We start from the raw sequence: 236,513 nt of genomic DNA on the forward strand, positions 1-236,513 counted from the left end.
GACTCCCCCGTTTTTCAGCCTCAAGGACCCCTAAGCTGCCCAAGGTGCCTGTGTGAAATTGCTCACTCTTTTAATTTACCTCCCAGAAAACTACTGCTATTACTTTGAGTATACACATTGTCTACTAGATCTAAATAAATATAATCAAATTTAACATACCCAGAAGATGAACAATTTAACAAAAACACATTTTTAGAACAAAGAGGGGGAAGTGAATGCTAAATGTTCACGGTCCACAGTCCACCACTCATCTCAATATGCCCAACATGCCTGTGGGTCCCCCACAGAATGAATGAGGAAGTGAAGCAGCGTGTCTGCTTGTTACGACCCAGGGTCAGGGGTATGAGGAAGGGCGTAACAAAAGAAACGTTGGCCAGGTATTAAAAGGAAAGGACGTTTATTGTTGAAAACGGAACAGGAAGCACAAGGTCTGCTGGTGGCAATTAACAAATGCTGGGGTTGCGAAGCTGCCCAAACAAACGAACAAAACAAAACCACTCTTAAACCAAAACCAGCCAGTTGAAACCAAAAGCAAAGTTATCCATTACAGGTGAAAATAAACTGGCTTACCAAGCTAATAACTGTGAGGCGGCAGCTCCAATAAACTAAAAAGAAATTACGTGTAACGGGAGTATCTAGCCCAGCATATACTAGTTTTAACACTGACTAATTGAAACTCTTATCGTAAGCAAAACGAAACGTAACAACAACAGAAATCGAAGCCAAAAGGGCTTGAGGTTTATGCACAATTAACTACAGGTATCACAACAACAACTCTTACTCTATCAACTTAAATAATCCAAGACAAGTACAAGCCTACAGCCTAACTAGACAATACTAGCCACCAATCCAAAGACACAGATTCATTAGAACACCAACACCGTAAATCCGAAGGCCGGGAGCAGATTGCCTGTGTCAACAGTTGCTCCCCGAATGAACTGGGACCTCAGGCTTTATTTCCTGGAGGGCGCCTTCAGGAGCTGTGATTGGTCCAACAGGTTCCAATAGGAATGGAGAAGGCGGCGGTGGGTCCATTCCAACCAATCCCGGGCAGGTACCAAGAGCGGAGGTTTGCACCAAGGATTGGAGTCAGGTGGCGCCAATAATCAGCTGACGTAACACTGCTCTGGAAAGGGGATGAGTCACAGACAAACTCGGGGTTTCTGAATAAAACCTGCTCCCGACCAGGTTATGTTCACAGACTAAGTTACCGTGGTAACAGACTCCAAGTATGAGTTACCTCACTTTATGAAATAGGCTCAGCTTACTCCTTAACTTACCCCTATCTCGGGGTTAACTTACCGCCCTTATTGAAAAGGATAACTCAGGGTTTAACTCATTTCAGGCTTACTCAGAGTTTCCACATAACCTGCTTCATGAAACGGGCCCCAGGACATTAAGGCCATAACCATGATTCCCAGACCATGACAGCTGTGCATGAGAGATACAACAGATGAAGTAGATGTGATAAGTAAATGTAAACAGGTTAAGAGCATCATATCATGTGCATAGTCCAGATGGGACTCTCTTTCATCTGTTCTCTCCTGTTTGTGGGCTGGGAAAGGAGCTTTTAGTCCAGCTTACATTTGTGGTAGCAGGTGATATGCAATACCACAGCACATATCATACTGGGGACTACTGAGGTCTTGTGATATCATGAGGATTTGATATTGTTACATCCCTACATAAGTCATCACAAAAGCTCATCACTTCTCATTCCAAGTTCATTTGAGCTAAGGTCTATATGATAAGCTCTGTTTTGACCTTAAGCTTGTAGGTTTGATTCCCATGCTGACAGAGATGGCACCCCCAGCAGTGGCCCCTATGGTACTCTCAAAGCCATCCCTTCCTTTAGTCACATACATTACAAAAGATATCACATAACAGTATTGTCCCTTACTTCCAGATGTGCACTTGAGAGAGGCAGACTCCAGCCTGTCTGTTATGAGCCAATTTAAAGATCCATATTCAAAATCATACAATTAAACATTGACATAATTATTAGTACTGGGCAACGATTAAAATTTTTAATCGCGATTAATCGCATCGTTACGCGCAAAATGTCTCTTTCCTTTAAAAGAAGGCCTACAGTTATATAAAGAAAATGCAGTAAGTTTTGGTTTACAAACACGACTTCAGGGGATTCTAACCTGCAACTCTGGAGCTGCAAGTGTCTCTCTGGACCTTCCACAATGCCTCTAAATACGTGGCTAAAATATTTTTTTAAATCTATCTTTCTTGTCATTAGGTTGGAAACCATGGACTTTTTTTCCTTTCTTCTACAGCATTTTCCACAAATATCTACATTCCTTAGCAGAAAGTCTGTCTATCCTCTTTGTTTTTATAAAGGTTTTATGTTTTTCTTTATTTTAAAACCTTAAAAATGGAAATAAAAATGTGGTTCTTCAAAAATAACAAATATCCTATGGTGGCTCTTCATTAAAAATATATATTAAGTTTCCTTTTTTAAAAGTCTCGTAACATTTGCGTCTCTAAAGGAGTTTTATTTAGCTTCCTGAGGGAAAAATGGCTCTTTGGATTGGAAAGGCTGCAGACCCCTGAACTAAACACATAAACAGGTTTAGCAGCAGTTTTCTCTTTAAACAGCAACAGTTAAAATATTTCTTCATATATAAAAACACATATTTATGAGAAAGAAGGATGAAATGTTCAGGATTTACTAACTAAAAGGTAAAAAGTCAGCAGGATGAATTTAAAGCTGTGAAGCTGCTTCCTTCTAAACACAGAAGGAACAATATGTGATGAATATCAGCATCAGGTGAACAGACAGAAAGCAGGATTAAAATCTCACAGCTTCTAGATGGTGAGGAGAGAGAAATATTCACAATATGCACAATAACTTCCATCCATGCACCTTCACTGCTTCATTATCCAGATTTCTGGATATAATTTCTCTAAACTTTCATTTTCAGCCTCCGCTACCGGGAGTTAAGGGTTAACATCTTGTTTCCGGGGTCAGGTCTGTAGATGTAACTATAAACATGTGTGGTATCCACAAAAAGTCCAGAATCTCAGCTACCAGCTCAGCAAAACCATTTCTATCACCAACAAACACAGTTAAGACAACAAACAATTTAAAGACACAACACAAAGATAGAAAAATATGTAAACACAAATTATGTCTCCCCACCCTATGGCATGAACACAAACAAACGGCTCCTCTACTGAAAGCTCACATCTCACAGATTCCACAGCTGGAAGTTTCGCTATGACCAAGATTCACCGAACCAGAGGCAGAAGAAGACCTGATTTATGCTTCACGTTTGTATTAGTCAGAAAGCATGTCTTACCTTTGCTGTCTTGCATAAATTAAAACCGCATTTATTAAAAAAATTAATAATAAAAAAAAGTTTCCCATCCAAAAATTACGATGTTCTGTCCATCTGCATGTATTTTGACAAAGAGAAACGTCGGTTCTCTCCCGATCACGTCAGACGCACCGGTGCAGCAGGGAAGGGAGACATGGACGCCATGTTTCTGTCATCAAAGCCAGCGGCCAGCAAAAAAAAAAAAAAAAAAAAATTAACGCACGATTAAAAAATTAACGGCGTTAATTAAGCGTTGCCTTAACGCGCAATTAACGCGTTAACATGCCCAGCACTAATAATTATATTTTCTACTATACTACTATACTTATATATAGTATAGTGTTTTATCTGCATTTTCCTCGGCGATCATCTCTTGGTTACTACTTGGTTTGATCCAAAAGGTATGCAAGCCTAGCCTCTCATGGTTTAACTACTGCAGCAGTCTGCAACTCGCTTTATCTTATTCTTCTACTACTACATACTCTATCTCTCTCTCTCTCTGTCTATCTATCTATCTATCGATCTATCTATCGATCTATCTATCGATCTATCTATCGATAGCTATAACATATCTCGGAATCACCCCTCCCTGTCGTCCATACTTGGTTTGATCCAAATGGTACGCAGCAGAGCCTCTCGTGGCTTCCTTCGTGCAGTCGGAGTCAACACGACAATGACAGGTAATTAACTAAGTTATGTTTGACTGAAGTGATTGTAGACCTGTAGCGCCATTGTATAACGTAGTCAAATTAAAATTAGCGAGTTATTCATAATATTTACCGGCCAAAAACAATAATTATTCCTCATGTTGCTCTTCTGGATAGCTTAACTAGCCTTCTGTTTTGCTAGCTAGAGTTAGCTGAACTTTAAATGTGTAGCACCCTCATGATTGCCAGGTCCGCGGTTTTCCCGCGGAACTGGTCTACTCTGTAAGTGTTGCTGCGGGTAAGAAAATGTCGGCGAGTTGGGAGGGTTGTCTTTGCCTGGGAAGCATGTGTTCCTGCATGTGGGCTGTGCAGATGTAGCCTCTTTTGCACGTATGAACCCATTACTTTAAATGTTGGCATGTAGACACTGTAAGTGACTTTGATTACTAGAAATGAGCATTATGGGGGTATTTTATGGATTTGTTAAGCATGTTTAAACATTTGAACGTTTAGATCCTACTCCTGAACAAATTGTGACAACTATATATTGTATGTTACCCAGGTGAATGTGAATAGTTAGTTTGTCCGTGGTTCTGATTTTGATGAGGCCCATTAATAAAAGTAGATGGAGTTTTGTTATTTACTGTTGAATTAACACTTTTATTGGGTGGTCAGTGGCCCACATAAAACTGTTTCTGAACATTTTCTTAACAGATAATGATGGCTGATGGACTTGGTAAAGAGAATTCTTCCAGGAGGGTGCGGATGAAACCGCAGAATGATGCAGAAAAACACATAAGACTGAAAGCTGACAAGGCGGGTCTTAGACAGGTGTATGTGAACTCTTACAAAGGTCAGTCTTTATTTCCCTTGTATTATTTTCCCTACATGTATTAATTGTGCTTAAATATGAGCTTCAGTGTAAGAGATCTACTACTGGCCTGGTTGATACAAGGATAGCATTAGCCTACTTGTTTTTCATTTTCTCATAAAGGGCGAGGTGTCTTTACTTCAGAACCTTTCAGCAAAGGAGATTTTGTGCTAGAGTACAGAGGGAAACTACATTCTCCAGACAATCCTCCTGTCATCGAAACATACAGTGAAACTGAAGCAACATATCTCTTTGATTTTCAATGGAAAGGGAAATCTTGGTGGTAAGTAAGGCTGAATATTCAATTTTCCAGTCCAAGTCCCAATTAGGGTTGTCTCTAAGTGATATAATATTGAGTATCTGCTACTATCAACTCTTGGTCCAGTAGTACATATTCCCTATTTTTTACAGTTTGATAGTTAATACATGAAGTATTTTAAAATATCACAACCAATTAATTAATCATTTTATTTTTGGTTATATCAGTCACTGTATCTATGACTCTGTTTTCTGTATGCTTATGATGCATTGTCTTGTTCGTGTTTAGTGTTTTTATTGTACAGGTTTAATAAGATTAAAAACTTGCTCTAGTAATTACTGTGGTGAGCTCAGACAAACTATATCCATTAAGACTTTGTGTTTGTATTTTGATTTGTTAGAATTTTTGATACTTTACGTAGAATGACACTATTCAATTAAATAGGAAATGTTTTTGTTGTGCATTAATCCATTTATTTCTAAATAGTATTGATGCATCTCTGGAGGACCAGTCACTTGGAAGACTGGTGAATGATGAGCACAAAACCCCAAATTGTAAAATGCGACAAATTCAAGTGGATGGCATGCCGCACCTTTGTCTCTTTGCAATCAGAGACATTCTGCCAGGGGAAGAGATTACCTACAATTATGGAGAATCAGATTGGCCTTGGCGCAAACAGGTATGACAAGTGGTTACCCATCTTCTAATTTACAATGTCCAAAGAAATGCAACAGATGTCTGTAAATGATCTTTTTTATTCTTCTGATGTTGGGTCCTTAAAATATGCATGCATCTTGCCCAAAAATTATTCACTGGACATCCAACAACCTATTGTGCAAAACTGAATAATGGGGCTTAAATAATTTTTTTTTCGGATTTTGCTTTATTAGAGCAGTGTCCCCAATTTGGTTCAGTTAGAAAGTGTATGTGTGTCAAGTGTCCCCAATTGTAGGTAAGACGTAGATAACAGAGTCTCAGCAGGTTTCATCTCAGAACAACATCTCACCATCATTAATTTCCTGCACAACAACACTCATGGTGTTTCTCCCTTTGTCCAGCTGCAGATTTCCACCTCTTCTGTGGCCACCCCATCACCAGGTGACCACTCAGACACCAGTCACCAGTCGCTGGTTCCTGCCGAACATGTGGAACACTCGTCTTCCAATGTCAATATGGTATGTTACTTTGCAGCAACACAGACAAACGCAGTTCAACTAATTCTGCACTAGTGTATGAGGATGAACAGTATCATTGTCCACAAATATGGTCCTAATCCGCATAGTCACCTAAATAACCACTTGATCAGTAGCTATTGAGAGCTGTATACTTCAGTGTGCTTCTCTTGCCCAAATAGTGATCGTCTGTGTTGAGTTGTTGCATCAGATGTTGTTGTATTTTTGGTGAAGACATAAAAATACATGAGAGTCCCCAATTTGGTTTAATTAGAAAGTGTATGTGTGTCAAGTGTCCCCAATTGTAGGTAAGACGTAGATAACAGAGTCTCAGCAGGTTTCAGCAAGTGAGGTCGACTCAGCCTCATTAGATTCTCAGCCTTCTCCATTGAACAACACACCTTTTTCCTTCTCACCTTTCTCCATCTTAGAAGTGCAGGATGAGCTCACTAAGCTGGATCCAAACAAATCTGCTGGCCTTGATGGTCTTCATCCCATGTTCCTGAAAGCAGCTGCTCACATTATTGCAGCACCTGTCTCAAGTCTGTTTAATAGGTCCTTACAGTACTCCATCCTCCCCTCCGACTGGAAATCAGCCATGGTTTCTCCACTCTTCAAAGGTGGCTGCGGCACGGATCCAAACTGCTACCGACCCATCTCCATACTTCCGTGTTTAGCCAAGGTCTTGGAGAAGCTAGTGCTCAAACAACTAAACTGCTTCCTTGACTCAAACCACATTCTATCTGACCTGCAGTCTGGCTTTCGGCCTGGCCATGGATGTATAACAGCCACCGCGAAGGTCCTGGATGATGTCATCACAGCACTAGACTCCAAGCAGGTCTGCTTAGCCACCTTTATTGACCTTGCCAAGGCATTTGATTCAGTTGACCATAAGATCCTTCTACAAAGGCTCTCCAGTATTGGTCTGTCCATCTCCTGCTGTGACTGGTTCTCCAGCTTCCTTTCTGACCGTGCCCAGTTAGTGAAAGCAGAAAATATCATGTCAGAACCACTCACTATTTCCAAAGGTGTGCCTCAAGGGTCTATTTTGGGCCCCACCCTTTTCTCCATTTACATCAATGACATAGATAAAGCTGCTGGCAGCTCTCGGATCCACCTGTACGCCGATGACACCATTCTGTATTCAGTCGGCCCTCCCCACAAGCTGCTGCAGCTGTTCATCAACTCAGCCTCACTTCAGTAGAGCAGTCCTTCCACAACCTTCACCTTCGCCTCAACTCCAGTAAACAAAGTGCATCCTTTTTAGTCGGAAAACTGGCGCTGACACCCTACCAATACTCACCTGCCTAGACGACACGGCTTTGGATTATGTCAACTCCTATAAGTACCTGGGCATCTGGCTGGATTCATCTCTGTCATTCGTCACCCACATAAATAATCTCCAAGCCAAAATAAAAGCCAGACTAGCGTTTCTTTTCCGTAATAAAGCCTCTTTCACTTACGCAACCAAATGCACTTTAGTCAAACTGACTTTACTCCCAATTTTTGACTATGGCGACATCATTTATAAAATGGCACCAAGCTCAGCCCTTAAAAAACTAGACACTCTCTACCACTCAGCCATACGCTTTGCCACAAACGCCCCTTTCCACACCCACCACTGTGATCTCTATAAATTGGTGGGCTGGCCCTCCCTTCACACTCGGCGACTCCATCATTGGTTTCTTTTTATTTACAAGTCAATCTTACACAAGACACCTTTCTATCTCTCATCTCTTCTCCACCTCGCTCGCAGCACTTATCACACCAGGTCAACCGAATTTATTAAGCTCATCATTCCCAAAACCGCCACTGTTTTTGGCCGTAACGCCTTCCACTTTGCCGCTGCATATGACTGGAATACACTGCAGAACACTCTCAAACTTCCAGCTCTGATATCTGTTTCGCTGTTTAGACAGAGACTTCAACAGATTATTGTAGATACTTGTTCCTGCTGACGATGCTGACTCGCCCTTATATACAAACATTTACCCACTACTTTTTCTCTCACATAAATCCGTCTTATACACTGTGTTCTACTCCCTTTCCCCCTTTCATTTTTATATATTTGTACTCACTCTGCGTTTTTTTTATTTGTATTGTATTGTTGTATTGTGGTCCTGTGTATGCACAGTTGTCTGTTTATATGTATGTACGTTATTTATTCCTGCTGGGCCTCTTGGCCAGGTCATGTTTGTAAATGAGAACTAGTTCTCAAACATTTTTTTACCTGGTTAAATAAAGGTTAAATAAATAAAATAAATAAAAAATCTCAGAACAACATGTCACCATCATTAATTTCCTGCACAACAACACTCATGGTGTTTCTCCCTTTGTCCAGCTGCAGATTTCCACCTCTTCTGTGGCCACCCCATCACCAGGTGACCCCAGACACCAGTCATCAGTCGCTGGTTCCAGCTAAACATGTGGAACACTCGTCTTCCAACGTCAATATGGTATGTTACTTTGCAGCAACACAGACAAACGCAGTTCAACTAATTCTGCACTAGTGTATGAGGATGAACAGTATCATTGTCCACAAATATGGTCCTAATCCGCATAGTCACCTAAATAACCACTTGATCAGTGGCTATATGAGAGCTGTATACTTCAGTGTGCTTCTCTGCCCAAATAGTGATCGTCTGTGTTGAGTTGTTGCATCAGATGTTGTTGTATTTTTGGTGAAGACATAAAAATACATGAGTGTCCCCAATTTGGTTTAATTAGAAAGTGTATGTGTGTCAAGTGTCCCCAATTGTAGGTAAGACGTAGATAACAGAGTCTCAGCAGGTTTCATCTCAGAACAACATGTCACCATCATTAATTTCCTGCACAACAACACTCATGGTGTTTCTCCCTTTGTCCAGCTGCAGATTTCCACCTCTTCTGTGGCCACCCCATCACCAGGTGACCACTCAGACACCAGTCATCAGTCGCTGGTTCCTGCTGAACATGTGGAACACTCGTCTTCCAACGTCAATATGGTATGTTACTTTGCAGCAACACAGACAAACGCAGTTCAACTAATTCTGCACTAGTGTATGAGGATGAACAGTATCATTGTCCACAAATATGGTCCTAATCCGCATAGTCACCTAAATAACCACTTGATCAGTGGCTATATGAGAGCTGTATACTTCAGTGTGCTTCTCCTGCCCAAATAGTGATCGTCTGTGTTGAGTTGTTGAATCAGATGTTGTATTTTTGGTGAAGACATAAAAATACATGAGTGTCCCCAATTTGGTTTAATTAGAAAGTGTATGTGTGTCAAGTGTCCCCAATTGTAGGTAAGAGTAGATAACAGAGTCTCAGCAGGTTTCATCTCAGAACAACATGTCACCATCATTAATTTCCTGCACAACAACACTCATGGTGTTTCTCCCTTTGTCCAGCTGCAGATTTCCACCTCTTCTGTGGCCACCCCATCACCAGGTGACCCCTCAGACACCAGTCATCAGTCGCTGGTTCCTGCTAAACATGTGGAACACTCGTCTTCCAACGTCAATATGGTATGTTACTTTGCAGCAACACAGACAAACGCAGTTCAACTAATTCTGCACTAGTGTATGAGGATGAACAGTATCATTGTCCACAAATATGGTCCTAATCCGCATAGTCACCTAAATAACCACTTGATCAGTGGCTATATGAGAGCTGTATACTTCAGTGTGCTTCTCTTGCCCAAATAGTGATCGTCTGTGTTGAGTTGTTGCATCAGTTGTTGTATTTTTGGTGAAGACATAAAAATACATGAGTGTCCCCAATTTGGTTTAATTAGAAAGTGTATGTGTGTCAAGTGTCCCCAATTGTAGGTAAGATGTAGATAACAGAGTCTCAGCAGGTTTCATCTCAGAACAACATGTCACCATCATTAATTTCCTGCACAACAACACTCATGGTGTTTCTCCCTTTGTCCAGCTGCAGATTTCCACCTCTTCTGTGGCCACCCCATCACCAGGTGACCCCTCAGACACCAGTCATCAGTCGCTGGTTCCTGCTGAACATGTGGAACACTCGTCTTCCAACGTCAATATGGTATGTTACTTTGCAGCAACACAGACAAACGCAGTTCAACTAATTCTGCACTAGTGTATGAGGATGAACAGCATCATTGTCCACAAATATGGTCCTAATCCGCATAGTCACCTAAATAACCACTTAATCAGTGGCTATATGAGAGCTGTATTCTTCAGTGTGCTTCTCTTGCCCAAATAGTGATCGTCTGTGTTGAGTTGTTGCATCAGATGTTGTTGTATTTTTGGTGAAGACATAAAAATACATGAGTGTCCCCAATTTGGTTTAATTAGAAAGTGTATGTGTGTCAAGTGTCCCCAATTGTAGGTAAGATGTAGATAACAGAGTCTCAGCAGGTTTCATCTCAGAACAACATGTCACCATCATTAATTTCCTGCACAACAACACTCATGGTGTTTCTCCCTTTGTCCAGCTGCAGATTTCCACCTCTTCTGTGGCCACCCGATCACCAGGTGACCACTCAGACACCAGTCATCAGTCGCTGGTTCCTGCTGAACATGTGGAACACTCGTCTTCCAACGTCAATATGGTATGTTACTTTGCAGCAACACAGACAAACGCAGTTCAACTAATTCTGCACTAGTGTATGAGGATGAACAGCATCATTGTCCACAAATATGGTCCTAATCCGCATAGTCACCTAAATAACCACTTGATCAGTGGCTATATGAGAGCTGTATACTTCAGTGTGCTTCTCTTGCCCAAATAGTGATCGTCTGTGTTGAGTTGTTGCATCAGATGTTGTTGTATTTTTGGTGAAGACATAAAAATACATGAGTGTCCCCAATTTGGTTTAATTAGAAAGTGTATGTGTGTCAAGTGTCCCCAATTGTAGGTAAGATGTAGATAACAGAGTCTCAGCAGGTTTCATCTCAGAACAACATGTCACCATCATTAATTTCCTGCACAACAACACTCATGGTGTTTCTCCCTTTGTCCAGCTGCAGATTTCCACCTCTTCTGTGGCCACCCCATCACCAGGTGACCCTCAGACACCAGTCATCAGTCGCTGGTTCCTGCTAACATGTGGAACACTCGTCTTCCAACGTCAATATGGTATGTTACTTTGCAGCAACACAGACAAACGCAGTTCAACTAATTCTGCACTAGTGTATGAGGATGAACAGCATCATTGTCCACAAATATGGTCCTAATCCGCATAGTCACCTAAATAACCACTTGATCAGTGGCTATATGAGAGCTGTATACTTCAGTGTGCTTCTCTTGCCCAAATAGTGATCGTCTGTGTTGAGTTGTTGCATCAGATGTTGTTGTATTTTTGGTGAAGACATAAAAATACATGAGTGTCCCCAATTTGGTTTAATTAGAAAGTGTATGTGTGTCAAGTGTCCCCAATTGTAGGTAAGACGTAGATAACAGAGTCTCAGCAGGTTTCATCTCAGAACAACATGTCACCATCATTAATTTCCTGCACAACAACACTCATGGTGTTTCTCCCTTTGTCCAGCTGCAGATTTCCACCTCTTCTGTGGCCACCCATCACCAGGTGACCACTCAGACACCAGTCATCAGTCGCTGGTTCCTGCTGAACATGTGGAACACTCGTCTTCCAACGTCAATATGGTATGTTACTTTGCAGCAACACAGACAAACGCAGTTCAACTAATTCTGCACTAGTGTATGAGGATGAACAGTATCATTGTCCACAAATATGGTCCTAATCCGCATAGTCACCTAAATAACCACTTGATCAGTGGCTATATGAGAGCTGTATACTTCAGTGTGCTTCTCTGCCCAAATAGTGATCGTCTGTGTTGAGTTGTTGCATCAGTTGTTGTATTTTTGGTGAAGACATAAAAATACATGAGTGTCCCCAATTTGGTTTAATTAGAAAGTGTATGTGTGTCAAGTGTCCCCAATTGTAGGTAAGATGTAGATAACAGAGTCTCAGCAGGTTTCATCTCAGAACAACATGTCACCATCATTAATTTCCTGCACAACAACACTCATGGTGTTTCTCCCTTTGTCCAGCTGCAGATTTCCACCTCTTCTGTGGCCACCCCATCACCAGGTGACCCTCAGACACCAGTCATCAGTCGCTGGTTCGCTAAACATGTGGAACACTCGTCTTCCAACGTCAATATGGTATGTTACTTTGCAGCAACACAGACAAACGCAGTTCAACTAATTCTGCACTAGTGTATGAGGATGAACAGTATCATTGTCCACAAATATGGTCCTAATCCGCATAGTCACCTAAATAACCACTTGATCAGTGGCTATATGAGAGCTGTATACTTCAGTGTGCTTCTCTTGCCCAAATAGTGATCGTCTGTGTTGAGTTGTTGCATCAGTGTTGTTGTATTTTTGGTGAAGACATAAAAATACATGAGTGTCCCCAATTTGGTTTAATTAGAAAGTGTATGTGTGTCAAGTGTCCCCAATTGTAGGTAAGTGTAGATAACAGAGTCTCAGCAGGTTTCATCTCAGAACAACATGTCACCATCATTAATTTCCTGCACAACAACACTCATGGTGTTTCTCCTTTGTCCAGCTGCAGATTTCCACCTCTTCTGTGGCCACCCCATCACCAGGTGACCACTCAGACACCAGTCATCAGTCGCTGGTTCCTGCTAAACATGTGGAACACTCGTCTTCCAACGTCAATATGGTATGTTACTTTGCAGCAACACAGACAAACGCAGTTCAACTAATTCTGCACTAGTGTATGAGGATGAACAGCATCATTGTCCACAAATATGGTCCTAATCCGCATAGTCACCTAAATAACCACTTGATCAGTGGCTATATGAGAGCCACTAAGTCACTAAATTCAACTAAAAACCGACTGTTTGGACCAGGTGGACGGTAGACAATCGCGCAGTAAAAGGGTTTGTATCGCCCACTTTAATCAGTTGCAGTTCAACGAAGCAAAGTGTCCGACGTTCACGGATAGACATGCAAAACAGGTCCTAAAAAACTGCAGCAACTCCGCCTCCACGGCCAGATGTCCGAGGCTGACCGATGAAGGAGTAACCAGCTGGGCAGAGTTCAATGAGAGATGAAAAGTCCGAGGAACGCTGCCAGGTTTCAGTCAGAAGCAGGAAATCAAGATTTTTAGAGAGAATTAAATCGTTCAACACAAAAGTTTTATTGATGTAGATCGGGCATTCAGGAGAGCCAAGTTCAGAGGGGCCTGTTTTTTTTTACAGAGACAGCCCGAGTCAAGGGCCGCAGGAACTGTGGATTAACTCCATGATTCTCTGGTAATCCATTCACAACGGGAAAATGAGACCAAGCAAACGAAGAGTTTTGGATGAACACTCCGAAGATAGCAAGGCCTCAGAAGTCCAGGCCCTGCATGTCCAGGCAGGGACGCGGAGGAAAAACTCTCACCCATGGAAAACGACCGAGCACAGTTGACCATGAAACGCTCGACGTCGCTTACCGGACACTCCAACGCTTCCAGAGCAACCTGAAATCATCACCTGGGACACCAGCTCTTTTTCCTCTCCTCCGCGGTCTGCGTGATCCCGATACGCCGATGAGAAACCAGCCTCTGGGAGCTGAGAATGGAGAACACCAGCGCATGGAGATGAGGTATCCTTCCGATCATGAAAGATCCGATGGATAAAAGTGTCAGCGGTCGTAAACTATAGCAGCAAAAACGTTAGTGAACTAAGCAAAAACAGCAGAGCAAGAAGCAGCAGTAACGCCGCTTTGCTAGACAGACAGCTGCCGGCAGCGGCAAAGCCAAACACAGGCGCCATCATACCCGGTAAGAGGGAGGACCCTTAAGCCCTTAAACCCTCCAGAACCACAGCCAGATCCCACGGTGGTACCAGCGGTCCTGGACACAGGAAGGAGCCTGCATGCGCCCTTCATAAAGCGGCAGACCAAGGGGTGCTGACTCGCCATGTGCTTCTCAAACCCCACATGACAGGCAGCAATAGCTTGCCAAATACACTTTTACCGTGGAGAAGGCTTTCTTCCTGTCAATCAGGTCCTGCAAGAATAACAAAATCACCCCTACTGGGCACTGAAGAGGAACGTGGCTGTGTCTATTGCACCACTCCACGAAGACCCCCCCACTTAGAACCATACAGAGATCTAGTGGAGGGGGCTCGAGTACTCTGTATAGTGGAAATCACCCGCTGTGGGAGTCCCACAGCTGACAGACTGAGCCACTCAGGGCCAAGCCCACAGTGCCAGGCGTTCTGGGTGTGAGTGGAAGACAGTCCCCCTCCCCTGAAGTAACAGGTCCCTGCGTAGTGGGAGTTGCCAAGGCTGAGCATGCAACAACTGATATATCTCTGCCAGCCAATGCATGGCAGGCCAAAGCGGAGCTATCAATATCAGTGTGTGGCCATACTCCCTCACTCTGGCCAGAGTGGGGGGTATCAACGCCAGGGGAGGGAATGCATGAAGATGCCCGGGCGGCCAGACGTGCGCTAGTGCGTCTACGCCCAGGGGAGCATCCATGCTGCGCAGAGAATAAAACAGAGCGCAGTGCGCATTTTCTCTTGATGCAAACAGGATCCACTGTGGCCCAACCGTAACGAGTCCAATCTGTCCCACAACCTCTGGATGCAGAGTCCATTCCCCGTATACAGGCGCGCCTCTGGACAGTAGGTCCGCGCCCACTGGGGCCAGCACGCTTTTTTCTGTGTTTATCACAAAACCCAGATCGGACAGGTGCTCCACGAGAACATGCGTGTGCGCCCTGGCCATCCTGCTCCGACTGTGCCAGCAGCAGCCAGTCGTCCAGGTATGTGGCCAAGCAGATGCCCTGGCTCCTCAGCGGAGCTATTGCCGCTTCCTTGCACCGCACGAACAACCCGTGGTCTAAGAGAGAGAGCACGCGTTACTCGTAGCAAATCCCCTGGAAAGCGAACCTCAGGAATTTTCTGTGAGGAGGGTAGATAGGGATGGTGGAAATACGCGTCCTTCAGGTCGACAGAAAGTGAACCAATAGTTCTGTCGCACAAGACGCAACAGTGATGCGTGTGTGAGCATCCTGAATTTGTATTTCCGGTAGGGCTGGGTGATATGGCCTAAAAATAAAATCTCCGACTTTTTATAACCAAATCTGATTTCCGATTTTAATTGATTTTTTTTTCTTTTCTTTTACAAAAACATAAAGTAGACTTATTAAAAACATTTATTTTTTTATATAGATGAATGCCAGCAAAAATTAAGCATATAATGTCATAGCTTTCCACCATATAAACAACTACAATAGAAATATGAGACACAATGCATCCGGGATCTCTTCCATCTGGATCCAGTATATCGTACAGAATCCACTGCAGAAATAATTCCCCTGATGAGGTTGTCTTAACTAGGGTTTGTGAGTTAAGTTCACATTTGCATCTCATAGAGAACAGCGATTCTCACTGCAGTTATACGCACAGCTAAATCCCAGGCATGAGTGAAGGGTCACTTCACTGAAAATCTGTCAGACAAACACCGTTCTGGTGTGGAGTGAGGGCTAAGTCCTGCTGCTAACTACTGTAAAAAAAATCCCGATTTCATAAAAATAAATCTCCTGAAAACAGAAAATTCGATTTATCGATTTTATCCGATTAATCGCCCAGCCCTAATTTCCGGAGATATCTGTTCAGAGCACGTAAGATCCAGGATAGGGCGAATCCCGTTTGGGGACCAGAAAATACCTGGAGTAATACCCGCTCCTGACACTGTGCTAGGAGGTACAACACAAACGCTCCTTGTTTAACAAGGAGCTGATTTCCCCTGTAAAACGTGGGCTGACTCCCCTCGAGCCTGGGAATGCAAATGCCGGCAAAACGAGGGGGAACGGTTGGCGAACTGCAACCTGTATCCCCTCAAAATCGTCCTTAAACACCCCAGGGTGGGGCTGCGTGTGCGGCCCACTTCCTCCCACCTGAGGGAGGGAGGAGGCGCACCCTGCAGCCCGTCCCACCATAGTATGCTCCATCTGTGATCGCGGTAGCGCCCTCCCTCAGCTGAAACAGCGAAATGGTTCCGGGACTGGGCGCCGTGCATCCACGTCCGAGATGACAGCGCAGTGACGGGTGCACCGCTACCAGCATCGTCCCGGGAGGGGCAAACCGCCCCTCCACGCCGGGAACAAGGCGGCAGACGCCCGCCCACCGGCGCTGTTACATGGATTTGGCTTTTTTGGTAGCTGCCGCCGTCGGCCTTTGGCCTGGATGCTGCAGCGGGGGGACACATTTTAATATTTTCAAACTTAATGTGTGTGTGCGTGCTTGTGGATGTTTGAGAGGGCAACCGCCAAAACTCTGCTGACAAATGTCCGTTCCTCTCCCCATGCTCCGGCACGGTCCGTGTCAGCTGGGAGACGGGGGCGAGAGATATCCCGCGGAGCACGCTTGGAAGCCAAACAGGTGGAGCTAGAGAACGAGGAAACATCTAGCTGAATTGGCGAGATGCAGGGCTGTCAGGCCGCCCGTTTCTTCTTCCTGGCCTGGAAGTTAGCAGCTTGTGCGGGGCGGTAGCCGGCGGGGCTGCACAGAGGCCGAGGGCTTCTAGACCAGCCGGCCCGACCGGGTGGAGTGAGGCTGGGCAGGCTGGGGCCTTGGCTGTTTGGGTAATTTTGAAATGTGAAACCTGAGAAACAGCTGGCATGAAGGTTTTGCGCTGCACAGGCGGAGAGGGAGTAGGAGGTTTCCGAGGGAGGCAGAGCTGGAGAAGCTTCATCCTCCTTCTTGGCTTCACAACGCCGTTGCATCGAAGCCAATGCAGAAGCCAAAAATCCCCTCCAGGACAGTGGGCATGTCCAGCATGTCATCCTTCTCCCTATTCGACAGGTTGGCCAAAGGTTCAGCCACCAAGCCCGTTCCTGCAGCACCATAGTTCCCAAACGCTCTGCCTGTGGCCTGAACCGCACAGCGTTGGACGCAGAGACATAGGTCGGTGATGACCGGAATCTCCTCCCACGTTCCTGGGTCCTGTGTTTGTCCAAAATCCTCGCACAATTCGGCTTGGTAAGCACGTGAGCAGGGAGAGGACATTAAGTGCCCGGCCGAAAGCGCCGCTGCCTTATAAGCCTTCTCAGTCAGGGTCGACTGAAAACGGTCAGATTTAGACGGCAGGCTGGGACTCCTGGAGGACACTGCAGACAGCCGGGGGTAAAGGTGGTCTGCAACAGGTGGCTCCATCGGAGGCATGCGGAGCAAGCCCAGGCTCTCCAACGCCTCACAATCGAGGGACGAGGCCCCGGGAATCGGGCTCCTGCTGCTGTAAGGACGGTCCTTCCATGAACGTGTCACTTCATCCAGCAGCTCTGGGAAGACGTGGGAGAAGTTGCTTCATTGCACTTTTGGCCAAGGGCAATCTCTTCCCTTTGTAGTGGGATCTTGTGTCTCAGCTACAACCGCGGGACAGAGGATGGGCCAGTCGGGCGGCCGCACGTTTACACACGTCAAGCATGTCCCGAGCTGGGGAGGGGAGGAAGCTGGTGTGCCACTCTCATCTTCATCCCGAGAAGCAACGGATGGCCGCATGCTGTGCAGCATGGGTAGGAGTGATGAAGACGTCGTCCTTTCTCTTCATCCTCGGAAATGAGGAGGTTTGAGGCGACATCTTCTTCTTCCCAGTAGTCCAAGTCCAGGACGTCTTCCTACGGTGGGGAATCCGTGGGCTACGTCGAGCTGGGAGCCCCAGATGGCGCCAGCCTGCGATACCACCACCGCGGCAGCTCCCTTCTCCTCCTCCTCTTCGACCATCAGCACCGCGGAGGGGAGGATAGGGGTCCTGCCCAGACAGGCTAACCTGGCGGGCTAGATCCGTCTGCGGAGACTCTTCGTAGTGAACACCGAGTAGTGTTGACACGAGCTGGGAACATTGATGGCCGAGTCGGGCATGTTGTAGCCGCAGGCCAACTCGAGCAGACTGGTGTGGGTCTCTGCTCGATATCTTGTTTCCTGCAGTGACAGGACGAGCCCCAGAGTCTCCGAGCCCACTGGTGTGTGGGGTTTTAGCCTCCATTCCTCGCAAGCTGGTGTGCAGGCAGGGAGTAGAGGCAGCTAGCTGGTTGTGCTAACCGTGGGGAGGCCGAGAAATTAGCTGGTGTGCTAACCATCGGTGCTCGAGACTGTAATGTGTGATTTTAGAGGTTCGTGGTGGTCGGCAGATGAAACACACAAAGTCAGAGTGCTAGAATAAATGTGTCAGGTTTATTCCCCGCAGCTCATGACACTCATCATTACATCTCAATGGGTTCAGCCTTATAAGCAATAGCATAGCTTGCCCTACCTTTGACACGGACTGGAGAGCCAACAATCCCGGTAGAGTGGCTTAGAAAACCCCGGCTGGGCGTTCGTACGTAACCCGCAGCAGACTCTACCGAGATGTGGGATTTCCCCGTCTTTATACTTATTTAGAAAAAAACAACATCGCATGAGAGAGAGGATGGCCGGTCCTTTCCCACAGGCGAGGATGAGTCCTGAGATCCTGTCTTATAAACATATTTACAAAGACACCCTTTTCTCACCCTTCCAAAGATAGGCAGTTACACAGTTCCCAAAACAAGCAGAATAATATAACAAAACAGTATACAGGTGGTCACTTGGGACAAAACAAGCAGTTATATAACACCAATAGTATACAGATGGTCATTTTAGGACACAAATTAGATATTCCCATATCAGAGACGCCGTGGGTGGGGCGACAAGGATAGTGCGACCGAACCGTGGAGGGGCAAGGAAGCACTATGGTATGGTGTGACCAAAGAGCCAAGAGTCCAAGCTAGGTAGCGCTCGGTGACCAAAGCCAAAGGATCAGCCTGTGAGCAGTTGAGCTAACTAGCCGTGGACGCAAGATATGCCTCCGAGTGAGAAGAGGTTTTTGAAATGAGTTGGTCCATCAGCATGAGCTATTTAAGGCAGATGGCACTACGTGATGCGGACGGATACGTTAACACGTTCATCAGCCAATCAGGATTGGCGTAATGAGATTAATGCTTCTGAGGGCTGCAGAGAGGCTTGCATCCCATAGTGAGACATCGAGCGGAATATTATGAAGAGAACTGAATTTATTCTTTTCTTCACAGAACCAGCAGAAAAACGCGGCAGACGTAAATGGGAAGCAGGAGAAGTTTGTTCTGTGGAGAAACATCTGATGAAATTCATCAGAACATTCACAGTTCCTGCCAAGCGCCGACTGCATGCTATGCCTGCAAAATGAACCAGAGACACTGAAGGGACGAACATGGACAGATGTAAAAAACTATGTGAGAAATAGAATCACTGCACTGAAGAGGCAGACAAGCACTTAAATAATACTACATGTCTTCTATCTACAATGTTAAGTGTAAGATAAGCTAGACAATGTTCAGTTTGGAAGTTGTGGTAGGTTCGGTAGGTTTTATTATTCATTTTTTATTATTCATTGCCTCATTTTTATAGATTGACTAACCAAGTCATTTGTTATGTACTAAACATAAGAAGAAAGAAATATGTTGGTAGAAACAGTTCTGGAAGTTCTGGAAGCTCAATGTTGTCCTCAGCTTCAATATGAAATGAAAATGAATTAAAGATCAGTGAGGCTGCAACAAATGTCCTTCTGTGCGTGTGCTCATGTCAAAGAAAACGTAATGCCCATTTTGTGTTAAGTTCCAACAAAAAATGTTAACAAACAAAGAAATTAATCTGTGCCTCTCCTGTGGTTTAAAAAACAGCCTATCCAGGTGTATTCTGGTCCATTACCAATGCTCTAATGTAATGTAATCGTATAGAATAGAATAGAATAATACTTTATTGATCCCCATGGGAACTTGCATCCCAGGAGGAAATTGCATATATAAAATTCAAATAAATCAATTCAGAATAATCTAATCCAAATACTAACTAAACAATACCAAATTCTAATAATATATAAATAGCTCAAACACCCTGGCTTGCAAAAGACCCCAAAGATTACTTCTGTCAGAATCTGTGTTTAGCCCAAGTCCCCAAAGTTTTCCTAAATGAGATTTGTCCCCAAAGGTCAGGTTAAAAGTCAGATGGGGAAAAAAACTTGCTTTAATCCAAAATATCAAGTGATTTTGGTAATGGGGGCATCCTTGCACATCTGAAAATGGTGGCAGCTTCTCTCTAAACCATTCAGAAAGTGGTGTCCCCAAAAGTAGGGAGTTCTGTCATATGACCCCAAAAGTGGCCTAAGTAGGTATGTGTGTGTGTGTGTGTGTGTGTGTGTGTGTGTGTGTGTGTGTGTGTGTGTGTGTGTGTGTGTGTGTGTGTGTGTGTGTGTGTGTGGAAGCTATGGAAGAAATAAATAATTATGAGTGCATGTTTATAGTTTTTGCCTTTCAATTTATTTTCTGTTAAATACTATTTAGTGGTTACCCACCTTGCAGGAGGACATCCTGGAATTCATCAAAGCCTGTCCAATGTGCAGTCAACACAAGACCTCCCACCAACCTCCTGCTGGGTTGCTTTGACCTCTTCCTGTTCCTCACAGCATCATAGCAAAGATGACTATAGGTGGCGTACATAGGGAAAACAGGAAATGCGGCATACATAAACTTCCAGATTAATTTTTTTTTTTTTTTTTTTTTTTAACCTGTCTTGTCCAGCATCGTTGCAAACAGAATGATTGTCTGGCTGCTGTCTGGTGCTGGGCAATTTTACTCTATCAAGCAGGGATTTATACTACATGTATAAAGTCCCTCTTGATGACATGAAAAACTTTATTAAATCAGACTCTTAATGCTGGACTCGACCGGAGGGGACAGAGAGAGAGAGAGATAGAAAAGAAAGTAGAGAGAAGAGGGAGGGGAGAGAGAGGGACAGAAAGGGTGTGGGGAGTGCGGGTGGGGACTTAAAACATTATACAGAAAACCATGTAATCCATACTACTTGCAACATATATAGCTAAGATCATCCTGGCCAGTAGGTCATTACACAACTAGTTGATAATAGTAACAATAATAATAATCACAATAATAGTAATAATAATAATAGTAGTAGTAATAATAATAAGAGTAAGAGTAATAATAATAATAATAATAACAGAAATAATAAAAAAAAAAAAAAAAAGGAAAAAAAAAATATGATAATAGATATAAGTGAAACTGCTGTATTCAAGAACACGCGCAGAGAAACCTGTGTGGATATGCTGGAGAACTCGGCCACACGGCGACGCAAAGACTGTGTGGAGACGTTCAGGGAGGAGTGACCATGCAGAGTGATCATGCAGATGCCACCTCACTTGAACAGAGGCCAGAGTCAGGCCAGCGGTCCCGAGACCCAGGCCACCAGACCCCCCGTAGGCTACAGATCCCGACCGGTCCACAGAGACGACCACTCGCCCGCCCAGGAAGGCAGCAGCAGGAGACCCCAGCAGGAGCCGCCCCGCGGACACAGGGCACCGGCCCCGGCAGGCCGAGGCCAGCAGTCCCCGACCCCCCCGGGCACCGGCCGCCCGGGACAGACAGGGCAGAGGGCCCGGGCCCAGGAGCGCAGGGACACCCCCCACCCCCACAGGCCAAGGGCCAGCACGCCACCCGGGGGGACCCGGCCCGCCCAGACGGCCACCGCCAGAGGCCAGCCCCACATCCCAGCGCCCAGCCGCACACCCCGAGAACCAGTCCTGCCCCCCCCCCCCAGACCAACACACACAAACACACACACTCTCCTTCCACTCCTCCATTCATCCTCCCACACATACACCATCCAACCCTCACATACTCTGTCCTCCCACACACACACACCATCCTTCCACCATCCATCCTTCCACACACACACCATCCTTCCACCATCCATCCTCCCACACACTCACCATCCTTCCACCATACACTCTCCCACACCTACCCCATCCTCCCACACACACACATCATCCCTCCACCACTCATCCTCCCACACATACACCAAACATCCACCTTCACGTACCCCATCCTCCCACACACACACACACACCACCCCTCCATCACCCACTCTCCCAAACATACACCACTCCCCCACACACACACCATCCTCCCTCCCATACACTATCCATCCTCCTGCACACACACCATTCTTCCACCATCCATCCTCCCACACACTCCCCATCCCTGCACCATACATTCTCCCACACATACCCCATCCTCCCCCACATACATCATCCCTCCACCATTCATCCTCCCACATCCACACCACCCCCCCTCCCACACACCACACATCCACCTCCACACACCCCACCCTCCCACACACACACACCATCCCTCCACCACCCATCCCCCCACACACACACCACTCTCCCACCCACACACCACCCCCCCCCACACACACATACACACACACACACACAAACACCATCCCCCCACCACCATCCTCCCGCCACCCCACGCCGCGGGGGGACAGCCCCAGCCAGGAGGCGAGGAGACACGAGCCAGGCCCCCACCCCCCCCCACCCCGCCCCAGTCCCCCACTCCCCACCCCCAAAACAGCACCTTCCCCCCAGGGCCAGCAGCCAAACCCCCCGGGACAGCCCGCCCACGCCCCGGGCCAACGCGACAGGCCACCCGGCCCGCCCCGCCCCCGGGCCATCCATGGAGACAGGGGCGCTTGAAGACCCCATCCCCCCTCCCTCCCCCACTAGTGAGGGAATATATTATGTGCTGTTTGCAATTAAAAAAAAAAGAGGGTTAAAATTGGGGGGCAGTAACTGCATTGAGGAGGGGGTGGGGCCACCTGAGCAGTCCCACCCACCTGACCTCGCATGTTCCACCCCCCAAAACGTGTTTGTATGTTGCAAATGTTATTTGTGCTCAGTGACTAAGTGGAATTAAAAGCTGGGAGGCATGCTGCCGCTCGGCGAAGCAACGGGGCCACTATGATGACCCCCCTGCCCCGCCCAGCGCAACAAGCACACCCCCCACGGCCCTACCTGTGTATGTAGTGAAGAGTGGGGAGGGGAGGGGTCAGGAGATGTAGGTCCAGAGGGGGGTAAGCCTCCCCCCTGGAAGACGACCCGCCAGTGGCTTAGGGCGCCCCCGTCCCCTGCCGGCCCCGAAGGGCGTCACAGGCCCAGAGCAGGCACCCCAACCCAGGCACGCCACGAACCCCCCCAGGGGCCAGCCACCAGCCCAAGGGGCCACTTTCCTCTTTCTGAGTGGGAGGGGGGCGAGGCGAAGGAAGGGAACCCCAGGCCCCCGCCCCCAACACCCAGCCAGGGCGCCCCCCAGAGGACACGTCCTAACCCCCTGCAAACGCACACACTCTTTTTTTTTTTTTTTTTTTTTTTTTTCCCTCCCCAGCCACTCACACACACTCTCACACACCTCTATATACCAACACCTCAATACGTGCACATACCTCCACACACACACGTCACGCACATACCTATAAGCACACACCCCGGTGCCCACATACACACACACTCTCATACCCCTCCATACACATACACCACTACACACACACTCACATACATACCTGCATATACACACAAGCACTTCCACACATACTCACGCCTCCACCCACTCCTTCACTCCTCCACACACACCTCGACCACCACGTGCACACACTCATATATACATACCTTCACACACACCCACATCCCACATAGACCTCCACACACACACCCGCACACTACTCACACACACACATACACGCACACACCCAGACCTTCATACACACCCACACACACATACAGCACACACGTCCCTCTACACCCACCCACACACCAGCATACCCACAGACACACACACACCCACACACAAACACACCCCCACCCAGGTTCCGGGGCTGCGACCAAGCACCAGGGCACGGACCAACCCCCGGCACGGCACATCCGGACGGGCCCAGCCCCCCCCAGCAGCGGCAGACCCCCCACCCCCAGGAGCGGGGGGAGACCCGACGCCCCAGAGCCCGGGGCCCCCACCCGGCCCACCCCGGGCCCGACCGGCCACCCGGCCAGGGGCCGACGGACACCGACCCAGGCACCCCGGCAACCACCCCCCACCGCCACGAGGCAGCCCCACCCCGGGGCCCACCCAATGCCGCCCGCCCAGACCGGAACCCCCAGCCGACCCAGCAGCGGAGCAGCCTAGATCCCCACCCAGGAGACAACCGGAGACCTGAAGTCACCAGGGACCCCCCACCCACATCCGCCCCCATCCCAGCGAAGCCGCAATCCTCCACCTACATTAAGTGATGTAGCCAGTCACAGGGGACCAGAGGGAATGAAAGTCATCTGACTGGTTCCTGGAGGAGGCAGACATTGTCTCAATGCTGATGTGATCTAACAGGAGATTTCTAAACTGCTGGATAGACAAATTATTCTTATCTTTCCAGTTCACAAGAATAGTTTTCTTTGCGATGCATAAGACTGCGAGGACCAAGTTTATGGAGTGTATTCCTATGTTGCTGTCACCCAGGTCGCCCAGTAGGCAAAGTGTGGGGTTTGCAGGAAAACTAGTTTTAAACCATTTTGAGAGATCTTCACACACCTTAATCCAGAACCTTTGGACAGGTGTGCAGGACCACAGCGCATGGATGTAGCTATCAGAGGTGTTCTCAGAGCAGTGTGGGCAGATATCTGATGGTGAAAGGCCCATCCTGAACATCCTGTGTCCTGTATAATGAGTTCTATGGAGAATTTTGAATTGTATTAGTTGTATATTTGAATTCTGAGTCATTTTAAACGTGTTTAAACATATTTGTGACCATCTTTTCTGATCAAAGTTATTAGATAAATCATCTTCCCATTTTGAAGTTGGGAGAGATATCCTGTCTTCTAGCTTTGCAAGTAATCTATATATTTTTGATAATAATTTTGGAGTATTATGATTCAGGAATTCTGCTATTCTGACAGGAAGCTGCAAGTCTAACTGTACAGGGGTATACTTCTTACATATAATTGATTTTAGTTGGTGGTACTCTAAGAATTTATTGCTGTTGATTCCATACTGTGAGACAATTGTGTTGAAAGATACAAAGTTTCCATTTTCTATTATCTGTCCTAACTGTTGTATTCCTTTAGTCTTCCATTGAGTGAAGTTTATCATCTTTTTGTTCTGCAGGATGTCAGGGTTGTTCCAGATGGGTGTAAGTCTACATGGAAAGAGGGAAGATCTGGTTATCTTACAGAATTCCCACCAAGCCATTAAGGAAAAACGGATGTTAAGGCTTTTAAAGCACTTATATGGTTTAATGGTTGAGCTGATGAACGGCAGGTCAGAGATGACTAAGTCCTCACACAAAGCCTGCTCCACATCTAGCCACGGCTCATCCAGATAACTGGGTTTGAGCCACTTGGAGATGTACTGCAGCCTGTTAGCTATAAAGTAGTGATTAAAGTTTGGTAGATCCAGTCCTCCTCTATCTTTAGTCTGCTGTAAGGTTTTAAGACTGATACGTGACGGCTTGTTTTTCCAAAGAAACTTGGATATGAAAGAGTCCAGAGATTTAAACCAACTGGTGGAGGGTTTAGTGGGTATCATTGAAAATAAATAATTAACTTTAGGTAGAATCATCATCTTAATGGTGGCAACTCTCCCCATTAGTGAGATGGGTAAGCGCCTCCACCGTAAGAGATCATCTTCTATTGTTTTTAGTAGCTGAACATAGTTTAATTTTGTTAAATCTGATAATCTGGGGGAAATATTTATACCTAAATATCTAATGTTTCCTGTCTGTATTTTGATATTAGGGATGTTTTGTAGGTCACAGTTGATGGACATGGCTGTAGTCTTAGACCAGTTAATAGAATAATCAGATATTGATGAGAACTTATTAATAACTGTGATTGTCTCAAAGAGTGATGTTTGTGAGTTCTGAAGGAAGAGTAATACATCATCTGCATAAAGACTTATTTTATGTTCTATATTTTTGCCCTGGATTCCTTTAATTTCTGTATTTTGTCTAATAGCAGCTGCTAACGGCTCTATGAAAATGGCAAAAAGTGAGGGGGAGAGTGGGCAGCCCTGTCTGGTGCCTCTCTGTAAGCGGAAGCTTGGAGAAGTTTGATCGTTGGTTTTCACACATGCATTTGGGTTATTATATAATATTTTAATCCACTCTATGAAAGAAGGTCCAAACCCAAATTTGTCTAGTGTTGCAAATAGAAACTTCCAGTTTACCCTGTCGAAGGCTTTTTCTGCATCTAGAGAAATGATTGTGGATTCTAGATTATGTAAAGTAGAGTAATCTATGAGGTTAATTAGTCTACGCGTGTTAGTAGATGAATGTCGACCTTTTATAAAAACCTGTCTGGTCCGGATGTATTATAAGAGGGGTTATTTTTTCTATCCTTCTGGCAAGAGCTTTACTAATTATTTTCAGGTCTACATTTATTAAAGATATGGGACGGTAACTGGATGGAAGTGTGGGGTCTTTGCCTGGTTTTAGCAATAGTGTTATATTAGCTAAGTTCATATTTTGCGGTATTTTTTGTTTTTCCTGTATTTCTAACAACATATTATAAAATGTAGGAGCTAGCGTTGTCCAGAATTCCTTGTAAAATTCTGCTGAGTAACCATCTGGACCCGGGGCTTTATTGTTGGGCATATGTTGGAGAGCTTTGTGGAGTTCATCTACAGTAATAGGTGCATCTAAATTTATTTTATTTTCATTTTTTAGTTTTGGTAAATTAATGTTTTTTAAAAATTGTTCAATATGTTCATCTGTTGGATTAATCTGTGATTCATATAATGTTTTATAGAAGCTTCTAAACGTGTCATTTATCTTGTCTGGGTCATGGCTGATGTTTCCGTCTTGATCTTTAACAGAGGAGATTGTTGTTTTCTCCTTGTTTGTTTTTAGTTGATTTGCTAAAAACTTTCCAGATTTGTTACTGTGTTCAAAGTTCTCCAAGCGAAGTCTTTGCACTAAAAACTGTGTTTTTTTATCTATAATTTCTTTAAGCTGCAATTTAGTTTTCCTTATATTATTCATTGTGTGCTCTTCGGGGGAAATGCGGTAAGCCTCCTCCAATGATTTAATCCTGAGTTCTAATTCTAAAACTCTTGCTGTTTCCTTCTTCTTCTTATGTGAGGAGAAGGAAATTATTTTCCCTCGCATTACTGCTTTTCCTGCTTCCCAAAGGAGACACGCTGAAGTTTCAGGCATGTCATTTTTTTCTATATAAATTGACCATTCTTTTTTAAAATAATCAATAAACTCAGGATCTTTCAATAAAGAGGTGTTAAATCTCCAGCTTTTACCAATCGGTTTATTATTTTTGATTCTCAGACTGAATGAAACTGGTGCGTGATCGCTGATGCTGATTGGATGTATCTGAGTCTCTGAAATGTCGCCCATTAGTGAGTTACTATTTAAAATATAATCTATTCTAGAGAAGGAGTGGTGAACTGAAGAGAAGAAGGTGTATTCTCTTAGTTTAGGATGGTGAGAGCGCCAAGCATCGCAAAGACCAAAATCCTTCATGTACTGTTTGATAGTTTCTGACGACTGCCAGACTCGATGACTGCCTGATGTGCTGCAGCGATCTTGTTCAGTCAAGACTACATTAAAATCACCAGCTAACACTATTCTGTTATCTGAATAATTCTGGAGTGTAGCAAACAGGGAGTGGAAAAAGGAGGGATCATCTACATTGGGGCCGTACACATTGGTAATACATAATTTGATATTGCAAATAGATAATAAAGTTATCAGAAATCTGCCTTCCGGATCCACTACTGTGCTATCTATGTCAAAATTTAGTCTCTTATTAATAAGAGTAGCTACTCCTCTCTGCCTAGAATTGTAACAAGCTGAATAAACATGAGGAAACTGAGCTGTTTTAAGAAGATCTATGGTTGAGTTTGTTAGATGAGTCTCTTGTAGTAAGACAATGTCAGCCTGCAGCTCCTGTAATTTATTAAAGATCTTCAACCTCTTCTCCCTGGAACCGGCTCCATGTACATTCCAACAGACGATTTTTAACATGGTTATTGTGAACGGTTTAATGCTTCATGCATGTTACTGACGCGTGTGTCTTTGTGCGCCCCTCTGCGTGTTCGCGCGTGTTTGCGTGTTCTCTCATACATAAAACGCGAGTATTTATATTTATCATGTATGGTGCGGCTGTGCGTCCTGACGGTGTTCGACCGGCTGCGTGCGCTGCTGATATTACGAGCTGGATTACAATTAACAGTGAATGCGTGAAATAGAAAGAGAGTGAAAAGTGAGAGTGGTTGTGTGTAAGAGAAAAACAAAACAGAAAAAAAATACATCGATCTAGGTGTAGAGGCTGTGGTGAGGACGAGCGGTGTGTTCTACTGTCAGTGATCTATAATGGCGAGTTAAGAGTGATCATTGTGAGAGATTGACTTACAGCACCTGGGATCAGAAGAGCCACGGCGTGATGTTGGGGTCCCGGTAAAGCTGGCCGTCAATAAATAATTTGTCCACTGCGATGACTGCTCGGGATCCTTCCGTGATGAATTTTCGTCTAATCGGGAAAAGGATTCTTCTCCGGTCAAGAATTTCCTTTGGAAACTGGTCGTTTACTCCAAAGTTGGTTCCCCTTAGTTCTCGGCCCTGGCGTTTCACTCTTTCCTTTTGCTTAAAATCCCCGAACTTTGCAACAATAGGCCGCGGTCTTCAGGCTCCGGGCTTCTTTCCTCCCAGACGATGGACTCGGTGAAACTGTATATCATTTGTAACTTCTGCAGGAAGTTTAAGTTTGGTGGATATAAAGCTTCTTACAGTGGCTTCAGGGTCCTCATCCGTCTGTTCTGGGATTCCCATAAACACCAGATTGTCCCGCATACTCCTGGCCTGTAGGTCTATTACCGTTTCTTTTATTTTTCTATTTTCTACTGTGAGTCGGGTCACTCCCTCCGTGAGGGATTTCACCGACTCCCTAAGGTTGACGTTCTCTGTCGCTAGCGCCTCCACCTGCTTCTGGCTAAACTCCAGCGATTCTCGGACGGCCTGGAATTCTCGGTGGAGAATCTCCAACAAGCTCAGACGGGCGTCCAAGCTGGAGAGCTTGTTATCTATTGATATTAATACATCCGTTGAGTCTTTGCTTGGAGGAGAGATGGATCCAGGTGATTCCTCATCGCGCTGTCGCTTAGCCGCTGAAGAGGTGGACGGAGTCGAAGTTTTGTTTGACTTCCCCATAACTATTAATTCGTAGCACTGATCTATGTAACTGGTCAGGCTAGCCAAATCCTCCCCGCTGTGCTCCAGAGTATCTCTTAATAAGTTCCCTTCTCCTTCTTTAGAAAAAACAATGTTTTTACAGGGTTAGTGAATTGGCGATGGTACAGAATTGAATAAATGAATTTGTTATTTAGCGCCTTGTCTCAGTCTGCCGTCTCTCACTCACCAGTGTCACTTACCTCATGACGTCACTTACCTGCGACACCTCCGTCTCCTTTTCCTCTTCCAGATTAATAAAAGAGCTCTCATGCACATCCCACGCCTGTTTCTGTTTATAAATAAGAATCAACTCTAAAGTTGCCGCACCTTGTCCCGCACTTATTGTGGCTAAACAAAGTAAGGTGAACACCTATAATAAATATTCATCATATCATTTCCATGATGGCTGAGGAGGGTAAAAGAGGGAAGAAGCGGATTTTTTCAGAATGTGAGACTGAGATCCTGATGGACCACATTTAAAAACGTAAAAAGGCTGTATTTGGTGGGGACTGCATGGGCATTAACCTGGTCAAAAAGGCAGAGGAGAGCAATAGGTGGTTGATGCTGTCAACGCCGTGTCAGAGGGCAAGACACACCAGCGAGGATGATGCAGGTGATTTATTCCTTTGTTTTAATTTATAAAATGAACATGTACAGATACAACTGAGACCTAGTTCCTGGGTGTTCCAGCTGGGTTTGTCGGGCCGCTGCGGTGCTGCAGCTGTGGTTGGAGAGCGTGAGGCCAAAGACTCCACACTGTACCGCAGCAGCCGTGTCCTCACAGAGGAAGTCCTGCAGGTGCAGAGGGACACAATCAATACTATTTAACCAGGTGGCAACAGAGTTGCAGGAAATAAAGACAATCTGGACAGAAAGTTTGACAAAACTAAAAATGCTTTGTTAATAAATAAAAACAACTCCACCTCTTGTGTGTTTGCATTGCATCCAGGGCTGCTTCTAGCCTTCTGGGGGCCCCAAGCACAACTGCTTTCTGGCCCCCACCAAAACAAAGCAGAAACCCAGAGTCAGTTTGATTATTTGATGTGTTTAGGGCTGTGTTATTGTTGTTGTCTTCGCTTTTTAGGACAAAAATGTCCCATTTATTCACATTAAACACACATTTTTAAAAATAAATCTGACAGCTATTACAAAACATAATAATGCATTCTGTAATGTTCAGGTTTTATTTTCCAGATTAATAGTAAAATGACTGATTTTTACTGTTCATCACTAAAGTCAGTCCATGACAGGTCCGTGTATAGAATACAGTTATTTTATGCAGTGGTGTTGAAATATCTACTTTTATACAATTAAAACTGGAATTGTAAATTCTGTGAAGAGTGACTTTCATATTAAAAGTTGTTTGCAAGATCTGCCAAAAACACACATACACAAAATAAAGAATTCCCAGGGCAGTTATTTTTATTTTAGGCATGAGGGAGAAATTACAATCTTTGTATCTTAACAACATGAAGCTACTCTTGAATTGCTCTTGAACTAAAAAGCTTTGTTCTGTGGGGAGTGCACTAGCCAGCTTCTGTTAATCTTTTCTCCACTTGAAAGTGTTTTCAAATGAAGACTTGTATGAAATGCTCTTCCATCAATCAGGTCCTTTTGGAAAATTGAAATCAGCCTTGACTTTATATGAACCTCTCCATACAATTTCCATACGATCAGCATCTAAAATATGTGCTGGCCAAAGAGCAGGATCAGTTGGAGGGGGCATATTGGTCTCTATAGTGTCACTGGTTGATGGGCTCTCAGTGACATGAATCTGTGCCATCAGAAGTCCCAGAATCCACATACCTGGTGTGTGATGTGAATAGGAACTGCAGGTAGATGGTTGCTCATGGACATCTGCCTCCTGACCTTGTGTTCCTCCTTGAATATACTTCCGCATCGACCCTGCATTGACTTAGGAATACAAGAAACTATTTGTCCTGAAGAAAGATGGAGTTTGTCAGGTACAATATCAAATTTCTTTACATCATTTGAAAACTAACAGTTCAACACACCTACATGTGATTCAGAAAAAAAGAAAAAGAATTAAGTCTTCCACATCACTGGATGAGTGCATTTATAAATTAAACATTCATCAGCAGATTCTACCTTAGGCCAAGAAACCTCACATGAATGTAATAAACAATTATAAAACTTTAAAAGGCTACCAATTTTAATGAGTTAATGTTACCAAGAGTTATATTACTTTCTACTGCATCATCAATTTATTTCTTTGTGAGAGTACTACAACACAATGATTTAGAAACAATTTTGAAGGAAAGGTTAACTATACTATTCTTTACCATCTATCTCTACTGTATTTTACAACTGCAACCTCAGCTGCTTTTAGTTGCATGATAGTTCTGGTGGCATTTCAACAAAACAAAACAAAAGTTTTTTTTAAGTCTTATGCACCTACTACCAATACCCCTTTAAACAACTCCTGGGATTACATGCACACCCCACGTAGGTCTTCGCCTTATGACCGACAAATAAAAAATTTAATACAGTGGCCCTGCCTGGACAATGTAAAAGTAACAAAGTACAGTAACTAGCTGGCAAGCGTCAATTACTTGAAATAACACGTAAGCTAAGTCTGAACATAGTTAGCCATTACGATGCTAACAGTAGCTAACGTAACCTTATTATGTGAGCGCAGGAATGCATAAAATAGCTAATATTACAAATTTTCATGTATTTTACAACTGGAATTTAAAACCTGAGCTTACTGGCAAGTGACACGCTAGCTTCAACTTCCTGTTTTTTCTTTTTTTTCTCTTTTTTTTCTCTTTTCTCTTTTCTGCCCCCAATTCATGATGATAGGATTGGGAAAATGTAGCAGACAAACTAATGATATGACAACTTGGGCTCTTTTTGACAACCACCCAAAAAATATATAGGAAGGAAGGCATGGTGGAAAAATGGAAAAAGAGAACCACGGGTTAGTGCCTGGTATAACAACTACTTTTGAACTACATCCACTAGCATTGTAGTCTGTACTGCCACCCTATACCGTGACACTACCTAGGTTGACTGTAGCTCAGGTGGCAGAACAGTTCTCTATTGAATGGAGGATCTGTGGGTCGATTCCAGTCTTCCCCAGACTATAAAATGAAGTATCCTTGGGCAAAAACCCCATGTTGCTTCCCAGTATGTCTATCAGGGTATGAATCTGTGTGATAGAGCAAAGCACTTAGTATAATATCAACAGAAGTACTGTAGGGTGGTGTTGGGTAATTTGACATGTAGTGTAAAAGCACTTTGAGTGGTCAACACTAGAAAAGCAGTATATAACTACAATCCATTTACCGGTTTATTAGCTTCAAACCATTTTGTGGCTTTTCAAAAGATTGTTTTAGATTCATGGTGTCAACATATGGAAACCCATATGATGTTTCTTTATTTTTTGCAAGTAAAGGTTCCAAATTAGGGGTGTGCAACACAGATCTCCCTGGTAAAAGTTCACTACTTTTGGCATGCTACCATTTTTTAACGTCCATATATCCATTCTCTTTTGCTTCTCCAGGGTCGCATGGATAGCAGCCTAAGCAGAGAAGCCCAGATTTCCCTTTACCTGGCCACTTCTTACAGCTCATTTGGGGAGATCCCGAGCTATTCCGAGGGCAGCCGAGACATGTCTAGCATGTCCTCGAACTTCCACAGGGTCTCATCCCTATGGGATGTGCCCGGAAAACCTCACAAGGGAGGCATCCAGATAATCAGATGCCCATGCCCCCTCTTATGGCTTTTCTTGATGTGAAGGAGCAACAGCTCTACTCTGAGCCCCTCCCGGATGACTGAGCTTGTCACCCTATGTCTAAGAGAGAGTCAAGCCACCCTGCGGAGGAAACTCATTTCGGCTGCTTGTATTTGAGATCTCGATCATTCAATCACTACCCACAGCTCGTGACTAGAGGTGAGGGTAGGAATGTAGACTGACTGGTAAATCGAGAACTTTGCCTTTTGGTTCAGCTCCTTCTTCACCATGGCAGACCGATGCAGAGTCTGCACCAGAAAGAAACGTTATCTCTTTGATGCGACACTTGCGTAACTTCTATGGGTCATCATGCAACAACACCATCTGCCTCAAAAATCAATCAGATAGGCTCAGCGATTAAAAACAGCAGCTACAATACAAATTTTCATTCCAGAGTATAAAACTGTGCAACATCTTAGTGCAAACCATTGTATAAGTATCTGCTTTTGGGGTCACATTTCATTGTTTCACCACTGCTTTAAAACACACACCTACTGACTCATTGCTTATTTTTTTAGGGCAGGTTCATGTTTGATTTCAACATTTAACATCTTAACAGCTTGAAAAGAAATTCAGTCAATGAATACGCAAAGATATTCTATCACATTGAAGATGATGATTTACATCTCTACAGTATAAAGGATGTCTCTTGGTCTTATCTGTCTAAATAACTGCCATTTTTGTGAATGGGAAACTTTTTTTCTGGGAGCAGCAGAAAACTAGCCAGTGAGTCAGTTTTGGCAAATATAGACTATATTTATTCACTCATTCTCTGTACCGCTTAGTCCATTACGAGTCACAAGTAAGCTGGAGCCTATCCCAGCATTTTAGCCGGTGAGAGGCAGGGTACACCCTGGACATGTCACAGAATGAATCAAACAACCATTCACACACGCACTCACTCCTAGGGAGAATTTAGAGTCACCATATAACCTAACATGCACGTCTTTGGAAGTTGGGAGGGAACTCAAGTAGAGGAGAAAATGGGCCAGGGAGACATCAGAATAGAACTTGAGATGGCTTCTTTGACAGGTGAACTAAACTCCGCGCCCATAGCAACAACAAAAGTTATTTTCCTTGTCTTTTTGCTCCTAGAGCAACATTTCTTTCAAGGTTTATTAACTGTGTTGCTGTGGTCTGGTCCACTATTGGTGAAAACTCCAACAGAAACAGCTGCTATACTTTTCTGCTTCCATCTCCTAACCAAGCTCAGGAGGTGAAGGACAGGTGATTACTCCTGGGTGATGCAGCAGCTAGTGTCGGGCCGAGTCATATCAACCTTCTGTAACCTTGTACCCAACACTTCACTTCACATCAGACCATGAAAATACAGGCTTTAATAATTTAGCAAATTTAAATTATTAACAATCATCCTGATACTCCATGTACTTCATGCTTCATGTCATGTCTGCTTGCCCACACATTACCAGCAAAAAGGCTTCTAGCTTCCTTGACACATCTGACACGAGGATTATTGATCAGCAGTGCAATCTCAGCCTCATATCACACTCCCATCTGTCTATGTTAGCTGTATAACGAAATGCAACAACTGATGATTAATAAAGGCTTTAAAGGAAGATCCTGGAATTACCATAGCTATCATTAGTAATCAGTCCTTATTCCCACTCATCCAGTGCAGCGTCATAGGGTGTTGGAGCCTATGACATCAAACAATGAGTAGGAGTCATAATACATGCTCCCACTCTGACACAGATCTGACAAAAGCAGCTTCACACAACATGCAATTGACTAGGCACTAGAGTATTAGTAGTTTTGTCTTATTAATTGAGAATTCTGGGCGGGGGTGGGGGGTTATAGATTTCTTCCACTCTGATTTGCATGCATGCATGAGTAATTATAATTTGCACTTGATTGTAAGAAAAGACTACACAAATTTGTATTTTCCACAAAACACCACGTGTTAATAAATATTTAAGCAAAATCAAATACTATTTTTTCACTCTGGGCTCTTCTATAATAAGCCTACACACCAGATGGTTTATTAGACAGAACCATCTGGGAAGATGTTTTTGGAAATCTTTTTGGAAACTCTCACAAAGTTCAAGTGATTTAGATCCTCTATCAAACTCTGTCATGGACCAGTTTCAGGCATTTAACAAGGTGGAATCGCTTGGTGAGTTAAAGTTTTGCACCTCTTTAAGTTTATAAACACTCCCTAGTTCAGATATTCCTGATGCAATAGTAGCTTCTATTACCTTTTTTAATTGCTGGCACATTCAAGACCCTACCCCCATAGCTGCATGTGATGGACCGAGCAGTGAAGGACAATCAGGCACAGATTTAAAGTTCAAAAAAAGAGGGTTTTATTTTCACCCCAAAAGAAGTCATCCAAACAATTATTAAATCAATGAATAATCTAACCCATAAAAGAGGTCAACATAACATAACTCTACTTAAAGAACTTGTCGCAAAAATAACTCAAACAAACCAAGCAAACAAATGAAACAAACTGACCTGACAACTGAGACACAAGGGTAAACTTAAAGTGGCTGATCAGCCCAAACAAAAGACACAAAGGGGTAACACACAAAAACCTAACTAAGCTAACAAAGGAAAACCCAATTTCCCCCCCTCTTGATGCTGATGTGTGATCTGGTCCAATTAGTTGGCTCCACCCTGTGGCCACCTGCTGGTTCCCATGCCAAAGGACTGGAGCCACTGAAACAACTAAAGAACATAAATTGTAACACCACAATATAATCAAGAATGCGCGCCAGTTCTAGAATATACATGCTGTCACTTATGAAATTAAACTAATGTCCAACCAAATCCTATAATGCTCTGTAAATTAAATCTAATATGAAATATTTAAATGTGTGTGTGTAGTACTGTCTACTGCAAATTACCACTCCTGTGTGGCTGTAGATGCAGCCATCACACACTCCCCCTCTTCAAATCGCTCGCTGGGACAGCGAGAGAGACAGTCCGCCGTGCAGTTGTCCTTGCCGGGAATGTGGTTCACCGTGAACCGGAATGGCTGGATTGCCAAGTACCACCGGGTAATCCTCCCATTAGTGTCCTTCATCCTCTCAATCCATTGGAGAGCTTTGTGGTCCGTTTCCAACCTGAACTCCCGTCCTAGCAAATAATACCTGAAGGAATCCAAGGCCCACTTGATGGCCAGTGCCTCCTTCTCAACTGTAGAATATCGGACCTCCCTTGGAAACAGCTTACGACTAATGAAAGCCACTGGATGGCGCTCATCAGGTGGTCCCTGCAACAGAACCGCTCCCAGTCCTCTCTCTGAGGCATCTGTCTGGAGAACAAACAGTTCATCAAAATCAGGGCTATGCAAAACTGGGCTCCTACTCAGTGATTGTCGCAGGTCTTGGAATGCAGCTCTGGTGTCCTCAGTCCAGCAGATCTTATCTGGGCTGCGGGTACCTGTCAGATCTGTCAGAGGCGCCGCCCTGGCAGAGAAATGAGGAATAAAGCGGTGATAGAATCCTGCCATCCCCAAAAATGACCTTAACTGCTTTCTGGTCTCTGGCAGGGGACAGGACTCTATGGCAGCAACTTTATTCACTTGTGGTTTGATAACTCCATTTCCAATGACAAACCCAAGATACTCAGTTTCCGCTTTGGCGAAGGCACATTTTGCTGGATTAACTGTCAGACCAGCAGACTGAAGACGTGCCAGCACCGCCTCCAGATGTCTGAGGTGTTCTTCCCAGGTGGAACTGAAAATGACAATGTCATCAAGGTATGCTGCAGCAAAATCAGACATGTCCAACAGTACCTGATCCATCAGCCTCTGGAATGTTGCTGGGGCACCGTGTAGTCCAAAAGGCATAACTGTAAATTGGAACAGGCCCCATGGAGTCCGGAAGGCGGTCAGCATTTTGGAGCGCTCTGTAAGTGGAACCTGCCAATAACCCTTAGAAAGATCTATGGTGGTAAGATATCTGGCCTTCCCCAGGCGCTCAACCATATCATCAATACGAGGGGTGGGATATGAGTCAAATTGTGATATGGCATTCAGATACCTCAAGTCGATGCAAAACCGGATACTGCCATCCTTCTTTGGAACCAGGACCACCGGATTACACCACTCACTCCTTGATGGTTCAATTATTCCCAATGATAGCATCAAACTGACCTCCTCTTTCAGTGCAACCAGCAGTCGCTCAGGTATCCTGTAACTCATTCGTCTCACAGAAGCTCTATCTTTCAGCACAATATCATGCTCCACAATGTCAGTTTTGCCCGGATTCTCCTGGATCACTGGTGAATTACACAGATTTATCACCTGAGCCTGCTGCTCTCCAGAAAGATGGTTGAGGTCCAGGTCCTGAGGAGTGGGTGTCGGCAAATATTGTTCATCCACTTCCTCATCTTCTGGAACATCCTGGATCAATAAAACATCTGCAGTCTTTGGTCTCTCCATCCATTCTTTAAATAGGTTGATGTGCAACACTCTGCGGGAGCGGGGCTGATCTGGAATGGCTACTTGGTAGGTAGTCTGCCCACGTTTCTGCTCAATCTCATATGGCCCTTGCCACTTAGCTAGTAGCTTGCTGTCATCTGTTGGCAGGAGCACCAGCACTTTCTGGCCAGGACTAAAAGACCTCCGCCGAGCAGACTGGTCGTACCAGACCTTCTGCTGCTGCTGTGCCTTGGCCATATGCCCTTGGGCAAGCTCTGTCATCTTTTCCAGCCGCTCCCGCATGTAACATCTGTTTCAGCGTCTGGTTGAAACGCTCTGTAAGGCCATCAGTCTGAGGATGGTACGGAGTAGTCCTTAAACTCTTGATCCCCAGGAGCTGGTACACCTGTTTCAACAGACTGGACATAAAATTAGTTCCACGATCAGTAAGAATTCCCTTTGGAAAACCCACCCTTGAGAAAAGCTGAACCAGACATAAAGCAACTGCTTTTGCTTTTATGCCTTTTAAAGGATAAACTTCTGGATATTTAGTAGCATAGTCTGTTATCACCAGCATGTAACGATTGCCTGTTTTACTCCTCTCCAGAGGACCAACAATGTCCATTCCTATCCGTTCAAATGGAGTGCTGATGAGTGGTAAAGGCTGGAGTGGAGCTCTGGAGGGGATTTTCAGGGAGGACTTTTGGCACTGAGGACAGCTCTTACAGAACAAGGCCACATCCGTCCGTAATCCAGGCCAGTGAAAATATTTCCTGATACGGGCCATGGTCTTGTGCTTTCCCAGATGGCCAGCCCAGGGAATGGAGTGCCCCAGTGCTAACACAACCTCCTGGACTGTTTTAGGAACAATCAGCTGCAATGCTGACCCCTGTTGACGATAAAGCACACCATTTTTCAGCAAGAACTCCTCTCTGGTGCTGATATCCCGATCAGATTTTGGCCCTTTTTCAACTTTCTCAAAGAGAGGTGCCAGTGTTGGATCGTCATGTTGCATTTCACCAATATTATCAGGGATTTTAAAACCCAAAGGCAACTCAGGTTCAGCGTTAGAAGATACCTTAGCAGTGTGTTGGAATTTCTCTGTCCTTCTTTGTCTGCGTGACTTACGAGACTTCCCGGGCATCGTCTCCAAGTCTGCGTCATAAAAGGGCAGGGCACCGAGTGTGTAAGAAGATTCCTGTTTTCTCTTAGCCCGAGTTCTGGTTACTGCAACATTACATGCATGACTGGAATTAAGCAAGTCAAATAACACAGGTAGATCTTGGCCCAGCACCGCTGGAAATGGCAAGTTCTCAGCAACCCCAATATTTAAAAGGTAAAGTTTGTCCTTGTACCTTGATGTACATATCGGCTGTCGGATATGGCTTTTCATCACCATGAACACAGCGAACAGGGATTGGGTCAGTAATGTCAACTTTATTAGCTGGGACAAAATCTCTGTGCACAAGAGTCTGAGTACTTCCTGAATCAAGAGCCTTTATTGTTCTGCCATTTAGCCAATAGATGTCATCTTTAACCCATTATCAAACTCAATTTTTGGTTGAATTCTCTGTCGGTGCACAAAACAAACTTGTGTTATCTTTGCAGAATTTCTGGGACACATTGGCCTTGTGTGACCCTCCATTCCACACAAGTAACAAATCACTGGTTTGGCTGAAGATCTCATGGGCCCATTAAATGGCTGACTCCTTGGAGGTCTACTCACACCCGCTTTATGGTAATGAGAGGTGGCCTTCTGACCATCCTTTGCCTTCCACGCTGTGTTACTCCAAGGCTGTCCTTTTTTCCGTGCTGCCACAAACACGTCCGCCAGCTGTGCAGCCTCCGCTGCAGAGTTTGGGTTATGTTCCTTGATCCAGACCTGTAACTCAGGAGACAGCATTCTCAAGTATTGTTCCAGAATAATTATTTCACTGATTTCTTGTACAGATTTTCCTTTTGGTTTTATCCATTTCCCATACAGCTCTTTTAAGCGTGCATACAGTTCTTTTGGATTTTCATCCAATTTAACTTCCAGGGAACGGAACCTCTGTCTGTACGTCTCAGGATTAACATCATACTTCTGTAGAATGGCTGCCTTGACTTTGTCATACTCTAAGGAATCATCCATATCCATGTGAACATACGCACCTCTTGCTTTCCCCGTCAGTAGCGGAACCAGGTGAAAAGCCCAATCCTCGTCCGGCCACCGGCAAGCCAGAGCCATGCTTTCAAAAGTCATTAAAAAATGTTCAATGTCATCATGGTCCGTTAATTTCTCCAATCTGGGCTCACAAAACCGAGACTGACCTGGTGGAGCATGCATTTCCTTACCACAGGAGTCCGCGCAGGAAGGATTATCAGATTCAGATGGTTCTTCCTCGTGGGCTTCTAAGACTGGGGAGGTACGAGCCTGCACTTCCATCTGCAGGAGCTGAAACTGATGCTGCAGTGCTCTAAAACGCTGTTCCTGGCAGGCAAAGTCCTCCTTCCGTCTTGCCTCCTGCTGACAGCCATGAGAATGGAGAATAGACACCAATTCTGACATGGTTGGCTCCCTACCTTGGCCTTCAGTGCTGTCCACCCCCCCAGAGGCTCCATGATTCTCTCCTCCATGAGTGAGCTCCTCTCCAACAGGCAGGTTTTGACCATCTCCTTTTGCTCCTTTGCCACTCCTTCCTGTTTTCTGCATAGTCCAGTATGTTGGGAGGGAATGTAGAGAAAAAAAAAATCTGTGCCTTACACTGCAAGATCCCACTTCTGACACCAAATGTGAAGGACCGAGCAGTGAAGGACAATCAGGCACAGATTTAAAGTTCAAAAAAAGAGGGTTTTATTTTCACCCCAAAAGAAGTCATCCAAACAATTATTAAATCAATGAATAATCTAACCCATAAAAGAGGTCAACATAACATAACTCTACTTAAAGAACTTGTCGCAAAAATAACTCAAACAAACCAAGCAAACAAATGAAACAAACTGACCTGACAACTGAGACACAAGGGTAAACTTAAAGTGGCTGATCAGCCCAAACAAAAGACACAAAGGGGTAACACACAAAAACCTAACTAAGCTAACAAAGGAAAACCCAATTTCCCCCCCCTCTTGATGCTGATGTGTGATCTGGTCCAATTAGTTGGCTCCACCCTGTGGCCACCTGCTGGTTCCCATGCCAAAGGACTGGAGCCACTGAAACAACTAAAGAACATAAATTGTAACACCACAATATAATCAAGAATGCGCGCCAGTTCTAGAATATACGTGCTGTCACTTATGAAATTAAACTAATGTCCAACCAAATCCTATAATGCTTTGTAAATTAAATCTAATATGAAATATTTAAATGTGTGTGTGTAGTACTGTCTACTGCAAATTACCACTCCTGTGTGGCTGTAGATGCAGCCATCACACTGCAAGTTTCAGATGTTGATTTGTTTGAAACAGCTTGTCCACCCTCAGATATATAGTTCTTGTATAATTTTATTTGAGCATGTTGTCGTATGATTTTATTTGATTTGATTTGATTTGATTTGCTGTAAATCAAACGTCTTACTGTCTTTTCCTATGGCCACACTTGAATACAGAGTGGAAAAACCTGCTGTTACAGGCTGAGTAGCTAGTGCACCACAGTGTGAAGTGAGTGCTTTTATTCTTTAATAATATTTACACACGAAAGTACCATAAAGTAACATAAATTATATAAAAAATTACTATATGCACCATAGAGCTAAACAACGTTTCAGGACATTACTGTGTCTTCTTTTACTTTAATACTGTCAACATAAAATTAAAATGAACACCACTCTCAGTAACTGTCATTGTAAATCAAAAAAAGTTGAGATGCCATAAAAGTTGAGATGTTCCACCAAACCTCTCCCAGCGATGCCATTTAAGCTTGGAATTCCCTCTGGGCCATCTTCAGTGTTTCCCCAGTTGGTTGTTTCACCATCTGTTTAATAAAATCTGTAAACTTGAGTGTCTGCATGGTCTGGTTCGCTTCTTGAGTCCATATTTTGTTACCTAGCCATTTGGCCGCTTGACAAAACCATGCACACCCTGTCATGTTGATATAAGAGGAGAGGAACCATCCAGTTTAATAGTAGACAATTCAAAAATTAGCATCTCTGATGGTATGGGGTTTCATATAGCGTGCGCAGCTTACACTTCTGTGAAGAGACCATCAATGCCGAAAAGTACATGCAGGTTTTACAGCAACACACCTTTTCTTTACTGCCTCCAGTATTCTAATTAGTGTTTCTGTTTTATTCACAAGTTCTTTAGATGGCGACAGCAGGGTTGAAATTCAGGGAGTTAGGGGAAGAGATGTGGTGATCAGTCACAACATAAAAATGTTTTATAGGTTAAGTGAGTGAATTGACTCATTTAGGTGCAAACAGGGCTGGATTAAAAATGCAATGGCCTCTGGGCACAAAGTGCTGAAAGCACTAATGATCGATTAGTGCGCTAGCATGCAGAGCCGGCACATAGTGACGGGAGGGAGGGTGTTGGACGCCAAGGGGGAGGGTACTGAGCAGCGCTGACTCCACCCACAACTGAGAGGCAAATTGCTAATGAGCTACTGGTCCTCTGCAGAAGCAGAGTCCTGGAAAAGGACACAGGTTTTGTGATTTTTGCCAAAAGCTTCATAATCACAATTTAAAGACCACTGAGAATATTTTAAATGGTTCCAAATAAGCATTGGATTGGGTCTTTAAAACTGAATGTCTCAGCTGGCAGCAACAATGTCAACACACTAGAAATTTTGGTGAAACTCATTGGCTTATGGAAGCACCAACTGGTTCTTTACTGTCCCTGTCCTCCTCTCTTGTCTCTGTCTCTTGAGGCTCTTGTCTCTGTCCTCCTGTCCTGTTTCCAGGTGTATTTTCGCTCCTCCGTTTTCCAGTGCTGCCTCTCTGTATCTGTCTCTATATCTTTCTCCTCTACTTCTTTATTCTTCTTGTGATAAAAGCATGGAAACAGCAAAGCTGAGTTGAACTAATCATGAATGAAGAACACATAAGTTGCAGGGAACCCAGAGATTCCAGATTTAAAGATGGCTGCACCCAGTAACACCTGTATTGTTTTGTTTCCATTAAATTTCTTTCTAATGTGTTTTATTTTCATTAAGTTTTTAGGGCAGATAGCACTGAGTTCTTGTTATCAGTAATTACGTTGTTAAGGTGGGGTTGTTCATGAAAGGTTGCGTCAATATGTGGCTTATTAATCATTGTCATTCAAACTGACTGGCGTTCTCATGGTGCACGTTTTTACAATGGGTTAATGATTTTCTAGTTTTATACGGCATAATTGTAGATGCTCACAAATTGGCTTTTTTGGAGGCATTCGTTTTTCCAAGTCGGTGCAGCATGAACACAGAGTATCTGGTAATGACGTCACTACTCTGGGGTGCTCTGAATTACGAGACAGTTGGAACACACCATAAAACTTTGATGTATGGACATTAAACGGAAAATAATGCAGAGCTGCCGGAGTTTTTTGTTTGTTTTTTTAAAAACTATGTTTCATGTTGGTTGTCTTCACACATAAAACAGTAGCAGTCCCACGTGCTCTCTCACATTCTGTAATGGCTTCTTTCTCCATCTCTGTCTTCCTCTCTGCAGGTTATTTTTTGGTATTTTTTTCCTTCCTTTCTTCATTGACTTCCTGTGTATCTGTCTGTCTGTTTGAAGATCTCATGATTCTCTTCTCATTTACCTGTGCCTTTTCTTTAGCACACATCTGACTTTTTCCTACCTGTCCCTTGACTTGTTGTCTAATGATCTCTTCTCTCTGTAACTATTGCAGCTTTCACTAGTTGCTCATTTACTGAATCAAGTCCTCACATATGGTGGATGAAAGATCCATATCTCCTGTTTTTCTGTCCATATGTTTTCATTTCATTGAGTGGTGAACCAAGTAATCCAAGTCTCTTATGTATGTATGTGGGATTACTTTAAGCTTGTATTTCATATAGAAAATGTCAAATACCTATTAGCTTACAACATTCACTTAACAGAAATTAAATAATTTTCTTAATGTATTGAAAAAGCTTAGCAGTGTTCAGGTTGGCTGCTAGAAGAAAAGTCAAGACAAAATATTATTCCTCAAGTTTAACAATTTATTTGTATCATGCAGAATATTACTTGGCCAAGGCTTAGATGAGCATATGTGGTCGCCACATCAGTTCCAGTTAACCAAAAGCAGAAGTTACAAAACCTTTGTACTTACACTGACAAGCAAGAGTGAATTTTCTCTTTGTGTGCACCTTTCATGTTATCTGGCTCAAAAACTGGCTTCCACATGCAATTGACCTTGGCATGATAAGTTTCAGTGGAGACTTACTGGAGGAACTGATTACAAAGTAATACTTTACAGAGTAGAAACACAATGATACACAGGTACAGAGTATACTGATCACCAAAGTGAAGACTGTATTAACAAATGATAAATACATTGAAAGAATATGTATGAAAATATATGAGGTTCAACTCTTCAGTATTTATATTTTTATCAATTATTTGAGGAGGATCAATTGGAAAGAACAGCATCATAAAATGGTAAAGTAACAAACCAGAGTGTTGGATGTAAGCTGATATTGAGTTATTGTCACACATCGACAGCTAAAAAATGAACCCACAACAAGTCATTCTGGCACTGATGCAGCTCTGGTTGATGACCCATTCAGTGCAGTGATGTCCAAAACATTATAAAACACCACAACAGCCATCTTCTAATTTCAGCTCGAGATTAATATTGCCTCAGCATCTTGTTATAGATGTTTACTCCTAACTTGGTCCTATTTTAATAAAAGACTCATTTCTCCTCCATCTGAGTCTTCCTTATTCATTTGTTGGAGCATAGCCAAAAATTATTCTGCATTCATTCTTCTGCTTCTGTTAAGTTTTAATATGTTTTTGGTCCTGTTAGTTTGTCTTTCTGTCTGTCTATCTGTTGGCAACATAACTCAGAAAGTTATGGATTTTGATTAAATTTTCAGGAAATGTCAGAAATGGAATAAAGGAACAAGTAATTACATTTTGAGGGTGATCTGGATCTGAATCCAGGGATTCATATTTTAAAAATTATTCTTTACTATTGGGAGATATAGGGACATTTTTGCCAGTTTCCAATTGCTCTGTGGACCAATTTTATGTCCTTACCAATGTCAAAATCAAAACTACTCCCTTGGACACAGGGCATGTCGATTTTCTGGATCTAGTGATCTAGAAGGTTCAAAATGTAGAAGGTACTGGGTGGTCTGTTGGGCCTTTTAGGTGTTTTCTCAGATGGGCTGCATTATGACTCTTTAGGATTGTGTCACATCGATAGCATATAAATAAATATAGTTTTCAGAAGCATAAAGCCTATTGGACACATAAGGAAAATAAAAAATAAACACTACTTACAAACTGCACTTCTGGTAACTCCTATTCAAACTTATGTCCACAACTGTGAAATTTTGACAATTATCTGCCAACCTGCCAATCTGATCAACCCATGAAACTGATCCAGTAGTTTAAATGTTCAGAATGGGCAAAAATGCAATGTTTCTTATGTTGTTGTTTTTTTCTCTCTCTCTCTCTCTGATAATCAAAACATGTTAAAAAAAATTTGTTATTTGTGTTCTTAATAGATGCAAAAGCAGCCAGGAAAAAACACTGCTATGTTCAAGCTGGAAATACAGAGTTTTTTCACTCTATTACCTAAAGTTGACCTAATTGTGTTTTATGGAAATTCAGAACATTAGTCCACATATGTGGACATCATTTTTCTCTAAAAGTACATGATATCAATATATGAAGCTTGGTTTTTATTCTAATTGGGTTAAAACAAGCCCAAATAACAAAGAGAAATAAAAAATGCATGTAAAAAACCTGCTTGGGCCTTAAGAGGTTAAAATGTTTATAACTCAGCGTTCCTTGCCTCAGCCTCATTGCACCCAGATACTCAACAGGAAGACAGATAGAGCTGCTCTGAATTAAATCAGCGTCTGTATTATCTGCACTACTTACCACTGTTTTGGCCTCTTTGTTCCTATTTATCTTCTTTCTTTTCTCACTGACAGACAGAAAACTTTTCTTCATTTTGATAAACCCACTATCACATGTTTGTTTACCTAAAAGGCATTGCTATTTGCAGCAAGACAGAAAGGTGTAGGTGGGCCCCTTCGGGGAGTTCTTCACCAGCTGACTGTTGTTGTAAAGTCTCCACATTGTCACTGCTCTTTAGGGATTCATGGTTGGTTGGCCCTCAGGGCCCCCTTCTGGCTCAGGGGTCAAAGAATTTGCCTGTATGCCTGTTGGCAAGCGGTGCATCTGATCAGAAGTTGCTTTTCTTTTACTATGGGCCCCATGTGGGCATGTTGGCCCCTGGGCCTGTGCCCATAGTGCCCATTGGATAATCCAGCCTTGGGTGCAAATCACTATTCTTCTGGTAAAATCTGCATCTTGGCATTCACATGGATGTTACATGGACACTTGTTACACATTTACACGTTTTGCTGATGAGTCTCCACCACCTAATCCACACCCTGTTACAGTGGCAGCTTTCCCAGCAGAACAGCAGTGGACTTGCAAAAACTGAATTTGTAGGCTTTAAAAAGTGTTTACTCAGCCTACAAATTCAATAGATCTGACTAGTCTGATAGGATATTATAGAATTTGCAGGAAGCAAGATCATCCCACAATACACAATCCAAACGCTCTATCACTAATGTCCCAGTTTTAAGCACTTCAGGCCAGCCTCAGTCTCTTTTTCGTCTATGCCCTTGCTGGTCAGAGCCCTTTTAAAGGCATAGGCAGGTGGTCCTAATGTTATGACTGATCGGTGTGTTTCCTTCATGCTCTGCATGAAAAATTGTGTTTAATGAACTTATTAAAAACCTCCTAGATGACAGCGGCATCTCAGTAGCTTACATTGTGTGTGTGCTTGCAGGTTTGGTGGTCCGCCAACATGAAATCAGTAGTTTTTATAACCTCTTCTGATATGCAGTAATTGGACTGCTATTTTATTACAGGAAAGTCACGGGTCTTCAGAAAGGGCAAAGTTTAAACCTGCAGGGAAATGCATCAATAGAGATTTTATGTGATCTAAACACATTTCTAACTATGTTTATCCCATGACATTACCTGAAATATTTCCCAGCTGCAGTTCTACACACTCAGTGTCCAACTGCCATATAATCCTTAGAAAAAAAAACTCAGTTTTTATTTTTAGTGATATTTTTATTTGAATCTGACTAGGCACAGGGGCTCAGTAAATCAGACAAACTTTATCTTTTCACAAGCATCAGGAACAGCACTTTGTGTAGGATTCTCTAAATTGTGTATTTTACATCACAAACTAATGAGAGCTCTGCAGGCATTCAGCACTGAGAATAATGATATTTGCATGTAATTTAAATTGCTTGTTTTTGCCGTTTTATGTGCAACTATGTGCAACTTTTTCAGAAGAAAAGGAAAAAAATTAATTTAATAACTTGAATTTTTCTGTGATTAGCGAAAGCTGCTTCAGCTATTATAATTACCTCCGCCAAGGTGGAGGTCATGTATTCGGCGGCCTTATTTTGTCTGTCTGTTAGCGACATAACTGAAAAATTTATGGACGGATTATGATTAAAGTTTTCACGAAAAGTCAGAAATGAAATAAGGAACATGTGATTACATTTTGGGATGATCTGGTTCAACGCCTGGATCCAGGAATTCTTTACAATGTGGAGATAGGAATAATTTTGCCCTTAGAGTTTCTAGCACAAAAATACCCACAATCATTGCAAAAAAAAATACAATGGCTTGGCAGAGGTCTGTGTTTTCTGAGTGCTTCTAGTTTAATTTATTTCTGGAAGACATTTCATAATTTTGACTAAAGCTTTGTTATTGGTTTGAACAGGCATAGTGTGTAACAATGGGCTGGTGTGGCTTTGTTGTCATGCCTAGAGTGTGTGGTTACTATTTAACCCACCTGAGGTAAACTCAGCTCCACACACAGCAGACCAGTGAGCCACATACCCATAAAAATAATCAGACAGGTGATGATGATGTCAAGGTGGGATTTATGAATTTCTCTTTACAACCTTGTAAAAGCCCTTCACTACTTATTAACCGTGAGAAAAACTTTGCTCTCATTAATGGCAGCTTTGGTCACATGACCACTGGGATTCTGGATGGAGGCGTTTAAAAGGAGGCTTCTTAAGGACGGGAAAGCAGACACATTGAGCTAAGCATCTGCTGAGCGCAACCATAACAAGAAGGAAAGAAGCTGCAAGACAAACTGCTGTCAACTGCCACCATGAAGACCACACTTGCCACTATCGCTGTCCTGGTCCTGGTTCTCGGCTTGACCTCTGAAGCTGTGCAAGTTGAAGTAAGTGCTTCTCTTTAAAATTTAAGCATGACTGATGTGTTCATGATGAGATTGGTGGCCTGGTTAATTACATTTACTGCTTATTACTACAAGGCGTGTCATTTATCTGCAAACTATGTGGCTTACACCCAGTAAATCAAACAAAGCAATGCCATGTATTCTGCCTGTTTTAAACCACATTTAAACTAGGCAAACTTGAGCTTTTGACACCAAAATCTGCTTGTTTCCTCAGGAAAATGGACTGTCTTTTTCCCTTGAAGCCGTCAAGAGGCTTCAGGAGCTGACGGAGGCCAGAACCATGACAGGACAGCAAAGCCCTCGACTCAAGGCGAGCACCATGTCCCTCTGTGCCGAGCCCATGCTCCCGCAGGAATTCCTGCCCCTCTGTAAGCAGAGAGGAGCATCTGCATCTCTTGTCAGATTAGGTGAGATGATTATAAACTCAATAGCCTATTTGAATTTTAACAGAACGTGTCAGATCATGAATATCAAATTATGGGCAATGTAGCCACGTAGCTGAGCTCATGTGTCTATTTTCTTGTTTTTATTTCAGCTGCTGTACCCGCAGACGTCTGTGAGATCTGTGCATTTGCTGCCTGCACTGGTTGCTAAATGTACCCAACAAGTAAAACACATCTTTCCTCGCTTAATACATATTATTCCCTTTTTTTTTAATCCCCTTCAAAACATTTTCAGGGAATTTCCAAGAGTTTTCTTTTACGAGTAATTATAAGACAAAGACTTTATCCCTGAAGTTCTGGCATTTTTAACCAACTGATAATCTAAAAATGGCCCACTAAAGACAAAAGTCAGACTGAGGAATGTTTTGCAAACTGTTACCTTTTTATTGTTTGGCAGACAGCTCATTTCTGCATGTTTTTATTTTTGGATTTTATATGGTTTGTTACATTTATCTGACCTTGCTTTATATATTTAATGAGATGTGTTCTTGTTAAAATTTTCCTTTGTTTTTATCATTATTATTTTGAATAAAAAGCCTTCATTGATACATCATGCGTACACTCTGTTCTTTCAAACAAATGTGAACATCCTTGCATCTTGTTAATTGAAGCTAAACCCTTAACCCCTTAAACCAATAAATAAAGATGATACAAAGCACAAATGAAACAAAGTTCAGATTTGCCAAAAAAAGAAAAGAAAAAAAATGTAAAAACGAAAAGAAAAGGAAAGCAGAACAAACACAGGTTTTAAAAGATTAAAATTCACCATTTATCTTTGAAAAGTGATGGTTGGGAAACTATAAAATGCTGAAAGTAACATGATTTTCCCACAGATGCCTGTTGGCACATTTAGCAGACATTTAGCTCTGGAACTACTAGATGCAGAACTTTCTTCATGAATATTTACAAATTTTGTCATTGTTTGTCAGTGCATAAGGAATATAAAGCAGGTAGATGTGTGAAACTATGAATAATGTGCACAGCCAATTATAGGAAAGTCCAAAAAGTATAATTCTTCACACATGCAAAGTGCATATATGCTACAGCATCAAACAGTTTTAAAACATTTGTACATTCATTAAGGAGTTCAGAAGCATTCAGTGAAATCTGTGCAAAAATTACTTTCAATAAATCTGACGAATATTAGCTGAGCATGTTTTTGGTTTTGTATTAGCCTTTTACACTGTCTCTGACTGACATGGCATTTCTAACAAAACTTACAAAGTCATCTCAACAGATATCAAGCCTCCTTCAGACTGAATTACGCATTATGTCAATGTTCAGTACTTAACTGGGGATTTTAACATTCACATAGATAACATGATGGATGGTAATGTCAAGGAATTTTCTTCCATATTGGACATGTTTGGTTTGTGGCAACATGTAAAAGAACCGACCCACATTCTGGACCTGATTATTTCAAAGGGTGTTGATATTTCTTCTGTTGCAGTCACTGACTTGGCCTTGTCTGACCATTTTTGTATTTTGTTTGATTTACTGATCACTCAGAATGTCTAACCAACCTGCTTCCTGGTTAGGAAGAGGTACATTAATGAAAGAACAAGTGCTAAGTTTGTGGAAGCCATAGCTATGTTACCAACATCCAGTGCAGAGTCAGTTGATGGACTCCTGGATCATTTCAATCTGAAAGTCTTGAATGTAATGGATGCTGTTGCACCGATAAGAATCAAGAGCAACTTGAGCAAACAGAAAACACCATGGAGAAACACTACTGTGGTTACCAGCCTAAAAAGAGAATGCAGAATAACTGAGCGGAAATGGCAGAAAAATAAATTTCAAATTCACTATGAGCTGTACAAACAAAGCCTGCGTAACTATAACAATGAGCTGTGCAAGGCCAAAGAGCTGCATTTATCTGAAATGATTAACAGGAATGTCAACAATTCTCGCACTCTGTTTGCTATGATTGAAAAACTTACAAATCCTCCTATACAGATAAGCCCAGAGCTCCTTTCCACTGAGAAATGCAACCAATTTGCCAACGTTTTTAGCCAAAAAATTTAAACAATTAGGCAAAATATTAATTCCACACACAAGAAATCTAGTCTGTGTCTAAAACCCAGAAATAATTCTGATGTTATGTCGCAATTTAAAATGGTTGATTTAAAAATCCTACAAGAAACAATTTGGCATTTAAAATCAACAACATGCACTCTGGACATGACACCATCTGACTTTTTAAAAACAGTTTTTACCTCAGTAGAAAGTGATCTCCTACTGATAGTTAACAGCTCACTGGCATCAGGCATTTTTCCCAAGTCACTAAAGATAGCTGCTATTAAGCCACTCCTAAAAAAAGGACTCTAGACGCCTTTATAATGAACAACTATAGACCTGTCTCCAACCTCTCTTTAATTTCCAAGATTATTGAGAAAGTTGTATTTCACCAGCTTAATGACTTTTTAAATGAAAGTGGAAATCTTGATAAATTTCAGTCCGGCTTCCGACCTCATCACAGCACTGAAACAGCTCTGGTCAAAGTGTTAAATGACATTAGGTTGAATACCGATTCTGGTCAAGTATCAGTCCTGGTTCTGTTGGATCTCAGTGCTGCGTTTGATACTGTAGATCACAGAATCCTGTTGCACAGGCTGGAAAACTGGGTTGGACTTTCTGGAGTGGTCCTTAACTGGTTCAGGTCCTATTTAGAAGGCCGGAGTTATTTTGTTACGATCAGCAGCTATGAATCCGAGCGAGTGGCCATGACTTGTGGAGTCCCCCAGGAGTCAGTCCTTGGACCTCTTCTGTTCAACTTGTATATGCTCCCTCTGGGTCAAATATTACAGAACTATAGCATTAATTATCAAAGTCTTGCAGATGATACACAACTTTATGTGTCTCTGTCACCAGATGACTGCAGTCCAATAGACTTATTGTGTTAGTGTCTGGAGCAAATAAACACCTGGATGAAGGAGAATTTTCTACAATTAAATGAAGACAAAACTGAGATTATTCTGTTTGGTAGCAAAGAGAAGAGGGTCAGCATTGGCAAACACCTGGAGACTCGGGCTCTTAAAATCACCGACCAAGTTCGTAACCTGGGAGTGTTGACAGACTCAGATCTGACTTTCAGCAGCCACATCAAAGCTGTCACTAAGACAGCTTTTTACCAGCTCAGAAACATCAACAGAATTCAAAGTTTAGTCTCACAGAAAGACCAAGAGAAACTCATCCATACATTCATCTCCAGTAGGCTGGATTACTGTAGTGGTCTTTTAACAGGACTTCCTAAAAAGAGCATTAAACATCTGCAGCTCATCCAGAACGCTGCTGCTAGAGTTTTAACCAGGACTAAGAGATCTGAACACATCACACCAGTTTTGAAATCTTTACACTGGCTTCCAGCCAGTCACAGAATATATTTCAAAACCCTTCTGATTGTTTACAAATCCCAGAATGGTTTAGGCCCAGAATACATCTGTGATATGTTCAGAGAATATAAACCTAGCAGAGCTCTTAGATCCAAAGACTCTGGTCAATTAGTCCAGGCCAGAGTCCAGACTAAACATGGAGAAGCAGCATTTAGCTGTTTTGCTGCAAACAAGTGGAACAAACTGCCAGTGGAGATTAAACCAAATGTAGACATTTTTAAATCTAGGTTCAAAACATTTCTTTTCTCATGCACCTATGTATGAAATCTGCATGTTAACTTTTTTTTTTTTTAACTTATCTTGCTTTTAATCATTTTAATGTAATTTATTATTTTATTGTGATTATGTGTTGATGCCTTTTACTATTTCTAAATATCTGTAATGCCTTTGTTTTATGTAAAACACTTTGAATTGTCCTGTATATGAAATGTGCTATACAAATAAACTGCCTTGCCTTGCCTTGAATAATTCATTCTATGTAGTTCATCAGATTAAAATAAACTGTCAGTGCAGGGACCAGTTATTCTCAGCTAATCAACATACCCTGACACCTGCAGTACACCCACAGCTTTGCTGCCTGAGGGCGCACAATTTAAGTGAGAATTAGGTGCAAAGGGGTCAATTACCTGTCCTGGTTGCTCTATAAAGAGAATTATTACCTGTTTTTTTTTTTTGTTGTTATTTTTTTTACATTTACTTGAAAATACGAAATGGTGAGAGAAAGGCACTTCAGATGTTGTAATTATTGCCAGTCATGACCAAGTGGGCAGCAATGTCTAAGAGTCTACTCACAAGTAAAATTATGACCTGAAAGCACCTGCCACCAATCTAAATGCATTAATAAAATGTTATTGCATTTGCATATTGTCTTTATTGATTTTCCAAACAGTAGCTATTTGCACTTTGATAATTTTAGATGTCTGTGGGTGTGTCTGTAATCATGTCTCCATTGTAAGTGACTCAAATCTTAGATACTAGCAGTTAAAATTTTTCTTAAATGTGAGCATTTCTGAATTAATTTGTCTTTGAATGTTTATTCATTTTTAGCCCAGTGCCTGCGCCAACACATTGCCAGTTTTTTTCTACACTCCAAAAACATACATACTGGATTAGTTCTTGTTTACTGGCTGTAGGTTTGCACATGAGCATGCATGATTATCTGCCTCTACTTTAGCTCTGTGATAGACCTGTTCAGCTTTTGCACCATCAATCGTTCTGTGACAGGAAGTCTGGGTTTCCCTGCTTAGGCAGATGACCCCGCGACTTGATTCCGGATAAGTGGCAGAAAATGGTTGGATGGATGAGTGGATGGATGGATGGATGGATGGATGAATGGATGAGTGGATGGATGGATGGATGGATGGATGGATGGATGGATGATGGATGGATGGATGGATGGATGGATGGATGGATGTGTGCATGTTGTTGCCATCCTGAATGAAACTTCTAAAGTTACCTTGATGTCCCTTTAAAGGATCATGCACTGACAAGGCTGAATAGAACTTAGTAAGCTTTATATCGTACAGTAAGTCCCATTGAGTTTTCTCAAGAGGATACAAAAACTATGAATTTGCCCTAAGACGATGTACAGAACATTAACAGATTTATACTTCATACAACTTTTCCCAGAAGAAGAAGTTGTATAGTGCGATTGCTTTTGAATGCTGCTGGGCTGCAGTGACTCTTTTACTTGTTGTTCTTATTTGGTCTTTTGATTTTTGGTTTATTTAATTTTCTACTTTTAACATTTTTAACTCCAGTGTATTCCTCATGGGGACCCTCCATCCTGGGACCATTGCCTGCTTGGTCTGCAGGATTGTTGCCATGGGGATGACTGTGGTTTGGGTGGCTAAGGGCCCTGCACTGCAGCCCAAATTGCTGTGTTGTGGGCCCCGGCCTGCCCGGACCTAGGCTGTCCCTGTGGTGGCAGCCTCTGTGGTCATGGTGGCTCCTGGTGTGGATGAATCCCCAAGATATTGTTTACTGCCAGTAGTGTAAAGCCAGATTATATTACTATGTTAAGACATGGGGAGGGTAGGGGGGGGGGGTCTTTGGGTATGAGTGTGTGTGTATGTGTGTGTGTGTGTGTGTGTATGTGTGTGCGTGTGTGCGTGCATGCGTGCGTGTGAGAGAAAGATAGGTGTGGATTTTTAATTTTCTATTTTATATTACGGTATTTTCTATTTGCTAACATTGCTTTTGTGTGCATTTTATTATGTAAAGCACTATGTAGGAATAGTGCTTTATAAATTAAATTGGATTTGATTTGAAATGCAACAAATAAATGTCAGTGTATCATCTAATATGTCTGAAATGCAGACTTTTAAGGTCAGAAGTTACTTCATACATCATTAAAACTTCCAAATATGGGCAGATACCGATTGCTGGCAGCAGTAAGGCATGCTCATTGTTGTCCAAACAGCTACAAACTGTGACTCACAACTCACTAACAATTTAGACATGGAATTGAAAAGACTGCTCTTACTCAGTGACAGCTTGTTTGCTCTAAATTAGTTGGATTTTTTTTCTACTTGTTTTTTTTTTTTTTTTTTTTTTTTTCTGTTTTCTAACTTTTTTATTATTATTTACCGAAGGGTTATTTCTCTGGCCCAACACCCACTAGTGTCATAAGGCTCTATTCTACGCACTCAGCATTTTAAATGCACACTTGAGGTGAAGACACTGCACTGACATTAATTATGTACATTCTTTGAGGCCATCATTGCCCTGCAACTGCAAGTCTGAGAAACCTCACTTTTTTTTTTTTTTTTTTTTTCCACCATCCCAGAGGATCACGTTACAGCTACTTTTTGCTTTATGGCACCGTCACGTGCCAGCAACTGAATATTAACACACTGGCCATTTTGTATGTGCACCATGTCTGATTCAGCATAGAAATGCAAATGAAATTATTAGAAAAAGTGACAGAACAAGAGATAGGACAAAAATCAGCATCAAACTGGCTTCTACTAGCTTGTGAGAACTCATAAAAGAGACAGGATGTAAGACAGGTGCCAAATTCAAAGAAGGAATTAGCATTTGTCAGGGGTGCTACAGTGTGAAAATTGCCAAGTTCAGTAGTGGGGCTTTTAAAATCATATTAAATATGGGCTAATGTGGTGGTCTAATCCTCCCTGAGCCACCACCTTACCTTGGTGGAGGAGTTTGCGCGTCCTGACGATCCTAGTGGCTATGTTGTCGGGGCCTTCATACCCCTGGTAGGGTCACACATGGCAAACTGTGTCTAAGGAGGGACCAGACGAAGCGTGGCTCAAATCACCCCTATGATGATGACAAACCATGGACCCAGGTTTCCTTTGCCCGGACGTGGGTCACCGTGGCCCCCCTCTGGAGCCAGACCTGGAGGGGGGAGTGGAGGCCAGCACTTGGTGGTCGGGCCTTTGCCCATAGGGCTCAGTCGGGTGCAGTGTGAGCTGGGCGGCTCCCAGAGGCGGGGACCCTGGCAGTCTGATCCTCGGCTGCAGAAGCTAGCTCTAGGGACGTGGAATGTCACCTCTCTGGTGGGGAAGGAGCCTGAGCTGGTGCATGAGGTTGAGCAGTTCCAGCCAGAGATAGTTGGATTCACCTCCACCACAGCTTGAGCTCTGGAACCACTGTCCTTGAGAGGGGCTGGACCCTCTTCCATTCCGGAGTTGCTCCAGGTGAGAAGCGCTGAGCAGGTGTGGGCATGCTCATTGCCCCCCCGACTTGGCGCCTGTATGTTGGGGTTTAGTGTCTTGGGCACTCGGGTGAAGAGAGGGGCGGAGCTGTCAACTGATCACCACCTGGTGGTGAGTTGGCTAAGATGGTGGGGAAGGATGCCGGTCAGGCCTGGCAGACCCAAGAGTGTTGTGAATCTGCTGGGAATGTCTGGCAGAGTACTTTGTCACACCCTCTTCAGGGTTTTTGAGGGGGCATGGGACTCCTGTGGGGAGTAGTATGGAGTGCCGGACCCTCTTGTATGAGCTGTCCGGTCCCTGTACGACCAGTGTCAGAGCTTGGTCTGCATTGCCAGCGTTAAAACAGAATTGTTTCCAGTGAGGGTTGGACTCCACCAAGGCTGCCCTTTGTCACCGATTCTGTTCATAACTTTTATGGACAGAATTTCTAGGTGCAGTCAAGGTGTTGAGGGGATCTGGTTTGGTGGCCTCAGGATTGGGTCTCTGCTCTTTGCAGATGATGTGGATCTGTTGGCTTCATCAGGCTGTAATCTTCAGCTCTCACTAGAGCAATTCACAGATGAGTGTGAAGCGGCTGGGATGAGAATCAGCACCTCCAAATCTGAGACCATGATCCTCAGCCGGAAAAGGGTGGAGTGCTTTCTCCGGGTCGGCAATGAGGTCTTGCCCTAAGTGGAGGAGTTCACGTATCTCGGGGTCTTGCTCACAGGTGAGGGAAGGATGGAGCAGGAGATCGACCGGCCGATTGGTGCGGCATCTGCAGTGATGCAGATGCTACATCAGTCTGTCGTGGTAAAGAAGGAGCTGAGCCAAAAGGCTCTTGATTTACCGGTTGATCTACTTTCCTACCCTCACCTATGGTCATGAGCTGTAGGTAGTGACCAAAAAAAACAAGATTGAGAATACAAGCAGCCGAAATTAGTTTTCTCCGCAGGATAGCCAGGCTCTCCCTTAGGGATAGGGTGAGAAGATTGGTGATCCGGGAGGGGCTCAGAGTAGAGTCCCTGCTCCTCCGCATGTAGAGGAGCCAGATGAGGTGGTTCAGGCATCTGGTTAGGATGCCTCCTGGACGCCTCCCTGGTGAGGTGATCCAGAGACATCCCACCGGAAAGAGGGCCCAGGGAAGACCCAGGACACGCCAGATTGACTACATCTCTCAGCGGGCCTGGGAATGCCTCGGGATCCCTCCGGATGAGCTGGTGAATGTGGCCGGGGAGAAGGAAGTCTGGGTTTCCCTGCTTAGGCAGCTGACCCCGCGACTCGATTCCGGATAAGCGGCAGAAAATGGTTGGATGGATGGATGGATGGATGGATGGATGGATGGATGGATGGATGGATGGATGGATGGATGGATGGATGGATGTGTGCATGTTGTTGCCATCCTGAATGAAACTTCTAAAGTTACCTTGATGTCCCTTTAAAGGATCATGCACTGACAAGGCTGAATAGAACTTAGTAAGCTTTATATCGTACAGTAAGTCCCATTGAGTTTTCTCAAGAGGATACAAAAACTATGAATTTGCCCTAAGACGATGTACAGAACATTAACAGATTTATACTTCATACAACTTTTCCCAGAAGAAGAAGTTGTATAGTGCGATTGCTTTTGAATGCTGCTGGGCTGCAGTGACTCTTTTACTTGTTGTTTCTTATTTGGTCTTTTGATTTTGGTTATTTAATTTTCTACTTTTAACATTTTTAACTCCAGTGTATTCCTCATGGGGACCCTCCATCCTGGGACCATTGCCTGCTTGGTCTGCAGGATTGTTGCCATGGGGATGACTGTGGTTTGGGTGGCTAAGGGCCCTGCACTGCAGCCCAAATTGCTGTGTTGTGGGCCCCGGCCTGCCCGGACCTAGGCTGTCCCTGTGGTGGCAGCCTCTGTGGTCATGGTGGCTCCTGGTGTGGATGAATCCCCAAGATATTGTTTACTGCCAGTAGTGTAAAGCCAGATTATATTACTATGTTAAGACATGGGGGAGGGTAGGGGGGGGGGGTTCTTTGGGTATGAGTGTGTGTGTATGTGTGTGTGTGTGTGTGTGTATGTGTGTGCGTGTGTGCGTGCATGCGTGCGTGTGAGAGAAAGATAGGTGTGGATTTTTAATTTTCTATTTTATATTACGGTATTTTCTATTTGCTAACATTGCTTTTGTGTGCATTTTATTATGTAAAGCACTATGTAGGAATAGTGCTTTATAAATTAAATTGGATTTGATTTGAAATGCACAAAATAAATGTCAGTGTATCATCTAATATGTCTGAAATGCAGACTTTTAAGGTCAGAAAGTTACTTCATACATCATTAAAACTTCCAAATATGGGCAGATACCGATGCTGGCAGCAGTAAGGCATGCTCATTGTTGTCCAAACAGCTACAAACTGTGACTCACAACTCACTAACAATTTAGACATGGAATTGAAAAGACTGCTCTTACTCAGTGACAGCTTGTTTGCTCTAAATTAGTTGGATTTTTTTTCTACTTGTTTTTTTTTTTTTTTTTTTTTTTTCTGTTTTCTAACTTTTTTATTATTATTTACCGAAGGGTTATTTCTCTGGCCCAACACCCACTAGTGTCATAAGGCTCTATTCTACGCACTCAGCATTTTAAATGCACACTTGAGGTGAAGACACTGCACTGACATTAATTATGTACATTCTTTGAGGCCATCATTGCCCTGCAACTGCAAGTCTGAGAAACCTCACTTTTTTTTTTTTTTTTTTTTTTCCACCATCCCAGAGGATCACGTTACAGCTACTTTTTGCTTTATGGCACCGTCACGTGCCAGCAACTGAATATTAACACACTGGCCATTTTGTATGTGCACCATGTCTGATTCAGCATAGAAATGCAAATGAAATTATTAGAAAAAGTGACAGAACAAGAGATAGGACAAAAATCAGCATCAAACTGGCTTCTACTAGCTTGTGAGAACTCATAAAAGAGACAGGATGTAAGACAGGTGCCAAATTCAAAGAAGGAATTAGCATTTGTCAGGGGTGCTACAGTGTGAAAATTTGCCAAGTTCAGTAGTGGGGCTTTAAAATCATATTAAATATGGGCTAATGTGGTGGTCTAATCCTCCCTGAGCCACCACCTTACCTTGGTGGAGGAGTTTGCGCGTCCTGACGATCCTAGTGGCTATGTTGTCGGGGCCTTCATACCCCTGGTAGGGTCACACATGGCAAACTGTGTCTAAGGGAGGGACCAGACGAAGCGTGGCTCAAATCACCCCTATGATGATGACAAACCATGGACCCAGGTTTCCTTTGCCCGGACGTGGGTCACCGTGGCCCCCCTCTGGAGCCAGACCTGGAGGGGGGAGTGGAGGCCAGCACTTGGTGGTCGGGCCTTTGCCCATAGGGCTCAGTCGGGTGCAGTGTGAGCTGGGCGGCTCCCAGAGGCGGGGACCCTGGCAGTCTGATCCTCGGCTGCAGAAGCTAGCTCTAGGGACGTGGAATGTCACCTCTCTGGTGGGGAAGGAGCCTGAGCTGGTGCATGAGGTTGAGCAGTTCCAGCCAGAGATAGTTGGATTCACCTCCACCACAGCTTGAGCTCTGGAACCACTGTCCTTGAGAGGGGCTGGACCCTCTTCCATTCCGGAGTTGCTCCAGGTGAGAAGCGCTGAGCAGGTGTGGGCATGCTCATTGCCCCCCCGACTTGGCGCCTGTATGTTGGGGTTTAGTGTCTTGGGCACTCGGGTGAAGAGAGGGGCGGAGCTGTCAACTGATCACCACCTGGTGGTGAGTTGGCTAAGATGGTGGGGAAGGATGCCGGTCAGGCCTGGCAGACCCAAGAGTGTTGTGAATCTGCTGGGAATGTCTGGCAGAGTACTTTGTCACACCCTCTTCAGGGTTTTTGAGGGGGCATGGGACTCCTGTGGGGAGTAGTATGGAGTGCCGGACCCTCTTGTATGAGCTGTCCGGTCCCTGTACGACCAGTGTCAGAGCTTGGTCTGCATTGCCAGCGTTAAAACAGAATTGTTTCCAGTGAGGGTTGGACTCCACCAAGGCTGCCCTTTGTCACCGATCTGTTCATAACTTTTATGGACAGAATTTCTAGGTGCAGTCAAGGTGTTGAGGGGATCTGGTTTGGTGGCCTCAGGATTGGGTCTCTGCTCTTTGCAGATGATGTGGATCTGTTGGCTTCATCAGGCTGTAATCTTCAGCTCTCACTAGAGCAATTCACAGATGAGTGTGAAGCGGCTGGGATGAGAATCAGCACCTCCAAATCTGAGACCATGGTCCTCAGCCGGAAAAGGGTGGAGTGCTTTCTCCGGGTCGGCAATGAGGTCTTGCCCTAAGTGGAGGAGTTCACGTATCTCGGGGTCTTGCTCACAGGTGAGGGAAGGATGGAGCAGGAGATCGACCGGCCGATTGGTGCGGCATCTGCAGTGATGCAGATGCTACATCAGTCTGTCGTGGTAAAGAAGGAGCTGAGCCAAAAGGCTCTTGATTTACCGGTTGATCTACTTTCCTACCCTCACCTATGGTCATGAGCTGTAGGTAGTGACCAAAAAAACAAGATTGAGAATACAAGCAGCCGAAATTAGTTTTCTCCGCAGGATAGCCAGGCTCTCCCTTAGGGATAGGGTGAGAAGATTGGTGATCCGGGAGGGGCTCAGAGTAGAGTCCCTGCTCCTCCGCATGTAGAGGAGCCAGATGAGGTGGTTCAGGCATCTGGTTAGGATGCCTCCTGGACGCCTCCCTGGTGAGGTGATCCAGAGACATCCCACCGGAAAGAGGGCCCAGGGAAGACCCAGGACACGCCAGATTGACTACATCTCTCAGCGGGCCTGGGAATGCCTCGGGATCCCTCCGGATGAGCTGGTGAATGTGGCCGGGGAGAAGGAAGTCTGGGTTTCCCTGCTTAGGCAGCTGACCCCGCGACTCGATTCCGGATAAGCGGCAGAAAATGGTTGGATGGATGGATGGATGGATGGATGGATGGGTGGGTGTTGGTCTATAAAAATAAGCTAAATGAATACTCTTCCTCCTAAAAACTTTTGAGAATGGAATTTACATCAAACTGAAGCTAGTAACAAAAAACACTTAAAGTACCACATTTATCATTTCAGTTCTTTGTATTGCAGAAACTGTATCTCATTATCTCAGTATCTCCATACTCCTCAGAAGCAAATCCTTTCAAACCTGATGCAACATATCTTATTTCTTATTTGTTCATGTTGTAGTCTATATTTCAAATAAAGAACAGTTTTCCTGAAGTGATCCATATTAGTGAGAATTTGTAATTTAAGAGGAACTTTAGTATTTAATTGTAAATACACACTAAAATTATGCAGAGAAATATTAATGGTGAACATTACAGCTATTTAAACAAGTGACCCACATGGTGCAGTGCATAAACTGTATATAAATACTGACACGGTCGGAGACCGTAGTACCAGGAACTGGACCCAAATGCAGAGACACTCGGAGAGACGAGGTAAGAGATGCAAATGTTATTTATTACAATGAATGTGTGAGGAAAGGTCCAGGTCCGGTAGATCCTTCTGTGAAGGGACAGAGGGTTAGTTTGGGTCTGACAAAGAGCCTGATGGTGTCCGTTGTGGCCGCGGCTTACTGAAGTCCAGCGAGGGGCGAGAGATGGAGGGAGCTGTCAGGAGTTGGTTTCCGGAGGTGGTGAGAGTGTTCGGTTGCAGGCAGGGCGAGCAGGCTGGCAGTTGGCTTGGCAAGCAACTTGCTAGGATCCTGGGTGCTGTGGTTATCCGAGGGATCGAGATCATGGGCTGAGGAACACAGATATCAAAGTGAGTCGTACTGAGAACAAGACACAACACAAGAATTGGAGAATGGCCTGGTTACCACGCAGTAGAGTGTGACAATCTGGCGAAGACTGGAGCTCCTGCTTGCCCCTAAATAGCAGGGAGTAGAGTCAGGTAACGAGCCTGCTGATGAGCTGCAGGTGGTAGTAATTGTGGCTCCAGACTCCGCCCTCAGTCCCCATGGTAACCTGCTCACCCTGACCTGCAAACTCAGACACACACCAAAACATGACAAATACTGTTTATCTGTTACCTCATCTGGCAGCTGTGATGAACATCTGTGAGAGAAAGTCTTAGGACATTTATTGGGTGGCATTGAGGCAATGTAGTGCATTAGTTGGAAACTAAGTCAATAATTAAATATGATGGTGACGGAGGAAAGAGCTCATATAGGTGTTGTAAACTAATTAAAGGTTATAAATCAAAAAAGAGGATCCAAAAAATCTTCTCTGTATGTACATGATGGCTGCTTTGGTTACCTTTGAGCAACTGTGCCTTAACTCTTTGTTACCTGTGGCTAGTTGTCTTTGTTAATAAATCACTGACCAGTCTGTCCTAACACTTTATAAAGAGGCCGGCCAGTAATCCTGCACAGGAGAAACAGTCCTCTGACTTGAAAGACATCTTGCATCATTTGAAAATGAAATTGATTAGTATCTCTATTGTTTTAGTGCTGTGTGTGTGCAGGGAAGCTCTGAGTGTGCAAGTCAAGGTCAGTATTATGTTCTGCCTATTTAAATACAACTTGTCTCACTATTTGTCATTATAGGGAGGGTTTCATCATTATTCTTTCGCACTATCATCAAATCCACTTTGGTTCACTTTAACAAGTAAAGCCTTGAGTGAAGAGGCCATAAATCAAGACTAATAAGTCACAAATTGTCAGCATGCTGTTCTCCACCATTCAAAGCTTGGACATGTAAAAGACTTGGATTATGCCAGATTTGTACTGTTCCTAAAGCTGCTTGTTCCCTACCTTTCAGGTTGGAGACAGAAGCTTCCCCTTAGAAGCCGTGAAGCAGCTGAAGGTGCTGATGGATCTCAACGACAACGTAAACCCTCATCTTGCAGAGACAAGTGTTGCAGCAGTTTGTGGCCACCCTCTCTTGCCTCAGGTCTTTCGACCGGCGTGTAAAGAGAAAGGAGCAGGAATCATTTTCTCAAGACTGGGTAAGATTGTGCCAGAAGGAAAAATAAATATGGGATATGAAATATTAAACTATTTTTGTGGAAAATATATTATGACATTAGATTAAAAAGTGCTCTTTTCCCAAAGCTGCATCTAATGTATTTTCTGGCCTCTATCTAAATGCAAAAAGATGTCATTCTGCATAAGGTATTGCATGATAGGTGTTATTGTTGCAGCTGAGGCAATATTAGACATTTAGAGCATGTACCTTAATACAGCTCTGTCTTTTTTTAAACATATCAGTGTTAGGTGAAAAGAACACAAAACACAATTATTATGATTTGACAGTTTCTCTTAAAGATGGAAATCTTTGAAAAAAGAAATTTGATCTTTTAACAGGAGCTTCAGTTTTCCCTTTTCATTTTTTAAGTAATTCCCTCAAATAACAGCTTATATCCAGTTTCAGATATTCATTGCTCAGATCTTGTTATATTCAGGAGGGACTGAGCTCAAATAAACCGCATGGGCAAAATGGTAAGAACTGTACCATTAATCAAGACCAGGAAGCGACAGAAATGCAAGGATCAAAGCGGGCTGTGTGGGGAAAATCCAACAGATTGGATTTATTGCACAAGACTGAGATCAATAGTTGTTAGCCAGTCAGCATGACTGACTTTACAAAAATGCATACTGATATTGACCTGGTAAGTTATATTGTGTGACAGCAGTCTTTCACAGCACAGAGAAACTTGTTGATCTTTGTCATGAATTGTTCATTCATTGAGATGATTAGCCCAACAAATAGACACAGGAGTACAATACACCGAGCCATCACACAGTGATCACAAATGCGAAACGTCTATATAGAAGCAAATATGCAACAGGTGGTTAGCTGAATACAAAGACTGTAAATAATGGGAGACTCTAGACTCTAGAGTCTCCCATTGTTTACAGTCTAGAGCACAGGAACTATGGTCCTCGAGGGCCACTACCCTACAGGTTTGTTTTATTCCCTGCTCCAACACACCTGACTGAAATTAATGGGTCATGGTGAAGAAGTTGACAAGTAGCTGTTGAATACATTTTATTTGAATCAGGTGTGTTGGAGCAGTGAAAGGGGAAAAACCTGCAGAATAACGGGCCTTGAGGCCTGGAGTATGACAGCCTTGCTGGAGTTTAGTCTATTGTTTATGTAAAATTAAATTAAAAATACTTTATTAATCCCAGAGAGAAATTGCAATGTAAGGTCATTAAAAGGTGTTTGTTTTTTTTAAGGGTGCCTATGTAGTATCCTTTCTATTGCAGTTACTTATATGGTAACTCCTGTTTTAATTGTATCCTGTAATGAGAATACCAGGCCATAAGCATATATAAAGCTAAGTAAACTGCCTTTGAGGGGGGCATTAGACCTGATTACATTTAGACAGCACATTCATTGTTGTACTGGGATATAAATGGATCCCACAGTCACTATCAGCAATACTTCAGAAAACTGAAAATCTAACCTTTAAGTGGTATGAAAACACATTTTAGGTGTGATGAATATATTATATTGTTCTTTGTTTTCCTTACACGTTACAGTGTACATCATCACTTCTTCAGATCCTTGTGAAATATGTGCCAACCCGTCCTGCTTTGGGTGTCTGAACTGAAGCTGTCATCTGTTAATCACTGTTAAACACATCACGTGAGAGCCTCTAGGAGCATCTATGTACCTCCAGTTTTTCTATCTATAAGGCATCCAACCAAGCACCTCCTGTCATCTGGCACCCAAGCCCAGAGGATCTCAAGGCTCTGTGTTTGATGGTTTGGTAAAAAAATATGTTTGTGACCTGCTTTTAACCCTTTTTATTCATGGTCATTGGTCACACAAAGCCATCAGTCATTTAGAAAACACACACATTGTCCATCATTTAAAGCTGATCTGCTGCCTAAAGAGTGATTAAATTGCACTCACAAATTTATAGATCCTAAAAGAAAAAGAATCTAATGGATCAGATAATGGACTGATCTAATAATAGTATTCAGCTGTAATGATTGCATTAAACTGTAGTAGCTTTTATGCATGTTTGTGCTGATGTTTTCCACAAAAGTTTGTCATTGCAGTTACAGCAGCTTGTTTTTGATAGTTTCTTTACAATAGCCCCTGCAAGCATGAGGGGGGGGGGGGGGGGATTAGTTCTGTGCATTGTTTCATTGTTTCAGGTGTTATTGTAGCAGAAGCTGAGTGGTGAAAAAAGTGGACTTTTAATATCATTATATTCTGTCTATACACACACACAAACACACAAATAAAAAGAATTGAAAATCAAAATAATACTGGCACATGACATAGTAAAGAAAATAATTTAAAAAAATTAAATTCAAGGTTATAGCTAAAATATAAAGCACCAAACACATTATTATTTTGTTATTTTAAAATATTAAGTTTATTTAAACCGGAATGCAAAGGTGGTAAGACTATTCTCTTCTTGGGCTGCATTGAAAGCCTCCATTACTGAGCGAAGACGGAAGTAAAGTGCAGTGAGTCATCTTGTCCCATATTAGCGCTTTGGTTTCTTCTTCTTCTTGGTAACGGTTGACCTCTAGCGGTTTTTTATGACATTACAGCCGACATGTTTGTCAAAAGTCAAATACGAGGTGTGTCCCAATTCAGGGTCTGCACACTTCGAAGTGCGGATTCGTCGGCCACATACGTCATCGCGGTGCGCGAAGTACTGTCCCAATTCACAGAATTTGAAGGACCCTCCGAATCCACCCTTCGAATCCGCACTTCGTTTGGCCTCAAACGAAGGATGCTTGTGATGCATCCTTCGCGGCCTCTTTTCTCCCACAATTCGTTGCGCACAGGATGGTGGCGAATCAGCAACCTCACAAGAGTCTTATTAAGTTTAAATAAAGTTTTATTTTAAAAAAAGTTCGTTTTTTTAACTACACTTTAGTATAAACGTTACAAAACCAAGTACATTTAAAGCATGTTTGTTAAATGGTGACATTAAAATTCGGTAATATTTGATATTCAGATACTTTTAAGGGGTTAATGAAGTGTGTACCGGCTGGAAAACAACAGAGCCTCAAACCGTTTTTTTTTTTTTTTTTTTTTTAACTGTCGGTGTTGCCGCTCCGTGTTCAGCGTCTACTGACGTTTCCTACGAGTAATTTCTGAGGTTTAAGTGATTAAACGTCCTGTGTTGTTGCTATGGGAAATTCTTGTGGACTAGGTAGGCTGTCCCATTTCACGAACGTTAAGCAGACTTCGAAGTGTGTAGACTACGGAGGACACTCTGTAGCCTACGTAGTCTGCGCACTTCGAAGTGTGCAGACCCTGAATTGGGACACAGCTACGGACTTTTCAAACTTTCACTGTGATTTAACGCACAACTAGTCAAATAAATAAATATTTTCAGTTATGAACCTAAATTTTGTTATCTTCTATTCGAAAACACTGGGTAATGTAAAAGTTTAAGAGCACTCCGACGTTAAAATGTTTGGCCATGTTTTGTGTTTTAGAAGAGAACACAGAACAAAAATATTAACAACGGTGGAGTAAGTAAAGTTGCTCGAGAGAGGGAACAATAAACTACAGATTTTATCAAGCAACCATGCGGAAAAAACTTCTGCAAATGTTATGTATGTATTTTGGGGTTGATTGGTTGTGTTTGTAACGATTCAACTACTGGCATAATGTCTAGTTTGGGTCGCTGAATCATATTCTAATGTGATTCATTGTCACGTGGCTCGTTGGTCTAGGGGTATGATTCTCGCTTAGGGTGCGAGAGGTCCCGGGTTCAAATCCCGGACGAGCCCTTGTTTTGTTTTGTGTGTGTTTTTTTCTGAAAATTTATGTAATTACAAATACTAGCTTTACTACTGTTGATGTCTGCATAGTAATGTATGATTGTGTTTAACAAAACAGTCTGATAACCCGAACTAACTAACTGCAGGATCTACAGTTCAGAGGACAGTGTAAAGTTTGATCACAATCAGTACTCACAATTATATCAGAATCCAAATATTGTGGATGTGAATGTTATGATTCATTTTCTGAAACTTGTTACATCAGTTTTGATATCTTGGAAAATAGTATGATTTCCACTTGACTTTTAAAGTTGTGGAGTGATTAAAGTTATTTCACCATCATCTGATTCAGTGGCTAATCTTTGACACTATAAAATAACAATAGTCATCTTAAGAATTTAACTAAATTCAATTTGAAGCCATTTTTGGGCAAATATACGAGGAATTTCAGGTACTATTAAGCATTTCATTCCCTCTGTGATCAAGAAGTATAATAAAATTAGCAAATGGGTTAATAATGCAGGTAATCAAGACTGCTGCTTCTTCTCTGTGTTGTTCCTTTCTCAATTTGAGAGAAAATATTCTAAAAGAAGAGAAACCAAACAAGATTTAAAGACGTGGTGGTGCAGGAGTCCATAGCTGGTGGCAACGGCCCAGGTGGTAGAGAAGGTTGCACCATGTGCACTGCTGCACTACCAGTGCAGAAACACGATTCTACAGCTAAAATTGGGTGTGATCTCAAACAGGGTTTCAGTGAGATGATTTAACTTGATGTGGATGTAAAGTAACCAATTTAAAGATTTAGTGATGAAGTACGAAATAAAAGACATATACTCTCAAAACATAATTATTAATCTCACACATTTAACTCTTGCCCATTTTATCCCTCTCCAAACAAGATCAAAAACACTTGGCAGAATATAAGATTGTAAGACTTTTTTGATGTAGTAAATCCTTTACTATTATGCAAAAGATATTTTTTATGGTCTTGTTCCAGTGGGTGATGGCTGCTGGTGGGAATGACCTGTACTATTCTGTGTTGTGGTAGACCTGAAGAAGCCTCTGTCTGAACATACTGTTATTTCCTCACTGTGTCGTACAGAGGGTGTGAAGAAATATTTTCAGCAGCTTGTCAGCATTCCTCTTTGTGTAATCACTTTCAAAGGATCCAGAGTCATCCCCGGCACAGAGCCAGCCTTTTTGATCAGTTAGTTCACTTTCTGTCTCTGTCTACCACAGCAAATGACCCTTTCCACAACATACTTATGGAAAATATGTGACATCTTAGTACATACAATAAGAGATCATAGTTTCCTTAAGAAGTCAGATCTAGAGAGTCTACTCTGTTCATTCTTGTAGATGGCCTGAAGAGAAATGGTGAGAGTAGTCTCTTATGGTGCTCCAGGGCTGCTGACCACATTTCAGTCTCACAAACTGTGGTCTGTTTGAGATCACAAATCCATACGGTTGTAGAGGCATCCATCTGTATTCTCTGGAGCTTCTCACGTAACAATATAGGATGAATTGTGTTTAAACACTTGTGTAATCAAAAACGTTTTCTTTCCTGTGCTGCCCAATTTGTCCAGCTGAAGCAGCCCCAAACCCATTAGGATAAGCAAACTATAAAGGGTCCTGAAAGGTGTTCAGTTGCTTATTAAGGAGAACTAATAACAGTATCTCAAGGATTTTCATGACGTGGGATGTTAAGGCAACGGTTATGTAGTCATTTAGGGTGGAAGGATGAGATGTTTTAAGTGTCAGAGCAGGGCAGGCCTCCAGGCTCAGACTAATGTTGAAAAGGTGCTGTAAAATCTAACATAGTTGTTCTGAGAAGGTTTTCAGAGCCCTGGAGCTGACGCCATCTGGACCTGCAGCCTTTCAGTCTCTCCTGCTGCTTTTTCACCTGACTGCAGGCAGCCAGAGGAGGCCTCATTGTGTCCTGAATGTTTGCATTGTCTTGTACATGAAATGTGCTAAACAAATAAATTTCCCTTTGCCTTTGTGTTAAGATCTATGACTGAGCTGCAGGTGACAGAATGAAGTTCAAGATTTCTCAACTTTATGTTGATGGAACACATAGTAAATAGACTGGCAAACTGTATTTACCTAGCTCTTTTCCAGTTTTGCTTTTACACAACAAGCCACATTCACGCATGACCACATAGATTCAAACAAAACGTCTCCATGTTTTTCTAGGCACACAATGTATGTTTTATTAAAAATCCACTAGAGGGCACATTTCATCAAGCTGTTTTTTAACCAAATGCACCTATGCTGCACCACATGAGTGGCAAAAATATACTTCTTGCTTAAGTGCAATGTTAGCTGTTGTTTGCAAGATTTTGGGCATGCATAGATTTAATTTTGATGTGTCTTTTGTTTACTTTTTATATTTAAAGACAGACAATTGTTGCCATAAAAGAAACATTTATGCTTAAATAATTACATTGCCTGAAAGTGTCCCCAAAGTAGTGTAAGTACTGTACCGTATCAGGTCATAAATGCAGTGCTTTAATTCATTTTACTGTAATTATTGTGAGTTTTCTATATTCTCAGTGGGCTATACCAGTGGTTAGAGTCACAATAACTATTTGATTGTAAAAGTAAAAGTCATGATCAGGCATGAGTGGGATTGTAACAGTACAATTATGCTGACAAAAAACACATAAAAGACCATTTTGGTTGGGATTAGATAAATGTTATATTATTCTGCAGCGTTGTGAATAGAGAAAATATTGTTAACAGTTCAAAATTACCAAACCACCTGTCGTACTTGTTTCCAAATAGTTGTTCTGAAATGAAAGTGAAAATGTAGATACTGCATAAATCTGACAAACAGATGGAAAAAGATGGAGTAGTAGTTGCTGTCTGAGTGGGCACATTTGTGTGGGTTTTTGTTGCATGAATGTAAATGTCCAGAGGAATGCAACAGATGTAAAGCACTTACTGATTTATATCTTCAAACCCCTGATCATCATCTTCTGATGATGATTTTTGTGTCACATGTAATATGATAAGACAGATCTTGGTAACTATGCTTATCATTTTTCCTGATCTTTCTTACATAAGATGCTTTTGCAGTTTCCTGCCCCAAGGAGCAATAAGAGAGTTATTTTCCCTGGCATCCATTTTCAAAGACATTGAAACTTCTTTATTTCTGAAGAAGCGTTCTATTTCCACTACTTGTTTTATATGGACAAGAAAAACAGGCCTTTTTTGATTTATACTTCTTATCTTGTTCAGGGTCAAGCTGCTGGAGCTTATCCCTGTTTACACCAGCAGAGAGAATCATGTTTATTGTCTTTTTCAGGGCCAACAATCACATAGATGGAAAACAGTCACATTTTGTAGTTAGATTTATAGTCTCTGCTTGTGTATGTCCTTGGAATAGTACATCAACAAAGAGTCCTAAAGATTCTTGTTTTTGAATCATAATGGAAACCAAGAGAGAATGTGAGTTTTGACTTTGAGGTCTTTTGACATTTCAAAGCTTTGAACCCCTTCAACATCTTTTACCCATTTAAACTATGAGTTATGTTTTTGTCATGTGTGTTTTCCTCAGACTCGGGTCACAAACTGAAGCACCATCCTGAGTGTCAGAAATATGAAAATGCATCTTAATAGTTGACCTGTTGCTCCTGGTCATGTCAGATGAGTCCACTCTGAGTCAACTTTAAAGTTGCGAAAGCTTGTACACTGTCTCCTGTTTCCTGAAGTGCAATAATTGCATTTTTCCTAATGTAATATTGTTTTCAATGTATATTCATGGTCAAGATCATTTCTATAAATAAATAAATCATAAATTAAACATGTTACTGATGGTTCTGCCTTCTTCAGCTGCTTTCAGACAGAAGCAGATTAACGTAAGCAACTCTGTTTTTTCATTGTGGCATGCTTAGTATTAAGTCTTGAAGTATGTGATAAGATAACGCTGTACTGGCTTCCAGTCTGTTTCAGGGTCAATTTTAAGATTCTTTTACTGGTTTTTGAAACTCTTAACGGTTGTGGGACTTCTTATCTTTTATTCTGTATACCTCCAAGCCCTACAGAGCCCTGAGGTCCTCTAATAGGTGACTTTTATAAATACCAAACATTTACAAAAAGACTCATGGGGAGTCCTCTGTCGGATTTTATTCTTCACATTCTGCCAGTGGACCTGAGGGTGGCTGAACTGTTGAATAGTCTCAAGAACTATTATTTTTACCCTGGCTTTTAATCGAATGTATTCTTGATTAAATTAGTTTCGTTAGAGTCATTTATTCTTCCTGTTTAATTTGTTTTATGCGCACTTATTTTATTATTTGTATTATTATTTTTATCTGTGTTTAATTATGAACTTATTACTTATTTTACACAGCCTATTTATTTATTTAGCTTTCTCTATTCAGGTCTTATTGTTTTGTTTTATAAACTCTTTTACATATACCACTGCACTTGTTGCACTTATTTATTTATTTACTTGTTTGCTTGTTCATTTATTTATTCATTTATTTACCACTTCAGCAGCTTCAAGCCTGATTTTAGGGATTAGAGTTTGTGTGTGTGGATGGGTGGTGGGGATGGGGGGGGCCTTTAGTGCGCTTTATCCGTATGAGTGTGAGAGAGATTATGAATGATTAGGTGTGTGTTTTTAATACACTTGGGTATATGAAGGCTTATTTATTTCTAATTGATTTTAAAATAATTTTAATTAGGTACTTAATCATTGCTGTTTTTATGTAAAGAACTTTGTGCGGCTCTCAGGTATGAAAAAGGCTGTATAAATAAAATATGATTTCATATGATGAGAAGTTAACAGCTATTTTGTGAACTGATTTTTAAAAATGGTCAGTATCTCTTTATTACTTGCATCTCTCACCTGCAAACAAAACAAGAAATTGGCCCAGACTGGCCCCTCAGGAGAAATGGGACAAAAAATGGCCTGCCTGGCCTTCTTGTAAAAAAATAAAAAATAAAAAGTTATAGTGCTTTACGTCGATGTGGCTGATTGGTCTGCCTGGCACTGACACCTGTGCACAGACAAAACCATTTGTGCTCGTCAGTTGTCACTAAACATGACGACTGGTCAAAATGATGGTAATATATTTTTTTAAATGATCAACACGAGCAAAGCGTGAGGAGGCGGAATAGCTGAGATGCAGAGAAACGTGGTGGCGAAATAGACTCGGAATAAAAAGATGAAAGGGGGGAGACAGATGAGGGGGAGGCTGGACGGTGTTGGAAATCAGCAACAGCAGCAACATCCCATGAGCTCACGATTTAATAAATGTGTGATGGCGGAGAGATGTCTGGTATGTTACAAGCTGCAAACTTTCATCTGAACATAATTTGATGAGCACCAGTTGAGATTCTCCATGGCCTTTTTTATGTAGCTGTAATAATGCCTCTGGTACTAGTTGCTGTCAAAACTTCATTCAAGTTCATTCAAGTTAACGTTGCAGTGGTTTGATGTACTGTTATATCAGCCCAAACATAAAAGCTACTGGTTATTCCAAGCCTGGACATAACGGGGGCCCTCTGTGGGATTTCCTAGTATCATATAAAACATTAGTTAATATCAATGTGCTGTGTTAAAGTGACAGGTTGATATTTCAATATAAAGGCTGCTCCGGTAAACTACGCTACTGTCCACATCTGTAAACTGTGCCAATGAAGAACATTTGATTAGTCCAGGTTAAAAGCTGATAAGGAAACTTTTTGACTTCATCAGTTTGTCAGTGTGTTTATCTGGTTGTAAATGATGGTTACATCCACATGAGATTGTAATGATTGCAGTGTTTTTTGCTTGTTGACTTATTTTACTGCATAAAATATTTGGTGGGTCCTGCTGGACCAAACATATCCCCATAGAGGGGCTGCTGCATAGAAAAGTTATGGGAGGGTCTCTTATCTAAGCTGAGTCGACTTTTTCATTTGTAATGTTAGGTGAATCACATGAGGTGGAGTTGACACAACAAAAGTTCAAACTAAGGCTAGGAATAACTAAAAAAAAAACATAACAGAGAAACCTGGTGAAACCATGAAGAAACCATGAGGACATGACAAGGAATGACACAAACCCAGGAGTACACACCAGGTGTACCTAACCAGGAACAGAAAATGGAGCACATGAAGAAAGACTATGACCCAGGAACCTGAATACACATAACAAAACCCCAAACCCTTGATCTTTACAAAACAACCCTGACAAGAAACCTGAACCATGATCTACACATAAACTAAACATGACAAAACCCAAGACTATAACCCAAGATCCTAATTACACATGACAGAACCCAGAAACTTAAACTGTGATCTTTATAAATAACCCATGATCATAAAACAAGATCTTAACATGAACCAATCATGACAAAAACCAAGAACTAAACTAATCATAATTAAACTAAGACCAGGATCAAAACCAAGTTATAACAGAAACTAAATAGGGCAAAACCCAAACACAAGAAATAAAACCCTGAAGCATTACATCAAAACCGTGAATCATGACAGTTGACCACTTCTTGTTTTTACTGTTGCAGCGAATATTGATGTTAACATATCATTTATGGTAAACTGATCCTAGAACAAGTTATTTTCATGGCAAATTGACAGAGTCATGTCATTTTAGATTAACATAACATCAAGATATGAATAATGGAGTCCTGTTGTGACTGTTGTTTTGAGTCTTTTAATGAGAGAAGGAGAGAGAAAAGCATTGGACTCTTGGCTTATAGCTGTGAATGTCGGTCTACATAGAATAATGAGCTTTAGTGATTACTTAAATCCTCAAATTGCTTATAAAAATTTGTTACATGCTGTCATACAAGCTTCCAATACAGAGCAAGTCTTCTTCTGATGATTGATTTTTTTGAGGGTTGATGATACAGGAGGCTATAATTCAGTTTCAACTGAGTGCAGTGCCTTTAAGTTATTTAAGTATCTAAGTCTGTGTGGCCCTATGGCAGAAAATGTTGCCCATCCACTTTTAGCGAGGTGTCAAGCAAAGCTTTATAATGCAGTCAGACTTCAAATCATGTCATGTTGCATTCTGGAAGCATACCTCCATCATAAAATATTTATCTAAAAGAATATTTTGCAGCAGTATTACCACTCTCTGAGAAGGAGGATGTTTGTCTCCTGAATAATAATGTGGCCTCTCTGACAATAATAACCATTCAAGGTATTTGTTTCTCTGCCAACTGCTTTGAAAATATTAGCTCACTTAGAGGTTGTTTGATGCTATAAAATATATCCGTATTTGTTTTTCAAAGTAGTCCTGCTCCTTTCCAAAACATAAATCTGGGATTTAGGGAGCCAGACTGCTGGGGAAATTGTAAAGCTTGGATGGTGACAGTTTAATGTCATACAGATAGATAGGTTTATGTGAAGGTAAATAATGTCCAGTGATCCGATTAATGAAAATTAAATATATTTTACACCAGTTTACTGTTAGAAGTGCAGAAATGTTGTGTTTTGTTCATAAACTTGAAAAAACCTCAGAAAGAATTTGTACACAAAGCAGTTTCAAAAAATAAAAATGGACTCAAATTGTGATGTGACCCAGATTATCCAAATATTGCATCTAGGCAAATTGATTTAGAAATAAAAACAATACATCTAAAGACAAGACTAAACAAGTCTTTAAACTTTAGTATGTTTGACTAACTGAGATGTCCTGCCCCCATTTTTCCAGTACAAACAGTTTTTAGATTTTTTTTTCCAGGAACACAAGAGCAGAGGCCAGAAGGAAATGCAAGATTACATGGACATACATACAGATACTGAAAAATGGGACACAGTTTTTGTTTTTCTTTCTTTCTTTTAACCATCCGTTGGTAAAATAAGTACCACACTGACATTTTTAACAACATGTGTTCTGGTCAGTTAAAAAATGTTTGTAAGGTCCTTATTTTATCATTTTACGTGCCTGTTTGGAAAGCAGTGAGACAAAAAAAAAAAAAAAGCTGAGGAGTAAAGAAAAGCTGAATAAAATGAACTACTGTTAGGCAATCTTGTAGTAGCTGCTACCTCTTTATCTAATTCACTAATAATAAATTAACTGACTGCGATGAACTGGCGACCTGTCCAGGGTGCACCCTGCCTCTCGCCTGCTAATTCTTAGGATAGGATCCAGCTTTCCCACGACCCTTAATTGGACTAATATAGAAAATGAATGAATAAATAAAATAACTGATAGCCCTAAAAGTATGAAAGATAAGCTATTTACACATCATAAAAGTCCTGATGGATGTTCTGGGATAAAGACAATAATTTGTATGAACTTTTAGCTGCACAAAGTGAAAGTGCTTCATATAAAGATCAGGTTTGTACTTGTTTTTTGTTTTTTTTGTTTGTTTGTTTTTCGTCTTCCTTTCTTATGAGTCAGCACTCAGATGGAGCATGTTTTATGTGGAAAATTCAGAAGATGATCCAAGTCTCAGTCACATTATTCCCTCCGTTCCCTTCCTTCATCTCTCACAGGAAGGTTTCTTTTTTATTGGGTGTCATGCTGTCACATGTTTGCCTTTATTATAGAGCACAACCTGTAATTCTGCAGTGATTAAAAACTGCCTGCAACAACGTGTCAGATTCTAGAAATGCAACAAGAGTGCCAATGGGGTTTTTTCAGATTATCCCTTATTAATAATCCAGACTTGGTTACAGACCTTAAAAAAAGAAAAGAAAAATACAAACAACTGTATGAACATAGGAAATCTGTATATTCAGTTTAATCTTAGCCCTATCTTTTCATTCTGCCATAATCAGTAGTTAATCACATTATTGTTGTGAGCAGATAGAGGGTTTTGGTTTTAACATTTCATTCTGATGAACAGCTCATTTTTAAACTTCATACTTATTTACTGATGCTCACAAAGATTAAGAAAACAATTAATTTTAGATATGAGACAAAGTAGATGAAAAAGTTCCTGGTTCCAAAGGACTTAAATATAAACAGAGTTTTGTTTAAGTTTAACTAGTTTGCTCTACAGAAACATGTTTACCTTTATCAATAGCGCTAGAACACTAAAAATATGCAATGTACAGAATATGATAATTAACCATTAAGTTTATTTGTTAATGAGCAGATCCTAACGGTTGCTCATTGGCAGATATCAAACAGTTCTTTGTTTCAGTAATTGAAGTAGCCATTCATATGCTGCCATACTGAATAAGCAACTAGGAGCAATCTGTTCAAATGAAGAGCAACTGGACCTTTTGTGTACTGTCATGTAACAAGGCAAAGGCTTGAAATATTGTGTTTTAATTGGGGCAACAGTAGATTGTGTGATTGGGGTTTACCAGTTAGCATAATTGGATACTAACTACACCCTGTAAAACGTCTTCGCTGACCACCAGTTAAATATAGCAGTTTGGAAATATCAGCTAAGTGTGATCAGCGGATAAAGACAGCTCTGCGACAGCAAATAAAAATGCTAAGACTCCAAATTTGGATCTAGCTTGATGGAAAAACAGTTGATTAAGGAGAAATGGTTGATTGAATTTTCCCTGAAAATCTGTTAGGATTTTCTTCGGGTCATAGAACAGATCAGTGTGCAGCTGATGAACAAGATTTGAGTCTGTGAATATGTCACAGCTAAAGCAACCCTCCTGGCATCTGCACATCAGCTAAAACCAGATCCAGTGGTTCCGTTTGGCAGACGTCCAAATAATGTCATTGTCAAGACTAAAAAGATGTTGACCTTTTTTGAGTTCATGCTTCATAGAAACCCCCTGAGTACTGGTACCGTACAGCTGAGAGTTACTAAAAGGTCACTTCAGCTATACTAAATAAAACTACTAAGCCACATAGATGTTCTGTTTATTCTGAAACTCAGCAGGAAGGAGGTGACATGACAGTATAGGATGACAGACAGGTACTGACTTGTCCACTTGTTGTTGTATCACAGGAAAGCATGTAATGTTCGTTCAGATAGTTTTCACAGTAGCATTACAAAGCATAAATACATAAAGAAAAAGACAGATGAGATAAACCCCCATTTGTGTTGCAGTTGTATGCAGCCTTTGAGTTTTGTCTTATATACCTAATCTTGCAATGCATGTATTTTACAATGCTGGCATGATAATAATATATAGCCTGTTCCAGAGAAATCTAAAACCTCTACACCTGTCATGGTAAATCTTCCCTAGCCTAAGTCACAGATTTCTCAGATTCCTGACTATTGTGGTTAATCTTTTGCAGTCACTGCTCTTTGGCTCAAAAGGCACATTAAAGGGTAACTTGGCATCCTCTCTCCCCCTGGATTATAAAAGCCTGTGGAGGGGAACAATGTTATGTTCACTGTGTAGATAAACTTATGCAAGCAGCTGTAGAGAAGAGTCAAGTCGTGAGCCGGGTGGGGGAGGAGAGGGACAACTGAAAGAAGAAGGCAGAGGGGATATATGGGAGCCAAGAGACTACAAAAGAGATCAGCTCTTTGTTTTAAAGCTCCACTCTAAGTTGATAAAAGGCAGGAATGGAGTACACTAACCAAACAATTCAATCTTTTGAAAAGCTGCTTCTTTTACTCTTAAATTAGACACTTTATAGATTATACAGTCAGTCTGTTCTTGCATTGGGTCACTATTTGATGTTCTTTTGTACCCCTCCTTTATGCAATAAAGTAATTTCCTTTTTTTTCCCATCGGAACCACGCAGGAGGGAGTAGAGACCATGACTACAGACAACATATTGCAAAATGGCTCATTGAAAAAAAAACTGCCATAAGTAAGAAATTTATTAATTCAGTCAAAAATATTTCATACAATAGCAGCGTACAGTAACAGCAGATCCGTTGTCTTCATTTCCAGCCGCAGCTGGAAAACCTTTTGCAGTATATTGTTGCAGACCTGCAGCCTTTGAGGAAAGAGGAACCTTCAGCTTTCATAAACTCGACAAATGCAAAACATATGGTCTTGCATGTCTTTTTTTGGTTGTTTGTTTTGTTTTGTTTTTTTAATTATTCATTTGACATGTTTTGCACTTTAAATGTTGCACTTTGAAGTACATCCTTTGTTTCCTACCTCAGCTATTATTCCTTATTAAAAAAAGACCATTTAAGCATTCAAGAAATTTGTTCCTCACGTTTTTATACTGTAGGAGTGAAAGCTGCAGCTGGCTATGAGCGTGGACTGAATGGGTGGCCACAATAGGACAATGCCAGTATTCTGAAGGTAATAGCAACCTATTGCAGCAACATACTGGGAAAAAAAGAACTTGTTCATTTTTAGAACTGTGAACTTAGTTAAAAAATGTGAATTATGACCAATGAACTGTACTAATCCCTTTTAAAATGTGTGACCTAACTTTGAACTAGTTCATGTAGAAATCTAACTTCCTCAACACTGCTGACAACTCAAGTACTTCCTACATTAATAATAAATAATTAATTTTTCCTTAGAAAAAGTCTTCTAATTACTAGTAATTACTAGCTCAATTCAATTTCTCATTCACTGAACACTCAAGGCACTACTATGTAGACACTTGTTGACTCGTGTGTTGATTTTCTTTACCCAGATGGATTTTCTCCCCAATATTGATATTCATAACTGTAATAAACTTCCTGTTTATCAGTTAATCCTTTTTTGTGTGTGGAAGGTTGGAGTCCATTCCTATTGTCTTGAGGAAAACACAAGCAAACACTAGACTGCATGTAACTTTTCACCACATAAAATTCAAACCAACAAACTAAGCATATGGTACAGCTTTACTTTGCAGCTGCCTTTTGTTTATACTGGAAGTGGTATTTGTAAGTACATCCTATAACACTGAGAAGATGACAGATTTATATGGGTGCTGTGTCTCTGTAATCATAGTTTGACCATTTCAAAGTTTTTTCTTGCTAAAAATAACATTTTAAAAGAAAGTGAAAAAAAAAACATTGTAAACCGTCCTTTGGGGTCATTATAATAATTTCTCCCCTCTATACAAATATCAAATCTTCAAGCAAGATAACGTTTTAACAGTGACCTCTCCACAACACAAACACACAAGTTTTTAGCGTTCAATAACATTTACATTAACTGGGGTATATCTCAAATAAAAGCACTTTCTTCTTGTACTAATTTTGATGTTTACCATTACCTACCATAACATTTCTTTTTCTAAAGCACTTTAAAAACAACATAACTAACCAAAGTTCTGTACAATAAATGTTAAAAAGAGAATAAAGGGATTTAAACAGCAAAAATCAAGAATAAGGATTAAAATGCAAATAAAAGATAAAATCTTTTGTTTAGATTATTAAAGTTTGCTTTAGTCATTGTTCTAAATACTACTTTGGGTGTAATCTGGTAAAAAAAAATGCAATTGCAAAGCTCTAGTTTACGTTGTGCAGAGGGTGGTTATCACAAAGCTTTTCATCCATACTGATACATACAGTAGCTGCAGTGGCCATATGCTAAACCCACAGCTTCTCGTATTTAAATTAAAATTAAGTCCTTTGTCAGTATGTACAGTTATGGTTGTTTAGTTCTGAACGTCTGGTACAAACCTTTTTATTTTTTACCAAGAGGAATTCAGTTAACAGTGCTTGAGAACTGGTGTTTCAGTGGCCATTTGACAAAGAAAGAAGTATCATTATCTGTGTTTCAAAATTGCTGAACACAGTGAGGGAAATTATTTTAGCTTACAGACAACATAAATAAACAAGGAATCTCAGGCAGAGTTCAGAGTCTTTGAATAAACTCATCTACTGGAGGAAGGTACGCTTGCAGTGCTGTTTGTTCATTTATCTGCACTGAGCCAAAAATTCACAAGACTTTGAAGCTGTTTCCAAGGAGGAAGCCACAAAGTTTGCCTGGTCTCATTCTCAAATTTAGCTGCTTCCCTCAACCTTTGCCTACATCTTTTGTGTGCGTGTGTGTGTGCGTGTGTGTGTGTGTGTGTGTGTGTGTTTGTGTGATACCCAGTCTTTATTTGTCTGATGTTTTTAGCTTCAGCATGATTAGTTGTTTTCTTTGTAGATTTACGAAAATACTATGGGATTATAAACACTATAAAAGATGTAAGATGCAAATTAATAACCAAAGATAACTGTCACTGTTCCTGGGTTTTGGTGTGTTCTTTGGTTTGTGCTAGATTTTCATCGTGGTTTTGGTTTGTCATGTTCTGTTTTGATCTTGGTTTCTAGTTCTGGTTTTTGTGTCTAGTTTTCTGTTTGGATCATCGTTCGTGTCATGTTTTAGTTTTTATCTTGAGTTTTGGTTTATAGTTTTGGGTTTTGTCACGTTTAGCTCAGTTTTCTTGTTTTCCTCTTGTGTTCCTGTGGTTTCAGTTTCTGGCTCGTTAGTTTACCTGATCTAATTACTCATTCACTTCACCTGCTCCTTGTTACTTCCTCTGTGCAGATAAACCCCATGGTTTTCAGTTTGCTTTTGTCAGATCCTTGTAGTTCATCCCCTGTATTTTGTTTCCCTGCTGCTGAGTTTATGTCCAATAAACCCTTTTACCTGCACTGACCTGCCTCCTGCCTGCATTTGGGTCCTTACCTCCACCAACACACACAACAGTAATAGTGGTAACCTCGTCAGAGATCCTTATAAATATATTGTATATAAAGTCAAGTTCATTTATATTAGATATTAAATCCCAACACTTTCAGGTAAACAATTTGCAAAATAGATTAGTGAATAGCTGTTGATTTTTATCTAATTAACACAACTGGGCAGGATTACAGAGGCTCAACCTACCCTACCTCATTCTGCTGGGGGACTTCAACACTCATGTGGGCAATGACAGTGAAACCTGGAGGGGCTTGATTGATAGGAACAGCCCCTCTGATCTAAATCCAAGTGGTGCTTTTGTTATTGGACTTCTGTGCTTGTAAGGTATCATTTGTCCCAAGTAAGATCTTGGCTTGGAGAACGGAACAATTTGCATCCTCTTGTTGCCTCACTGCTCCTTTAATTCAGCAGCCCTGTTGATGCCAGCCTTGTCTTGCTTTCTTTGTGTGATCTGACAGAAAATCTGAATTTCAAAACTTTCTTTATTCAAATTTAAACATGCCCACAGTGAATCAAGGTCTGGAAATTATAACAGACTGTAGTGAGGGTCCCTAACACAGATACAGAGAATGATTGATATAAAGCATAACTCAAAGTGGCCAAATCAAACGAGGGTAGACATGTGGATAACAGAAGGGGCGAAATAGAAAGCACTGGGCTGTCGATGCATTTTGTTCAGAGTGATTGAGGTGAAATCTTGATGAGCAATTTTATTTCAGTCGCTTCGGGAAATATGACACTGATAGCACAGTCAGAACGTTTTGAGATGAATCAAGATCTATACATCAAGACTTAGAAATCTCTGACTGTTGGCGAGCAATTTCTGCATTTTGATTAAAAGGAAAGTTAACAAAGACAGACATTATAGAACAATTATCTTCACGGCATAAAACTTAGCTCAAGAAGAATTAGCTTCTCGTATTTGAAAAATAATTTAAACTATATTATTTTAATTTAAAATAAAAACTCCATGCTGGGAATCAGTCAGTTTCATATCTTTGTTGAAGCTACATTTATTTACGTTTTATGTACATTTTCATAAAAAATACTTTTTGTTAACTTTAGAAACTTTGCATCTCTTACAAAATCAAGAGTAAAAATATATGGTTTAAACATTTAAAGTTCCACAGAATAAGCTTGAAATTATTTTCCCAATGCCAATTCACTAATACATAAGACTGTAAACGCCGTGTTTATATTGTGCTTTTCTGCTCTAGTCAGACTGCTTCACATTACAAAATCGCATTCAAACACATAAACTTGTCTTTACTGTTCACATAGCATCTTTTCTAATTGGGGGGTATTAGTTTTCAGTATGCTCAAAGACACTGCTATGTACCAAATGAAGGAGATGGAGATTGAAAACCAACCATCCAGTTAACTGATAACCTGCATAACATCTGAGTCTTTGGGGCAAATGAGGTGTCTTTAATAATTTTACAAAGCAATTTCAAATGCTTTCTCCACAAGGTGTACAGATTTACAACTGCTGTTTCAGAAACCCATTAATGAGATTGCGGAAATCAAGAAGTCTTTTTCAAGGTGACATGTTTAAATTACAGTTCATACCCACCATCTTTCCCCCTGCGTTCATCATCTATTTAATCATTTTGGAAAGACAAATGTTTCGTTTCTCTGGAAGTTCAGGAAGTGGAGACATACATACATTGTGACGGTGAAAGGATGCTTGCACACTCAGATGCACACTCTGATACCCATCATTGATGCCCGAATATGGAATGGATAAGATCCATGCAGGATTACAGAGCAGCAATGTGTAGTTACCCAGAAGAACAGAAGAAATTTCTTAATCAACAGGACAAGTTTGAAATGTCCCCAGAGGCTCTCAAAGAGCTTCAGTGTAGAGAACAAAATGGCTTATATGCTGGAATGACTCTTTATGCCTTAGCAGCTCCTGTGACCCAAAGCAAAATAACTCAGGTAATGAATGGATGGAAAAGTACTGATTGAATGGTGAAATCATTTGTATAAAATATGTATTAAATAGGAAATATCACTCAATATGGAAAGGCTGTAGATCATGAAGAAAACCTGTTTTTTAATCGGAGGTTTGCTAATTTAAACCTTTAACATCTACATTTTAAAATATCCTTGGTTTATATAAAAGAAAACTGAAAAGCACACTGCTCTTCATTATATTTCTCACATGTACATGAGCTCATCTAATCTTTTGAGTAGAAGTTATTTGCTTTATTGTCCTCAAGGACCTTTTTATGCATACAAGATACATCTGTTAGATTTAGATTACCCTTGTAGAATATAATTCATTAATAACTTAAATTTGCCACATTACCTCATGAAATTAAAATAGAGGAAATATTTAATATTGAATGAAATACTTGCTTTTATTATTGTGTGAACCAAGCTGGGGCATCAACCGGGAAAAGGATAGCAAATGTAAATGAGTGGTCATTTAGTGTAAAAAAATTAATTTCCTTTTTAAATCAGCAATTGATCGTGCATTGTATTGCAGTAAGCATTGCTGCATAATAACTTACACTTCACTGATAAAGAGAAAAACTTAAAAGCTAGGCCCTAAATCACAAGTTGTATCAGCAGTCAGATTTTAGGGGCGGAATATTCATAATGTCGACATAAACTAAAATAAAAAGCTGCAAAACAGCGGCAAAGGGAAGAAAATAAAGTTGTTTCTTTCTTTTGTCAAACAGCCAGTATGCCGCTGATACCAACAACTACTGACAGCATGAGGGTTCATTTCATACTCACTTCATTCAAACCTCCCTTTTCATGCTTCAGCCGATACGAATCCTCTGTTTTTCCAGCAACCACATGATACAAAGGAATGAGTGGCTTCAATCCATTGACATTCCTGGCGAGCCACACGAGCAGATGAACAAGTACAACATACTTGCGTGACAGGCTGAAAACAAGGTACGCGGTTTTGCTGCATGGATGAATCACAAATTGCTCATTTGTGATGATTAACTTAACAAAAAACTACATAAAAATTTTCCACTTTGAGGTGAGCTTATGCAGGTAATGAGAATAGTGTTTTTAGTTTTAACTTATCTTGCTTTTAATCATTTTAATGTAATTTATTATTTTATTGTCTTTCCCCACACTGAAATTTTATTTCTTGCATTTTATCTGCTTTGAATTGTCTTGTACATGAAATGTGATATACAAATAAATTTGCCTTGCCTTGCCTTTGTTCTGTGTATATAAAGACTGACAAAACAACCACAACTGGTTAAATCATTATTGTTGCAATGGAATGGACAGCAAGATGATCAGACGATACAAATGGTATTTAGAAATGGTAATTGGACAAAATAGAACATGGCCTTTCTCATTGCTTTAAGTGAAAATGGAAAGTGTAGGCTACAGTTTGATAAGAAACCCATGTATATTTTGATGTTTTGTCAATTATACATTCAGTTGCCTCTGGCTCTGGCACAAAATTTGCTCAACAAAGTCCATCCGTGAGAACACGCTATTGTCATGAGTGATGTTTTGGAAGCTACTGAGGTAGATTCTGTTAACTGCACATTTGAATACATTTGAAATATGAAACAACTTCAAATATTTGCAAATTCTGTCTATTTAAACCAAATGAGTTCAATTAAACAAGATTAAACAGATCTTAAAATCAATTTTTTAAAAATTAAGGTTACAATCAATATATCTGATTATATGATTAAAAATGATTTTGATACATCATGATTTTTTCTTTTTTTTTTACATAAATATTTGGCTGAACAGGCTGAAACTGAAATTTTACCAACAATTTAAAAGTGCACCACCCTTATTTTTCAAATTTATGAAAAATAAGCTCACATAAAAAAAGGAAAAAAAGTTGGGGAGGGTTGAGTAATGTTCTCACTGACTTGCAGGAGAAAATAATTTTGCCCCAAGTTGGTCAGTTCTCCATCCTTAAATAAATTGACAAATGCCCACCTCTAAAGATTGTGTACCATTGCAACAAAACAACCACAAAATAAAATCCTTGTAATGTCTGCACAATTACATGGCTAAGCAGAAGAAACAGCCAGACTAAAGAATGGAAATCTGTCCATGATTGTGCCAGAACATGATTCTGCAGCAACAGTAAATTAGACTGACTCAGGCAAGGTCAGCAACACGTGACCAAGACTTACCGAGGTCACCTGCAAAGAGATCTCAGCCAGCATCACACACTGTTGCTACACTTTATGGTTGTTCTGATACTAAAATGTATTAAAAGGAGAATGTGGATGTTGCCCTCAGTCATCATGTTCTGTTAAAACAACAATATTTTTATTTATTTTTAAAATCATTTTTAATTAAATGGGTGGTGCCTTTTTAAGTCCCTTGAGTATAGTTGTGATTATAATTTCTGTTGGTTAATTTCTATCATAAAAAAAGATTTCTTTATAGTGGTCCCACAATCAAAATACAGTAGAATAATAAAAAAAATCAAATCTTAAAATGAGAGACTTGATAAATCTAATGATAAAAGAAAATTGTCTGGGGAAGGTCAGCACAGAAGTCGAGCGACTGTGACAATGGTTGCAATGCTAGAAAAGACTGGCTGCAAACCAACTGTTCCACCTTTTAACATACAGTGGCCCCTGTTCTGACCGATGCAGGCTGCATACGCCATTACATGGGGGATGTAGTTCTGCTCATTGACTCCATGCAGCAGGTGAGCCAGAGGACCCTTTGCAAACACAGCCACATCATCTCCTCCATGAGTCTCTGAACTCAGAGGTACAGCTGCCTGGGCCTGGTAGTTGTTTTCCTCTGAAAGAAAGAGACAGAAAAGAAGAAGATATCATTGTCTTTGATACCTAAGGTACCTAAGTTAGCATTAGCATTGCAGATGAGTGGGTTGATTCTTCCATCTACATCCTGATCTCTTGAAGCTAAAAAGAATTTACTTACTGTAGTTAATACTTGAAACATTCTCCCTTGCACCGTTGACAAGTTTGTAACCTGGTCCATTTCCATATAAAATAGAAGTGAAAGGCTTCTGATCAACATCACTCAATATTGGGGCCAGACCTGTGGATGAAGACAGAGCATGTTGCGATTACAACAGAATCCCACTGAAGTCTAAACAACCAGCAATCCAAGTCATTCACCACTATAGGTATAAGTCATGTGGCATCTACTACATCTTTGACATTACATTACCAAATATTGAATTTCCTCTGAATGTGTAGCCTCCAAAGCTGAACACGTGAGAATGATCAGCAGTAACTACGGTCAGTGTATCGTGGATGCTGGTCAAGAGATCTGCACGGCCAATAGCCCGGTCCATTTCCACAGTTTCATACAGAGCCTGCTTGGCCTTGCCCTCATGGTGTCCATGGTCAATACGTCCTCCTGGCAGAGGGAAATTTATATCCAGTTACAGCTTACACCTGAAGCAGTTTATGTGACAATTAATTCCTTTTGTTTGTACACTGAACGAGTGCCAAAATAGTTTAAACCCTGCTTTATTTCTCACCTCAACTAACCTGCATAATCACTGTGTGAAGTGAGCATAACAAATATCCCTGCAATGCTGTCATCACAAAGACGTCCATTTTATATGGAAATGGACCAGGTTTGATTTTTAAAAGAGATGATGGAGTTATACGAGCTGGCTGAACAATCATAAAGCACTCATGGTAATCAGCACCAAATTACCTGTTCCTATTACATGTAATTACCTCTAGATTAAGCCTAGATTGTCACTTAGAAATTTCTTGGTGCTTGTTTCAGAAAAATACAGATTTTTTTTTTTTTGGAAAAGCAGAGCATGCTTTAAATTAATTTATTGCATGTGTAAGATTCCACAGCTAATACATGCCTTTTTCTTGGTGCCTACAGCTTTGTATCGTACATCTCTTCTGCCTCTGAGTCCTGAATCATTTTGTCTTTATAAGTTGGCTCATCTTTTGTGTAACTGTTCAAAGTGAATCTTACAGAATAGAAGAAATTTCTTCAAAACTGTTTTTTTCTTGAGCACATAGAAGTTATTTTAAAACTAACAAAGAAAGTGTTTTATTTATATACTGTGGCACAAAGCTGTTAAAGTGTAACTCAAATTTGAAAAATGCCTGAAACTGCAAGGGTTGGGGTGGGAGGTGTGGGGTGATCTGGGAGCGGAGAGTGGGTGGGTCGGAATACACAGAAATGATTGACAGACAGCAGCTCAGCTCACTGGCAAGATGCAAAGCGAGATTCACAAAGCACTTACACTACAGAGCGGTCTTTGAGGTGAAAGGATTTTCCCCTCTGAATCTCCTCAGCTACACATGAACAAGGAAGTCCTGATCCTGAATTGTATCAGTCTGAGCCATTAGCTCCATTACGCTGGCCTGTCAGCAGGTCCAGGAGCTCTGGAAAGCTATGGAGACTCGCGGCAGGTTGTGGCAGCTGCAGGAAGTGCCGCTGCAACTTGCCACTGCTATCATTTGAGCTACTGTTTGTCACCAGATGAGGATCAGCAGGTAAAGAATAATGTCTGGTGTTACTTTTACACCCCTCAAAAGAACAAATCCGTCCCATTCCAGGAATATTTTATCAAAAACTCTGTCTGAAACTAGCAAATCTTCACCATATAACTCACATCCCTTCATATGCATTGGTGGGCATGGTTTTCTATGCCAGCTAGGCAAGGACCCACCTGTTTGCATCTGGAGGGATGGGCTGTGGGTTTTTAAAATTTTCTCGTGATGTAGATAACTGCTCTGTGTCACAAAAAACATAACCTGGTTTTACCCTATAGAGGACGTTATGAGCCATTTTTTACCCACAAAATCCCATTTTTAAAATAAATTTTAAAAATACAAGTTTTATCAACAGTATATTTGGATTTCATCACAATTAAGTAATACTGTTATGTTTACAGCTCAAAAAACCCATGAAGTATGCTTTCTAACACAACACAGTCATATTTTAAACAACTTCAGTAGTTTCTCATTTTTAATGGAGCCTTAACAGAACTTGCACCCTTGAGAACACAGAATATTAGTCCGGTTGTCAGTGTAAGAACTGATTAAAAGCCAGTCTCAGTAATTTCAGACCACCCTGCTCTTTCTGCCTACATTCGGTCACATTACTACTGAGCTGTGCTGAAGTGTGGGCAGTTTTATGTGGAATAAGCGTTAAGATCTTTGGGTTTTTCTTTGCATTTTGCTGGGTTTCTCTTTAGCTGCTCTAGAAATTTTCATGTTCTGGTTTAGTTAGCATTGTAGTTAGCTCTTTGATATTGTACTTTGGGTTTTGCTGTTTTTCATTCTGTTTTCATGTTACTTCAGTATTCTCACTGTCATAACTTCTTTTAAAGGTTTTGTTAAATGTTTTCTCCTCCTCTGGATTCATTTATTGACCACAACCTGCTTTTTGTTAGTTACTGGCCCCCCTTGGATAAATAAACCCACCTTTTGGGGGGGTGGGTGGGGGGTGTCTATGTTGTGTTTACAAAGAGAAACCCTAAAATAAACTGAGTCATAGCAGACTGGGTGGCAGAAAGAAGCAGCTGGGAATACTTGACCAATTAGAAATGCATGGCTCCACCCTTTAAATAATGGGCTTCATATGTATAGTCTACCTAAGTCCCATCTTTGGGGGTTTGGTACCTGATATGTCGATAAGAATACAATCATAGGAAAAGGGTCAATGAACTTATGAGTTAATATTTTTAAAAATATTATAGCATAATATTAACATAAGGTTTCTCCACAAAATGCTTTCCAGATCATCTTTGAAGGCAATGCCAGGAAAAAGACAAACGTGTACTTTTTGCCCTGGTAGAAGAAATAACCTCACCTTCTACAAGCAGGTAAAATCCATTGGGATTCTTCCTCAGAATCTTGATAGCTACATCCACCATCTCTGTCAGTGAAGGATCGGAGTCAGAGTTCCTCTCCAAGTCATAAGACAGATCCATAGGTTCAAAGATACCTGGAGTAACAGCAGCAGCAGTGCAAGGAGAAACAGCCTATTACACACAGAAAATAAGCCTACAGCAAATGTAGAGACTAATGTCTCCTCATTTACACTTCAATGAGAGTGTCTTAATGACACTGAGACATACCCAGTAAGTAATCCACATTGTTTGGGTTCAGGGATAGAAGCTGCTTCTTGTTCCATACATAATGACCATTCTGCAGGGAAAAAAATGTAACACTGCAGTCACTTTGAACTTCAAACAAGAAAACTTAATGGGTCGATAAAACAGAGGAGAAAAAGAAAAATGTACCTTATCCTTCATTCTGTCTGTCCATTCTGTCACTAGGTTTCTTCCATCTTTCCGTGTGCCGCTGTACTTGGCTATATCAGGGTATTCTACATCCGACATGTTTTTGGGGAACATATATTTCCTTCCTCCACCCATAACCACCTGAAAAGTCACATGGTGGGAAAACTAAATTACAGTCTTAATCACAAAAACTAAACATCACACAGCAAATACCAATCAGTGAGGAGTTATTCTGTTTGCTATCTTCAGTGACTGTAAAAATGTCATCAATAAACTGACAATTCCCATAAAGGGAGGACAAGCAACAAAAATGACTATCTAAATGTGAGGAAATCTTTGAGTTCTCTGTGTGAGAAAACACAATGATTAATCAACTATCAAAACCCTTACACATATTTTGACTCACATCAATGTTGGGAATGTTTTCAAAAAGCTGTCGAGCAATGTCCTTGCACCCAGCCTGCAGGGCTTCAGCTGGCATCTCGTTGTCAGAGTACCAGTCTCTGTCCACACAATGGGCATAAGCAGCGCTCGGAGTTGCATGGTTGACACGTGTCGTAGTCACTATTCCCACAGACTTTCCTGCAACAAACACACAAAGCAGCTTAATCACAGCTGGGATTCCTTCATTACAGCCCTTTTAGAGTGATCTTATTTTTGTAGACTCTTTTCCTCTGCTGTTCCCCGGCGCTGAAGCACTGAATAAGCTGCATGCACTTAAAATATAATTGTGTGATGAAAATGTGATCTTGTAATTAAACAAAGGACTACTTTATGGAGGGAAAGGGAAGGAGAAAAAAAAGCACTGCCTCTAGCACTACATGACAGCACCTGTGTTCAACTGGAATCACAGCAGTCTGACTACTAGTTTTTATGATGCCCTCCTCCTGTTTGATTTATTGCTTGTGTTGTTCTTACTCTTAGATATAAGTCACTTTGGAGAAAGCGTGTGCTAAATGACCCTTGCTGAGCTGAAGTAAAGGCGTATTCATATTTGTTTTGCTAACTTGTACTGCAGCCTTGTAACAGTTTTAGCTAAATCTATGAATGCATAGAATACCATGCATCACTGAAACATATAAAATGACCTTCTGCTTTGTGCAGAATGTCAAACGCTGTCTTCATAGTTTACTCAGGAATCACTGGATCTTTTGTTATTTTTGACCCCTGAACCAATACATCTATTCACTCCACCCCAAAGACACAAACAAACATAACCTGACTTTCACCCCACCCTGACTTTACCGAACCACTATTGTTAGAAAATTCATGACACTAATTCTTAGTGATATATGTCTCCTCAGCTTTAGTACATTTCATCATTTAGTCTTTTAAATGTTGCATAATTTCCATAGTCATTCCTCCTATTGGAGGCTACAGCCCTGAGGAAGAAGCTGCACCTTAACCTGTTTGACCAGTTAATGATCCAGTAGCTCTTCTTTAAAGGTAAAAGTTTAAGTCTCTGCTTATGCTGCAGGCCTTCAGTCTGAAGCATCAGCAGCATGCATGTCTGGGTGTGTGGCTCCTACAATCCTCTGTCATGTGCTGACCACATGGGTCATATGTATTGTGGCTTCTGCTGAGGTGCTGGCAAACCACACTGTGACATCCTGAGAGAGGGTGCTCTCCATTGGGTTCCTGTAGAAGGTCATCGGGAGCTGACTGCACAGTACAGCCCACTTCAACATCCTCAGAAAGAGCAACCTTTGTTGTGCTTTTCTTTACCAGATATGAAATGACATGGGACCATGTGAGTCCATTGCTAATATAAAGGCTCATATATTTTTTACTGTTTATGTGAAATGCTTGTTTTTCTGGACATATGCAGGATTGGCCACAACAGATCACAAGGTCTGCTGTAAGATTCAGATTTTATCAAAAAACATTTTGTATTAATTCAACAATTCTTTAAAGAAAAACAATAGAAACAAAAGAACATAAGAAAGAGAATATACACTTAATGTGCACAACACACATTTAATCACACTTTTATGTCAACTTGTGCTTCTATACAGATAAAAATTGTGCAGTTTGTTAACACTCATTATTCCTCCTCTGCATTTTAAATGACTGAGGTTAGGAGCAATTAAACACTGCACATATCTAATCCTAATTTACATGTTTAGGGTTCATTTAAACTCAGTGGGAAGCTTCTGCTGAACTTTTGTAAACAAACTGACATCAGCTTGAGTAATTTTATCTTTAAACCCAAGTGAAAATGCTTTCATTACATTGTAAATATGTAGAAAGTAACCTGGAGGAAAAACATATTTTAAATCAAAGATCTCATACGCATCATGGTGTGGAGTCGTGATGCCAGGGAATAATTAAATAATAAGTCTAAAGTAGCAGTCCTGGCCTAGCTGAGAAAAAAAAGTCTGTCTTTTGATTAAGCTCATTTTACTTACAAATTTATCTGAGGGTAAATTTTGGTTCAGAGGTTGAACAACTGAAACAGGGAATGAGCAGACAGGAAAAACATTTCTACAGAGCTTCACTTTCCAGACCACTTCAAAGTTACTGCTATGAGCCCTCCAGTCACTGCAGCGAGCAGTCTCCCTTCACATTAACATAACATTATCTGCAGGCATAATTTACTGTCTTCAGACTTGCAAGAAATTCTATAATTTGAAGAGTAGAAAAAAAACCCCAACAGTGTAATTTCAAGCTCATTTAAAGTCTCCTCACCTGAATCTTTAGCCCATCTGAGGATGGAGGTGACCTCATTGCCCTCTGTGGTGTTACACTGGGAGCGAACAGAAGCTGCACTCACGCCCACTGTGCCCTCGTTGGCCTTAACCCCACAGAGGTAAGCCGTGGCTGTGCCAGCACTGTCAGGCACCTGTGCGTCTGTGTTGTATGTCTACAAGAATACAGACCACTTAGCATTAGTACAACACTAGATTTTGAATTTCCTTTCTATTTGTCTGCTGCCAAATTTGGAAATGTGTGTTTAGTGGATCATTTCTTTGTTAAAGCAATGCTTCTGGGCAATAAATCTGATACCGTTGGAAATCTTGTTTATTTCCATTTCACATGGGGTGATATTTGTAAAGAAAGAACATTCATGGGATGAGCAGCAGAGTTGGGTATGTGGGTTAAACACATATAAACTTGCCAATGCTTCTCTGCCAATGCTCAACAGCTGATTCTGCTATTGACTCATGTTTGGCGTTATTTATTGGGTTGGGTGATTGAAGTCTGAAGAAACAAGGCTTATTGGTAATTTCTTCATTTGATTAACAAGGGCCTCAGCTGCATGTAGAAGAACTATATGAAGCCACAACAGCCTGGCACTTTCTCGTCATGCTGGTCACTAGCATCCCATTCTTCAACCAGCTGTTCGCGCCAGTGTGGTTGTGTTGGTCACTTTGGTACAAACAGCACACCCACGCTGATCTTACAAGTGTTCGATGGGGTTAATGTCAGGACTGCAGGCAGAACTTTCCATCCTCTCCACTCCCAAATTCTGGAGGTAGTATCTGATAAACCCTGCTCTGTGGGGAGCAAGCTGTTACCCTATTGGTGCAGCAATCAACACAACCATTTCTGCATTTTCTCCACACTTCCTCTATCACGAACCAGCTGACAGGGTGCATGTTTAATTGGTACTACTAATCAAGCAGCAATCAGGCAGCTGAGGGTTGGGGGGGGTAGATGCTCAAAACAATTGTCAATTAACAGAATAGTCTGTGGCAGAGATTTAGAAACCCACATAATCAACTCTGCACTGTTGCTCATCCTAAAACTGCATTTTCCTTACAAATGTGATGCAGTTTAAAAGGAAAATAAACAGGCTTTCCAACAATATAAGCCAAGAAGCATTGTTACAAAGAAATAATTTATCAAACACAATTTTCCTCACTTTTTGTGCCTAGTTTACTTTTTAACACTCTATAATTTCCCTATTACACTATGTCATTGTAATTTTTAGCAAATAATTAGAGAAGATGCTAAAAATAGAACGTGTACATGTAGCCTTTTCTACGCAAATAACATTTGTTAGCATGATCTATTTATCATTAGATTTACTAATAAGAAAAACATATTTTAGTTTAGACAGTTATTTGACTAGAAGTTCAGCTGGGTCTTGTACAGCCAGTACTGTCCAACATTTTTGTTTTTTTTAATTAAAGCTGTGACCAAATACATGCTGGTTTAATGTGACACAATCATCCACCTTGTTAACTGTCACATGTCCAGTCAGGAAAGCATTATATGTCTAAACAAAATCAGTTCATCATGAGATACTGTATGATAACTAGACCTTGGCCAAAGACACAAAAGGGAACTTGTCCATCTCCAGCTGCGTCTCTTCTCCACTCTGTCCATTCAACTGACCCTTCAGTATTCGAGCAGCCGTCACCGTGGGTACGCCCATGCCTAAACACCAAGAACAGGTTGAGTTTTAAGACTGATTTTCCCTCAGCGGGAACAGACATAACCAACACATACAGTATCAAACATGAAATCTTTTCATTATCTTTGTCACATAAGATGTTTTCACTGACATTTTAGAACAGGATGACTGCTGTCAGGCAAAATGTTTTCTTAGCTGTATGTTACCTCAAAAACAGATAATAGGAAGAATTTAACTTTCCATTACTTTTTTTTATTTGCTCGTCTAGAATCAATACATAAAAACAGGATAGTCACACCAACATATTTATTGTCTTGTAATATTTTAAACATATTTATTTTAGGCATTTCGTTTAGAAAACTGAAGACCCAAAAGTCATGAAAGATTAAACTTATTCAGGTTTAGTAGATCAAAGATTAACAAAATAAAATAAGCAGCATGTCTTTTGCAAAACATCTTGGTTCGCAGGATGGAAAACAAATTATTCTCCCACATAACTCTAACTCCTGCAGCTAGAGGTATGTGGGAGCTCTCCTTTGACTGATTACAGCAGCGTTGAGGACTTTTGATGCATTTACTAATTTCACAAAATATGAGGCTCGGAGAAGACACGGTTTATTTTGCATGTTAGTTTCATTTATTAGTCTCCTGTAGATTTTTTAAGTAGACAATGCATGGGAAAGGTTTTCTACATTTGTACTGACCAACTTTCTTTTGAATTATTAACAGTTTCCCAGGTACTCTTTAACTGTGCTAACATGACCCTGAATGCAGCGTTGTGCCTGCAGTGCAGAGACACAACAAAGGCCCAAAAGAGGATAAAAGTTTTAGTGTAACTAGTGAGCTCCCCAGCACAAACAGAAGCCCAGTGATCTGACGGCAGCACGGTAGCTTTGTTTGCTGCTATTTAATTAACTTCACATCTGAAAACATTTGAAAAATCTCATTCAGCTTCTCCTGCATCACTGCATCCTTTATATCATTCCAGCTTAAATAAAACCAGCTCATAAGTAATTTCACCCATCAAAGTGGCCAACAATTAAAAATTAAACTGGATGAACTTTAAAACACCAGTTTTAAAAATACGTTTCAGGATTGATTTTAAGATTCTTTTAGTGGTTTATAAATGTCTTAATGTTCTTGGGCCTTATTATTTATCCGACCTGATTTTAACTTATGAGCCCTCGCGGACCCTGAGGTCCTTTTAACTGTTCCAAGAGTTAGAACTAAAACTTACGGCGTGGCTTCGTTCCATCATCATGGCCCTCAACTGTGGAACAGCCTACCAGAAAACCTCAGGGCTGCAGAGGCTGTTGATGTTTTTAAAATGAGGCTGAAGACCTACCTTTGTAGCTTAACTCTCAACTGATTTTTATTTGTTTATTTATGTTTAGTCTCATATTAACTCCTTTATCTGTATCTTTATTCTTGTCGGTCTTATCTGTACTTAATGCTTATTTAATCTTGTTTTTTTTCTTTTAATTCCAGTGTTTTCCCAATGGGGCTCCTCCACACCGGCAGCTTTTCCTGCTCAGTCTGCGAGGTTGTTGCCACGGTAATCACCCTTGTCTGGGTGGCTGGGGGCTCTGGGTGGTCCCTGTGGTGGAACCCTCTGTGATCATGGGTGGGCTGGCTTCCATGGGTGGATCCTCACGATATTGTTTCCTCACAGAAGCATCAAGAGTCAAGCCAGATGTTTATTTCTTTTAACAGTAACGAGGGACTGCAGTTTATGGGGTGGAGGTGGGTGAAGGTTTGTCTGTGTATTTGTGTGGGTGTGTGCGAAAGAAATTGTAATGAGGTGGATGTTTTTAAATTGCTTTGTTATGTACTTTTGTGTGTGATAGCTTGTTTTATACTAATGTGCAATAATTGTTTCTATAATGTTTTTTTTTTGTGTTGCTTTCTGCACTAAAAGCGCTTTATAAATAAAACTGATTTGATTTGATAAGACCGTGTTATGAATCTGAACACAAAAAGTAATGATGCCAGCTCTTACCATCTCCAAGGAAGAGGATGAGATTCTTTGCTTTGTTTTTATTGAGATTTTGCATGTTCAAAGCATTTTTCAGAGTCTGCTGAGCCCATGTGTTCCAAAACTTGGGGTCTTTCTCTTGTTCTGATGAAAACAATTATGAAGTCTGGTTAGACATGGATAGTTACAGAAATCAAGCAATGAAGCTTTGTCTGTAAAAATGTTCAAAAATAGTGAATACTAAAACAGTACTGAAACTGATTATTGCACAGCTGAAATCACCCAATTTAACCCCCTTATGCCCCAAGCTGCACTTGATTAGCATCTTCAGATTCAGTCAGTAACAATTTTGCAACTGCGTAAGGCCAAACTGAGCAGTAAATAATACTTTGGGTAATTCTTTTGTACAATAACTCTTCTTGGATGTTAATAATGACAAAAAAACACCTTCTAAATCCTTGCTTTTTGGGGGGGAGGCTTCACTTACCAGGGACCTGTGGCCTTCCTAAGCACCCCAAAATCAGACAGAAGGAAACAATGAGCAAGGCTGACACCTTCATGTTGTCGTCTGTGTGTGGCTGATGCGTGAGTCTAGACAGCCATAAGATGCCACTTTGAGAAGCTGTGGAAGTCTGACTCCAGTCGTGTCACCGACTACAAGGGAACAAGAACACATACTAGTAATTAGGCATGTGTCATCCAGTCATACACTGGCTCTGACACACCAGTTTAAAATTATTTACTGTGGGATGATTTAACCAAACGCACTTGTGTCGGGTAAATAACGGCTCAAAGTGTCAAGCAGGACGCTATGTTGTCATATTTTATGAGTATTGGAGAAACATGTTACTTTGATTTTTAATGCCTAGCTTGACAATGAACCTCAATGTTGGAGAGTGGCTTTACCCAGTCTTTAATCTACAGTCTTACATAATCAAACTTTCATCAAAATGGGCCACAAACTGATCTTATAACAAGAATCGATGCATTATTTTACATGCAAATTGTAATGTTTACCCTAACTGGATCATATATTTAGTTATTTTGTTTGCTGTCAAAAAAGGGATTTTACTTGTTTATGTCTTTCATATATGCATCCCAAATAAAGAAAGTGGTAAAAATAAGGATGCAGAGAAAGGAAAAAGCAGCAAGCAATGTCATCAATGCTGCATACTTACAGTTAATTTTTTGTTGGTTTCATAAGATATGACCGGATCTCTGAACCTACAAACATTTTGCAACATAGCATGACACAAGAGTTTGTAAAGATAAGCTTGAAGCCTTCCTGAAAATGTTAATGGTTGCAGCAGTGACCCGTATGGGCCTTGACCAGTCAGGCTGTCGTCTATAATTATCCACACCCTCCTCCTTCTTTCCTCTTGCTTATAGTCAAGGTCATTTTAATGGGATTGAGTTCCAGAGCACTGGCAGGTTTAAGAGCCATAACAAAGCCGATTAACACCAAATGATGGACTGTACATGCCTACCCCTGCACAAAAGATTCAAAATACAATGCTTTCGTGACAAAATCTACTACCTGCACAGATCTGACAAAAGGCTTCTGGTTGTTTTTGTGATACGGGAACACATGGCATGCAACCATCTATGAAATCAAACCTTTTAATGACAACTATGAGTATATCATAGTTTAATCCCATCCATTTGTTTCCCATTAAGACCTAGCGTCTTAATAATCTATGATACGCTTGAATTGTTCCTTTTTCTGATTGGACCCAATAAAACTCCACATACTTAACATTCACTTCCAAATAAACCTTGCCTTGACTTGAAACTGGGCTCAGCTCCATCTTGTTTAATAAGTCACAGGCAAGTCTCAACCAAGCAGGATTCCAACACCAGCCAGTCATATGTTGGTAAATATATATATGAGGCAAAATACTGATGCTAGGCTGCTACTTTTACCATATCTCGGATGTGGAATAGTTGCAGTACTGGTCTCAAAAGCGCCCAGGTCCACCCAAAGGTATCGACCCGGCCAGTCTGCAGGTGAAATAACAGAGAAGAGCCAGAACAGCCACCAGCAGAATGCCAGACAATACGGTGGTCAGTATCGTGTAAAATCCATCGTCAGACATGGTGCCACCAAGTATTCATTTGCTCCAGCGAGTCCAAACTGGTGCCAAATTGAGTAAAGGTTTCCAGTGCCGAACAACTTCACCTCACTCAGTTCTTCTCTGAGCTGCTTTGAACCCAGAGGCAGGTTACACAGGAGCTTAAATCCAGTAGATAGCTGCTCTAACATGGATTAAGCTTCCATGTTCCATGTCATTTATTCATTCATTCATTTATTCATTTATTTATTTATTTATTTATAAAGTTCAGGCATGGACAGTTGCAAAAGAAGGATTCTTTCCAATAAATTCAATCAAAATGAGAGGATGATAGTTTCTGATATCTAGTGTCAAGACTTCTGATCACTGTGGTCAGACTGAACCATGTCACCGGTATTTAAAAAAGGGAACTTGTTTTGCTTTTCACCCCAGGCTGCCTCATCCAGCCTTTGCATGCACAAAGAATTATCATTAGAACATCTAACATCGCTACTCAATTTTGGACACAAAAGAAGGCAGTGTTGCTTTTTTATGCTTATGAATGTTTTCTATAAAAATCCATTAATCAAAACTACTTTTAATGAATGTGCTGTTCAAAATGCTGTATAAAAATAAATTGTTGAAACTGGTTATGATATGGGTAAGAGCTATTCTTTGTGAAACAACTGACTAAAAACCTCCTAAGAAAAACGCTGGAATAGTGCATTTAGCATTCATTCATAAAAAAAAAAACTCAGTAATTAGAGTGTATCAAAAGGGGAAGTGCACAAAAACACGAGAAAAAAACGACACGATGCACACATTTCTCTATAGACTCCGAAAGCGTTGTCTTCACTAAACCAACCTGTTATCTGAGGGCAAACATGAAGAAAGTTGATCGCACTTTTACTTACTGTGGATGGTTTTTTGGTGACTGAAATCTACATCCAGATATGCTTGCAGTCTATTCAGTTCTTCGCCTTGAAATGTGTCCTAGTCGCTGCTTTCACTGTCCCCCTTTTTTCTTTATAAGGCCACACTTGTTCGCGTCCGGCTACTGGGGCTGAGAATAGCGGTCTGTATCCCACGAGGGAGGAACACCCCCCCTCTTATAAATAGCCTAATGATGCGCTGCGGCTGCGGGAGATGGACCGAGAGCTCCGCCTGGCTGAGGATACACGCGTTGCTTCATGGACAGTCCACTGTGATTATGGTGAAACTAAAAGTATTCAGCCTTCATAACAAGGAGTTTCTACGTCTAGTCTACTACAAGAGTTCAACCAAAATCAACAAAATAGTGGGTTTACCTGCCTGTATTATAATGATGTATCAAAACAAACAGAATCTGAATTTAGCGTAAGAAATGGGTTGTTTAGTAGCTCTAATTTCTCTCTGACATTCACCAGGGAAGCAGCAGGAGTTCCCAGGCCTCCAAACACGATATCTTACAATGAGTGGTATAATACCGTGATAACTTCATAGCTCTGTAAACAGCAATCAGCTGGTGTACGTGCAGCATGTTGTAAGCATTGGGTCTGCTTGCGATTTTATCTGGTAAATTCTGGGGGGAAAAAACAGGATAGCCTATTATTTACTCAGTTGCACTGGTAATTGTTAGGTGGCTTCTAATATAATTAATTTAGGAATGATAGGATCTTTGCAGGTCCTGCGATGAACTAGCGACCCGTTCAGGTGTATAATGCCTTTCGCCTGGTTGCTGTTGGGATAGGCTCCAGCTCTGCTCCCCGCTACCCTGCGTTGGAATAAGCGGGTATAGAAAGTGGATGAATGGATGGAAGATATATGCAGTATGTGGTAGTGTCCTTTGGGTGTCGCTGTCGGACTTGTTTTTCTTTAATCACAAGGTAAATCTTATTACGATGCAACATCCATACGTGTTTTCTTTTTCTTTCTTTCTTTCTTTTTGTACCATTCCAACGTTATTAACTGATTAGCACTGATTTTTTTTAAAGTCATGATCAAGTTAGGTAACTCTGACCATGTCCATTATTAAAACATTTTCAGTGTCTAATTTCTTGTGTGTTTTAAGTCCAGCAGAATTGGTTTTTATATGTGTAAAGCCTGCCGATGCATTTTGATTGCTTTTAAACTGAGCTTATCCCATGTTCTCTCGGAGCATTTATTGGGCTGCCTGACAAGAAAAATCAATGATTACAGAACAGAAGCCGAGTCTGAATAGAGCCAATCAAAAGCTTTCATTGAACCCACTGCAGCTTCTGATTTTTATTTTGTCCTTCGTTTATGAATTTCTTATGTGAGCATTGGTTTAAAATGTACTCCGAACTTCAACGCCCACAAGTATGGACAGCTGGCAACTGTTAGACAAAAGTTAATGTATCTTTAGAACAACATAAGTTTGGAATATATTAAAACTACTCTAATATAGGCTAATAAATCAAGATTTAATTAGATGTTGAAATGCTTTCACATGGGCTAACGGGTATCAGTTAAATCACCACATCTATTTAATATCAAACTTCGTGTTTAATCACATTTAAATACTGTGTAATTTAAAACTGAGATTAAATAAAAGATTTCTGTCATTAAACAAACCCAAACAGACCGAAGTGACGCTGTCCTGCGTCACATTTGCGTGATCTTTTCCGGCATAGCGGTGCACGCGGAGCAACTTTCAGTGGGGGAGTGAATTATCTTGTGAGTGAAAGCAGGCTCTTGGGTTGTTTAGGTTGAAGATCTTACTGTCCCACCGGCCAGAAAGCGCACTGAAGGCACGCCACTGGCTGCGGACCGTGTGACAACAGGGTAAGATTATATGTTCTAGCTGTTAACAGAACATTTGTGTTTTTAAATGTTTAATTGGCTATTTATTTAGAATGGCAGCACATTACAGGCGCTCAGTTATTTGCAATGGTTTGTCCACAGATGTGCGAGGCTGTGAAAACAACATTATTTCTAAACAAATGTCCAGGAAAACTAATAAAAGTGTGTCTGTTAAATACAAAATTGGCTGCATAAGGAATATTGCATGAAGTTGGGTCGTTTCTATGTTTTGATTTTATCTTTAATGAAATCACTGTAATACTCCAGTATGGACTTAAGTTTTTGCTACTTTCTTTCTTCTTCTTCTTCTTCTTCTTCTTATTGCTTCCAACTGTCAAGCCACCAGGGCTTGTGTTTACATAGACTCAGGTTTATGGACAGCAACTAAACACCCAACATCTACCAATGAAAAGGTTCAATCATTTTTCAGTGACACTTTATCCTCTAGTGCATGAGGTGAAGCAAAAATCTGATGTCAGTTAAAACAACTCTGTAGCCAAAACACAATGTTTTGTTCTACTTGCTGATTGTGACAGAACTGCATAAACAATATTTGTTTTGACAGTAAATACGTTACTTATGGGATCTTTGAGTGGAGATTGCAAGTGTCTTCATAAAAGAGATAAACACTTGAAGATGCCTTGAAAAAACATAAATAAAGGAGCAGATGCACATTTTATTCAATGGTTTACTTGAATGCCTCTGAACTAACTCCTGCTTAAAACAAGAGTCTTGTTGGAGACCAGGCCAAAGAGGAACTAAAATGAAGACATTTACTCCAGATATTATGATAAATGGCACTGTGAGTCAGCTTTTAGTTAAAATATGGATTGTGTCAAGTTTTGCAATGAGTGCCTTTCCCTTCGTTTTCTAATTTATGAAACCACAATGTCAAAGTTTAAGGTAAAACCATAAACAAGCAGTAAGATGCGTAACAAATGCAGGGTGAGGAGACTTCAGGTCTCTATTTGCAGCGTCTCATGCTGGAGTGATTTACTGGTTTAATAACATTACACAGCTCTGGATGTGCTGCACTCAGGGAGCTTGGTTTACTCTGCAGTTATTCATTACCTAGGTGAGATCAGGAGTGTGCTACAGGGCACCACAACAACAGCTAGAACAGGTAATCTCTTGTTATCTGCCTGTGCCAATGCAAGCTTCCATGTGCCACTCCTTTAATCCTGACAAACAAGAATCTCTCCAGGAGTTTTTCTTAGTCATATTTTAAGTGCTGTTTACTTTGCGCATATGTTTAATAAATAGGGATTTACGATATTGGATTTTTGAACTCATTTGACCGATAACTGATACCGATATTTCCTTCCCTGTACCTAGTTGTCTAGTTTCCTCTGTTGTCGAATTTAAATATTATTCTGCATACTCTTTTGTCATGTTAGCCTGTTGGCAAATGCAAACATAAAAAAAAGCTGAATGGTGATGTAATATTCCCTTCTTGTGCAAAATAAGAAAAAAATATTTAAACTTGCATTGTGTACATGTCAAATTGAATCATTAAACAAAACGAGTAAGATTTGTGCATCCTATCCTACTTAGACTTGGATTATTTTCTCTCAGTGCCTGTTATTTAATCGGTTAATTCTATCAGTGAATGGTCGATATCTGATCTTTCATTTTAAAATATTATCGTGCCGATAATATTGTGCATCTGTAATAATAAACTATGTTTGAATCCCCTGCCCACTCCACCCCCCAAAAGCTTGTGGAGTTGGGTTGGTCGAACATAACACTTCAGCTGCTGTTGATACGGTGCACAGTTGTGACACAAGAACTGTTTGGGTGATATTCGATCTGTGCACATACGTCAGAGCACCTGAAACATGCATAGAATAATGACTGGGAGTCCTCCGATAACTAGGAATCTAAAGAATTTCAGAGCTGGAGCCTACATATTATAAACCATGTGAGAGAAAAGGCAAGCTCTTTATTTCTTCAATGCAGCAGTGCTCATGAAGCACTAAAAATAAGACCGAAGTGTTATGATTCTGGTAAAGTCCCCACAGCTTAGTTTAACAATCCTTCTTCAGAACAGTATTAAGCTGATTGCCAGGGAAAGTAGCTTTAATTTTTCTTTTACACTTCTCTATCAGGGTGTTTTCTCTGAAGGAAACATCTCTACGCTGTGACTAAAGAACCTTCCAGTGCTCTTTTGACTGAGACAACCTTGTCTTATCTGTGGCCTTCAGACAGGAATACAGGAAATATAATAGATAAAGTGTGAGGGCTGAGGTGACTTGTGGATGCATTGATGAATGTTGAAATTTTAAGTCATCGTCCAGATTTCTTTGTATCATTAGATATGTGAACACACGGACACGTTACACTCTCATGCTTTAAATGGCTCAGGGTCAGGACCTTACATACAAGTCAGGAAGAGCAACAGATTGCTTATGATGCATTTGTTTTGCAGCCAGTGTATCTTCAAGTGACGCACAGAACAGTGCTTACTATAGGAAGAAATGCTGGAATCTTTTCCAATCTTATTATTCCATGTAAGGATTTATTAGAATAGGTTAGCTGAAGGCTTTAGATGTAAAAGGAAGTTTTGTTTTTTTTAGATGTAGGTTTGGTCTGAAGCTCTTCCGTGTGTGAGCAGGTTACAAGAATGAAAATAAAGAAATGAAATTTCCACAGAAATTGCTTTTTTCATTGAAGTTAAGTTAGTTGTCACAGAATATGAGGCTCAGATGTTCACTTGTTCTTGATATGCTGCCATAAATTACTGATATTATGTGGTTTAAAAACACATCTAAACCTAACAACCCAGCGGCGCATCATGGTGGTTGACTAGGTTGTAGAATGCGTACACCTTGATGAATCACCTCAGTCTTCCACGTTTATTACACAGTTATTTTGGTGTTATTTTCTAAAACGTTTCGTCCTCTTTTAGTTTTTCAGAAATAAACAGTCAAACATTATCCATCTTATTACACACCCAATCCCAGACACTAACACACTCCAGTTATTCTTGGAGGAATTCCTTCACGCCACAAATAATCGTCCAGTTTGTAGGATCAGTGACGAATTACTGACGCATGTTTGAGGTTTACAGCCTCACCTAACGGCTGCGGCCTTATGTTAACCTCACGTACTGTCAGCTTTTCTATGGGAAGACACCATGGGACACCATAGGGGATTTTCTTCTAATTGCCCAAAACTGACCTTGACCACAGAGTTTAAGTGTGAGCCCTGCATCTTTATGTATTTTCAAGTGGTTTCCACTTTTTACTTGACGTGACTTCCCCAAGTAAGTTAGACATCAACAGGAACTCAGCTACAGATTAGTTTTTACAGATGTTGTTTGACACAACTCTATCCAGCGTACGAGGTACTGACTACATAGATTTAAGATTTTGATCTCTTATTTATGAAATCTTAATGATTAGCATATTTCCCTTAAAACAACTGATATTAGTCACCAAATGTCATGAACAGGAAAAAGGAAGCTGTGTTCTTTCTAAGCAGTGAATCAGCCTTAGGGGGGCCGTTTGTGTTGCACCATATTCAAGCACTTCTATACAAAACCTAACGCCAGGAAAGTGTTCAAAAACAGTGAATGTGTTCTCAGGAATGTGTGTGTGACGATAGCAATAAGGCTTGTGTCAGTGCTGTTTGTTGAGCTGCATTGTGACACAGCTAAGACCACATGATTAAGAGTTTTTTTTTAATCAGTGTTTTTTTTTAAGGATATCTTCAGGAGTAAATCAGTAAGTGCTCTTTGTTTTGTTTATTGGAGCTGCTACTGCCCTTTAATTAATTGTAGGTTAAACATTGATGGAACAAATGGGGAATGTGTGTCAAAAGAGGAAAAAAAAGACAAACAATGACCTCATTAGACATTTCCCTGATCACCATAGGTCATATGAAACCATTTATATAACTGAAAGTGTCCCAAAATTCTCGGTGTCCTCTTTCTCTGCCCTCTCTTCTCACCCTCCTTATCTCTGTATCTGTCAACACCCTCCTCCACCAGCTCGTTCATAAGCTGGCTGTGTGGCTTGGCTGGCCAGCTTCTGGGCATTTAAAACAGTTTATAAACATGCCAGCACAGGAAGGGTTTGGTCATATGTAGGTCTTCAACTGTTGTTTTAAGGTAAGATGATACAGTTCCCTCCTCTCTGTAAAACCAGTGTTGATCTGCAGCATCTATCTTGTCTGATAGAAAACAAGATTTAACAAGAATTTCTGCTCCTGGTTTGCCTGGAATTCCTCTGGATGTTTGTGGTGGGAACACCATGGTTTTATTCTGTGGCATGTTTATGTGAAACAAGTGGGAAATAAAATAAAGCAAGGATCTGGGAATGGATTACCTCCTAGCTGTGTTTATGAGAAAATCGGGTTTGTATAAATTATATAAACATTCATGTACAGTCATGGGCTTCTCTTGTGTTTGAAGGTTAATGTGGGCAGAAAAAAAGCCAGAACATGAGGGTCTTTGAATCACACAGCGCATGTGACGTTAAACATGTTGAATTTCAGCCAGAAATATAGTCTCTTTAGTCAGAGACACCTCTGTGTTTTGTCTTGTTCAGGAAATTACCAACTAGTCTGGAATGAGTCTTGTGTCTGTGATGCAGACTGGGGGCCAGTCATCACCCTCTTGACAGTGCTGGTATTGTCACATAAGGAAATTAGATGTAAATGTGCCCCTTTAATATCTCACATAGGTTGTCTGTTTATTAAAATAGTCAGCAAACCAGAGATGTGTCCATAATGTTGAGCCCTTGTTTATTACTGTTCTAATTATATAATTTATTATCATAAGAAAGTATGGGTATGTTAATTAACAAGAAATATGGTTAATAATAGTGAATATTTATCTAGATATAACTGATGAGAATAAATCTTCTAAAGCTTTAACAGTCAACAACTTCCTGAAAGCTGTTGAGTAACAGTCTCTGTATTCAGTGGTCTGTTTATGAACTATTAAGTGGCAGGAAGCTCCTTCTTAGCTTTGGAAATAGTCATTTGTTTCTAAACTGGATTGTATTGTCTACTGTCTATTGTCCATGAAAAAATGCAGCCACCAAATATGGAAGATTATCAAGGTTTAGATTATGATAATAAAGATAACCCTGTAAATATGTTAGGTTTTGGATAAAAGTGGCAAAAGCTCAAACCCCCCCCCAAAAAAACAAAACATTTTTTAAAATGACTGATTTGCAGCAAACTTTGGTTTGATGTAACATTTTATTTTTCACTGAAGTCCAACTCTGTATCTGACTTCTCGGACCACTTCTCTTTCTTTTAGAGCAGTTACAGTCATACCTTTGAGACATTGACTGATTAACTTGTTAATAAATCGTACACTGAAGTTCACTAAAATAACAACAGATCATTAAGTGTAGCTTTGCTTTGCAATCGATGTGTCTTAAGTTATATTCTTCAGCTGAAACATTTCGCCGGTCGACTATTGTTGGTGTTTAACTTAAGTAAATGGAAGCAATGATGTCTGCACAAGTGTTTGGTTTCAGGATATTCTGATAAACTTAAACTTTTTCTTTATCTTTGACCTGTGTGCTTGCTGTCATATTAACTCAGTAGAACCTAAAAACTCTGTTTTTATTTTTCTCTTGCGTGCATGTTTCAAATACTTTTCAAACCACCAATATTCTAGGAAAGTATTACCATTTTGGGTGAAGGGTGAAACAGAAGAGGAACTTGTCATGTCTATCAGGTAACAGTTACCACAAAAAGCTTCCAAAACTTGTAGTAGGAGGAGGGGGATCCTTTTTTTCTGCTCGCTCCTTGCTTTGTGCTCCTCCCCTAAGTGCATTGTGTCCTATAGAAAGGGCACTGGGTGTGAACTACAACTGTGAGATCCCCTCCCCAAATCTAAGTGAAACCACATTGGAGAATGTGCTTCAACAATGACACACACACACATACACGCATAGTATCACACAATCACTTCTGCACACTCAGTCTCAGTCGTGTAAATCGCTCAAGTCAGAGCTCCTTCCTGTTTTTCACTAGTTCCGTCTTCTCGTGCCGTGTTTGCATAAACTGGGCTGAATAGGAAGTCCAGGAAGAAAAAGGGAGAGAGAGAACCAACAAGGAGATTTTTCACCAGAACTTACGGGAGGAGGTTTTTGTAGGACTTGTTAGGTTTGCCCCTGTGTGTTAACAGCCTGAAGCCATGGGGGCTGTGAGAGGTGTTGATAGGGTTGAAAGGAGCAACAAAGTGCTTTCAAAGCAGAAGACTGAGTATTCTTTCTAAAGTGAGGCTTGCGTATGAATAAAATAACTATCTAGAAAATACAGATTCCACCTGATGGATTTTAAAGGGCAATCCTGCTCTGAAGCTTCAGAGACTGCTAGAGAATAGTCAGCACACATAAAAACTACCCTCTTGCACAAGTTACAAGGAGAAGGTAGGGGCTAGAAGGAACATGGAAGCACTGAGAGAGTCATTCCTTCACTTGACTTTTCAGATGTCAACATATAAGAGAGCCACGCTGGATGAAGAAGATCTGGTGGACTCCACCAGTGATGATGTCTACCAGTCTTCACCCATGCAGGTAGATACACACCCTGTGTTGAAAATACATTAATGGAATGCTGTCAGTACTGTATTGTTATGCACCGTGCAAACTTTGCATCTTAAAACTTCCACTAATGTTCTATATCATAGATTAACATTACAACTTGAGAATGGGATCAGAGGTCCAGCTAAATATCAAAAACTGCTCCTGTAAATGAATAGTTCCAGCATGGATGTGTATAATTTGTGGACTGTAAGGTGTCTGATATGATATGATTTAACTGTAGACAAGGATTAATATGTCCATATATGGAGACCTTAGAAAAAAGTCAAGGTTCAAAGTAAATTTTTCCAAATGTCGCTTGAAAAGAACAAAACTTGTGATTTAGGTCCAGTAGTGTACGATAAAGAGACAGTAAAGTGATTTATTGTGTATTACACGAGTCCAACCTATCAAAACCGAGTCGTCAAGATGCACTTTGAGGTTTGTGATCAGTATAACTACTACTACTACAGACGTTTAATGATGTGTAGTTTGGAGACGATGTATGCATAAAAGAAGAACGTTTTATATAAAGAAAACTCTGAGATTGTATATGTTTCAAAGTACATGTTGTGGTCAAAATAGCAATGTCTGAGTTGTCAATACTTCAGAATATTTGTATGAAACTTGCACAATTAAAGGACCCCAAATTTATTCTAAAGCTATGGTTTGTTGAAGCACATCACTTTCACCTTTTTCCCCAAAGCGACCCTTTTGTCTTTGCAGGCACATATTCAAATACTTTTTACAGAGGAATTCAGTGGCTCTTTCTTTACTAAATCCACATGTAATTGATGAATGTATTATTACAGAAATGATCTAAAGAGGAAAATATCTGTTCCATGCTCATGTCTTTATACTGTTTGTTTAAATCTGTAATTCATTCTTAATTCTGATTTTTTATTTGACTAGAATTGTATTGTAAGATCTAAAGCAATGCTTGGATTAATTCGATTTCTATGTTTTAGTTGTTTTCAGGCTGAATAAATGTAACTCTAACAAACTATTAGACATTACTGATAGAAAGTACTAAAGTGTTGGTAGAAATGTAGTTCTGGTCCAAATCAACCTACAGTGGTGAGTTTCTTGGATTAGGAAGCCATTGTGGTTTTGGCAATTACTTTCATCACATTAAATTTTAATGTTGGAGCCTCATCTAAACTAATAGCTGTAAATCTGATCCTTAATCACACACTTTAGGCATAATTGACTTCCACCGCATGAATTTGAGGCCCAAACAGTTGTATTTATTTACAGTCAGGATACTAGAGGGGTAAATGTGCCAATTGAGGGGTTTGTTAGTGGCTCTTTGATTCAGTCCCGTATGAAATAAATTCCCAGGACAGATTTATAGAAAGCAGCACTCAGGAGGAGGAGGTTGTACTCGTGTAGGATTTGCTTTAAAAACCTAAATCACTCCATGGACTTTTTTCTCTACTTACAAATTCTTTCAAGATAATTTTCTCTGAAGCTTTGTGCATTTTTTTTCAAAACTACAGCACCTGTAAGTGGGTAGCTTTAGGTCTGTTTGTTGTGCTTGCTCAATATGACGGTCCATCATTTAAAAGTGCACCAACACAGCAGCTGATTTTTTTTATTAGAGTTATTAATGAGGCACAGGGTAATGGAAAACTGATTTGGAGAAATTTTGACAAATTAATTGGTAAGAATAATGAACAGAGAAAAACAGTAACTAAACTAAAAGGAATAGGATTTTGATCCAAGATGATAGCAAACATTTTTTTAAACTCAGCTGAGGAGTTGGCTCTAAGCTTTAAGCTATGCATCCCTATTGATGCAAAATCAATAACTTTTAGGATAAAGGAAATATCTACATCAACAGTGATACAAATCATAACATCCCTTAGGAACTCAAAAGCAAAATTAGCCCAAGGTGTGGATACCACATTTTTTAAATTACACAATGACACTCTCACTCAGCCAATTGCTCCTCTCATTAATCTTGCAATTAGACATGGTGCTTTCCCAAACATGTGGAAAGCAGCAGTTGTAACCTCTGTCTACAAGCTTGGTGATAAAACAACTGTATCAAACTAGAAACCCATCAGCATCTTAGCTATGGTGTCCAAAGTGGCTGAGGAATGGAAAGTGGAGCAGCTGACAGATGTACCTGAACTTAGGCCACACCTCCTCTACATCCAATGCAATTTGGTTTCCACAACAACCACTCCACAGAGACAGCTCTAAATCAAAACTAGATAAAAGTGGTGATGTAGGTGCAGTGTTCCTGGACCTTAAGAAGGCTTTCGATACAGCTAACCACCAGACATTTTAGCCAAGCCATTTACATTTTTATGTACATTATCCCTTTTGAATAAATATGGTTTTGTGGGATTATTATGTCTGGGGCAAAAGGAAAATGCCCTTCATGAGTCAGAGAACAATATATAAATTCTGCTATGCTGAAACACTTTCTATCAGTTGTCTTTGAACAGGTTGATGAATTGAAGTACTTTTTTGTGTTTTTGTGTGGGCAGGTGACTCTTCTGCAGGGCCGGAGTGCAACATGTTGGTCAGACAAAACAGAGAGAGAGAGGAGGCTGCTGTTCCTAGTTTGTGCCCTGTCAGTCGCCTTCTTTGTATCACTAATATCTGCCGGAGTTTTCTATAAACAAGGTGTGTTCGAGGGTTTTTTTTTTTTTTTTTTACATTCAATGCTTAAAAGACTCCAATCTGTTTCACCCTAATGTCTGTCCATTTTATTTGAAGTTAATTAGTTTCTCATTCTTTCCAGTTCAATGTTGGAAAGAATGAGAAACATGTAAAAACAAAATCCTCCTATAAGCATCTCTGAAGCTAAGAAATCGCCATATTTTTTTCTCTTTAGCTTTGTTTAATCAAAGCTGAAATGTAAAAACTCCAATTTACAATTTTATTAGGGGTTATGTGCTTAAAAAGTCATTGTGTATTCTTTCAGCCACACATTTACCCTGACAGACATGGACAGAAATATTCCTTCATCTGTCCCTCTACTCCCACAAAACTATTCTTTAAATGCAAATCTGAACCAATACTCTTTGTAGTATGTTACAGAAGACAAGCCAGTAAAAAAGGGAAAGTTTTTTTTAATTTAAACTGACTTACAGCATTACAGCCTAACTTCATGTTTATCAAAATGACAAATAATGCTATGCATTCTTATATAATATATATTGTTCATTCAGCTTTTAGCTGAAGCCACACCATCTTTTTAAAAACAGACCTTAATCTCTCCCTTGAGTTTGTTCATTATGGAAAAAGGCTTGTGGATTTACTATCATATCCTGGCTGCTTCTCATCAGAGTTTGTTTCCTCAATTTTACCATGGGAAACAGAATACCACTTCCTCCCATTCTGCATCGCATGTCAGATCACACTTTGAAATAATAAAAGGAACAAGGATGAAATCTCCTCTGGGAAATATTAACCTCCTCACCGCTCATAACCTTGTCTCTGTGTCTGTCTTATACCTTATATGGACAGACGGTGAAGGTCAACTGTTAGTATTGGACCTGTTTTTCTTTCGTGTAATGAGTAATACTTTCACATTTCTAAACACTGAAAGTTTTCTCATGTTGTGTTATTTTAACGTGCTTCATGTTTAGACTTAAAAAAGTAACATGCTTTATCACTACTTCAGCAGCTTCCTCTTGATGTTATTTAAGAAAGTTTAACACACACATAGATTTGTGGGGAAAAACATATTTAACAGCCAGTCATATGCTGTAAATGCAAAGTGATTTCTTGTTTTTGTCAATCACAAAACAATTAATTGATGCCATCTACAGTCTGTCTTCCTCGTGTGCTAATTGTCTTCCTATTAATTAGACAATCACATAATCAGTTGGTGATAGTTAACTTGCCCCCTGGCAACTATTTTTCGTTTTGTTTTTTTTTACAGGAACAAGTATTCCCTCCAGGTTGTGTATCTTGGCTTACAAAATGATAGTTTCCAGATGCTCAGAAAACCCTCATGCATATTTGTCTTACCAGGAAATATTTTCAACCTCTCCACTCTGGTTGTCTTTCTCACTAACTGTTACAGCTGAAAGAGAAACATCTAAGAATTTAATGGGATTTTTCACTATATCTTTTTCTTTCAGCTCACCCCGGCTTGTGCCTCACAGAGCCATGCATTACCATGGCCAGCGCAGTCATGGGAGCCCTGGACAGATCCGTTGACCCCTGCCATGACTTCTACAATTTTGCTTGTGGAGGCTGGGTGAAGAACAACCCCCTCCCTGAGGGAAAGTCCCGCTGGGGTCCTTTCAGCAACCTGTGGGAGCACAACATGCTTGTAATGAAGCATTTATTAGGTGAATGCTTAATTTAAATACAGCTTAAAGTCCTTAGCTGCCTTTTGTCTGGGCAGACATGCATGGTGTCTTTTCCAGCACATTTTCCAAGGCAGTGGAAGCCAACTTCTTTTTTGTTGACATAACTTATCTAACATCTTTACTTGGGCAGAGAATACAACGATGAAAGGTTTGAGTGAAGCGGAGGAAAAGGCCCAGCGATATTATCAGGCTTGCATGAATGAGTCCAAAATTGAGGAATTGGGAGCAAAGCCTCTTCAGCAGCTAATCAGCCAGGTGTGGTTCTTTACAAGCAGTTACACATTAAACAAATTCATCATCTCATTTCCTCATTTTCAGTCGAGGAACTCATTTCCATGCTTCATTAAATGTCTGCTTTTCCTCTTTCTTTTTCAGATAGGAGGATGGGCTCTGACTGAACCCTGGGACAAGGACAATTTCCAAGAAGTTCTACGAACAGTGTCAGCCAGCTTACACACGTCGCCTTTCTTCACTGTGTTTGTTAGCACAGACTCCAAGAACTCCAACAGTAATGTCATTCAGGTATAAAGAATTTTATAAAAATAATAATAATACTATATATTTAAATCTCATGAGGCACTTTTTCATTGCTTTGCGGGGTGTCATGAGACAGTAACGAATTGCAGTGATATGATCTTTGAGAAGATCTCTGCTTTTACCCTCTATGCTGGCAGCACAGGAAGAAAAACAAAATGTTGTTTGTGAGTGCTGAAGTGGAGATTGTACAGAAAGTCATAGGATGTTTCTTTTGGCTGTAGGTGGATCAGTCAAGCCTGGGATTACCATCACGGGATTACTACCTCAACAAAACAGCAAATGAAAAGGTATTGCGAGCAGGTCATTTATAGCAGTAAAGTTATTTTTCATTAGTTAACCTGAAAATGTGCAAAAAGTATTTTCATTTCAGTTAGAGTGTAAACATACCCAAAGGCACCAAGCATGTCAGCAAAGTGAGCCCAGAAATAATAAATATATGTTTCAGCTTTAGGGGATAAGCTCTATGTAGTAGCCAGTAGTTGCATACTTTGGGATTACTTTCCTAATTTAATTTAATCACATCCACACACACGTCTTCACAGCCACTCCACCTCAAACTCATTGTACTGCTGTGCTGTTCACATGGCCTTTGCAGTATCTCACCGCATACCTTAACTTCCTCGTGGAGTTAGGGGTTCTCCTGGGTGGCTCAGAAGAGACGTCTCGGACGCTGATGGAAGAGATTGTAGACTTTGAAACCACCCTGGCCAACATCACAGTCCCTCAGGAGGAGAGAAGAGATGAGGAGCTTATTTATCATAAGATAGAAGCCAAGGACCTAAAAGTGAGTGTCACCTGATGTGTTGTCAACTAAAACCATATACAATATTTTAAAAAGCTTCCTCTAAAGCATGATGGGTATATTGTTGTAGTAAAGAAAGTGATAAAGTGAAAATGCTAAAAAAAAGAATGCCAACATGAATATAAATCTTTAAGATGTGAAACTTGAAATGTTTATTTTTGTAAAGTTTAATCTTTTGCTGTTGCAGGATTTGGCTCCTGCAGTGGACTGGATGCCGTATCTCACAGAAGTGTTTGAGCCTGTGCCACTTAACGAATCAGAGCCTGTGGTTGTTTACGCCAAAGAATACCTCCAGAAAGTTTCTGACCTCATTGCTAAAACAAATAAAAGGTGAGATACTCAGTCATTTGAAGTAGTTTTTCAGTAATGTTTCAAAGACAGGTTGCATGCTGCTACAATACTGCAACTATGTAAATATCCTAATAAACTTTACATGCTTTACACTGTTTGCATCAAATATGTGAGTACGAATCTTAATGAAAGGCACAATCATATTGATTCAGTCAGTACTGATAAGATTACAAATGAGTCTCGTGTTTTTTATTTGCAGCCTACTCAACAACTACATGATAATGAAGGTGGTTAGAAAGATGGTTTCTGTTTTAGACCAAACGTTCCAGGATGCAGAGCAACGCTTCCTTGAGGTCATGTATGGAACCAAAAAGGTAAGAAATGGACACTGATCAGCACAATGCAAATAGATCTGGATATAGAGTTAGAATTAAGGAGATAGAAGGGGAAGAAATCAGAAATATAACCAACAAGTTTGACTGGATTGCAGGTTTTTTTTATCCATACAGTCTATTTTTTATCATGTCTCTGAACTGCATATAAGTATCTGAGGACCAGATTTACTAAACAAGGCAAATTAGCATGTTACCACAAGTTGTAAATTATACCTATAGAAGTTCTCAGTTGTGGGGGAGACATCTGTAAACTGTAATGATCTGCAAACACAGTCAAAACAAGCTGATTTCATTATTGACCAAAGAGGTTTACCAGGACTAGGACAGTGGTGTGAACAAACAGAGCTGCTGATGATCAGGAAACTGTAATTTGCTAAAATCACAGGTGCAACATGTTTTTTATGTTACCACAAAGACCATATAAGCATTTTACAATTAATTTAAATTGTTAAAGATGTTTTTATTTATCTTAGACTGTTGTCTTTTTATGGTTCAAGATTGGACAGTAGATAAGTGAGGAATAGTCATTAGGGCTTTTCATTTCATCAAATAATTCTTATATGGAAAACCTTTTAGTCTTCCCTAACTGCCATCAATCACCTTAGTCTATTATTCACCTCTGGGACATTGTAAACAGTTATTACTCACAAAATGAAGGCATGTAGATGTAAACCTGTCAGTCTACACAGCCTCCTCATTGTTCAGTTATGTTATCTTCTTCTTCATTGGGGACAGTACTTTTGCAAATTTGGAAAATTCCACATCAGCTACATTAATTATGATGTATCTATTAAAAGGAAACAAACAAACTAAACTAAAAATGATTGCATATGGTATAGGTTCAACAGGTGTAGCATGACAGAGTTAATGTGGGGTGCAAAACAATAGTAAATCTGCCCCTATATAGCTGTTCTGCAAATAAATATTCAATAAATTGTTACAAGGCAAACAGAAAATGAGAATAACCAGGAAACATTAAATTATCCCAATGGGCAAAGTATGTGTGGGATTTTCTTTGTTTTTTTTTTTTGTTTGTTTGTTTTTTGTTTTTGTTTTTTTTGGGAGTAGGATGCATGCTAGCAGTGGATCTGGCCCACAACCAAACAGCTGAGTTAAGAGAGCTCTTCTCTTGACCCTGTGTTCTTGTGTTTGGCACAGTGTTCATTTTCACTGAGCGCAGATAAATGCAGAGAAGCAGAATTTATCCTTGAGATATAGCAACTGCAGATAAAGTTTTAAATAAAGACATGCAAACATAAATGCATGTGTGAATGACACTTCAGCCAGTCGTACTTCCTTCATAGTGAATAATTGTTTAACTACGAGGGCTCCAGTGACCCCAGCTCTTATCTAAGCAAGATCCTGTTCCCACTGTCTTGTTTCCACTGGGGTCAAGCTGTAATAACAAACCAGAAGTTTCTTTGTGTGTCTCTGTGTCTCTGTTTTATGTTTGAGTGCAGCTGTGACTCTCTAGGTGTGTGTCTAGTAGATTGTACAGCTCTGCTTGCTTAGAACTCTCCTCATTTCCTATGACCTTGTTCCTTTTTACATACTTACACTTGCAGCTCCATTTGTCCTTCCTCTTGCCTGATTTTTGCATTTTTCATACAGGGCCTGTTTTTTATCTGTTGTTAGTGTATATGTTCATTAAATGATGGATTCAGTAAATATTAGAAAATCTCTGTATCTAGAGAAATAACTTTTCTTTTTTAAACATTATTAGATATACTTTATAACCTACTTTACTAAGGACAGGACTGAACAATAGCTCAGGACTGTGTAAAAGTCTCCTTTGCGAACAAGAATATGACTCTTGAAACCCCTGCCTTATGCTTTTCATTTCCACTTTGTGTTCAAATTGGCTCACTTAAGCCACTTCAGTTCTGACTGTAGACAAGCTATAAATTTACATGAGAGTCTGTCTAATGCATAATATCCGGTTTCATAGATAGAATGTGTTGTCTCTAGTTTATTGAAAGAAACCATATATTCACTGAAAGCCTGAGAGCAAACAGAAAGAGGACGAAGAAAAGTATGCATCAAAACTATTATCTAGGAGTAAATGAGAAAGATTCCCCCCAGTAATGAACTGCTAAGTGAATACTCACAAACCCAATGAGGATAAGGAGAAGAAGGACTAAAAATCATGGAAAACTAAACCATTCCACAGTATGTACCACCGACAATCTGAGGAAGCAGCAGATATCTAAAAGTCCTGCCAGGAAAAGATTGTGCTGATACAGTATCGAACTGGCTTCTTAAAAATACATTTTGTAAAGGAAAACAAGTAACACCCCTCCAGAAGGAATTGAATCCATAGCTGCTCTTTACTTTAGAAAGAAATCCATCTGTTCTAGTTTTACTTGCACACATTGTATACAGAGCAGGATGACACATGTCACAATTGTCTGTTAGTGCAAAGAGCAGACTTTTTAGGAACATCTTCCTTTGCATGCTATAGTTTCACGGCTGTTCTCTTCAGCCACACAAGTAGCCCAAAGCTAAGAACACTTCACATTTATCTGGTTTAGTCTCACTACATCTATCAAATGTGGGAAGTGGCCACTTGAAACAAGAAGAAATACTTTGAACATAACCCAACACACTTGAAAACATACGTCCTACTGCAATGTAACAGTAAATTAATATTACAACCTTTTCTCAAGGAGTTGTGGTGTGTTGTTTTTGTAGAGCTGTACTCCACGTTGGAAATTGTGTGTCAGCGACACAGACAGCGCCCTGGGTTTCGCTCTTGGCGCCATGTTTGTCAAAGCCACCTTTGCTGAGGACAGCAAAGCCATTGTGAGTGTCTCAAGATCCTTCCCACACAAAAACTTTTCTTGTTGTGTGAGATGATTTGATTTTAACTTATCCCTTCTGTGCTCCAGGCTGAGGAGATGGTTGGAGAAATTAAATGGGCATTTGAGGATAGTTTAAAGTACGTGAGCTGGATGGACTCAGAAACCAAAAAAGCAGCAAAAGAAAAGGTGGGTTAAAAAAATGTTGCATGTTTTTCCCTGTTAAATCCTCCTACTAATGCTCCACAGACAGTTATAAAAACAGTTTTTATTGCTGGAAGCAGCAGTGAAAGACAGCACTGCCACCTGGTGTGAAATTTTATCTTTTACAGTTTTTACCTCTTTCCACCTTTCACAGGCAGATGCTATATACAACATGGTTGGCTATCCAGAATTTATCATGAATGCCACAAAACTGGACAAAGTGTTTAATGATGTAGGTAAATAAGGGACTGCTGTTGTTTATTTAACACATAGTTTCATTTGCCTCGCTCAAACAGTGAACTTTCTCATTGCTTTTGGTTGTCTCTCTTTTAGTTTGTGGTGGTGTCAGAACTTTACTTCCAGAATGTCATGCAGTACTACAACTTCTCAGCCAGAGTGACTGCAGACCAGCTGAGGAAAACCCCCAACAGAAACCAGTGAGTTGCTCCTCGCTGCCTCTTCTCTCAGATTAGATGGCATGCTTCGATAGGAACACATTCCCATTGCACTGACTCAGCGGAATCTTCTGCCATCCACAAACGTTCCCAGGCAACCAGCTTCTCTCCACTGAACTGATCCTTGTCGCTAATTAGGCAGTGGGGGATGGGGTTAGATGAGCATTCCCATGCCCTCCAAGCTGATCTGTAGTCAGCCTGGTGTGTGCAAGTTGTGTAGCTAATCAGTGTTCTCATTTTGTAGTGACCTTGAAGTTAGCAAGACATTTTGATTCTCTGCTCCTTGTTTTTTTTTTTTTTTTTTTTTTCTTTCAGGTGGAGCATGACCCCTCCAACTGTAAATGCGTATTACAACCCAACCAAGAACGAGATGGTTCTTCCAGCAGGAATCCTTCAAGCTCCGTTTTATAGTCGATCTTGGCCTAAGTATGTGTTCCACGTTAAGTGAATTTTAGCTGACTTCAGCAAACTCCAGTTGTGTTGTGCACCAGAATTAACATTTATTTTTGGATAAATAGCAGAATCACTGAGAAAATTACATTAAAAAACACAGTACACTGAAAAATGCCTGACAATATCCAGAGAAATTTCATTTCACAGCTTCTTTTGAACCAGTCAAGAGAGGAGTCATATGGTGTACAGACTTATTATATTTAATTTATACCTCTGAGGTGGATATGTCTTTTATTCATTCAGTTTGAATTTTTGAAGAGTTTAGAGATATGAGCAGAGATTCAGAAGTAGAAAAATAGGAAGGTTATTGCTTATATAGATATTAATCACTTTAGTAAAGTCACACTTTGGCTTTTATACAGTTAAACTAATGACACTTTAATTAAAAACTTTTTAGCTTCAGCCTGTCTTTTTCATACGATTGTTAGAAGGTTACCAGCTTGATGAATATCTGAAAATAAATTTAAAAAATTGCTTTAACAAATTTCCTAGCTGTTATAAAAAGCTGTTCTTAGCAGATTTTTTGCAGATATACTTATATATTGTAAAATGCATATGTTTTTTTCAGAGCTCTTAACTTTGGTGGCATTGGCGTGGTCATGGGCCATGAACTCACTCATGCTTTTGATGACCAAGGTTGGTAAATAAACTGAAATCTCTAAGGTTATTTATAGTTTAGTAAGAAAAAATAATAAATTTTTACTTTTGAATTTTTGAATAAAGAGTTAATGGAAGCATAAGTTGGCAGACTAATCTGTAATATTTCATTCAAAGGGAGGGAATACGACAAGGACGGAAACTTGCGCCCCTGGTGGAAAAACTCCTCTGTGGAGGCCTTCAAGCAGCAGGCCCAGTGCATGGTGGAGCAGTATGGCAATTACAGCATCAACCAGGAGCCTCTGAATGGAAGACACACACTGGGAGAAAACATTGCTGACAATGGTGGACTAAAGGCTGCTTACAAGGTCTGATGTCAGACAGGAAGTGTCATTTGCCTTCTATTTCACTTTCATAACTTGGAGAAAAAAATGTTCTACTAACAAGCTACACTGAAAAACTAGAATAGAATAGAACTTCATTTGTCATTGCAACAAAAGTGCAACGACAAAAATCTGGTTCAGGTTTGCATTAGTATGGAAAATGTGGACATTTGCTATATTTTAGTCAGATTCTCTGTTTAATAAGGTCAGATAACTGTAACATTACCCTGGGATTAATCTCCTGTGTTAGTTTATTGTGGCTGTTGTGGGTCATGTCCATTAATCTGTATTGGAAAAAGTAGGTTGTCTAGTTTACAGTGAAGCTTGGATATGTAACAGGTGGTTATGAGTGGCCTTGTCAGCCTCTGGTTACTTCCTTCTATGCACACATTCTTTCCGTGTAATGAAAGGTCAGAAGCTATGAAGCAGATGAGCAAGAAATATGGAACTAAAAGGGACCCAGCATTGAATAATACATTTTCCTCAACAAAATAACACCATCTTAAACCTGATCTCTTCTTCTCTTAGGTTTTGAATAGCTGTGTGGGTGTCTATGTGGAAATAACATTGATAGCATCTGTGTAACATGATCATTTGTTGCTTTGAAGGCTTATGTGAATTGGATCAAACAGAACGGTGAGGAAGCTACACTGCCTGCCCTGGGAATGACGAACCATCAGTTGTTTTTTGTGGGGTTTGCCCAGGTTTGTATTTAAAGTATATTCTATCCCCTGACTTGACTGAACTGTCTAAATACTTGTCCACACCAAAAACTATGTCGCCTTCAGATGTGCTTTAAGATATGAAAGTAAAAATTTTGGAATAATAACCATTTTTATTCCATCAAATTATATCTGCTCATTATCTAAGTATGCGCTTTACTCATTTTTTATTAAAGTGCAGGACACAAGATCTTTCTCACTTATACAACAAGCCCACTTTTAGTCTGTGTGGGCTGTAGGCTTCAAGTTTCAGTATAACACCTAGCCAAGTTTCATACCAGATTGGTTCTGAAGAAGTTGTCAACAGGTTATGTTTGTACACTGAAGTGTAAAAGCATGCACACAGAGATAAAATCTTGGTGGATAATTGGCAATGCTATGAAACTGTTGTTAAGAACAAGAGAGATTCAGGGTTAAGTATCACAACAAAATAAGTAAAGCATGAATGTTTTGGCAGGAATTTTTAAAACACTTTCCTCAACAACACACAGTTGCAACAAGCTGGGGCTTGAGTTCAGTTTTAATAAGCTCGCCTGCAGATGTACTTTGAGATATGAAAATAGTGAACGTGCACTAATAATTTTTGTCTGCTATGATATGACAACATATAGCAAAGGACCTGTGACCCTTTGATATCCTTGCCCAACCTCCAGTCATTTATTATTTATATATATATATATATATATAAAAGTTCTGATTAAAAAGTGAGCCCAGTTTTCAGACTCTTTTCTTCATTGATGTGGTAAATATGGAGGAAAACTGACTATTATTGTGTCGTTTTTTTCTGTTGCAGGTATGGTGCTCTGTCAGGACACCGGAGAGCTCACACGAGGGAGTAATCACAGATCCTCACAGTCCATCAAGATTTCGAGTCATTGGCACCATCTCCAATTCACATGAATTCTCAAAGCACTTTGGCTGCAAAGTGGATGCCCCCATGAACCCTAAACATAAGTGTGAGCTTTGGTGAAACATCTTTGCTCATTGATTTTCAGCGGGGAGTGAAATGAACATTGGGAGAAACGGCATAAGAATGACAAAGTCTCTCTGGACGGAAATGCAAGAACCACTGAAACCCTTAATACCTTTGCCACTTAATGCTTATCAGGCTTCTTATCAGGACAGAATGTGCCTGCATTGTGTGGAGGATTGCAATCTTCAGTGCTTTTCCACAAAAATTGTCGGTTTAGGAAGCAAAATCTATCAAGATCCTAAGTTACATGTACTTATGAATGTGGTTTTTCAACACTGGAAATCCAACTGAAAGTCTGAAAAGAAGAGGGGATTGCTAAAATTTTGCAAACTGCTTGTTCATCATATGATAAATAAGCAAAGTGTTGCTTCTTTTTTATTGTTACTTTCAACTGTGCTTGGATCTACTATGATTTATTGTATTTTATTTATAGTTATATTTTTATAAAGCAGTAAGGCAGGGACCTGGAGACCTGTTTGATCATCTGTTTTAATCCCACATTTTTGTCTTTGAACCACTTTAAAAAAAAAAAAAAAAAAAAATGATAAAATTTTGTCAAACTGTGTCATCATTCAGAAAATAAGCATAAGGTAAGTCATGATGTGCCATACCTGGCTTTACATGTAAAAGTAAAGTTATTTTGTATAGTAAAATCCATTTCAAAACATATTCGTCTGTTTAATGGTTTATTCAATTGTTCTAAGTCATTTCAACACAAACAAACACATCAGACTAGATTTAGAATAACCAGCGTCTCAGATTTTATTACTTATCTAATTACTGTAACCCAATTGGAAAAATGTGTGAATTAGCAGATGTGAAGCTACTCTCTGAACGGTAGATGGTGGTGGTGACACACGCTTATGTTAACTTCTACTGAACCTCAGATTGCCTACTGTGCTGTGCCAATGGCTGAGAAAATGACTGTATAGTCTATGATCATAAGGTATAATATTTATTATTCATTCATTTATTAATTTGTTTATTAAATTACATAAAACAAACAACTAATTTTATGTTATTTTATTTTCATAATGTAGCAGTCAAAATTAAATATTACCATATTCTCGATTTAAATCGTAGTAACTCAAATGATGACTTGAAATCGAAAAGAAAAAAAAATCTTGCCGTGCACATTTTGGTACGTGTGGCACGCTGTACCTGTGTTTCATTGAACGTTCGTTGATTAGCCGAGCGCTTCCGTAACTGCCCGAGAATTGCCGAATCATCTGTCCTGCCTGGACTGCTGAAAGCGGCCGCAACGCCATGTTGGCGAAGTCTCTCATCTCTGTGAGAAAAAAATGATAGAAAACATAATTGCCGAGAAGAAAAGGTAGATCGCCAAGGGAGGTCGAAGATCGCGGCGATTATTTCGTTTGAAAGAAACGAACCGAGCCGGATCCGCAGCGGTTCCGGACGGGCGAGGGAGGCTAAACCTCCCACCGTCCCCATGAATAGCACCGCTGATCCGAACAGCGACTTTCCATGAAAAAAGACGTTTGTGTTGCTATTCGAGCTTCGTTATCCCAGTTCGTTAAAGGGATTTGGGGCCTGCTTCAAGAATCTGCTATCCTAGCTCTATGAATGCAAGCTAAGCGTTGTTTGTATCCGTATTTATTAAGGTATTGTTTTTATTTGTTAATTTTTTTGCGATGAGTTTGCCACCGAAAGTGGTCCCTAAACCCGCCACTGTCGCAGTCAGCGGACCTGGAAGTGGCCCCTCTCCTTCAAGCCAACTGCGGGCTACCCTGACCTCCGTGTCTCTGCCGCCGGGAGCCCCAACAGCTCCTCAGCCTGGCGCTGTACCACCACCTCAGTATCCTTTCACATGGGTAACAGAAATTGCATTTGGTTATATGCATTTAACTCTTTCTTATGACAGCAACCCACAATGCAGCTGTATTGGTGAAAGAAAATAGAGGTTGGATGTGGGGATGATGGGTTCGTTTGGAGGGAGCTGGGAGGGGAGGGTACAATTAGCTAGCTAAGTGTGCTAACGTTAGCTAATCAAGCCGGTTGTCTAAGCTAACTGATGTCAGGTTATTTTTTTGGTCATTTGAAGCTACACATCACATTTACTTACACGTTGTTATTAAATATATCTGTCGTTACACTGTTATGTCATGTAAATTATAAATAAGGTGGTATATTTGGTATGGGAAAGCTCCATCACTGGCAAGCTATCGGGCTGTCCACACCGGTTACCGGCTTTGTTCAGTGCTGATTGTTGATTAGCAAGATGCTTTAGCCGAGTTAAAACACTGTTGCAGCTAAAGCTAAACTAATATTAGCATCTATGGCTAGCAAGTGCACAGGTCACTGTTAGCGTCGTAGAGTAAAGGAGCTTAATAAATTTTAAACATGAACTGTAGTTGTTTAATGCAAGTGAGCAAAGGTTGACTAGTACCAGACCTAGCCTTAGGAGATCGCACATTCTTTGACATTTCAACCAGCATTAGCTTTCGAGGAGGTGACATGATAAAGTGCACCCTGATAGGCCTGAACTCTTAATAACACAGTACATTTTTACATTTAGTGTGATTGTTATTTGTTATTTGGTTTTTTGAAATATTATTTGCTGGCGAACGTTTTTATTGTTCACTAACATTGTTTTTTGTTTGATGTGCGCGACTAGAAATATGTCTTTAGGTTTAACACGCTAGGCACAGTTGGAACGAATAAGGGATACATGTAGAATAACAGGTATAATTTTGACCTAATAAATTATCATCGGCTTGTGCTGTCAGTCCCTCAAAGTATATCTTTACATTTGAGTGTACTTAGGGTTGGCCTAGTATTACTCTAGCCTGCCTTTAGTGGAGTGAAGTCACCATAGTTGTGTCACCTCCTGTTTTATTTAGAGCATGGTATCAGTAGTGTGAGGGAAAGGATTAGCTTGATGTCTCCTGCTTGCTATTAGCAAAGAGATGTATTGGTGACCTGACAGCTTCTGTTGTGGTTTAGCTTTGGGTTGTGATGCCTCACCCCGATTTCTTGCCATCCATGGTCGTAGCCCCTGTGTTTCTGACATCTATAAAGGGACAGTGAAAAGCAGGTTATAACAGATGCCAGTATTAAGCCCCCTCTTTCATGCAGTTTAATATAATGTATTTAAAACATCCCTGAGTTTGATAATTAAACCAAACGTTTTCTGTAGTTCAATGTTCACTTTTGACTCAAAGCTTTTGAAATGATTAAATTTTCCTAACCCACTTTAACTTCCATAATAGGAAGTTCATTCTGTTTGAATCCAAACCTGCACCCTTTGGACATACTAATGGTTGTTTAGGTTATAGGAATACATAAAAAAAGAAATGTTATTAGGACTGGGTATCGTCACTAATTTCCTGAATCGATTCAGTTCACAACAGCTTATTTCCATTCCATTAAATTTGATTCTATTTTGATTCATTTATAGCTAATTGTGTAACACCACCTATTTTTCTTTAATATTAAAGACATTCTCAGACAAATACTTTTTTTAAAAAAAAAACCACAGAGTGCATTTACTTTACAATCAAAATCAGTTATTTGGAAGTAATCTGATTACTGTAATAATCTGATCTGACACATCTACATTAATTTTTGAAGTACCACAACAATACAGTGTTTCCCTAGATTCACAGCCAGAAATGCCGTGATTAAAAACACTCAGGAAGGAAAAAAGCAAAACTTTTTAAATGCGCCGATGAAACCGTTTCATTCAGTGGAGTCGCTCTAGGTATTATTAAAGTTCAGATCTCAGATAACATGTTGATATTAATAAACCCTACAAAGAATATTGGATCCATTTAAATCTGTAATATGACTCAAATTCCTTCAATGACGGTAGATTGAGCTTGTTCAGCTGTGACATCGTTGTAACACCCGAGCAGGGGAAATACCACTGGAGCAAAATGCTTCCATTTTCACCTGCCTGAGAGAATTTAGAAAACTCTTATATTTTTGTCAGATTTTCAGCTGGTTGACGTGTTTTCTGACGTGTGCACTCTGTCCTCTGATGGAAACCTGTGTGTGTGTGTGTGCTGACTGCCGTGGACACAGAAAGCAGCTATGACATGCCGTCATTTAAATCAGATAAAAAGCATCAGACCGTTTACTTTTTGATAAAATGATAAGATGTAAACCTGTTTTGGAGGAAATGTGACTGTAAATGACCATGTTGGATTTATTTCAAAGTACATACGTACATGGTGACATCACCACGCATGTTGTGGCGGCGCTCGTCCGCAGTAGCTGCTAATGTGAGCAGTAATATGCTGCTAAACACTTTACAGGTAAATGTAATCCACACCAGTGAATGAAAACATCTGAATGTGACATCGTCTTAGCAAGAGAAGCTGATTTTTGTACGGGGACGTCACAGGAAACCAGTTGTGTGTATATATGCTAAGATCTCGCCGAGCATCGGTAAGTCACGCAAGATAAGAGGCAGGTTACCAGAAATGACATAAAAAAATCAACATCCAAGTTTTATGAATCAGTATTGGATTTATTTCAATTGAATCAATTCAAATCGATAAATCGATTTTTTTTTTTTTAAACCCAGCCCTAAATGTTACACTTTTGCCGACTTTAAAACCAAATTGGTTTAGCTTCTTCAGGAAGCCATACAGCTCAGTTAGTTGGCTGATTAATTGTTCATTTACTAAAATCAGGATTGAAGACATACCTGGCTAAAAAAAAAAAGTCACACTGATGTTTTATGGGACCATCTTTAGCTTTGATTTGAGCACACATTTTTTGTTGTGACATACTTTTAATAAGTTTATGTAATGTTACAATAACAGTTTCTGTCCAGTGTCATTGGTTTTCGCTAAGATCTTGTATTAATGATGGAAGAATTGGGCTGCTCCAGTCTTTTTTCTACAGTTTTCTACATTGCATCCCAAAAACAGTTTTTCTTGAACTACTGCCGTGCCATCATGGAAGAGAAATCAATTAATGGGAAGACCCGGTCATTCAGTGTATTCAGGTCGTTGACTGAACAATTTTTTTAGACGTCAGGTTGCTGAACTTGGACCTGTCATGAAGCAGCCAAAGATCATCTGCTTAGTTGAATCCAGGTGGTGACATTGTTTATTTGTTTCCTTCCTTCCTTTTTTAACAGGGTATGTAAAGTATACTTAAAAGTATAAGTAAGTATACTTAAAATACACATTTTTGTTAATTTTCCCTATTGCAAAGGCCAAACAATAAATGAATCCTACTTTCATGGATTAAATTATGTTCATGTTGCTGTTAATTGTACTTAGATTTTATTTAATCTGGGTAATAAAGTATAATTTACTCTTGCATTAAACAATAAAATCTGTACTGGGAGTTAAGAGTAAGAATAAACAAAGTAAACATCAAATTTTCAAAACTGCAATAAAAATAAACCATTTTGTCCTCAGGCTTATTTGTAACTTGTGTGAACTCCATGTTGGTCTTCGCACTCTGTTTTATTAAGCACATCCCTAAACTGCACTGTATTTAATTATCATATGTCTAGGAAAATGTGCCCTCTGAGTGTTACTACTCATCTGACCTCTTGCTCTCTCTTGGCCTCTGAGGTCAGGAGTGTGGGAGCATGTTACTCTGCGTCTGGCCTGGATTCCTGGTGTATGGGAATTCCCACTTGGGGAATGTTGGTGTGTGTGTGTGTGTGTTTATGGAGTCTTGAAATGCGCGGAGGGTTTAGAGAGGTATGGCAGTGACATGCGTTCATACGTGTGCAGGAATAGCATGGGTAAAACGGTGTGCACAGTTTGTGTCTGCTCCTGTTTGCCGGAGAAACACCCAACGCATGCGTCTGCTGCTTCACTTGCCAGACAAAAGCTCTACTGCTTAGCATTCAGAGTGAGAGGCCAAGGTGGTGCTTCCCACCATCTGCCAACAAAGGCCCAGGTCACACAGCCTGGCTCAGCCCTCCCTCATTTCCTTTTATCCCCCCGTAGTTCACTTCACCCCACTGCTGGCCCAGCTGAGAAAACTTGAAGGCTTCTCCCCATTTGCCCCAGGTCTTTTCTTTATGCACCCACTTTTGGTTTTCATAGTCATGATCTAGCAAGTTCATCTCTTTTTGAAAGAACTTCCTTCTTTATCTCAGCGCTTTGCTACTTTGAAGTTCTTTATTTCTATTCTTTGTGCTCTTGTCATGCTTTTGTGCAAACTACATATTCCAGTAAAGAGCAGTGAACAGGCGCATGCAGGGCAACGTAATGTACGTGCCCAGCGGGTAGGTCACACAGCAGCATAGTCCTGTATTGCAGGACAGGTGTGTGCAGTCTGTATGATAAGATATTCTCATGAGCATACTCACTGGGGGATGTTATAAATAAACTGCTGAGTTGTTATGAGCCAGCATGCAGGACTGCTCTTTCCAGGGAGGGAGTGGCTTGTTGAGGAAGACATACTGCACACTCAGTTCTCTCCTAGCACTTGAATCAAAAGTGATATTAACACATCTGTGTGTGTTCATGTTTTGTTTTAGTTTTTTTTCTCTTAATTTTGCTGACTCAAGCAAGACATCATGAAACAAACTTTGAGAGTAATTCCACCCACACAGTAAGGTATTTTATGAAGTTTGAACATTCATGTCCATTTTTTAGCAAAATGTTCTGGTTGTTTATTCTGATTCGACTTCTACTTTATTTTTATACACACAACACAGTTGTATGCACAACTGCAAGTAATTGGCTGGTGTTTCTTTGCACTATTTGCCCCTTAAGTCCTAAATCATCATTGCAGCTGTTTTTCCGGCATCTGGGTCAGTATCTCTCTTGTGCTACTAGGGTCTAAGGTCAGCAGTGTTGCTGCTGTTGTAAACATAAACCAGTTACCTGGTGATAAACTATCGCTGATGGCTGGATTGTATTCTTGCTTCTGCTGCTTCTAAAGGTCTTCAATTATTGCAAGATGGTTCTTCTTTTGTTGGGATTGCATGTGCAGAATTCTCCCTGCACTCCAAACATGCATTTTATATGAATTCTAAATTGCTTGTAAGTGTGAATGTGAGCATACATGCTTGTCTGTCTCTCTTTGTTACCCTCTGATGATCTTGCAAATATTCAGGGTGTTTCCCACCTCTGACCTAGCATCAGCCGAGACAGACTCCAAGCTTCTCCCGACTCTGCACAGGATATAGCTAGTATATGAAGTCAGTGGACGGAAAAAAGTCATCATACGTTCCATGACACAAAATTGCAATTTCTCAAGTAGTTCTGGTGTAAAATCTCTCAGAAATATCTACCACAACAGATGAAGCCTTGCTTTTGTTTGCAATGGTTACTGAGTAACTGTCATTAAGAGCTAATTGTCAGTGATAGCCTAATTAGATTGTGCAGCATTTATACTGTTAATGGAGTTTTGTCCTTCTTTGAATATACAGTGTGTTGAAAAATCTCATGTTTCATTGAAGACTATATCGACATCTTTAGATCATTACAAAAAGTGCCTATATCTGATTTAGCAAATTTTAAAGTAAAGTCGAGATTAAGTGTGATGATAAATGAAGCTGTAAAAATTGTGATTAAACCTTTTATTCATCCTTTTATCGTGGTTTTCTGGCAAAGAAGTAAATGCTCATTTAAATGGGAATTTGTTATAGTTCTTGGAAAGAGCCTGTAGTGTTGTTTAGGTTTTTACTGTAGTTTTTTTCTTTCATGCACCTCCTTACAAGTGCAGGTTGCTTGTCCCCTTAATACGACATAAAAAATAAATAGGATGTGTGCTATAGGCACCTAGAGCCATAGTTGCTTAAGATATGGTTTGCTAGTGTTGAATCCACCGACCTACCATCTATTGTTCATACTGTAGTGAAAGAGCAGTCTCAGCAACAGCAGGCAGGCATTGAGAGCTTTGTGAGCTTCGCTTTTATCCAACAGTGTGTGTGTTTGGGTGTGTGTATGCGTGTGTGTTAGTGAGAGACCAGTTAGCCAGCAGGGAGAAGGAGGGTTTGTGTCTGCACCATCTGGGCCGTCTCCGCTCCCTTCCTGTCCCTCCACGTAGAGCCCTCTGCACAAAGATTTCCAGGTACTCTTGGCACGTTCAGATAAGATGTAGCAATTTTCTTTAGGTCTGTGAGACATGTAGGCTAAACACTTGTGATGTAATGCATGTTTTATGGGGGTTGTCTTTTTCCATGGTTAAGAAACTGCATGTGTGCAATCATGGCAGTGCAGAGAGCACTGTTTGATTTGTGTTATGTTACCAGTCAGAAGGACAACTTGCCAGTCACTCTGCATCTCTTTTACCTTGTTTTCTTGAATACGTCACTTGATTGATTTAGTTAGCTAGATTGTTAACTTTACAGCTTTGATTCATTTATTCAGTAATAGCAGATTACAGTTTATTTAGCTATATCATCCTCCCAATCACATTCCTGCTATTTAAGGCCATATTTCCTCCTGTCTTTCCCTTTCTCTCTCTCTCCCACACACTCAGCACTTAAGTGGCTTTACTGTAAGCTAATGATGAAGCATGGGCTGCAGCAGCTTTACCCTCCTAAATGAGGCTTATGTGTCACTGTGGGGTCAGGGGACAAGGAGGAAGGGGGTTGAAGCTACTCTATGATCTCCCAAAGGAAGTTGGTTAACATGGACTTGTTTAGACACACATTTTACCAACTTGAAAGTAAAATATGTCCATGTGGATTTCAGCCACATAGTGTTAAAGGAAGTCTGTGGTTGCTGTCCTGAAATATCCTTCGAGTGTTAGGCAAAGGGGACCTTCAATCCACATGAAAGGCTTGACTTAATCATATTTAATCACATGACGTTTTGTTTTCTCAGCATGATCATATGAATACAACAGTGCTGTAATATTCAAGAGATTTTTTATTTATTTTTAATAATGGCATTTAATCTTAAAACTGTAATTACAATTAGAGATTTAAAGTAGATTTTTGGTACGTTATGCTAAAAAAAAAAGTAAAACAATTGGAAACTACAGTAAAAAAAAAAAAGACATACTCTTTCACATGAGAAAGCTTTTTTTTTTTTTTTTTAACTAGAATGTAGGGAGAACCAAACTGAATCTTTTCTCTATGAGTCTCTTCCTGTGTTCCTTAAATCAGAACTTTATAAATAGTAGTGCTTTCTCAAACTGTGCTGTTTTAAGACTTTTCAAGCAAAATGTATGGCACTAGTGGCCATGCTCAGGTTGTTGCAACATTCTGCAAGACTGCAGGTGTTTTCTTTGTGAGAAAACCGGCATCTGCATGCTGGCTTTGAGCCATTTTAAATAAGAGCTGGCTATTACAATTTGGCTGCAGTTGTAAGAAAATTAAGTCAGCCAAATTTTTTAGGTTGGATTTACTCTCTTCCCTTGTGTGAATTTATTTTTGCAGTTGGTTTTCCTACCTTTGTCAGCAAACTCCTTGACTTGCAGGTGTAATTGCACCTGTTCCTGTTGCAGATTTAACCCTGGTTTCACCTCCTGACCTCAGGTGCTCCACCCCACATTCAGTCATCAGTCACCACAGTTGCCCCTCCCAAATAGTGGTCGTATGGAGTGGATGGTTCAGGTTGTCTCAGTGCAGATTGCCCCTTCCCCAGAGTTTTTGTGCTCCTCCTTACCTGAACTACCATATCAATGTGAAGAGTGTAAGGCTTTAATTATAGCTCATTTCTGTGTATGTGTGCGCTGTGTGTGATGGAGGCAAGGATGCGTTCTGTTTTTTTTTTGTTTGTTTGATTTTTTTTAATGAATTCCTCAGCAATGAAACTGATAATGTTTCCTGCTGTGCTTCTGCATTTAAACTGCAACCCTCTTTCTTTTTTAAATGATTCCCTTCTCTCTTTATCTTCCTCTGTCTCCGTTGTATTGCTGGGCAATGAGTAGTGGGGCTGGCAGGGGGCCAGCAGAGACAACAGCCCCTGCAGGCATTAGCGGAGCAGAGGAAGAGGGCTCGGGACAAGGGGAGGCATGATTCGGGTGAAAGGAAGAAAGCCAGACGTTTGGTTTCCCTTAAACCATGTGATCAGCAGTGTGTGAGCCTGTCTGTTGCAGACAACTGCCTGAGCAGGTTACTAACCACATGGCTTCCCTCTGCTTTTTGAGTTTTACACATTCCTTCTTTTGTCCTCACAAACATCTGACTGATGTCTCCCCAGTGAGCCTCATCATGGCATTTTCAAAAACAGCAAAGATTGTTTCTTTACAGTTAACAAAGCCTCAAGCATTACAGATTTATACATTTTCCGCAGAGTAGTAAAATCTTTAACCCATTATTAGTACACTGGCATAAAGAAAAGAGTGTTTATTGAATGTAGTTAGTACTTTCACTCCTAGTGTACAAAGGATGAACAGTTTTCTAATCCTCTGCTCCATCTGTCCCTCCTGCCTAAAGTACACCAGAAATCCATTTCAGATTTTCCATCTAACTCTTGCGAAATTGTGAAGGTACATGGTGTACTCAGAGAAGGGGCATTAAGGGGGGGGGGGGGATCCGGGGATCCTTTAAACCAAACTCCAAGCCACTAAGGTTTAAGGAAAGCCCTTTGGATCTTAAGTAGATGGTTGCAATTCATGAAAAAGTACAACTCTAGAATGAACTAATAGTAGAATTAAGTCAGTGTTTGCTAAACTTCGTGGTGCACTTTGGACATTCACTGAATGACTAGATCAAGTCTCTTCTTGTTGTTTAATTGGCAGTATTGTGGCTTAACAGTGCATTACATGAATACAGAAAACACAACAGTAATTTGAACTTGTTGAGGTTTTCATCTCTGATATAACACAACTTGTTTTAGTTTCCAGTTGCCTTGAATTTTCTTTAACACACCCCCTATCCAGAATCTCTCGGGTTCAGCCATCACTGGACGAGCGAATCTTCCCCCCACAGCCTGGAGTCGCTGTCTACAGCGTGAGTCACTTGATTCAGTTTTATGGTTATTTTCGATGCAGTTTTTTTTACACATTAACATAAATAGCGACTCTTCCTACTAAACGATTTGTAAATATAATCATGCTCTGATCAAGGCCGCATGATGAAACCATATCATCAGTTTAATTGTAAAAATGTCTTTAAATCACAGAGAGTTAACTCTTTTGATTTTATGAGTTGGGAAGTCTAACTTAAGTTTGCTGCGGACTAGTGACAAGGTAAGAAATAATGTGATCTAACCGCAAAAGCCTGATTCACCCTAGGTAACTTGTTTCATTCACAGTAGTTAATAAATATTTTCTGTGTCTGATTTTTAATATAACATTACCTGATTAACTGTTATTGGTAATTGTGGGTGTTCTTATTTTAACCAGTCCAGCGGACTAGCAATGAAGGGGATCGTTTATCTGACTAGATTTGGTCAGTAAGGCTTAGTTGACTTGGAAACAATTAGGGTGCATTCACACACTAGGGTTGGTTCGATTGGGGATTCTGTTCAGTTGGGAGGGGGGGTGCAATATTCTTCCAGACAGAGATTGCATTCATGCTGCACTACTCGAATGAATTGGACCTTTTAAATAACATGTTCCACTCTCCGCCAGAGGCAGAGCTGCACAAAAAATTACTAAAGAAGAAGATGACGTGCACAACAAAAAAAGGAAACTCGTTCATCTATTGGTTAACGTAGAACAACTTTGGTTTCTAGTACATAACAGCAAAATATGGAGCTACATCAGATCATAGCAGTCTTGGGTTGATCAGATTTTTTTCACAGGCCATTTCTCCCATCCAGAGATGCCTATCTCACCACACCTGTATGTTTTAGTTGTGTTTACCCACAATGCTGTTTGCTGAACCCACAATGCACTTTGATTTGTAGTCTGTTTCCTGTATTTGGTTCTCTTGAAACACACTAAGATCTGTTTGTAGGCATACTGTGTCCGCTTTCTTTATCCAAATCAGAATTTGTTTGCACATTCAAAGTACCCCAATCGTAGCAGATTTTCTGAGCAAACGGACTAGGAATCGCATCAGAAAGCCTGGTGTGCAAAGAACAATAACCATAACAGGAACAATGTTGGGATCCACACTGAAAACAGCTATCTTTAAACAGTGATGTCTGTTGTTACTGGGACTGTGTAGGTGTTAAAACCTAGAACTTGGTTACATATTAGTATTAAATTAGGTTAATTAGAGCATTTCTAATCACTTCTATTCCAAAGCTTAACATACTGAACCATATGTTAGTGAGATATTTGAATATATGTGGCTATGTTTGTGGATTAATGGCATCTGTCTAATCTGCAGTTGTGTGCTTATGAGCTATATGTGTCTGTTGAAGTGACTGGGTGACATCCTAAAGTTTAACTATCCTTTAGGGTGCATTCACACCTTAGCAGTCCATTAGATTTGGTACAATTGGGGACTCTGGTTAATTGAGGGCTGCAACATTCAGGCAATTTGCTTTCACATAGTGCTTGATAAAAATGTCCGTTTTATTTAACTAACATAGTCCCCTCTTTGCCAGAAGCGGCGCTGTGTCAAGAATTATTAAATGGTAAGACAAGACAAATGGCAAAAAAGAAAACTGGCTCTGTTGGTTAATCAAGAACAACTTCTTTTTCCAACACATAAGAAAGAAACTTAGAGCTGTTTGAATTGCTAGTGGTCTTGGGTTGAACATATTTTTGTTATAACTTTTACCACTTTCGTCCATGTCTGACTGTGAGCCATTTCTCCCAGCCTTCATTCTACATGAGTATATGTTTTGGTTGTATTTACCCGCAATGTCCAGCGTTGAATAAACAATTCCCTTTGCGTTGCAGTCCGCTTCCTGCATTTGGTTCACTTGAAATAGACCAAGACTTACGTTTGTTAGCTGACCAGAGTTCACTTGATCCACATGAGTTTGTTTGTGTTCACACCTCCCCAAATGAACTCTTTAAGCAAATGAAAAGGGGCGCATTCACACCATGATAGTTTTCCTTGGTTCGACGTGGCAGGGAAATCCAAAATTTTTTACACATTTATTTGGTTTGCTCTCACACTCTACGCAAATGGACCAAACCACCTTGACCATGTCATGCAGTTACAACAGCTACTTGCTAGGGGTGTCATACCCCAAAACTATAGCTGACCAAGAATACGAAGAAAATCAGGCTCATTAATTGGCCAGGACTCGGACTCGATCGTTGACTACAAGTAAAAAATGGAGCAACAATGAATTTATGCAGTCTTGGGGATTCAATTTTTACTTTGATGTTCATACCTAATGCTGTTTTCACAAGAAGTGTTCCAGCATGAGCAGCAGGAAAGGCAGCAAGCTATCTGGTATGATGCGCTATGTCACACCCTACATCACTCGCTCTCATTGGTTTGTTGGGTGGTCTGTTTTTTCACACTTTTAGTGCACCCTACCAGGGTTCACTTGGACCCCCGGTTTTCAAGCATACCAGAATTTACTTCTTTAGTCCGCAACAGAGTTTGAATGTGCGTTCACACTGCTCCAACTGAACCATACTATCCGTGGAAGGGAACCTGGACCCGTTTAAAGCAGACCCAACTGCATCAGTGTGAATGAGCCCCGGGATTCAAATCAGAAGGGCTGATGTGAATGTACCCTTAATACATTCTCAAGAAACCAGGTAATACAGAGCTCTGTAAATTTCTGAGAGGCCAAAATATTGACAAAACTATAGCTGTTTAGTTGATGCACTTTATTTACCCACAGTAACCAGATTTTTAGTTCCGAAATAGTAACTGCATGACATCCAGCTTCTTGTGCTGATCACAAACTTAAATTTATGAGAACTGGAAGATTTAAGTAATTAGCACCCAATTCTTGAAGATCAGATGCATGGTGATATTGAACATCAACAGTCAAAGAATTCTCTAGATTTTATATGTCTATGGGGGGGTAAGGGAAAGGTGGAGCTTGAAGTGTCACATGTAACCTTCCTACACACATCAGGTGGTAACAGTGCCAAACATGCTATATGTTCCAGCTGTAGCCGCCATTTTTGTTGTTATAGCTGTCATGCCATTTTAGTCATATGATCATAAATACAGCCCGTCCAATTGATCGGCTGGCTGATTATAGCCCTTTTGGATACAGTCATAATCGGCTGGAATTTAGCCAGTTAAAAGCTGATATATTCTTAATTACTCATTAGAAGGTAAACGTTAAGTGTCAGTCGTGCAGAATGATGTTGCTGCACCTTTTGTCCACTAAATGAAGCTCTCACTCCATTCAATCCTCAGTCCTCACTGTCAGTAACTACAGCAGTAGCCACAGCCAGGCAATACTACAGGGGTATGCATGGCAGAGCTTGACGACAAGTATGTTTATAACAACGTGAACAGAAAAATGACTCAATATGTCTCCAGTTTTAATTTAACTGTGTTTGCCATGTGTCATGATAGTGACCTGTGCTTCATTGCGTTGTTCATGCTTTTCATTTATGTTGCATTGCAAAAGTTTTGCTAACCTAGCTTAAGTTATTCCCTGTCTATTTATGTTAGCAATAACATTGCTGTGGTTCTCTCAACCCAGCAGAGCATTAACTAACAGCTTAAAAGCCAGTAACTACAGAAATAACGTTAAGTGTACAAAATATTTGAGAGTACAGAATGAGCGTTCATCACTCCATCAGCTGCATGTTGAGACATATTTAAGGAGGAGCCGTGTGAACGCAGAAAATTTAAAATAATGAATATTACTCTCTGTCTTCAGTAGGGCTGCAACTAAGGACTATTCTGATGGTCGATTAGTCACTGACTATTAAAACGACTAGTCGACCAATCAGATTATGTATCTCATTATTATAAATGGATCTTATTTCACTTTCAGCTTTGAAATTTTGCATAAGGTTGTTAAGTAAGTCCGACGTGCCGCATCTTTAAATGTTCGAGCATTGCAAACGTACTTCCGTGGTACACAAGGTCCGCTTTACAAATCTCACATATATTTAATTTAGTTTGTAAGTTTAATGTGAAGTTATCCCAGACTTTTAACGTTCTCCGCCGCCGTTTTCCTCCCTAGTCCGCCACCATATTTTTCCCCTGGCGGACTTTATTGCGCATGTGCAACTCTCAGCAGAGATAAAAAAAGAAGAAGATGTCTCACTCTGTATTTTATTCCTCTCTCTTTGTGCATGTGAAATTGTTCAACTCTCAGCAGATATAGGATTAGAAGACGATGTCTCACTCTGTAGTTTTTTTTTTTTTTGTTTTTTTGTTTTTTTGCCGACAATAGCCGACGGCTAAATTCGTTGTCAACTATTTTTATTGTCGACTATTGTCGACAATGTCGACTAATCGTTGCAGCCCTAGTCTTCAGCAACTGTCATGATGTCATGTCACTCTTAGTTTTACTTTTTCAGAAAATATTACAGTGTGACTCAGACTGTAACAGCAACTTACTGTGTGTGTTGTTGTGGAGCACCAGACAATTTGTGACCATTATATCTTTAAAATGCAACTCTGTTAAAGATTAAATGTTTTGACATTTGAGAAAGGGGTCTTTTTTATTTTGGGTCATATAAGTCATGTCTTCATGGCAAATAAAATAACTGAGTAGAGAAAATGTGATTTAACATTATAGGGCGTCAGAGGGCTGCATAAATGTTTTGTCAGTAACTTCAGTCATTATAGACAGAACACAGTGTAAATATAAAGATACATTCATCAGTGCAACTGGTAGATATATTAATCCATGCTCCATAAGAAGAAAAAATCACAATGTAAATTAAAAAAAAGAATAAAATAGAAGTTATTTTATTAATACATATTTTTAAAAAATTTTTGTGCCAATTATCAAAATTGACATCGGCCTCAAAAAATCCATATTGGTTGAGCTCTAGTCATAAATATTGTTATTGTTCCAGATGTGGCTCGCCCTTTGTTTTTTTTTCAACATTTTCATCTTGTAAAAAGTACTTGGGATGTTTTGTTTCAGTTTCATTTCATAGAATGTTCTCACATGAAATGAAACTTAAATTGTGGTATTCACTGAGTAGACTGTGATGTGATCATCTTTGGGGAATATACTGAATCCTTTATTTTTGTAGCTCCTTGATGTTTTCCAAAATTAACTATAATACGTCACAGTTTTTCAACAACACAACTGTTTTTTATCAATACTGAACATTTTGAAATTTAGAAAATACAGTAAATTGCTTCAATTTGCGAATGAAATGCCAGTGTATGTTTGGAGAGGCTATTGAGCCGTTTGCTTTATCAGCTACTGAAAACATTTAGGTTTGATGGGATTTTAAACTCAGGGGGGTTGGTGGGGCAAGACTGCAAGAATGATGACACTAGTGGAAATAAACAGTGTTCTTTCATAGCACATTTGCTCTACGTGATGGACGTGGGGTTTACCCCCCCCCCCCCCCCACACCATCTTCATGTACAGCAACCATACAGCCGCTTACCTCCCCTCCCCCACCCTATCACACTGTGCTGTATGTCCTCGGAATCTTTTCCTGGCCTGGAGCAGAGCAGGCTCCTCCCCTGGCAACAGCACCAAGTTGCTTTATCCCAGGTCATCTGAGGAAAGTGGGCCATACAGAGAAGATGCAGAAATGCTTGAGGGTGTTATTCTATAGACATTATGGAGAATTTGACCTGACATACATGATAATTAAAGTTACATTTAGATATGTTCGATTTTAGATGGTGTCAGTAGTGGTTTTTAAACAGCTTTTAATTCTCTTAAGCTCAGTGTTTGTTAAAGGGACAAAAACAAGCCAAAGACGTTTGTTTTGACCAGCTCAGTGTCTGTTTACTACTTTTTTTTCCTGCAGTATTGTTTCTCATTACCTGGTGTGTCAGGGCTGCTGCAGCAACAACAAGCACCTGCAGTTGTAGCAGGCTATAGCTGCAGCGGCCAGTCAACCACGCCACAAACTGCAGATCTCACGTTATGCTGAGATACTAACTGTAGGTGCTAACCCATTGAAAAGACAAATGATAAGATAAAAAAAAGATAAATCACTATTTACCTTGTGAGCACATTGCAATATAGACCATCTTTATTGGATTTGTTTCATTTATAGACATTGTGAATTTAACATTACTTATGAGTTTGCTTGGGGCGTATTCACGCTGGGATAGGACATGATTGTTTATTGCTGTGAACAATTTGTTTTTGGTCTTGGCTATTCAATAAGACAGATTTTCTTCTTTCTTTTTGATCAGTGGTCGTTTTGGAGAATATCGCCCCTAGCAAGCAGTTTATACACAGACCCTGAATTAAAACTTCAAAACATTTTGTCTACATTGAAACTGTAGGATCAACCTCTGAAATCACAGGAATCTATTTATTAATCCTCATAAATCAGATATTAAATATGTCTAATTGGCATGTTAAAGAAAATGCTGAAAGATCAGATGTGTGGTTATGGATTGGTTTTTCATACAGCAGCAGATCTTTGTGCCTTAATTCACTTGTGTACTCCAATATTGTTAAAGCAGCATCACATGTACTGTAGCAAACCTAATTTGAGTCTGTGAATGCAATGCAATCAATCATCGGTTATCATCCACTTGCTGTGGGTTCACATACATAGCAGCGGCCTTATTTGTGCCACCATTTTTAATATTCTGTTTCTGAATGGACAAACAGCTCTGTGATGTGAGAACCCTCTTGAGCTCTAATACTACTGTACCAGTTTTGTTTGATATGTGTAAGAGCTCCATTTTGGGATAAGTAATACCTTAAAAGGCATCAAAAGTACACTGCTCAAAACAGTAAAAGGAACACTAAACCAGTGATTCCTAACCTATTTTCCTTGAGGACCCCCTTCATGCAAATACTAAGAAGCCACAGACCCTGTTCCCCACCCCGTGCTGAAACCATGCTTGGCTTTATGCTTTCATTAGTGAGAATCTCACTATACTGTATTTAATTAACAACATATATCCTTACTTTCTTCTTTTTTTCTTTTTTTTTTTTAATCATCTGCTCTGTGCTGTTTCTCAGACACGATTTATTAAGCAAATGTTGCAGGAAAAATTAAGGTTACCAGGATAGATATGAAGTGATCCACTACTGTGGCTCCACCTCACTAAACCACAGTTGTAGCCTTATTAGTGGCCTTTTTTGGGGGAGATTGAATTAGGAAACATGTGTTAAAATATTGTATAGCAGATTTTTATGACCTCCATGTATTCACTTTGGGATCTGGTTTAAAAGGTTTTCAGTATTTTCAGGCTCCCAAAACATCAGTTCCATGTGAAAGATTTGTCCAGATGATTGACAAACAACTTGAGCAGACACGCTTCAACTCGTGTCTGTGTGGACATGGTCAAAGCCTCGGGGACCCTCTGTGCTCTTAGGGCGACCAATGTATCTGTGGTGTTTTATTTTGAAGGGCCTGAGCAGAAGTACTGTTGTGTTGTTACTACTATTGGTTAATGGTGTTGAAGAAACATAAAGACAGGTGTCTAACTAGTTCAAGCAGTTACACTTTGTGTTATTTTGTCCATTCTACCAGGATAGGCACACATAATCAGCTATAAATGGTTTTTTGCCTTCTAAGTGATCAGGTAAAATATATATGTCATGTCACAACAGGAAGTTTAGGAGAAAATGTTATATTGTAAAACAACTGAATATTTACACAAGTTTGAGTGCATTCTTTTTTTTTGTTGAAACACTTCCTCTCATTCTAGAAATGCTGAGACTCTAATCTGGCTTTTTGGCTGTTAAACAGAAAAATACATCAGATAGCTGGAAATCAGATATTGTTCTTTCTGTGTTCAGAAGGAAGAGAGGTTCACACAGCTTTGACATTTATACTGCTGACTTGTTACCTTTTAACAAATAAATCCTGAAAATTTTATCCTCCTTTGTCATACATTTGTTTTTAATACATTATTTGATTATTATTTGATATTGTTACAATATAAAGTGAATACGGCTGTTCAAAAGCAGCTTATTTGTTTTTAGAAATAACTGTTTTTAAACCAAACATTATTACAATTTTGTTAATATAGAGGTATTTTTAATATTAAAAGGGTTGTAACACAATACATTTGGACTTTTCTTTGAATTTTGCATGCTATTAATGGCAGAAAATGCAATTACACGCGATTACCCAGCACTTTTAAATATGTAAAATTTGTGCACATGGACTGTATATCACTCATTCAGTTCCATGTTATATAACTTGAAATGTCTTAAAACGTTTGTCCAAAAACTATTCAGGATAAATTATATCAGATAGGCTTCTTCTTATAAATTTACTTCTGAAAGATAAGTTTTATATAATTCCTGGTATTGCAATGTTGCTGCATATGAACATTGTTAAACATATACAGCACATTGTGCAGCTCTGGCTTAGCATAACTTTGTTACATCTATTACACCAGGTGCTCTCTATATATCCCACATGGGTTGGATTGTAATGTGATTACTAAACCAACTGAGATCTAGGCATCCCTTCACAGCTCTGCCTGCTGTGCCAGTCTTTGGCCAAGCCCAGCAGGTTTCACTGACCACAGGTCTTCACCTCTGCACACATATGGGGACTAATCCTTCTGCATGAGTGCTTAAATTACACTCCTCAGCAGGAGGGAGGACTAATGATCTGTTGAGTCCCAACAGTGCTGTTCCTCCTTTGCGTCACTCTTACACATCTCATTTTGTGTGTCCGATTAACTGTACTGCCTTTTTCTCATGCAGGTACCCAGGCATGCTGGCTCTCCTTACACTGCTCACGACATTACAAAGGGACACCCGAACTTGGCGGGAACCCCGCCTGGTCATGCCCATTCTCCGGCGCTTTCTCAGGTATCAGTACCCACAGCTTCCCCATATCGCTACCCTAAGGGCTGGGAGGCAGGCGGAGGGGTGAGTTTGTCACTGTGGCCGCCAATATGCTGCATATTTATTGTTGGTTTTCTTTGTTGTTGTTTTTCCCTTCTGCATTTGTCTACTTTCTATCATATGTGTTAGGGCAGTGGTTCCCAACCTGGAATCCGGGACCCCGTAAGAGGGTCCCCCAGAGAGCACAGGGGGTCCCTGAGGCTTTGAACATTAAGTCCCATTGTGATTAATGTCCACACATTGTCCCTATTTTCAAAAAGAAAGTAAGGCTATATGTTTACTTAATGAACATGATTCAACTTTGGCTTTATCGAAGGACAGAATTCAGGACAGAATACTTTATTAATGGTGAGAATCTCACTATTAAAAGCATTAATCCAAGCATGGTTTATTCATGGGGTGGGGCAGGGGGTCCATGGCTTTTTAGTGTATGCATAAAAGGGGATGCCCGAAGGAAATAGGTTGGGAACCACTAGGTTAGGGTATTGGTGGATTAGTTTTCAGTGTATTTATATGACAAAATGGCACATTTTTATTGATTAAGTGAATCTTAAAGGCGAATTTCCACTGGGTGAGAATGTACCGTGGCCTTCGGAGCTATTTGCGGCCGTTTTAGTCAGTGGTTTGGTTCACACCGGGCGGGCCGCAGTGTGTATCAGAAGCACTTTGTCGCTGCTCTCTGCTAAACATACGCAGTGGGTTTAATTTTGATGGACCACACGTCCAGAACGCATCAAATTTAGCACTTCAGATAGGGACAGACAGGAAATCAGAAAAGGGGAGCAGCGTAAAAGCTTTTGGCAATTTTCAAAATGAAAAGCCCGGTGCAGATTTGTGCCTGCTGAACCATGTTAACATTACATCTTTAATCAGTCAGGGTGTCTCAGTTGTTTTTGTTTTTTTCATGGACGTTGAGACATTTGTCCTGGAAGTGGAGAATCTTGTGATTCTCTAAATCTCCTGTGATTTTGTGATCTCGCGGATCCAGCTGGGCGGACTTCACTCAGGGGCGCTCCGCACCTGACACACTCTTGGTGTGAATTGACCTATCGCAGAGGTTAGAAAGAAACCGCGGCACAGCCTGAACGCGCAGCGCACACGCACCTGGTGGAAATTTGGTATTAAGTGTCTGTTAAAAGATTTACTCAATTAAAAAAATATTGAAATTGTAATATCCTTTTTTTGATGTTGTCATCAACTCCTAGCATGTATTGTTTGTCCTCACTTACATTTTCTTTTCACGTCTTTTAATTAAATGTTCTCTTCTGTTTGACCACGTTTCCTAAACAGCAAAGAGTCATGTTCACAAGAGCACTATTATGCTGGAATTCAGATCTTGACAGCATATGATGAAAAAGATTTCAAACCTTTCAGACATTATGCTTTCCAACAATCTGACAGCAACAGAAAATTAGCTTAATTTCTAAAAGAGCTTCCTGCAGTGTTTCTCTAACAAGTCAGCTGTTTGACCCTGATTATGTATCTGTGTCAAGTTGACACAACTGAACTGCTGCAGCTTCATTAACACAATAATATGGCCAGTACAAAGTAAGTTAGTTTGGCCAACACAGTCCTGATGTGCTTGTTTGGCTGATTGGAAATGTCATAACAAAACATGTTATAATGAGAAAACTGAAAATTTACAAGGGTTTACAGATAATGCCATAGCTTCTTACACACAGTGGTGGAGTATCAGTAAGAATCCAGTCAGTTATTTCCAACAATAGCTATTCAATAACCTTAGGGATAATTTGCAGGCATTCCCAACTCTTGCAAGTATGTTTTAGACCAGGCATGTCAAACTGGTCCAGCAAAGGGCCGTGTGGCTGCAGGTTTTTGTTCCAGCCAGCCAAGAGCACACAGTTTGACCAATCAGCTGTCTGAAGACTGAGATCAGTTGATTGAATCAGTCAAATCTGGTGTGCTGCTGCTTGGTTGGAACAAAAACCTGCAGCCACACGGCCCTTTGCTGGACCAGTTTGACATGCCTGTTTTAGACAATTTAAGAGCCAAACTGAGACGCTATGGTAGTATCACATGGATTTTTGACCAACTCTTAATGTAACCTTTTCCACCTGTAAATTTATCTTCTCATGTTCTATATATGCTCCCTGTTTAGTATGGGTAAGGATCCAGACGGGGCAAGCTTGTTATGCTTGTGGCAAAAAGAGCATGAACATTCGAGCCTTGCTGCAAGTCCGTCACATGCTAAACACGTACATGGACAAACAAACGTCTAATATTTCTGTGATTTTTATTTTTAATAACGGTGGAAAAGCACTGCGTTAGTTGGAAACTCAGAGAGCACAAGTTTTAATCTGTCTTTTTTTTTTTTTATCTGACCACCAGGAGAGAGTAATGTTTTAATTATCTACATTGTGTGACTTCATTGAGTTGGGTCTGTTTGGTTTCTGTTGTATATAAGAGACACCACGATACTGTGTGTTGCCTGTAATTTTATATTTTGGTTTCTGGGGTTGTGTAGAAAGTCTGGACAATAATGCAGACCTTTTAGACACCCTTTTTTATTTTTTTGGAAAGATTAATTTATTTGAAGGTTAGATAAGAGTTTAAAATTGAGTGTCTATTTGGAGTTTCTTTATCTATTTTCAGTGACCTAAATAGATGTGTGATCGAGACAAAACTGGACAATGACAGTGTTGCCAAACAAATATAAATAATATTAAAGTATTAAAAAGTATTATTAAAAGACTCAGTCTTGTCACCTGTTAGTTAGGGTATGTATGGGGCGGCTGTAGCTCAGGAGGAAGAGCAGTCGTCTTTTGACCGGAAGGTAGGCGGATCGATTCCAGGCTTCCACTGACTAAATGCCGAAGTGTCCTTGGGCAAGACACTTAACCCCACGTTGCCTCCCGATGTGCCTATGTGTGAATGTGTGTGTGAATGGGTGAATGTGATAAGTAGTGTAAAGTGCTTTAAGTGGTCAAACTGGCTGGAAAAGCTCTATATAAGTACAAGTCCATTTACCATTTCCATTTATTACATCTAGTTGGAATACAACTTACCGTTTGGGAAAGTACCTGCAGGTATAAAAGGTCAATCCGTTTATCACATAGATACAAACACAATCAAATGGTGACGCTGCTGTATTGCTGGCATCTGCACCCTCCTTGCTGTTCTCACATACAGGCATGTTGATAATGTGACTCAGCGTCTCTGGAAATGTGTCACTCTGCTTCCAAAGAATCTAGTTGTTCCTCTTTTACCGTTATAGCCCACTGGCCCAGTGCCTCACCCTCTCAGCTCTATATTTATTCCTGGCAGCCAGTGCAATCTTCAGTTATAAACATAGTGGCAGCTCAAATAAAAGTAAAAATCCTTTTAAATCCTTCTCTGCCACACTAAGTGAAGAATAAAGGGACACAGGATTTGTGGTTCTTGAGGGTACCAATTATCTGTGTAGTACATAAAGTCCCATTGAAAACACTTTCTCCCAGCAACATGTAGTGAAGGTTATTGCTGGATGCTTGGTGTATTGTTTGGAGGTTCTGCTCCCGTATACGTGGAATGTCATGATTGATTGCTTTACGTGTTTTTGGTCAGTAAACAACAAAGCCTCTCCTTCTGTGTGTCTCCTTTTCTTCTTTTGACAGTCTCCATACAACCCTGGGCAAAATGCTGGCTCCGCTCCTTTAGTGTATTCTGCCCAGACACAGCCAATGAATGCACAGCCACAGAGTCGCCCGGTGAGTTTTTCTCTGATACTAGATTTCCAGCACACCTGCTCCTACAATCCTGTGGTTTATCGTGGGTATATTTGTAGAAAGAGACATCTCTCAGTAAATGAAAAAGAGATCTTGTGTTTAGAAGCCACTAAGAGCTTGTCAGGTGTTGACAAATCTTAATTTGATCATGCTGGTGAGGTGCTTAGACATGGGCTGTATTAATTTAATGAGGTCCCATTGTCTTCTTATAAGCTACTTGTGGGTGGTAATATCGCTGATTCACTGATAGCACGTATTAAAATAAATTTTTTAGAAAAATCTGAAAGTGTCCACACACTGGACACTTAATGTTATTTACTATTAATAGTTGCAAAACTGTTCCTCAAAAATAGCTATCTGTAGCTGTTTGTTTGCACAGAGTGCACATTGTTCTGTGAGTGTTGGATTGATGGATGACATGATTTTTGCCTGCTCTTGTCAATTCCATATCAGTAGTTCTAAGTAAGTAAGCAAGTAAGTAATTTATTTAAAAAAAACCATTCAAACTTTAAACAATAAATTAAGAATTGGGAGCTTTAAATGTCACCAAATAAAACAATTTGCCTTCTAGGAGGATTTGGGTGCATTTATGGTTCCTATCCAACACAAAGAAAAAGGGGATAATACTAGTTTGGTTCTTCTTTGGATTCTGTCATTTTAGTTCAGTTTCTATTTGTTTTTAAATCACTGCTCAGTTGGTTGGGATCATCTAATCTTTTGTGGGGCTTTTGTTAGATTTTTATGCCATTGTTCATATTTTTGGCTGACTAAATTATTTGTGAAATTTCATTTTTAAATAAAGCTGTTTAGCACTAAAGACAGACATTTCATAATGGTCAGCACCATAAAATATTTTCTGAAAAATATAAAGCAAATATATAGTTAAATAAAAACTTATATGTCATTTGTTTAAAAAATATTAATCTCAGTGGAAAGTTGCAATTAAATTATTATATATCACTGTTTACATTATTTTTAATTTAATTTCATATATAAATTAAACTTTTCTTTTGCACAGCACCCATCAGGAGACCTTGGTCAGTGTAGCTTTCAATCATGCCAGAGATTTTAAGGAGGATATGTGGACAGTTTGGCCCAGACTTTCTTCTGTATATACACTCTCATAAATGGACACGCAAAGGAAGGAGTAACATTTGTCTAGAGCGCTCAGAAGATCCAGACGTAATGCAGAAATTATACTGTAAAAAATTACTCTTGCTTTTATAACATCCTGGGAATAGCAGATGAGACGCTTTGTTGTATTATTATTGCATGTATATAAACGTATTCACAGTACTGAGAAGCAGGTGAAAAGCAACATACAGGCCAGCAGAAAGGAGAAAGAAGCAACTCTTACCAGCACACACACACTCACACACGGGCAATAAACAGTCTAGAAGATTTGCTGCAACATTGTGCCACCTTTCTGAAACACCTGGAAGATTTTAGGACTCCAGTGCATGTATGAAAGCAGCCTAAGTTTTGTCTCAAACTGTATGGTTACGTTAGTAAAGCCTGCTATAAATACTGAAAAATATTCTGATTTTAGTATAGTATGATTAACAATATACACTTTATACGTTTTATTTTCTCTAACAGATTTTCCTCTGAATATTTGAGTTGTTGCATAAACCTAATGTATGTGATGCTTTCAAGTGAAAATGAGAACCTCTCGTTTCCAAATACACGCTGAGACTGACGGCTGGTCCTGCATCATCATGTGCCATGTGTCTTTTAAGCTTTGTTGCTCTGTAGTTTTGTATTGTATTTCCAAGCGTCTCCCTCCATTCACTCATCTTATACTGTATCTGTGTCTCTCTTATGCTCTTTCTACTTCCCGCTTTGCCATCACTGCTTCAATCTCCTTGCTGGACTTCTTCTCCCTCCCCCACCAGTTTGCTACGGGCCCTCGACCAACCCACCATCAGGTAATTTACCCCCGCTGAATGCCCCTCCTGCTCCTTCTTTTGCATCATCATCATCAAAGCAGTTTGCTGGTCCCTCGTGGCAAAGGGCTGATTGTGGGGTGTCTGCTGTTTTCTTACAAAAATATATTTCACATTTCAAAGCATTTTAGGGAGTTGGAAAAAAAAAAGTTTTGATTATCATGAGATGCCACTTCGATATTCAGCCAAGTGTACAGCATGTTTCTAGCCATTTTGTCATTATTTCTAAATAGAGGTTGTTCTTAGTTCGTTCCATCAGTTACATTTAGTACATCATGTTTGATTGCAGTGATGCTTGTGTGTTTCCCAGGGTAGGCCTGTCGCGATAAGCAATAAGTCAATTAATTGAACGATAAGAAAATAAGAGCACGATAAGTTTGCCGGCCGCGATAATTTTTTTTCGTCCCCCCTTTACCATAGACTGTGTATGACAATAGGTTTCACTATGGAGTATTTCGACTAAACGCTCTGGTTTCTTGCGGAGTGATCTCTCTAGTGTCACACTTGACTGCAGCATGTTGCAGCACGAGCCGGTAAGCCGCATTTGTTTTGCACGGCTGCCAACACGCAATGGCCGTGAGACTTGCGTATTTAAGTGGCTTCTCACGCTCTCGCGCTAAACCTCCGATTCTCATGCTGAAATATGTAAATAATAGATGCAAGCATCTCCTCTTTTATTGTTTCGCTGCTTCCCACATGTAAGCAGAACACACACATTCTAGCTTACGACGTCAGTACAAAGCCCCCACTTCCTGGTCTACCGTAATAACCCCTGTAATCCGCAGGCACATTACGCAAATAGAATCAGCCTATATACTACCGTATATGACAAAATACACATTAAGAGCAATGCCGGCTAATCGAGAGGTTTGGGAGGATTCCCAGTGGGCCGCATAACTTTTGGGCCGGTGTCCCGGCGTATGTGAATGTGGTATCCCAGCTAACTGCTGGGTTGTAGTTACTTATAAGGCCAACAGAGGGCAGAATGACTTTGTTTCACAAGCAGTAGATTTTGAAGAGCAGAAGAAGAACACGGGTTTTTGTTCGATGTAAAGTGCTGAAGTTTGGTTCGTCATTAAAACCGGCATGCTTGTCTACTTGTCTGGAGTTTATTTGAAGATGCAACAGTGAAAAAGGCGCTTTTATTTATTTAGTTTATTGACCTTTGAAAATGTGTACTTGCATTATTACGGCATATGTCACTATATTAGTTGAGAATGGTCTCAAAATGACACATTAGCGCTCTGCGCAATATTATCGTTTATCGCGATAATTTCTGAGAAAATTTATCGTACAGCTAAATTTGTTATCGTGACAGGCCTATCCCAGGGTTAATCTCAGAGTAGAAAAGATAACTCGTGTTTCACAGGTTGTGCTCCTGTGATTGATTGTAAATGTACTTGCATGATGCCATCTTGTCCTTCACTGGATTTCACTCTGCGTTTTCATGTTTTGAGCATTTACAGATCAGTGAGTTCAAATTTTAAGATTGAAATGCGATATTCTTACTATGCTTTGTCTGAGACAAATAGGTCTGATTGTGGGAAAATTAATGATCAAGCACTTAATAACAGAAATATCTGCTTGTCACACACCATTTCAATTATCAGTCTAATTTTGCCGACTCTCTAAAGACCAATGTTTCTGCCAAGACCGACCAGTCTTGTAAGCACATATTGTATTTTTCAGTCATCAAAGCTTTACACAAACTGCAAAATTGTTTGTGTTTTGTATCATATTCAGTAGTGCACTACAATTTAATTTGTACCCTTGAAAGGCAAAGGCATGACCTGAACATTTTTCTGCCTTTCACTGGTTAGAGGTTTTTTATCTTCATTGGACGGGATAATTAGGTTTAGGACTCTGACTTCAAGCACAGAAGCTACGTGCAAATACTACTGGCCTCATTATTAGGTCAATGTAATATGGCAAATTAGTTATGTCACTCTTTTATAACAAAGTATTATTTGCTGGGCCAGCCCTTTCAAACACTGTAAGGGCAGAGTTTACTCTTTTAGTTGCATCTACACAAATGTTTAATGTCAATTCAGGGCCTTACTGACATACCAATTTGTTTTTTTATGTAGTTTTTGTACCAACATTTGTGTATGAATGTGGAAAAAACCCTCAGAGCAATTCAGACTGGTTCATTCCATATTTCTCAGTTTGGACCTTTAGGATATTTAGCCATAGATTATTTGTGGTTTCCCTTTCTGGATTTAAAACCCAGCTGTATTTTTTCTATCAAACATCATGTGCACTTCTCTTGTTTTCACATTATATTGTTGTGTAGCTTTTATTTATTGAAGGTTTCTGTGACAGTATTTTTTATTTATTTTTTTTTCTTTTCTACATTGTATTTTCAACCAAGGAACCACTGAAACATGTAATTTAGCTATAAGCAAGGAGCTCTGTGGTGTGAATGGGTTAAAAAATATGTTTGATTTAATGCAAAGAGATGTTACAGCATGCTGCTAAACCGGTCCAACAAAGATGGAGCCTCACACCTGCTACCAGTAATGGGAACATGGCTACTTCAGTGCTTGAAAGCTAAATTTGACAGACTTCTTACTGTAGCATACTCATGAGACCATTTGTTGCCAGTAGTGACACCAAGGCATCGCAGTTAACCTCAGTGTTTTATTACTGTGTGACTGAGAGATTTGTGGTGTAGATCTCTTAACAACTACTTGTCAAATTCTAGATCAACAAATTACTGCACGTGTAGTATAAAGATTATGATTACCCCCCCCCCAAAAAAAAAGAAAATCTTGCATCAGTCAGCATTAATGTTTTCAGTGTTACGGGAAAGTGGGTGTTAAGGGACAGCTGGTGTTCAGGTGGGCAGCATTCAAGGTAGTATTTTGTGTTGATTGGCCTAAGTGTTTGTTTGTGTTCCTGACCAACATTTGTGTAAATAATAAACATCTGGGTGATGACATTCAGTCCTTGTGACTTCCTGTTATCTCATCGATTTTGTGCTGTAATGACTCAGACAGCCACCCCCTCCGACTGATGCGTTAGTCGCCCGGTGTAACTTGCTGTCTAGCATGCTCACCTTCTGGTTGCTTCTGTGTTGACACATTTTAAACAGACTATTAATAGTATGGTGGCAAAGTGTAACAAGTGTGTTTGCTGGCGTTGGTGTGTGTACACAAACTCGAGTGCATGCTCTGGCTGTCACAAACTGGCGCTGAGATTTCTTGTGCCACCACGGAAGTGGAATCGGAAAGCAGATGAAGCGGAACAGTGGCCCTTTTATGTTTGTGGAGAAAACAGCCATTGTTCTCCTGAAACGCACCCAATACACAAAAGATTTTAAAAGAAAATAGATTTGGCTAAAATGTGTCTGTTTCCAGCTGAGTATCATTTTAAGTGCTTCTAGTGTTACTTCATTGGATTTGAAGCAAGCTCCATGTGCATGTGTATGAAGGAGCTGACTAAAGCCAGTGTGAATTATTTATCACGAAAACAGACTTTGACTTCCTCTAGAGCTTCTCGGAGTAAATTACTCTGTTAGCCATGTTACCTCTTTATTGTCCCCAAATAGTTGAAGTATCATTAATAAATTTCACTTGAAATTTGACAAAATGGGTCATGATAATCATACACTGTAGTTTGAAAGGGATTGTTGGATCACTGGCAGCTTTTTGACTCTGTTTACACATACTGTCATATACATCTGTAGTCACTGCATGTTAAGCCAGGTAAAAGTCATTTCATGCAAGGAAACAAACGATTGTCATGTCTGAATAATGTTAAAGGACAAGTCACTGAAGGTTTGCGATTTCCCAGAAACATCAGTAGACTTGAAGATGTCCTGTTTGTTGCTCAGCTGACAGCTGGCTGTGTGATGCAGGCTGCATGTTTATTTGCATACAGAGCTGGTAACTGAGATCTCATCACAAGTATTCTCTCAGAGCACATGTGGAAACACAACACCGGTGTGAACCCGTGTACTTACAGCTGTTTGCATTGGATCACTTAGGATGCAAGTTGGAATTGACCTTTTACAGTTAAAGGTGGGGAAATCAGAGTGGAATATGAAGCTGATCCTGATGCAATCATTTCTAGTCGGGCTTTAACATTTTGAGACAACTTAAAAATGTACCTGTGTTTACAGATCTGTTTTTCTGCCATTTTCAGCTTTGTGTGGCTTTACTTTATGAATAAAAGGAACAAGTTCATGAACATTTTGTATTAAATATCTTAGGATAAATATCTTTTGTAATTTCGGGGTGGCACATGGCATCAGTCCCAAAATGATTTGATATTTTGAGGGATAATTTCCATGTTCCTGCCCACTTATTAACAAACAACTCGTCATTCTGAGGCTGTGTTATATTAAATCAGCATCTCTTGACGACCAAAGTGGCTCATGAATCAGTTGGTGTGTTCGTTAGATAGAAATATTTGAGCAGTTTTCTTTTTAAGTATATGGTTGCTTAAATCTCACCAGTGTGTACTCCCTATTGGCTTCTTTCTCTTTCCTGCTTTCAATACCCAAGGGAGGATTCAGGCCTATCCAGGTAACAGTATTACATCTGTCAAGTCTCTGCAGACCTGCATGGCATGATGAGGATCTTCCTGAAATGATCCTGTCCATACTAACTTTTAACCTTGTGCACCCCCTCATCTCCACCACAGTATGAATACTCATTAGACAGGTCTTCTATCATCACTTTATCCTCTTTGTCCTGTCTTTTATCCTGTAGACGATCATTATTGGACATCTGAGTTAAAAAAAAAAAAAAGACTGGTTCATTCATCATTCATCATTAATGAACTTGCACAGTTAAATGAACTGCATGCCTAATAAGATAGATGCAGTCTAATTCTTCCTAAAATTAATGTCTTCTTTTTCTTTTTTTAGTTCTTTTTTTTATTCTCATAAGAAAAGCATCTTGTTATCCATTAGAATATATATAAATGGTTAAGGTGTGTTGGAGAATGCGCTTGTTAATTTTAAGTGATAATTTGTTTCCAAAGTTTGAAAGCTTGTTGTTGTTGACCATGTTAAAAAGTTTTTGTTTTGTTTTTTTGTGTCTTTTCTTTCCCATTTACTCATATTTCTTGCTTTGCCAGCAGTTTGAATGAGAGTGTCTTCGGGTGGCCGGTAATGAACAGTTTCTTGGTCATTTCCTAGATTTCCAAAGAGCTATATACAATAAAGCCACCGAGGCAGATTTATTATGTTAAAGGTGATTTCCCTTGTGAGTATTTTTAGATGGTTTTTACAGCATTGTTTGTGTTCTCTTGGAGCATACTGCGATGGTGGTTGCATATTCCCAGCTTAAGCTGCAGCTGGAAGTCTGTCACAGTAGTGGTGTTTTTATTTTTTTATTTTATTTTATTTTTTTTAACACCCAGCACAAAAAATCTGATGCAGCATTTCATGTGTTTTCCTCACAAAGCCCAACTGACATTAAAATTTTGTAGGATTGATGGTGCTGCTGTTTTTCTTTTTTTTTTCTTCATGTACAATGAGCAGAGCTGTGCCGTGTGTCGCACTGTTGGCAAAAAAAAACAACAAAAAAAAAAGCATTCACCAGTCCTAGAGCTGTTATTTGTTACAGATGTGTAGTCTGGTGCAAACGGACTTGAGAAAAGACAAAACCTTGGCTTTTTATTTTCTTAGAAATTTCAAGGGTTCAAACAGGAAACCACAATCGGGTCTCTCTCTGATCTGCTTCACTTTTATAAGAACTCCAAAGTTCTTTGTGAAGTATCCAACTATGAACAGAATTTTTTCTCACAAAAATTCCTTATCTCTTTATAAACCATAAAAAATCTCTGTGGTCACAATGAAGATTACAAACAGGCTAGAGCTGAAGTAAATATCTAGAGTTGTTTATATATATATATATATATATATATATATATATATATATACTATATACTATATATAGAATATATAGTTTTCCCGCATTTACAACATGTAAACGTCCAAAGAGTCGGTGTTCTTAACAACATTCCATGTCTACATACTTCTGTAGAAAGTGGGATCAAGATTCATCATTCAAAGGAAGTGTATTGTAACCACTTTGTCATGGAGACTGTACTTGTGCTACAGTTAATGAGGTTTTTAATCATACTAGACCAGAAGTTACCACAACATTTCAGGTCAGAAAACAGCAAAGCTCCATTAGACAACAGCACAGACACAATTCTGGTACCAAACTTCATTTTATCATTTCTTAAATGGGATCTTAAATGATCCATCATGTCAGTTCTTGTGTTTTAACGACAGAAATTACTGCTCCTTCAGACGTGCAATGATATCCATTCATTAGCAGGCAAATTTAACAGGCTAAAGAAGCCATTTCCAACCTGTTTAACTTCTGATGTTGTCTTGTTTTGAAGGTCTCTGCTTGGATGGTTTGGAGATCGAAAGGTTTTAGGACTTCAGTGTCTGAATGAAGTTCTTCTTTGAGAAAATTGTTAGGCTGATTCATAACATTTCTTGCCATTTAAAATAGAAACTGATTATAAATGTGGTGGTATAAAAACGATCATGTCTGCCTGAAAATCCTTTTGCGTTTTTTATCCCTCAGAGTGGGTTTAATTTAATAGTCTGAATGTTCAAAATAAGCCACGATGAGGAGAAATGTGTTGTACCTGATTGTGTTTTAGAACATGCACAGTGACGTCCTGAAATAAGACTGCAGCCTCTGAGATAGTATTTGATGTCTTGTTTCCCTCTCTTTTGCAACATCTTATCGTCAGTTTTTTCAGAGGACTCAGATGCAGACTGCAAGACCCACCATCCCGACAAACACACCCTCCATACGGCCTGGCTCACAGACTCCCACAGCAGCTGTTTACCCCACAAATCAACCAATCATGATGACCATGGCACCCATGCCTTTCCCTTCGCCACAGGCTGCACAATACTACATCCCACAGGTACAACAAATTCAGCTGAGTTTGTTTTTTGAAGTCTATGTGTTTAACAGATGATTTATACATCAATATTACACACTCTGTGTTGAAAAAGAATAAAAAACTGCATTCATATTCGGTCCTATTGCTCAGCTCTACCTTCTGCAGAGTTAGGCTGGACATCTACACTTTTTCCATTCTTAGTGTTAAAGATCATCCAACCATCCGTTAGCTACAGTCACAATATTGAACCTTCAGATATTAACCTTATCAAACGTATGTAAGTTTTATGTTAATTTCTGAGGAAAATAAGTCCTGCATGGCATTAACTCTGAGTGTCTGTTTTGGTGTAATTATTCCTAATGAGCACAGATTAACTGCTAAACATTATTCTGCTCATGTGGAAATTAAACACAAATATTAAAATGTCACAACTGCTCCAGTAAAGCACCTAAAATTAGTTTGTGCTGGCAAACCTAAAATACTTAAAATTATTAAGCTGCTGAAGTCAGACTATTAAAATCACGTGCACACTAATTGTCTTTTTGCTCATTGATTGATGTCTCTCCTTATCCTTCATTTTTCCAGTATCGCCACAGCACGCCCTACGTGGGACCCCCGCAGCAGTATTCTGTACAGCCTCCCGGGTCTGGCACCTTCTATCCTGGTCCAGGACCAGGGGAGTACGCTGCCCCATATCGTGAGTCACTAATCCAAAATTATTATTCTTATACCCATAAAATCCCAACAGTCACAACTATACACTAGCACAAATACACACTACTCCATCGGCATTGTGTGGCCACAGAGCAGGAACCCTGACAATGTTTTACTAAAATGTCTTTTCTTCTGTTTTGTTTTTTCTTTTCTTGCACATTCATTCAGATCCCCTCAGGTACCACCCTCCTGTCTCACCCTCTGTCCCTGCTCCCGTCCCCACAGCTGGCCCCCCCTATTACCCAGGACAGACACTGTACCCCCCCTCACCCCCTATCATAGTGCCTACACCACAGCAACCTCAACCAGCCAAGCGTGAGAAGAAAACAGTGAGTATCTTAATAGTACCTTTTTCATTTTTCTTCTTGAAGGGGACATATTTGACATCTGAACACTGTGTGCCTTCAATGATAATATTGTTGGTGCATCTGTTGACAAAATATTCTCAGCCCCAAGTCAGTTTAGCAACATTTCTGGAGATTTTCCTAATTTTATACGCTTTGATTTTCCACAGCAGATGGAATCGGCCTGGTTGATCCCTTCATGTGTAACAAGCCAAAAAGAAATTTAATCAAAATATAACTGTAATCTAAGGGCACACTTTGATCCCGTATCCCCTTTCATAGATTCTTGAATGACACAGATCCTTTTAATGTGAAAAGAATATTAAATTTAGTAATCGGTAGACATCAGGTTATGTTTATATAAAAAAAAACACACACACAGGAATACATGGTTATTTTTATTAATAAATGACCTCTTCATTTCCTAAGCAAATATAGTAGTTTGTAATTGTTTACATTATTTCTGACATAGCATTACTTATTTGGAGTATGATCACAAAGGATGAGAAACCTGCATAAATTGCGGCTAATGCCAGGTTACTCTAAGACTTGCACACTTTAGTGAGGTTTGTATTTTTTTGTGCCATTGTCCTCCCAGATCCGTATCCGTGACCCCAATCAGGGCGGCAGGGATATCACAGAGGAGATCATGGCAGGGGGCTCAGGGAGCAGGAATTCAACGCCTCCTGTCGGTCCCCCCTCCACAACGCCTACACCACCACAGGTACAGCTCCCCAGCACACTTGCCCACTTCTCTCCCACATCATAGAAGCTCTCTTCTCTAATGTTCTCTTCCACCATGCATGAGGAAATCCGGACATAATCTCTGTGTTTAAGTCATGTGATTCATTAGAAATTCATTTGAACAGACTTAAAGATATTTCACTAAATGACCGTGAATGGTTTGACTGACACACAAAAACAACAATATTTCTAAAATGGAGAAGATCAGTTGTGCAAGTGATTTCATTAACAGATGGTCACTATGTTTTGCCACTTTGGGGTATGTCAAGAATGATTTGGGTGCTTAGATCATCTCTTTTCTCTGTCGTCGTTTTAGTTGGAGGGTTTGAAACAATCAAACCTGCATTACTATAACACAATCTTACATACGTTTAAACATTGTTATTGCACCTTACCTCATTAAAGCCACTTTAATATTTATCATCTCAGCAATACATAGATTTGTTATAATGTTGTAAGCAGTTTTTTTCTTTTATTTTGCTCCTGCTTTCTTCCTGTCGCTATTTGTTTTCCCCCCTCTATCTTCTGCAGTAGACTGTCTGTGTGCTTTCTGTGTACTCTACCCCTCTTTCAGAATCCATTAAGATTTTCTAATACTCAAAGGTTTTTTTTTTATCTAAAATCTGTTCTTTAAAAGGAAGATTTTGATTATTTTTTAACACATTGCTTTGGAATAACTATAGGAATGTGTTTGTGTCCTATCCTGGACTTTCAACACATAAGACCAAAACAAGGCCCAAACTGGGCAGCTTTTCTGGACTCTGAAGAGGGATGTTGTGACTTTTTCCTCCCTGTGTCCTTCTGTGGATGTTAACAGTGTTTTTCCTCTTTTTTTTCTCTGTCCTTTTGTGCCCCCCTCATTGCTTCATGTATCCACCACTTGTTTGTCTTTTACGCTGCTTCGTACTGAGTCTTCATCCTCCTCCTGCCTTTCCTCCTGCACTGATCCTCATTTTTTTCCCCGTTTGTCTTGTATTGTCTTCCACTGTTGGCCTCTTAATCTAACCATACATTTTTAAATTCCTTATTTCTGCTTGGTCCTGCGCTCGGGCTTGTTTATTTATCTGTGCTTGCTCTTGCCGACATTTCCGTGCCTCTGTCTCTGGTTTTCTGTGTTGCTAGTTTTTATGGCCACACCCTCATTATCCTCACATTTTCTACCTCAAATCGCAGCAGCTGAGCAGCAGCCAGACTCCAGAGCAACAGCAGTCGCAACCTACGCCTCCACAGCAACATCCTGGAAGCTACCCATTAGAGTCACCGCAGATACCGCAGCCACCACAGCCCCAACAGCCACAGCAGCCACTGAAAACTGGGGCTACAGACACAAAGCCAGGCCCAGGTCTGCTCCACCATCCCTTTTCTTAAAATACATCTGCAAGACCTGATTAGAAGGGATCCAGCTCCTAATAATCTAACAGACACTCAGAATTTAAATGTTTGTCTGTTTCATTAATTTGTCATTGTTTCTGTCATTTGCCACAGATAAACACAAAGTCATGTTATTATCCAGTTATCTTTCTCAATGAGTATTATTAGAAAATGTATTAAAAGTACATGATACAAGTGTTATTTGGACCTCTACTGACTGAGTTGTTTAAGCATTCGTAACTCTGTTTCCCTTTTTATAGATAACATGCCAAAATTGGAGCCAGTTGTTCAGAAGTCTTCCTCATCTGGAATTGTGCAGGCTGAAGCACCCTTGGAGAAACTGGAGGCCACTACTCCTGTATCTGAGCCCTCTGTCCCTGTTGAACCAGAGCTCCCCTTCCCTGCCTCACTGACCACCCCTGTCACTCTCCCGCTTTCAGGGGCTAACACCAGTGAACGCCTCTTGACCAGGGAGTCCACTGCTCCAGCCTCATCTCCTTCCTCCTCCATTGGGGAGAGCAAAACATCTCTGATAGCACCTCAGATCCCCAGTACAGAAAAGCCTCTTTTAGACCCCCCACGAACTTTAGCTGCCTCTCCATCGCTGGCTCCAAAAGCTTTGAATGGCCTTGCAGACTCTGGGACTGAGCCTGATTCTGCCGATAACGAGCCTTCAAGTCTGCCTCCAGCTGTACTCCATCCCCAGGCTTCTGTTCCCACTTACAGAGACGCAACCTCTTCTGAAACCTTACCCTCTGACATGAGACCAGAGGTGCCAATTGCTGCTGCACTCTCCCCTCTGGCACCTGTGGCTGTGGTTCCAGTTACCCTGACCCCATCCTCCATCCCAGCTATGCCAGTTATGCTCCCGCCAGGACTTCCGCCTCTAGTGCAGGCCACAACAGAGGCCGATGAGCTGAGCAAGTCCTTAGATGCTAAAGACCTCAACTTGAGAGGTACAGAGGCGCAAAGCAGCATTTCTGAGAGCAAAACGGAGTCTCAGCAACAAGTACTTACCAGGAAGATTCCCACTACAGGTAATTTGTAAGATGCTCTTGATTTGAAGAGATAATTTTTAAAATGTACCATTAAATTGTTGGACTTGTGGTCACAAGCCAAATAGTTTTTTTTTTAATGAGCCTATTACTTTTTTATGATGTTATATCTAGATATTGAAATTAAAATGGCTTTGTAATGATACACATCCACACACTACACGTTGCAGATAATGTCTCAGCAGACACTGTGCAGACATAACTGAACATAGTCAGGGTTAGCATGCATCCAGAATATCACACTGACAAACAGCTTTAAGGTTTCTTACATAAGCAAATACCTGATTTTTCTTTGTCGTTGTGGTTTTTGATGAAAAATATTACTTTTAAATCTATTGTGGTTTGGTTGATAGCTGAATTTGGCTGACTACATGTTCCTACATTTCTGTTTCCCTGCAGTTAATCAGACTTCTTCTGCTATACCAAAGACCTGGAGAAAACCAAATGAAGGGATCTTTGCTGGAGACACACCTCAAAGGGAGGATGAGGTCAGAGAAGATGCCCTCAGTTACTGATTCAGGATTAAAAAAATGCAAACATTTAACCTTTGCAGAGTAGTTTATATCTCTTCCAGATTGTTTGATCCTTTGCATTTTGGCATTAAAAGCATGTATCATCTATTTTCAAATTATTGCTGGTGCATTTTGTAATAAGACTACAAACTGTTAAAAGAGTGGAAGAGAATGAGTGAAGGAGAAGAGGAAATGTGCAATGTGGGCAACAGTTCAAGTGAAAAATGTTTCCACATGTGTGGCGAGAGAGGCAGACATAAATGACTTAGGGGCGGTGTTATCATTGGAGAGACACAGTGAGGAGTTATCCATCACTTTCAGTGTTCGCCCAGCCCACTGTATGTACAACCACCTCTGTTCCGCTCCTGTTTCTGTTCTTTTATTGTGTTGCTCAAGGCCTGTTCCTGTTAAAGAGTTCTCACACCACCAAGCACTGGCTGACGAACAACTGGCTTCCTTTGGTCTCCTTTAAGCGAGTTCTATAAGTCTGCTGAAGGTGCAGCATCTGTGTTTAGACTCTGTGTGCCTTTATACGTGCTGGAAAGTCACATTTCATATGTAGAAAGAATAGATTTTAGATTTTTTAGAAACAGGTAAAATTCACAAGGAGACAGAGGAGGATAAGTACATGGGAATTTGATATAATTCACAGTTGCTGGAATTTCACTGTACTTTAGATTGAGAGAAACTGAGCAAATTCTCTTTGAGCAAACACTTGGTGCTGTAATAAACCTATAGATTGACTGAAAAAATCCCCACACCTTTAGGGGCTTTTTGTCTTCAGTATTTTGAGACATACCCTAAAACCACAGAGTGTGGGCGAGTGGAGCAGCATCTTTCCCCCTTAGCATGACTTTATAACTGGCCAGAAGAGATCCGAAGGACGACATTGTGCAGTTTACTTTCCTTTCATGCTATTTGATACCTGTACCTGGTGACAAGTACAGGAGCAACCTAAACTTAAGGACTGAATCTCATACATCATCCGACAGTGAAAAGGATTCATTGAAATATAACATTTCTGGCAGATTAATTCATTGACTTTCCATCAGGATTTAATTAAATTTACAGTTGAATTCATTGAGCTTGTCAAAAATCAAGAAATTACTGCAGGGACAGTGTAGAGAAAATTGCACCTTGTTAGGCTGTTTCACTTATTCTCACCTATGATCCTGCCATCCACCACAAGCATGCTGCAGTGTTCCCATTATCTACCTTTAAGATATAATGTTCTGCTTGTGTTAATGTGTAATTCCAGTGATTCAATATGTAATTCAGTCTCTCTCATTTGTACTTTAGAGAGAGCTGCAAAACAGCCACCAGTCAGCTGAAGTTTTCAGTTGTTAGATGATACATATTGGCAAAATAAAAAGCCATATTTATGAGTCTCATCATCACTCAGGACGATCCCAAGATGGTGGATCAGCCTGCTGGAGACCAGGCCCTGCAGTCAGCCTCTCAGAGCTGCAGCTCAGTGCCCCTGCCATCAGTCTTCACCTCCACTGCTGCTCCTGCGCTTGCTCCCGCAAGTAGCCCAGAGGCCGACGGAAAGCCGGCTGCTCCAGAGGAAAATGGTGAAGCGGAGTTGGAGCCCATGAGAAACGGAGCAGGTCACATTTCAGAGACGGAAAGCAGCGACAGTGGAGCAACCCCTGGAGAAAAGGAGAACTCGACAGGGCCTCCACAGGACATTGAAGGTTAGAAGCACCCTTTACAGGAAAGATTTTTTTGTTAAACCAGCCAAGCATCCAAGCTGTATTAGGATTGCTTTTTGCACGTATACGGTCAAATTTTGGACATAAATTTACTTACATTTATAAAGTTGATGACTGTAGCGTCAGCATTTACCATTTCACGTTTTTTCTTAATTTTATGCAGCCAATCTGTTTGGTTTTCCAGATCTGACAGATCCCAGTGGGAAGCGTCAGTATAACAGAGACTTCCTATTGGGCTTCCAGTTCATGCCTGCATGCATACAGAAACCTGAAGGGCTCCCACCAATCAGCGATGTAGTGCTGGACAAGGTAAGTTACAGAAAGCCTGCAGTATTGATAGACCTTTAGAGAAAAAGATCAAACACTGTTTGAAACCGCTGACAACCAAATTACATTTAGATAAATTGAACGTCTGAATGCTTTATCCATGCTGCCAGGTTCTTTAACACATAAGTGACTGGCATGAGTGGCCATTGAAATGGAAATGATTTAATGAGTTCTCTTGATGTATTATCCAGAGCTACAGCTAACATGCATTTTCATTATCAGTTCTTCTGACAATTTTATTTTTAACTGCAACATCAGCAAATAAATCAGTCATGTGCAACAGCTTATACAAGTCAAATGTTTACATTTTTTAACAAGTAGAAATGTAAACTCTTATGTTTTTTTTTTTCCATCTCAAACACTCAATCTGGGTTTTGGATTGTTGTTTGGGGAAAATTGGTACATAAAAAACTTAGTTGTGATGGACACTTCTCATGATCATTGCTGTAGATTAAGCTATTAGATGAAGATTAATTAATTGTATAAAGAATAGTTGCTGGTTTTTAACAGCTTTTTGGTGCTTATCTAGGAGCAACAAACAACATTAGATATAATTCGAGTTTGTGAGAAAGCCCCGATCAAAGCTGGAGAAGTTTGGCTTGTCCTTCAGATCCACACATATGTTTGGGTGGAGCATATGGCCGGCTGAAATGCTGTTTTGATTAAAATCACATTGCTATTATGTCACCCTTGGCAGTCTTAAGAGTACTTGCCCCTCCCCCACCTCTTCAAAAAAGAACAACCAGGTTGATTGGTACAGTCCCAAAGTCTCGTTTTTCTCTGTGCGAGAAAGTGAAATCTCTCTGGAAAAGAGTCAAGAGGAAGTCAAGGACGACTGAACGACAAAGAGCTGGATTTGTTCTCTCCTCCTCCCCCACAACACTCTCTCTCTCTCCTGCGTTCCTTTCTTCTGTTCTTCCCCTCCACATCTGTTTCTGACTTTTTTTCACTAAAAGGCCCTCAGAACAAGCAGAGCATAATTTACTATCAGTTCAGTAAAAAATACATAAACCAAAAGCTGATAATGTAGTTCGGCTGTCATTTACAGCAGGTCACCTTTAAAGGACCACTGGGTTTGAATTCATGAACACACACACACACACACACACACACAGACAATGTGCGGATTCCTTTCACCCTGTAGCCGATGCTGAAAGTAGTTTGTTGCTCCCCCTGCTGTTGAGCACATCTTCTGACTGTGTGTGTTTTATGTGTCGTACAGATGAACCAAAACAAGTTGCCATCTCGAGTGGTGGATTCCAGGGTGATTTCCAGAGGACCTGATTTCACACCTGCTTTTGCAGATTTTGGGAGGCAGATGACTGGAGGACGAGGCACTGCAGTGAGTCACACATGGGACTCACACACTCCAAATAAGCTGACAGACTCATCCATAAAATCTCATTCCCCCCAGTTTTTACTCCAACTTATTATTTAACCTGTTTTTGTCAGAAGCTAGACTTATTTATTTATTTTTTACCTCCTTCAAGACGAATGGATTTTGATTAAATTTACAGGATATGTCAGAAATGGAATAAGGGACAAGTGATTACATTTTGGGGTGATTCAAATCACCGTTTGGATCTAGGATTTTTTTTTTAATAGGATTCTTTACTATGGGCAGATGGGAATAATTTTACCATTACAGCTTCTAACTCAACAGATAATGCCCAGAATCACTGGCAAAATAAATAACAAGATGACTTCAAGGTGGATGTTAAATACACTAACTGCTAACCCAGACTGCAGCTATTAGAGAAAATGTGAATTTATTCACTAACTATAAGACCGTTGCCAGATGTGGCATTTGTCCAGATGATAGAAACATATAGTGATATTAGCTTGAAGTTTACATAAGAGTGTTTGCATGGGCTTGGTTCCTGGGTGGGCTCTTTAAGGGGGTTTTCTCAGATAAGTGACCCTATGCTTGTCAGAGGTCTGCACTCTCTGAGTGCTTCTAGTTTATATTCTATTTATTTTTTCCTTATGTTTCACTGTTTTTATTTAATTTTAATATAATTGGTGTTAAACTGAGCATTTTTTATATTTGATATTATGAAACAAAGGAAAAGGTAGCTATAATTGCAAGGAAAACTCAGGTTTCAGTGCATCTGTCGTTACTGCAGAGTTGGCGTTCTCAGGAAAATAAACATTTTTTTTGTATTCTCTCTTAATTTCACTCACAGCTCATGAACATGGGAGCACGACGGCCTCCACCCAGGAAGATCATCATGAACGTGTCAGTTAATGATGACGTTCAGCTGAAAAAGTCCGAAAATGCCTGGAAACCCGGCATGAAGAGGGAAGGCCTTCCAGAGGACACAGATATACAGAAAACACAGGCAGGGGCAAAAATACATGTGCCATAGACAAATAAAAAATCATTTAAAGAAAAAAAGTGATTAAGTGACCATTCTGATTGTTTCCCCATAGGAGCTCTTCAGGAAAGTGAGAAGCATCTTGAACAAACTGACACCTCAGAAATTCAACCAGCTGATGAAGCAGGTGACGGATCTGACCATCGACACAGAGGAGAGGCTCAAAGGGGTCATCGACCTGGTCTTTGAAAAGGCCATCGATGAGCCCAGCTTCTCTGTGGCTTACGGAAACATGTGCCGCTGCCTCGCCACGGTGAGCCGACCATTGCGCTGGTCTGAGAGGGTCAAGAGAGAAGGTTTTAGCATAAAGACATGGATGTAGGCTCATAGCTGTATATCTAGTGGCCTAATCATGTCATTCATTGTTCATCATCAATTGGAATAATTACATAGCTGCTGCAGAGGACCACAGAAAAGTGTTTTGGGATCATTTCTGCCAAACGACAGCATCTGTGTTCAATATATTTTATAGATTTGCATCTTTTATCTTGGTTTGATACTAATATTATTTTTTTAAATCTACTGTTCCTGTACAGCTCAAAGTGCAGATGACAGATAAACCCAACACCTTTGTAAACTTTCGCAAACTGCTGCTAAATCGCTGCCAGAAGGAGTTTGAGAAGGACAAGGTAGATGATGTGGTGTTTGAGAGGAAGCAGAAAGAGCTGGACTCTGCTGCATCGGTATGTAGTCTTAAAATGACTTTAGTGCTTTGTTTTGCTTTTGTTTTTCAAAAGAAATAAAGATTGTACTTCTTGCAAAGAGTTATTTTCTCTTTATATTCAACCTAAACATTTCCACTTTCTCTTCAGACGACGGAGCGTGAGCGGCTTCAGGAGGAGCTGGAGGAAGCCAAGGATAAAGCTCGACGGCGGTCCATCGGCAACATCAAGTTCATTGGTGAGCTCTTCAAGCTTAAGATGCTGACAGAGGCCATCATGCACGACTGCGTGGTGAAGCTGCTGAAGAACCACGATGAAGAGTCTTTGGAATGTTTGTGCAGGCTGCTCACCACCATCGGCAAGGACCTCGACTTTGAAAAAGCCAAGGTGAGCCACAGAAGACAGTTCATCATTTGTGAAACGGTAACAGTGAATAAAGAATGCGTATGTGACGTCACCGCGGCTTTCTCCGCCATTTTGGGGCACCCATCAGCTGTTTCCATTGACACTGAAAAGAAACGTCCTCACCACAATAAGCTTACAAGAGAGGTGAAGAGTTGTTACGATGCAGAAACACTAATTATTAATGAGTTGGAGCGTTACAATCTGCTGAATAATGAATAAAGTTCAAATTTAGATGCATTGCCATCTGTTTCGGTCTCAGAAGTCGGTGTTTACTTTGTGTTTGGTGTACGTTCCTACACCTGTCATGAACAGTGATGCCACAGATTACTTGAAAAAGTAATCTGACCACTGATTACTGATTACTTCTTTAAAAAGTAATCTAGTTACTTTACTGATTACTAAGGTTTAGAAGTAACTAAGTTAGATTACTAGTTACTTTATTAGTTAAAACCCCCCAAACAAAAAAATGACGGACGGAAGTGGAGAGGCGGACCTCCCATCATGCACCAGGGTAATAAGTTTCTATATCATATTTTTTTCTAAAGTCATGTGCAGTGAATGATTTGTGTTTGTCGATTTAAAAAAGGTCAAGTTTCAGCGAAGAAAGGTAACTGCATGCTTACGAGTACATAAAATTTCTGTACCACCGTTAATGAGAAGGTGTGTTGAGTTAGATAAATACACTTTCGTTCACGGCGTTTGATTTCAAATCATATGTGAAAGGAGTGGGGAGTGCCGAAGTAACGCAGGACGAATATGAAGAGTAACGGTAATTTGATTACATTGTAGGACATCCTAACGCGTTAGATTATATTTTGTTAAAATATGTAGTCAGATTAAGTAACGCGTTACTGGCATCTCTGGTCATGAATTTAAAAACTACCAGTCATTAAATGTTCATGCAGCCGTTTTACAAATGGATGGATTAATGGATGCCAGTCTACAAAAAAACTATACAAAAAACTTAACTGGATCTGGTTGCAGATCTACTTTATCTAAAAAGAGTAAACAGTCCTGAATGTTGTGACTGAATGTCTGACAGAACAACACTGGGATTAACGAGAGAAGAGCAAACATCAGTCTGGTGGAGGAAAGTGATATTCTCCCCCTCACATGGGAGTTTCATCCAGATTGATACCGCTGCATTTAAAATCACGTACTTATGGCTACCACCATACCTGTTCTCTCATCATCCTGTTCATAGCTGACATGTAAATGCAGCCATCTTTACTTCTGCTCACATAAAGCTCAAACTGTCCTTTATATCCAAACCACAGTCAGCTGGGTGAACAGTGTTGGGTACACCCAAAATGGCAATTTCTCCCACAATTCTGACGATGATGACGTTGGTGCGCATTCTCTGTACAAGCAGTGTTGGTTCTTCGAACAGCAGAATGTTTAGAGAAATATAACAAATTCCTGTCTTGTAGAGGGTTAAATGGAAAGACTGATGGATTTTTGTGTTTTAAGACAGAAGCAAGGGTATAGAGGTAGGGAGCTTAGCTTAGCCGAGCGTTGTCCTAAGATAACAAAATGCCAGGTGACTTTATTGATTGACCAGTTCCCAGATGCAACTGATTATATAAAAACTAAGCAGAAAAATTAGAGGGACACTTAGCTCATGTTTCTGTGTTGTACATTTAATAGTAAAGTGGTTTTAGAACATGACAACATTTTGTCTGGCCTTGTTGGTCCCATAACCCCACACCCAGCATCTGACATTTATTTGCTCTGACCCATATTTGGTACCTGTGCTGCACTGGGTTTTTGGTGTTAAGCCAGTGATTCAACATAGAACCAAATTTCTGGCTCCGAACCAGAACTGGAACTGCTCTGGTGTAGAAAAACCCCTACTTGACTACGGGTTTTTATTTGCTGATGGGTTTTTAGCTGGAAAAGCATTTTCCCTGGAGGCATATGGAGACTTGCAGAAGTTGCATTAAGTTTTTTTTATTATTATTTATTTATATTAAACAGGGATTAAGTTAATCAGTCATGAAGTACAGTTTGTCGTAGTCAGGTGTTTACCTTCGGACGGGCCAGTTTAAATCTATCCCTCTTTACAGTCTGCATCCCAGGAAAACTAATGCCGGTTGAATTCTAACAGTTAATTTTCACCAATATGAATTCTTGACCTTTAAGAGCCATTAAGGCTTGAATAGTTCATAACATCTTTGAAGCTGCACTGGTTTAGGATTAAACCTTAAAGAAGCCTGGCATTTATTTGTGGTTGCAGTAAAACATTTAAAAACTTAAATTCAGAAATTTAAAGCAAAGGATTTTTATATTTATGCCACAAGAACATACCTGATGTCGGTCTGTCAGTTTGCTCAGCTAACGTTAACACAGACAAACTGTTTTGCACAGGTTGGTTTCTTGGTAAATGAGTTTAGATTTTATTCTGACCTACAGAGACGCAATTTCAGAGAAGTCAGAGAGCTCTGGTTCAGTTTGATCCCACATCGGCTGGGTTGTATTCACTTCCACAGCCATAGGAGATGCTTTCTGAAGGTTATGAGGAAACAGAGAATATCCCTGCAGTAGATGTTTGGCTTTGTTCTGCATGACTGGCTCTCCTGTTAACATCAGTGACTCTCAGCTGGACACAGGAAGAGTCCTCGGATGCTTAAACTAACTCAATTGCCTTTCTGCTCCGATCTGATGTGGGGTTGATCTTTATTGTTTACTAGCCACCCAGGTAAAGAAAAGCCACCTGACCATCAGGGGAGCTGAATTTGGAGCAGAAACATGCTGCTTTTTGGTTGCTGTAGAAATATAACACTACATAGAAAACCAGTCTTTAGAAATGAAGTCATAAATCTTATTTCTCAGATGCTTATCATCCTGTTCAGTGTAATTTTCTAAACATGTCAGGTTTACTGGTTTATTATTACAGTTAATAAAGTTCATTGCTCAGTGGTTCTACATCTCACATGGTCAGGTCTTACGTTGAACTTTTAGGACAGCTTTGTCAAAAACTGAAGAACGATCATGAAATAATAAAAGTCCCTGAAACCTGCTGTCTGTTTGATCTAAGACAAAGAATTTAACCTTCAAATGTGTGTTTTTCTGTCACCAGCCTCGAATGGATCAATATTTCAATCAAATGGAAAAAATTGTCAAGGAGAGGAAGACGTCATCTAGAATACGGTTTATGCTGCAGGACGTTATAGACCTCAGATTGGTGAGTGTTACTTATTTACACAGATGTGGAATTCAACGTTCCCCTGCAGACACAAACACATTTTTCCTTTTTTTTTTCCTCCTGCAAAATGAAGCCCGGTATTGTTCTGGTCATATTCTGCTACACGTATCCTGATTACTAAAACTGATCCATTACGGCTCTTGGTGTTAAACATCTTCTTGGAAAGTTTGTGGGGGACACATGCAAATAATTGACCGTGTTTTTGTTTGTTGACTGAGATGTTTTTTTGTTCATTGTGCTTCATAGTCTCTTTTTTCACAAGCACAGTGGCTTGCAAAGTCACTTTTGCTAATGTTAGACAAAAAAATTAGGTGAGCAGAGGAATAATTGATCTTAAATTTCTGTGTTTGGAATAGTTTTAGAATTGGGGGGAAAAGGAAAACGGCACATGCAAAAGTTTGTTGGCTAACTTTTAGCTGTTATACCCTTAATGAGCTTGTTTTGGCTTTGGCTTGTTCTCTTAAGAAAAGACCAGGTGGTGGAAATTTTCAGACTTTATAAACACTGCAACCCATTAAGACTCTTCTTAACATAAAGCAGCTGGCTAGCACTGTGAAAATGAAAATAACCTATGCCCACAAAGCAGGACAAGGCTAAAAGAGGACGGAAGCTGTTTCCTCAGAGTGAAATGTAATTAAGAAGGCCAACTGGAAACATGGTGGTTAAGTTGAGGTCTGAAAGAGCAGAAAAAAATTCTCAGGAACAGGTTTCAGGATTCCAAGACAGACATATTAAAACACTTATTTGACAGAATCTCAGGCAGGTTAAACACTTTGTGAAATTGAGTTGCACTTTTGTACTCTGCAGTAACTACAGGAACATAACCTTCATGGAAGTGCCATCAGAAGAAACTTATTTTCCTAAATCATCACCACCTTGTCCATACAGTCCCCAATCAAAACCATGTCACCAATGGGACTCTACCTAGCTGAGTTGGTTATGCTGGTCACATATACACACTCTAAAAATCCTCATCCTTTTGCTGCACGTCGTTCCCCCTCTCTCTGCCTACCATCTCGTCTTCTGTCTGAATAAAGTCCGTTACAGCTCAACATTTAAAATCACTTTACAGCTTGTGAACTTTTGACTTGCAAGACCACCAAACTCTTCCTTTAATGTTGTTTTAAATGCTATGAAACACATGACAGTTGGAAGAATGGGACAGTTTCGCTTGTAATCTAAAGAAAAATGTCATCTTTAGTTTTATGCTTTTCAGGCATCAGGTCACATTTTGATTTCCCTGTTGTTGTTGTTTTTTTTCTGTTAACAGAATTTTTGATCATGGATGCCCAAACATCAACATGTACAGACATTTTCTTTCTAACATTAGCATCAGTGTAGTTAATCTCACTGATTCAGTAATTCTGTCATTGTTATAAAAATGTTTTTAATCTATTGTACTAGAACCTTTATATGAGTCTGTCTGTTGGCTTATTAGTCCGGTCAGTACTGAGGGATATGGTAAAATGGTAAAACTTCAGCTGATTACTCACAAAGTAGTTTGGATCATGCATACAAAATCAACCTGAATGGACAAAGCCTTATATTGTCTTAAAGCCATATATTATTTTTAACCATAGAAGGATTTTCAGAAGGACAACTCACTGATCACAAGTAGTGAACATAGCTAATTACACCATAATAATTTATGGGAAAATGTCACTCTTTTTATGAAATGTTAGTGTTTTATTGTGCGTCGATTGGAGTCGGTGCTTTGCAGCTTTCACTTGAAGGATCCATGACCTTCATATCTGACAGATGATGACTTTTTCAGTGTCATACCCATAGTCTCTGGCAGTGTGTACACCTCGCAGTACACTCAACAGCCATGACTGTTTGTCAGACATTTTATAGATTATGCAAATTTAAAGTTTTGATTAGTTGAATTAGATCAGACAGATGCAGCAGTCAGACTTAGTTTGCACTAATTAGACTCCCTTGTAATTTCCAGTGATATCCTACATATGTTTACACCCCATGTATTTAACATTCTTTTTTCACTTTGACAGATTCTGATCAGTTTACACAAATGTATTGACATAGCAATCTCACATAGATGGTGTGTATTTTATATTATTTTATTTTATTTTTTATTACTTCCTGACTCTGTTGTATCAGTTTTTATCTGCAGGGACCTGACAGAATAGGCAGAGCTTAGGCCTCAGCTCAATTCTGTTTTCTTTCATTTTTATTTTTTTTGGGGGGGGTGGTCATTTTGATGCTATTGTCGCTGTTAAATAAAAAAGTAGTTTTGCCACATGAAGCTTTTGTGTACTCAAAGAAACCTGAGACACATCTGCATTCCAGGTGTGATTCATAACATTCATTTGTGTTATACTGAAAATGCAATGTCCCAAAATTTTTTGGGGTTGTCACTGAACTGATGTAGATCAAGAAATCTGTTTGAAACTGTTGTTGTATTTTATTTATTTATTTTTTTATTTTTTTATTTATTTTTTTTGCAGCACAACTGGGTGTCCCGGAGAGCCGACCAGGGCCCAAAAACTATTGAGCAGATCCACAAGGAGGCTAAGATTGAAGAGCAGGAAGAGCAGCGAAAAGTGCACCAGCAGCTGCTCTCCAAGGACAGTAAGAGACGGCCAGGTCAGTCCTGCAGCTTAAATCCTCTTTAAAGCTTAGAGTCACATCGGCACAGCTACAGTGACTCAGGAAGTATGCAAGCGTTCAGGCCAACTTCCTGTAGATTCCTTACAACCTGCAGAGATGCTATTGTGCCCAGCAGCAGACAGGAAGCCCCCTACTTCCTCCCATCTGCCAATTGACCTATAATATTTCATCATGTTTAACAGATAGCATGAAAACTGTCTGTCAGCTGGCATGCTGAAAAACACCACTGAATTCATTTTAAAAACGACTATTCCTGCATTTATGTGGCATTTGGCCCTGCAGATCCACGAGATCAGAGGGAGCAGCGCGTGCAGAGAGAGGAGACCTGGAACACTGTGCCCATGACGAAGAACAGCAGGACCATTGACCCAAACAAGATCCCAAAGATCTCTAAGGTGAGTCCTGCCGCCAGAGTGGACTGTGGACATGCTGGAGCTTCAGCTCTCAGCTGGAGGGCTGCCAAAGACGGGCAGTGCACTTTGTCACGTGTTAAACATACTAAACCCCTTATATTCAGTGGCAAATATGGTTTATTAAATCACATGCACGCATGTGAACCATGCATGCATACATGCAGCGACAGATAAGCTCAGGTGGCTGCACTTCTATAATGTGTCACAAAATTGGATTAAGTTACAAAGTAAGGCAGGTATACATGAGCAGGCAGAGAAGCATCTAATTATCCATCAAATGATGTAGTAATCAGTCACTTTAACAGAAGTCATAATGCTAAAAGTTGTAAAGATCTGCAATCTGAAATTAGAGTGAAAATAATTATTCCCAACGCCGATATGTGTCAATGTCAGAGTGTTATTAAGCAGTTTTTCAGTGTTTAAATAAGCTGTGAGGCCTGATTCCACATAGGTGACAGTAAGTGACCTGCAAAGCTGTGAAAGAATTTGGCTGCAATTAATGATCTAATAGTGTTTCTGTGTGTGGTCCAAACAGTGTGTGTCCACTGATGGAGACTGTTTTGCTAGGAGGCTCACTGAGCTTGATGTTTTTTTATATATAAATATATATATATATACACATTCACTGACTTATATGTTTATAATGTAACACAGACCAGGAGGTTTTTGGAGGTCAAATTAAATAAACTACCTGGTTAAACATAGTCAGGTTTGCGTTGTAGTTTAGATTCATTGGTGTGGATATTTATGTCATGAGTTTCTCACCTACAGCAAGCATTTTTCCACAGTGGTTCTTCCAGTAGAAAGTTCATTTGCAGAGAGAAAGAGAAGGGCAGGATGAATACTGTGGAAGAAGATGACAACTGAGTTTTTTTTTTTTAACAAATATGTTCCCGGTTCTCATCTGGACTGCATTACTGTGGCTTGCATACCCAGTTGTCTATACTGTAGTCCCCCTGCTGGATGTAGGAAGTATTGTTGCATAACGTTAAAAAAATAAAGAAGTAATTTAGTTTTCCCTGCTGGAGGCAATATTATTATTATTAGCTTCCACAATACAGAAACAGAAAGCAAAATGCTTCTCATTTAAGGTCTTTGGGCTTCTTGTGTGCAACAGGATTTTCTCTGTGTATAAAGGTAAACCTATTTCTCCTTGACATTTGAAGACCCTTTAGAAGCATTTGGGTTATTTTACCATTGCTTTCATTTACTACTCATACACAAAAATCTGAATCTGAGTTTCTCTTCCTCACAAGTATTCAAGTATATATATATTTTTTTATTTTTGATTGTGCAGCCTCAGATGGATGAGAAGATCCAGCTGGGCCCACGGGCTCAAGTCACATGGGTGAAGGGCAGCAGTGGAGGAGCCAAAGCCAGCGACTCGGGTAAGATTCTTTAGCAACTTTTTTTTTTTTTTTTTTTGTCACCTTATAGCTGCTTAACTTTGAGCTTTTTGTTAAACATTGTTCAGTAAATGTGGAATTTGTCGGTAGGAGCGTATAAGATGAACACTGGATCTTGGTTGGCTTGGATTGAAACTCACAGTTTGTGTGTTAATGGGTTATTTTGAAGTTGTGCATTAGCAAATGCTGACTGAATTATTAAAATTTGAGGAGGGGAAAAAAGTTTTACAAAAAAAGTAGTCTGTTCTTTTTCTTTTATGAAGACAGTTTACTTGCTTTGAAAAAACATTCATCCTTATAATTTAATTTCCACTAGTGACCATGGCTCTCTTTATCAGAGCTATGTATGTACCTTCTACCACCACCTTTCTGCAAGAAGATTAGATCTTATTACTTCTTGCAACAATTACTCATTCTGTCCAGGTTAACTGAAACAAGTCTGCACTTTTCTTTCATTTTCTGTTTAGTGACATTTGAAAAATAAATTCCAACTTTCTTTGACAAATGAATAGATATTCAGTTGCTGCATGTGAAAATAGTAGCAATTCAGATTTTTTTAAGAAAGTTTTGACTACACACACCAGCAACCCGCTTCAGAGTCACTCTCAGATGTAACATAAACATAATTAAATGTAATAATCTGGGATCATTTCTTTTTATGGTTAATTTTTGTCATCATTATGTCCATAACAGAACTTTCTCGGACAGCTGGTCTGAACCGTTACTCCGCTCTGCAGTCCACGCCCACACCCACAACTCAACCCTCCACCACACCTCCACAGAACCCAGACTACGACTCCAGAAGATCTCTGGGCAGGTAAAGCACTAATCCTGTTCTGTTAGTTTCTCCTGATTTTTACGTCTTATCTGTTTGTTTTAGCTCTTTTTGTTTTTTCAGAGATTCTCATGAACAGGAACATCCTGATTGACTTTTGTGCTTCTCTCTATTTTCTCAGCGGTCGTAGCAGCACAGTCAGAGAACGCAGCGAGAAGCCTCTGATCTCTGCCCCATCATCGTCGTCGCGGCCCGGCCTGTTTATCAGAGGAAGCAGTTCAAAAGAACTGCTAGAGAATCAAAACCCAGAGGAGCCACGGAGAGACCGGGAGCGAGAGGGGGCCGAACCTCGGAGACCGAGCGTCACGGAAGATAAAACTGAGCCGGAGCGGAGCAAAGTCAGAGAGCCAGGTGAGGAAACTGCTGCAAAAACCCCCAAAAATTGCATGTGCAGGCAGTTTCTAGGGTGGAGAAAAGCAATAGCCACATAATCACAGCCTGCCTCTTACTGAGGTAGGAGTTATTAACAGACTCTTATCTGTATGCTACCAGTAAAACCGGAACCAGTGGTTGAGACCCTGGACAGACCTGCCCTGTCTGAGGAGGAGATTGAGAGGAAATCAAAGTCCATTATTGACGAGTTCCTGCACATAAACGACTATAAGGTACTATACAGCAGGTGAAGTTCTTGAAGTCTGATTTCTCTTATAAAGGTGACAATAAATAAACAAAGCATGGTGTAAATTTAGCCTTTTTTCATTTAAAGGTTTATTCGATGCCTTAGCTGGTGATTATTTTTAGAAATTTTCTGTTAGGTTTGTTTCTTTAGGATGCATTTTACGAACTTTTTAATACCCTTTAAACACAGGTGAGTTTTAATTCAGGTTCTCAATGCTCAGTAGTTTCCAGGTCAGCCAGCTGGGATCAAATTCCTTGGTTCTTTTTTGCAGGAAGCTGTCCAGTGTGTGGACGAGCTGGACCTAGGCTCTCAGCTGCACATTTTTGTGCGTGCCGGGGTGGAGTCGACCCTGGAGCGCAGTCAGATCACACGGGACCACATGGGCTTGCTCTTCTTCCAGCTAGTGCAGAAGGAAATCCTGCCCAAACCCCAGTTCTATAAAGGGTCAGTTCACCTGCTCGATGCACACGCTGCCTGATAACAAAACAGGAGATTCAACTTCTGAGTCTCTGTAAAGTGGAAATGGTCCATTTAATTATGTTCAAGCAGCAAACTAAAGACACATTTGAACATTTCCTTGAAGTGTTGTGTCTTCCTTAGAGTTATGTATGTCATGTCAAGAAAATCTGTTTTTTTATTCATTTATTTTTTAAGGCTAAGTTTTCTATTTTATGGTCCTTTTTCCAAAAAGATGTTGTTATGAAAATAAAGTGATTTCTATGCAGGCTTGGAGGTCTTTGCTGAAGAGAGGTTTGTTTTGTCTTAAAATTTAATTTTATATATATATATATATATATATATATATATATATATATATATATATATATATATATATATATATATATATATATATATATAAATAAATAAACAAAACTATGAAATATAAACCAAAACCTTCAGTCCCCTCTCTGATGATCCCTGTACACTATATATACATTTTTATAAAGCAGCGTAATAATAAATTGGTATTTCTCTCAGGTTTGCAGACACGTTGGAGTTAGCGGACGACATGGCCATCGACATTCCCCACATCTGGCTGTACCTGGCCGAGCTGCTCAGCCCTCTGCTGAAGGAGGGGGGCTTCTCTATGAGAGAGCTCTTTAGGTACTGAGATATGCGATGCTGAAGCCAAATACTGAAATACAGTAGCATTAGATTTTTTTTTTTCAGAAAAAGAAAAATAGCATTTTTTGACTAGTTGCTGTAATGCTTTAGTCTCAAGTGTGGATATTTTCTCCTCTGTTATTTAAAATCACTTCACACACACTATCTTTGTCTTTCCTGTTAAACGAAAGAGAAATCAATTCATGTGCACAGTTATTTGGATCTTTTTTTCATCTGTGTGTTCACAGTGAATTGAGCAAACCTTTGCTTCCTGTTGGAAGAGCCGGGATCTTGATCTCTGAAATACTGCACATACTATGCAAGCAATTGGTAAGCACCGCTTTTATGTTGTGCCTTCATTATAGAGCCAAAAGTGTGTCATCAGTACTTTGATTCAGTTCATTATCAATAAATGATGTTTTTTTTTTCCATTGGTGAACTAAAAGTGGAATAGTCCAATAGTTCCTGGCTTCAGTTCTTCACTCATGTAAACTGTGAAATCCTCAGTGATTTTAAAAAGTTCAAGGGAAGCAAGATTGTATTTGTAGCTTAAGTTTACACAATGAAGTCATTTATTTCTGTTGTTTTTATTTGTATGAACCTATTAAGTTCTTATCATTGGCTGAGTAAATTGTGATTAGTTGATAAATATTTACACGCCAGCAAATCTTGTAGAAGATATTCATGATAAGCGAAATGTGACATTATCTCCTCTTGTATCCACAGAGCCATAGGACTGTAGGTTCTTTGTGGAGGGAATCTGGACTCAGCTGGACCGACATTTTACCAGAGGGAGAGGATGTTCAGGATTTTATCTCACAGCAGGTAAGTGATTAAATCATCCACTCTAAAAGTGCCAATCCAGCTGTTTTCTGAGTGTACAAAGAGCACTTTCTAACATCTTCTACATCATTTCCTTGTTTTTTACATCTTCATCTGCCATCTTCCTTCTTGTCTCAACACAAACAGAAACTCCAGTTCCTTCAGTCGGACAGCTCCTGTCCCGAGACAGTTCAGCCCAAAAGAATTTTGTCTCCTGAGGAGCTGAGCCAACAGCTAGAGAGACTCCTCCTGGAGGATATGGCCAGTGATGAGCAGATCTTCGACTGGGTGGAGGTACAAGACCGAGCATTTTTCAAAGGGGAAACATCAAAAAGTATAGTGGCTGAAAGACCTCTATAACTTGATATAAAAGTATAACATTCAATCAGCTGTTGTGTGTTTGTTCTTATTTTGTTTATTTTAAGTATTTATTCTGGAAAGGATGCTAAGAGTAACACTTTAAGATTTATTCACCTTTTTTATGACTGATGGAAGTGTCAGCCAGTGCAGCATTAGTGGGGCCAGGACCTTGCTGTTCGTTTGTGTGGGAGTGTGTCTGTGTGAATCAAAGAGGAAGCCACTTGAAATGATTGTACTACATAAATTCAGTCCATTCACCACTTTACAACTGCAGTCACCATCAGTCAGATGAAGGCTCAAACACTGTAGAGTTGGTTGATAGTAGTAGTGAGTACCAGATCCTTCCCAGACAAGCAGTTGTCAGCAGTGACATGATGAATACAGTAGATATGAGACTGTTGTGTTTGAGCAGAGAGTACCATTCAAAAACACTACACGGCCCAGAGAAAAGCCATTGTAAACACTTGTTCTGTTCAGATAGATGAGAATGGATGATTTGTCTTTGTAGCTGCTTAGTTGTCACACACTACACTCCCTCTCACATTCCCTGAGCTATGCAGCTGCTTTCAGAATCAGCTCCTCATCACATGTTGTGTTTTGGTTAAAGTTGCTTCCTTTCATTCACTGGCATTGCTACTAAGCTGAGACGTTTCAGACTGTTGTCCTGTTTTGTGCTCCCTTTTCGAAGGCAAACCTCGATGAGTCTCAGATGAGCTCGTCTCCCTTCCTGAGGGCTTTGATGACAGCTGTGTGTAAGGCAGCAGTGAAAGGTAAGCACTCAGCCACCTGGAGGAGACACTTCTCTGTTCTCATATAGCACCACTGATTGCAATATTTACATCCCTGCCAAACTCAAAGTGGAGCAGCTCAGCTTGTCCTCACCCTGCCTCTTGCTTTATTCTGCAGATGATAACACCAGCTGTCGAGTGGATACGGCCATCATCCAGAGGAGATTGCCTGTATTACTCAAGTACCTTAACTCAGACACTGAGCGACAGCTGCAAGCACTTTATGCACTTCAGGCACTGATCGTTGCCCTCGATCAGCCTCCAAGTAAGCGTTGCAACAGAGCAAATTAATTTTTAGTTAAATTAATATAGAGAACACAATCTCACCACAGTCCACCTAGAAGGGACTGATATGAAGCTGCTGATCAGCAGATTGTTTGATTCTCTTTTTTTTGTCGTGGTATTACAGGAATTTACATGATTCTTTGTGAACTCTGAGAAGTTTTATAATATTTTGAATGAAGAGTTTACAGAGGAAGATTAAATTCAAACCGCTTATGAGGCTCAGAATTGTTGCACTTTCTTACCTTACATTTACTACATTGAATGTTAAGAGTAGTTAGAGAAAACTGACGTTAAAACATCCAGTTTTTTGAGTAAAACTAATTTAATTTGATTACAGGAGATACAGGAAGTACCCGCAAAACTCCGGAAGGTTTACATGTTGAGTGGCGTTGACAAGCATTGATTGCTTTGCCTGATTAACGAAAACAGATTTATTTATGTTTCTGATAGATAAAAGCTGCAGAGAAGGTTAAAAGATGACAGGCTTAAACATCCCAGAACTAGAATAACAAGATTTTTATGTTTTTTATTTTTAATGTGTGAAATGTGATGTGTTAAGTTTCTTAAGAATCAGAGAAATATTTTTAATTCCTCTACGTTTGCTCGGAAAAAAGGTTTTAAAGTTAATATATTTAGTCTTGGTGCTTCGACACTTTATATTTTGTAGTTGTTCCATCAATCTGACGATTTATGATTTTCATCCACTTTTACAGAACAGTGACTCTTCCTGGGACCCGAGCTCAACATGTTAAAGCTCCATCATATTTCAGATTTTGATGTCCAATTTTGTGTGTTGACAACGTGTGGGGAAATGGCGAGGTGACTGTTTTGCTTTCGCTCTCTTCCAGACCTTCTCCGGATGTTCTTTGATTGTCTGTATGACGAGGACGTCATCTCTGAGGACGCTTTCTACAAGTGGGAGACAAGCAAAGACCCTGCCGAGCAGCAGGGTAAAGGTGTGGCCCTCAAATCTGTCACGGCCTTCTTCACCTGGCTGCGGGAGGCGGAAGAGGAGTCGGAAGACAATTGATGAGGGAGACATGCCGGGACTCGACATAGTAGAACTGCATCCTTGGCAGCAGAACAAACTTTCAAAATGGCTGCGCAGACAGGACGACATGTTTACGGCTGGAATATTTTTTTTTTCTGCGGTACAGTTCTGTAATATGCCGCCATTTTGAGTTTGGATTCCAACGGTGGAAGCACTAAATACCTGTATCATACATAGAAAATATTTTTGTTTTAAATTTTAACTTACTTTTTTCTTTTGTTACTTTTTAAGAAGAGACTTAAAAGATGCATAGGTTCTGGACTCCTTAATTTATTATTTTTTTAAGGACTGCAAAAATGAAAGTTATTTAACATTTGCAGATGCTCACAGTGAGAACATGGCAACAGAAATAACAATATAATTAATTATAATAACAAAATAATAATTGTGAGATAAATATCCTCCCTGGATTTCACACTGTTTGAAAACAGTAAAAACAAAATTATTTTGGGATGAAGGGGAAGTGGAGATTTAAAAACATACAAACAAAAAAAAAGACAAAATAGAAAAAAAAGAGTGAATAAACAGGAACTATTAACGCTGTTCGAGGCCAGAGGTTATCTTGTAATAACCAGTGTTTCTGACAGCCTTGACTTAGCTGCGTTGATATGAACCTGCGCCTCATGAGAGGTAGACATATGCATCCAAGAAGCAAATCCGAACTGTAAGGTTAACGCAGACGAACAAACAGAAAATGAGCATAAGGGCAACTTTTAAAAATTAAATGGCCAGGGTTGCTCAACATGACATGCTTGTAATACTGAAGACCTACAGAGCAGATTAAAGCTTGTAAATACATTAAAGACAAAAAATGTATTTAAAAGGTGATGATTCTCTTGACTTCTTTTGTTTATTGGGAGATGTGGGCTGTGGATTTATTTCTTGTGTCTGCTTGATGTGTGCCGGCTGCTTAAACCGAGGTGGCGATTCGGTGCTCCTGATTTGGACCAAGAAACTCTGTTTTAACCTGAGCTGAAGGGTGAACTGGGCGGCTTTGATTTTGATCCTTTATAATCACAATAAATGATCCCTCAGTTGCTGGCTCTGAAATTGTTGCAGCATGTTGTAGTTTTTAGCTGTCCATGTTTCTGTAATTCAAACTGGCAAATCCGGTTGGCTTCACTTTAAGCAGTTCAAGGAGTGCTTGCAGCACTTCTCATCTTTGTATTTAATGCACACATTCATGCTATGTCTCTGCAGTCACATGCAGAGTTAACCACTTGTCCTTACAGCAAGAGTTTTAGCTACCTATTGTACCTGTTGGTATATTGAGTGGACCAACAGGCAATTTATTGGCAACTGTTTTGGTTCTAGTTCTATCAGAACTGTAAGCATTCATTAGATTGAACATCTAAATTGAGAGAACTTTGTTTTTGTTTGTGATTGGATAAAACGGTTTGAGGTTTAGACTTGAGTAACATTTTAAAAATTAAAGGAGTGATGAGCATAATAATCGGCAGGCCAATCTGTAAGTAAATCATTACAAAAGAGGCGATATTCATGTAACAATGCAAACCATCAAAACGGAGTGACGACTAGTTTGTAAGCATTAGTTGTTAATTACAGCTCTGTTTTACCTTGTTTTTTGTTGTCATTTCAAAGTGAAGTTTCCTTTATGTTTCTTGATTGAATCAGAGCTTTTCTGACATTGAAAGCTGAACAGATAACATTCACTTTGATGAATAGTAAACCCAGACCACAACTTTAATATAACCAGAATAGTTATTGATGGTACACAGAGCCTGCAGCTCTTGTGGCTCTCCTATGAAACATTCTGCGGAAGCCTTTGGGAAATGTAGCTTTAAAAATAAGTGATTGATTGGGTTTAATTAAAGTGATAAGATTTACATTTTTCACAGCTGAAATATTTTGTTATCTCAGTTTTAAAGATGGCTGAAATAAAATCTTTGTGGTTGAAGATGGTGAAGAAGAGACCAGTTATCATATTCAACTGACAGAAATTGCATTAAACATGTCCACACTGTAGTTGAAACAGGTCAAAATGTAGGACTACTGTAATTACATTTTGTGTATGACTAATTGTGTGTACATAGTTTTTTTTTTTTTTTTTTTTTTTTTTCCTGCAATGTTCATGGAGTTTGTCCTGTAGGATGAAATAGGGCTTACTTTTGGTAAATTCAATTCATTTTATTTTTATCATTAATTAATTTGATCATTTTTTCAAAGTCAATTCTCTACTGCTTTAATATTGTTTTGGTTGTCAGCGGAAATCCTTCGACGTGCTACGTGACGACGCACGTTAGCAACGGTCCAAGCTGGGCGGGGCTCGTTAACTGAGGAATCGAAATAAAGGATCGTGCAGAAATCTACTCGATAGTATTTCACTTTTTCACGATAAGTTAAAGGTAAGTTCAGTTCGTCTAAAAATTAATTGTATACTAAACATATATTTGCACGAATTTGATGCTGGAAAAAGTAGCCGTTTGCGGATTTTTACTCCATTGCATCTGAAAATGAATTTCCTCTCCCTTGTTCGGCGCCATTACTGTGTTCCTGAACCAACGGACAAAATGGCGAATTTGACGAAAAAAATTCCAGCAAGCTTATTCGGCTTGTTCGAACCTTGAGATTTCTTGACAAATGTAAGCGCCACAATACGTCGTCTCGACGGTGGTCTGCTTTTTGCGAAATGGGATATTTTTCTTTCAAGTGAAGGAAAATGAGTCTCAATGAATGAAGTCTGTTTGGCAGGAGTCCATTTAAAGCACGCGCATTTGCAAAAGAGAGAGAGGGGGGGAAAACAGATGGAGCACCCGGCCAATGCTTCACTTAAGTGTTTTTCTGATATTTAGGTCGGTCTACTGTGATGCCAATTCGCCGAGCACCAGCGACTCCTACACAGGAGAAGGCCCCCTCCGCGGCTGCAGAGAAAGGTGAGGCTGGGGTCGACCATCACATGAACCATAGAGGCCCATGAACGCACCATAGTAACTGGCTGGCTATTACAACCCACACTGCCACGCAGTGGTTTAGTGTTATTTCTTCTTTTTCACCACAATATTCTTACACGTTTAACACAGAATAAACTAAGATGGAGAAGACTTCTCATGTTGAGAACAGTTTGATTTTAAATGTTGAAGTTGACCTGATATTAATGAAAATATATTAACTTCTTTATTGATAGTACTTACACATTTACACACAAGTTTCCATTTGTGATTTGCAGATATGAAGATGTTTAAGGATGTTGTCTTTATTAGGAATGTATATTAAAGAAAATGCATGGGTATTGTGCATGCATATATTCAGTTGCTGTATTGTTTCTACCTTGTTTTCAATGTCTCCAAAGAGCCAGAAGCTCCCTCAGAGGAGTCGCCCCCTGCTGACGAGGAGGAGGCAGCATCTTCAGCAGCAACAGCTGATGGTGAGGAGGGTGAGACTGCAGGCGATGCAGAGCCCAAGGAGAATGGAGAAAAGGCTGAAGAAGGAGCCTCTGAAGAGAAAGAAGAAGGGACTCCAAAAAAAGAGTGAGTTGCAACATAGACTTGGTATGCAAGTGTAAACGCTGCGATATTTCACTTTGATAGCACTTTTATCTGTTTATATGATCCTTACCTCTGCTGGATAACAGCAGACTGCTCCTGTTGTGGTTGCAGTGTTGCATTTCCAAAAGAGATGACCTGTCACAGCCACATTCATTCCCTGTATATTAGTTAACAGACAGGTGTGCCCGCAGTCTTGGAGGAGTCCAGGAGGAGACGACGTTGGCGTGACAACAATCCCGATGATTTGTTAAGACCTCAGACAATATTTTACTGCTCAAAGAAAGAGAAAGATGGGGGGGCGGGGGTACCATGGTGTCAGTTTCTGCCTATATGATTGGTTGCCTGAAAGTAGCAGCAGTAAAAACACCAGCAGAAAAAAATTTATCTGTGGTCACTTTGCCTTGTTTGTCTTCGAACACATATTCAATAATAAGGCGTTCCTTTTCAATTTAGCCAAATGTAATCAAACTTTAAAGTTAGTTGCAAGTCTCATTGACAGTTTTTATGGAAATGAGAAATAAAAAAAAAAGAGAAATAAAAAAGAACCTAGGTTTGGGAGATTAAAAAAATTAGCTGCAGATGATTTGGTGGACTAGAGCTTTTCAGATGGTGAAGTTGTGAATTTGATCCTCCTCCTTTCCTTCTCTGACCCTCAACTTGCCAAACCCCTTTCAGCTCACAGATCAGTGGCATTTCGATTCAAGTCAGGCTCAGATTACCATTGTGGTCATTAAGACAGATGTTCTGAAACTTGATTTTGTCTTTCCCGTCGGTGACAAATGGACAAAGTGACAAATGCAAGGACTGCGCGGCTGGACAGTGCGCAACACACTGCTATGTTCTCCTACTAAGGTGAGGATGTGATAAAGATAAGGGTGGTAACAATCACAGTGAAATATCGCTTAGTAAGAGTTGACCAACTTCACTGAACCTGTGTTCCTCCTTCTGGTGGCAGGATGAAGGATGGCTACAAGTATGAGAAATCCAAAACCAAGAAGGTGAAACGGACGATCCCTGCGTGGGCTAGCATCACTTCAAACAAAAACATTCCCATTACCAACTTTGCAGGCACACAGAACAAAGTGGATAACATCCTTATTGAAGCTATAACGGTGTGTAGAAAAATATTTTTAGATGGAAAATCTCATTATATATTTTATTTTGAGATTTTTTTTTTATTTTATTTTATTTTATTTATTGTGATTTGTTGTCTGCTTTTCTTTGCAGTCTTCTAATGATAGGACAGGGGTTTCTTTCCAATCTGTCATGAAATATATGCTGAAAAAATATCCAGGGATGGAGCTTAACAAGAAGAAGTTTCTCATTAAGAAAGCCATGAAGAAGCACTTGGAGAAGGGCACCATCAAACAGGTGAATAATGTTTTAGTTTCAAATTTTTCCCATGTCTCTTTCAGGGAGTGCTATTCTTTTTATGTTTGCATACTTCGTTTCATGGAATATGTTGTTCAATGTATGCTAAAGTATCTCAAGTCTGCTTACTTTTGTTTTTAATCAATTTCACAGCTGAAGGGTAAAGGTCTTTCAGGAACATTTGCCGTTGGAAAGCAGCCTCCCCAGTCTAAGGTGAGTTAAAGATAAATTTGTTCTGGACTGTCTTTTAGAAGAAAGCAGGAAAATCCTTACAGGTTGCCAGGCAACAGAAAAGTTATTTTAAGAGTTATATTTAACTAACTAAGGTAACTAAGCTGTAGTTTCATATTTAAAAGCAAAATTTAAAGGTGATATCAGCCTTCTTGCCTTAGGTATATATTGTGCTTTAATCCTTTCTATCGAATTGTTTTCATCACCGTGTCTGTTGATTATGTTTTTAGAAAGCTGGTCAGAAGCAGGAGTCTCTGGGAGATGCCCTTCCCCTGATCATCACTCGGCTGTGTGAGCCAAAAGAGGCCTCCTATAACCTGATCAAGAAATACCTGGAGCAGCACTTTCCCAGCCTCAACATCGAAAACAGGTAGAACAGAGTGTTGCAGCGAGCTCCTCCCTGTTGACTGTTTCATATTAACAATAAAGGTCCCGAAGAATAAGAATTTTCATTGTTGGTTTGTTGGATATGTTTTTGCAAGATTGTTTTTTTTTTTTTACAATCAAAAGTCCTTCTAACAAACAGAGCCCTCTGGAAACAACTTTTATTAAATGGATTAGATGCAAGCTTAGCCAATGTCTTGCATGAAAAAGAGGCACAAAGAAGTCCTTCATCACACTATGACCATTTGCGCTGCAACACAGCAGTGCAAGTAACATTTAGTTATGTCCATATTTTCCAGATTTGGCTGATCAATAATTATTTTCCCACCTAAAAATGGAGAACGTCCAATATCTTCCAAACCTTACTGTCTCTCTTTTTAATATTGCACTGTTTTTTTTATAATGTACATGTATGCATGTTTAGCCTACATGCAAAACATACTATATACCTATCAACTATATACCTTTTTTTTTTTTTTTTTTTTTTTTAGGTTTTTCCAACTTTTACAAGCTTGCTTTTTCTATTAAAGGCCAGAAATTGTCACAACCAGGGTCTTTATTATTATTATTATAACACCTTTATTGACCAATACATGCTCATATAATCATATATCCATACACCACAGTCAAAATAATGAGTGAAGAGAACCAAAGAAATAAGAGTTTCTCACATTATTGCGTGATTTATAAACTGTGGTTTGATCTTAGGCCAGATATCCTGAAGTCAGCCCTGCTGAGGGCAGTAGAGAAAGGACACCTGGAGCAAATCACTGGGAAAGGAGCCAGAGGGACTTTCCAGGTAAACCTCAATTTTATACTTTTATAATCACTATGTTCCAAAGTGAGAAGCATTTTATGTTATAATATTCTTTAGCTTAGATGCCTCAGTTCTGAAGCAGAGCAAGTTGTGGCTTTTTGTTTATTTAAAAAAAAAAAGTCCATTTAGGATGGTTCATATTTATCAGGTAGTCATGCAGTCACAACATTTTTTGCACTTCATCGGCCTGCAGCTTGGGAAGCACCCACAGTTATGTTGCTCCATTTCAGGGAGAGACCAATCCACCTGTCTGTTTACATTTCATAGGCCACCAGACTATACATGCTAAAATGTTTCTGTCCAACTGTCTCAGCTGAAGCGCACTGGCAACAAGTCTCAACTGAAGGGCAGCACCGTGGAAGACGCAATCACAGTCGCTATCACAGCCATGAATGAGCCTAAAACCTGCAGCACCACATCACTTCGCAGATATCTAATAGATTCCAACAAGGATATGAGGGAGAATCTGTTAGGTAAGAGTCTCTCTGTGTGCACCAGACTTTGCAGGACAGCTGATAACCACTGACTAGTGCTTGTGTTTGCATTTATGCTCTTAATGTTCAAAACAAGAGATTCTAGTCATAAAATAGCACAAATGTGAATTTATCAAAACTACACATAGTTCTTTTACTTATACCCTGCAGACAGTTTTTCCATACCGGAAGCACTTAACCAAATATATATATATATATATATATATATATATATATATATATATATATATATATATATATATATATATATATATATATATATATATATATATATATATATATATATATATATATATATATATATATAATTATGGTGAGTTCAAAGTCATTGTGTAGTTATCAGAACATTGTAGTTTGTTAGCTTACATCTGCATCATTGGATTTCCACATAGTCATTTTATTGACTTTGTCAGTCTGCTAGTCTGTTACTAGCGCAGTTTGTGGTGAAAAGTTGTGAACAGTTTAACTCTTAAGTGGCAGCAGAGATGCCCTCTAGTCAAATCGCCTGAATTATTGCGTGTCTAAACTTGAGACTTATTGTCCTTATAATCCCGAGCATCCGCTCTGTTCCACTGTTGAGTGTGGAAAATATCACATCCCTGCCAATCCTGCACAACTGGATGCAGAATTATTGAAACTCTCCCCACTCTGGTATGACCATTGCTGGTGTGGTCATTTGATGATTCACTGTTGAGCTAATTTCAGGTGTTTTAGCCCTGGTACATTTTGGTTCATTAAAAATTTTAAAGCTTGCGGGACAATTATTTAAACTTATTATACTATCTTTTTGTTTTTGAAATGATCCATTGTGATTAGTCTAGTTTGAAGATTTGTTCAAGCGTCTACTGAAGACCTTCAACTCTGTCTTCCATTTAAATCCCTGTATGCTGGACTGCCAAGCTTCAGCATTTGTACATGTTTTACAGCCTCTTGTGTGTTCTCTAATAGTTCTGAAAAGCAGAAAATGAAATGAATGTTTGGTGTGTCACTTTAATGGCTTTTTTTAAAAGAAATGTCTTTATATTTTGTGCATGAGACCTAAATATACAGAGTGCGAAATGTCCTTAAAAGTGAAATACTTTCTTTAGTGGCCAACCTGAGAAGGACGCTGAAAAAGTGCAAAGTGCTCGGCTGGATGGAGCAGATCACTGGTCATGGCTTCACAGGGACCTACCAGCTTTCCTTCCCATTCTACCCAAGGTATTCCAGCTCCTCATAAGGATAATCCCACTATATAAACATTTAATAATTACTGTTAATTTCTCACATTTTGTCTGGGGTTTAGCTTTAGCAGGCTTTAGCAGGCTGCAAAGTAAGCTATATACAGTAATGAATATCTATAAATCAGACTTATAAATTAGCAGATTTTTCAAGAAAAGTTTCTACAAAAACAAACTTCCGGTTATGTTTTAAAGGGGTTCAAAGATATTTAAAAAAAAAAGAAAACGCTGCCTCAAACAGTAGAAATTTGTTACATCAGGCCTCTTTTATTTGTTTACTTCTTGAAATCTAAACTTCTTTATTCCCATGTCTCTTTTTAGTCCTACCACCCTCTACCCTGACAAGTTTAAAGACATTCCAAAGAAGCCTGCCAAACGAAGGAAGACAGTTGAATCTTCAGATGAAGAGTCTGAGGAAGAGTCTGAAGAGGAGTCCGAGGAGGAGTCTGAGGATGAGGCTCCCCGTAAGAGGTACATGCAGTAGCTTCAAATGTTTGCAAACTTCTTACAAGTGTATGTGATGTTATGATTGCACGCCTACTTACCAAACTTCTCTTCATCTTGATATCACTCTTAGGAAATCACAGAAGAGGCCTCCACCCAAGGCTCGTCGACCTCCTCCAACCAAGAGATCCCGGAGCAGCAGTCAGTCAAAAGCTAAAGGCCGGGGACGTCCACTTGCAAAGAAGTCTCCCGCCAAGAAAGCAGCTTCATCAGCCAGAAAATCAGGGAGGAAACAGTCAGCACCCAAGAAGGAAGCTGCAGCAACACCTAAAGCAACACCTATCAAGAGAGGTGCCCCTGCAAGAAAGCCCAAAACACCAGCTGTTAAAAAGCTCAGCAAAAGGGGGTCTAAGAGACTTGTGTCCAGAGAATCATCCCCCAAGGAGGAACCTACTGAAAGGGCGACACCAAGGAGCAGGTCCAAACCATCTGAATCTGAAGAATCGTCTCCTGAAGAGCCCGTGGTTAAAAAGCAGGCAACCAAAAGTGGATCCAAAAGGCCTGCACCAAAGGTATCACCCGCTGAGGAACCTAAAGTCAAAAAAGAGGCGAAGAGCAGCAAGAAGTCCGCTCGAAAGTCAAAGAGGGGGAGAAACTGAACCTAGGAGCACCTTCTACAAACTGGGCTGTGCTGAATTTACAGCAGTCTGCAGCTTTGTTTCAGTGCTCTATTTTTATTGTGTTCTCCCTTTTTTAAAGGGGAAATAGTTTAGTTTTTATTTCTATTGTAGAATGAGAACATTGTCCTACAAGTTACATTAGCTGTACTTGGAGAGTTTCAGAAATTTCTTTTTAATTACAATGCATAGAAAAGCTTGGTTAGTGTTGCCGTTGAAGCTGCCAGATTGGGAAAGCATAGCAAATTCCAACATACTGTAATTAGCCACGTAGTGATTTCAATTTTATATGTTCTTCATCCATCATAAGTTCTGGCTGCACACTTCCTAAGCTCAAGTTAAATGAGATATCAGTGTTTTGGGATGAAGAAGCTGTTTTTAAGAGTTTAAATGGAAGTTGGAGTTAAATGTTGCCAGTGTTTCTTTTAAAAGACAGAATTTAAGGCTTTTGTCCTGTGTTATGGGACAAAATTACAAAACTTTAAACATGCAGTACTGTATCAGAATCTGAAACATTATCCCAATTTCTTTTGTTTATTATTATTGTAAACATTAACTTAAATTTGATTTCCTTCTTTAAAAAGGATCCCTAGAAAAGCCTGCAGGAGCCATGTTGAGAATAAAGTGGAGGGTGAAATACGTATTCAAGTCTTTGAGGGAAAACAGTCTCAATGTGTGTGTGTGTGTGTGTGTGTATGCGAACATAAAGATTGAACTAACTGAGTCACAGCTGTCACAAGTTATAAGAAACATGTGTTGTGAATAAGAAATAGGATAACAGCTCATACATACCCTGCATGCATGTATTCCTTGTGTTGTTAAGCTTTTTTCCAAGTCATTAATAAAATGGCTATATTTGTACATTCTTGATGTTTCATTATCTGTCATGCATGAATACTGCAACATCTGGCTGCATATTTCCATCCCCTGTTCCCTTCAGGAAAGCTTTCAGGGATTTCCTTCAAATTTGGGCTCAAGGATAACTTGTTTGTAATACCTTGCTCTGAAATTGCAACATGTTTCTGACCATATTTTAATAATTTACATGTTAATGGAACATTTCATGTTCTTCTCTAAAACTATATTTAACTTTACAGAAAGATTTCAGTGATTCCCAGCTGCAATTGCCCTGGACTTTGAAAGATGTGTCACTAGACTTAAGTAATTCACATCCAGGCTTTTCAAGTAGGTTTAAAATAATCTTTAAAATGACCTGGTATAAATCAGAGTTGTGTGTTTAGGAAATCAAAAAGCCTGTCATTCACTTAAATAGCTTTTTGGTTTAAAATTGTTTCCACAGATTAAGAGTGCCTGTTTAACCAAATGAGTTGTACATCTTCTAAATGGTAGCTGAGGAAGCAACATGTTCAGCATCTTCCCCCTGACAGTAATGTAGAGGCAGGAAGTTGAAAACATTGAATTACTTGTACAGAACTTGAGACCTGAGCAAACTATTTTGGTTTTAACTATTGAATTTAATTAACAAAAACTAGTTAGGGTGCAGCTAATTTACAGTTGATATTCAGACTTCATAGTGAAACCAGGTAATCCACCAACACAATTAGCCTAGCCATAAAAACACGTGTAATGAATAAATGAAACTTCTCAGGTGCCTTAACTGCTCATCAGTTCGAGACTCCAGCAGTGTGAAATGCAAGCATGGCGATTTTGTCAGATTCCAGTTTTATTCATCAAGGCAATGCAAGTTTTTTATATAGCACATATAATGTGCAGGAAAATTCAAAGTGCTTAAATTAATAACCACTTATCTGGTTTCGTAGTTTGTATGTCTTGGAGAGGAGCAGATTAAGGGAATGTGATTAGCCTTTGGACCTTCCAGGTTCTTTTTTTTTTTTAAATATTATGTCCATTTTGTGTTCACAGCTCTTTGGATAGTCTTTTTCATGAATAGCCTACATCTGTATAAAGTACATTGTTTTTGGTGTGGACTACGTGTCACAGCTTTTACAGCCAGTTTGTCAAGTTTCCTCTTTCCAAACATTTTCCACGCTGAGCAGTTTTCCTCGATTTATTTTAGCTTTTTAGTTGTATTACATTTTTTTTTAAAATTAATAAATTATAATAAATAAATTTTCTGGGTTCAACATCACTGAAGTAAATAAACTTTGAGAGACTTCGTAGTAAAACTGTGTGTTTTTATCGCTGTGTGTGGCGTGGTCTTGTGTTGCGCAATAACTAGGAATGGAGGTTGGGGGGGAAAATGGAGAGAAACAGCCAGGGCCTGCGATTCAACGCGTCATTTTCCGTGAAAATTCATGGGTAGTTTTCATACAACCCCTTCACCACCTCCCCCTCTTTCCTACGAGCCCCGCCTCTGCACACCTGAGCAACTGGGCACCAGGTAAATCTGAAGCGGACCTCGGTGTACCTTCTGTCAGCTACGAAGTGTGAGGAAGACACACACTAGGTGGAGCAGGAGGAGGCGAAGGCTCCGACTTTGAATCGTGGGTATCTGTGCTCTGAAGATTTGTTGCAATCAAACTAAACTTTATTCACGGCGGGACGTCCTGAGGTACATGTCGGGCGGAAGCGCCTCGAGCAGTCTTGTCATTTTGGTTTAATCCACACACTTTGGTTATCGCACATCGTTTGGGGACATTTCGTGACGGTTTAGCTTAGTTAGGAAGAAACTAAACTTTTTTTCTCTCTCTCTCGTGTACTGGCAATTCTTTAAAGGCAATTACTGCGTCGAAAATGGACCAAAAGGTGCACTGGTCTGCAAATCTGGACGCAGTGGCGAAAATAGCCACTGTGCTCACATTCATGGAATCTGGACTCATCTCCTGCGCTTTCTTGTACATTTTAGGGCGTAAAACAGTCAGTTTTTATGTTATTTAATAATTTTAAACTGTATAGAGTTAATCAAACGAGTGCGTGATATTCCATGTCTCGACATTTGATTTTTCGCTGCCTTGTTTTACAGGATAAACAAACATCATGGGCGAGGCGCCGTTAAGAGAAGATGGTACAGTGACACGATCGGCGGAGGTTTGTCTACAAATATAATGTTTGTCTTTACTGGTGTCTTTGTGTGTTTGCTTTAAACCCGTGTCTTTGCCGGTAAAGTATGTGGGCTCATTTCCTGTGGATGACCGCTGTTTGGATGACCAGATAGAGCAACTGCACACACAGCTGAAATCCCTCAAAGTGAGTAGTAAATATATTTTTTTTTAAACTTCTAACTGGTTATGAACAAAGTACCAGATTTGGCTGTCTTTGATCAGGCATGTAAGAGAAGGAGAGCTGTATGCTTGAAGTTCTCAATTAAAGGAGTGAAGATGTACAATGAGGATGAGACGGTTAGTGTGGTTGTTTTTATTTCTGATGAAAACATACAACAGCTTCATGAGTTTGCTGTATCCTGTTTTAGTCACACTGGTGTCCTTCTTTCTATCTGTAGACCCTCCTGATGGCTCACGCTCTGCGCAGAGTCTCTCTTTCCACCGCCTGCCCCACTGACGCCCAGTTTGCCTTCGTCTCCCATAACCCAGGCAGCACCGACGCCCAGCTCTACTGCCATGTCTTTAAAGCAAGACATGCCAGAGCGGTAAGGAATCTCCAGAGTAACTGTTTTAGCCAAGGTGCTCAAGTTTTACAACAAAGCTCCATGAAGTGGCATCATTTATTGGTTTTCTTAAATCTCGGAACAATCCTTCTTACTTTTGCAGATCGTTCAGGAAGTCCTGACTTCTGTTTTGATCACAGTTAATTTTTTTGTTGCAAAGGCCTTGTAGGAATTATTTCCATCCTCTGGTTTACTTCAGTCAGACCCATACAGTTGCACAAAATGTGAAAAGTTTGTTCTTCACAATTATGTCATGGCAAAAGGCAAGGCACTACTGAGGGCCTTAGATTTTGATGCATATCAGGCAAAAAGTTGCAAGCTGACTTTAGATAGTTTGAACTCCCAAAATCCAGTAAGGCTGTGAGTAAGAGGAGGAAATTTAGCACCTACAATCACCCAAACAGCAAGGTGGTTAATAATCCACATGATCAAAGACGTTCAGGTAACTATGACCAACACAATGTTGTTCTCTTATTGGTTAATGTTTAAATTGACTTACAGGGGACTACTGCATAACAACTGTATCCATAGTAGAGCATAAATATTCTGGTTATCATGAAACACCTCATGTTTGCAGAAAGGAAAACTCTGCATTCTGCTACAAGAACCGTTTCCAATCAGATGGAGCAATTCATGAATTCTGACTCTATGTAAATGTCTGGTGTCTGTCTGTACATGAACTAAATCGCAGTGTGTCATGTCAGAAATTTTGTGGAACAACATGAAGCAATCAGATCAGAGCAGTGGCAGGTGTGTGTGTGTAGAATAGAATAGAATAGAATAGAAATGCTTTATTATTCCCTTCGGAGAGCCCTCAGGGAAATTTGGGTACCAGCAGCAATAAAGCACCAACAGTAAAGCAGGACAAGCACAAGACACAATATATACGGGTACAAAGCAAAATAGAGGCAAATAGAATGCAATAAATATAACAATAATAACAATAAGATAAGTTAAATAAAACAATATAAACAAGCATTGCACACAGTAGAGGTGGTACAGATTCCCAGTTCACTATTGCACGTATAAGTTATTGCAACTGTTTGTGTGGGTTATTGTGCATGTGTTGTATCAGGCGGAGATGTTGATGCAGTGCCGTCAAATGTTTAGAAATTTAAAAATATTAAAACCTTTGGATGGACTACTGAGATATAGATACGTATTTCCCCAGTTACACCAGATTACATCACTTAATCTTCAGCTGGAGGTGTTTAAAGAAAACGTAAATGCTTTTACTGTTGCTTTGTTTTTTGGAACTAGGAGTGGTTTGCTCTTGTGGTGGCTCTCACTGGCTCTCTATTTTCACATTGCAGCTTTAATGGCACTCACCATCCCTGGAAGTGGTCATATCTAAAATGAGGTGTCATTTGAATTCACAATATTATTTAAAAAGGTGACTCTTGTTAAAATTTACCCCTTGTGTGATTGCTGCGATTGAGATTTGTTTCTGTTGCACATAAGCTTATCAATCTGGATTTTAGTCTGTTTTTTTTTTTCTTTCTTACACAGCTCAGATTTTACAGGCATGTTTGCTTTGATTATTCTGTAATGTCTGCTGATATGCTTCTGCTTGAAGGGGAATAATAAAAAACTATGACGCTCAGAACTTGGATGAGGAAAACTGCAGCACTGAGCACAGGCTAACAGCTGCAATGATGTTAGTTTCCAGCAGCTTTTAGTTTACCTAGAAAGTCAAACACTTCCTGTAAGATCTAATTCTAACTGTAAATATTTTCAAACTCATATCACTTGGCGCAATCTCCAGTTGTTTTAATTGTACTTTTTAAAATGTAGTTATTTAAATTCTGTTCAAGCTATGATTGGTTTGGTAAGGCTTTCTTTTTACATGGACTCATGAAAATCAACATTAGGCAGCTTGTATGGAAATCAGTTGAGCAGATCTCTCCTGTACAAATGAAATAAGCTGTTTTTGAATCTGTTTTTAAGAGTCTTCAAATTTCATTCACCCAAAGTGTTTTTTTTAATTGAATTAATAGACAAAGACAATGATATATTAAGTAGTTCGTAGTCTGTAATAGCCATGAAATCAGCCTTTATTACTTGAAGATTAACCATACAATATAAAAACTTAGTAATGAAACATTATACTGCTGAGCCAAAATCAAAACACAAATCTGGTGATAGCCAGAGCTCCAGAACCTGATTTCAACATGACGTAAGAGAATGATGGGATGAAACACAACAGAAATCTTACCCGAATGCACTGGGCCACCAGTGGATTTGGGCTGAACTTGTTCCCAGATATTATCTCAACACTACACACTCCCGTGGGATATTTGCTTACTGAATCACACTATAATTGCTGAAACTTGAGTATAACCTCAGTGTTGTCGTACTTTCTCCTCTATAGGCCCAGTTCCTGAACCTGCTTCTGTGCCGCTGTTTCCAGTTGACTTACTTGGAAAAACACCCCGATGAGGCTCAGGAAGAAGCTGTTGACTCAACGCTTCAACGCAACCCGTCTCTGCTGAACCACGGCTTCCCTCTCAGCGTCAGCGCTCTGGTTTCCTTTAGAAGAGCTCCATTTCGAGGGTTATTACTGAGCACAAAGGTTTGAACCTTTCTCTTTTATTTTTTTCTGGACAACATTAAAACCTAAATTACCCAAATTAAACCTTAACACCTGGGCTTTATTTTAAATGGCAGCACTATGAAATTTAACGGGAATTGATGAGTGTCATGCACCCTGTGAGTCTAAAATCTAATGCAGTTTTAAACTATCCTTTGTCAGGATTAGATTTTTGCAGTTAAAGAACCAAAATGGTGTCGTTACCAAATATCCACCTCAATCATTAACCACTTGCCCTAAGATATTTTCTTTCTTCTTTCTTTATTTTTTTTTATATATAGAAATCTAAAAAAGGTGGCGATGACAGTCAAGATGAAGTTTTTCCCACTTCCTCTCCCTCTCTGATGCGCAAGAAAGTGATCCGCGCCAAGGGGCTGCGTTCTGGTGCTTACCGCTCCTTCACTTTCACACCAGCCAAACAGAGTATTCATCGGGAGCACCTGAGTGTGTCACAAGGTGGGCCAAGAGTTCACAGAGCGCTATCCAGAGTCAAAGAACTGATTAGGTAAAGAAAACCTCTCAGTGTTTTGAGCAGGAGTCTCTCACAGCTGTGGTGTGATGTGAATGCTGATGTCATCTCACATGGGTCAGATAAATCTTCCCAAAGATTCGCACTATTTGTTTGTCACTCTAATCTTGAGTTTGAAGAACTAAAAAAAAGAAGAAGAAGAAAAAAAAAACAACTTTGGTTTTGGGGATTGCTTCATCACCACATTCCTTTCACTGAATGCAGTTTATTCTGGCCCCTTTCCGACACAAACACACTCTTGGAAAATCTATCTTTTTTTCTTTTTTCTTTTTAACCTCTCTTGGGATGAAAACAAATACACAATGATTTGTTTTCTTTTACTCTGTGTGAAACAGGAAAGGATCAAGACAAGATGCCAGCAAAGAGATCCAGGGCTCCAAGCTTGGCCGAAACAGAAGAAGCGTTGGCTCAAGCAGTGTGGTGTTGGGATGGTATCGCAACGTCAGTGTACTGTGCATCTAATCTCATCTAGTCTCCACAGATTTAACTCTTATTGTTATTAAATCGGTGCCATTTTGTTTTTGTTTTTTTTCCCTCTTTGGTGTTGCAGTGACAGCAGCTACTCCCTCCTCGCAGATGATGTTTTAGGATCGTACCTATTGTGCCAACATCCTAAAAAACCTAAATGTGGTTCTCTCGTCATTCGCTTTCCCTCTGGCCTGACCACTCATCTCATAGAAAGCACTCGTAAAGGGAAATTCTTACTGAAGGTAAATGTGAACTTATGGCTGGTTGGTTTCTTTAAATGTTGATAAGCACAGAGTGAATCTGAAGGTCGATATTTTGGATTTTGATAAGGAGGTAAGTCATAAAAGTTCTTCTGAACTCAAACCGTTGGCTTGTTTCCCATAGATATTAATTTTAAATTAGTTTTCTATCAGTATTCACCTTAAAAAATGAATGCAAATTCATGTTTTTATTGATACTTAAATTAAGGCCTTTCAATTCCAGCCCAGTTACAGATATGTTTGTTTAGTTAACCCTTTAAAGCCTGGTGCAAGAAACAAGCCATTTTGTTTAATTTGAAGTTCTTATTTAGCCCTTTAACTAGATGAAATAATAATAAATTGCAGAAATTTAATGTTTATTAACATGTGGTATTCAAAATTATTGTAATGCAAAATTTCTGGTTTGGCTACACATCAAGGGGCAGAAGACCAGTATCATATTGTCTATACCAGGGTTTTGAGCAAAGTTTTTACTATAAGGTGATATAAAAGGTCTCAGAAACTGTATATGTTAAATATTATATGTGCAGTATAAAGGGTTAATCAGTGTTTCAGTTATTTTCAGATATTAATCTGCTGTTCAGTAATGATAGAATCTGGGCTCCCCGACTAAGAAGTATTTCTATATTAGATGTGTAGAACAGATTACATGCAAGAAGCTCTAAACAGCACAAATTTAACTAATTTAACTTAGCTTTAACCCTTAAATCCCCATCATCAAACCAGGACAGTTAAATTACTGTTGGTATTTGAGGTTTTGATTTTGTACAAATTTTTTTTCCCCCCCCATTGGTCCATGGGGTAGAAATGCAAGATGGAGTTCAATTCCATTCCTGAGCTAATTGAACACTACACAGACACCCAGGATGAGCTGCCGTGTCTGCTGAGCTGTGCACGGGTGAACCACTGCTATGAGTGGGAGGAAAATGCCAACACACAGCAGGCTGCAGAGCTACACAAGAGCGCAAACAAAGCCAAAGTGAAAAGTACCCAGATAAAGGAATGGGTGTAAATCTCATGTCTCTGAGACATGAGAATCGCCAACCTCAGAGGATACAAAATAAGTGACACTCTAGAACTTTTTTTGCACATTTATCTCATTTTAAAATCAGTGTTGTGAGGAGGCTATGAAACACAATGCATCCATTATCAGTGTTGGCACTTATGTACACTGTAGTACACCATTTATTTTCATGGTACTTACTTTTCAAAGATATATATATTTACATAATTCAAAATGCATATTTTGTGCTTGATACTTTGATGTTTTCAATAATAAGTTTAAAAATATTTTTAGATGTGCTTGTCAGGCATTTGATTTTTATGTAATGCCAATATTTCACCAAATTTTACCCTTTTCTCAAATTTATTATATTTTTTTATATAGCCTGCATTGCTGTACATTTCATTTAAGACATTGTTGGTAATAATACCTACAATGGTGTGTATTTTCTTGTTAAGGCTAAAACATGGTCATGTTTATCTTAATGATGATGCTTGCAATTTAAACAGATTTTCAGAACCAAAAGTTTCCCCAGAGAATAGTTCACAATTATGTGATTTTTGTTTTCCTGTCTTATTGAATTTTTAATAAGCACTTTGAATTTTTACTCATCTTACAGCTGTCATACTCTTAATCCCTGTTAGACAATAAATCGTGGATGTTTTCTTTTCGGTCCACGTCCTACCAAACACATGGTGTCCCATCATTTACAGCTAAAGTTAGCACAAAAAGCAAGAAAATTTGTGTTAGCTCATTTCGCCCCTTTAATAATACCTGTTTCTGTTGTTAGAAAACCTGATTAGTCACATTTATGAGTTATAAATTGCATACTTTTGTAGAATGAACAACACAACTAAAAATTTGGGTAATGGACATTTTTACATTCATGCTGATCTCCAGCCGGGTCAGATTATTCCACAGCCAGGAGTTCTTGTTACTAGCATGAACAGCCCACCCAAGCTGGTCCCAAGTGTTTAATTGAGGTGAGGTCTGGAGATATTGTGTAATGATCCTTGCTCTGTGGGGGAGGTCCTGGAGGTCCTAGATTCTGGAGATACAGGATTAACACTGGCTCCAGAATTACATTCCCACATCTCTATCAGTTAGGTGCCAGTCATGTATGAGCAAGGATTTTGTTATGACAATTGTCAGGTCAGGGAAGAAGATTCAGCTTATATTTTATTGTACTGTTGACACGCTCAGCCTTGTAATTAAGGAAACAAAGCGTCGTTTGAAACTGTAACCAGAAGAAATGCGGTGTTTTCTTTAAAACGTTTGTTAAATAAATCGCCATGCCTATATGTAAAATGATATAACGGGGTTATAACGGAGTGTAAACTCGGGGTTTACCCTTCTGTGACATCGGTTATTTTCTCAACAAAATGGCCGCCTTTCTGCGATTTCCTCTACACCCCCTCTACGGTCAATTATGGTTGCTAAGCAACTTCACAACGCCGTGGGACAGGACGACCAGAATGTCTGAGGAACCGAAATTAAATGATACGTAATGAGGTGAGTTGGCAAAGCATCAGAAATATTTCTCTCTATTTATTTATTTTTGTGGGTTTTTATCCTTGGCAGACCGCAATATTTTACATGTGGTAGCAGTGAGATGGTAGCTTGTCATATAGATTTTTTTGTGTATGTGTGTGTGCGTGTGTTAGCTAGGAAGGCTCCTGCTAACACTGTTAATCTGTAAATATGTAATGCAAAACGGAACATTTTGACTTCAGGGTTTATTTATTACCAGTTCACGTGAAGTGAATGTTAAGGCATGGGGTCCGAGTCTATTAAGGTGGTGGTCAGGTGCAGGCCCCTGAATGACAGGGAGAAGGCTCTCAACTCTAAGATGGTACTTTCCATGGACCTGAACCGCTGCCAGTGCTTCATTGAAAAACCGGGGGTAGCGGATGAGCCACCCAAACAGTTCACCTTTGATGGGACGTACTACATTAACCAAACAACTGAGCAGATGTACTATGAGATTGCTTATCCTTTAGTTGAGGTAAGTTTCTGTGTTTTGTATTAGAAAAGCAACATGTTGGTCACTGGACACCCTCATTCCAACAGACCTCATTATTTACTTAACATGCTGCTGTCAGTCACAAAGAAAACTACTTAGTTATTTATATTTATACAGGGTGTCACTGAGGGATACAATGGCACTATTTTTGCCTATGGCCAAACTGGAAGTGGCAAGTCTTTCACCATGCAAGGGGTGTCTCAGCCTGCACCCCAAAAAGGCATCATACCTCGTGCTTTTGAACACATCTTTGAGAGCATTCAGGTATGTTGGAAAGCTCCTCTCACCCCTGCAGCAGATCCACAAATACAATGAAAATAGTCTATTTCTGTTTGTTGTTTTCAACTTTTTCTGCTGTGACAATGTTCCAACGTAATAATCAAGGTTCTACTAGAGAATAACTGTTGTGTTTGTGTGTAAACTAGTGTGCGGAAAATACAAAATTCCTTGTGAGGGCGTCCTACCTGGAGATTTACAATGAAGAAATCAGAGATCTTTTGGGAAGTGACACCAAACAGAGATTGGAGGTTGGTCTCTGAAGTTTTAACAAACTAATCAAGCTATTTAGTGTAAGACCAGAAGCCAAAGCTGTTGTTATGATTTGGTTAGAATAATGATTATGAATCCCATTTCATGCACTGTAAGGGGCATATGTTTTGTGCACAATACTTCTAGCTACATTGCCATGGTGACTTTAAAAAAAGTTGTTAAATGTCATGGTGTGCAAACAGATATTGATTGTGTGTGCTCTTTGTGGTTGATGAATACCTAGCTAAAAGAGCACCCAGAACGTGGGGTGTATGTACGGGACCTATCCATGCACACTGTGCACAGTGTGGGGGAGTGTGAGAGAATCATAGAGCAAGGCTGGAAAAACCGAGCAGTGGGCTACACACTGATGAACAAAGATTCTTCCCGCTCTCACTCTATCTTCACAATCTACTTGGAGATCTGCAACACTGGTAAACATGCTAACAGTTATTTTAAAAAATACCAGCAACACTGTATGCTCTCAAATGTGGATGACCTGTATTTGATAAACAAAAACAGTAAGAATTCAATTTTGGTGCTAAAGTCAATTTAGAGATAACTCTGAAACAATAGGAAATATAGGCCCATATATTAAAAAAATTATGTAGCCTGTAGTTTTTATTTCCCCTTTAGTTATAATATTTCAGGATGGACCTTAAAGTTTTCATTTCCTTTTGAAACCCAAATTTTCAGATACAGATGGCCATGATCATTTACGAGCAGGAAAGCTCAACCTTGTGGACCTTGCAGGAAGTGAGCGTCAGTCTAAAACCGGTACTACAGGTGATCGTCTCCGTGAGGCCACAAAGATCAACCTCTCCCTCTCTGCCCTGGGCAACGTCATCTCCGCTCTGGTTGATGGACGCTCCAAGTACATACCATACAGGGACTCGAAGCTGACTCGGCTTTTGCAGGACTCTCTGGGAGGAAACACGCGCACCTTGATGATCGCTTGTCTCTCTCCCGCGGATAACAACTATGAGGAAAGTCTGAGCACACTGCGGTATGCAAACCGGGCCAAGAGCATCCAGAATAGACCTCGAATCAATGAGGATCCCAAGGATGCTCTTCTCCGAGAGTATCGGGAAGAGATCAAGAAGTTACGGACCTTGATCACAGGCCAGCTTGGCACAGCTGATCTGTCATGTGAGTGATTAGTTCTTTAAGTGGCCTTTTGATTAAAAAATAATAATTGTAATTTTATTTTTTAATTTAATGTCTAAATAACCCAATTGTAGATGTTGAAAGAAGGTTAATTTGTATTTGCATAGTGTTTTTCTTTTTTGTCTTTTGAATTGTTTATCATGCAGATGTGCTGGCCGGTCAGTCTCCAGTTGTTCCTTCAAGGTCACAATCCAGCACTACTGAAGAAAAGAAGGAAAAAATAAAAGAGGCAAACACAGACCATTTCCACACTAATATATCACTTCCTTTCTATGCATACATTGTACAAAAAACAGGTGATTTATGGTTTGTATTCCACTCTCTCTTTAGGAGTATGAAGAGAAACTGGCCAAGCTGCAGGCTGAGTACAATGCAGAACAGGAGTCCAAGGCAAAGCTGCAGGAAGACATTGCTGCACTCCGGCGCTCATATGAATCACAGCTGTCTATTCTGGAGAAGGCACAAACCAGCAGGGGGAGCTCTGACCCTAAGAATGGTGAGAAAAAGAGAACCGTGCAGCACAGCTACAGTGTGAATTAGTGTGGTTTCTTATAATTTTTTTTTTTGTCATTACGTTTTTCTATCAACCACATATACTGACTTACATCATATTTATTCTCAACATCAGTGAACTCCAGCTGTATGATTCAAGTTGCTGAAGAAGAATGCTCCCTCAACAACGATCCCATAGGCCACAGTACAGCTGCAGCTACTTCCCAGGCAAAGGTATGGTCAGCCACTGCCTTCTACCTTTACCACTGATAATTCAAATCATGTTACAATTCTGAAATGTGAAGTGAAAATACAGCTATGGATCCAGCTTAATGGGCTGTATTTCCTCATGTTGGTGAGCCAGCCTTTTGTGCCATGTCCTGCAGTCAGTGTCCAAAAAGATTCAGGTGGAGGCGAAATTATACAGTCAGCTGATGTCAGCATTTCCAGACCCCTGGACCAGAAACATGTTCTGGAAAGGTTTGTGAGCTTCCATGGCAAACATACACAAACCTTATCTATGCATATGCAGCATTTCCCAGAGGAATTCCAAAGGGATTAATAAAGTATTTCTGATTCTGATTTATTAATAGTGTGTTTTTGTTTTACATCCTATGTGATACAATGATATAATTATTTCTAAAATGTAACTATATGTAAAAATATAGAATGAAGAACCTTTTTCCAGCTGTATATTGCCTGATATGGAATGAATCTGTAGACACATTTCCACATTACTCAATATTTTACTTGAATACTTCATGATATAATTATTTGGAATTAGTATATTAGTTTAAGGGTTAAGTTTAACATACAAGAAGTATAATACAATTTTATGTATCAACCGTTTTTTTTCCTCATTTTAATTACGTAATAATAGTAGACCTTATCATGGTAGAGATTTTAACTTGAACTGTAATGCTTTTGTGCATGTTCCACAGCAAAGCAATATCCACAGGTATCAAAGTGAAATGCAACCCTCATCCAGCCCTGCACCATCCTTATTCCTCTATCTCTTCCCAGACTGCACCAGCTGGAGCAGGAGGTGTTAGGAGGGGAGCAGGCCGCAAACAAAGAGTTACAGCAGAGACACAGACAGAGGAAGAACCTCGCTGACCAGAGAAGAGATGATCTCATCCATGCTTTGTCAGACAACAGTGAGGAGAGTGAAGATGTGCTGTTGAATGTCTATAATTCAATCCAGGAAGAAGTTCATGCCAAAAACCAGATGCTGGTCAAAGTCCAGAGGAAGGTGGGTTGCACTGGTTACAGGAAAAATGCAGAACTTCTCTGTGGATTAAAAAAAAAAAAAAAAAAAACTTTAATGATGAAGAATGATCTTAATGAAGTCATATGTCATCAGTAAATGATTGCTTTGTTTATATTTAAACTAAACGCAGTGACAAATATTTGAATATGAATATTTATCAATATTTGAACTTTATTTTAATTCAGATAATCTGAATTATACTGGGTTTTTAATTTATTAAGACAATTTTGCTTCTCTTTAACGATAGCTTTATTGTTTAAATCTAAGCCATACTGTCCCAAATCAGTCAAATCTGCCCCAAAATTTAGTGACGCATATACAGATGAAACTCAAAAAATTAGAATATCATGCAAAACTTGATTTATTTCAGTAATTCAACTTAAAAGGGAAACTAATATATTTTATAGACTCATTACATGCAAAGTGATGTATTTCAAGCATTTATTTGTTATAATTTTGATAGTTATGGCTTACAGCTTATGAAAACCCAAAATCTCAGAAAATAAGAAAAGTACAAGAAATAATAAAAAGAAAGGATATTGAATACAGAAATGTTGACCATCTGAAGAGTATAGTCATGCATATGAACTCAGTCCTTGGTTTGAGCCCCTTCTGCATAAACTACTGCCTCAATGCGGCTTGGCATGGATGTCATCAGCCTGTGACACTGCTGGGGTGTAATGGAAGACCAGGATGCTTTATTGCAGCTTTCATCTCTTCTGCATTGCTCGATCTCATGTGTCTCATCTTTCTTTTGGCAATACCCCAGAGATTTTCTGAGGGGCTTAGGTCAGGAGAGTTTGCTGGTCAATAAAGTACAGTAATCCCTTGGTCATTGAACCAGGTTTTGGTTCTTTTGACAGTAAGTCCTGCAGGAAAATAAAGTCAGCATCTCCAAAAAGCTTTTCTGCTGAAGGAAGCATGAAGTGCTCTAAAATCTCCTGGTAGACGCTGTGTTGACTCTGGACTTAATAAAGCAAAGAGGGCCAACAAGCAGCAGCAGATGACACAGCTCCTCAAATCAACAGACTGTGGAAACTTCACGCTGCACTTCAAGTGTGTTGAATTGTTGCCTCTCCATTTTTCCTCCAGATTCTGGTATCTTGATTTCCAAATGAGATGCAAAAATTTCTCATGAGAAAAGACCAGTTAATTTTTTCTTTAGCTCAGGTAAGATGCTTCTGATGTAGCATTTTGTTCAGGAATGGCTTGACAAGAAGAATTTTGAACAACATTTGAAGCCCATGTCCAGGTTCCATTTGTGTGTGGTGGCTCTCGAAGCACTAACTTCAGCTTCAGTCTACTTCTTGTGAAGCCCCCCCTCCTTTAGCTTCATTTTTGAATGGCCTTTTCCCGATGATTCTCACCAGGCTGCTTCATCCCTGCTGGTTGTGCACCTTTTTCTTCCACACCTTTCCCTTCCACTCAACTTTTTATTGATGTGCTTTGATGCAGCACTTTGAGAGCATCCAACTTCTTTTGCAATTACCTTTTGAGGCTTTCCCTCCTTGTGGAGGGTGTCAATGATTGTGATCTGCACAACTTTCAGGTCAGCAGCCCTCCCCATGATTGTGAATTCTACTGAAACAGACTGAGAGACCATTTTGATGCTCAGGAGTCAGAGAATTAGCTGATTAAAGTGTGGCACTTAGAGGCTACAACACTGAACCTTTTGACACTTTTCTAATTTTCTGAGATTTTGATTTATGGGTTTTATAAACCGTAAACTATAAATCATCAAAATTATAACATAAATGCTTAACATATCTCACCCAGCATATGAGTCTATATATTATATTTTAGTTTACCTTTTTTAAGTTGAATTACGAAATTGAATTAAGTTTTGTGTGATATTCAAAGTTTGGAGTTTCTCCTGTATATCCCAACTATACTCTTTCTATATATGGACTTACTGATTTGGTCATTGCATCTTATAGCACATGCAATACATTTTTAAAAAATGGGCTCTGGATATACAGTACAAAATATCAGAGCTTAGATTTAGAGGTAACTGATAGTCTAAACTGAAACCCAGACTGCAGTGTTTAAAGTCTTTTCCTGAATGATATGCTCCGCCATTCAGCCAACTTGACATTAACCTGTTGTAACAGCTGAAAGCAGCCAAACTAGAGATCCGTGACCTGCAGGCGGAATTTGAGGTGGAAAGGAATGATTATTTGGGAACCATTCGCCGGCTTGAGAAGGAAGGCCAGTTGCTGAACAGCCTGCTGGAGCGTATGGTACTCCTGGTGCGCCGTGACTGCAACTATAGCAACCTGGACCGTTTGAAGAAGGAGGCAATTTGGGATGAGGACAACTCCACCTGGAGGCTCCCAGATGTGATGGTGCAGAAAACAATGCTCCCCTCAGGTAAACTATGCAATGAGACAGGCACACGGAGTGAAAGCTTTTCTCAATATAGTTTGTAAATTCTTTCTCTAAATATTTTTCCACTTTACGTCTTTCTCATAGCAGTGGCTCCAAAACCTTCAGCTCGCAGAGGCTCAGGTCCTGATGCTGGAGAGCCATTTATGGTGTGCATGTGTTGAATGGGATTGTTTTTTTACTTAAAATGCCCACACTCAAACATGCAGACAGAGGCTTATTGCTGTATGTTATTGCAGGTGGAAGAGGACAGGTACAAGGAAATGCTGGACCGCAGTGACAGTGAGAACATTGCCAGCAATTACTTCAAGTCAAAAAGAGCCAGCCTGTTGCTGGGAGGGGACACTACAAAGGGACATGGTGAGACATATTATACATACATAATAAGGATATGAAACATTTAGATTTACGGAAGCATAGAGATGTCTCCTAAATAAAAGGAAAATTGAGACTTTATCATGCTATAGCGTGATAGTTTTATTGTAAAAATGTGACACTCATGGTGATACGTTTTGTGGTGAAAACATGGAATATAAACCATGCACTTTTGGGGCACTTCTGGGCTCTTTGAGCCCTTCGTTCTGGCCGCCCTGGATGGTCGGTGCCTGGTGGGGTTGGCGGCTGCTGATCTTGACCTGCTGTGACCTGTGTCTCGTGGCCTTGGGGGGCTCTGGCTGGGGCTTTTCTCTGCCACCCTCTGGGTGGGTCCGGGGTCATCTTCGTAGTGGGGTGGCTGGGGTTCGTGCTCCGGGATTGCTGCTGATCGCCCAGGTCTCTGGGCTGCCCTATTCTGCCTACTCATTCCTCATACTCTGCGTGCTGACAGTCACTGAGTTGTCCAGTGGTTTTATACAGTAAGAGCTACCTTTGTTTACTTTTTTTTTGTGTGTGTTTCTGGTGCTTTGGTTGTTGCTGTGATATGTTTGTTTTGTTTGATTTATGTATGTATGCATGTATGTTAGGAGGTCCTGATGATTGTCAGTGTTAATTTCTTGTAAAAGCCAAAGGAAATTCTCTGTTCTCCTACAGACATTCACTCTCCACCCCTGGTTAGTGGTTCCAACATGAATACCCCAGCCAGCTCAGACCCCATCCTGCCTCGTCCCTTTCGTCTGGAGTCACTGGACATTTCCATATCCAACGGAAAGGTTAAACGCAAGAAAAGCAAGTCTCACATCCATAGTGATGGGATTTGAAATGACTCCAAACTTATGCCATTTGTTTTTGACTTGCAGGATTCTGTCAACTGTAATTAATCAGAGTGCATATAGTAAAACTATCAAATCTAAACTATTTTTCTAGCCACTGTTCGCTAGAAATGTATGGATAATTTTTTATGAGCATGATGTTTATATTGAAATTCTACCTACACCATACTGTCCTTGAATTTTTGCACAATTCTCTTAGATTTTAACAGCTTCTGTTACATTTTAATTCCATGTTTTACAGCTCTTTACAGTTGTTGCTGAGTCAAACACCTAAATGTAATTTACTTTACATAAAGTTGTTTAAACTTGTGTTTGTATATGATGAATAAAATCTTAGCCACTGTCTTTGCTGTGTCTTAGCAAATGTGTAATTGTGCTGTAACAAATAGGTCAGGTTGTCACAGCAGCAATGTTGACAGGTAGGGAGTTATCTCATGTTACACATGAGCTCTGGGTCAGTACTATATACCTTGGTGTAACATAAATATACCATTCATGTTTGTGCCTAAATAATGTATATTTCACATTAATCATTATTAAACTTAGTCTTGGCGCAATATGGGAAAAAAAAAGAAACGTCTTGAAAAGCGTTGATATCAAATGTATTGAAGATTCCTTTCTGTGCCCCACTTCACATACCAGAGTATCAAATGTCTAATTTTGCCTGACTGCAGACATAGACATTGGGCCATTAAGCATGCCTCTTCCCTCATTGAGCGATAACACTTTATCAACCATGGTGGTAATCTCTTGCAACGATTAACCAACATTAATACAGTGGCTTCAGTGCTGTTACATAACAGTCATTAAAAAGATTCTATTAAAAAATAACTGGAGGTATAACACAGGGATGTAAAAAAAAAAAAACAACGAAATAGAAGCAGTGCTCAGCTAGGTTCACGTGGAGGTGGAGCTCAGGATAATGAAAGAAGAGCTGAAGTAAGAAGTCTTACTCATCAACCAAGTGGTCTTTGTAAAATGAGTAGTGTGGTTGATTGTTATTCTGTAATGTGAGCCCTGAATGAAGCACAGAGGTAAACACCGAAAGGGTCTGTGGGTTACTTTAAGCTAATCAAATTCACATTTAAACAGTCAACATGGAGCTGAAGGTAATGTGGAAACTGGGTTGCAAAATTAAAAATGTCACTTTCTTAAATATACAGAAATGGGTTGATGTTGGATTTAAGGCTGTATTCAGACCTTGCATAGATAAAGATTTTAATATGCAATTCATTTTATGTAGACTTTATATTTTCAGTGTTTTATGTGGAATAATTGTCTTTAATTTTAATGTTGATGGACATCTACAGCTTTTAGACAATGAAACCAGTTACATGTAGATAGACCATGCAACTCATTTTTACAGTAAACATAGTTGTAGAAAGGAACAGAGCAATTATTGAGACATAAGATCATGATAATCATATATTGGAAATGGTTCAGGAGTTTACAAAACACTTCAAATACACAAATACATATTCTTTAAAAGTTTTGCTTTTTAATATAATAAAGGAAAACATGAGTTGATTGATGTATTTCTCTGAGGCTGTGTTCCAAGAAATTTACCCAACACGTCTTACAGGCACATCAGTGATTATGAAACAATAAAACAAATTCAGCTGATCTGGGCTCAGCCTCATCCACTCTATTAGGCAAATTTTGTACCCTGTTGTGCTTTATTAGATAGTGTATCAAAATGATATTCATTCTATCACACCCAAACAAATATGACAAGATGACATTTCATTGACAGACCATTTGCAGTAAAAATGTCAAACTTTAGTAGGCTGAAATGTCAAAGGCATGTTTTTAGTTACCATTGGAGCATTCAGTGTAATATGGATTAGAATTTAAAAAAAGCATCCCTAAATTGGCTGAGTGAATACTGTATAATCTTCATTGTAAGTGCTAAAAAAAAGCCATTTAAATTAAGTATTTTCTTCATTTTCTTCTTCCCCTTTGGTTCTCCAAAAGTAGCACGTGACATATTTCCATTTTTATAGCGTTACTATTTTTAATCTGGTGGTACCCTTTAACTCCCTCTGAGCACTTCACTGACTCAGGCAGACTCTTGTTGTTTTCTAGGCTCAGTCCTTGAGCAGTCCTAGCTTTCGAAGAGCCTCTTTTCGATCAGCTCCCATCCCAGGCACCACCATCACAGTATATCCTACTATGTTTGAGGGTTTGTGGGGTGCATGCTCAGCTGTAGAGGTGGTTTTCACTGACATGGCTGCTGGGATGTCTTGTAGTTCAGGGCAGTTTTCACTGCTTGTGTAGCTTTCAAGGCTAGCAGAGCGCCCCAGACCAGCTGTCTTCAACCCACTAGACTGAGCAGGTTGATGTGATGATGGCATAGGCTGCTGGTCGTGACTGGAGTGGTGATGGAAATTGGCACTGCTCTGCAGAAGCCTGTTCTTGGGTACTTGAGAGGAACAAAATGATGGACTATTTGAGGGATTGCAATGAGACGGACCTTTTGTAGAACTGTGAGGCCCTGGATCCAAAGACGAATCAGATTTATTAGGAGGCAATGGGCCCTTCTCTGTCTCTTCATCTTTCAGGAGGCCAAGCTTCTGCAAAGCTTCCATTCTCACTGCCTGTGGATCTGCTGCATGTTTGGCACTGCATGAGAGATCGGTTGTTATGGGTCCTTCACTTTGGGTTTTCACAAGTATGTAGGCGGGCACCTTTTTAGGCTTAGGGGCCACAGCTGGAGGGCTTGTCTTAGACTTGGGGAACTCTGAGTGGGATTTGTCAGATCTTGGCAGATTTGTGAGGTTCAGGCCTTCTACTGGCGCAGAACGGTGCTTGGCCAATTCTATTGTGTGATCAACTGTGGGACATAAAGGGGTCTTCTTTGTGGAAGCATTTCTCCGCAAATGAACTAATGCATCATAGGATAGAGGTCCTCTAGGTAAAGGACCCTCAGCTGTCCTGACTGAGGAGTCCATGGGTTTTGTGGAAGGAACATTAGCCTCTAAAGGTAGAGCAGGAGCTTCAGATTGCAGGTTCTGTTTGAGTTCAGGTTTGCTGTTTTTGGGCACCAACTGAGACTTAGAAAAGATGGCTCTGTCTGCAGGAGTGACTGGTTTGGAAATGGGATGCAGAGAGCCGCTTGCTACAACAAGAGGGGTAGGTACCAGGTAGCTCTGCATGGGTTTACTGTCAACATTTTTCTTGATGGGTTCTTTAGAAGCAGGTTCCTGTGAGCCTGAAAGACAAAATGTAAATTTTTATTAACAGAAATAAAAGCTATCCCCCTTTAAAGTATTGTTTTGCCATTTTAGTGAACACTATCACCGATCCTGCTTACTCACTATTGAGTTTGCTTTTGCTCATAGAGGCCGACAGGTCAGCCAGTTTGGTTGCCAAGTTACCAGAGCTAGGCAGTTGGTCAGGTTCATCATTTGAAAGTCCACTATCCTCCTCAGTATCCAAAGACTCAATAGTCTCCTCCAAAAACATAAGACAAGCTTTTTCTTCAGCAGACAGGTGCTCTAGACTGTCATCGCTCTGAAATACATGCAAATTAGTTTTGAAACACATTCACAATGAAATTTCCCAAAAGTGACACATTTCCTGATCAGAATGGACACAAAACAATTAGGAAACATCCTTTAGCTTAAATATATTCCAACTCTCACTTGCATTATATGATGAGCTGTACAGAAAGAAACGTACATTTGAGAAGAAAAGTTCAGTTACTTACAAACCGAGAATTGGCACTGACAACACTGTCACAGCTGCCAGCACTATCCATGCCATTCATCGTCTCCAGTCGAGGGTCACTTGACCAGGTCTCACTTTTGGGCATCTTACTGCGCTACTACCCAAGGTTAGTGGCACAATCTGTTGTTTTACTCTATGAAAAGGGAATAAATAGAGTTAGGTTCCAATGAAGATTGGTTTCACTCTCCCAAGAGAAACATTCTTTGACGAGCATTCACATACAGTAAGTGGCTGCTTACTGAGCCCGTATTGTCTGCTTTAGCCATGAAGAAAGAAATGGATTTTATCCATTTTAATATTAATCATCTTTTAATTTTTATCTCGAGATAATGAGTTAATTTTCTTGTTATCTCAGGATAACGAGGACTGTTTTCTCACGAAAACAGAATAATTCATCTTGTTATTACAAGAAAAAAAAAGTTTGTTTTACGATAACAAGATGATTAAAGTGGCTCAAAAGTAAGCTTGTTACTGAGTTACACTTGATTTCATTGATCAAAATAGGCCCAAAAGTCAGGGCTAAAGTCAGGGTGTATATGTATAATTTGAGTGATTGGTAAAACTTGATAGTCAGACATGTAGGAATTTCAGCCTTTGTCAGACTTAACAGAAGTAAAATTGGATGTTTTGATGGATGTTTCTCAGTCTGACGTCAGCTTGCGTCCATTGCTGGCTTCACTGTGTTGTTCAGTTCAGTTTATTTGCCATTTGCAGTATAAAAAACCACATTGGAAAACAGTTGCAAAGAGCTCAAAGTGCACTGTCAACATTTAACAGATAAAACCTAACAAACAAGCCTAAAAAAAATACACACATGGGCACATCCTAAAAACGCATAATACAGAACAGCTCTTTACTGGGATCCCCCTTGGACCCACCAGTTGAGATGTTGGGAAAGAAGATGATAATGCCTAAGCTCTCATCCATGTTGAAGGACAGCTCCCCTCCCCACCAGCCCACACTCCTCCCGAACACTGACAGACTGAATGTTTGTCTTAATCTGTGTTGGTTTTGTGATGGACTGGGGGACAGCTCCAGTCCTCATCACAACTCAGGATTTGAACAATCTGTTATCTCGAGAAAATACAGTTTGTATTCTCGAGATAATGAGATAAATTATCATGTTATCACAAAAAAGTGGTAAAAAATTCAAGCATAACTGGTCTAGACTTCCATATCCATATCTGTAGAACAAATATCTATATTACTGTCCACTAATTGTAAAGAAACTGAGACCCTGCCACTTGTGTAACAAATATGTAAATAAGACAAAGTGCCCAAATGCTGATTAACGTATGGCTTCCAGTCATGTATTTTATTCTAATCAATGTATGCAAATATGGAGAGGAGTAAAACCTAGCTACTGTATGAAAATTATGATCATCACAACAAGAGTCTGGACAGCTTATCAGGTTCATTATACTCAGTATCAGTAAATTTAGATGCTGTCAAAACATAGATAACAGAGTCCCATATGCAAAGGATTAAAAACCCATATTATTCTTGTTTACAGATTTTTTTAAATATTTTGCTGGAAGAGCCGTTATGCTTTAAAGCTAAATAAAAAAAATAAATAAAAACTAATTATATTGTCAAACTGTGCACTGCTGTGTATCACTCTCTGTAGTGCTCCCCTCTCAGAAAAGCCCAATCTGCTCTCTTTGATTAACCAACCTCAATGAAAAAATGGCAGTGTTGGTTATATACGTAACCTGTCATATGCATTGCTGCCAAGTTAGCTACTTTGCAGAAAGAAATGAGAAAACGATGCACTCCTGTATGACAACTTAATCAGCAATAACTCCGCTCTGATACATATCTTGCTTAAGACAAATGTGAAGTTAAGAGACAACATGTTGCATGCTGGGACAAGGGCGCCATTGTGTAAGAAATGCTCTCCTAATTACATCTACCTACTGCTATTGCCTACCTGGTTATTTGTTTTGTTTGGATAGAAATAAACAAATGTGGCACATGACTGTGGCAACTTCTAACTGGATTTATTTGAGGGCAGGCCCGGTGGGCATTTTGACAATATGCCACATTCAAGTACTGGTACCGTAGAAATACTGTGATGGCCCTGCAGCTGTGGGGTGTATCAGTGATGGACAAGAGGCTGAGCACAGATAACTGATCAGTCAATTTGTGAGATAATGCGGTAACAATTGCCTCATCTTGAACATGAATAAAACAAGAGATGATTGTTGATTTTAGGAGGAACAAGTGTAAACAAAGCACTGTTTGCATCCTAGGAGAAGAGGTGGAGTTCAGCTAGACAACAGACTAGACAGGAAATGCAGCACAACAGCCATCTTTAAGAAAGGACAAAGTAGACTCTACTTCTTAAGGAAGCTGAGATTGTTCAATGTCTGCACCGAGATGTTGCATATCTTCTATAAGTCAGTTGTGGAAATTGCAATCAGCTTTGCAGCCATCTGCTGGGGCAGCAGCATCAGAACCAGAGTCTTAAAGAGACTGAACAAACTGATCAAGAAGGCTGATTCTGTGTTAGTGAATAACTCTGGAGCTGATGGAGATGATTATCCAGAAAAGAAGCTGCACAAGCTGCTGAAAATAATGAAAGATTCTTCACATCCTCTACACAACACAGTGAAGAAACAACCAAGTGTGTTCGGTGAGAAGCTTCATCAAGTTCAATGCAAGACAGAAAGATGCTGGAGATTATTCCTCCCAGCAGCCACTGCCCTCCGGAACAAAGCACTATCTTCTTCTAATGAATTATTAGTTTTTATTTCAAAAAAGAAAAAAACTACTACAGCATTGTCATTTCTCTCTGGGATAAATAAAGTATTTTTAATTTCATTTCATAAAACTGATGCACTTAAATGAGAAGTTTCAAGCAGTCAGGAGCAGTACTGACTGTTTACCTCTGAAGTCAGAACTGGGAAACCAGTGGTGCTTGGTCACTGGTTAAGTTAGTTATATTATTTTAATGCATTCTGGGCAGCAACAAGTTGCTAATCTATTGGGTAGCTTTGAGCATACAAACACGGTAGCAATAGGTTCACAAGGAAAGGATAGCTGTTGTGTGCTAGAAACCTTTTAGATGCACAGATTGAGAAGTCTTTGGTTTTGAAGTCATGTTAATGAGGCTCAAATTGGAAATGCTCACTGTTGGTATTGAGTCTTTGCTTCAGAACTTAATAGACCTAAACAAAATGCTGTATAGTATGCTAAATTAAAGGAAAAATCCTAAAATAAACATTGGATTTTTTTTTTTATGTAGATGAAAAATAGACACCTTAGTATAATAATCTGTATACTCCTATGTATAATTTCCAAGAAATTTTTGTCAGTGCTGAGCTTCCTTACATCTCTATCTTCTTAGTGTTCTTTTATCCCGTTTTTTATGATTACATACAGCTTCTGACAATGTCTGATTCCACTGGGGTGAAGATGACTAAAGTTAAGATTCAATTGTTAACTAACATTTAACAAATTTATTTAAACCAACTTTAATAAATTTTATCTAATAAAATCTTTTTCCGGTTAATCATGCATTATTTTATTATAATTATCCGTTTTAAAAGGTGCACATATAGTTTGCAGGGATGTTATGTAATGATTTCAATGCTGCATTCAAAGTCGTCTTCATGCCATTGACAGTTATCTTTCTGACATTGTGATGTCTCTCACGTTCACAACTTTACAATAACTATAAACCATCAACAGGAATGAATGGCCGGCTATTATAGCTGAGTGTATCTAACTAGTCCTCCCCACTGCGTGTGACTTGGATTACAGCACACATGGCACTCCTAATCTTCCTTTCCCGGATCAGTTTCAGAGGGAGCAGAGGACAGCTCCTGAAAGCTAAGCAATATCCTGTTAGACTATAGTGTCTTAATGTAACAGTCTTGTATTACGATATTTTAATTGTACCTTAAATATGTATGCCAGTACACAAAGATCTGTTCATTTTTAGTGTCAACACACATATCCTGATGCTCCTTAGACATACTAAATATACTGTAATTAATAAACAGATACTAAAGAAAATGTAGTATAGCAGAATTTTACCAGATCAAACACATTTTAGAGAATTGGTGCCCTTCACTACTATTCTTATAGGAGTTAAAGCTGGAATTTCAGTATAAAGGAGCTCTTGTCTGATCCTGATGAAAAGAAATTCAACTCTGGATATATTTCAACACCTGAAAGGTAAAGGCTGCCAGATAAGCCAAAGAAAGCACAAAAGCACTCTTGTTCACTGTACCCCATCCCTTCAAAACATTAAAGCCAGCATTGCCACAACAGTATGCATCTGTTCTCCATAAATCCTGTTTTATATTTATGTAAATGAACTATGAAAACTTGTAGATAAGGTTTTTATTTTGTTTTTATGATTTTAACCTGACAATCAAGAGGTGATCATGTGAAAACTGAGCCTCTAACTGTGACCTGAAAAGAACTAAAAACATCTTGCTAAATTTCAGTCAAGTATTGTAGCTTATGGGTTTGGGGGTTTTCCCCTTACCATGACAAAAGACTTATTAGTCATAATAATATCTATATACAGATACACATATGACCACAGTATCCAAAGCTAAATAACAATAATGATAATAAAAACTTTATGAGCTTATCGCCATAAAACTTGTGACGCAGAAGGTGAAGCAGTAAATTTAACTACCATGTCAAATTCTTAGGGACATATATTCTGCAATCAAATTACACAGTGGCTTTTTTAAATGTGGCTGTAAAATAGCAGCTGAGCAAGCTATTCCTATCTCCAAGCATTATTTTGAGATTAATGAAAAAATAGTGTTACTGTTTACAAATGTTTTCTATATTTAGTATTTATAAGCTCCAACCTTCCATATTCATTAGAGATTAAGTTAGTTTGAAGCTTCATAATGATTATCTGCCCCAAATACAGTCACATAAAAATATACAAACCTCCAGGGATATTAAGAAGTTGACTTAGCCAAAAACGTTGCTTGTCAAAGTCAGCATGTATAGTATAGCAAATAGGCTACAAACACTTTAATACAAATAACTCCATGCAATAGCAGGACTTATTTAAAAACTAGGCCTGTTAGGTTGTAAATATTGTTGGACACAACCGATATCTTTGACCTGCCATGATACATAATTAAGACTAACGAACTCATGTAAAGCGTTTAACCCCAATAGATTAACTTGATAACAAAGCTAAAGCTAGTCGTTTAAAATTGCATTAGTCCACTATACCTGTTTGAATCTCCGTACAGTTTCCAGGTTGGATACTCATCTTCACATCCGTGTGAGAATGAAGACAAGGTGTAGGTGAGCGCGAAGCTCTGTGACACCTGCATGGACTTTGAGCGCTAAGCTTTCAGCCAATCAGAGAGCAGCACTCTTCTTAAGACACGCGAGCCCTCAACGTCACTCTACCTACTGCAACCTCTTTCACACTTAGGTTTAGCTTGCAGTCAGGTATAGTATGAAATGTTAATGAGAAGTTATGACTGCAGGACTTGATTTTTAATGTTTCCACTTTGCAGTAGCAGTGGCTGCTGCTACAGTTGGTCAAACAGTAAACAAATCTTAAATCCTATTAAGAAAGCGTATCTCAAAATAACATGTAGTTTAATCCCAATGTTTGTAAAGGATAAGAGTTTGTTTTGTTTTGTCAACTGTAGTTCATTTGTGGCAACAGTGTATTCCAAACAGCAGCTAGTGATTTATTATGGTGGAACATAATTGATTCATTAATATATCTTGAAAAAATATATACATATATATATATATATATAAATGAAAGTCTTATATTATATACAAAAGGTAAATATGAAAACTTTTCCATCTTCCGATAGTAAAACATAATTGCACAATGAGCAGCTTAGACCAAAATTTTGACAGTCATAACTGGAATTAAACTGAAAGCTCTGAGACAACATAAGTAATAGTTTATACAAAAAACGACTCTTAGAAAACATGTTTGGCTATAGCTTTTAATGGTGACAGCAATGGAAAAAAAAAGGAAAAAAAATCAAGTAAATCCAGTTATTCCATAGTGCTTTGTATGCAACATTCACTGTTATTGTTATTCATGAAAACTTGATAAAATACAAAAAAACAAATAAGCCATTTCATAGTGTCATGTTAATACAAGCTCATTAATCCATCACTGTTAAAATCCAAACTACCAAATTATGAGAAATCCACATAAAACACTTTTGCTCTCCTTTCCGTTTATTTTCACTAACACCTTTATTTAAACCAAGAAAAAAGCTTAACTTTTACTGTTAAACTTAATGTTTTTGGCATTCTAGACCAATACTGTAATCAAATATTCCTGAATCATAAATACTGCTCTGCACAATGTGAGGCTACTATGACGAGCACTTCAAGAGAGAGAGGGGCAAAAAAGGAGATAATCTTACCTTCATGGCCTCCTCCAATTAAACATTTCTGGCCTATTGTTAAATGCAAGTACATGCAAAGAGATGATGCCTGACTTTAGCTTAATGTAAGAACAAATTCCTTTTGTGCAAAATGTACAGTGAAACGTTTTAGATAACATGCACAATATATTAACCCATTACGATCTGAAGGCACATGTGGTCTTATGTTGCATCAAATCTTAAGGGGTTAAACCAAAATGTGCCTTTAACTTAAATATGAAACGTCAGTGGTTAATGCTGATCAACAAAGGATATAACGCATTGACTGCACCTGAAAAAATAAATCTATTCAGGAGAACTGATCCCACACAACACAGTTATACTCATTCCAGACTTCTAGTTAAACATTACAGCTTAATTAGTCATATTTTAATACATTTGAGGGACTTTTCAAGATGTGCTGGAACTCAAACATACAAAAATAAAAAGCTCTTACAGCACCATGGCATGTATTAAAAATTACACTAAACACTGAAAACTAGCCGTACCAATGAAAAATTATGAGCTACAGATTTCGTAAATGTGTTCACAGCACCATCTTTTGTGTTTCCATCTAATAAACTACTTGATAAATGATGTTGCAACCTCAAATAATAATAACATAATTAAGCTAAATCTGGACCAGTTTGTTATACTTCACTTCTATATGTATAACCTCAATCCTAATGGCCAATTCCCTATAAATTGAGTATTACCAATAGTACATTTGAAGAAAATGCTACAAAACCAACATGATGGCTAACAGTCATACTTATTGTGCTGTGTTTAAGACAACAGTGAACAAGATCATGTTGTAGTGCAAATAATTCTTAGTGGCTGTTTTTAACTTTTTGTAGAGCCATGTGCTGAGTCTTTAGCACACAATAAATGTGGTAAATTTTAGCCACCATTTACTTAATCTCAGTTGAGTAATCTCAACAGAGCCTAAGAATTATCTGCATATTTTACTTGACCTTGTTAAAAGATTTGAAACCGTACCTAACGGACTAACATAATGGTTTAGTGACTTTGGAGCACTGCAGTAACATTTCTGATTTTTACAACTTTCAGCAGTTAAAACAGTAATACTGAACCGGCTAAAGGTTAAACATAGTGTCTGCAGATTCTCCAGAAGTCACAGGGTAATGTGAGGTAGAGGAAACACGAAAGCAAACAAAACAACAGAGTTGCCAGACATGGGGCACAGGGGCCAGAGGTGGTTGTAATTGTAAAAGGGAAAAAAGATAATACAACTTTCACACTTCGCCAAAATTTGTGTGGCCTGTCTCCTTGGCATGCTCACGAGCTTCTTTTTGTCCTACCAGGCCTGTCTGGCACACCATGCAGCGTAAAGCAAACCGGTTAACGTCTGTAAACTGGCGCTTGCGGCGAGCTTCATCTGCTAACTCAAGAGCCTGAGCCAAAATGATGTCATCTGTGGTAGAGAAGATTGTCTGAGGTGGAGCCTCAGAACCAGGGATCTCTTTCTGCAATGGGTCATAATGGATCCCATCATAGATGAGCAACACACGTTTGTGGTAGCCAGCATCCTCCCCAAATCTATCAACTCGGACTGTTTGAGTGTCCACCACACAAATCTCACATTGGTAAAACTTTGAGAGGATGGATACCTCAATGGCTCCTCCCCAGGTGTCATCACGTTTTATCCAGGTGCAGTACTCCTCGTTAGTTTTTCCTAGCACTGCCTCAGAGTAAGCTGCAGGGTCACTCGACACAATCTGAGCAATAAGGCCGCGCATCTCAGGGGCACAGGTGGGGTCATACACACCTCCTTCCACAACATAATAAACACTGGTAAAGAGGCAAGAGTTGTCAGCTGGGACCACACGGCGTGCCAGCACAGGTGAGGCTTCCAGACGTGGTGCTTTTACAATGGGATGATCCTGATGCTTTGGCTTGTTTTTTTCCTCCTCAACAATGAGTGTGTCTCCTGTATTGGATGACAAGTCAATGAAAACACTGTTCATTCAGGTGAGACTAAAATGGTACAGATTAGCATATATAAAGTCATCAAACTGTTATCTGAATCTTTTGCATTTATTTAAATTCAAGCTTCTCTTTTAACAGACTCACTTCATTCATCACCCTTTGTGACCACAAGAGCTTGGATGGTGCTAGATCAAATTCTGGGCTGTCTAACGTGACATGTTTTCGACTAATTGCAAAATTTTTGTTGGTGTTTTTAGACACAATAAACCTGTCCTAGTCATAAACAAAAATAGTGAATTTGGTCTATTTTATCTGCACATTTTTACTGGCTGAAACATACCTGATTTGATGGGGTAGTCCTTAAGGTGAGCATCGCCGTTTCTAAGATCAAGGCTAGACGGTGGGTAACCAACCATTATTTTCTGCACATCACAGGGGATCCCCGTCAGCTCCTCCACCTTATTTTTAAGCTCCTGCACACAGGACTGATGAGTCAAGCCCTGCATTATGTGGCTCCCATTTTTGGTTTTACAGCGAAGCCGCAACATCCTGCCTACAAAAACATGCAATGTTAAATCTGTATGGTGTTATTTAGTTAGAACTTTGCTCACCTGTAATGTGATGTGACCTGTGGTTGCAAAACGGACAATCAGATAGACATTCACAATTATGTATCAAAACTTAACTGAGGGTATACACTGCTTGGTCAAAAAAAGAAAAAAAATTACCACCTGAATTTGACTAAATAAATGATCAGAACTTGTCATATCAGCTAATAACCTGGTGTTTCTAATAACAGATTTCTTCCTATGTTAGTGACACACATATTATTCAGATATTCCAAAATGACAATGCCAGAATACACCAGGCTCATAATGTGAAAGAGTGGTTAAAAGCAAAACGTAATTTTATTCATGAAATGGTCACCACCAAGACCAAACCTTAACCCACTGAGAATCTTTAAACAAAGCCCGAGGTAATACAACCACATTAGTATGACTTTTTGCTTTTCTTATTCCCATATAAATACATTTTAGTAGATGAATATGGATAACAGTAATGATGGAAAACTGAATATATATATATCCTAATGAGCTATATTAGTAAATATGTCATTTTATTTTGATAACCCCCCCCCCCCCCCCAAAAAAAACAAAAAAAACAATTTGAGCTTATGTACAAATTGGTTAGTGTTTGTCTTCTGTTTAAAGAATTGCTTGCTGGGCCTCGAAGATTCTCCCATTTAGTGTCGTCATGCTAACTGTGTTAACCTATATTTCACACTTCTGAGTCATAGATCTTAGTCTCAAACAACCTAATTTTGTTATTTTCCTCCTAATTTATTAGAATCTTGTTATACAGAAACTCTTTTACTAAAAGTTATAGTAAGGCATTTAGCTCGTAACTGCTAATGCTAAACGTTAACCAGAGGTACACACCCGGGTATTCCTAAATTGTGCTGGTCGCTGCATCAAAATGCCACGATACCACTATCTGAAAAAGGCCTGGAATAACAACAGAACTGCTGACGACCAGTAAAAGAAAGAAAAAGGGGGAGCGAGAGAGAGAGAGAGAAACCCCGACACCAGCTTGGTTTTGTTCTAGCTTCTTTGTCCCAGTTCACGTTGACTGTTTCATTCAACAGTAGCGGTAGCAGGCTAAGCTAGCTACGCTGAGAACATCCAGACAAGCAAGCAAATTCGTAGTTATCCCTGGCAAAATTACATTATAATTACAATTGAAATAAATAAAGTACTATTCTGGAAATATTTGGAAAAAATCACACACTCATTTGTCCGGTTTGAGAAACACGTCTAACATTTGAGGTTGCTAACCGTATCGGTTATCAGCGGCTAGCGTTAGCAGGCTAACCTAGCCTGTACCTAAACGTGATAGAACAGTTCAAGTTTCCCACATCTGTTGAATCTGTTGAGTTTTTGTTAAATCTTATATTTATATATTAATCAATATTTATGTAGCCGTAAACTTAAAATGAAAACAGCAAGGTAAGTTATTTTATTTTCTTACCAGCTGTTGCCTGTTGACTGCAGCCCTGCCTGCCTCACACAATACACATCGAGTGGGAGGGACAGCCGTCACCGTACGTGTATATGATGTCATGACGCGCCCTTGCCCATCCTCAGTTTCTAATTGGCGCTGCTGTTTGATCAGGTGTTACTCTTTTCAAAGAGTATGACAGAGACGAGAAAAAATATTTTCAGTTGCCAATAGAAATGTAGCTTTTCTCCTTACAATGTTTCAAAATAAGTTTTGCTCACCTGTAATGTGATGTGACCTGTGGTTGTATTATTCATATAATGAACTGAACTATATCACACAGATATGGCTAAAGAGTGTGTGGAGATTATTTATCTCGTGTATAGAATTCAAGAATCATTAAGGGACTGTAAAACAAAAAGGTGGATTGAGAATGGTATTTTTTTTTCTCCCAAACTTTATCAGAGTGGAAGCTGTCTCAGATTTTGGAAACACCTGGAGGTGGGCTGGACTTTGATTTAAACTGCATAATTGGCGCCCATTACCACGTTACAGGTATGTTATGCCTTCCTGCTATGTAAGTTGCAGGTTTTAGTGCTGCCTGAAATCAGGTGTACAGGGCAATTTTGATGTAGTTACAGAGCAGATCTTACTGGTCAGTCTGCTACATATCAACAACCAGCAAAATATTTACTCAATTGGGCTGTAAATCACAATTACTGATAGCAAGAGAAGTAGTCTGAATATAACCTACAAGACTACAATCAGGTTGACAGAAATCTACAAACACTGACTTTTCTTACTTTTGTACATTATGTTTAACAGTTGTGCAATTGTGGTCTTTTTTTCTCAAAGCCCCACCCCCCACCCAAATGTCCTTCCTTTTCACTTTTCTGCTTTTATATTGGCACAACTTTTGTAGCAATTAACAGTTAAATTAAATAAACAAATACACGGACAACTTGCAACAAATTCTAAGATTTCTAACAAAAAAGGAAAGAAAAAAACACTCATTCCTTCAAAATGTACTTTTATTGTCTGCTAAAAAAGGCACAAAAGGCAGATTTGAGCAGGGCAATAATTCAATCATCTCAGTCATTAACCAAAAATTTTATCTTCGTCTCTCAAAATAATTTTTTTTTTGTCAGAGGAGACAAAATACTTGTCTTAGAATGAAAATAGATTCAAGGGTAGTACAATAACATGAACATAAAAAGCCAACATGTAAGCCTTTTTGCTTAGTAACTTGTATTTCTTTGCAAATGACTTAGCATCTGATAACCAGTGTTTGTTGCAGCACCTAATACAGACTTAGCACATACAGTTAGCAAATTTCTTTCCTTACTGCTGGTATATTGCATGTAGTTATTTTCTTAACAGTTCAAACAACAGAATGCCCCCAAAAGAAGATTAAACTACTTTTATTTCTACATAACCAGACTATATTCATATTAATAATGATGCAGCAGATGATGGTGCAGGAATCCTGTTGACAAGAATCTCAGCTACACAATGGTTATATATCATTAATGTAGTTCTTTATTATAAAAATACTTCTATACCATCTACTCTATAATGTTCCATATGCTGTTGTGAAAACTCATTTATTATGTTTATAATGCATAACATGTCCTGTACTTATTACATTCATAAAGACAAGCTAAATCTGTCAATATAAATAAGACATTGCTGTATTTACAGAGACAATGTGCCACCACTTCAGTAATTTTCTGGTTGAATAATTTCTTTTAGTGCACATGCAGAAATAGTCATGGTATTAATGATAAGGCTTCCAGTTCAAAGCCTCTGCATGCAGCATGAAGATAGAGAGCTAGAAATTTACTTTGTGCTCAAGCGTCTTTATTCTAAGAAGAAATGGTTCTGTGAACTTAATCCCGCCATGTCAACATCTTCAAAAATGCAGTAATAAAATGAAAAGAAACAAGTATTTTTGCATGTTTTGGACTCATGAATAACTACAGAACCTCCGCACACTGTGCTGCAATGACAGAAGGAACAGGATCCAACCCTCACTCAGAAGCGGACACAGCCAATAGATTCTTCGGTGCCATCAAAGTCGATTCCTTCACACAGGGATTCCTTCAAGAAAAAAAAGGGAAATGTCGCTAAACTTCACAAGTTAATTCCTAACAGCAGCAAATTCAGTCATAGGCAACTAATAGCTTCCCTGGTGGCCCAGGAGAACTCGAAAATCAGGCCATTGTATGAAGTGTGGTAAATTAGCCACAATCTTATGTTCTCAGTGAGCGATTAATTATTAATAAGGTTATGTCCTTCTTTATGATCATGTATGCTTAAACTTAAATAATTACTTTAAAACCACTGGATTTATTATTTACAGCATATGCTTAATGCATATTTAATGAGTCAAATGTCTATATAGGACATAACTAAGATGCTCAAGTGTTATCATCATAGAGTTTTCTTGAAGTCAATGTTATCATAAAGCTGTTTATTAAAATACCAAATAATCAGTACATTAGTGTTCTGGATAAAACTGCTGATGTAAAAAAAAAGCTGATAACGACTCTCTCTGTACAAAGGTGATGGTAAGTAAAAGAAAGAACACAATAAACTAAAAGCCATAAAAATAGAAAGAGATCAAAAACATTCTCCACATGTATATAGACGTGGATCACCGTGAAATGAGACGAAGTATGGGAAAGAAAATGAAAGGTTGACAACTTGGATTTAATCTCCAAAAATACTCACAGACAACCGCTTCCTATCCGAGTCTGTAAGACAGGTTTGGAGAAAGTGGAAAAAGAGAGAGATAGATAGAAATGTGGAGAAGGGCAGAAGCACTGTACTCACAAGGCAAAGCCAATGATTACACAACACATACAAATATGAATATGCATTTTAAAATGTTAATGCTTTTTTTCCCCTCCAACTTAAATGGTTGATGTGTTTTTCAGAATTTCTATAACAGTAATTACAGTAAATGGTTAGCCTTTTGCAAAACTCAATGATTTTCTAGATTTATACATTTAATAATCTGCAGTTAAATGCCGCAACAAATATTTTGATGTTTGTGTGTCTTTTGTTTGATACTTTAATCCATAATGAACCTTCCTCAGCAAAGTGTCATGCTGTTCTGTATATTCAAGCTGGAGGCAGCCTTTTGGTGGGGAAAGGGTCATGCAAGACAAATGGCCGATACGCACAGCATTAAAAAGAGCAAGTAACCAATTCAAGATTCAAAACATGCCCTGAGAGAGAGAAAGACAGATGTAGGGGTTGATTTCATGTACATCAGTTCCAACACAGACACTAAAACCAAGGCCATCCAAAACTGAGGTGAGGGAATGCTAAACACTGGGTTACAGCTGTGGCAGGAGGTGACTGATTACAGCTTACGGTGACAAGTTTTAGAGGGTTATTCTGTCACTAACTTGGCTTTGCAGTCCCTCTGGCATCAGAGCTGATGGGGTGGGGGCGAGTGGTAGCCAGGGCTGGTTGCCTGCGCTGTAGAGCCTGGGACGCTTGACCTGGTCATGACTGGACAAGGGAGTGTAACTATTCCGGCGATGTATGAGTGTGGAGTCCCTTGGAATTTTATCCTGGTTAGAAGATGAAATACCTCTGGCATTAAAAGAAAAAGATCTAAGGACATACAAGACCATGGGGAACCAGACGAGGTACGGTCAAGCTAAGCACAGTGGCCAGATACAGATAGGGTGGAGCCCTGACTGGACAGATAAACACCTGCTTCAAGAAAGCACATTTTGTATAAGAAAACATATTTGAATATGGTGTGAAGATCCTAAATGCAGCAATCTCCATTTTTCATGTAAGGATGCAATCAGAGTAATGGTAATGATTAGATCAGCCAAGCAGCCATTCTTATTGAACACGTTTAGGCTCAAGGCTTAAGCCAGGCTAAATAATTCATGTTAAGGACAGAATGAGCAAAACAAAATAAGGATAAAAGGAAAGGAGTCAAGGAAGCAAAGCCTTACATGTGCGATGCACCTGCAGTGCAACTGTGTTGAAGTAACAGACACAACAAACAGCTAGCTAGACTTTGAGTTAGATGTTGAAATTTGCTGATTCATTAAGTGTAAATAGAAAAATAAATGTTTCATATTTATCATGTTTAAAGCTTCAATCCAATAATGTTGCATGTAAATAACAGAAGGAATGCTTTTCTTCACCTCAAATCAAAGCAACTTACAAGTGGCCGGTCTCGATGTGTGTTTACTGCCTCCACGTTGAGATAAAACATATCCACTTTACATCCTAGAAGATGAAAAAACTGGAATCATTTCAACCTGTTTATATGCTATCTTGTGTTGCATGTTAATTCCAGATAGAGACCAACCATATGCAACAGGAGTGAGCTTGAGCACTGTGTGGAGCGGGCATTTCATGTATGGGAGATCTTCTGTGGAATGGAGGAAAAAAAAAAAAAAAAGAGTATAAAACATACAATTGTCTTCTTGTGAGGTACTTTATATGTACGTGTGAACATACAGTACGTAGTAATCTGACCTGCACTCTTGTCCAGGAAGTAAGCCAGAAGACAGCGCATGACAGCCTGGTGGCAGATAACCAACACGTTGCCTTGTCTCTCTAACTCCATAATAACAGGCTCCAAACGCTGAACAAGATCTTGGTAAGACTGAAGAAAAAAGAGGAGAATATATATATATTTTTAAAGAATATAAAAGTAACTACTAAAACATTGCTGCGACATCAATAATCTCACAATTTGTCTGAGTGTGAATGAAATGCAAACCAGACAAAGTCCTAAACAAAAGTATTTGTGAGGAATGTTTGTGGTCACCTCTCCTCCTGGGTAGCGATAGTGGTACTTATCCTGGTCCCTCAAAGCAAACTCCTCTGGGAATGTCTCCTGGATCATCTCGTAAGTCATCTCTTCACACACACCCTGGGAAAACAATATCAAATGTATTCTCATGTCATGTCACAAGTAAAATGGTCAAAGAAAGATTTTCACTGAGCTCAAAAAGAAAGTTTAAATTCTGTGCAATATATAAGACAGCCAAATGTAGCATTAGCATACATAAAGATGATCCCAGATTAGAAAAGAAAATATACTTCTGTGTCAAAACAGGGTCAGATTTAGATTAATTGTGTAGGGACCAGATACTGACCTTGTGCAACCAACTGGTTTATACTGTAAGAACACAACTTTAATGAACTGGACTGATGTGGATTATATAATGAATTTGATTTAATTGGAAATTTGAAAGAAAGAAAAAGAAAAAACAAAGACAGGAAAACAGGTAAAAAGTTCACTTTTTCACTGCCAACTTTTTCAACATTGTATCTGGAAAAAAAAAAACATTTCTGCCCTTCTAACACAGAAAGCTTGAAACTATTGATTTATTACTGACAGCATCAATCTCATTCAGGATCTTCCACTGCTCATAAGGCACGCCGAGCTCCTCTGCTGTCTGGATGGTCCTTCGCAGTTGGCTCGTCCACACCTTCAAGTCTGACAGCTTGTGCTCATCAATGAAATTACGCAGAGCGTGGGCAAACTGGGATGTGAGAGACAAGAGGGAGCTTTCAGTCCTCCCATCATTATTGTTATTAGTTCATTAGATTCATGTTTAGGAAATGGGGAATGGCAGGGATTAAATTAAATATAGGTCATGATTCAAAAGTTCTTAATAATGCAGTTAATTACTTCATATCCTCCTGAGCTATCCGCTATCCAAAGACACTGGCTTTGCTTTTAATAAGATGAGAATCATAAAAGAGAGCAGGCTGTCATACCTGCTTCCCTCGGGTAGAAAGTTCAGAGTCTCCACCGATCCTTCCCTCCATATTGTGGTTGCTCTCTCCGTGTCGACACAGGTAGATGGAGTGTGAGTGCACGTGGATGTTCATGAGGTAGTACACGATCTTGCTCTGGATGTAGTCCTGCACCCGGTTCACCAGAAAACGCCTGCCTACGTTCATCACCTTGATAAAAGAAAGGTCCCTGCAGGTACCAGGAAATCATGTAGGTTCATTAAAAGGCTGCTTACTGTCACCATCTAGTGTTAATTTGTTTGAGTCACAGTTTCAATTTCAACATTTCTATTTGCTTAAAAGAAAAAAAACAGGAAGCTGTAGCAGATAAGAGAGAGTATTTGTTTGCTGTAAATAAAAAAAAAAGTTTGATTGATTTAATGAATTCTTACTTGTCATAATCATCAGGATCTAAAGGTTGGTAAGTGACTTTATAGCACTCGATGCGTTTAAGGAAGTCATCCATTACTCTCTCTCTGTGTCTCTCAGGGTAGTCTGGACTGGACACTTTGACTTCCTGTAACAATCATTAAACATATTCAAATAATCTGAGCAAATAGTGGGGTTTTTGCACAAAATGTACTGTGAATATTGATAAATGATATGTTTAAACTAGATAAGAAATCACAGTTAAACCTTACAGGCAGGAAGGTGATGTAAGATCATACCAGAATATTAGCGGCGATGACATCTGGGTCGTCACACACTGACTCCACAAAGAACACCTGTTGGAAACGGGCAGCTCATGAGGTTAATTTACCATAAACTTTCCCAAACCGTCAATTAAAGCAACAATTTATCTGCATTCTTGTGAAGATTTTTAACTTAAAAAAATGCCAGTATTGGGACACCTATACAAAAGATTGAATCCAGAAACTCCAGGCAAGGTCCATTGAGACATAGATGGGCAAGTTTGAGTCCTGACCCCAACCCGATAAAACACCTTTAGGGTGAATAAGGGCAGAGTCTTGTCAAGCATAAGCGCCTGACCTCACAAATGTGTTTTTGGATGAATAGTCAAAAACTCCCAGAAACACACCAGAAAGAAACCTTATGGAAACCCTTCCCAGAAGAGTTGAAGCTGCAAAAGATGAACCAACTCCATGTTAAACCCTACAGATTAAAAATGGGATGTCATTAAAGTTTATGTAAATACTTATGTACTAATGGAGGAGTGAAAATCTTTGTTATTACTTCAGCTGATTTCAGATTCAGATAATGTACCAAAGAATTACCTTTATATTTAACAGAAAAAAAAACAAGAAAAATTTGATTCTAACTTTTTTTTCTGAATTATTTCCAATGATTTGGCTTGAAAGATGGTGGCCAGAGGCTCTTCACTAATATATAGTTGGTCAGGATTAATGATTCCCTAATCTGGATGCTTGAATAGTGGCAACAAATATCATGAATTTAGTATATATCCGTATTCCATTTAGTAAGACTAACCTATAAATATGAGTTTAAAGGTGATGATAGGAATACTTAACCAAACTAAACTGACTTTTCTGAATGTAGAACTAAATGTAGAGTGGTAACTAACTCATAGCAAGTGCAAATCACATCTAAAAAAATGTGGTTTTTTTTTTCTCCTACAACACATGACAAGTACTTCCTCATAGTCAGTGCAGATTTCATATATTGTTAGCATGATTCTTGGCATGAACCTAAAAACAATCAGAGAAGAAAATAAAAAAACATGACAGCAGCAGAAATAATGCACAAAATAAACGTGTGTGAGCAAGAGCTGAGATTTTTTTGACAGCACAGTTGATGTCTATTTTGTCTTATTTTGATGCATTGTAGTTTAGAAGACAGCCAAGAATACACCTGATTTATACCAAAGATGTTTGCCAATATGTATAATTTTAAATAGCCTATTTTGTGTCTTATTACAGTTGCGCCCTTGTTACACATAATTCTTTTTATGCAATAAAAACACAGTCTGAAGATTTCTTTGGTATCATCCATCTCCTTGAATATAAGATACAAAAGGCCAATTCAGTTTACTGCAGTCTGGAAATTACCCCCCTTATAGCCACAGTGGGAGATGCTATACGGTAGGTTGGTAATATTTGCAGTCTGCACAGTGATAAAAATAAGAAAAAGCTTTACCTTGAATGCATTCTCCTTCACAAAAGCTTGAATTAGGTCGCGGCGTTCCCTTGTTGTGTTTGTTGCATCAAAAACCTGACAGGAGGGTGAAAAAAGAGGAAAAACAAAGATGAAACTTAAATACTTAAATGCAGTTTAGCATTAAGACTGCATTAATGCCAGATGTGTTTCTGTTCTACAAATCTTATAACTGGAAACAAGCCAGTTGCACTTAAAAGATAGAGAGAGGACTCACTGCAATCTGACCCCCCTCCTCTGTCAGATACGCCTTCACATCCTCCAGAGCTACCAGAGCACACTGTCTGCACAAGAGGAAGCAAACAAGACTCACACTGCAGTGTCAACACCAGAAAGCTGTCAAATATGTAACTACTACACTGATTGTAGATGTCATGTACAAAGTCATTTTCGAGCATTTGATCATATAGCCTTGATGAGAGAGGTTTAGATCTAGTAATAAGATAAAACTATAAAATAGAAACATTTTTTATATACTTGCTGTTAACTCATGAATGTGTGATTCAGCACAAAAGCGTTTGTGGGAAAGGCTAAAGAGCTTTGAGGAGCAAAGATGTGAGAAACAATGCTTCTCAGAGAAAGATTGAAGGGGATTTGCGCCTCTCTACAGCAGGGGTGTCCAAAGTCGGTCCTCGAGGGCCGCTGTCCTGCAGGTTTTCAATGTTTCCTGCTTCAACACACCTGACTCAAATTAAATGGATCCAACAGCCTATTAAGTTTTGCACAATTACTCATTAATTTGACTCAGGTGGTTTTGGAGCAGGGACACATAGAAAACCTGCAGGACTGTGGCCCTCGAGGACTGGGGCTGGAGGAATTTCTGAGCCTTATCGTCAAAGATGTAGCTGTGAATGGGACACCTGTGATCTCTGACCCATCAGACAGCACTGCAATGTGGCAACAGTTAGAAAAAAAATCCCATCTGTGATTAAAAAAAGGTGTATTGTGGTCATATGATCAATGTTCTAGATTAATTTATTTATTTATTTACTTTAAGAAAATTGACACTGTGTGCTTCAAATCAAAAATGAAAAGAAAAATCTAGACTATTATTAGCAACAGGTCCAAAAGCCAAGCTCAGTGATGGTATTAGGTTGTATTAGTGTCCTTGGCAAGGTCATTTGCACTTCTATAATGGCAACATTATTTCAGAAAAAAATACGATTATGTCTAAATAGATTTAGACATAATCTCTTCAAATGACAGCTTTTTACCTCAGTGCATTTTAAATAATAAAAGAAAATCCATATTTGAACAGGTATTGGAGTGATCTACCTGCAGTCCTGACCTCAACCGAGAATGTGTGAGGGTTTTTTTTTTAAACAAAAAGAAAAATAAACAGAATAATGACTGCATACTGCCTCACATCTTATGATGAATTAGATGGAAAAAGAGAACAATTTAATGCCTGAAACGTTTCTTTACTTGATGTCTTTAATGGCATGTCTTGCATGTGAGAGGGAATGTCTCCCTTACAGAGGCAAAAGCTTCGCTGTGCCAGCTTGTTTTCAAATGTGTTTCAAGACAAAAAATGTAAAAATGTTTGTATATTAATAAATCAAACTGTCAAGACAAAAATAAATTATCCTGAGTTTATACTGCCTGCAATGACAAGTTAGCATATGTAAGAAGTGCATTGTTTTCTGTTTGTATTTTTAGCACCATCTCATCTTTGATTTGTTATTGAATTTGATAAATTTTACTGCCAATTTACGCATGCTTAATGTAAGTAGTTTGGCTGAAGTGATCAGATTTTTCAAATCATGAGCATTTTCCCATCTCACCTTGTGGTGTGTTATCGTGGTAAAATGTCATTCAGATGAACAGAAATCAATTTGTGCTGCAAAACATTAGCAAAGATCAATGTCAATTTTATACATTTAGTTCTAACGCTTACGTAATCTTTTTGTAGCTTTTATTATTTAAGCTACAGTTATATAATGAATAAGAAGAGAACTACAGACCTAACTCATATTTGAGGTTATTGAGATCTCTGTTGGAGGAGGGGGGCTGTTTTAAGGTGCTCCAAAGTGATTGAACAGTTTACTCAAAACAGACATGACTTCTTTATCTGTTAATCAGGTGAAAAGGCTACTGTTTATTTCATGTATTGGGTTTTCAATTATGAATCCACAATATGTGATCAAAGCAGTGCAAGTGACTCTAACCACCCTTAGGTTAAAAAATAAGAAAAGTGATGATTGGACCTTTATGAATGGTTAAATCAAGAGTGTGTTGCATTCTTTGGGAGAAAAGGAATGTATTGGACATGCATAAGACAACAGTGGTGGGTGGCTGCATGAAACACCAGTTCACAACATCCAACCAAGACAAAGTCTTCAGGAGGAAAAACATGTCATTATCCAAGCCTCCCATTGAGAAAGAAAACTTTATCGAACAGAGTTGAAAACAAGATACAAACCACCCATAAGCCTTGAGAAGACAAAGACCACATAAAACCAAAACATCAAAGTCAGACCTGAGCTGAGACAGCAATCTGACAGATTAAACTGAGCTCAATGTGAACCAGAATGATGGGGAAAAAAAGGTAAACAATCTGAAATACACATCATCATCTGCAGAAAAAGTAGAGGTGGTGTGATGGCATGTTTGGATTGCTTGCGTTCACTGATGATGAGAAGCAGCTGGATGATTTCTGAAGTGTGCAGAGGTGTACCGTATGCTCAGATTGATAAAATGCTGCAAAGTTCTCTGGAAAATACAGTTTGATAATGATTAAACATGCAGAGAAAGCAATCCAGTGCTCCTTCGTAAAGAAGAGGACAAATAGAATTAGAAATATTTATTGTTGCTGTTTGACTCAGGTTGGATAGCTATGCAACACCCTAGAGAGCTTGTGTCAGCTTTAGAGTGACAGCGGCAGCTTGTTTCATATCTGGGTCACAATTCAGCTCTGGGACGCTGTCAAGAGTTTGTCACATTTTCATGGCAGCCATGTATGACAAAAACCATTTCAGTTATTACCACCAGATAAAACCAAGAGGAATGACTCCTTATTTGGTCGTGGTTAATCTTTTTGGAGAGATCAGCACAGATTTAGAGTCAACAGTCGAAAACATTTGGTGCATCTTTAGTCATGTGATTTTCTGTGTGTCTTTGTGTATGTATACTAGTTTAAGGTAGTATGAACAGTTGGCTGGCTGCAGCTGAATATTGACTGCTGGCCAAAAAACAGCTTAGTCACTGTTGCAGTAGAGAAGTAGCAGAATAGAAACTGGATATATGCTGAATGGAGGAAATATTATACTTCGAGTAGAGACATAGCTTCTCTGACCAATAAACTAAATATGAAAATCCTTGTAATGGCTAAACATGAGCACACATGTGCGAGTGGAACTTACTTTCTTATTTTCATGGCTTCCTCATTGTCATGGCGAAAGAAATCATAGGACTTATAGGATCTGACAGCCTCTCTGCGGTACACACCCAAGTTGAAGACTGCAAAATGAATAGATGATATCAGCATTCTGCAGTCGCTGTTCTGTGCTGAAGTCACTGCTGGGATATTTTGCTTATTTGAATTATTAAAAGCAATTACAACTGTAATGACTGAAATTATCCAAAATTTAGCTCTTTTTACTCTGGGATACTCCATCATGCATTACTTTATATTTACACAACCACCATATAGATTTTTACAAGAGAAAATTTTACACTCTGCACAAACTACTGCTGTTATTGTTGCTTCGCGTGAGCTAAAACATTTGAGAGTCTAAAGGTCTGAGGAGGTTTTAGTACTATTATGTCATTGGTATGATTAGACCTTAAAATAGCATTTAGCAAAATGTCAGATTAGCTTAAAAAAAGAAAGAAGAAAAATCAAGATCAAAATTAGCAAACAGATTCTGATTAATCTGATTAATTCTGATAGATGTTATAGATTTAAAGAATTATGATAGATGTTGATAGATGCATTCGAACATAATGATATGTACAGAGAGTTATATAGTTGCCACTGGACTAACTTCTCTCACAGATTTGATTATTTCTTTAATTTTATATATGTGTGTGTGTGTACATACATATTACATGTGGGAAAAAATATACAATTATATGTACATTTTTTCAATTAAAGAATCATATCTACACCAGTATAAACTTAATACTAAAGATGGTAATAATAATTATATACCCTAAAATACTCTGAACAAATGCAATACATACTGGGGATCTTCCAGATTTAACATATCAATTGCATTTTTTTGTAAATATGCACAAAGGTATGCATATGTATACCTCAGTGAATGAACAAACTGAAACACAATAAGAATAACATGCCATGTGCTGTGCATTACCTTTGGTTGGGACTCCTATCCAGTTGAGGTAACGTGTGAGCTTTTTTGACATGTATGTTTTTCCTCTTGCAGGCAGGCCAATCATTACAATCACTGTTGGAGAGTTTGTCATATAGGAAGCCCATGCTGCACAGAAGACACATGCCGACTAATAAAAATCCAGCACTGACATCTGCAAATAAAATGTTAATCACATGCATAGCAAACAATCTGAAAATGTATGTATGTGTTGTAGTTGAACAGAAGTTATAAATAATTTATATATATATATAACAAATCAAAAGGATCTTTAGTTACTGAGATAATAACAAAGCCATGTGGCTACTAGACAAAAACAATTTACTCTTTGGACATAAATACCATCTGTGGTCTGACTAAAAATGTTATCTAAAGAGATGAAAAGAAGTGTCCAAAAAGAGAAAAGCAATTTTCTTAAGATCAGTGAAAATCACAGATGTTACACAGAGTATCTTTTTATATCAGAGGCCATAAATGTTTTTTTTTAAACCAGGACAGAGCCTCTAAGTTCTCTCGAAATTAAGTTCTGTTGAAATCAAGCAAATAATGAAGAAGCTTTCCCACAAAAGAGGTGATTTAAAGCTGTCTAATGTTATCAGTGCACCTGTGAGACTCTGGAAGCAATCATGCAGAACTTATTCTGATCTAATTGTAAGAAACTCAGAGATCACTTACAGCATTTCTTCTCATACAGTCTCTGGTCTGATTTCTTGACCTCTGCTGAGTTTGTAGAGGCTCCGTTTTCTCTTTGGGTGCTTGACATGTTGAAATTTGATCACAATTTTTTTTTATTATTATTATTTATTTATTTGATATAAATCAGGGTTCTTTCAGCGGGACATAGTCCAAGCTGGTCTGAAGACAGAAAAAAAGAGAGATAAGCTGTATGTACTGGATTATCTCCATGCATCTGACAGAAAATAATCTCGCGCACTAAACTGTGGGTTTTCCCGAATCTGATCCGGTCATAGATTTATGCATCCCTAGCAACATACATTGGACTGAAGCAGAGGAGCAGAGGATGAGGAAGAAAGGCGCAGCTGCCACATAATCTGTAAAACCTCATAAATAAAGAATAAAAAAAGAACACTTTGCTCAAAGCTACGTTATCTGATATTCGCACTGATGTTCAGTCGCACGTTATTCAACATAACCTTTATCAATTATCCGCACAAGACAAAGAGGAATTCACAACACAACATTCGTCTTATTGCTATTTTACCTGATGTTTTCAAATACGACTCTTGCAAGCTCGCGACGCCGCTGCGGGCGCCAGCAGAAACCTCCGGATCAGCCGGACCGGAGGAGTCTGTCTGCTCGGCCTGTCCTTGGTGCTGAGGTGAGTACTCGCTTGCTGCTGTCCCTTCAAGCTGGAGGTGCACCTTTACGTCAGACCCCCCGTCTACCGTAAAGTTGATAATAGCCTAGACGTCGGGTCAGTTGGAGGGGAAAAAAGCTGTGTGTTTAAAATGATCTTGACCAAGGCGTTTTCAAGGTTTTACTTTACTGGACTCTGTGAGACAGGATTTTCCAGCCCCCTAAGCAGGGCCGTAGAACGAAATTCTGGGCCCTATGTACAAACCATCTTGGTGGGCCCCTGTGGATGGATCACCAGGCTTGTACAAAATTCACAATTTAAGAATTTAATTCAATTTATTAAATGAATTTGAATTGACTCCACACCACAAGATGTTGAATTGAATTTGAATTGGAATTACAGGAAGTGTAATTAAATTAATTGCAATTCAGAGAAATTCATACTCATCACGTTTTTTTCTAACCCTAACCCAGTCTACAGAGTAGTCTTTGGCTTCTTTTTTTTTTTTTTTTTTTTTTTTTTTTTATCAGACACATCATTTGTTTAAAGACGAAAGACTGTTTATGTTTTGGATAACAGTGCTAGCAAGTGTTTATGTTATACTCACTACACTACTGCCTCCAAGGCTATTTTTCTTTTGCATGATCTCGATATTCATGATTAAGACTTGCACAAGCAAATGAGAAATAGTGTGATTAGATAGTAGCCTAATTCATCACATCACACATTTCAAGTGGTGAGGCAACTGTAATGTATTACTGACTGATTGACAGTTTCCTTTGCAAATACATGTCATGTCCAACAAAATAAAAGACAGATTACAAATCTGTACACTTACCTGGAGGTGGTGCATGAAACTTTAGGTTGTCTTTATGGAACCACAGACTGGAGCACTGCAGTAATTACAGTTATCTCTGTGGTTACCATTTGTTTTGGGAGTTATGTCCTTTTACTAAGTTATTTTGCATATTGCTGTAATTCCAAAAAATCAAAAACACAAAACAGCTCTGGCCCCCAATTAGTTTTTTTTCATAAGAGTGTAATCTAAACAAAATGTCCAAAATGTTTAGACAGCAATGGGAAGTCTTGGATAGAGCAATGTATTTTGGGAAATAAAGTGCTGTTCTATCATTTTCAACAAGCTGAAAGTTATTACACTTTCAATGATGTTTCATAGAGTATGTTATTAATCTTGATTTGTAGTAAAATAAAAATTTATGTTGTACTCGATATATACTGCAAAGCTTCTCTGTTAAATATACCTCAATATGTATCATGACTTTCTTTGAATTTCATGGAATTACAATTCTAATTCCTGCAGTTCAAATCTGAATTGAAATTCTGCTTCCTGTTTGCAATCTCAATTCAAATTCAAGAACTGAATTGGAATTTAGGTGAAATTCTCATATCAGTTCTGAATTTTGTACAAAGCTGGTCCTCATGAATTATTATGTTCCCATGATATAAAACAAGACATATGATGCAAGTTTAACCTCTAAATGGCAAAATGGCTTCTCTGCAGCCATAGTCCTGGTTCATTTGGCAGACACTCGTCTGCATTGATCAGCATCTCACTAGCTTCCTGTCCCTCTTCTTTCCTCTCCTCAACCTCCTCACTGACTTCAGAGAAACCCATATATCCATGTTCTTTACTTGCATTTTCTATATCTCTCTGCCACAAGGACAGACCCCATACAAGCTACAAGATAACCTTAACCTGCTTATAGCATGACATACAACAGAATAAAACTTGCTATAAGTGTTACTAAGACTTACTACTAATTTGAATCAGCTGCAGATGATTGTTTGTAAAAGAAACTTTACTGCCTGCATGAGCTCATCTTGTCTCACATTCACAGTGATCATACGACTGGTCGGCATCCTGATTCATGTCACTCCAGTTTTATTCAATTCATTTAAAAGGAATTAAAATAAAATAATTTGTGGATCATTTGTTTTCAACATTACAGACTTTGGGGTCTGTAATGTTTTTTTAGAGAACGTGATGCCAGTGCGATCTTTATGATCCTGAAAGAACTAAAATATCGATAAAAAGTGGAACTGGTTTTTATTGGGAGGTCTGTAAAAGTCAAATGATTTGCAGTAACAGCTAAGATGAATTTCTGATAGTAATCAATCTGTGTTGTTCCCAAATTAATCTGTTTCCTACAGACAACTGCTGCTGATATCAGCTCAAACTGTATGTTAGTTCAGGTGCTGCTCACCTCTCTTTGAGAAATTTAAAAAGTAACAGATCCAGTAGCCAGACTTCACTTTGCTTGGGAGATACATAATTTTTCCCTCTTGCTGTCTGCTGCACTCTGTGTAACTTGATTGAACGGACCAGTGTGGACTAAACCATTTTGTACATTTTAGAGGGGTGGTGAGGTCCTCAGAGAACATCTATCATTATGGCAAAATTAATTATTTCTGCCCCTTCATTCAGACAAACCAACTTTATATTAATTAAAAATCAAAATGAAACACACACACACACACACAACCCCCCCCCCCCCCCCACAAAAAAAACAAATCCAGGATTTTCAAGGAGTAGCCTATTTTCAGCAATCTTCTGAAACTCAACAACTTGGAGGAAACAGAAGTATCTTTTGTTTAGAGGTATCATGGTAATACGCCTCTGCACAGCCTCCGTTATTAATTCATGTGAACAAAAACTATAAGGGCTATGCAGAACATTAGGTGCTTGCAGCTTCAGGTGAGGTGGAGAGCAAGCATTTCAAAATAATGACAGCATGTCTGGATGGAAAATGGTTTATTTCCCTCTATCAAACATTTTTCTATCTTTTGCAAAGTTATTTCATTAAAGAATGGTCCCCAATAGAAATAGCAGCCAGTGGTCAAAGAGCAATTTACAGGTACCATACAAGATTAGCTAAAGCACACCCCTGAATAAATAAATCACAATGATCATATGATTCCTCTTAAATATACATGTTTTAGAGTCCTATCAAAAAACAAAAAAAAAACAAAAAAAACAACATTTGGATGTCCATGTGTATATGAAATGAAATAAAAAGTACTTAGAAATTTTCCTCTGGGATTAATAAACACACTTCTGGTTTAAGAAAGCACAGTGCTAAAAAGATTGAATAAACTTTGTTGTCATCTGCATTTACCCATCACATGGACTCTACACATCTGTTCCGAGACACATTTGTAAATCTGGATGCCAAAGAGGCCTGAAATGATCTCAGACGTCAGCTTGTTGCTATATTAAACCACTTACAGAGTAACATTCAAGGGTCAGAGGTTAGGCACTGCGTTAGTGGCATGACTGACGGAAAGTTTAATGCCAGATCAGCTGAGCAGCCAGTGATGGTGTGCGAGCAATTGTCAGGGCATCTCTGGCTTGTGAATGACTGATGTTTCAGCTTAAAGGCACAGTCAACAAAATATACTTTCAGTAGGTTTGTGCACTTTTTTAAAAATATGAGAAGGCATTTGTAGCAGACGGGGAGTTTCTGGACTCCAGTGTCCAACTGTTAGTGGCTTCCTGTCCTCACATTAAGGTTTGATTTTCCACAGCTGGAAATGAATGAAAAGAGATTTTTTGATTCAGAAAGACAGGCGTCAGGGTGAATGACAGAAGAACATAATCACTGAAACAAAATAAGAGTCTATGATATGGCATCAGATTTTTATTTTATCACATCTATGTTGCCCTCGAAACCAAACTAACCCATCTATTAAGCTTTGTCTATTAAATAATAATAAATAATAATAATTAAATAATAATTAATACTGTCATCAGTTGAGTTATAATTACAGCATTGTTAGAACTATACTCACTCTGATGTTGAAGCCAAGCAGGTCACTGACCACCGCAGACACAGCAGACAGGATGACAACCTTAGTGATGTTGTAGATCAGAGGGTTCACAGTCAGACCCAGCAGTCTAAAGGGAGTATCCAGCTCCTGGTGGACGGGAGAAGGACCACAACCTTACTAGGTTAATGATGCGTTAGTACTTCTTTATTAAAGCATCATGGGTCAAAGACAGAATTTAGTACAGATTTATGGTCAGTGGCAAAAATAGCTACATTTAAAGTTATTAGGGAGTTTTGGCTCCTTTAAAAGAAATCTAAATTGAGGTATGGGAAGTGGTAAATCTGATAATAATAAGTACGAGTAGAGAGATTAAAGTAAATGAGGCCTTTGTATTTCCCATGTGGTTGCAGTTGAACTGACTACATCACGTTTTATCCACAGTTCATAACACCTGAAGTGAACTTGGATTAGTTCACCCATGGTGTCACTAAGTTTGTGATTGAACAGCTTTTACCCTTTTCTCAGAGGAATGAGATTTTTCTCACTATTAGGCAGTGTTTTTTGTTTCGTTTGGATTATTTCCCCCAAATCAGTATACTTTTTTTTTTTAAATGACCCAACTTCCAACATTTTTTCCACCAAAGTGACACATATACAATATTTTATACAAACAGCTACCAGAGAGTGAGACTATAAACAACAGCAGTTCCAGTTCATGCTTACCTTCATCAGCTTTGTTGCCAGTTTTAACACATTGTTTACTATACTGAGTTGTTCTTTCTTGTTGGGCTTTTTCTCCATCTTCAGATACAAATTAATCTGTAAACCAAGAATAATTTTTATGCACTACACGCTGCACATTTTCCACCTAATCATTTATTTCCAACCTGAATAAAATGGTGGGAATAACAAATCAGCTGAGGTGGTATACACAAGGCCACTGAGAAACAACCTGCAGCTCATGTATTGCAGCCAGGGGGCCTCACCTGCTCAGTGAGCAGCACTGAGGAGTTGCTGTATTTGCAGTTGGTCTCTGATCCCAGAGTTGCCAGGCGTAACAGAAAAATGATGAGGGAGGAGCCCCACACCATGAGCTCCCAGTTTGTCAGAGACTCTAGGAATGTCTTGTGATTGTGCAGAAGCTGAGGTGGAGCAGAGGCAATGTTAGGTATTAAACATGAGGTTTTCTTTGCATCTAACAGATCATATAAAACACGTTTTATCTGAGCTTTATGACTCAGTTCGATATCATTAGATGGCTGCATATTCTGTGACTTCTATGTGTTATTTCAGCTCCATTTCTCACTCAGCATTTTGCTCTCTAAGCACCACAAACCTCTTCCAGCACGTTAGACTGACCTGGGCACAAATAATGAACGAAATAGAAAGTGCTAAAAGGAAGATAGTGGAGACTATGACATCCACAGAGCGCTGCGGCCCTCGTCTCTGCAATGAACAAGCAAGACAATGGCAGCCAGTTACAAAGACAAGTCCATGACAACCACCTAGTGGTCAACAAATGCACAGTACTGAAAGAACTAACGCTGGAGGATACAAACCCTGAGAAAAGAGCGTAGTGACAACCACATCTTTATGTTCTGTACTTTTTTCAGCCTGAAATGAGGGATCTCAGATTTCTTGGCTTTGCGAGCTGAGGTGAGATGGCTGAAGTACTTGGCAAATAAGAGTCTCTGCCAGAGAAACATGGACAAACACTATTAGATGTGATGAGAACTATAGCAGGAGTAAATACAAGGGAAAACAATTAATGATATCAAAGGTTCAATCTATCTTGATTCAGTTTATGCAACAATACTAATAAGTGGAAATTTTTTTGTTACACAGCTGTGTTATTTGTTTATCTCCTGTAATGGCTTAGGTCAAGGCTTAAAAAGGCCAATTGTTTTGGGAAGTCTACTATAATATATATTCATATTTCAGGTGTGTTTAATGGCTATGTCATGAAATAATAGATGAAAATTCAGGGAGTCCAGGAGCAGTGCTTTCTGCTGGACAGATTAACGCTCCCTGGTGAGGACTTGAGGTTTTGAAACAAAACACACCACTTAGATTATATTTAAAAAAACTGTTTTAGACTGATTTAATCAACTTAATGCTTTAGCTACACCTACAGCACAAAGCTACCACACACCTGTTTGTAGGTTCTCTCCGCCACACACATCATGAAAAAAAACAGCCCTGTGAGGCACACTCTTTGCACCGTAGTGATAAGAAAAAAGGCATAAGCTCGTGCATCACTTGGCCCCATCGCTATGGCTACCAATTGTGTGAGGGAGAGGGAGCTGAGGCTCGACATGTCCAGACGCTGAGCCAGGCGAAAGGCAAAGGGCAGCAGTGCCAGAGTGGTAGTTATGAGCCCACTGAGCACAAGGTAACCCACACCTTGCTCCACTAACTTCACCTGGTAACAAAAAACACAGAAACAGACATGTGATATATGTTTGAGACGTTTTTGACATGGTTTTTGCATAAATCAAAACAGATGTTGAGAGTTTTTAGTAACTTGGCAACTGTATGATCAACAGAGTAACAATAACAGATTCTTGTCCTGCATTTGAGTAAATTTAGACTTCTAATGTTGGTATATATTTTTGTCTTGCTCTACCTGTAGTATTTGGTGCAAATTAAATTGTGGACATCTTTGAATAATGGATAAATTTTATAAGTGATTGGTTTTCAGATAGTTTTTGCAAGGGAAGACCATTTAACTCAGTTTTAGTAACAGATTCAGTTTTCACCCAGAGATTTAACAATAATATTTTACAATGAAAATGACTTTACAATAATAGGAGAAAGAAAATCTATACACGTGTGAGGATGAGCCCGCTGATCTCCAGCACGGAAATGTCTGCTTTCTTGCACTCGCCCTGCTCCCATATTATGGCACTGACACGGTCTTTGGATGGGTGACATGCCTGAAGCCAAGACAGCTGGTTCTGAAATACAACAAGCCAGTGTGTAAATAACAGTGTTTAATTCTGTGATGGGCTTATATAAAAGCAAGTTATGGGTGCACATGTTAACCTGTAGGAAGAATTTTTACTTAACACTGATAAACATTTTTATAGATTAAAGTTATGTTTAAGATGAATGCAATGCATCGCATAAAGACAAAACTAATCAAAGAAGAATTTTGTATATTTACACTGGTGATTCCTTGTTGTAGGCTTTCATCATCACTGCTCAGAGTGGGGTTTTGTGGGAGGCCCACCCCAGGGTTATACTTCCCATTCCCCTCACTGTCGCTGCTCCCTGAGGAGGCAGAGTCAGGGTCCTGGAGTAGCTCCTCCCATATTGCGTCATCGGTGTCGGAGGCCGGACGGGAGTCCACATTTGACATAAGGCGCTCCACATCGCGAGGATTCAACTTGACGGCTGCTGCACTCCCTTCCTGCCCTCAGATGGTAATACACAGAGCTTCTTTAATATGACCTTCATTATTATTTTAAACTTTACACAAATTACATGCCGAATGAGTTACCACTATGAGCACACTGAATGCTTGGTTATCAAAAGATATCTTGAATACATTCTGTAACTTTAGTTTAATTAAGTCTGTGCCTACATATAATTTTACAGTTTTAATAACAAAGTGAAGCAAAACTCTACCTGAAGTCTTGGTACAGGTTTGGGGTTAGAATTCACATTTCGATTTCTGACAGAAGATCCTGATGACAGATTAAGCGTAGCAGGGAGTATTTTGGGATGGTGAAGCCGTTGTATTACTTCGACTGATTTTGAGTCCTCCTCTTCCTCACTGGAGAGTTCATCAGATGCCCCAAACCCTGACTGACTTTTGTTCTGAGAAAGAGTATAAAGATATCTTTTTCAAAATATACCTTTATGTAATTTCGTTTGAATGCAGTAATATGAAACAATTTCATAAGATGACACTAATGATATCCTTCATATGTTTGATGTTTATTATTAATT

At 39.7% G+C, this 236,513-nt stretch overlaps 12 protein-coding genes and 1 non-coding gene across 39 annotated transcripts in view; 8 read left to right on the plus strand and 5 right to left on the minus strand.

Annotated features, from left to right (window-relative positions):
* The first annotated feature begins 47,493 nt into the window (after nucleotides 1-47,493).
* Nucleotides 47,494-48,776, plus strand: LOC121637089 (guanylin-like). Its single transcript, XM_041980995.1, has 4 exons — nucleotides 47,494-47,538; nucleotides 47,628-47,856; nucleotides 48,089-48,281; nucleotides 48,410-48,776. Exons 2-4 carry the CDS (start codon nucleotides 47,782-47,784, stop codon nucleotides 48,466-48,468), a joined length of 327 nt encoding a protein of 108 aa, XP_041836929.1. The 5' UTR covers nucleotides 47,494-47,538; nucleotides 47,628-47,781; the 3' UTR covers nucleotides 48,469-48,776.
* Nucleotides 48,777-61,813: 13,037 nt separating this feature from the next.
* On the plus strand, nucleotides 61,814-64,061 carry LOC121637269 (guanylin-like). The gene is made up of 3 exons (XM_041981315.1): nucleotides 61,814-61,885; nucleotides 62,157-62,343; nucleotides 63,884-64,061. The coding sequence occupies exons 1-3, from the start codon at nucleotides 61,814-61,816 to the stop codon at nucleotides 63,952-63,954; spliced, it is 330 nt and encodes a 109-aa protein (XP_041837249.1). The 3' UTR covers nucleotides 63,955-64,061.
* A 1,976-nt stretch (nucleotides 64,062-66,037) lies between these two features.
* On the plus strand, nucleotides 66,038-66,109 carry trnap-agg. Its single transcript has one exon. It is a non-coding gene; the product is annotated as a tRNA-Pro (tRNA).
* A 16,700-nt stretch (nucleotides 66,110-82,809) lies between these two features.
* On the minus strand, nucleotides 82,810-97,271 carry alpl (alkaline phosphatase, biomineralization associated). Of its 2 annotated transcripts, none has more exons than XM_041981131.1 (12): nucleotides 97,098-97,271; nucleotides 94,620-94,786; nucleotides 94,157-94,276; nucleotides 92,065-92,180; nucleotides 90,486-90,660; nucleotides 88,204-88,379; nucleotides 87,798-87,938; nucleotides 87,633-87,702; nucleotides 87,365-87,499; nucleotides 84,740-84,931; nucleotides 84,488-84,607; nucleotides 82,810-84,346 (listed from the first exon to the last, which is right to left on the minus strand). In XM_041981131.1, exons 2-12 carry the CDS (start codon nucleotides 94,690-94,692, stop codon nucleotides 84,081-84,083), a joined length of 1,584 nt encoding a protein of 527 aa, XP_041837065.1. In that variant the 5' UTR covers nucleotides 94,693-94,786; nucleotides 97,098-97,271; the 3' UTR covers nucleotides 82,810-84,080. The 2 variants fall into 2 exon arrangements, with proteins under 2 accessions (XP_041837065.1, XP_041837066.1); XM_041981132.1 differs by lacking the exon at nucleotides 97,098-97,271 and adding an exon at nucleotides 96,056-96,283.
* Nucleotides 97,272-104,938: 7,667 nt separating this feature from the next.
* Nucleotides 104,939-119,144, plus strand: ece1 (endothelin converting enzyme 1). The gene is made up of 18 exons (XM_041981267.1): nucleotides 104,939-105,524; nucleotides 108,029-108,167; nucleotides 109,634-109,846; nucleotides 109,998-110,122; nucleotides 110,243-110,389; nucleotides 110,626-110,691; nucleotides 111,000-111,188; nucleotides 111,394-111,536; nucleotides 111,757-111,871; nucleotides 114,584-114,694; nucleotides 114,781-114,879; nucleotides 115,049-115,126; nucleotides 115,228-115,331; nucleotides 115,665-115,775; nucleotides 116,371-116,438; nucleotides 116,577-116,767; nucleotides 117,391-117,486; nucleotides 118,298-119,144. Exons 1-18 carry the CDS (start codon nucleotides 105,396-105,398, stop codon nucleotides 118,472-118,474), a joined length of 2,301 nt encoding a protein of 766 aa, XP_041837201.1. The 5' UTR covers nucleotides 104,939-105,395; the 3' UTR covers nucleotides 118,475-119,144.
* Nucleotides 119,145-119,702: 558 nt separating this feature from the next.
* Nucleotides 119,703-175,305, plus strand: eif4g3a (eukaryotic translation initiation factor 4 gamma, 3a). 10 transcript variants are annotated; one of them, XM_041981256.1, is made up of 35 exons: nucleotides 119,703-120,293; nucleotides 129,257-129,326; nucleotides 138,037-138,204; nucleotides 141,795-141,887; nucleotides 143,801-143,833; nucleotides 148,360-148,380; nucleotides 150,578-150,757; nucleotides 151,322-151,433; nucleotides 151,619-151,779; nucleotides 152,384-152,518; nucleotides 153,712-153,880; nucleotides 154,170-154,946; nucleotides 155,364-155,452; nucleotides 156,879-157,173; nucleotides 157,376-157,500; nucleotides 158,741-158,860; nucleotides 159,705-159,860; nucleotides 159,952-160,149; nucleotides 160,433-160,579; nucleotides 160,709-160,945; nucleotides 164,043-164,147; nucleotides 166,634-166,772; nucleotides 167,079-167,191; nucleotides 168,507-168,597; nucleotides 169,309-169,432; nucleotides 169,572-169,801; nucleotides 169,943-170,055; nucleotides 170,341-170,513; nucleotides 171,048-171,173; nucleotides 171,422-171,503; nucleotides 171,900-171,998; nucleotides 172,143-172,289; nucleotides 173,044-173,125; nucleotides 173,262-173,408; nucleotides 174,277-175,305. In XM_041981256.1, exons 1-35 carry the CDS (start codon nucleotides 120,130-120,132, stop codon nucleotides 174,456-174,458), a joined length of 5,403 nt encoding a protein of 1,800 aa, XP_041837190.1. In that variant the 5' UTR covers nucleotides 119,703-120,129; the 3' UTR covers nucleotides 174,459-175,305. The 10 variants fall into 10 exon arrangements, with proteins under 10 accessions (XP_041837190.1, XP_041837191.1, XP_041837192.1 ...); XM_041981257.1 differs by having other exon boundaries at nucleotides 153,715-153,880; XM_041981258.1 differs by having other exon boundaries at nucleotides 152,393-152,518.
* A 1,421-nt stretch (nucleotides 175,306-176,726) lies between these two features.
* Nucleotides 176,727-184,484, plus strand: hp1bp3 (heterochromatin protein 1, binding protein 3). 2 transcript variants are annotated; one of them, XM_041980150.1, is made up of 13 exons: nucleotides 176,727-176,845; nucleotides 177,293-177,373; nucleotides 177,790-177,967; nucleotides 178,775-178,837; nucleotides 178,941-179,097; nucleotides 179,213-179,356; nucleotides 179,510-179,569; nucleotides 179,818-179,957; nucleotides 180,680-180,770; nucleotides 181,102-181,261; nucleotides 182,371-182,482; nucleotides 182,824-182,973; nucleotides 183,080-184,484. In XM_041980150.1, exons 2-13 carry the CDS (start codon nucleotides 177,307-177,309, stop codon nucleotides 183,603-183,605), a joined length of 1,848 nt encoding a protein of 615 aa, XP_041836084.1. In that variant the 5' UTR covers nucleotides 176,727-176,845; nucleotides 177,293-177,306; the 3' UTR covers nucleotides 183,606-184,484. The 2 variants fall into 2 exon arrangements, with proteins under 2 accessions (XP_041836084.1, XP_041836085.1); XM_041980151.1 differs by lacking the exon at nucleotides 178,775-178,837.
* Nucleotides 184,485-185,842: 1,358 nt separating this feature from the next.
* sh2d5 (SH2 domain containing 5) lies at nucleotides 185,843-192,748 on the plus strand. Of its 7 annotated transcripts, none has more exons than XM_041980154.1 (10): nucleotides 185,843-185,985; nucleotides 186,568-186,632; nucleotides 186,711-186,791; nucleotides 186,869-186,943; nucleotides 187,045-187,191; nucleotides 189,581-189,781; nucleotides 190,081-190,255; nucleotides 190,664-190,775; nucleotides 190,879-191,038; nucleotides 191,862-192,748. In XM_041980154.1, the coding sequence occupies exons 2-10, from the start codon at nucleotides 186,582-186,584 to the stop codon at nucleotides 192,066-192,068; spliced, it is 1,209 nt and encodes a 402-aa protein (XP_041836088.1). In that variant the 5' UTR covers nucleotides 185,843-185,985; nucleotides 186,568-186,581; the 3' UTR covers nucleotides 192,069-192,748. The 7 variants fall into 7 exon arrangements, with proteins under 7 accessions (XP_041836088.1, XP_041836092.1, XP_041836093.1 ...); XM_041980153.1 differs by having other exon boundaries at nucleotides 185,851-186,088; XM_041980157.1 differs by having other exon boundaries at nucleotides 185,854-186,088; nucleotides 190,664-190,769.
* A 139-nt stretch (nucleotides 192,749-192,887) lies between these two features.
* kif17 (kinesin family member 17) lies at nucleotides 192,888-201,477 on the plus strand. 3 transcript variants are annotated; one of them, XM_041980148.1, is made up of 15 exons: nucleotides 192,888-193,571; nucleotides 193,810-194,064; nucleotides 194,200-194,346; nucleotides 194,508-194,609; nucleotides 194,855-195,044; nucleotides 195,307-195,759; nucleotides 195,924-196,006; nucleotides 196,108-196,273; nucleotides 196,406-196,503; nucleotides 196,634-196,749; nucleotides 197,293-197,521; nucleotides 199,651-199,909; nucleotides 200,012-200,073; nucleotides 200,164-200,284; nucleotides 200,954-201,477. In XM_041980148.1, exons 2-15 carry the CDS (start codon nucleotides 193,834-193,836, stop codon nucleotides 201,118-201,120), a joined length of 2,424 nt encoding a protein of 807 aa, XP_041836082.1. In that variant the 5' UTR covers nucleotides 192,888-193,571; nucleotides 193,810-193,833; the 3' UTR covers nucleotides 201,121-201,477. The 3 variants fall into 3 exon arrangements, with proteins under 3 accessions (XP_041836082.1, XP_041836080.1, XP_041836083.1); XM_041980146.1 differs by having other exon boundaries at nucleotides 192,888-194,064; XM_041980149.1 differs by having other exon boundaries at nucleotides 192,888-194,064; nucleotides 200,015-200,073.
* Nucleotides 201,478-202,725: 1,248 nt separating this feature from the next.
* Nucleotides 202,726-210,144, minus strand: zgc:158258 (uncharacterized protein LOC791186 homolog). The gene is made up of 4 exons (XM_041980928.1): nucleotides 210,076-210,144; nucleotides 204,842-204,994; nucleotides 204,450-204,645; nucleotides 202,726-204,343 (listed from the first exon to the last, which is right to left on the minus strand). Exons 2-4 carry the CDS (start codon nucleotides 204,944-204,946, stop codon nucleotides 203,220-203,222), a joined length of 1,425 nt encoding a protein of 474 aa, XP_041836862.1. The 5' UTR covers nucleotides 204,947-204,994; nucleotides 210,076-210,144; the 3' UTR covers nucleotides 202,726-203,219.
* Nucleotides 210,145-210,804: 660 nt separating this feature from the next.
* On the minus strand, nucleotides 210,805-215,302 carry yod1 (YOD1 deubiquitinase). Of its 5 annotated transcripts, XM_041980297.1 has the most exons (4): nucleotides 215,229-215,289; nucleotides 213,812-213,828; nucleotides 213,541-213,673; nucleotides 210,805-213,201 (listed from the first exon to the last, which is right to left on the minus strand). In XM_041980297.1, exons 3-4 carry the CDS (start codon nucleotides 213,614-213,616, stop codon nucleotides 212,507-212,509), a joined length of 771 nt encoding a protein of 256 aa, XP_041836231.1. In that variant the 5' UTR covers nucleotides 213,617-213,673; nucleotides 213,812-213,828; nucleotides 215,229-215,289; the 3' UTR covers nucleotides 210,805-212,506. The 5 variants fall into 5 exon arrangements, with proteins under 5 accessions (XP_041836231.1, XP_041836228.1, XP_041836229.1 ...); XM_041980294.1 differs by lacking the exon at nucleotides 213,812-213,828 and having other exon boundaries at nucleotides 213,541-213,753; nucleotides 215,229-215,302; XM_041980295.1 differs by having other exon boundaries at nucleotides 213,541-213,828; nucleotides 215,229-215,274.
* Nucleotides 215,303-216,217: 915 nt separating this feature from the next.
* pfkfb2b (6-phosphofructo-2-kinase/fructose-2,6-biphosphatase 2b) lies at nucleotides 216,218-229,070 on the minus strand. 3 transcript variants are annotated; one of them, XM_041980290.1, is made up of 17 exons: nucleotides 228,675-229,070; nucleotides 228,128-228,307; nucleotides 227,435-227,560; nucleotides 226,481-226,577; nucleotides 223,336-223,402; nucleotides 223,101-223,175; nucleotides 221,654-221,710; nucleotides 221,378-221,502; nucleotides 220,968-221,175; nucleotides 220,583-220,729; nucleotides 220,009-220,113; nucleotides 219,714-219,843; nucleotides 219,544-219,606; nucleotides 219,397-219,461; nucleotides 218,615-218,782; nucleotides 217,932-217,954; nucleotides 216,218-217,298 (listed from the first exon to the last, which is right to left on the minus strand). In XM_041980290.1, exons 2-17 carry the CDS (start codon nucleotides 228,213-228,215, stop codon nucleotides 217,229-217,231), a joined length of 1,614 nt encoding a protein of 537 aa, XP_041836224.1. In that variant the 5' UTR covers nucleotides 228,216-228,307; nucleotides 228,675-229,070; the 3' UTR covers nucleotides 216,218-217,228. The 3 variants fall into 3 exon arrangements, with proteins under 3 accessions (XP_041836224.1, XP_041836225.1, XP_041836226.1); XM_041980291.1 differs by lacking the exon at nucleotides 217,932-217,954 and having other exon boundaries at nucleotides 228,675-229,062; XM_041980292.1 differs by lacking the exons at nucleotides 226,481-226,577; nucleotides 228,675-229,070 and having other exon boundaries at nucleotides 228,128-228,225.
* Nucleotides 229,071-231,528: 2,458 nt separating this feature from the next.
* The window catches only part of phtf1 (putative homeodomain transcription factor 1), a 9,049-nt gene continuing 4,064 nt past the window's right edge, over nucleotides 231,529-236,513 (minus strand). For both annotated transcript variants that reach the window (XM_041980736.1, XM_041980735.1), the window contains exons 8-17: nucleotides 236,190-236,381; nucleotides 235,726-235,971; nucleotides 235,388-235,516; nucleotides 234,712-234,981; nucleotides 234,119-234,250; nucleotides 233,919-234,005; nucleotides 233,546-233,701; nucleotides 233,283-233,378; nucleotides 232,581-232,706; nucleotides 231,529-232,316 (exon numbers count right to left, since the gene is read on the minus strand). In XM_041980736.1, the coding sequence (XP_041836670.1) occupies nucleotides 232,296-232,316; nucleotides 232,581-232,706; nucleotides 233,283-233,378; nucleotides 233,546-233,701; nucleotides 233,919-234,005; nucleotides 234,119-234,250; nucleotides 234,712-234,981; nucleotides 235,388-235,516; nucleotides 235,726-235,971; nucleotides 236,190-236,381 (1,455 nt within the window). In that variant the 3' untranslated portion in view covers nucleotides 231,529-232,295. The remainder of the gene's footprint in view (nucleotides 232,317-232,580; nucleotides 232,707-233,282; nucleotides 233,379-233,545; nucleotides 233,702-233,918; nucleotides 234,006-234,118; nucleotides 234,251-234,711; nucleotides 234,982-235,387; nucleotides 235,517-235,725; nucleotides 235,972-236,189; nucleotides 236,382-236,513) is intronic.

Source organism: Melanotaenia boesemani, chromosome 3, assembly GCF_017639745.1.
Source record: "Melanotaenia boesemani isolate fMelBoe1 chromosome 3, fMelBoe1.pri, whole genome shotgun sequence".
Lineage (NCBI taxonomy): Eukaryota > Metazoa > Chordata > Actinopteri > Atheriniformes > Melanotaeniidae > Melanotaenia > Melanotaenia boesemani.

Excerpts from the sequence above, each read along its gene's own strand:
- LOC121637269 (XM_041981315.1), top strand. The coding sequence starts at position 61,814 with ATGAAATTGATTAGTATCTCTATTGTTTTAGTGCTGTGTGTGTGCAGG. Across the intron at positions 61,886-62,156 it reads CTCTGAGTGTGCAAGTCAAG|GTTGGAGACAGAAGCTTCCC; the intron begins GTCAGTATTATG and ends CCTACCTTTCAG. Across the intron at positions 62,344-63,883 it reads AATCATTTTCTCAAGACTGG|TGTACATCATCACTTCTTCA; the intron begins GTAAGATTGTGC and ends TACACGTTACAG.
- ece1 (XM_041981267.1), top strand. The coding sequence starts at position 105,396 with ATGGAAGCACTGAGAGAGTCATTCCTTCACTTGACTTTTCAGATGTCA. Across the intron at positions 109,847-109,997 it reads TGTAATGAAGCATTTATTAG|AGAATACAACGATGAAAGGT; the intron begins GTGAATGCTTAA and ends TTACTTGGGCAG. Across the intron at positions 115,332-115,664 it reads AAAACCCCCAACAGAAACCA|GTGGAGCATGACCCCTCCAA; the intron begins GTGAGTTGCTCC and ends TTTTTCTTTCAG.
- pfkfb2b (XM_041980290.1), bottom strand. The coding sequence starts at position 228,215 with ATGTCAAGCACCCAAAGAGAAAACGGAGCCTCTACAAACTCAGCAGAG. Across the intron at positions 223,176-223,335 it reads AGGAGGGGGGTCAGATTGCA|GTTTTTGATGCAACAAACAC; the intron begins GTGAGTCCTCTC and ends CCCTCCTGTCAG. Across the intron at positions 218,783-219,396 it reads CACATCGAGACCGGCCACTT|GATAAAATTCCAAGGGACTC; the intron begins GTAAGTTGCTTT and ends TCTTCTAACCAG.
- yod1 (XM_041980294.1), bottom strand. The coding sequence starts at position 213,748 with ATGTTGCGGCTTCGCTGTAAAACCAAAAATGGGAGCCACATAATGCAG. Across the intron at positions 213,202-213,540 it reads GGACTACCCCATCAAATCAG|GAGACACACTCATTGTTGAG; the intron begins GTATGTTTCAGC and ends CATCCAATACAG.
- eif4g3a (XM_041981256.1), top strand. The coding sequence starts at position 120,130 with ATGAGTTTGCCACCGAAAGTGGTCCCTAAACCCGCCACTGTCGCAGTC. Across the intron at positions 150,758-151,321 it reads CACAATACTACATCCCACAG|TATCGCCACAGCACGCCCTA; the intron begins GTACAACAAATT and ends TCATTTTTCCAG. Across the intron at positions 172,290-173,043 it reads AGATCTTCGACTGGGTGGAG|GCAAACCTCGATGAGTCTCA; the intron begins GTACAAGACCGA and ends CCCTTTTCGAAG.
- sh2d5 (XM_041980154.1), top strand. The coding sequence starts at position 186,582 with ATGGGCGAGGCGCCGTTAAGAGAAGATGGTACAGTGACACGATCGGCG. Across the intron at positions 190,256-190,663 it reads GCACCTGAGTGTGTCACAAG|GAAAGGATCAAGACAAGATG; the intron begins GTGGGCCAAGAG and ends TGTGTGAAACAG. Across the intron at positions 191,039-191,861 it reads AAGGGAAATTCTTACTGAAG|AAATGCAAGATGGAGTTCAA; the intron begins GTAAATGTGAAC and ends TCCATGGGGTAG.
- alpl (XM_041981131.1), bottom strand. The coding sequence starts at position 94,692 with ATGAAGGTGTCAGCCTTGCTCATTGTTTCCTTCTGTCTGATTTTGGGG. Across the intron at positions 84,932-87,364 it reads ATTTTACCTGCTTGTAGAAG|GAGGACGTATTGACCATGGA; the intron begins GTGAGGTTATTT and ends TCCCTCTGCCAG. Across the intron at positions 84,347-84,487 it reads TGTTTCAAGTATTAACTACA|AGGAAAACAACTACCAGGCC; the intron begins GTAAGTAAATTC and ends TCTTTCTTTCAG.
- LOC121637089 (XM_041980995.1), top strand. The coding sequence starts at position 47,782 with ATGAAGACCACACTTGCCACTATCGCTGTCCTGGTCCTGGTTCTCGGC. Across the intron at positions 47,857-48,088 it reads CTGAAGCTGTGCAAGTTGAA|GAAAATGGACTGTCTTTTTC; the intron begins GTAAGTGCTTCT and ends TTGTTTCCTCAG. Across the intron at positions 48,282-48,409 it reads TGCATCTCTTGTCAGATTAG|CTGCTGTACCCGCAGACGTC; the intron begins GTGAGATGATTA and ends TTTTTATTTCAG.
- zgc:158258 (XM_041980928.1), bottom strand. The coding sequence starts at position 204,946 with ATGCCCAAAAGTGAGACCTGGTCAAGTGACCCTCGACTGGAGACGATG. Across the intron at positions 204,646-204,841 it reads TCAGTGCCAATTCTCGGTTT|AGCGATGACAGTCTAGAGCA; the intron begins GTAAGTAACTGA and ends CATGTATTTCAG. Across the intron at positions 204,344-204,449 it reads GAGCAAAAGCAAACTCAATA|GCTCACAGGAACCTGCTTCT; the intron begins GTGAGTAAGCAG and ends TTTGTCTTTCAG.
- hp1bp3 (XM_041980150.1), top strand. The coding sequence starts at position 177,307 with ATGCCAATTCGCCGAGCACCAGCGACTCCTACACAGGAGAAGGCCCCC. Across the intron at positions 177,968-178,774 it reads GAAGGGACTCCAAAAAAAGA|TGACAAATGCAAGGACTGCG; the intron begins GTGAGTTGCAAC and ends AAATGGACAAAG. Across the intron at positions 179,357-179,509 it reads AGAAGGGCACCATCAAACAG|CTGAAGGGTAAAGGTCTTTC; the intron begins GTGAATAATGTT and ends TCAATTTCACAG.
- kif17 (XM_041980146.1), top strand. The coding sequence starts at position 193,834 with ATGGGGTCCGAGTCTATTAAGGTGGTGGTCAGGTGCAGGCCCCTGAAT. Across the intron at positions 196,750-197,292 it reads CAGAAACATGTTCTGGAAAG|ACTGCACCAGCTGGAGCAGG; the intron begins GTTTGTGAGCTT and ends ATCTCTTCCCAG. Across the intron at positions 197,522-199,650 it reads TGGTCAAAGTCCAGAGGAAG|CTGAAAGCAGCCAAACTAGA; the intron begins GTGGGTTGCACT and ends CTGTTGTAACAG.